The 229,968-nt window shown below is 41.0% G+C and overlaps 2 protein-coding genes across 2 annotated transcripts; one reads left to right on the top strand and one right to left on the bottom strand.

The window, feature by feature from the left end:
* Positions 1–20,405: 20,405 nt before the first annotated feature.
* Positions 20,406–227,003, bottom strand: col14a1b (collagen, type XIV, alpha 1b; the record flags this gene model as incomplete). The annotated part of the gene is made up of 47 exons (XM_083982371.1): positions 20,406–20,713; positions 24,743–24,898; positions 25,712–25,789; positions 25,893–26,081; positions 26,703–26,769; positions 28,440–28,475; positions 31,881–31,952; positions 32,603–32,656; positions 33,589–33,642; positions 34,446–34,499; positions 34,729–34,824; positions 101,219–101,272; positions 101,651–101,737; positions 102,020–102,097; positions 104,519–104,677; positions 112,445–112,554; positions 113,455–113,597; positions 113,913–114,051; positions 115,118–115,156; positions 115,290–115,454; positions 116,006–116,149; positions 119,183–119,306; positions 121,408–121,547; positions 125,668–125,742; positions 129,309–129,458; positions 135,993–136,109; positions 140,576–140,725; positions 141,719–141,841; positions 148,257–148,386; positions 159,749–159,894; positions 160,798–160,842; positions 160,935–161,067; positions 162,715–162,854; positions 162,950–163,076; positions 164,064–164,203; positions 169,815–169,944; positions 173,114–173,259; positions 174,807–174,933; positions 176,203–176,393; positions 176,801–176,962; positions 178,019–178,183; positions 180,413–180,532; positions 180,913–181,071; positions 209,751–209,825; positions 211,170–211,313; positions 218,925–219,041; positions 226,922–227,003. 47 exons carry the CDS (start codon positions 227,001–227,003, stop codon positions 20,406–20,408), a joined length of 5,640 nt encoding a protein of 1,879 aa, XP_083838497.1.
* Positions 83,222–88,941, top strand: LOC310993795 (uncharacterized protein; the record flags this gene model as incomplete). The annotated part of the gene is made up of 7 exons (XM_083982274.1): positions 83,222–83,228; positions 84,385–84,495; positions 84,782–84,856; positions 85,070–85,126; positions 85,651–85,793; positions 87,158–87,226; positions 88,882–88,941. 7 exons carry the CDS (start codon positions 83,222–83,224, stop codon positions 88,939–88,941), a joined length of 522 nt encoding a protein of 173 aa, XP_083838400.1.
* Positions 227,004–229,968: the final 2,965 nt, after the last annotated feature.

The raw sequence follows: 229,968 nt of genomic DNA, 5'->3' as shown, positions 1-229,968 counted from the left end.
GCCCTGACAAAAAGGGATTCTTGTTCCTGAAGTGGACGCCTCATTATCTTAAGATAATCCAAGGTCCACCATGGAAGCATTAAGGTGTGCAAGACGATATACTGTTGCACCATATGTGGTCATTTAGCATCTCATTGTGTTTGTGCATGTTCAGCATGGATCACTTTAATGCCGTCAGGTGTTTGTTTGCAGGTGTATGAGTTAAATTTGATTTGTTGGTGTTTGTTTTGCATCCACTCATTTTAATTTTTTGTCTCTTTGTGGTTGTTTTGAATGTTTTTGTGATAATTTTGCATTTTTTGGTGTTTGTTTGATATCATCTTGTTATTTTTTGGTATCTTTTGGGCATTTTTTTGCATCTCCTCAAGTTTATTTTGCATCTTAGGCATTTGTGTTGTCTTTTCTGGTCATTTCATCATCATTTTTGCATCTTCTGGTGTTTGTTATGAATCTGTTGCTTGTTGTTGTAATTTGTTGCATCTCTTTTGTTTTTCCTGGTTGTTTTGTATCTCATTGCTCATTTTTTGTCTCTTTGCTGTTGCTTTTTCTCCCCTCATCAAAACATTATCAGCCACTTCAAGCAGCAGCTCTGCAGACTGGCAGCTGCCCACAAACATTGTTTGTTTAGACAGAACATATTTGGTTGAATGTAGGTCCGAATGTGACCGAAATTACAGGACGACGTCTCATGCCAACGTCATTTTACCGTAGAACAACTGACGACAGTGACATTTTGTAGGTTCTAAGTTGTGTTGCCAAAATCCAACGTCCTTCAAACGTCTCATGTCAACGCTGTCTTTACATTGGGCAGAGTCCAATATCTGCTAAATGTCACAGTGTCAATTAAGCCACGATTTTCATTTCCAAGCAAAAATGAAACATCTGTCTGACGTTACATTGACGTTTGGTGGGTTTGGGTTTGTGTCCACTCCAACGTCTCGGACACATTTGTATAACGGTGACACCTCACACGGAGAAAAGACCTCAGACTTGAACTTCAAAAACCAGAAGTCTGGATTGGAACAAAGACTCTGAATCAAACCACAGGCATCACTTCCTTTTTTGTTTTTAATTCACGTTCTCTCATTAACCAGGTGGCCATTTTTCAGTCGGTGACAAAACAGGAGACTGTGTGACACACCCTGAGAGAGAATTTGCATACTATTGTGGTTTCGACAAAAAAAAAAATCACATATCTGTAAAAAAGAGACATTATAAAAAGGGATATCGGAAATACAAAGGAGGCTTTTAGCAGCTTTTCAATCACACAGCGGTCACAAAAGTCAAAATACAACAGATGTCAACTTTCAAATTGCACATGGAAAAGTAAAAACACTCACACACATACACACAACAGTCTGCGGTTGTGTGGTTTTTTCTGAAGCTGTGAGTTTTTCCTTTTTGTGTCTAATGACAGGAGCGTTTGCAGCTGCTGGCCTCTTTCCCGCAATTAATCAAACGAAGCCGCCTGAAAAGGAAAAATAAAAGTCATTATTTGGTGTCACAGTTCAGTACACTGCGCCGAGAGGCTGCGGGCGGCGGCTTTTACTACTGGTTTTAGGTTTGAGAATGAGAAATATTGGAGAGGCTGTTGCAGCTGTAATCATGCAGCAGGGAGATTTGACAGTGTGGCTGTGGATTATGTACAAATAGTTGGGTCACAATTCAGATGGATCAAATGTTTATTGTACCGTAAAAACAATGTGGTTTTAAAAGACAGAGCTTATAATAAAAAGACTAAATCAACACATTAGAACATGTGGTTTTGGCACGACTAAACAAGGTAATTACCTTTAAAACAACACACTGCACTTTGTTGCTTTTACATATTAAACAGAATCAGTGAGTGAAGACAGACAAACTAGACAGACAGGAACGCTTTAAAGCTGCAAAGCACAGACAGGTGTTTACAGATACAGATGCACTGATACAGATGTTGATCAATGACAGTGACTCAGCAGCATTTTCTCTGTGGTCTGGACCAAACTCTTCTCAGTCGCTGATGAACTGTGGCCTGTTTCTACACAGTGTGTGTTAACATGACACTAAACGCATCAAATAAAGTGCTCGTTGACAAATATCATCTGAAATCAGCTCTAGCTTTAATATTAATTCTGTCAAAGTATCGAAGCTTCATGCCTGGAATCCACTGGCGTTTTTTTTTTGTGTCCGCCACAATGCTTATCCCTGTTCATTTCCTATGGAACACGTCAAACTGTTGCTCACGTCCCCACAAAAGCATTTTGGGTAGTTTGAGCAGTTGATCAAAAGTTGACCGCGATTTAACTTTATGCAAATGAATGTGTCAGACACGAGGACACTATCCAATGGAGAGAAGGATGGAAAACAGATATGGGGAGGTCTGTCTTGCTTCTTCAGTAAACACGCCCATCTGTGTTCGCGCCTACCAAAACATCCGTGTTGGATGGGCACAGCGTCAGGCAAGAAATCTTGATGACACCAGTGGATTCCAGGCGTCTGTCCACAGAGAAATGTGCACAGCCTGTTTTTGACAACTGAGCCATAAAACCAGTCGTTCGAACTTCCTGTCACTTTATGATGTCACAACAAAGCAGACACCAAGCCCCACCCACCTGGACCCACCATCCAAAACTTGCAGGATTTGGTTTTCCCAAGTGTTTCACATGAAATCTATTGTTTGTTTGTTTGTTTTAATTGGCTCACTCAGAAAACAGTCAGCCAATCAGAAGAGAGACTCAGAGCCTCCTCTCTTCTGATTGGCTGACACCAACCTGTTGTTACTAGAGCTCCAAAGAGAAGCTGAGAGAGGAACTACGCTGAGATGGTTTTAGACCAAGGTACTTTTTATCAGTCTGTTTTCTGCGAATAACTGACATAAGGAGAAACCAGATACAAGCCGTTTTTTCGTTTTGGAAAAAAAAACAGAAATCAAAATTTCAGTTTGTTTTCTCGTTTTTGGTTCTTATTTAACAAAACGACTTTACCACTCAATATTTTGTTTCCGTGGGTGGGCGGGTCCTAGTGTGCTTCCTTGCCCTGTGCCCTTCAAAATAAAAGTTCCTCAATTTAATAATGTCGACAAAAATATTACTGTAGGCTACAGACACTAGCAGACATAGAGGACCCCATCACCCACAGTCAAGACTGACACGGCTTCAAATAACAATAATAGTAGGCTATTCATAATGAAAATGAAAACTTATGAAGTTATGATGACTTCAGTGTAGATGTTTAGCCACAAGGTGGCGCAGTTATTACACGAAGAGTAGATCTGATGGCTTTACTACGACGGAGGCTCACAACATATCGTGTGTATTATTGAAAGCGAGGGGTGTGCCTATAGGCTATAGGCTAGTGAGTAGCCTACAGTGGCAAAGACTGTACAGTAACTTCGTTCAATATACAGTAGATACTACTTCAAAGTGGCCATTTTACTCGCGGGGAGCGAGATTCACGCAACGCGTGGAATGTGACAGACAAAGTGATCACACACGAGAGCATTATGACTGATAGCTCCCCTGGTAGAGCAGCTCCCTCAGTAAGCTGAGTCATCCACTAGTGTGGGTTCGAGTCTCAGTTTAGTTTGTACCATTAATTAATGTGTTTTATTTTCTCATCATCATTATGATCACATAAGGCTTAAGTTTGAGCAAATAAATGAGCAAATGAGCATTAATTCTCCGCCGGGCCGAGGCACCAACTTCCCTGCTTGTGTACGTATTTGTCTCCAACGGCTTATGACAGGCGCCGTCCCTGCAGACTGACAGCCCAGGACAGGTGCTGAAGTGTGGGAGAGGAGGGAGAGACTGGGCTCCGCGGGGCTCTTGCAACTTGCGGCGGATCAGGAAGGGTGGAGGACCGACATGACAGGGGGTCTTGGTCTCCTGGTACCTGTGCTGGCCAGGAAAATGCACAGTGTAGCCTACATGTGTACATATTTAAGTACACGTTCACATCCCTATAAACATGTACACAAGCAGGGAAGTTGGTGCCTCGGCCCGGCGCAGAATTAATGCTCATTTGCTCATTTATTTGCTCAAACTTAAGCCATATGTGATCATAATGATGATGAGAAAATAAAACACATTAATTAATGGTACAAACTAAACTGAGACTCGAACCCACACTAGTGGATGACTCAGCTTACTGAGGGAGCTGCTCTACCAGGGGAGCTATCAGTCATAATGCTCTCGTGTGTGATCACTTTGTCTGTCACATTCCACGCGTTGCGTGAATCTCGCTCCCCGCGAGTAAAATGGCCACTTTGAAGTAGTATCTACTGTATATTGAACGAAGTTACTGTACAGTCTTTGCCACTGTAGGCTACTCACTAGCCTATAGCCTATAGGCACACCCCTCGCTTTCAATAATACACACGATATGTTGTGAGCCTCCGTCGTAGTAAAGCCATCAGATCTACTCTTCGTGTAATAACTGCACCACCTTGTGGCTAAACATCTACACTGAAGTCATCATAACTTCATAAGTTCTCATTTTCATTATGAATAGCCTACTATTATTGTTATTTGAAGCCGTGTCAGTCTTGACTGTGGGTGATGGGGTCCTCTATGTCTGCTAGTGTCTGTAGCCTACAGTAATATTTTTGTCGACATTATTAAATTGAGGAACTTTTATTTTGAAGGGCACAGGGCAAGGAAGCACACTAGGACCCGCCCACCCACGGAAACAAAATATTGAGTGGTAAAGTCGTTTTGTTAAATAAGAACCAAAAACGAGAAAACGAACTGAAATTTTGATTTCTGTTTTTTTTTTCCAAAACGAAAAAACGAAAAAACGGCTTGTTTCTGGTTTCTCCTTATGTCAATTATTCCCAGAAAACAGACTGATAAAACGTACCTCCGTCGTTTTACTCTCCACCACAAATATTTCTTCTTATGGATTTTCGAATATGTATTTCTATATCTCATGTTTAAATGTTTTGTCTTATTCTCTTTTTTAATTTCCTTTTTCAATCAAACAAACAAAACACAGGAGATGTGTAAAATATTGAGCCTTTAAAGGTGACCAAAAAAGATGGTGGGATTCTTCCACTGGAAACAACAAACATATGAAACACACGTTCACTCATATTCAATACAAACACACTAGCAAAAGATATATCTTGTTTTTGTTCACGTGTCTTTTCATCATGGTTCTACCGTAAGAGAGACGTCATGGTCCAGATACCGCAATGATACCACAGCTTCTATCTGCTGCAACGTCCTCCAGGTGTTGTGGTATATACATGGAGGTTGAGCACTGCCTCCGGGCCTCTGTGGCAGCGCCGAACTGCTCACATCAGCTTTTCTGACTTTGTGTCTCGGGCAGAAAGTCGAAACCTTTCCAGAAGGGATCAGAGCCAAAAACAGCAGTGAGTGTCTGTTTTACAAAACAGTGAACAACCTCCACCTCTCCAGACCGAGGCGTTCAAAGTCACCTGCACTCTGGAGGAAGGATGTGCCACTGCCAACTTATACACGGCAGGAGTTCAGGGAAAGCAGACCACTGAGGTGAACGGTGGGTTGAGAAAAGGTCACGTGACCTAAGAAAAGTCCAGTCTAATTAGGTGTGATCGGATACTGTTGGCTTCCGGCCTGTAATCTGAAATACTACAATAACTTTAAAGAGGAAGATTCGAGGTGTTTTAATCGTAGATGTGAGATGACAGTAACTGATTGACAGTTGAGTTTCCATTCACGTATAGACTCGGCTCAGTAATCAGGACATGGAAGTAAACGGAGGATGCAAGCCATCACCAGAGGCTTTTGCTCCATTGCTCAGGCTGAATTTGGCCAGAGCCTGTATTTACAAAGCATTTAATGATACACTGAGAGTGCTCCAAAGCCTGGGGCCACGTCCTCCTGAGGACTCATCTACAAAGGTGTGTCCTTCTGTGGCAGTCATAGTTCACAAAGGCTTATTGGGAATGGTTTACAGAGGATTTATTTGATGTTACCAACAACGACGACGACAACACATGCCTTCTTTTTCACAAAAAATGCAGTTATACTTGATAAACCAACACGTCCGACTTGTTAGATTCATTGTTTCCAAGGAAATGCAGACTGCACTTGTCGGTTTTGACAAACATTGACTGGTTAAAGTGCAGCTCCTGAAGGCGGCGATCCCTGAATTGAGAAAACTATCCCCCTCGGTTTCATTGATCCGTCCGTCCATCACGACCTCGTCCTGGCGTCGCCTCCTTATACTGTATCACTGCATTTTCTCCTTTGCTCCACACAATACTAAAGGCTTGTGGAAGGACGGCTCCTCTGCAACCCTCAAAGGCTCATCCCAGGATCAGACTACACTTTTTTATTGTCTTTCACAATGGTCACCATGTTGGATTAAATGATCACAGTGGCATAAATTCTTGCCGTGTCTTGGCTGAGAGACTGGCAACACTACAAGTATGACGCTGCCAACCAATTGACCTATGGCTAAGCCACGCCCCAAACGTGATGAGCCAATCACAGTGCGCATAGCTAGCCCATACACTCGGACATTCTCTGCTTCCACGTCCATTGAAAGGCATTGTAGTTAGTCAGTTTTCATTCGTTTTTATATGTTTTTTCTTGACATTTTAAGTTTAAAATGGTCAAATGGTGTGCATGGGGTACATGCAACTCTGACAATAGGTATCCCGAGAGGCTGGGCGACGGGGTGTATTTTTTTAACCCTTTCCCAAGCCACATTTCAACCAAGAGAAGTGTCTGCTCTGGATAAAGTTATGCAGTAGACCACTACACCAACTAAACGTGGATAAACTTAACAAGGATGTCTACATCTGCTCTAAGTTAAGTCAACAACCTATTTGAGGCAACATATTGTGAGAGATGTTTGGATGTTAGCCAGCATCACAACTAAGCATAAAGCCCGCTAGCTTAATGCTAACGTATAATGCAAAACTCCATAGACAGGCTAACAGAAGTTAGCCCGTCGCTATCGGCGTTTCGCGGCAAACGGCAGCCATAGCAGTAAAGTTAAGTGAAGTTTTGGTGACTTCGAGATGATATTAAATCTTTCCGTCTCCAAAAACCATCAATTGCCTCCTGTGAAATGTCTGCTACTGTGACAGCTGCCATAGCGCCTGTCACCAAATGTTGACTGTTTGTCCGAGTGAGTGGAGGGGGCGGGGCTTAGCCATAGGTCAATTGACCATGACCCTGCACGAGTTCGTAGGTCATCGGGGAGGCATCACAACAAGCCGCCAATCATGGCTACTGTAGCGCTGTGTGTGCATGGATCTATTTGTGTGTGATGTTAGCTCTTCTTTTGCTCACACATGAAAAAGAAAGGGAAGAAAAAACGATCATGGAGCCGTTCCTGGGTCCGGTGAAGAGGACAGTATGGGCCGTCTGTCCTTCACAGAGAACATGAGATACGTTACCCACTGTGTAAACCTCAAAGCCATTAACTTATATTTTGCACATGAAGCGAGCTAACGTACCTTTACCTTTACTGTGTGTAAACAATGCATCAGACCACTCTGTCATTGGTCAATATCAAGGTATATCAAGGTTCACGTCATAGCAGATGTCAGACTAGACAGAGAAATTCAAAAAATTCAAACATGCTAGATTTTCCATCGGGACGTCGTAGAGCGTACTAGACACAAAATGGCTGTTCTTCAGTTGTGTTACACTACATACAGGTCCTGTTGTCGTTCCTGACATTTATAATCTGGCCCAACACTGGCAATTTTGTCGGCCACAACAAAATCGGCCTGAATTTGTGAAGTGTGATCCTGGTATTAGTGGTGTAGCTAAAAGATGGATGGATGGACAGATCTTCATCCTTCTTTGGGAGGAAACCGATCAAGTGTGAACCACAGTTTCTTAAAGAGCAGGTTTCTGGTTCTGGTTTTGACACTGCATTGGACTCAGACTGGATCATTGTCCGGCTGAAGCGAACATGATGAGGCTTCAGCCGTGTGACGATGATTAAATTCTGCCCCCTCTGGGACCGGATCAGTTTTCCTGCCGCCGGTGTGGAGGACGTCGAAGAACACAAACACACACAAACACAAAACCGCTCTGTATCACAAAGAGAGTGAAAGAACGTCACCCGAGGTCGGCGCAGTAATTAAAGCCGTAATTACAGCCTGGAAACGTACAACGTTTTCCTTTCTGCGGCACAGCGGAGCGCCGACAATCAACAGGTAAAATCTGACACAGGAGTTAAATCCAGCTTCTGGCTCCGCTTCCCGCTACAGCACTTAATAAGGCGCCGCTCTTCTTCTTCTTCTTCCTCTTCTCCTCCTCCTGTAGGTTTTGGTTGAGTCACCCGCTCGCCTCTTTTTCTTCTGTGGTGCTCATTAGTAAGTCACCTGCCTCACTCTGGCGCTGCGCGGCCTTCCTTGATGCTTTATTCATCACGAGGAGGAGGACAAGAGCTGCGCGCTGTCTGGACACATTTACATACAAATGAACTGAGGATTAATTATTAATACACACACACACACACACACACACACACACACACACACACACACACACACACACACACACACTCTCACACATACTCACACACACACACACACACACAGGACCATCCTCCTGCTGCAGTGAGTGTCGATAATTACAAACATCAGCGACTCAGCACGGTATCAGTATTAATTCTGTGTGTGTGTGTGCAGGAGTTTATCAGATTGTGTGAGGTTGATCGTCCTCACTCACACACTCACACACACACACACAACCCTTCTTGTGAGCCGTCGTCGATGCAGAGACAGAGAAGCAGGAGTTTTCTGCTCGGCTGCGTCGTCTTTTTTTTTTTTTTTTCCTGTGGTTTTTGTGTTTATTCAGATTCGGGGGGAGAAGCTGAGCTGCTTCACCTGCTCCGCATAATAACACCCGACTCAAACCTTTGGGCTCATTTACGCACAGATGAGTGTTTATAAAGCTACAGTATCAGTTCACAGAGATGAGAGGAGAGGGGGGGAGGGAGGGACGTCCGAGGGTGAAACATGTTGAATCAAATCATCACGCTTCCGTCTGACAGCTACAAAATGAAACCAATAACTTTCAATCATTAAAAACATCAAGGTTAATCTGATAATGTGTTATTGTTTTACTGTTATAACGACCTTTGACCCGGCCTTTAGTTTGAATCAGTTGGAAATGAATCAGTGGCAATCACAAGCTAAACCGGCGCTGCTAACTGTTTCTGCTTTATTGGAGTTTTTTTTTTTTTTTTTTCAGTCAAATGCTGTGAGGCCTGTGACTACGTTGGCCCAGAGGGTTCAATGCAATGCAAAGACACAAATGCAAAAACACAACACGTACCGAAGAAACTAACAACACAGAACAGAAATGTTTACCAGGGGACACAAAATAGTGACGGACTGTGAGACGTGTTGTTGTTTTAAGAAAGTGAGTTTGTTTGGTTTATTATAACATCAATATCACATCATTTAGTTATTACTGTTAGCTTAGCGTTAGCCTTTAGCCTTGGTCGTCGCTTTTTTGTGTCCCCCAGAAACACTTCTGTTGTGTTGTGAATTTTTGTAGCTCGTGTTGTTGCCAAATCGATGATGTTGTTTGATGAATTTGCCACATTTTTGTATCTTTGTATGTGTTTTCTTGAGCTGTGGTGTGAGTTGAGCCCTCTGAGTCACCGTATTTGAGAGTTTCTGGACAATATTTGTCACTGCTCTTGGCTCATGAACAATAAAGGTAGATTTCTATTAGGCAGCATATGTGTCCATAGTTAAACACTTGAAGATAGATACATTTAAATATATAAATAACACATGATTTAATTTGCAGTTGCAATTAAATCCTTCAATTGACTGACAGCCCTATAATAAACATATATTCACACACTGTCTCTTGACTCTTGTGTCACCGATCTGAGACAAAAAACATTTCTTCTTTTTCTCTCTCTGATATGTTGTTTTGATCATTTCTCAGACATGAGGAACATGTGGATGTTAAACCTTCGTCTGATTTCAAAGCCGGATCCTTCAAATGTGATATCTTGATATTTATGATATTTCAGATATTTAAGATGAGGGCGATATCTGTTCTGTCGAGCAGTGTCTCCGGGCTTCAGACTCTCTGATGTTCAGCAGCTTCAGTCACATGGATTTAATTTCACGGTGAAACCTGATCTATTGTAATTTGCTTTGGCAGATTTGTATCCAAATGTGAACCACATGTGTCAGATTAGAGATTGTTTCTCTGCAAGTTATAAATATCACACATGGCATCTGATTCACAGCTGCAGCCATTGTGCTGCTTCTTGTTCTCTGAATGTACAGGAAACTCAGATTCACAGTCACAGGTTTTAACCTACAGAATAAATGTACATGTTTTATCATAATGTTTTATTCTTCTGATATTAAATAATCACAGATGAAACTGCTCAGATTTTATGTAAAAGGGAGAAAAAGTCAAAGGAAATAAAACATGTTGACTCTTCAGAGAACGATGAGAAGCCACAGGGCTGATGGGAAACGTGGTCCTCATGTGTCAATTAAGGTGATGAGTTAAAATCTCACCACAAAGTCCCTTTAGTAAATAATCTGGACCTTTCAGCCGTAACAGTTTTCATGCCCAGAAGATGAAGTTTGTCATGGACGTTCAGACTGTTTTTTTAAATTTTATTTCCTACATGAAGTTGATTAAACATTTCATTTGTTATATTGTTTATTTTATACTGTCACATGTGTTTGCATCTGTTTTGTGTTTCACATTTGAACTGAAGAAATAAAACCCTGAGATTCTTTCCTACTTCATCTCTAGCTGGTGCCATTTTAATCTTCTTCTATAATTTATTTATATTTAATAATGTCAATAAGAAGAATTAAATAAGAAACCTTATTATTTCAGACTTTTCTCTTTGGCTTTTCACACTACGTAGGTTGATTTTATGTGCACAGATATTCTATCTGGGGCGAACAGTCTATTATGTTTTATTGTCTCTTTTATCTTTAGTATTTTGTCTTTTTATTATGTTTTATGGTCTCTATTTTACGGTACAGCACTTTGGAAACCTTTGTGTGTATTTAAAATTGTGCTTTATAAATAAAATGGATTGGGTTGGAGTTTCATATCATTGAATGCAGCCCAAAGAGTTTTAAATGAAAAGAGTAATAATGTTAAAATAACAATAAAAATGGAATAGAAATGACACATTAGTCACATTATGGACTTAAACACTAAGTCCATAATGTTTAACATTATTCTAATATAGTGAATTATTTAAAGGTTCCCAAACAGCCAGGTTTTGTAAAAGCAGGTCCAGGTATTAATGTAAGTTACTGTGAGGTTTGATTGGAAGAAAACAGCCACAGATATTTCTTTTAAATGCTAAATTTCTACCTCAGGGAAAGTTAAAGTTACTGAAAATAAATGTCATTATTGTTGATAAAAGCTGCCAACTAACTCCATTATAGACTCATGTTCTCATGGTCATCATAATTAATTTAGTGCAACATGTGGCTTCATATATTGTACAGACCTCTGATAATCACATAAATAATATGAAATAAAACAAAAGGGCAGGAAATACTGTGAAATGTGTGTGTGTGTGTGTGTTGCTCATCTTTCAGACGTAGTCTCTCTTCACCACATGAGGGCAGCATTACATCAATGTATAAGCAGCACGTCAACAGGGGAGCAGGTTGATGAGCCACCTCTCATCTTCTCAGCTGTCAATCAAATAGAGCGACAGGTCAAAGGTCACTGAGAGGAGGAGAGAGACGTCCGGCTCAGGTGACATCCTGTAATTTATACAGAAATGCTGTTCAGTGAGAGAGAGAAGGAGAAGAAAAGAGTGTGTGAGAGAGAAGACGAATACAGTATGGATCAATAATGTTCTGATTTTTTTTAATTACTTGTTCTCAGTAGAAACTGAAACCGTTATTCTAATAAAACTGAGTGAAACCGAACAAAGACAACAAACGTCTACTTCCCTCGTTGTCGTGTGTGAGTCCTGCTTTAACTCTGGAGCTAATTATAATCAACCTCATCAGCACTAAAGAGCTGTAATTACTGTGTTTATCCACTCTGAGCTCTCCTGACGATGACAGGCCTTCACCCCGCCCCGCCCCTCCCCACGTTAAGACAACAGCAGTTAGCGTGGTTTGTGGGGGAGGTGGAGGTGGTGGTGATGTCGTTCCTTCACGTCGTCGTGTTTCCTGCTGCTTCTGGATCAGTTCTGTAAAACACCTGCAGCTCTGCCTGGATCCACTAATGGAGAATCATGTGACGTCACATTGAACCGGGGGCACAGCCACAGAGAGAAGCCTTACCTGACTCACCTGACCCAATACAAAGGTTAAAGCAACACTATGTAGTTTTTTCGACCTTAAAATAAACTCACTGAAGTGGCAGAAAAATGGTTAATAGGATGAACGGTGGCGCCGCTGCATGTCGTCTGAAACTGCACTATGTAACTTACCTGTACAGGTAGGAACATAGATATATATAAGAAGACTAGATGGCTCACCCAGCGCTGCTGCCCAATGACACGGCGTAGCCACACAGCGGCCATCTTGGGACGGGCAACTCTCTCCCTCAGAGCATTAAGCCTATGGTGCATGTTCTGCTATGCACAACTTGCTCAGTTTTTGTCTGATTTCCAAACGGTTTGATTTTTTATGAACGTTTATGATGCAGCATACTTAAAATCACGGATAATTTTAATCATGTAGTTTTAAAAAATAAATAAATAACATTATAGTAACATTATGCAAATAGTTAAAGTAATAGCTACATACTGATTTATTTTTCACAGAGTTATGAATAGTTTTTTTAGTGCAGAAGACAGGATCACCCACCTGAACTAATGCAAGTGTCTGTGCGAGTTGCCCGTCCCAATATGGCTGACTGTGAGCTATGCCTGTGCGTAGCCCGATCCACCCCCTTGGGTAAGAACACCAGAGTACCAGTGCCATGAATCCTACATAGTGTTGCTTTAAAGGTTGAGGAGGAGGAGGAGGAGGTGTCACTTTTGTTGCTTTCAGACAGAAACAGTTTTGGTTCTGGGCTTCGTTCTGGCGTCTCAGAACTTGGTGGTTTCTGGCGAACCAGCTGCATTCACACCAGTTTAAGTGGAACAGAAGAGGGAGGACGTTACTCAGGCGAAGTAAACACAACAGCGTCTTTTTGCTGTCTTGGTAATCCTTCTTCAGTTTTTTAAAGTGTATTAATTATTTGGTCTGGCGTTGGAGTTGGAGTTGGAGTGAACCCAGCCTCGGCCGTCTCTTCTGCAGAACCTGCTGAAATTGAAATTCTGTAGAAGATCAAATCGCCACCAAACATTTCATTTCTTCAGCTGACCACTGCAATTTTTTTTCCTCCATGTTGTCAGTCGCTGCCCTCTCTCCTCGTCCTTCCTGCTGGTCTTCACAGCTTCGAATGTGACAATGATGCCATGGTTTGCAAGGTTTGCATGGTTTGCAAGGAAAAACCAACTATTTTTTGGTCCCATTGAGAAACGACTCTTCAGGTTCCGAACCAATTATTTTTTCGGCCTGAACAAGCTGGTTGGAGCCCTGCCGGTGTGAAACCTCAATTTAAGTTTTTCATTTTACAGGACTGAGATAAACTGAGCTTTCTGTTGGTTGAACTGAACAGTGTTTTGTTATTTATTGTTGGTGAGGGAAGTTACGACCATTTTCCTTTTGTAACTGTGTTTCCTATTCCATTTGTTGATAACACTTTATAATAAGTACACATTATTAAGCATTAATAAATACTGAATTCTTCATTTATAACACATGGATACTCATTAGTATGTAGTTTATACAGTTTGTGCTTATCAGTGATGGGTAAAACATTTTTAACTGTTTTTATAAACTACATACTAATGAGTATTTAAATGTGTTATAAATGATGAATTCAGTATTTATTTAACGCTTAATGAATGTTTAATAGTGTGTACTTATTATAAAGTGTAACCCATTTGTTTGATCTTATTTTTCTTTTGTAAATTTTGACCTTGACCTTGAGGAGGAGGAGGAGGAAGAGAACTGAGACAAATCTTTATTCAATCGGTGGGAGAGGCTGACAAGATTAAAGCAGAAGTAAGCGGAATTTTTGTGTTAATATAAGTCTTAAATAGTTATATCTTCCGACAGCAATCACTTATATAGAGTGTTTGGTCACATCAGTTTGTGTAAAACCTTCATCTGAAGTCTCACTTCCCCACTGTCTTGGCACCGTTATCATTATTATCATCATGACTAAAGATACACTGGTTTCTAAATGAGACTTCCACTCTCGTGGTCTGGTGTGGTTCAGACCACAACTTCCTGTGAGGAAGCCGACTGACCTCAAGTGTTTGTGGGTCCGACAGAGTGAAAGTGAAAGTGACAAAAGGCCAAAAGTGTAAAAGACTCTTTAAAAACACTATGAATAACTAGATAAGCTCTTTCCATTTTCAGTCTGTGACACATGATCAACAACAGCTCCTTTTTTTATCAGAGGAAAACAAGTCGATCAGGGAAAAACTATGGAAAAAAGGTGAATGCTCATACACAGAAACTAATAATAATAATAATAATCAATATATCGTGATTTGATTATTGTCGATACAGAAGAGGCTTTAGACCTACACACTTCAGATTCTACAGTGTCATTAACACACAATCTGCCAAAAACTGTGTCACAGTTAATGTTAATGTTGTTGCTGAAGCTTCATGTGGTTTTAATGTGTGAGTGGTCACCAAGGTTAACTGTGCAAGACGACTCACACACACACACACACACATAAACCACTGGTGGTCTATTCTCTCTTCCTCTTTGTGGTCTTCCTCTTTTTCTAATGAACTGACAGATGTCATTACACAAAGTGTTTCTGTCACCTTTTGAAGACTCTCGCTCACTTTCCTTGAGTCACATCCTCTACAGAAGTTACTACAGGTCTCCACTTATCATAAGGTCGTTGGTTTGATCCCTCTGCACGTCGCACGTTGAAGTCCACCATATGTGAATGTGTAAATGTGTTTTAGAGTCAGTAAAGTGCTGTAAAGACTGGTTTGTTTCCCTGAAACACTGCACTTATAAACATGTAATCCTGTCAGTATCCTATCAAAATTGATTTTGTCTTATGTTTGGGACAAACTGCAGATCTGACATTTGGTTCAAACTAAGAATTTTTCACTGTCAGCTATAATTTATCAGGTTTTCAGCCATTACTCAAAACTCTTTAGTTTAAATGTTTCAATTTCATCACATCACAAACTAAAAAAAATTATTTTTTAAAGGTCACATTTAATAAAAAAACAAACAAACATAGATGTCCATGTATAGTGTGATTATAAAACAGCTTTATACAGTATTAATACTGTGAAAGTAACAAAGCCTCAGTCCACAGAGAAATGCACACAGCCTGTATTCAGAAACTGAGCCTTAAAACCAGCCGTCAGGACTTCCTGTCACTTTGTGATGTCACAACAAAGCAGTGACCAAGCCCCACCCACCACCTGGTCCCACCATCCAACACTTTTTCCCAACAGCATTTGGTTTTACTGTACAGTCAGAAGAGAGACTTAGGGTCTGCTCTCCTCTGATTGGCTGACATCAACCTGTTGTTACTCTGTTCTCTGTTGCTAGAGAAGCTGAGATGTAAAACAAAACTGAGGTGGTTTTTGGTTTTTAAAACTACAAATATATGTTTTTATGGATCAACACTTTAAATAAAAGACGTGGGGAAAAAAATTAACTTTTAATTAAAGCAGAAGTGAGTGATATATTTGTGTTAATATAAGTCTTAAATAGTTATATCTTCCGACAGCAATCACTTACATAGAGTGTTTGGACTGAAACACGGGTCTCTCAGTCCCTCTGCTCTGCTCTGAGTCGAGGAGAAAACATTTATCGTATCCTACAGTTTTTATCCAATGAGGAGAGAGAACGGCATGCAGGGCTGTGTGTGCAGCCAAGGAACGCCGTGAATGTGGTGACGTAGCGACGAGGACTGTTATGGTGCGTTCAAGGAAACTCGTATTTTTCCGACCGTGAAGTGGTACCAGTTCGATCTGGTACGAGTTCACCGGTCGGAAGTTACGAGTGGCCGTTATAGTGACTTTCACCGGTAAAACAGGTCAGAAAAACACGAGTGGGTTGCCTGGAACGCTACAAAGTCGTAAGTTGTGACTTGAAGCTGTAATTTACGATTTCAAAAGCCTGCCTGGAACGCAGCATTAGCGAAAACGACCGGATCACTCACTTCTGCTTTAAAGCAGAAGTAAGCGATATTTTTGTGTTAATATACGTCTTAAATAGTTATATCTTCCCACAGCAATCACTTACATAGAGTGTTTGGACCGAAACACGGGTCTGTCAGTCACTCTGCTCTGCTCTGAGCCGAGGAGAAAACTTTCCTTGTATCCTACAAGTTTTATCCAATGAGGAGAGAGAACGGCATGAAGGGCTGTGTGTGCAGCCAAGACGAGGACGAGGACTGTTATGGTGCGTTCAAGGCAACCCGTAACTCGTGTTTTTCCGACCTGTGAAGTCGTACCAGTTCGATCTGGTACGAGTTCACGGGTCGGAAGTTACGAGTGGCCGTTATAGTGACTTTCACCGGTAAAACAGGTCGGAAAAACACGAGTGGGTTGCCTGGAACGCTACAAAGTCGTAAGTTGTGACTTGAAGCTGTAATTTACGGTTTCAAAAGCCTGCCTGGAACGCAGCATTAACCAAAACGACCGGATCGCTTACTTCTGCTTTAAATGTCTCCAATGCCATTTGTTTATATACTGTAAGATAAAAGAGGAGCTGGGCAGGTAATGTCATCAGGTGGATAACAGGATGTTTAAATATGTCAGTGAGGCAGATTGTGGAAAAGTTTTTACATTTTCAAATATTTCTTTCTGTCGCTAAATGACCTTGAAAAATTCCCCCTGAAGACGGAGAAATAAAAGGCCGAGTATAAAGACGAAAAGTTGTAGCACTTGAGGTGAATTATTCCTGTTATTCCTCCTCTCGGCTCGGTGGTGATATTTTGGTCCAGTCAGGTGAAAACGTGTCTGCGTCTCTTTTTTTTTTATTTCTTGGCTTTTTAATGAGAGCTGGAGACAGAGGTGTGAAGTCGAGTTCACCTGCTGGTTTCTACTCAGCGTCCTGCAGCGTGCACCTCACTGTTCGCTTTAATTAGACCTCACAGTTCAGTCACATGACCCGCTGAGGGACAGCAACACACACACACACAGACACGGAAACACGGACACACAGAGTCGGCAGCAACGGTTGTACTTCAGTTTTATTGTTCTGAGAAAATCAATACCAAGTAAAAAATAAATTACTTCCTTGATTTTATTCTTTAAACATCCTGGTCAGAGATGTAGAGGGAAATCTCAAACACTGAGGCCTGTTTTTGTTTCTGAGCTCCTCGGACATGAAGGCCTCAGAAACTGGACTGAGAAGCTCCGAGATATTTGGAGGAAGTTGAACCGCACTTGAAATTTGGGCAAATTTAGAAAAAGGGAAAAAATCAAACTCATTTGGAGGTGAAAAAACAAAGTGCACCTTCCTCCAAATACCTGTGGGCCTTCCTTTCATATATATCTGATCTCCAGCTGTAAGAAATCGAACCAATGAACGCGATCAAACACGAGACGACTTCAAATGGAGCCGAGCGCCGGCCGCTGCGTCTCCAGTTTCTGCACGAGAGATGAAAAAAATGAGAAAACCGAGACCCAGAGAGCGGCGTCCCGGAACAGATGGCAGCTTAAATTAAATTATCCTAATGATAAAATGTGACAAATGGAGGCAGATCAATCCACAGACGGAACAAAAAAAAAAAAAAAAAAAACTAAATTAAAAAAAACGAGAACAAACGCAGAGGCGGGAAAAACAGCTGTCGGTCTAAAACTATCAAACTCACTCTTCTCTCTCCGCTCGAGTGACGACAACATCCAGACACCTGACGACAAAACAACAACACGTTTACAAAGGAACAGAACGACGCGCTCACATTAAGCTCTTTTCATCGACCTTCTCAAACACAGAGCGACATCAGTCTGAGCTCAACGCTGCGACAACAACTGTGTTTGTCTGAGGAGAGAACGGAACAAAACAAAACAATAATCTTTATACGTGACGGTAAAAATGTGTCTATGGCTCTAGGAGATTAAAGGAAATGATACATCACACGGTAAATGGAAAAAAAAAAAAACATGCAAATCTTTACATAAATATCTGTTTCTGTTTTTTTTTTTTTTTTTTAAACAAATAAAAGAAACAAACACGTTAAAAGAAGAGTTCAGGTGAAATCATTTTGTTTTCTGTTGTTTCACTCTGTCAGAATATAAACAGGTGTTTTAGGTCAAATCAGTTTGTGTATGATGACTGTGTGTTATCTGGTGCTTTACTGTAGGTGTCTATGGCAACAGTACCTTCAGACTGCAAGTCTTAAAGGGATAGTTCAACATTTTGGCAAATTGGCCCATCGCCATAATCCCTATAGTTTTAGGAGTAGGTTCGTTACCTTTACCTCTAAAACAACTCTGTCTCGTAACGTTCTGTTATTATCTCATAGCGTGGTGAATGTGCAGGTCACAACTTGTCCACCAGAGCGTTTTGGAGTTGTTGGATTGTGTATTTGATGAGTTTGATGAAACCAAGAAATCCCATGAGCCTCCGTAGCGTAGCTCTGAGCAGCTTGCGGCTCTGCTCCGCCGTTCTAAAAATAGCTTGCACCGACAATTAAAGGTAACAAATCTACTGCTATGACTATAGGGATTATGGCAATGAGCCAATTTGCCAAAATGTTGAACTATCCCTTTAATGCTCAATTCGGATTTTTTTTCCCAGATCCGATTGTTTGTTTGGCTGTTCACATCAGCTTCTAAAACGTGGCTTACATCAGAGTCCTGTGTGAACATGACGACGTCATGCTGTTGTACAGGAAATGAGTATCTTCCGCTTTTATTTCAAAGTGTCTGTGCAATGGAAGCCGGAAAATGTCCGAGCAGGTGCTGAGGAGGAAACAAATGAAGAAAAAGAGGCAAGAGGCAAACTATGTGTTTTGGCTTTTCTTTCTTTTTTTTTGCGTCGCTTTGGCTGAAAATTTGGCACAAAAGGTTTGTGTGTGGATGCGGAAACGAAGCCCGGAGCGGTGGGACAGTGATGTGAACAGCAAAACTGTGACAAATGTCGATATAAAGTGATGTAAAAGTCGCATCAAAACCACAATGGGGGTCGCATTTGAAAAAAAAAAATCAGATCTGGGCAAGATTTGAGTGTCCACACTAGCCTCGTAAACCAGCCTCTCCGGGAAATGCATTTAATTTCATTTCTCAGGGAGAGTCTGGCCTCATTCCCCCTGTAAGCGTATGAGCGTATGGGCGGGAGTAGTAGCGTTGACAGACAACCCCATTCAGCAAGTTGGTATATCAAACTTTTGCTGAATCCAGTTGGAAGAACAGCGGAAACGTCTTTTCCTTCAAGAAACTCAACAAGCGCCGACTCTTGCTCTTGTTTAATTGCTGTAATGGATGGTAATTCAGTAAGGACTTCCCTTATCGCTGTTTTTAGGCTGCTACTGCTAGATACTGAAGCTCCGCCATGTTCGTTGTGGTAAGAGGCGCGCAGTCTAGTGACGTTATCATCCGGGGTTTTGCACCAGTCGGTCCCTGATTGGCCAACGTGCTGTGTCAATCACAGAAATCTGAGCGGCGACGCTGATTGGCTCGGCCTTCTGAGGGTTTCAGGCCATGAATGAGGCCAGACCCTCCCTGTGAAATGAAATGAAATGAAATGCATTTCCGGGAGAAGCTGGTTTACGAGGCGATGTTCACACTACTTCAAAAAGAAAATTGACCCCCCAAAAAAATCCCAGTTGGGCGACTTTAGCCTGCAGTCTGAACGTAACCTGTGTCAGAGGCTGTTGTTGCTGTTGTTGTAGTTGTTGTGTATTATGTTAGTATTTGTTTGTGTTTACCTGTGTGCAGCTGTAAGTTTGTTTGCTGTGATGAAACACGTGGTGCAGCTTGTTTGTTTGTTCATTTCGCTGTGATGCTGAATTGTTACAACTTTGACAGTTTCCTCCAGTCGACTCTGAGGCACTTGAACCAACCAAGTCAGAAACAGACAGTAGGAGAGGAAGAGGGAGAAGAGGAGGAGGAGGAGGAGGAGGAGGAGTGGCTGCTGATCTCCTCGTCTCTTCAGCTGCTGACGGAGACACAAAACAAACTGAAATCTTTTTCTTTTTTTTTCTCTCAACAGTCGTCAAAACAAAGCGAAACAACATGAAACCGTTTTTTCTTTTCTTTTTCTCGACGTTAATTCTTTAGCATAGATGAGTTAAAATAGTCCCCACCTGCTCCCCCCACCCCCTCCCCCACCCCCTCTACATATGTCCATAAGAAATCCTCTACATCAGGCACTTGTTGATTTGTCCATAACGGCTCCGAAACCGTCCAATCAGAGACAGCGAGCGGCCCTCCGTCCTCCAATCAGCTCCTCTCAGTCAGTTAGCGTCTTCGCTCCTCTCCTTAACCTCCTCTTCAGCCCGATTCTCTCCTCCTCTTCCTCTTCTTCTTCCTCTTCTCCTTCTCCTTCGCCTTCTTTCCCGTCGACGCTCCGGGAGCGGCGGGACCTCAGCTCCTCGTCGAGCGCCGGGTCGTCGGGGGAGACGGGCCGCGGCGCCGGGTAGTTGGGCTGGTAGTAGCGGTACGGGTCGTCCTCCTCGACCTCGCCGTAGTTCTGGAAGACGTTGGACGGCAGTTGGACTGCGGGGACAGCGCCGCCGTGAGTGATAATCTCATCACCCTCTGCGTTGCCAAACCAACCAAGCAGACGGCGAGCGGCCGAGCGAGCGAGCGGGAGAGAACGCCAGCGCACCAGGAGAGCCCAAAACAAAGATGGCCGACCCGCCACCACAGGAAGCAAGAGTTTGGATCATTGTGATGGATTTTGATTGGATTAGTGAGACAGGGAGGAGGAAGAGGAGGAGGAGGAGGGGGTGGGAAGAGAAGGAGGAGGAAGGAGCCACAAGGAGACACAGAGGAGAAAGGTTACCAAGGGTTACCACAGGTTACCAGGGGTTACCATGGGTTTAGGAGGAAGTTTGAGACAAAAAGCATGTGAGAAATCTTACGCAAATCTATGTCAGTAGAAGTTTTAGATTTAGATGTTTTCTATGAGCTCACATTCAAACTGACTTTAAGTAATTAATTAGTTTCAAGTGGCGACTTTCAACATAAAAGCATCTCAATACTAAAGTGCCAATTTCAATCAAAAATTGTTGTGAAAATGATATTTTATGTTGACAAAAGAGATATGTTTGTCAACAGTTTAAAGGGATAGTTCACCCAAAATTCAAATTTCACTCATTATCTACTCACCCTCATGTTGGGGCTTCAATACAAGAGGGACATTACAGACGAGCAGTATGGAGGTATTTGGATGTTTTTTGGTGTATCTTTTTGGATGAAGAAAAGTGAGCACCATTCACAACCATTATATGGACATACTGCTGCGCGGATCCCCCCGTAACTCAGAGAAGGAACGGAGGACTCTGAAACTTCTCCCAGCCCTTAGTCGACATGAGGGTGAGTAGATAATGAGTGAAATTTGAATTTTGGGTGAACTATCCCTTTAAATATTTTAAATGAATTTAGTTTGAATGAAGTCAGTAAAGTCGGTCGTTGATCTAGAGGAGGAAGCACCGAGAGGACGATCGTCTCCGTGAAGACTCGTCCTGTCCAACCAATTAAAGGATCAGTCTGGTGATGTTTGACACTTTACTTACTCTCAGCAAACCTCATGAAAAGACCAAAACCAACACTGTCTGTCTCCGACTAACACAGTTCAGTGTGTGTCAAAGCCTAGTTTATATTGACTCAGTCACACAAACACACACACACACACAAACACAAACACAAACACAAACACACACACACATCGTCCTGCTGCCTCAGATTCACTGCAGCTCTGACTGCGATTCATCTGCTGCTGGAAACGACTCAAACACTTTAAAACAGGAAAACGATTGATTATTGACAAGTTTTTACAGATTTACATCTTTAGAGTCAGTCACTGAGAAGTTTCAGTGCTTTAGCAGAATTTTTTCAACAGTTATAAAACATGAAAACATCACCAGACTTATCCTTTAAGAGGGCGCTTTATTTTGAAAAAAAAAAAACTTAAACCTGTTTATACACATTATACTATTTCACATTTGTGTAAACTTGAAACTGTGAATCCTGTTTTCTCTCTCTATATATACATCTTTATATAAAAAATAATAATAAAAAAATGGTATTGTTTATTTAGAGCTGCATCTAACAATTGTTTTCAGTATTGATTAGTCTGCAGATTAGTTTCTCAGTTCAACAACAAAAAGTTGAAAGTTAAATTAGCAAAGACAAAACACAAATGTTTCAGAGAATTTGAGTCCTGTACTTAAATACCTTGAGATGGATGAACTGAAGGCATAACTGTGTATTCTCTATCGCTGTGTACTTTATTTTTTATCATTCTATTTAATTGAAATGACATTATTCTACAGTATGTTGTTTCTTTTTTTAATCTGAAGACTGATGAATCGTGGCTGAGCTGTTTATGAAATGTACTATATGTTTGTTTAAATTGAAAATCAAAAATAAATGTTTAAAAAAAAGGAAACATCTGCAGATAAATTAAAAAAAGTAAAGAATTAATCAGTGCAGCAACATGTATGTGTAATAATATAAGTTAAATTATTGATTATTACAATATAATTGACGTGTAGTGCAGTGGAAGACATGATTATGAGCTGATGCAGCAGATTGAACAGTTAATAACGTCTGTTGTTATTGTGAGTGTTTGTGAACGCAGCTCAGTAGTCACTGCTGTACGGTGCTGAGAGACATAGACAGGCAGAGATGGAGAGAGACACACACACACATACAAACACACACACAAAGATAGAGAAATAATTACAACATGCAGACGTTAGTCACATGACGCCACCGTTCACCGTCCGCTGCGCTGCGCGACCTTTAACCTCAACACACGTCACATATGAAAACAAGCATGCAGCATGTGCAGTACAGGATGACTCATGCTGGGTTTCTCTCCACTAACGCCACTTTGATCATTAAGTGAATAAATGCATTTCCAGTGTTTTGCTGATTTCCATATGTGGTGAGAATTAATGGCTGTTTGTGTTGACTCCAGGCCTCCTGGATACATGCGATAAATCCTGCTGTGCCGACTGTGAAGCTGTTAAAATATAATTTCCCATGAGCCTCTTCCTGCGAAAGGCTGAGAAAACACAGTCTGAGTCGCTTTGGACGCTGGAGAGCAAATTAACACATAAGAGACAGAGAAGCTGCCAACAGCACTGATTCATCATCTGCAACTTTTAAGTGAATTTTGTGTAGCATTTTGCAACTAATTTGTGGCTCCTGGTGTATTTAATTAGTGCTATCTGTAGGAGAGAACCCATCATGCAGCATCTTTCTCAGGGATCCGCTGAAGCCACGCTCACAACACGGAACAGCTTCCTCAGAAAAAAGTCTCCGTTGGATCGAGTTAAGACGCTGAGTCCGGTCTGTGGTTCCTGTTTGCTGATCCGTGCAGCTTCAGACAGAGACTACAGTACGAGACCGAGCTTTAAAGGGACAGTTCACCCATTTCACAGCGATCGATGCGACTGCAGCTGAACTTATTAGGCTCAAATGATCCAAAGCAACATTTTAAAGACATTAGAAAACCTCTGTCGCTGCTATAATTAGTTAATTATCTTGTTACTTATTATTATATTTCATTATATGATGACTCATCCTACACTTGACTGCAGAAACTTCATTAGAAGATAAGATAACAATACTAACAAAGCTGTTCAATGTGGTTTATGTTTTCTAATCTAATCTAATTTAATCTAATCTAACAATCTAAAATAATTACTCTACAAATCTAATTACCCATGTCCAGAAGTCCTGCATATATTGCATCTGTTGCACTTTAATTAGATGAAACAATGCCTACACTTACTGTATTGTCCCTGACAAATAAACAGATATAAATAAAACTCCTTGAACAGTGACACATGATAAAAGTTCATATTTATAGATTTAATAACACTTATTATTGTTTTACTTTGTCTTTTTCCATTTAGGTTGACAGGACATGAGCTCGGTGGTTTTCATCTTTATATGTTTACGTGTCAGAAAATGACCATCGGCAGTCTGCTGAAACTAACTATTCACATCTTTATTGATTTGGGTGCAGTGAACCTTTAAGGCAGCGAAAGTCCCTTAACTCTGAGGGTGAAACAAACTGTGGACTTATTTATTGATGATAACACCTGGTTGTTTGGATGTTTATCGTTAAGGTCCCACCCAGAACAAGACCAGTGCATCACATGATGTTTGAAATCATAGAAAATAATTTCAATCACAGTGTTAATGAATTTAATGAGACAAAGTTCTGTAGCTGAACTGTGTATTTGAAGGAGTTTGATGTTTTCACCTTCAGATACACCGAGTGTGTGTGAGTGACTTCAGGGACATGCAGCCTGTTTAACTCAGAGTGAATTAAACAGTTCAAAACACACCTGAAATGTTTTCATGCTCAGTGATACAGTTCACAGTGTCCACATGTGTCTGTTATTAACATCAATGTCACCTGAGACTAATGAAAAACTTATTTTATCACTGTTAACATTATTATTATACTATTATTAAAACAGTTTTGCATCAAAACACTTAATAGTCCTTGAAATTCTGGTTGTGTTCATGAGGCTACTGCTGTGTGTGTGTGTATGTGTGTGTGTGTGTGTGTGTGTGTGTGTGTGTGTCCAGCGGCCTACAAACCTCCAACGTTGTAGCCCACGCAGGAGTTGGGGTCACAGTATCCTGGAGGCCCCGCGGGGCCGATGGGTCCCGGGACCCCCGGTCGACCAGGGGACCCGGGGTTGCCAGGTCGCCCAGACGACCCCTGGCTGCCGGGTCGGCCCTGACCTTGTGGCCCTGGGAGGAAGAGGAAGAGGAAGAGGAAGATTTTCAATGGACTGAGTGATAAATCTAAGAATAAATGAAATGTTGAGTCTCTAGTTACATCTCATTACATCGTCTGTTTTAGATTATAGAGATGTAATTTATGGACGAGCAGCTACTTCTTCACTAACTCCACTGGATGCTGTGCACCACTCTGCCATCAGGTTTATAACAAATGATCCATACAATACAATACAACACCCACCACTGCATTCTCTTTGTTTTATCATTTATAAAGCCTTAATGTCACACCTACTGCCTCCCTACAGGATATATCATCTCTCTTAACACAGAAATCATGAAGTGTTGGTACCTGTTCACAAAATTACTTGTTGCTCTAAACTCCATTTTTCTGAACTGACTAAGTAAAATGTCCTTCTCCCATAATGCACCACACACTCGGAATAAACTGCAAGAGGTCTTAAAAATTATAATTTTTACCACCACTACAGCTGTTCAAAAGTCTGATCTCTGACATTGTCTTATTCGATTGTAACTGTTTCTAACTCCACTACAACTTGTCTGTTTTATTCATGGTTTTATTTTTTCCCCCTAATATTTACTTTTAATCATTTCTTGTTTTTAGCTAGTATTGTTTTATGTTTTGTTGTGTTGCTGTGAATTTGCTTGACACCATTGTAAATGAGGACTCCTCCTCAATGGTCTTTTTTTAAAATAAAATAAAGGTTTGAAATGAAATGATTATAGTTTTTACATATATTAGTAAAATGATGTGGAGGCCCAGACTGAGAGCTGTACAGTACGAGCTGCTGTGGTGTAGTTTACCAGGGGGTCCTGAGGGTCCTCTGGGGCCTTGGACTCCGACGCCTTGAGATCCCTTCTCACCCTTCTCTCCTGATTGACCTGGAAACAAGACGAAAACACACACATGATGCTGTTGGTTGAGTATAAAGTACAACAAGGATCATCAGGTTTTGTTTTCCCGACTCTCTAACTATGTCCTCACCTCTTTCTCCCGGCTGCCCGTTCTGTCCGTTCTGTCCTGGGAAGCCCGGTCTTCCTGAAGGTCCCTGTTCTCCCTGGGGCCCTGGTGATCCCGGACGACCGGCCTCTCCGGGGGGTCCGGGGACCGTGCGGATGGACACGGGCGGACTGGGAGCGTGGTTCAGGATGGAGTTGTAGCGCTCCATGTGGCCTGAGGACGGACAAGGTGAACGACAACATGGAAACAATGAGCTGTGGATCTTCTCAGTAGCTCACACAGTTAAATGGTGATAGTAGGGATAATAGGGATAGTTCACCCAAAATTCAAATTGCACTCATTATCTACTCACCCTCCAAATCATTATTCAATATTATTAAAATATAGATTTATTTAATTTTTTTCGGAACAATTTCGCATTTCGGGGCTTCAATACAAGACGGACATTACATACGAGCAGTATGGAGGTATTTGGATGTTTTTTGGTGTGTCTTTTTGTTACGAAGACAGTTGGTATCCATTTGCAACCGTTATATGGACATGCACTGCTACGCCGAGACCCCCTGTAACTCAGAGAAGCCACGGATAACTCTGAAACTTCTCCCAGCCCTTAGTCGACATGAGGGTGAGTAGATCATTCGTGCAATTTGAATTTTGGGCGAACTATCCTTTTAATGCTGTGTTACATGACAGAGAACTTCTGCATCAATAGATTTTATAAGCTGGTGAAAAACACCAACTACACAACAGCAACACAAACCAGAACCTGGTCTGATTCTGGTCTCAACACCATGAGGATGCGACTGAAGAGCCTCAGCCTGCGTTGTTACTCACTCTGGATCAGCTGCTCACACACCTGCCGGGCGATGGCCTGGACCGAAGCCGACGACTGGACGTCGCCCTGGAGACACATCACATGTGTTTTTTAGTATTTTTAGTAAAGTATGTGCAGACTCAGCTGTGATTGAGCTACTGCTGCTGCTGCACCAGCTGGGATTTCTCCTACAAGCTGCAGATGTTGTGACCACAGCATCAATCAACACCACACACTATTTCAGTCCACATGCTGCTGTTTTTAGTTTAAAAAAAAGGCCTGATGGTGACAAAGCTGCCAACAATTATCTGTGATTATCTACTGTGAACGCAGCTCAGTCCTCCTGACATCATTAGTAGTTTTATTTTGACAAACCACAAGGGGGCGCCTTCCTACCGGCCAAGAAGAGGCAGAGCAGGAACAGACCAGCAGCTCTGGTCCAGACTTAGCATTAACCAATACCTAGTTTATAGCAGGTGCTGGTGCTTGTTAGAGTCCAATATAACTTTAGTCACAAGCCTTCTCTCCTATTGGGTTCAAGTTATTGCAGTTTGAAAGTACAAGACTTCATTAACAGTATCAGACGTCAGACAGGATCAAACATGAGCATGAAGAAGGAGATAATAAACTATAAAAGTTCTTGTGCTAATCAAAAAAGTGAATCAATACCAATAAAAACATATAAAGTATGTTACCTCACCCTAAAAAATGAAATATAAAAACTATGAATAAATAAATAAATTCTAATCTTCTGCTCTGAAACTGTTTATGAACACGACAGCATCAAACTCTGAACCAAAAATGTTTAATTTACTGTAATTCATCATGACTTTTGCTGCATGAATGACTGAGGGCTGATAAACACAGAGTGGATTTTCTTCTTCCAACACGTGTCAACAGTGAAAATAAATCAGAGAAATTACAAGTCGACTGTTTGTTAGTCGATTTAAATCCAGTCTGACGATGTATTTTCACGTGTCGTGTGATTTTAAGACACCGGAGTGGATTCAGGTCATGAAGTGAAGAGCGTTGATCTCAGTGCACATGGCAGCGTGCAGAGAGGTGAAGTGTCCCGAGACGCAGCTCTTCAAGTGGTTTTACAGCTACCAGCAGGAAGCAGAGATGTTTGACCTGATAGGCGACGACGTGTCACAGGAAAAAACACTCAACTCTGGACTTTTTTTTTTCAGATTTCTGCTTGTTGTTGCATTTTTGGCTCTTTTGGTTGCTAGAAACTGCTGATAAAAAAGAAAGAAAAAAAACCAACCAGAAACCGCTCACGATGCAACAACACTAACTACTTTTTTTTTTACTGTGTTTGTGGGCAATAATCAGATAAGTGCTGTAACAGATGTGTGTTTTCACTACTAATACTTTCCAAACTCCAATTCTTTGTCTGATGTGAAATCAAACAGCTCGAGATAAATGTTCATTTTTTGGTTGAGTTGGTTGAGAGACGTCCGATGCCTTTCTCTCAGTCTGTGCCACCACAGGCCAATCTGCATGTTTATCATTTTTATTATATGTTAAAGAAGAACGAACTGAGTCTTTGTGAGAAGTTTAAGGTCACTCAAAACACCCCAAAGTTCGATTTCTTATTATTTTAGTTTTGTTTTATTCATGTTCTGTTCATTAAATATCACAGCGTGCGGCTCAGGAAATGACCTGATTTGCATGAAGAGAATAGAAATCTGAATTATTTTGTCACACTTTGCATTGGAGGAACGTTTCCCGGTGTGATGGACAGATCCACTTACCCGTTCACCTTTATCCCCCTTGCCTCCAGTAGGACCCTGAAAAAGAGAGAGGGAGCCGTGAAAAGAGGATTCAACTCTGCAAACACGAGATGTTCTCTTTCTATGGACCGTGAGACAAAACAAAAACAAGACGGAAGCTTCTCCAGTTGAGACGTGACACGAAGCTGCTCTCTTCACCTCTGACACGGCGACTCCCGAATCCTCTCAAACATCCTCACTCACTCCAACTTCTACTGGAGGATTTTATTGTCTCTGTAACAACACAACTGTGTCCAACTCCTCAACCACCCTGGTTTCAGATTTTTCAGTCATTTGTTGATTCTCCTGTTCGTTAGTTTAAAGGTGAATTCCAACTCCTATCTTAACTCTCAATCTCAAAAATGCGCACTCCCGAGAAGTGCTACTTCTGTCCCGATTCTCAGGATGTCAAGTTGAGGGACAAGTGTAAGGGGCTGTATAGATTCTCCGACACCACCATTGGGAGCTAGGGTTACCCAGAATGCAGCATTTTCTTTGTTAATAGAGATATAAATATTACAAAAACCATTGTATTATCTTAGTTTAGCCCCATTTTATGGATTATTTACCTCATTGTTGCATAACATTTATTTTACAATCTTTTGTCAATAGCCGGCCATGTTGCTATTGTTTAGTTACAAAATGTTTTTTCTCGCTGGTAATGTAGTTGTTAAGTTGTTTTATCAAGATACAGCCTACGTAAAATGTTTGCGCCGATAATGTTCTAAGATGACTGGGTTCACGTCATCTCTTGTAGCCGCAGAGTTATCTAACCATAGTTACAGCTGCTGTTTACCTTTTAATAAGCTGTGGTATGCGGTGACTTTCAGATGAATATGTCCGTGGTTGTGGTATTCATACAGATTATTTGTTTGAATATCAACTTTTAACTAACTCAGCTAACTTATAGGCTACAAAAAAAAACTAATAACCGAAGAAATAACTGACAGATCGTCCACAATAATTTTAAAAACATGGACCTGATGGACCCGTCGATGATAGAGCTGCGTTTGTGGCTTATGATTAAACTGGCAGGGTTAAAGGTGCAAATATAAAAAAATAATAAACTAATGCCAAACCCACACAGTCTGAAGACGTATCTGCATTTAAAGGGGGTCCCATTTCTAAGTCACAAAATAGCCCTTAACACCTGGTTTTGAGGGCTACTAAGATTAAGGGTTAAAAATTCTGGAATTCACCCTGAGTTTCAATATCTAGTTTGACATTTGATTATATTTTCAAAAACACTTGTGCATCTGCCGTGTAAAAATCAAACAAAGGAAAATAAGAGTCACTCTCCGTCTTCACCACAGAGTGTCTGAGCCAATAAAACGTCCTCCAGCACCGACACCGAGCCGCTGCAGAGCGCTGCTGCGTTACACACACTAAACTCAGCTTCAGTGGAGTTTAATGGGATTTTTCTGCCTTGACAAACTTTCTCTTAACGCTGCAGCCGAGCCGTTAAAATACAAACCTCACGCAAACTGTGCCGCTAACCGAAAAAAACCTGCTCCGCTGTACATTTCCCTCCACTAAGTTCACATTAAGATCTGCGATTGACAATAGAGTGATAATTAGTTAAGGCAGGCTCTCTGTAGTCCACCCACGCGTCTGTAATTACATGCTTGACAACATTTTATCACGGCGGTGCAAAGTAGTTTGTCGGCAGTTTGTGTCACCTCCCACAGAATCTCATCTGCAGTCAAAATGTGATTTACCGTCTCTGAACAATTCATTTAATTTGGAATAAATGCCAAAGCAGAGAGTGGTCACATGGTGGCATTCAATGTTGTGCATTTAGTACAAACAAAAAAGTGGAAAACAAAACCTCATCACACACTGAGGCTGACGCAGTAGTGGAAGTTTTTGCTTTTGGCTGCAGCACATGATCAGTTTCTAATAATAAATAATAATCTATGACTGACTAATGATTTCCTATCTTACACATACGTAGCTTAAACTCTAAAAAATAACATTTATAACTGTGTTTTTTGTGTTGGCAGGAAATGATCAGTGTTAGATAGATCTGTTTTAATTGATCAGGTATTTATTTCCATGTTCTCCATGATGTTTGGTTTGAGGAGACGACTAAACACTTTGATGTTTCCTGCTCTAACACAGTCTTCTACAACTCTGGAGAAAATGTCATCTTTACTTTATGATATTCAGACTTTCCATTGTACTGTATGTTTACATTAGTACAGTGTTTAATGCTGCAAGGCCCTTTTAAGTTTTCCTACTGATGGTTGAATGAAACATTTAGATTGTCTACAATGAGAGACATTATGTTTCTTATTCAGGACTTCAGGGTGTCATCTTTAAAGGGATAGTTCAACATTTTGGCAAATTGGCCCATTGCCATAATACCTATAGTTTTAGGAGTAGGTTCGTTACCTTTAATTGTCGGTGCAAGATATTTTTAGAACGGTGGAGCAGAGTGGCAAACTGAGATTTCTTGGTTTTCCTCATCAAACTCATCAAATACACAATCCAACAACTCCAAAACACTCTGGTGGACAAGTTGTGACATGCACATTTTTTTCAGCAGTTTTTCAGCAAACAGTCTCTGCATTTACCTCTAAAACAACTCTGTCTCGTAATGTTCTGTTATTATCTCTTAGCGTGGTGAATGTGCAGGTCACAACTTGTCCACCAGAGCGTTTTGGTGTTGTTGAATTGTGTATTTGATGAGTTTGATGAGGGAAACCAAGAAATCCCATGAGCCTCTGTAGCGTAGCTCTGAGCAGCTCGCGGCTCTGCTCCGCCGTTCTAAAAATAGCTTGCACCGACAATTAAACGTAACAAACCTACTCCTAAAACTATAGGGATTATGGCAATGGGCCAATTTGCCAAAATGTTGGACTATCCCTTTAAGGGAATCCAGGATTTTTAAAAACCCTGCAGCATCAATCAAGTTTAAGAGTAGAGAGACTCTGTAGCTGTCAGCGTTCAGGTTGTACAAACATCTTCCCTGAAGGATAATGGGACTAACAGCTTCTGAATGAGGAGAGGAGGAAAGCCGCTCTTTGTTTAGCAGTGTCAGAGTGTGGTTGTTAGAAAAGGCAGACTGAGGCTCTGACAGGGATTTGTTTTGTCTTCACGCATCAACATGAACACACAATACTCTCCTCCCCTGATCTCAAAGAAGGCGCCGGACCTTCGGACCGGACAGGAAGCTGTTAATCCCACTGACAGGAGCTGTGTCTGGACTCTGTGTGCTCGACTGACAAGAGTCCGTTAAGCCTGACTGACACGACTTCCTGACTCCTCCTGGATATATTTACACAGTGTCCAATCCGTGTTTGTGCGGCAGAGAGGTGAAGGGAAACATGAAAACAAGGTCTCCTCTGACTGTCACACAGGTGTAAAGCCACACCGAGCAGGAGGAAGACTAATGAGCGGCAGCAGCTCCGGATCACTCACCGGAGGTCCCAGTTCTCCCTGCTTCCCCGGAGAGCCGGTGCCTCCTGGAGCCCCTGGCGCTCCCGGAGTTCCCTGAAGAGACACAGACGGACATGAAGGAAGAATCAGACTCAGAGTCGACTTCATTAACTAGGAGTGCTGAGGTACATGTGATGAACACAGCATGGTGGTGGTGCAATTCCTGTCTTTTTTCCATGGCAGCTTTCCAATCAGTTGAGAATCAGTCCAACAACCGGAGCGTTTAATTGGATGCATGTATTCAGGACGTGCTGCTCCTCGGTGGTTTGCGCTGCAGCTTCACACAGCTGCTAAATTAGTGGTGAAACTAAGTCGAGTCAAGTCTTTGCTACAAGTCAAACCTGTTTATATTAAAACTACATTTTCATAATCAACAACTCTTCATAATCAGCAAGTGAGGAGCTGAATTCTTCATGGTTATGTGTTGGTTTTTTTTGTTTTTTATTATCAGTAATCAGTTGAAAACACCTTTGGATGACTTTGGATTCACATTCCTGAATCCAAAGGACCCCCCCCCCCCCAAAAGGATAATTATCTCTCAAAGTCACAGCGCCAATTAAAATCGACCTTCATGCGTCCAGCAGGAGAACCAGAAGCAGGACAAGTCTAATCCTCGTCTCTCTGATGTCGCCGTCGTGTCGGTACATGTCCATGTACACATGTCCACCACAGATTAACACTGGTGATATTTCATCAGCACTTACGATCGTTCCTGTGGGACCCACTCTGCCTGGCGGGCCGTCCTTACCCGGCAGCCCCTGACAAGTACAAATACACATGTATATTGTTTATAATAATAATAATAATAATAATTAATTTCATTTGTAACACACTTTATATTTAACAAAAAATCTCAAAGTGCTACAACAGCAACCAAAAAATTTAAATAAGTTAAAACAAGAGTTAAAAACTGTTATCAAGGTAACACAAGCAAACAATTACAGATTTGTTTTATTATTATTTTCTACATGAAACATGGAGCTGTCATTAAGTCTTACCTGATGACATGTTTTTTTTTTTTATCCTAGCTGTTGTAGTAGAGTCAGTAGTGCTTATGTAAATATAAATAAGTAAATGCATAGATAAATAATATAATATCAAGTATAACAGTTGTATAGAACATATGACCTACAGGTCAAGAGGTGAACTGACTGTTTGGCCTCATCAGGACTGACTGAGCTCAGTTACATCCACTTATAGCAGTGAAGTGATGGAGTGAATTAAATAGCAGTAATACAGCAGACCAAGAAGTAATGTAGTGGTTGAAGTAGTATAAATAGTAGTAAGTAGTAAGCATAGTGCAGTATTTAACTTATTATTACATCTGAAACATGATATAATAAATATATTATATATATAAATAAACATTATATTAGCAGTTGCAGGATTTAAGGTGGACTATGGAGATTTCTTAAAGAACAGTTGCATTAACCTTTAGTATTACAGACAGAAACACAACTGTGTGTAACTCTTGAAGTTTAACTAATGTGTCCAGTTCATTTTTCTTCCCCATAAAACATCTGCAAAGTTGATATTTAAAGCATTGTATTAATGAATTCATCATCATTTATATTCATGTTTGGTGTGGTTTGATCATATTAAAGTACTTGTTGGTGTAGTTTTAGTATCAGCAGTGGTAAATCTATTAGTATTAACAGTATTAAAGATGTGCTACTACAGTGTGACTCACTCTTTGTCCTGCAGGTCCATCTCTGCCTTGAGCTCCGGCTCTACCTGGCACTCCCTGAAACACAAAGGAGGAGGTCAGAGGTCACTGCAGGTCTCATTCACACCGACTCCAAATCCTCACAGACGCAGTGAGACTTTTCTACTTGTTATTGTGCAGGAAACATTTGGCCTAAATGTACTTTCCACTTTTCTTAACACACCTCCTCCACTCTGCTGTCATAAACTACGTTGTTACATAAACACTCGAAGTTCAGACGCAGCGTCGTGTCACAAACTCAGGGGAATGGAAATAGATTTGAACCTTTTGCAAATGGCACCATTATTCACCGTCTGACAACTGTTTGTTTCCAAAAGGTCACGACAGTCCAGGTAATTTACAGCAGAGTGGTAATTACTTGTGGGAGGCTCTTCTCCTGCCCGAGCTGCCCAGTGTTTTATCAATAGCAAAGTTAATTAATTTTTTACATCTGTTCAAAAACACTTAAGAACGGGAGGAAAAAACACTTCACCACCGCAGCATGACATCAACCCAGACAAACTAAAAGGCTGCATTACACCATTAATGAATAAGAACGAAAACACTATAAAAAAACAGTGTGGGTTCTGATGGTGTGAGATGATGTAGTGACATCTTCCTACAGTAATATGAGCTTTATAAGATGACAGGTCATAATTACTCAAAGGAAACCTTCACATATGACATCAATGTTTTCAAATTAATTTAACTGAGATTTTATCAACTTTATTGTGATGTAGAGAAACCTCACTTTAACCTCTCTATCTTAGGTCATTAATCTCACCATGTCTGGTCCAAACAGTGACTGAGCATGTCAGATTCTGATTGGTTGGAGTTTTTACCTGTGCTCCTTGTTGTCCGATGTCCCCTTTCTGTCCTCTCTCTCCTGGTGCACCCTGCAGGGACAAATAAGACAAATTAAACTGTTTTCTTGTAGTTTCTATCTTAAAATATTCATTCATTCATGCCTTTCTGACAGCAGATATATGACACTGTGTGATACTGTTCACACAAGAGAATTTACTGAAAGAACAGAGGTTGGTAGGTAGGTTGGCAGATTTATTCTGGTCATGGTGACTGTGGAAGGTAAGAGTCACTTTATATGTGTTGGTGTTTGTCTCTTACTGGGGGTCCGATGATGGATCGTCCACTGGGTCCTTGGGGCCCTGGGGGTCCCTGAGGTCCTGGGACACCTGTATCGCCGACTGCACCAGTTGGACCCTGCAGAGAGAGACGGAGACACAGACAGAGTGTTAAAGAGGTACTGTAGTCCGACAGCTAGTGTATGTGTGTGGCTATGTATGAGTGTGAGTGTGTATGTATTTGTGTATCTCTGTGTGTATATTTGTGGGGGTGGGAGGTTTGGGTTTTCATGGTGTTTTTATTTTTGTTTTTCATGTTTTGTTTTGTTTTTATTCTCTGTGAGACACTTTGTGCTACTGCAAAGTATGAAAAGCGCTATATAAATAAAGTTGATTTGATTTGATTTGATTTGATTAGGATTTGCGGACCGTAACACACACAAGCTCCACTCAGGGGCTGGCTATGTGGTCGGAGGTCGTTCTGTGGTTCAATGTGCAGTGACATTTAATAAATAAAAGGCAGTTTTGTTCAACAACTGGTTGAAAGAAAAGTGTTTATCAGTCTGTGATACAGAAAGAGTTTATTGTGTAGGTGTTTCAAGTTATTCTAATACATCATATAATCAGTAAAACAACTGATTTGATTGGAGTAATTGTCCCTCATACACCTTCACAGTTTTCTATAGGGCTGGAGTCCAGGTTGCCTGACAGGATGTTAATGACAGGGTGAAGTGACAGCTCTATACAGTACATAATCACACACCAGGTCAAATCCACTTGTTATTATGTCTGTGAGCACATTATGGTCCTTAAGCTGCAGCTATTACAGAGAGGAAATTAAAGGGTGTGTTTGAATTGTTATCGATTTAGATCAGAAACGAGTCAGATAAACTTCCAGGCTTCAGCAGTGACAGTGGTATAAAGAGTAAGTGAAGTATAAGCTCTGTTCCTATAGTGTCACATTCAGTTTAATGCATTGATTTAGAATATAACAGCTCATCACAAACCTGACATATGTACTGATGTCTATGATTATGAACCCATGTGCGCTTTAAAATGGATAATATCTATTTTTCTTTTTCGATGATTACCAGTTATACTGAACCATAAAGGCCATAAAAACCTAATGGATGAACTTATCCAGCACACTCTCACACTTTCTCAAGTCGTCTTCGGTAATTGACGTGGTGTAAGCGCTCGCAGAGTCTCGATGTGAGATAATAACAGACTTCACAGGAAGGAAGTCTCCACCTCTACTGTGTGCGTGTGTGTTGAGTAGAAGGTGTTTATGCGTGTGTGTGTGTGTGTGGTTGCCAGCTGTGGGACATTCCAGGGGTCATTGGTTTTCACAGACACGCAGCAGTGCGACACAGAAATGTTGAATTCATGAAGCTGCAGAAAAGGCTTGCAGGGATCACAGACAGACTCACAAACAGCCTGAGAGCAGAGAAGCTGCCTGCAGCACAGACACACCCAGGACCTGGACAGTCCAAGTCTGATAGCGCTGTGGCGAGAGGGGGGCTCGGGATGAATAAGAGTCTCAAGACGACGTTTGATAAATGGTCTGAACTTGCCAAGTTAGCTGAAAAATGATCATCTATCTGCTCTACTGCAAGTTGAACAACCTGTTTCAAATCTAGGTGCAGGAAAAAAGAAAAAGAAGAAGGTTTTGCTCTTCAAGTTCAGTTACATTACAGTTATTTAGCTATGATAATAATGCATGCATATGTATATGTATATGAACTACAACAAACGCCATGAGGTTTCAAACAAGATGAGCATTATTACTATCATCCTTTCATCGACGTAAGTCAAAGTTTTCTCACCCACTCACATCGTTCAGTGGTTTTACTGATCAGAGATCAGACAAATGTGACAGCAGCGTGTCAAAGTGCCTGGATGAGTGCGTAGAGCCGCTTTCCTCCTGTCATCTCCTGCATAACGAGATCTTATGAAGCTGGATGTCGGTGTGATAGTAAATGTTCAGTTCAATAAGTTAACAGCTGATTGGTTAAATATATATCTATAATGATGAACTATATGTTTGAATGCACTGATAAAACAACCAAAGTTGCATATCTATTTCTGCAGTAACAGGATGCCACATGTACCGAGCTAAATACCAGGGTTCACTAATACCACAGTCATGAGATCACACTGTTGGATGTTGTAATCTCATCACATCAAAAACAGGAAGCAGTAAAGAGCATTTGTCTCATGGTTGAACAGAGTTTGAATTAATAATAATAATAATAATAAATTTTATTTAGAAGCGCCTTTCACGCCACTCAAGGACACTTTACAGCAGTTAAAATCATCAAAAACACAGAATAAATCATCAATAAACAATACCAAAACAAAACACACAGCACGGAATAAACAACATTAAAAGCACAGAATAAACAACAATAAACACATCAGTAAAAATGAATAATGAAAAGAACAAATAAATAAAACTGTGCAGAATAAAAGGGAAGTGTTAGGGTGAGGGGTGGTGGGGTGGATAGGCAATTTGAAACAGGTGGGTTTTGATTTTTGTTTTGAAAAGATGGAGAGAGTCAATGTTACGGATGTGAGATGGTAAAGAATTCCAGAGTCGGGGAGCAGAGCGACTGAAAGCTCTGCTCCCCATGGTGCTGAGGAGAGCAGGGGGGACAGTGAGGTGGAGAGAGGAGGAAGATCTGAGGGAGCGTGCTGGAGTGGCAATGTGGAGAAGATCAGACAAGTATGGAGGGGCGAGGTTGTGGATAGCTTTGAAAGTATACAGAAGGATTTTGAATTGGATTCGTAATGTGACCGGGAGCCAGTGAAGTTGCTGTAGGATGGGAGTGATATGGTGGGAAGAAGGGGTTTTGGTGATGATACGTGCAGCGGAGTTTTGAACCAGTTGAAGCTTATGGAGAGACTTGTGAGGGAGACCGAAGAGGAGAGAGTTGCAATAATCAAGACGGGAGGTGACGAGGCTGTGGACAAGGATGGAGGCGGTGTTGGGAGTGAGGGAGGGACGGAGTCGATTGATATTACGTAGATGAAAGTAGGCAGCCCGAGTGGTGTTATTGATGTGAGATTTGAATGATAGAGTGCTGTCAAGGATGACACCCAGACTCTTAACCTGAGGGGAGGGGGAAACTGAGGAACTGTCGATAAGAAGGGGGAAACGGTCAATTTTGGATAGTGTAGATTTGGTGCCAACTAGAAGGATTTCTGTTTTATCACTGTTTAATTTGAGGAAGTTGGAAGTGAACCAGGATTTGATTTCGGTTAAGCAGGTGATGAGGGAAGAGGGTGGGAGTGCGGAGTTTGGTTTACTGGAAAGGTAGAGCTGGGTGTCATCCGCGTAGCAGTGGTAATGGATGTTGTATTTACGGAAGATGGTGCCAAGGGGGAGGAGATAAGTGATGAAGAGAAGGGGCCCCAGGACAGAGCCCTGGGGCACACCTGTAGTGACTGGGGAGGGGTCAGACTTAAAGGATTTGAGCTGGATGAACTGAGTGCGGCCTGAGAGATAGGAGTGGAACCAGTGAAGGGGGGTGTGGGTGATGCCGATGGAGGAGAGTCTATGAAGGAGGATGGGGTGGGAAATGGTGTCAAAAGCTGCACTTAGGTCGAGGAGGATGAGGATGGAAAGTGAACCGGAATCAGCTGCAGTGAGAAGATCGTTGGTGATTTTTATGAGTGCAGTTTCGGTGCTGTGGCGGGGGCGGAAACCAGATTGAAAAGGGTCATAGAGGGAGTTTTGAGTTAAGTGGGTGTGTAATTGGGTGGCGACTATTTTTTCAAGGATTTTGGATATGAAAGGTAGGTTGGAGATGGGGCGGAGATTATTGTAGTTGTTGGGGTCTAAGCCAGGTTTTTTCAGAATAGGGGTGATAGCTGCAGTTTTGAGGGGTGAGGGAACAGTTCCAGTGGTGAGTGAAGAGTGAATGATGGCAGATATGAGGGGAAGCACAGAGGGGAGACAAGATTTGACAAGGGTGGTGGGAAGGGGGTCAAGCTGACAGGTAGAGGGTTTGGATTTACGGATGAGGTCATAGATTTGAAGGTCAGTGGGAGGTTGGAAACTAGAGAGGTGCTGACAGTGTGGCAGAGGTGCTGGTGGGAGGAGAGGAAGTGCAGGTGGGAGAGAGGGAAGTGAGTCTGAATCTAAGTGTTGGTGAATGATGGAGATTTTGTCATTGAAAAACTGCATTAGGGAGTTACAGGTGTCAGTTGAATACAGGTGGGGAGGTAAGGAGTCAGGTGGCTGGAGAGTTCTGTTGAGCAGTGTGAACAGTGATCTGGTGTTTCCTTCATTGGAGATTATCTGAGCGGAGTAGTGATTTGTTTTGGCTTGGATGATTGAGTCCTTGTAATGGCGTATGTGGGTTATGTACATTTCTTTGTGAATGGTGAGTCCAGTTTTCTTATAGAGTCGTTCCAGTTGGCGGCCTTTAGTTTTCATGGAGCGGAGATGAGGGGTATACCAGGGGGCAGTTGTGGAGAAGGAGACAGAGCGTGTTTTGAGTGGAGCGAGGGAGTTGAGGATGTTGTTTAGACTTGTGTTGTAGAGGGTTATCATTTCGTCAGAGGTGGTAGAACAGTCCGGGATCAGAATAGTGTCAATGTTGGAGCAGAGAGTGTCAGTGTTGATGTTCTTTAAGTTCCGGAATGAAATGAAGCGTGATGACTTGATTCTTGAGAGGCAGAGTGCAGTGCTAAAAGAGATGAGGAAATGGTCACTCACATGGAGATCGTCAGCTGTGCAGTTGGAGGGGGTGAGGCCAGAGCAGCAGATTAAGTCCAGAGTGTGTCCTTTTGTGTGTGTTGGGAAGTTGATGAATTGATGGAGTCCAAAACTGTCCAGGCATGATGAAAAGTCTCTGGTGAGGGGTGAATTAATGTTGTCCATGTGTATATTGAAGTCCCCTAGTAATATGATGTTTGGTGATAGAGTGGATAGATGGGTGAGTAAGACGGCAAAATCATTTAAGAAGTCACTGTGGGGCTTGGGAGGGCGGTAGAAAGTGGCAATGATGGTGGGAGTGGGTCCAGGGAGTGTAAGTGCAAGATGTTCAAATGAAGAGAAGACAGGCAGTGACTGTGGTAGGACTTTCCATTTCTTATGGTGAATGACTGCAATACCTCCCCCACTGCCGTGGCTAACAGTCTCATCGGCCTCTTTTTCAAGTGTTTGTTAATTGAACATGGAGCTATTAAACTCATACAAGTCAATCCAGAAGCTGCTGCATGTTGACTGAGTTCTGCACAGCTCTATACAATCTGGACCGACTTCCAATTGGGGCAAGAGTTTCCCCCATGGTGCTTGATGGGGTTGGCAATCTATTGAGAACAACAGAAAAACCCATCCACACCCAGAGATATGTGCATACAGACTTTTTGCTATCTAACAACAAAATCGACAAAGAATGAAAAGGGGGTGAGGCTTCATTTCTGTCATGTCCATGTTTTAACTTTAAGAAAGATAAATCAATCCTCTTCCAATAAATGAACAAACATGGTTTTACCCAACCATAATGATAGAGGCACAAAGAAAGATGGCAAAAATCTCCAATTTTCACCCTGAATGAAAAGATTTGAAAGTTTCACACAATCGCTACAACTGTCAACTGAATGCTGCCAGCTCACAACTTCTCTGAGCACAGCATGAAACTGATGTTGTCTGTCCTGTGACCTTCAAACTGTTTCTTCCTGTTGTGTGGTCAGCGTCTTCTGATCACATCTGACTTGCTGAGACTCCATTTTGTCGACATGAAGGATGTAACCCTCTGATGATAACAATAGGATGGACAGATCGTGCTGCCTCAGGTGTTTGTTGCATCACTGCAATTCAAAAAACGACAAACCAGGACACCTCAATACCATTTAGTTGACATTTTCCAAGAATCAGAATTGTGCTGATACCTCAAAAGTGCTCTTGCATACTCGACAAACTACAGATCACCGATCACAACTCTCATGCATACATTTACACTCAGGCTTCAATATCAAGATAGAATCTAAACAGAAATCGAACAACACAAAAATGTTGCATCATTTAAAAAAGAAAGAAAAAAAAAAAGGCAAAATTATTTATGAATTTTTGACTGTACTATGGTGAAATTATGGCAGCGTGTACGTGTGTTTTCCTGCTATCACTTCCTCACCACTTCCTGCTGGTTGCTGACTGGGACATACAGAAACACAGATGCAGAGAAGCCCTGAGAAATAAACACTTACAGCAGCAACGGACAGGAGTTTATATTTACTTCAACTTCAACGTGATGATGGCGATTAAGAAAGTCATCTGCTAGAGGAATACAGCGATGGAGTGACAGCAGTAGGACGCAACAGTCGTCAAAACTAAGACTATTATAAAAGGCTTTGTACTCAAAAAAATGTCGTGTAATATTTATGAAGAACCAAATCTGATGGATGTACGCTACAACAAAAGAGTCCAACAGGACAGAGGAGAGAGAGTGGAGAGAATGGTGGACATCTACGAGAGTGTTGACACAGAGCATCACGCTCATCTCTCTGCACGGGACAGAGGTACTGTACTGTACTGCAATATGTATGTGTGTGTGTGTGTGTGCACTCAGGTTTCAAATATTTGGAGATAAGATGGTGGTAATATTGATGCAAATTATGATACAATTCATTATTAAAGTATTTGCACTTAAATTGTGGAGATTATATTCTATATCTGTGATCATGTTCTGATGGTGTTTGTGCAAGGAGGCCCTCTCTCTCTGTGAGGTGTGAACAGCACTGGGGTTATATTCATTTATTAAGTTCTTATTGGGCTTAACCCATGTACGTTACTTCAGTGCTTTCTTTTTAACACAGGCTCTTATCAAACAGTTAAGTGACTGGATCACTCTGCAGCTGAGTCCAGTTATAGTGCAACATGGGAAATCTTAAAGAATAATCTGAAACTTTCCTAAAACTTCATTTCATTTGTTTGCTCATCAGTGCATCTTTACTTGAGCTTTACCAAGAGTAGACCAGGTTGGAGTTGACAAGTTTTTTAGCGCAACTTTTGGCACTAAATTGTCACTGCTCCAAACTGAATCTGTTGACACCTCCACTCTTTGAAAAAAATTCTTGATTGATTGTAATAATTTTGATAAAGTTACGTGTCAAGTGAACAAGTTTAAGGAGCAACAACACTGTAATTTCCGGGTCACAGTTGATGTACCTGATTCTAAACCCTCTCTGGCAGAAAAAGTTTGCAAATTACATTATATTGGTGGACAAAAAAAAGGCATAGCTATGAGAATATGTAAGAATAAAAATCACCCAAAAATATTAATGTATTTAGTCTTTTTTGTACATGTATCTTTCATTTAAGCCTCTTGTGGCTGAAATAAATATTACAGGTGAATGTAATCTTACAGTAGTATTTGTTAACCTCGAGATGTTCATTTGTTTGCTCTCTGTGCATCTTTACTTGAATATCTTAATTATTGTGAAGGTTTTCATTTTTTCTTTATGTTTTGTATTTTTTTTATTGTGTTTTTGTTTCATGCCACTACATTGAAAATGAGGTCCTGACCTTGATCTACACCCAAGTTAAAACAAAGGTTGAATAAAAATGAGTCAATGTGTGATCCCACACAATGGGAGTGTACCAAATGCCCTTGCGTTGACTTGAGCTTTGGACATGACATGTTCTAGTAAACAGCACGGAACTGAGAGTTTGTAGCTGTTGCTAATTTTAAACTCTTCAAATGATTTGTTGTGCATAACAGTTTGCTTTTGTTCAGATGAGCTACATCTCAGTTTAAAGGAGGAAAAATCTCACCAGCTTCCTTCAACATGTTTAATCTTGATGTGTTCTCTGTGTAGGTGTCCAACGAAACACTTTCATAAGCACCGTGCTGATTCTGAGTCTGCTGTGCATCCTGCTGCTAGTGGGGAGTGGTGTCCTCTTCAAGCTCTGTGAGGACCTCAACGTTATTCCAATGTTGTATCTTGAGTTGAGTTGCTTGAGATTACATTACAGCTCCCTTTCTTGTTTTGTGTGTGTGTTTTTAACCAGACATACAAACCGTTGCAGAAAAAGAGGAGGTCGATAGTAATTACAAAATCCTGCAGAGCAAGTCTGAGCAGCATGACTGTCAGAACATGACAGGTGAAGAAGGTTTTAAAAGAAGCTGTAGACTTTAACTTTCAGTAATTTACCAGATAGATCATTTGAAATCTGTTTCTTACAGGATGGCGGCGCTTTCGATGCAGTTGTTACTTTAAATCTACTGAAAAGAAAAACTGGAATGAGAGCAGGGAGGACTGTAAGAAAAGAGGAGCTGATCTGGTGGCGATAAACAGTAAAGAAGAGCAGGTGAGTGTCTCTCAGTTGACTTAACCACAGCTCTGTTACATTAACATAAGAGGTTCTGCAGCATTTAACAGAGGTTTGTAAAATCAGCAGAGAATAGGACTAGAAACTGGTGTTCTTTTACTTTAATACACTCCAGAAGATAATCTTGAACTTGTAACTTCACTTCAATTATCTGATGTTGTGAGTTAGATTCAAGTCTAAGAAGTCAGGCGAACTAGTTTAAAGAGCAACAACAATGTAATCTCCAGGTCATCGTACATGTACCTGATTCTAAACCTTGCAAATTACATCATATTGGTAGACAAAACAAAGAAACAAGAGAACATGTAGGAATAAAAATCACCAAAAATATGAATGTGATTGGTCCTTTTTGTAAAGGTTCTTCAGCCTCTTGTGGCTGTGGTGAATATATCAGGTGGATGTTTTTATCAGAGTATTAGACTTAAACATAGACTAGACTTTAGTTTCATTCTGGCACCAGTGAAATTCTGTTTCACTGGTGCCAGAACAATTAAATAGTACAAGAAGAAAGAACACAATACGATAAAAATTGGGTGGAGGAGGCTATACAAAAAAAATACAATAAAATAAAAGTGCTTACATAGCAGCATGGCACAAGTGCAATTACAAAAACCAAAGTTCACATTTACAGTATATTGTACAAGATATGATATTGATATATATATTGCTAAGAAACAAATCATTCCGATTCAGCATAAGGATCAATATAATTATCAGTGTTTGTTATTGCTGGCATCACGTCATCAACGAGGATGTTGTTTCTTCAGAGATGGTCAAAAACATGACAGATACATTTACAACCATAAAGTATTAATGTGTGAACAGTGGAATAATTATCTGTTTTTTTGACGAATTGTCAGGAATTTGTCAGTGAGATGAATGAAAATGAAACCTCATGGATCGGTCTGTATACAGAGTTAAAAGACAGATGGAACAACGAATGGGAATGGAAGTGGGTTGATGGAACACAACTAGGGTATGGGTGAGTAATGGATATATATCCAATATTGTGTTTTCAAACTTATATAAATATTTTAAATATATCAAATTAGCATTTAATCAGATAAGGAACAATTCAATGCATGACTTTAAATTAAGATCAATGTGTGTGTGTGTGTGTGTGTGATTTACAATGTAAATCTGAAGATGTCAAAGGTTGTAGATGCTGCTCTTGACAGCTCTGAATAAAGTTGTAGTTTAATATTGCACCACATGAGGGCATCAACATGTTCCTACTCGTCCTCTGGGCTGCTGTCACCACTGAACACACAAGATGGTGAAAACACTTTTTCACTAGCTCTTCTGTAGTAAATCTAAGCAGCTGAAAGACTTTCAGAAACTAAATATCAAGCTTAGTTGCAGTGACAAACCAGAATTCAAATTTCCAAGCACAAGAACTAAATAATAATCTGTTGTGTTTTGGGACTTTTAACCAGAACAATGTGGTTTTCTTTGTTCAGAGCCTGGCAGGTAGAAGTGAAGGTCACCCCCGGGTATAGCGCCATGGCCTATGTTATTAAAAGATGGATGCACAGCGAGGATGGACCCAGACAATGGATCTGTGAGAAGCCGATCTGAGAAGCTCCTGGTGAACGTGCAGTCTTGTGCCTCACTTCATATCAGTATTTTTATTTTAACTTTTCTTCACATTTTATGTGATTTTACTGTGGACCCCAGGAAGATTAGTGGCTGCTGTGCAGCTGCTAATGGGGATCCAATTAAAATAAACAAATAAACAAATATAATTTCCTGGATCTCTGGTTCCCTTTCTTTAAAAGCTGCAGCACACGATAAAAGCCTATACAATAAGATGAGGTGCTCTGCTTCACTCAGGCCTCCTACAGGCCACAGTGTTCATAACATGTTCGAAAAAAAAAAAAAAAAAAAAAAAAACAGGCCCCAAGACTGGCACTGGAGGTCACAGGTCAAGGGTCATGAAGCATCCAGACAGAAAAAGCTTCATTCACTGTTCATGAAGGAGCTTTAAGAATTTCATGTCGATCAGTCAAATGTTAGTGTGTCTTCTGGACTGCTGCAGGATTTGGCTTAATGATGGCGCAAATGGAGACGTCACAGAGAAAGTATGTTGATGTTGTACTGTGGATTAACAGATGGATGGTTACACAGATATTTGTTTTTGTTTACCAAGTGTCACTAAGCAGTTTCTCTGAACAGCAACGGAAAATAAATGAGAAAAACACATTTCCTGTTTTGGACAAACTTGTGTTGTGTGCTGTGTGTGTGGGCGTGGGTGGGGGGATGTGGTTGAGGGACAGCTATTAATAACTGGTGTGGTTGAGAGAAAACCTTGTGCCTTTAAACTCTCACATAAAAATAAAAAATATTATTAATTTCACTTTTACTTTAACATATTCATAGTTTCTATCTAAACTTGCCGACTTGATAAAACCAAAGACTAAACATTGTCAGGGGTAGTGACAAAGCAGAAGTAAAGAGAACCAGCGAACTGGAGGTGCAAAGTTTTTTTTAAATTTTATTCAAAACAGTCAAATAAATAAAGGGAGTGTAAGTGTTTGCTGCTACTTCCTCAGTATTCTCTAAGGAAGACAGTACGTTCCTGTTCCTTATTCAGTTTATATCTACTGTAGAGTGTTGTATATGACGATTGAACTTAGTAAATTTTCACAGCAGCATATTAACCGATCAACACGGTGCCGGATCAGGAAGTGAAGTGCAGCTACTGTTCTGTTGTCTCAGTCTCTCCAAGATGTCGTCAGATATTTATTCCAAACCAGATTTCTCAAAGAAGGTGAGATACAACAGAAAGGTGCAGGAGGCGGGAGCAGAGTGGGAGGAAAGGGAGGTGGAAATCTACGAGAGTGCAGATTGTGTCCAAGACGATTACACCGATATCCCCCCACAGGAAGGAGGTAAGTGAGAAATCAATACTAATGATAATAGTAATAATGTTGATTAGTTTGTGTCCTGTTTTGTGTCCTGTTAAATCCTTTTTGTTATTTTCTTTTGCTGACAAAATGTAAAGTGCAGAACGGCCTGGGACCTAGTTCTTATTCTGCCTTTTTATTTTTAAATATATATTATAAGACTGACATGACAGTGTGTTACGTTTCATTAGCTGAGACTAAGAGGTGAAATAAGTCGACATGAGTGTTCATATCAACTCTGTAGTGAAATTGTGGACAGATGACACCACAACCACAGATCTAAGTCAGTGGATTTCTATCAGTGGAGAATGACTGGTAAAGAGAACAACACCCATGTTACTCTCATGTGTTTTGCCTCTGTAGGAACACACACTCAGAAACGTGCACCGCTCCAACAGAGGCTTTTCAGACCTGCTGCTCTGGGCGTTGGTGTGCTGAGCCTCCTGCTGATCATCATCATCATCATCCTGTCCATAAATTGTAAGATAAAATACAAAGACAGCCGAGAAACTACCAGCAAATAAATACTGAACCAGTTCACAGTGTATTTTTGTGACACACAGCATCTGTTTGTCTATGAAAAGAGATACAAAAAAAGTTATAAAAAGGTTATTCCCAGTGTTTGATTACCCTCTGCATGACTAAAAACATAACTGTTATTAGCTGGTAATATAACTGGTCTGTCTACTCCCTGACTGGACTGCTCAGACCGGCTTGTTTGTACCAAGTCCTCAGGACTGGAGCTGGGCTGTCAAGACATTTTGATATAGTGGCCACATGGGGTATTGCAATGTCTGCTTTTCTCACATTGCTAAGCATTTCCCCTCAAACATTATATCTAAGAATGGATAAAATAATAACTTAAAGCAGAAGTAAGCGGAATATTTGTGTTAATATAAGTCTTAAATAGTTATATCTTCCGACAGCAATCACTTACATAGAGTGTTTGGTCCGAAACACGGGTCTGTCAGTCACTCTGCTCTGCTGTAAGCCGAGGAGAAAACTTTCCTTGTATCCTACAACCTTTATCCAATGAGGAGAGAGAACGGCATAAAGGGGCGGTCCTCTCTGTGTGTGCAGCCAAGGGATGCGTGTGAATGTGGTGACGTGGGGAAGAGGACCAATAGATCCATGACGAGGGCGGGGGCTGCTAACTCCATCGGCTGACAAGAAGTTAGCCAAAACGACCGGATTGCTTACTTCTGCTTTAAATATGTTAGTATAACAACTATACTGGGATTGCTGAGTGCCTGTCTGCACAACTAATTTACCAGCTGGTATTAATAAAGAAACCTTGACCTTGACCTTGACCTTACAGTGGGCTACTGTTAAAAAATCACACTGCTGTCAGGATAAAATGAAGGGGAGGCTGACTGGTCTCTACACGAATCTGTTGAAAAACAGAATACATGATAATATTCATCATCATTAAAGCTGATATGATATTTAATGACACAAACTTTTGTCTGATTTTAGTGTAACAGAAAGTTAAAGGGCAGTTTCTTCTGTTTCTAACCAGACATTTCAGTCAAGACTCTACAGAGCCCCCTAGGGGACATGGGGATACATCTGTTTTTGATGAGTGGAAAAAATAAAAAGGACAAACTTTTGCAAGATCTCGCTAAAGGGTTTACGCCTCTATTTAAGGCAATATGATAATAGGTGGTTTACAGTCAAGTGATTCAGAGAACAGTGAATGGAAATGAACCACCATGACCAGCAGGACAGAGGCAGCAGCCAGTCTCCTGAGATGATCAGCTGGTCAAACTCCGCCGTCGCCCCGGGGAGAAAGCGAGCTGTTGAGTTTGCCTGCTTAATTACTGTAGCCGAGTGTCAGACCCTGCTGCAGAAATAAACTGGACAGAGACAGAGAGTTCAACAGAGCATTGAGGCAAAGTGAGCTCAGTGTGTGTCTTCACCTGCTCTCTGGTCACAGTACAGGGATCAGACCCACTGAGACAGTCAGGCAAAGTGAGAGATGTCCATAGATCTGTTATTAATTTATCTACTGCATCTCTCCAGACGATCACACAGACAGGTGCATGTGTGTGTGTGTGCCCCCTGAATATGTTCTACTGACTGAGCTGAAATCTGTCTTTAAAACACATATTTGAAATTAAAGGACATCATGACAAGGGATTTGGATCAAACTGTTACTTAAAATTAAATGATGAAAAATAAAAAAAAACTGTCTGTCCTGACAGATCTAGGGATCATAAACAGCAAAGAGGAACAGGCCAGTGTGTATTTGAATAATTATTTTTTTCATATTGTCTGACTTCTTCATCTTTTGCTGTGTTTTTTTATTTTTTATGTAGCAGCCAACATGAGTACGTTACAGATTGAAGTCAAGACACTGAGGGAAACAATCCAAGGTGAGAAAAGTTTAAAAATAGAAATATCAGTATTACTGTATACCAATTTACATTACTCACTTGACGGTGCCTCTATTTGAAATTAAAATTGTTTCACGATGTTGAACTGTTTGAGGATATCTCTGTGACAGTCACATGAGCAACAAAAATGAGGGAAAATGAAAAGTAAGGTAAAAGAGCTGAAAGGGAAAACTGGAGGCAAGTTATACCCAATTATGAGTCTAATCAGGGTCATGCTGACTGACCTGAAATCTGTCTTGAAAACACATACTGCATTTGACATTAAGGCCGCGTTCAGACTGCAGGCATATCTGATTCAAATCTGATTCCTTCTCATATCCGATTTTTAGGGCTGACTGTCCACACTGTTTTTAGCAAGTGTCCAAATCGCATTTGGCTCTGTTCAGACTGGGCCACATTATTAACCCATCTGACAGGTTGCTGTAGCAACGTCAACGACGTCGGAGCGGAGGCTACGCCGTATGTGACAGGCGATGCCTCCCGGACGCAGCGGCTGCAGCACCGGGAAGATCAGCTGCAGCACAGTGATCTGCCCGGTGCTGCAACCGCACTACCCCGCTAGTTTCAACCTCAGCCCGCCTGGTGTGTGTGTACGTGTGTGTGTGTACGTGTACGTGTACCAGAGACTGGTGTGCGCGTGTGTGTGTGTGTGTGTGTGTGTGTGTGTGTGTGTGTGTGTGTGTGTGTGTAGCCACAGAGACGGGAAACTCCAGCACCTCAGAGCTGGGAGCGCGCCGTCGCCGTCACTCCTGTCGCCGACAACACGGTAGTTTGCATAAAAGAAAAGTAACAAGGAGGAAATTAATGTTTAACTGGAGCTCACAGGACCATACGGGACCTGTAACACAGTGACAGCGCCGCGGAGAGTGACGTCACGGACAGTCAAAACTGATCTGAATGTTTGGAGCTGTTCAGACTGAGACGCATCTGTCCAAATGCGATCTGAAACTACCTCCTGGAGGTGGTTTCGATCCGTTTTGCAAAAATCGGATTTCATGTGATTTGGGACTGTTCAGACTTAAAAAGAGCCATCCAGTTCCAATCTGGATGGGCTAAAAATCGGATTTTGGCTGGCAGTCTGAACGCGGCCTAAGGACAGTGTCCTGTTTAGTTGGATGGATGAGATTTGGATCCAGTTTAACTTCACTCAGACCACAACTTGTCACGACAGCAGGACAGACTGTCAGGACAGAGAAGCTGATCTACTGATCATGAACAGAAAAGAAGAACAGGTCAGTGTGTTTATTTGTGTAAATGTTTTCATAATGTCTGACTTCTTCATCTCTTGCTGATTTTCTTTTAGAGAAACAACACCTGGAGACCAGATACAACAACCTGAACAGCAGTTACAACCAGCTAGGTATGAAAGGATTGAAGACAAATACTCAAACGCCAAAACATTATATTATTTGACATTAAGGAAGGTGTCCTGTTGGATGGATGAAATTTGGATCCAGTTGTAATTTTAACTTCACTCAGACCACAACTTGTTATGACAGCAGGACAGACTGTTAGGATGGAGAAGCTGATCTAGTGATCATGAACAGAAAAGAAGAACATATCAGTGTGTTTGTGTAAATGTTTTCATATTGTCTGACTTCTTCATCTCTTGCTGATTGTCTCTACATGCAGCAGCCAACATCGGTCAGTTACAGGATGAAGTCAAGACACTGAGGGAAACAATCCAAGGTGAGAAAAGTCTAAAAACAGTAAATACGGGGCATCGTAGAGCTCACTGGGTTGAGCAGCTGCCCAATTATACAGAGGCTATTGTCCTTACTGCAGTGGCCCCTGCTCGATTCCCCTGGCGGCTCTTTCCTGCATGTTACCCTCTCTCTGTCTCCACATTCCCTGTCTCTCTCTGACTGTCCTGTTGATTAAAGGCATAAAGCCCCAAAATACTTGAAAACAGAAACAGAAAATATCTGTATTTTACCAATTCACATGATTTCACTTGACTGTTCATCTTTTCTGAATGATGCTTCTTTCAGGCTGTTGAACTGTTTTCTATGAGGATTATCTAGTCACATGTCACTTACACATGAGCTACAAAACCTGAGATAACATGAAAAATATTTATCAAGTAACTGAGCTGACAGGGAAAACTGCAGCAAGAAACAGCCTCACTAAACAGTGACATTATGAGTCTTAACAATATTATACTGACTGACCTGGAATCTGTTTTTAAAATATTTATTTGACATTAAGGGAAGGCGTGTCCTGTTGGATGGACTAGATTTGGATGCAATTGTTACTTTAAATCCACTGGGACCACAACCTGGGATTACAGCAGGACAGAGTGTACGAACAGAAGAGCTGATCTAGTGATCATAAACAGCAAAGAGGAACAGGTCAGTGTGTCTATTAATATGTGTGTGTGTGTGTGTGTGTATGTATGACTATTGGTCTAACAGCCAGTGGTGTGTTAGTTGTGTTTTACACCTGCTGCCTGTCACTGAGCTGCTTCCTGTCCCTGTGCTAATGGATTCATTTTTCTGGATTAACATCTAGTTAATGAGTAGTTATATTTATTAAAGAAAGTCATTTTCAGGTCATTCTTCTTTAGGTTTACTTGGTTCATTAATAAGGAAACACCACCAAAGCTAGTCGTGCTAATAGTAAAGACATAAATAAGTTAAGAGTAATTTGTTAAAAACAACCTGAATGACAGATGTGTGTAGCAGCAAGTCAACAATGGCTGCAGATAGAAGCAGCTGAAGTTCAGGGTGGATGAAGATGACTCAGTGATCAGTACGTTTCATCTGAAGACCTCTATCATATGAAGTGGATGAAAATAATTAAATAATGTAACGTGTGTAATGTGACAGGTTTTGTCTGTTTGTTTGTTTCTTAAATAAGTTAAGACAGAACCACATATGATCTTTCATTTAGAGTAAACTGTTCCTTTGTTCAGTTGTGTATCAATTCTCTGCAGTCTGAATGTGTCTAGTTGTGCAGAAGACAGTAAATCAAAGAGCCTCAGGGTGAGACAGTGAGGAGGAGGATTTTCAACTCTTTCTTTAACTGCACTCTATCACAACAGTAATGATGAAACTTCACCATTTAAGTTCATATTACTGAAGATTACAACTTGTTGGAGAGGTTGAAAGATAACTGTTCAGTTCACATGTCATATTTCCTGTCAGAGTTACTGCTTCAGTCTGCAGCCTTCATGTATGTGCACATTGCTGCTGATGATGAGTGAAAACTCATCACTCATCTGCTGCCAGTCTGTGACCTGCTTCCTCTATTGACTCTGATGGATTTAATGATCTTGTTAACAGCTTTTAGGTTGCAAAACTATAAACCAATCTGAATCTAGTCCAGTGTCTGTACTTCAACCTGCTCTGCATGTGTTTACTGTGTAGACATTTAGCTCCACCTCTTTAATCTGTCTAGTCCAGTTGTTGTTAGGATGTCAAAGAAATGACTGAACTCTTTATTAATTCATATAATTTGATTTGTGGATTAGTTGAATCAAACGGGCCTCAGAATGTGAAGAGAAAAGAGATGAAATGTTGCATTGAAATATCAATACACACAACTTTCAATGTTCATGTGTAATATTTAAAATGAAACATAAACTAATTTCTCTACAAACAGAGCTGATTTTCATTCTTTGAGTGTTTCAACAGGTCCTCGATGAAATAAATGAAAAGCTGTATTAGATTCAGTGTTTCCTTCAGACATGGTCACACTGTGACTTTACTACAACAGAAACACTGAATTATTAAAAGAGAAATGATTCCTCTCTCTTGTCAACTGTCAGGAATTCATCAGAAAGTTGAACAACAATGGAGAGTCCTGGATTGGTCTAACATCAACACAGAAACAACAACCTACATGGGAATGGGAATGGAAATGGGTGGATGAATCACCACTGACAAAAATGTGAGACAGTTTTTTGTTTCTATTACATTTTGTTCCTATAATCTACTAATGTTAATTTCTATTTGCATCAACGTCACTGTTGGAAACTAATAGCACTATGTGTGAAAAGACAGAACAGATAAGGTGAGGCCACACTATACCCGACAGAATCGCAGAGTGTCTTGTTGCTCCCATTGAGAATACATTGGATTGCACCGTCAGGTATCCCAGCATGCTTAGCGGAGCGAAGGCGACGCACGACGGTGTGACCAAATGTATTCTCAATGGGAGCAACACGACACCCCGCTATTCTGTCGGGTATAGTGTGGCTGCACCTTTACACATAACACAAATCATTTTTTCAGGGGCGTTGTAAAGTTCACTGTGTAGAGCAGGTGTCCCATATGTGGAGGCTATAGTCCTCGCCGCAGTGGCTGCTTGTCACTGTTGAAAATTACAATTTTAATCCGTATTACTCTCTCTCATGTTCAAAATACGCAGACGACTTTGAAACACGTAATTTAAACATGACAAACAATTAGAAATATTTGGAGAGAGAGACGTTTTAGGGATCGGACACGCACAAACACGTCAAGGCTCCATCTAATGATGATAATATTCTGATATAAAACCGGAAAAAACGTTTTTGTGTTGCTACAGTATAAGCTCGGTGGGCGCACACTTAACCCTGCGCAGCAGCGCAGTCGGCACCGGTTTGGATGGAGCTGTGACAGACGGCTGGTGCTTCTGTAACAATATAACCTGCCTATATAACTTCATGTGTTGATCCAACCATGCTCCTCTACAGCTGAGGCTGTGAAGAGCCTCCCCTTCCCGTCGTAGTACTGTAGTTGTGTGTATTTTTTTTTTTTTTTCATGTTTCATATCTAACTATTCTGGCTTTACTTCTTAAACGGTTCTTTAATAAACCAAGGATAGGCCTACTTAATTCACTAAATCTGTTTCTTCCCTCCAGCCTTTGACCTGTCCCAGTCACACCACCACTAACAGAAGAGAATTAAATATTTTTTCTGGACTCCACTTCACCCAAAATGACTTTGATCCGTGATCTCTCTTTTTTTCTCTCTCTCCCTCTTTCCTCGTTTGCGTCATGGCCACAGGTGAGCAGGATGCACCTACCTCCTAATATGGTGGTCAGGATCTCCTTATATGGCTATTCATGTATGGAGATCTATGCTAATTGCTGATCACCGGGGGCGTGTTGTTAGTTTACGATGGGTTGGCATTCATCATCTTACACACGTGTTTACGATCAAATCTGAGTTTCCCGCACCGTTCATGAATCCGGAGAAGAGTTATAGTAGAGTGAGCTTTTATGTGCAAATCTACACACAGATTTACTCACGTTTCATGAATGAGACCCAATGGGAGCAACACGACACCCCGCTATTCTGTCGGGTATAGTGTGGCTGCACCTTTACACATAACACAAATCATTTTTTCAGGGGCGTTGTAAAGTTCACTGTGTAGAGCAGGTGTCCCATATGTGGAGGCTATAGTCCTCGCCGCAGTGGCCCTGGTTCGATTCCACCAGCGGCCCTTTACAGCATGTCACCCCCCCCACCACACTCCCGTCTCCCCATTTCCTGTCTCTCTACATCTGTCCTTTCAAATAAAGGCTTAAAAGCCCAAGAAGTTAGCCTAGAAATCTAGACGCACCCTAGCGGCAGCAAATATATTTGCTCCGTAGGTGGGTCTAGAAACGAGCCAGAGGAACTTTTTGAGTCTCGAACACCGTTTGTGTTCACCAATCACAGCGCTCTAGCTGTTTAGAGAGTCGTTGGGCGGGCTTAACGCGATGACGACATATATTTTAATTGGCTTGTCAGGCTAACGTCATACTCTTTGCTCTGATTAGTCATAGCGCTACCCTATTGCGTGCAGAGGCAGTTTGAAAGATAGCCTTCATCCTGCCCCCTGGATTGAGCCGAGGTCTACCGGTCGTTGCCTGACTAGACATTTTAATGATATAGTCTGGCTTGTCAGGCTACCAAAAAGTAGTAAAACAAAGACAAAAATTTAACAGCCAACAGGTACTGAGTCAATGAAAGAAAGTCAAAACGTAAAATCCCTGTTTGAATGAACAGCTGGACTTCAACTCTCTTCATAAAAGTGGTAAAAGCCCCACAGGTGTTTAAACTAATATTTCCTCCTGGTCAAGTGAGACACTGCAACAAAAATCCCTGTGAGCCATAAAGCATTTTGGCAAATTGGCCCATTGCCATAATCACTATAGTCATAGCAGTAGGTTCGTTACCTTTAATTGTCGGTGTAAGTGATTTTTAGAACGGCGGAGCGGAGCGGCAGGCTGCTCAGGGCTATGCTATGGAGGCTAAGGGAATTTCTTGGTTTCCCTCATCAAACTCATCAAATACACAACCCAACAACTCCAAAACGCTGTCGTGGACAAGTTGTGAGCTGCACAATCACCACGCTATGAGATAATAACAGAACGTTACGAGACAGAGCTGTTTTAGAGATAAATTCATGCAAAACCGCTGATGCGCGTTGCGTTCAGGGACAGTTTTTCAGCAAGCAGACTCAAGCAGCAAGTATTTACCCTGTATTTACCTCGAAAACGGCTCCGTTTCGTAACGTTCCATTATTATCTCATAGCGTGGTGATTGTGCAGGTCACAACTTGTCCACGAAAGCGTTTTGGAGTTTTGGGATTGTGAATTTGATGAGTTTGATGAGGGAAACCAAGAAATTCCCTTAGCCTCCATAGCGTAGCACTGAGCAGCCTGCTGCTCCGCTCCGCCGTTCTAAAAATAGCTTACACCGACAAATAAAGTTAATGAACCTACTGCTATGACTATAGCGATTATGGCAATGGGCCAATTTGCCAAAATGTTGAACTATACCTATAAGCCTCATAGACGACCATATGAATCTCATATCTGCAAAACTGTTCTCAGAACAGGAAGCAAGAAAACATTTTTTGAATGTGAGCAGAGTGAAAACCCTCAGTGATAATGAATGGGTGAATGGATGTCATCACTGGTTTCCAGTTTTCATAGATATGTGATCAGATTTATACCCATAATCCTTCATGTTTTGATGTGTCTCATAATTCTCAAAAAACTAATGTCTGAAAATATTTGAAGAATTTAAATTGAGATTCAAGTCTGTTTCAATATAAAAATAATCAGGAGTTTCAGCCCAGTTTAAAACAATAATGTATTTGTCCCACAGGTTCTGGGCACCAGGACAGGACAACAAAGCTGTGTCCTGGTCCCGTGGTTCATGCTGTGATGCACAAGGAAAATGGACAAAAGGACAATATCATCAGTACAAGAACTGGATTTGTGAGAAATAGTTTTCCAGCTGGAACTGATAACACAGGAGTGAGATGTGTTGGTATTAAGCTCTTTACCAGATCAGAACAAAGACATCTGACTAAAGAGCAGTTGTTGTTGTTCTTCTTTAGGTTTACTTGGTTCATTAATGAGTCTGTTACTAAACCTGCTCTGATTGTCGTCTTTATTTTCTCTGATACACATGACATCATTATGTGTTTGTTTTTACTGACCTGTGAGGACCTTCACCAGGAAAGTGAAACACAAGTGAAATAATATTTGTCAGTGTTAACGGTTGCCAACCAACTATCAACCTTTAGCTGCTCACTGTATCACAACAGCTACAAGGAAACGTCTCAGTTTAAGTTCATATCACTGAACATGGGAGCTTGTTCAAGAAGTTTGTTCCTCTTTCAGAGAAAATATCTATAACTGTAAAGTTCACACATCATGTTTCCGGTAACTCCTTCAGTCTTCTGCAGTCTGCAACTAATGCAGGGGTTAAAGCAAAATAAAATCTTTTGACTGAAATTTTTTTTGCAAGCACCCCCCCCCTCGTCCGTGCATTATTGTCGTCATTTTTGCCTTGTATTTTAAACCTGATGAAGGAACCTTGTTCTAAAAGTGTTGTTTCTTTGATCGTTCAATAAATGATTCTGCATATGCATAAACCTGAAGATGCACACTGCCTGCAAGCTCTGAAGTGGTCAAAAAGGTGAGTCAGAGTCACCAAACCCCTGTAGGGGGGTCTGGAGGCATCCCCCCCCAGAAAAAAAATTTGTGATTTTAACACATAAATGAAGCATTCTGGTGTACTCTGAGAAGAACATTCTGGTGTACTCTGGTGTTCTGGTGTACTTTGTTTCAGATAGAAAAAAACATTGAGTAGGCTGAGGTTCCTATCATTGTAAGGCAACAAGGCAAGAATGGCTGGAGTGTATGAAACTTAAACTGAACTCAGAACTGGTCTAGTGGGGAGCAAAAACAAATTTCATATTAATCTAGGGGTCTGGACCAGCCATTCAAGGGCCCGTTTCCTCTACTATTTGTCCGTGCAGCGGTGCACCGCGGACATGCACGGTAAAAAAAAATAAAAAAAACCAAACCGAATGCGCGCCGCCACGTCCACTCGGACCGCGGCCACTCGGAACAACAGGTCCGCTCATGCCGGTGTCAACAGCGGAAGGAGACCCAACGCTACTACGTACCGGTATCTACCTCCAGCGAGTGACTGAGTCACGTCACCGGGCTCATACGTGCAGGCAGGCCAGGGTTGCCAGATGGTGCGAAAAATATCCCCCACAATCTTACTTTTTTTCCTTCACTGATTAGCGGGAGAAATTACCGACCGGGAGCCGACCCTCACCCTTCCCTCCTGTGCTCGCGCCACCCCCCCCCCCCCCCCCGCCCTGCATCTCCCCCCCCCCCCGCATCCCCGTTGAGAACCACTAGGTTAATAACGGTCGTGGCTAGTTTTATTGGTTGAGAGCAGCAGCATTAGAAACCACAACAAAAACACGTGTAGCCTTTTTTTCCTCCCCTCATTTTTTCCCCATTGACGGAAATCCGTCATGGCGACGGAGAACTTTAACCCCTGCTAATGTATTTACATGTATGTGCACAATGCTGTATGTATCGCTGCATAATGACTGAATAAAGTCAAAGTGAAACTTTATCATGACTGCTACTTTGTCTATTCTGCAGGTTTTGCCAAATCCAAATGGTCTTAACTTTAATCTAAAAGAACTAAATAACCTAATTGACTGAGAACATTTTCATTAAACAACAACTGTGTTTTAACTGTCTGTGGTTGAAGTTTGTCCAGGTGTTACTTCCCTTTCTCTCTGCAGAAAGCTGCCTGACACAGAGAGAAACAGACAAGTAGTGAAGACTGGTCAGAAACCAGTTCAGTTTGCTTTTAGCTTGATCAAAGATCAAGATGTCTACAGATATGCAAGCTGGATCAGACCTGAGAGTGAAATATATCAGAGGAGTCCAAGAGGACAGAAGACAGAGAGAGACAGACAAGGTGGAGACGTTGGAGGACAGACTGCAGCAGACTGATGTTGGGTTACAAACAGCTGGTAAGTATGAAATATAGACAGGACAGCAAAGGAAAAGCTCATGTTCAGTATTGGTGTGTGGGGATTTTAAATCTGTGTTTGAAACTGTCAACATTTTCAGTTTGACTGTTACATTAGAACATGTTGCATGATCATACATCCCTGTCCCTCTAACTAAAGAACAAATGAACTTGTCTGAGTCTTCATCAGGTCACTTGGTGGAGTCAGTGAGGGCCACCTAAATTCAAACGTCATAGTTTTATTTAGGCAGGTGAACAAAAGGCAAAAAGATCACCTACAAAGGTCAAACTAGTCTAGGGAAAGGCTTAAAAAAATTGTGTTTTCTGTGTGTTTGGCTTCTAAAGAACCACAAACTGAGAAGAAGCTTCCAGCTGCCAAGAGAAGCTGCACCAGAGCTTGCTGTGAGGAGTTTTATTACTGAACATTATATGTGTTATTTTCCACTTTAACCGTCTTCAAGCAAAAACAGCTTCACCTTGTAAAACTGATTGTGTTTGTCTCTGTAACTTGTCATGTCAGCCAGCACATCTGTTACAGGCTAAAAGACAGTAGTTCCCTCTGCCTATTACTAAACTGCAGTTAGCAAGTATCACAGTAACATTAATGATTCATAGACTGAGTTCATAATGTATTTCTTGAAATCAGAATTTATATTTCTTATGTGTTTCTTATGTTGTTGTGTTTCAGATATTGTAGTCGCTTTAGAGAAAGAACACCAGGAGACCAGATACAACAACCTGAACAGCAGTTACAACCAGCTAGGTGTGAAAGGTTTAAGACAAATACTCAAACGCCAAAACATTGTATTATTTGACATTAAGGAAGGCGTCCTGCTGGATGGATGAGATTTGGATCCAGTTGTAATTTTAACTTCACTCAGACCACAACTTGGTCTGACAGCAGGACAGGCTGTCAGTGTAAATGTTTTCACATTGTCTGACTTCTTCATCTCTTGCTGATTTTCTCTACATGCAGCAGCCAACATCGGTCAGTTACAGGATGAAGTCAAGACACTGAGGGAAACAATCCAAGGTGAGAAAAGTCTAAAAACAGTAAATATGGGGCATCATAGAGCTCACTGGGTTGAGCAGCCGCCCAATTATACAGAGGCTATTGTCCTTACTGCAGCGGCCCCTGTTCAATTCCCCTGGTGGCTCTTTGCTGTATGTCATTCCCCCTCTCTCTGTCTCCCCATTCCCTGTCTCTCAATTCAATTCAATTCAATTCAATTGGCTTTATTGGCATGACATACATTGTATATATTGCCAAAGCAAGCGTTTGGAATTAAAGAAAAATAATAATAATCATGACAATTAAGGAAAACAACATTTACAGTATAGTGTTGTCATTACTGAAGAAAGACGTATAATCATTGTAAGTACACTGTCCTGTTGATTAAAGGCATAAAGCCCCCAAAATACTTGAAAACAGAAACAGTAAATATCAGTGTTTTACCATTTCACATGATTTCACTTGACTGTTCATCTTTTCTGAATGATGCTTCTTTCAGGCTGTTGAACTGTTTTCTATTACAATTATCTTAGTGACAGTCACATGTCACTTACACATGAGCTACAAAACCTGAGGGAAAATAAAAAATAATTATCAAGTAACCGAGCTGAAAGGGAAAACTGGCAGCAAGAAACAGCCTTGAATAAACAGTGACATTATGAGTCTTAACAATATTATACTGACTGACATGAAATCTGTTTTTAAAATATTTATTTGACATTAAGGGAAGGGGTGTCCTTTTGGATGGACGAGATTTGGATCCAGTTGTTACTTTAAGTTCACTGGGAGCAAAACCTGGTCTGACAGCAGGACAGACTGTCAGGACAAAGGAGCTCATCTGGTGATCATAAACAGCACAGAGGAGCAGGTCAGTGTGTTTATTAATGTGTGTGTGTGTGTGTGTGTGTGTGTGTGTGTGTGTGTGTGTGTGTGTGTGTGTGTGTGTGTGTGTGTGTGTGTGTGTGTTGGTGTAACAGCCAGTGGTGTGTTAGTTGTGTTTTCCACCTGCTGCCTGTCACTGAGCTGCTTCCTGACCCTGTTCTAATGGATTTATTTTTCTGGATTAACATCTAGTTAATGAGTAGTTATATTCATTAAAGAAAGTCATTTTCAGGTCATTCTTCTTTAGGTTTACTTGGTTTATTAATAAGGAAACACCACCAAAGCTAGTCGTGTTAATAGTAAAGACATAAATAAGTTAAGAGTAATTGGTTAAAAACAACCTGAATGACAGATATGTGTAGCAGCAAATCAACAATGGCTGCAGATACACTGTTAAAAGGGATTTGGGCTTTTAGTCAGAAGGACTACTGTTGTCAAGCTGGGGAAACTCATTGCTCATTACAACAAAGTAAGAAGAGTTACAACGACTTCAACTTTAAAAAAGCGCGGAAACTCATCAAAAAGCCATAATAATCCGTTCAGTTAACTTCATAATGTACGTCAGGTGAGCATTTCAACCAACGCGCATGCGCACGCAGTGTGACGTCACTCGCAGTGTTGGATTTGAAAATCCGAGGCAACCGCCATCTTTTTTTCCTCAGAGCCGAGCCGTCCAAGTAAGTACATAAAATTATTTTAAGCAAAGTTAGTTCATCTGTAGGCAACGAGCATTAATTGTCTAACGTCTCTCTGTCTCAAATGGTCCGTCAACATAACCTGTGATGAATATTTAATGTTTGTTTTCGGAAATACGTTAGCATGTAGCGCTAGCTGGCTAGCGCTACATGCTAACGTATTTCAGCAAGCATTTAAGGTAGAGTTGAGCCTCATACAGCCAGATAACAGAGCAACTCATGGTCCGTGGGGAAGAGGGAAACACACTGACCACCGCTGTAGTGTATGTGCTATGTTTAATGTAGAGTTAGATGCAGCTCACACGTTGTGATAGGTGATTTTTTTTTCATGTACGTTAAGTTACTGGTAACGTTATGTGTGCCGTTATACTCCGTAACTATGGCAACGCGCGACAGTGGGGGTGAACGGCCGAGCAGTCCGCGGGGCTGGAGAGGAGAGGAGTCGAGCGTGTTAAAAAAAAAAAAAACACCACAACGGAAGTTTTCGTAGCATCATTCTAGCGAGCGGCACCAAAGGTGGGGGCTCAGGGCTGCCAAAACCGTTTTGACTAAATCTGATTTTGGTAAGTCTATAAAACGAATTATTGAACAAACATTACTATTTCTGTGTGCACGTTTTTGTAATTAGTCATGGTTATCGTAGTTGTTAGCTTTGCTGCTGCTGACAGCTAAGTTAACAGCAGCAGCTAAGCTAACATCAGGACGTCAGCTGTTAAAACCCTCCCGTTGTCGGACACAACATGAAACTAAGTTACTCCTGTTAGCTCAATCATGTTGTAACTAGGATATCCGCTGGAAAATATATTTTTTTTCATGGGCCGTTTATTGAGTTATTGTTTATTGACAAGGCTAACAGCTAACGGTTAGCCCAGCTAATCTAAAATGTTTGTTCAACAATTCGTTTTATAGACTTAATAAACATCAGAGTAGTAGCCTAACAACGGTGATATAATGACGTGAAAATGTGACATAAAGCTAAAACCTCGTCCGTGTTGTTCTCATTAAAATTACGTGATGATTATAAATAAAGTCATCACGGCCAATGTCTATCAACCAGTCTATGCTATCAACAATACAGTAACGGTGGAATGGAGTGTCATGGCGACACCCAGCGTCATTCTCCAGAAAGTGGTGGATTGATAAAAATAAAAAAAAACGTGTCTGATCTCCAACCGGCAGTTGCCACCGCTGCACGTAGCCATGGATACAGACTGTAACAGCACACAATATTTTTTTTTTAACAGCACACAATATCACTCCTGAGAAGCTTTCTTTTCTCACTGTCTTGTCAGTGCTGTGCCATGTGGCTGCTGCTTTTAGAATGTACTTAATCACTTACCATTCAAATGTGTGACAAGTGCCAATAAATATAATAAACTATTGTTAATAAATAAATTAATGTTTTTTTCATGTGAGGTTACATTAAAATTTGGAAACTTTAAATTGTGAATTTTTCAGAGACTTAAAGTGATATAGTTTCCACATCTAAAAATACATAAGGAAACTGAACTTGGTGTGTTTTGTGCTGATAACGGTTGTATGTGTTTCTGTCTTTCTTTTTTCTGTACAGGGTTACTTCACTTCAGTGTAGGCTGTGCTGTTTGGGGCAACTGCCCCTCAATGAGGTGGTCCTGCAAGTGTTGCAATTTCTCCTCGCCAAACCAACGCACACTAATTGTCCATTATAAACTGAAGCACTGTCATCAGGCAAGGAACTGTCCTCTTCCCTGTGTCTATGCAGGCTGTGTGTGCTCCTTCAGGACAGAATCATCTCTGAAGAAACATTTAACCAGAGACCATAGTCAAGCCCGTTCAAGGCAGGTGACCGCAAGGTTAAATTGTGAACTTTGCAATTTTTCAGAGACTTGCAGTGATACACAGTATTTTGCACATTTAAAAATACACATACACAATAAGGAAACTGTTAAATGTCCCTTTAAAGACTGTAGTTTTCAGTCCAGTGTGTACAGTACTTTTCGTGTTTTTTTTTCATGTACGTTAAGTTACTGGTAACGTTATGTGTGCCGTTATACTCCGTAACTATGGCAACGCGCGACAGTGGGGGTGAACGGCCGAGCAGTCCGCGGGGCTGGAGAGGAGAGGAGTCGAGCGTGTTAAAAAAAAAAAAAACACCACAACGGAAGTTTTCGTAGCATCATTCTAGCGAGCGGCACCAAAGGTGGGGGCTCAGGGCTGCCAAAACCGTTTTGACTAAATCTGATTTTGGTAAGTCTATAAAACGAATTATTGAACAAACATTACTATTTCTGTGTGCACGTTTTTGTAATTAGTCATGGTTATCGTAGTTGTTAGCTTTGCTGCTGCTGACAGCTAAGTTAACAGCAGCAGCTAAGCTAACATCAGGACGTCAGCTGTTAAAACCCTCCCGTTGTCGGACACAACATGAAACTAAGTTACTCCTGTTAGCTCAATCATGTTGTAACTAGGATATCCGCTGGAAAATATATTTTTTTTCATGGGCCGTTTATTGAGTTATTGTTTATTGACAAGGCTAACAGCTAACGGTTAGCCCAGCTAATCTAAAATGTTTGTTCAACAATTCGTTTTATAGACTTAATAAACATCAGAGTAGTAGCCTAACAACGGTGATATAATGACGTGAAAATGTGACATAAAGCTAAAACCTCGTCCGTGTTGTTCTCATTAAAATTACGTGATGATTATAAATAAAGTCATCACGGCCAATGTCTATCAACCAGTCTATGCTATCAACAATACAGTAACGGTGGAATGGAGTGTCATGGCGACACCCAGCGTCATTCTCCAGAAAGTGGTGGATTGATAAAAATAAAAAAAAACGTGTCTGATCTCCAACCGGCAGTTGCCACCGCTGCACGTAGCCATGGATACAGACTGTAACAGCACACAATATTTTTTTTTTAACAGCACACAATATCACTCCTGAGAAGCTTTCTTTTCTCACTGTCTTGTCAGTGCTGTGCCATGTGGCTGCTGCTTTTAGAATGTACTTAATCACTTACCATTCAAATGTGTGACAAGTGCCAATAAATATAATAAACTATTGTTAATAAATAAATTAATGTTTTTTTCATGTGAGGTTACATTAAAATTTGGAAACTTTAAATTGTGAATTTTTCAGAGACTTAAAGTGATATAGTTTCCACATCTAAAAATACATAAGGAAACTGAACTTGGTGTGTTTTGTGCTGATAACGGTTGTATGTGTTTCTGTCTTTCTTTTTTCTGTACAGGGTTACTTCACTTCAGTGTAGGCTGTGCTGTTTGGGGCAACTGCCCCTCAATGAGGTGGTCCTGCAAGTGTTGCAATTTCTCCTCGCCAAACCAACGCACACTAATTGTCCATTATAAACTGAAGCACTGTCATCAGGCAAGGAACTGTCCTCTTCCCTGTGTCTATGCAGGCTGTGTGTGCTCCTTCAGGACAGAATCATCTCTGAAGAAACATTTAACCAGAGACCATAGTCAAGCCCGTTCAAGGCAGGTGACCGCAAGGTTAAATTGTGAACTTTGCAATTTTTCAGAGACTTGCAGTGATACACAGTATTTTGCACATTTAAAAATACACATACACAATAAGGAAACTGTTAAATGTCCCTTTAAAGACTGTAGTTTTCAGTCCAGTGTGTACAGTACTTTTCGTGCACATAAGAGTAAGAAACATCACCTCTGTTCCATTGACAATTTTCGAGAAAACCTGTATGAAACTTTTATTCCAGGCACTTCAAACTCTGAAAGTACAGACTTTGAGACACATTCAGAAGATGATCTAGACTTAACAGATGATTTCATAGAGGATCAAGACCTGCATGATTTGCTTCAACATAAAGTAGCATCTCTCTTACTGCGTATGCAAACAAATTTGCATGTGTCTAAAACAACAACTCAGGAAATAATAAATGAGCTTTGTAGTATTAGCTCAGTTGTAGAAGAGTGCACACCAAAAATAATTGAAAGTGTTCTGATTAAGCATAATTGTGCAGTAAACAGTGCAGTCACTGCTGCTATAACAGAGATAGTTAAAAAAGTAAACCCTCTGAGTTTCTTGTCGAAAGACGGGCCATTTAGCTCTGAATACAGAAGAGCAACTTTTTACAAGAAAAATTTTAAAGTGATTGAGCCGATTGAATATGTTTTAGATGCTTCTTCAAGACGGAAATTTGTTTATATTCCGGTTTTGAAAGTCCTGACAGAGCTGTTAAATCGTAATGATGTGTTAGATAAAGTCTTGGAGACAGAACATATTAAAACAGTTGAACACTTGTCTCGGTACAAAACATACAGAGACGGTCTATATTACAAAGACAATATTTTGCTCTCGTCAGAAGATTTTAGCATTGCCTTAGGACTGTATATAGACGATTTCGAAGTTTGTAACCCATTAGGGACATCAAAAAAAAAGCACAAGGTCTGTGCAGTCTATTGGGTGATCTCAAATTTACCAATACGGTATAGATCATCTGTACAGTCAATCTACCTCGCATGTCTGTGTCATAGCAATGATGTGAAGAAATATGGGTATGGAGCCATTCTTGAACCACTGATAAAAGACCTTGAAGTACTTGAGCAGCAGGGATTGTATGTTCAGAAATTGGGAACAACTGTTAGAGGTACTGTGCTATACGTGTCTGCGGACAACTTGGGGGCCCATTCACTCGCTGGCTTTCATGAGAGTTTTAATGTCGACAAATTTTGCCGGTTTTGTTTAGCGAGTCGGCAAGATATTGACACTCACGAGGTAAAAGAGGGAGTATTTCCACTCCGGACAGTTGAGGCTCACAGACAGGACCTTCTGGAATTAAACAGACATCAGTTTGTTTCTGTGAATGGAGTAAAGAGTGACTGTGTTCTTGATAGACTGTCTCATTTCCATACAATCCAAGGATTCCCCCCAGATTTTATGCACGACCTTTTTGAAGGAATAGTGCCACGGGAATTAAGTCTGTGCATAAAGTCTCTGATATCCAAACGGTACTTTACAATAGATGAGCTGAATTCCATCATTGAATCCTTCCCTTACAAGTTTACAGATAAAACAAACAGACCTCATCCAATTTCAAAGTTTTTTGCATCAAAAAATTCTATCGGTGGGAATTCCCATGAAAACTGGGCACTGTTGAGACTTCTGCCGTTGATGATCGGTCACATCATACCAGAAGGTGACAAAACTTGGGGGATTATATTAGATTTGAAAGAAATAGTAGAGCTTCTGGCTAGTGGACATTTTTCAGAAGAGACATTGGCATACCTGGAGTGTAAAATCTCTGATCACAGGTGCCTATTAAAAGAGGTGTTTCCTGATTTCCACCTCCTGCCCAAGCACCACTTCTTAGAACATTATCCCGAACTGATTCGGAGATTTGGTCCCCTGATTGACTTTTGGACCATTAGGTTTGAAGCCAAGCACAGCTTTTTTAAAAGGGTTGTGCATGATTCTCACAACTTCAGAAACATCTTGCTCACTCTATCAACAAAACACCAGCTTACTTTAGCTTACCACCTAGATTTGCCAAGTCTTTTCAGACCTGATCTGGAAGTTGGACACACTGCAGTTGTTCCACCTGATGCACTCGAGCATTCCATGAGGCAGGCTGTAGAGCTTAAATATAGAAACATAAGTCTTGTGTCTCTTGCAACTCATGCCTGCCTTTATGGCACCAAGTATTCAGAGGGTATGTTTCTGTCCGTGGGGCACACCAGTGGCCTTCCTGACTTTGGGAAGCTGGTTAAAATTGTAGTTGTGTCCAGCAAAGTGTCTTTCATCATAGAACCATATCATGCATGGTACATGGAGCACTTGCAGAGTTATGAGTTGATGAAAAAACAGTCTTCTGAACTGGTGATTGTGGAATTACATGAACTAAATGGATATCAACCCCTGTATCCATACACAAAAGCAGGCAAACTGATGCTGACACCAAAAGTTTTCTTGCTTCATTAAGGTATATTTGAGCTATATATATTTAACTTAAAATGGTGTGTTTCTCTCCTTCCTGTGAAAAACTTTTGCAGTATATCCATAAACGTAAAAACTGGTTTTAAACAGAATAGCATGTGTATGACTGTTCATGTTTATTCATGTTTCTTTATTGTTCATTTCATTGTTGTTATTATTGTTACTATTTCATTGTTATTGTTCATTTTTCTTACATTCTTTTTTTCTCCATCTCCATAGAAGTCCTGAGAGTTTCTCAGTCACAAGAAGATGCTGTTGCGTGTGATAATTTCAGCACAGGACATTAGAAAGCTCCGCTTGGACTCTGTTCCGGATTCGGTTGATGGCCTGAAACTGTTGTTAAAAAACAAACTGCAGTTACGCTCTCCATTTGACCTCCAATATGAAGATGAGGATTTCAAAGACTTCTGTAACCTCACGTGTGTTGATGATCTACCAAAGGAGAAAGTGACATTGCAAGTAATTTCCTGCCCTGTCTCTTCAGACTCAAGTTTGGACACTTGTAGCTCTGCTTTACCATCATCTCCGGCATCCTCTTCAGCTCATCCATCATCTCCGACGACCTCCTCTTCATTGAGCAGCCAAACAGAGGGCTTTGCAGGTCGGCGTTCACAGCAGTGGCCAGCTCATTTTCCCATTCCCACCTTCTCATACGATGTTGAGCTGAGGCTCAGGCAGGGCAATGACGCTTTTAGAGAAAGTGGAGCACTTCTATCCATTTCAAGAGACATGAAGTCTGAGATTCTGCTCAAACTTGCAGAAACAATGTATTCATTCATGACCTACCCAACTCTTGATCATTTTGGATGTGTAGCCAAGGCACTTGTTGAAAAACACCCTTGCCTTGCAGAACCTGGCTCCACATCTGGATGGTATGGATGGAAACACAGTTTAAAGTTCAAGATGGGCAATTACAGACAGAAATTGAAAGGTGTCGGCTGTCGAGAACTGCAGGTCAATTCTGAGAAAAGAGGTGCTGGGGACACGCGAGGGAAGAGAAACAAAGTAAAGAAACCTAGACGGTCTGAAACAAATTTTCTTCCAGATCTCCCCCAGGGAAGAGACAGCAGAAGTCTTGAAGAAGATAGAGAAAAGATGGTCCAAGAGATGAGAAAAACAACCCCAAACCTGGTCTACATCGATGATGCAATGAACGCCACATACGCACTGAGAAGACAGGAGGTCGTTGAAGAGGAGCCACCTGTGGCCGAAATGAGAGTCAGATGGCCTGCCCTTTTTACTGAAAGACAGGTTGAATGTGTACATTTTTTCTTAGTCATAGTGAAGTAGTAATTTTGTATAGTGTATATTGCAGGGCTCTATGCTAACATTCCTCACAAGGAGCATATGTGCGCCTAAAGTGAAATATTTGGGAGTAAAATTTAAAGTTGTTTAAGTAACACATTAATTAGTTAACCTTTAAATAATGTTGTGGGTGAAACGTGATCCATTTTTAAATTTGAGAACAGTAAAAATACCCTCAACAACTCAAATGTTATTCGCCTTATACCTGAAATTTGATTACTTCTGATATGACCCAGAACATACAAACATGGAAATAGTTCATCTTTTTTAATCAACAGATGCAAGCAATAACTTGCTCTATATTGACTAACACAAGTAAATTAAAACAATTAAATTAAACACAATAAACATAAATTGATCCTTCCTGTAGGCTACTCCTATATATTATGATATTAAATAATCCTTGATCTGATATGAATTACATATTTTTATTTAACTACTTAAATTGTAGTAGTTTATACTTATTTGTTAAACTTACAGCCTTGTTTCTTAGCATGCATGAAGCATGCATGAATTATGACAACATAACAAAGGACTGACATATCAGTCTGATTTTAACATTAATAAACTTAATAACCTGTCACAAGCCAACTCCATGTTCTCCCTGTGTGGTGGCCAGGGACTGGTCTGGACAGTCTGAGGACACAGATCGTTTAAGTTGAAGTTAATATTAATGAAATATGCACCTTGAGACTGTAACAGGTCCCTGCTGTATGTCACATGTCTGACCACAAGTTAGTTGTAGTACTGAAATTTGAAAATTTAGGTGACTTTTAACTTGAACTAAACCTGTAATGTTACTTCTCCCCATAGATTGTCAAGGAATTCACCAGGCTCATGTCGATGGACATCAATAAGTTCTATGAGGGTCTGGACAGCCATCTGCATAAACTTCTTCAGCTATTCCGGTTGAAGCGTTTTGAGGATGTACAAGAAATGACATCCTTAATGGAGAGTCTCGACAAGGATGTAAGTGCATATTTGTTGTACTTGTAGTTGTAGTCCAAATGAATTGTGCAACCCCACTGAGAGGAACCAGGATTTAGATTATGACAGACAGTAAACCTCCACTAATTAATGTGCTTGGATAGGCACTTTGATACAGACTGAATAATTAAGAAATTAAACAACATGGCTGGCTCTGTAAGATGGATGAGATGGAGAGAAACTCTGGGTTTGTTAAATAAAACCTGCCAGTGAGAAGGTCAGAGTTTATGTTGCCTCTCTTGAACTGAAAGCTCAGTTTCCATCATTTGAAGGTGACAAAAATCAGAGTTCTGATATCAACTGAATGCATGTATTGTGTTTTTTCAGGCATCAAACCAAAGGAAGAGAGCAGCAGCTTTGCAGGGGCTGCCATGGTACATGAAGGAAAATCCCTCTACACTGATGAAGAGGTGTGAGGTAAGCAGCAAAATGTTGTTCAATGATACAAAAACTAGTTCACAATGGGCAGGGTTACACGTCATTTCAGGCATCCTCTGTGTTTACACTATATGGCAAAACGCATCTAAAGCACAGGCACCTTTTTGTTTTTTTGTTTGTTTTTGCATGAAGCCAACAGATCCCGAGGAGGACGTCATCAAGGGAATGGTGATTGGAATCCTTTTGGTCGTTGAAGATGTGAAGGAGCCCCTTCCTGTTTCCTACAACGATGTTGCCATCATCATTGAGGAAAAGATTGTCGTGCGTCATCTGGGTGATGTACCCAACGCTTTTGTAAACCTGATGGGCCTGCTGTACATGCTGAACCTCGACTATCCGAAAGACTTGAAATATACTTTTGAGGTTATTCAGCGCCTGTTCATGGGAATCGGGTCCGAGATGTGCACTCCTCGGGTCCACTCTTTAAAGAACAAACTGCTCAGTTAAAGGGATGCCTCAGGAGGATGTTTCTGCATTTGGCCCTTAGAAAGTATTCTCTTTTTTTTGCCATTTGTCCATTGCACTATGTAGTAAGAGGACAATAAATGTAAAGCCCTTCTCTAGGTCACAACAGTGTTTTTTATGTTTTCATGTTCTAACAGATCTCTATTGCTCTATGTGGAGGAAATGTCTCTTGCAGACACTAATTTTTATTTTATGTTGTAGAGCAAAAATGAACAGAGTGGAGATTTCAGTAATGTTTGAACATGTTCATTTTCTGACTGACTTTTGAGCAAGATACATTTTTCTGTGTATATCTTGCTGCATTTTACTGCAACAATACTGAACACACACTTAGAATGGACTCAGTTGATCAAGTCACCTAGAGAGTTGTTTTTTTTGTTTCCCCTCAAAGGAAGGATGCTCTTTTTTTTTTCACAAGCTGGACAGCACTGCGTAATTTCAGTTTTTGACCAACCCTGAAAGAGCTGGTTGTTTAAGAGGGCGTGAAAGCTTTTTTGTCTGCATGTGCCAGAGGAAGAATTCTCATTTTACACTATTTAGTAAGAGGAGAAGAAATGTATTGCCCTTCTGTGGGTCATACCACCTTGTTTTCATGTTCTGACTTATTTCTATTGCTCTGTTTGGAGGAACACTAATCCATGTGATGTTATAGAGAAATTGTCGAGAGAGTGGACATTTCAGTAATGTTTGAATGTTTGTGAACATTTTGAGCAAGTTTCTCAGATACATTTTTTTGTTTGTTCTTACGAATCTCTTTCTGCAATTCAATTTACTGCAGCAACTCTGAACATTCACTCAGAACTGACTCTGTTTCAGAGAGTTATTGCTTTTCCCCAAAGGAAGGAAGCTCTTCTTTTTATGTATTATATTATTGTTAATGTGTGGGACAGTGGAATTTCAGTTTGTGAAAGCAAAGATCTGTTAGAGGGTGTTGAGGCCTTATTTTTTACATGTCCCAAGGAAGGTCTTTTTTGACGTCTTGACATCCATTGACACTTATTTTGAAGCAAGGCTGGTTGGAGTTGGACTTGTTGGGGTTTTAATAAAGGTCCTTATTGAATTGTCTTCTCAGCTATTTTTTCACATGTTAATATTGAAGTTTGACTGGCTTATTCTCATTCTAGATTCTTTGTAAATATTAGTTTGCTTAAACTCAAGTAACTTGGCAATAGAGGTTGAGAAAAAATATGTAATGTTGTGCTAACTTGATAAAATAAGTTCAACCAACATCTTTTTTTAGTTATCTTAAGTAATGTTTTCAAGTCCACATAACTTGATACAGAAAGTTGAGTCAACAAACTGCTTGTTGTATTAATTATGTATTTCATGTTGAGCCAACTTGATTTGCATTTGTAGGAACTTGATAAAATACATTCAACCAACTTCTCTTAAAGTTATCTCAAATAATATTTTGTAGTCCAACTAACTTGATACAGGAAGTTGAGTCAACAGATGACATGTTGCATCAACTCATGTTTTGAAGTTTAATAAACCTGACACTATAAGTTGACTCAAATTAACTCAGTCAAAGCAACAAGATGACTTGACTTAGTTAAGTTGAGTCAACTAATCTTTTTTTACAGTGTAGAAGCAGCTGAGGTTCAGGGTGGATGAAGATGACTCGGTGATCATGGTACGTTTCATCTTAAGACCTCTATCATATGAAGTGGATGAAAATAATTCAATAATGTAACTGTTGTAATGTGACAGGTTTTGTCTGTTTGTTTCTTAAATAAGTTAAGACAGAACCACATATGATCTTTCATTTAGAGTAAACTGTTTCTTTGTTCAGTTGTGTATCAACTCTCTGCAGTCTGAATGTGTCTAGTTGTGCAGAAGACAGTAAATCAAAGAGCCTCAGGGTGAGACAGTGAGGAGGAGGATTTTCAACTCTTTCTTTAGCTGCACTATATCACAACAGTAATGATGAAACTTCACCATTTAAGTTCATATCACTGAACATTACAACTTGTTGGAGAGGTTGAATGATAACTGTTCAGTTCACATGTCATATTTCCTGTCAGAGTTACAGCTTCAGTCTGCAGCCTTCATGTATGTGCACATTGCTGCTGCTGATGAGTGAAAACTCATCAGTCACCTGCTGCCAGTCTGTGACTTGCTTACTCTCTTGACTCTGAAGGATTTATTGATCTGGTTTTTAAAAAAAAATGTAGGTGGCAAAACTGTAAACCAACTTGAATCTAGACCAGTGTCTGTATTTATTTAAGATTAATTTTTCCTCCACACATGGTCACACTGTGACTTCACTACAACAGAAACACTGAATTATTAAAAGAGAAATGATTCCTCTCTCTTGTCAACTGTCAGGAATTCATCAAACAGTTGAACAACAATGGAGAGTCCTGGATTGGTCTAAGAACAATATGGAAAGACAATAAATATGTATGGGACTGGGTGGATGGATCACCACTGACACAAATGTGAGAGAGTTTTTTGTTTCTATTACATTTTGTTCCTATAATCTACTAATGTTAATTTCTATTTGCATCAAAGTCACTGTTGGAAACTAATACCACTATGTGTGAAAAGACAACAACAGTTAAGGTGAGGCCAAACTATTCCCGACAAAATCGCAGTGTCGTGTCGCTCCCATTGAGAATACATTGGGTTAGAACGTCGGGTATCCCAGCATGCTTAGCAGAGCGAAGGCGACGCACGACGGCACGACCCAATGTATTCTCAATGGGAGCGACATGACACTGCGATTCTGTCGGGTATAGTGTGGCTGCACCTTTACACATAACACAAATCATTTTATCAGGGGCGTCATAAACGTCACTGTGTAGAGCAGGTGCCCCATACTGTACAGATGTTACTGTTTCAAAATTGCGGGGTTTTTCCTGCACTGCAGGATCGCGTGAACGCGTGTCTTTTCACCACAACTGTTTTCCTCTAGGTGGCAGCACCGTACTAAATACTGCTCAGACGTTTTGGGGACAATGCTGACAGCCTGATAGCCGCGATTAGGAGTGGCGCTGTTCATGATACAGAATACAAGAGGATGAAAGGAGAACTAGCTGCAGACAGTAAATAATATAGTAGCCTCGTTTTTCAATGACAAAATGTAACGACGGCAGCTACAGTAGACTATAGCCCACGTCTCACTCTCTTTTTTCGGTCATCTGTCTCGTCATCTCCAAAATGTGTTTTTAAAATGAGCCAACTACAGTAGCCTACTGTGCAGTAGTGCCGCAGATTTCTCACTCCGCACCTTGTTTGAGAGTGCAGCTGGATGATTTCTTGTGAATGAACGGGTCTGTGTCACTTTGGGGCTGGGCGATAAAACATAGGATAAATAACTTTCCCTCGATAGAAGACGCGGCCGATAAGTCTATAGGTTTAATTCATCCATTTTTTGACAGACAACACAAACAGCCAGTGATAATGAGAGTGGTGACACCGTCAGCCATGCAGCCGGCCTGGACTTTTTATTTTTAATTATGAAGGATCATCTGCGCAAGGCAAAGATGATAGCATCAACAAAACACGGCGTAACACACGCGGCTGTATGGGACAGGCTTTTATTTAATTCAGAACAAACCGCTTAGCAAAAATGGAAAATATAGTCTATAATAATTAATTGATCTGTTGTTTGGCCACTGTTTGAAAATAACCCGAATTATGAGCAAATAATCTGATCCAGAGCAGCAGTCATAATCAGACTTCTTCTAAATAAACCGCTCTAAATAACTTACTCTTCTTCTAAATAACCCTAAACCGCTCTGAGGCGAAACCAACTAACAAGGAGGAGTTGGAAGCAGCGATCCAGACATTTTGGATGGAGAAGCTGACCATCAGCGTCTGTAATAAGTATATCGATCATCTGGACAGTGTCATAGAGAAAGTTATAGAACTGAAGGGAGGAGCGACTGGCATGTGACCGTAATCGATATCCTGTCCTGGGGATGCTGTTTGTGTGCCTGCTGGTGACTGTAGCCTAATATAAAGCTGCTGTATATTTTAAATAAAGCTAGAGAAAAAAAATCTGGCATGAGTCAGTTCTTTGTTCTAAAGTTGTGGGAAATATAGCCTACTAGAGACAAAAGAAGGGACACGCACATTAGGGCAGGTGACGTTATGTAAACAAACATTTTTATCATGTGATCAACAACTCACATGTCTATTCTCTTAGTTACATAGGCTATAATTTAACACATATGTTGGATGATCGCGCTGTTTTATAACTTTAAACGTATGTTGTTATTTGTCTCAAACGTCCCACCTATGCGGGTCGTTTGAGACACAGAGGAGGGGCGGTTGAAACAGCATGTTTTAAACAGAAACTACTGACATTAGGCTACTCCCGTTATGAAGCTTATCTGTGAAACGTGCGCTGCTCAGAGACTGGGCAGAACGGTCCCACTTGCTTTCTCCCCGGCTACGTTGGTGGAGATCTCCCACACAGTAAAAGATTTAGGCAACACATTCTTCCAGCTGGCTGTTTTTCTTCCAGTTACAGAAAGTAGCCTATGTGCAAAGTACCACATTAACATCTCTATTCATATAACGCCCATCGAAACAGCTGATTAACATGTCGGCCGTTAACACATGGCGATTGGCCATTCACGCGGCTTTGTTCTTGGTTTCGGCCAATCAGCTTATAAGCACATGGCTAATTATCAGCTTTCAACCAATCGCACTGTTTTAATGTGTGTGTGAAAGTTATTTTCTTTAGTTCATTTTCGTTTCTTTTGGATTTTTTTTTTACAACAATGTATCAATATAATATTGTTTTAGTTTCATTTCGTTATAAAAATCAATCCCTTTTCTTTGAAACAATGAGATTGAGCAGCTAAAAACCAGACCAGTTCAACTGTAGCGATTTTCATAACACTATCGCTCCGGATCAGAGGTACTAAGATGCTGATTATTAACTCAATAAACTCAACCATGGCTTGTCTTATTGTTAATCTGAACGCACATGTAGGCTATAAAGGGCAGAGTCAAGGCAGCAGATAAATCACAAAACATCAACGCGTCCGTGAGCGCAGCGCACCTCATTTTCTCCTGTGAAGAAGAAGAGAAAAAAGAATGAATGTTTAGGTTTATTTAGAAGAAGTCTGATTATGACTGCTGCTCTGGATCAGATTATTTGCTCATAATTCGGGTTATTTTCAAACAGTGGCCAAACAACAGATCAATTAATTATTATAGACTATATTTTCCATTTTTGCTAAGCGGTTTGTTCTGAATTAAATAAAATCAGCAAACCTGGCGTGCTCAACTCAAGGTATGAACGGGTGAATCGGGTGCCAGTCCAAAAAAATTCAAAGTCAAAAAACGCTGAGGACGGCTGATTGCCGAAACGCGTCCGTTTCTCGCTGCCGAGCAGTTTTTATGAATTAAAAAGTGTTTAACTTAAAGTGAGTGCTGAATTAAATAAAAGCCTGTCCCATACAGCCGCGTGTGTTACGACGTGTTTTGTTGATGCTATCATCTTTGCCTTGCGCAGATGATCCTTCATAATTTGTGATACATAATCATCAAGTCATAAAGCAAGACAGGCTTTATCATATTACAATAGTTTCTGTGATTTAGGCAGGGTATACAGTAGTTAGTTCTAGTTTAATAGCCTAGAGTTTAAGCTGTGGATTACTGCACAGATCACTGAGTCATCCGCCTGTCGTCCTCCGTTCTCACAGATGCCACCTGGCGGTTGTTTTGGCACATTGAGGCTTTTCATTAAAACCTCTTGTCTCGCCAAAGAAAAAAAATTCCTGAGTCTTGTGCCGTCTCGCGTGGACCACGCGTGAAGTCCGCAATTTTGAACCAGTAACATCTGTATGTGGAGGCTATAGTCCTCGCTGCAGTGGCCCTGGTTCGATTCCACTGGTGGCTCTTTACAGCATGTCATTCCGCCCCTCTCTGTCTCTCCATTTCCTGTCTCTCTACAGCTGTCTTTTCAAATAAAGGCTTAAAAGCCCAAAAAATAGGAAAATAAAGAGAAAAAGAAATATCAACATTGGTTTCATTAACAGCCAACAGGTATTGAGTCAATGAAATAAAGTGTTTGAATGAACAGCTGGACTTCAACTCTCTTCACAAAAGTGGTAAAAATCTCACAGATGTATTAATAGAGCAGCTTTAATCCTCCTGGTCGAGTGAGACACTGCAACAAAAATCCCTGTGAGCCACAAAACATTAAGCCTCATAGACAACCATATAAATCTCATGTCTGTAAGACTGTTCTCAGACCAGGAAGCAAGAAAACATTCAGTGACATGAATTTGTGCATTAATGAACATGTCTCTTAGTATGCTTTCAGTGAAATGTAAGTGTTGTGAAAATAATCATGACTTCCTGAACATTTTAAAACAGTGCTCTATTTGTCCAACAGGTTTGGGGGAACAGGACAGCTACCTATCGTTTATACCTATCGCTATGTTACATGCAATCACCAAGGAAAATGGACAGAAAATGGAAATGATTATAAAAAGTATTGGATTTGTGAGAAATAGTATTCAAGCTGTAGCCTAACTGATGACACATGAGTGTCTATTTGCTACTAAACCTGCTCTGATTGTCGTCTTTGTTTTCTCTCATACACATGGAGTCTTTATCTGTTTGTTTTTACCGACCTATGAGGACCTTCACCAGTAAAGTGAAACATCAGTAAAATTATATTTGTCAGTGTTAACTGGTTAACTGCCAACCAACTATCAACCTTTAGCTGCTCACTGTGTCACAACAGCTACAAGGAAACGCCTCAGTTTAAGTTCATATCACTGAACATATCACTTGTTCAAGAAGTTTGTTCCTCTTTCAGAGAAAATATCTATAACTGCAAAGTTCACACATCATGTTTCCGGTAACTCCTTCAATCTTCTGCAGCCTGCAACAAATGTACTCACATGTGCATAATGCTGCTGAATGTATCGCTGCATGATGACTGAATAAAGTCAAAGTGAAACTTTATCATGACTGCTACTTTGTCTATTTTGCAGGTTTTGCCAAATCCAAATGGTCTTAACTTAAATCTAAAAGAACTAAATAACCTAATTGACAGAGAACATTTTCATTAAACAACAACTGTTTTAACAGTCTGTGGTTGGGGTTTGTCCAGGTGTTACTTCCCTTTCTCTCTGCAGAAAGCTGCCTGACACAGAGAGAAACAGACAAGTAGTGAAGACTGGGCAGAAACGAGTTCAGTTTGCTTTTAGCTTGGTCAAAGATCAAGATGTCTACAGATAGTCAAGCTGGATCAGACCTGAGAGTGAAATATATCAGAGGAGACCAAGAGGACAGAAGTCAGAAGGTGGAGACGTTGGAGGACGGACTGCAGCAGACTGATGTTGGGTTACAAACAGCTGGTAAGTATGAAATATAGACAGGACAGCAAAGGAAAAGCTCATGTTCAGTATTGGTATGTGGAGATTTTAAATCTAGGTTTAAAACTGTCAACCTTTTCAGTTTGACTGTTACATTAGAACATGTTGCATGATCATACATTCCTGTTCCTCTAACTAAAGAACAAATTAACTTGTCTGAGTCTTCATCAGGTCACTTAGTGGAGTCAGTGAGGGCCACCTCAATTCAAATGTCATTTTCTTTAGGCAGGTGAAGGCAAAAAGATCACCTCCAAAGGTCAAACTAGTCTAGAGAAAGGCTTAAACAAAGTGTGTTTTCTGTGTGTTTGGCTTCTAAAGAACCACAAACTGAGGAGAAACTTCCAGCTGCCAAGAGAAGCTGCACCAGAGCTTTTACAGTGGCTGTGGGAGTGCTGTGTCTTCTGATACTGGCCAGGATCATCACAAGCTGTGAGGAGTTTTATTACCGAACATTATATGTGTTATATTCCACTTTAACCGTCTTCAAGCAAAAACAGCTTCACCTTGTAAAACTGCTTGTGTTTGTCTCTGTAACTTGTCATGTCAGCCAGCACATCTGTTACAGGCTAAAAGACAGTAGTTCCCTCTGTCTATTACTAAACTGCAGTTAGCAAGTATCACAGTAACATTAATGATTCATAGACTGAGTTCATAATGTATTTCTTGAAATCAGAATTTATATTTCTTATGTGTTTCTTATTTTGTTGTGTTTCAGATATTGTAGTCGCTTTAGAGAAAGAACACCAGGAGACCAGATACAACAACCTGAACAGCAGTTACAACCAGCTAGGTGTGAAAGGTTTAAGACAAATACTAAAACACCAAAACATTGTATTATTTGACATTAAGGAATGTGTCCTGCTGGATGGATGAGATTTGGATCCAGCTGTAATTTTAACTTCACTCAGACCACAACTTGGTCTGACAGCAGGACAGACTGTCAGTGTAAATGTTTTCACATTGTCTGACTTCTTCATCTCTTGCTGATTTTCTCTACATGCAGCAGCCAACATCGGTCAGTTACAGGATGAAGTCAAGACACTGAGGGAAACAATCCAAGGTGAGAAAAGTCTAAAAACAGTAAATATGGGGCATCGTAGAACTCACTGGGTTGAGCAGCCGCCCAATTATACAGAGGCTATTGTCCTTACTGCAGCGGCCCCTGTTCGATTCCCCTGGTGGCCCTTTGCTGCAAGTCATCCCCCCTCTCTCTGTCTCCACATTCCCTGTCTCTCTCTGACTGTCCTGTTGATTAAAGGCATAAAGCCCCAAAATACTTGAAAACAGAAACAGAAAATATCTGTATTTTACCAATTCACATGATTTCACTTGACTGTTCATCTTTTCTGAATGATGCTTCTTTCAGGCTGTTGAACTGTTTTCTATGAGGATTATCTAGTCACATGTCACTTACACATGAGCTACAAAACCTGAGATAACATGAAAAATATTTATCAAGTAACTGAGCTGACAGGGAAAACTGCAGCAAGAAACAGCCTCACTAAACAGTGACATTATGAGTCTTAACAATATTATACTGACTGACCTGGAATCTGTTTTTAAAATATTTATTTGACATTAAGGGAAGGCGTGTCCTGTTGGATGGACTAGATTTGGATGCAATTGTTACTTTAAATCCACTGGGACCACAACCTGGGATTACAGCAGGACAGAGTGTACGAACAGAAGAGCTGATCTAGTGATCATAAACAGCAAAGAGGAACAGGTCAGTGTGTCTATTAATATGTGTGTGTGTGTGTATGTATGACTATTGGTCTAACAGCCAGTGGTGTGTTAGTTGTGTTTGTCACCTGCTGCCTGTCACTGAGCTGCTTCCTGTCCCTGCGCTAATGGATTCATTTTTCTGGATTAACATCTAGTTAATGAGTAGTTATATTTATTAAAGAAAGTCATTTTCAGGTCATTCTTCTTTAGGTTTACTTGGTTCATTAATAAGGAAACACCACCAAAGCTAGTCGTGCTAATAGTAAAGACATAAATAAGTTAAGAGTAATTTGTTAAAAACAACCTGAATGACAGATGTGTGTAGCAGCAAATCAACAATGGCTGCAGATAGAAGCAGCTGAAGTTCAGGGTGGATGAAGATGACTCAGTGATCAGTACGTTTCATCTGAAGACCTCTATCATATGAAGTGGATGAAAATAATTAAATAATGTAACGTGTGTAATGTGACAGGTTTTGTCTGTTTGTTTGTTTCTTAAATAAGTTAAGACAGAACCACATATGATCTTTCATTTAGAGTAAACTGTTCCTTTGTTCAGTTGTGTATCAATTCTCTGCAGTCTGAATGTGTCTAGTTGTGCAGAAGACAGTAAATCAAAGAGCCTCAGGGTGAGACAGTGAGGAGGAGGATTTTCAACTCTTTCTTTAACTGCACTATATCACAACAGTAATGATGAAACTTCACCATTTAAGTTCATATTACTGAAGATTACAACTTGTTGGAGAGGTTGAAAGATAACTGTTCAGTTCACATGTCATATTTCCTGTCAGAGTTACTGCTTCAGTCTGCAGCCTTCATGTATGTGCACATTGCTGCTGATGATGAGTGAAAACTCATCACTCATCTGCTGCCAGTCTGTGACCTGCTTCCTCTATTGACTCTGATGGATTTAATGATCTTGTTAACAGCTTTTAGGTTGCAAAACTATAAACCAATCTGAATCTAGTCCAGTGTCTGTACTTCAACCTGCTCTGCATGTGTTTACTGTGTAGACATTTAGCTCCACCTCTTTAATCTGTCTAGTCCAGTTGTTGTTAGGATGTCAAAGAAATGACTGAACTCTTTATTAATTCATATAATTTGATTTGTGGATTAGTTGAATCAAACGGGCCTCAGAATGTGAAGAGAAAAGAGATGAAATGTTGCATTGAAATATCAATAGACACAACTTTCAATGTTCATGTGTAATATTTAAAATGAAACATAAACTAATTTCTCTACAAACAGAGCTGATTTTCATTCTTTGAGTGTTTCAACAGGTCCTCGATGAAATAAATGAAAAGCTGTATTAGATTCAGTGTTTCCTTCAGACATGGTCACACTGTGACTTTACTACAACAGAAACACTGAATTATTAAAAGAGAAATGATTCCTCTCTCTTGTCAACTGTCAGGAATTCATCAGAAAGTTGAACAACAATGGAGAGTCCTGGATTGGTCTAACATCAACACAGAAACAACAACCTACATGGGAATGGGAATGGAAATGGGTGGATGAATCACCACTGACAAAAATGTGAGACAGTTTTTTGTTTCTATTACATTTTGTTCCTATAATCTACTAATGTTAATTTCAATTTGCATCAACGTCACTGTTGGAAACTAATAGCACTATGTGTGAAAAGACAGAACAGATAAGGTGAGGCCACACTATACCCGACAGAATCGCAGAGTGTCTTGTTGCTCCCATTGAGAATACATTGGATTGCACCGTCAGGTATCCCAGCATGCTTAGCGGAGCGAAGGCGACGCACGACGGTGTGACCAAATGTATTCTCAATGGGAGCAACACGACACCCCGCTATTCTGTCGGGTATAGTGTGGCTGCACCTTTACACATAACACAAATCATTTTTTCAGGGGCGTTGTAAAGTTCACTGTGTAGAGCAGGTGTCCCATATGTGGAGGCTATAGTCCTCGCCGCAGTGGCCCTGGTTCGATTCCACCAGCGGCCCTTTACAGCATGTCACCCCCCCCACCACACTCCCGTCTCCCCATTTCCTGTCTCTCTACATCTGTCCTTTCAAATAAAGGCTTAAAAGCCCAAGAAGTTAGCCTAGAAATCTAGACGCACCCTAGCGGCAGCAAATATATTTGCTCCGTAGGTGGGTCTAGAAACGAGCCAGAGGAACTTTTTGAGTCTCGAACACCGTTTGTGTTCACCAATCACAGCGCTCTAGCTGTTTAGAGAGTCGTTGGGCGGGCTTAACGCGATGACGACGTATATTTTAATTGGCTTGTCAGGCTAACGTCATACTCTTTGCTCTGATTAGTCATAGCGCTACCCTATTGCGTGCAGAGGCAGTTTGAAAGATAGCCTTCATCCTGCCCCCTGGATTGAGCCGAGGTCTACCGGTCGTTGCCTGACTAGACATTTTAATGATATAGTCTGGCTTGTCAGGCTACCAAAAAGTAGTAAAACAAAGACAAAAATTTAACAGCCAACAGGTACTGAGTCAATGAAAGAAAGTCAAAACGTAAAATCCCTGTTTGAATGAACAGCTGGACTTCAACTCTCTTCATAAAAGTGGTAAAAGCCCCACAGGTGTTTAAACTAATATTTCCTCCTGGTCAAGTGAGACACTGCAACAAAAATCCCTGTGAGCCATAAAGCATTTTGGCAAATTGGCCCATTGCCATAATCACTATAGTCATAGCAGTAGGTTCGTTACCTTTAATTGTCGGTGTAAGTGATTTTTAGAACGGCGGAGCGGAGCGGCAGGCTGCTCAGGGCTATGCTATGGAGGCTAAGGGAATTTCTTGGTTTCCCTCATCAAACTCATCAAATACACAACCCAACAACTCCAAAACGCTGTCGTGGACAAGTTGTGAGCTGCACAATCACCACGCTATGAGATAATAACAGAACGTTACGAGACAGAGCTGTTTTAGAGATAAATTCATGCAAAACCGCTGATGCGCGTTGCGTTCAGGGACAGTTTTTCAGCAAGCAGACTCAAGCAGCAAGTATTTACCCTGTATTTACCTCGAAAACGGCTCCGTTTCGTAACGTTCCATTATTATCTCATAGCGTGGTGATTGTGCAGGTCACAACTTGTCCACGAAAGCGTTTTGGAGTTTTGGGATTGTGAATTTGATGAGTTTGATGAGGGAAACCAAGAAATTCCCTTAGCCTCCATAGCGTAGCACTGAGCAGCCTGCTGCTCCGCTCCGCCGTTCTAAAAATAGCTTACACCGACAAATAAAGTTAATGAACCTACTGCTATGACTATAGCGATTATGGCAATGGGCCAATTTGCCAAAATGTTGAACTATACCTATAAGCCTCATAGACGACCATATAAATCTCATATCTGCAAAACTGTTCTCAGAACAGGAAGCAAGAAAACATTTTTTGAATGTGAGCAGAGTGAAAACCCTCAGTGATAATGAATGGGTGAATGGATGTCATCACTGGTTTCCAGTTTTCATAGATATGTGATCAGATTTATACCCATAATCCTTCATGTTTTGATGTGTCTCATAATTCTCAAAAAACTAATGTCTGAAAATATTTGAAGAATTTAAATTGAGATTCAAGTCTGTTTCAATATAAAAATAATCAGGAGTTTCAGCCCAGTTTAAAACAATAATGTATTTGTCCCACAGGTTCTGGGCACCAGGACAGGACAACAAAGCTGTGTCCTGGTCCCGTGGTTCATGCTGTGATGCACAAGGAAAATGGACAAAAGGACAATATCATCAGTACAAGAACTGGATTTGTGAGAAATAGTTTTCCAGCTGGAACTGATGACACAGGAGTGAGATGTGTTGGTATTAAGCTCTTTACCAGATCAGAACAAAGACATCTGACTAAAGAGCAGTTGTTGTTGTTCTTCTTTAGGTTTACTTGGTTCATTAATGAGTCTGTTGCTACTAAACCTGCTCTGATTGTCGTCTTTATTTTCTCTGTTACACATGACATCATTATGTGTTTGTTTTTACTGACCTGTGAGGACCTTCACCAGGAAAGTGAAACACAAGTGAAATAATATTTGTCAGTGTTAACGGTTGCCAACCAACTATCAACCTTTAGCTGCTCACTGTATCACAACAGCTACAAGGAAACGTCTCAGTTTAAGTTCATATCACTGAACATGGGAGCTTGTTCAAGAAGTTTGTTCCTCTTTCAGAGAAAATATCTATAACTGTAAAGTTCACACATCATGTTTCCGGTAACTCCTTCAGTCTTCTGCAGCCTGCAACTAATGCAGGGGTTAAAGCAAAATAAAATCTTTTGACTGAAATTTTTTTTGCAAGCACCCCCCCCTCGTCCGTGCATTATTGTCGTCATTTTTGCCTTGTATTTTAAACCTGATGAAGGAACCTTGTTCTAAAAGTGTTGTTTCTTTGATCGTTCAATAAATGATTCTGCATATGCATAAACCTGAAGATGCACACTGCCTGCAAGCTCTGAAGTGGTCAAAAAGGTGAGTCAGAGTCACCAAACCCCTGTAGGGGGGTCTGGAGGCATCCCCCCCCAGAAAAAAAATTTGTGATTTTAACACATAAATGAAGCATTCTGGTGTACTCTGAGAAGAACATTCTGGTGTACTCTGGTGTTCTGGTGTACTTTGTTTCAGATAGAAAAAAACATTGAGTAGGCTGAGGTTCCTATCATTGTAAGGCAACAAGGCAAGAATGGCTGGAGTGTATGAAACTTAAACTGAACTCAGAACTGGTCTAGTGGGGAGCAAAAACAAATTTCATATTAATCTAGGGGTCTGGACCAGCCATTCAAGGGCACGTTTCCTCTGCTATTTGTCCGTGCAGCGGTGCACCGCGGACATGCACGGTAAAAAAAAAAAAAAAAAAACCCAAACCGAATGCGCGCCGCCACGTCCGCTCGGACTGCGGCCACTCGGAACAACAGGTCCGCTCATGCCGGTGTCAACAGCGGCAGGAGACCCAACGCTACTACGTACCGGTATCTACCTCCAGCGAGTGACTGAGTCACGTCACCGGGCTCATACGTGCAGGCAGGCCAGGGTTGCCAGATGGTGCGAAAAATATCCCCCACAATCTTACTTTTTTTCCTTCACTGATTAGCGGGGAAATTACCGACCGGGAGCCGACCCTCACCCTTCCCTCCTGTGCTCGCGGAGAACTTTAACCCCTGCTAATGTATTTACATGTATGTGCACAATGCTGTATGTATCGCTGCATAATGACTGAATAAAGTCAAAGTGAAACTTTATCATGACTGCTACTTTGTCTATTCTGCAGGTTTTGCCAAATCCAAATGGTCTTAACTTTAATCTAAAAGAACTAAATAACCTAATTGACTGAGAACATTTTCATTAAACAACAACTGTGTTTTAACTGTCTGTGGTTGAAGTTTGTCCGGGTGTTACTTCCCTTTCTCTCTGCAGAAAGCTGCCTGACACAGAGAGAAACAGACAAGTAGTGAAGACTGGTCAGAAACCAGTTCAGTTTGCTTTTGGCTTGACCACAGATCAAGATGTCTACAGATATTCAACCTGGATCAGACCTGAGAGTGAAATATATCAGAGGAGTCCAAGAGGACAGAAGACAGAGAGAGACAGACAAGGTGGGAGATGTTGGAGGACAGACTGCAGCAGACTGATGTTGGGTTACAAACAGCTTGTAAGTATGAAATATAGACAGGACAGCAAAGGAAAAGCTCATGTTCAGTATTGGTATGTGGGGATTTTAAATCTGTGTTTGAAACTGTCAACATTTTCAGTTTGACTGTTACATTAGAACATGTTGCATGATCATACATCCCTGTCCCTCTAACTAAAGAACAAATGAACTTGTCTGAGTCTTCATCAGGTCACTTGGTGGAGTCAGTGAGGGCCACCTAAATTCAAACGTCATAGTTTTATTTAGGCAGGTGAACAAAAGGCAAAAAGATCACCTCCAAATGTCAAACTAGTCTAGGGAAAGGCTTAAAAAAATTGTGTTTTCTGTGTGTTTGGCTTCTAAAGAACCACAAACTGAGAAGAAGCTTCCAGCTGCCAAGAGAAGCTGCACCAGAGCTTTTACAGTGGCTGTGGGAGTGCTGTATCTTCTGATACTGGCTGGGATCATTGCACGCTGTGAGGAGTTTTATTACTGAACATTACATGTGTTATTTTCCACTTTAACCGTCTTCAAGCAAAAACAGCTTCACCTTGTAAAACTGATTGTGTTTGTCTCTGTAACTTGTCATGTCAGCCAGCACATCTGTTACAGGCTAAAAGACAGTAGTTCCCTCTGCCTATTACTAAACTGCAGTTAGCAAGTATCACAGTAACATTAATGATTCATAGACTGAGTTCATAATGTATTTCTTGAAATCAGAATTTATATTTCTTATGTGTTTCTTATGTTGTTGTGTTTCAGATATTGTAGTGGCTTTAGAGAAAGAACACCTGGAGACCAGATACAACAACCTGAACAGCAGTTACAACCAGCTAGGTGTGAAAGGTTTAAGACAAATACTCAAACGCCAAAACATTGTATTATTTGACATTAAGGAATGTGTCCTGCTGGATGGATGAGATTTGGATCCAGTTGTAATTTTAACTTCACTCAGACCACAACTTGGTCTGACAGCAGGACAGACTGTCAGTGTAAATATTTTCATATGGTCTGACTTCTTCATCTCTTGCTGATTGTCTCTACATGCAGCAGCCAACATCAGTCAGTTACAGGATGAAGTCAAGACACTGAGGGAAACAATCCAAGGTGAGAAAAGTCTAAAAACAGTAAATATGGGGCATCGTAGAGCTCACTGGGTTGAGCAGCCGCCCAATTATACAGAGGCTATTGTCCTAACTTTAGTGGCCCCTGTTCGAGTCCCCTGGCGGCTCTTTGCTTCATGTCATTCCCCCTCTCTCTGTGTCCTCATTCCCTGTCTCTCTCTGACTGTCCTGTTGATTAAAGGCATAAAGCCCCAAAATACAGAAACAGTAAATATCTGTATTTTACCAATTCACATGATTTAACTTGACTGTTCATCTTTTCTGAATGATGCTTCTTTCAGGCTGTTGAACTGTTTTCTATGAGGATTATCTTAGTAACAGTCACATGTCACTTACACATGAGCTACAAAACCTGAGATAAAATGAAAAATATTAATCCAGTAACTGAGCTGAAAGGGAAAACTGGCAGCAAGAAACAGCCTTCACTAAACAGTGACATTATGAGTCTTAACAATATTATACTGACTGACCTGAAATCTGTTTTTAAAATATTTATTTGACATTAAGGGAAGGGGTGTCCTTTTGGATGGACGAGATTTGGATCCAGTTGTTACTTTAAGTTCACTGGGAGCAAAACCTGGTCTGACAGCAGGACAGACTGTCAGGACAGAGGAGCTCATCTGGTGATAATAAACAGCAAAGAAGAACAGGTCAGTGTGTTTATTAATATGTGTGTGTGTGTGTGTGTGTGTGTGTGTGTGTGTGTGTGTGTGTGTGTGTGTGTGTGTGTGTGTGTGTGTGTGTGTGTGTGTGTGTGTGTGTGTGTGTTGTGTTTTCCACCTGCTTCCTGTCCCTGTCCTAATGGATTTATTTTTCTGGATTAACATCTAGTTAATGAGTAGTTATATTCATTAAAGAAAGTCACTTTCAGGTCATTCTTCTTTAGGTTTACGGTACTTGGTTTATTAATAAGGAAACACCACTAAAGCTAGTCGTGTTAATAGTAAAGACATAAATAAGTTAAGAGTAATTTGTTAAAAACAACCTGAATGACAGATGTGTGTGGCAGCAAATCAACAATGGCTGCAGATAGAAGCAGCTGAAGTTCAGGGTGGATGAAGATGACTCAGTGATCATGGTACATTTCATCTGAAGACCTCTATCATATGAAGTGGATGCAAATAATTCAATAATGTAACTGTTGTAATGTGACAGGTTTTGTCTGTTTGTTTCTTAAATAAGTTAAGACAGAACCACATATGATCTTTCATTTAGAGTAAACTGTTTCTTTGTTCAGTTGTGTATCAACTCTCTGCAGTCTGAATGTGTCTAGTTGTGCAGAAGACAGTAAATCAAAGAGCCTCAGGGTGAGACAGTGAGGAGGAGGATTTTCAACTCTTTCTTTAGCTGCACTATATCACAACAGTAATGATGAAACTTCACCATTTAAGTTCATATCACTGAAGATTACAACTTGTTACAGAGGTCAGTTCAGAGTTACTGCTCCAGTCTGCAGCCTTCATGTATGTGCACATTGCTGCTGATGATGAGTGAAAACTCATCAGTCACCTGCTGCCAGTCTGTGACCTGCTTCCTCTCTTGAGTCTGATGGATTTATTGATCTGGTCTAGTCCTGTGTCTGTACTTCAACCTGCTCTGCATGTGTTTACTGTGTAGACACTTAGCTCCACCTCTTTAATCTGTCTAGTGCAGTTGTTGTTAGAGGATGTCAAATAAATCATTGAACTCTTTATTAATTCATATAATTTGATTTGTGGATTAGTTGAATCAAATTGACCTGAAGAAGAGAAAAGAGATGAATGTTACCTTGAAATATCAATAGACAACTTTAAATGTTCATGTGTAATACTTAAAATGAAACATTAACTAATTTCTCTACAAGCGGAGCTGATTTTTTTAATTCTTTCAGTGTTTCAGCAGGTCCTCCATGAAAGAAATGAAAAGCTGTATTAGATTCATTTTTCCTCCAGACATGGTCACACTGTGACTTTACTACAACAGAAACACTGAATTATTAAACAAGAAATGATTCCTCTCTCGTGTCAACTGTCAGGAATTCATCAGACAGTTGAACAACAATGGAGAGTCCTGGATTGGTCTAACATCAACACAGAAACAATGGGTATGGGTATGGGAATGGGTGGATGGATCACCACTGACACCAACGTGAGACAGTTTTTTGTTTCTATTACATTTTGTTCATATAATGTTAATTTCTATTTGCATCAAAGTCACTGTTGGAAACTAATACCACTATGTGTGAAAAGACAGAACAGTTAAGGTGAGGCCACACTATACCCGACAAAATCGCAGAGTGTCGTGTTGCTCCCATTGAGAATACATTGGGTCGCACCGTCAGGTATCCCAGCATGCTTAGTGCAGCGAAGGCGACGCACGACGGCGCGACCCAATGTAGTTTCAATGGGAGCAACACGACACTGCGATTCTGTCGGGTATAGTGTGGCTGCACCTTTACACATAACACAAATCATTTTATCAGGGGCGTCGTAAACTTCACTGTGTAGAGCAGGTGCCCCATATGTGGAGACTATAGTCCTGACAGTGGCCCTGACAGCATGTCATCCCACCCCTCTCTGTCTCCCCATTTCCTGTCTCTCTACAGCTGTCCTTTCTAATAAAGTCTTAAAAGCCCCGAAAATAGTAAAACAAAGAGAAAAAATATATTTTATCAACATTAGTTTCATTAACAGCCAACAGGTATTGAGTCAATGAAACAAAGTCAAAATGTAAAATCCCTGTTTGAATGAACAGCTGGACTTCAACTCTCTTCACAAAAGTGGTAAAAGTCCCACAGATGTATTAATAGAGCAACTTCACCCCTTGGTCGCATTGTGCGCGGAATCTGAGTGCGCGCAGCTCGCGCGCCTTTTCGGGCGCTTGGGTGGTCGCACTGGGAGCGTACTTCTCCCTCTCTCTCCGCGCCAGTCAGACATTGACTGCAGTCGCCCATACTCGTATTCACTCGGTTTTCCACACACACATGTTATTTTAAACATGTGTGTGTGTGTCTCCTGTACAGACACAACTGACAAATATTTAGGCTATAGACGGACAAGCAACAACTTAATTAATCATCATTTTATTTATTTTGTTTTGAAAATTGACCGGATTCTCTCGCCTTTTCTGTGCCCGACTTCCTGTCTGGTACGATCTGGTCTATCCAGCTTGACAAACGGCACTCTCGGTGCTCGCGGCTCGCGTGAAAAATAGAACTGAACCAATCTGAAGCGCTGCAGGCGCGTGCACTGCGCTCCAGAGCGCGAGATGTGCGACCAGGCAGACCGGTTAACATGTGCGCCTATCTGAAACTGCCTCCGCTCCAGGGCGCTGCGCTTCGGTTCTGCGTGCAGTGCGACCAAGCTGTTAGTCCTCCTGGTCAAGTGAGACACTGCAACAAAAATCCCTGTGAGCCACAAAGCATTAAGCCTCATAGACGACCATATAAATCTGATTTCTGTAAAACTGTTCTCAGACCAGGAAGCAAGAAAACGTTTTCTGAATGCGAGTGGAGGGAAAACTCTCTGTGATAATGAATGGGTGAATGGATGTCATCACTTAGTCTGGTTTCCAGTTTTCATAGATATGTGATCAGATTTATACCCATAATCCTTCATGTTTTGATGTGTCTGATAATCCTCAAAAAACTAATGTCTGAAAATATTTGAAGAATTTAAATTGAGATTAAAGACTGTTTCAATATAAAAAATAATCAGGAGTTTCAGCCCAGTTTAAAACAATAATGTATTTGTCCCACAGGTTCTGGGCACCAGGACAGGACAACGCAGCAGTGTCCGGGTCCCGTGGTACATGCTGTGATGCAAAAGGACACTGGACAAAAAGACAATATTATAATACAGTATACAACTGGATTTGTGAGAAATAGTTTTCCAGCTGTAACTGATGACACAGGAGTGAGATGTGTTGGTATTAAGCTCTTTACCAGATCAGAACAAAGACATCTGACTAAAGAACAGTTCTTGTTATTCTTCTTTAGGTTTACTTGGTTCATTAATGAGTCTGCTACGAAACCTGGAGTCATTGTCTGTTTGTTTTTACTGACCTGTGAGGACCTTCACCAGGAAAGTGAAACACAAGTGAAATCATATTTGTCAGTGTTAACTGGTGCCAACCAACTATCAACCTTTAGCTGCTCACTGTATCACAACAGCTACAAGGAAACGTCTCAGTTTAAGTTCATATCACTGAACATTGGAGCTTGTTCAAGAAGTTTGTTCCTCTTTCAGAGAAAATATCTATAACTGCAAAGTTCACACATCATGTTTCCGGTAACTCCTTCAGTCTTCTGCAGCCTGCAACAAATGTATTTACATGTATGTGCACAATGCTGCTGAATGTATCGCTGCATAATGACTGAATAAAGTCAAAGTGAAACTTTATCATGACTGCTACTTTGTCTATTCTGCAGGTTTTGCCAAATCCAAATGGTCTTAACTTAAAGCAGATATCAGCTTCACGGCCGTTTCGGCTAATGCTGCGTTCAAGGCAGGCTTTTGAAACCGTAAGTTACAGCTTCAAGTCACAACTACGACTTGGTAGCGTTCCAGGTAACCCGTAGCTCGTGTTTTTACCATCCTGTTGTCTGTGAAAGTTCCCTATAACGGCCACTCGTAACTTCCGACCCGTGAACTCGTACCAGATCGAACTGGTATGACTTCACAGGAAGGAAAAACACAAAGTACGAGTTTCTTTGAACGCACCATGAGTTAGCAGCCCCCGCCCTTGTCAGGCATCAATTGGTCCTCGTGCTACGTCACCACATTCACGCGCATCCCTTGGCTGCACACACAGCCTTTCATGCCGTTCTCTCTCCTCATTGGATAACACTTGTATCCCACAAGGAAAATTTTCTCCTCGGGTTACAGCAGAGCAGAGTGACGGAGAGACTCGTGTTTAGGCTGAAATACTTCATGTAAGTGATTGCTGACGGAAAATAGGACTATTTAGGACTTATATTAACAAAAACATTCCACTGATATCTGCTTTAAATCTAAAAGAACTAAATAACCTAATTGACAGAGAACATTTTCATTTAACAACAACTGTGTTTTAACCGTCTGTGGTTGTGGTTTGTCCAGGTGTTACTTCCCTTTCTCTCTGCAGAAAGCTGCCTGACACAGAGAGAAATAGACAAGTAGTGAAGACTGGTCAGAAACTAGTTCAGTTTGCTTTTAGCTTGATCAAGGATCAAGATGTCAACAGATATTCTTAAATTTCTACAGATATTCTTACATTTCAAAGAACTAAATAACCTAATTGACAGAACATTTTCATTAAACAACAACTGCTTTTTACAGTAACCTACTGTGGTTGTAGTTTGTCCAGGTGTTACTTCCATTTCTCTCTGCAGAAAGCTGCCTGACAGAGAAACAGACAAGTAGTGAAGACTGGTCAGAAACTAGTTCAGTTTGCTTTTAGCTTGACCACAGATCAATATGTCTACAGATATTCAAGCTGGATCAGACCTGAGAGTGAAATATATCAGAGGAGTCCAGTCCAAGAGGGCAGAAGTCAGAGAGAGACAGACAAGGTGTTTAAGGTGTGTTAACTAAAAATCAAATATTTAAATGTAGCATGGAGTACAAGCAGCTGAGTAAACTAACTAGACTAATTAAACTCCTGTAGAGGTGCACACCTGAAGATGCATGCCTGAAAACTCAGAAGGGGTGAAAAAAGTGAGTGACTAATCTCCAGTTAGAGAGGGGGAATGACATGCAGGAAAGGTCTGCCCGACATGGGATTCGAAGCCTGCGTTGAGGACTGTGGCCTCTACATGGGGCAGCCGCTCTACCCACGGCGCCACACACCGCCCCAAAAGCACATTAAGTATTGACTGAGCTTCCTATCATTGTAAGGCAACAAGGCAAGAATGGCTGGATTAAACTGAACTCAGAACCGGTCTAGTTGGGAGCACTGATTGGCAAAAACAAAACTCATGTTTTAAATCTAGAGGTCTGGGCCAGCCATAAGGGCCCCATTCAGACCACAATTTCTACCATTTCTGCCCTATTCTCATCTCTATCTTGATAGCTACACCGTGTGGGCCACGTTCACTTGGAGCAGACGTCAACAGCAGCAGGAGGTCGTTAGTGGACGGAGCTGAACTAGGATGTGTGTGTGTTGTGAGAGAGGAGCAAGGGAGGAGTGCTGCCTGTCGCAGATGAGTAATGCATTGTAATGAATGTAATTGAACGATAGCAATGCATTAGACGTATGTTACTGTCACTCATGGCTACTGTAGCGCTGTGTGTGATGCTAGCGGTCTTTAGCTCAGACACAAAAAAGGAAAGGAAGAAAAAAACGATTGTGGAGTAGTGTTGCTTTCGTCAATGAAAATTACGACGAAATAACATTTTCAACAAACCTTTATCACATGACGAAAAGGAGACAAGACGCAACGTAAATGGTGGTCATATGATGATAACTAGACATTGGAAATTGGGCAGATTGTGTGCAGCACCTTAATTTCCGATTTCCGATATGCAGGCTCTCTTCCCCAAAAGACTCATTCTTATCCTCCTGTCAGGAATTAAGACATTACTGTATGCCTACTTTTATTGTGATGCCCAACTGGATGCATTCCACAAATTAACATTGTTTATTTGTTAACATACAGACAGACAGACAGACAGACAGACAGACAGACAGACAGACAGACACACACGGACACAAAGACAGACACACACACACAGACTGAGAGAAAGACAGACACACACAAAGCGCTCTGACTGACAGACTAAACCATCGCCCACTGCACAGGTTGTACTGCTGATTTACTCAAATGGGGGTTGTCATGACTGGCTCAAGAAGCCATGACAAAAGATGGTGAGACGCGGTTCAACTTAAGGAATAACAATGTTTATTAAATTAAAGTGTACAAATCAGAATAATGCAACGAGGTGTGAACTTGTAATCATCAGTATGTCTGCCGTTGGATGCATGTGGATGATGTGTGTGGAGTGTTGTGGAGTGTAAGAAAACCAGGCCGAAGCCAACAAAACAATAATGGAGCCGGAGGGAAACCAGGTCCTCCTGGTGAGACAGAGAGAGTGAGGACTGAGACAGCCTGCCTTTTGAAGCCTCCAGGAGACTGGCCAGGTGCTCCTAGTTGCAAGCCCCGCCCACTGAGCTACCTGCAGGAGAGACAGACAAAGCGCTGGGGACAGCAGGGGGCCGTCACAGGGTGCATTGGTATGGTGTGCGCGATGGTGACGATCGGAGCAGAGACGGATTATGAGGAAATCCGGAGCACGAACAGCCGACCATCTAAGAGACACATGTGCTCTTTGCCTGACTCATCACTTAACAGCTGTGTCGCCATGTGCATTTGTTTACAACAGAGCAGCTATAGTGAGAATACATGGACTATTATTGTGCGTCTAAAGCAGGGGCGGCAATAATTATGTAGGCACGGTCCACCGCTACTTAATTCACAACGAAATCCAGGTATTGGGTTTTCATTATCGACAGAAAAATCGATAATGATATGGACATATTACATTTTTAGGCTGATATGAAAATTGGCCTGAATTTGTGTAGTCTGATCCTGCCTTAAGTCTCTCTCAATTTTGTCTTCTATAAATGTTTTTCATAAATATATTGAAGGTGAGTGTCCATCTATCTCATCTATTCTCAAATGTCGTGTGAATTTCTTCCGATGTTCAGTGGTTTTGTTAGACCATGTGACAAAGTGCTGTCATACAATATACTGTATTTATCTAGCCTTATTACTGCTGGTGACTATAGTGTGTTTCTACTGTCTTTTATGTGTAAACCTTAGTGGAGTTGAGAACAACAATATGTTGTTGTCATGACAATGAAAACTCAAAACATATACTTTAAAAGTCAGGTGGGGGCGCCATATAGCTCAGTCGGTTGAGCAGGCGCCCCATATGCAGAGTCTATAGTGCTTGCTGCAGCCGGCTATGGTTCAGATCCCAAATCAGGGGGCCCTTTGCTACGTGTCATTCCCCCTCTCTCTGCCTCCCCATTTCCTATCTCTCTAAACTATCTAATCCTATCAATTTAAGGCACTTAGCCCAAAAAATATACTTTAGAAAAAAAAGAAAAGTCAGGAAAAAAAAAAATTGATACTTTTTTTTCCTCCCAACCATAGTTGCACATGATTTGAGCGTTTATCTGTAGTTGTGGTTTTCCTCGCTGCTACCCCTGAATTACAAGCTGCCTAACTCTGAGAAACAAACAGTGAGGAACTGTATTGCATCGTTTGAAGTTCTTTCGCCTCCCATGATGTCTAGAGACGATCAAGAACAAGATGAGTGTCTGGATGTGAGCAGAGGAGAAGGAAAAGATGAAATTCATGTGGATATCGATGGAAATCTCACTCATGTTGATGCTGCGTCCTCTAAACTCTGTAAGTCTAACAACAACATTTTGTAATGCCAAGACCTTGATATTTACAACAAATATGTATTCTATCGACCTAACCTGATTTTGTACAGGAGAATAACATATCATTAGTCCCAGCCAACAATAACAAAAGTCTATGGACTGGTTGTAGCTGGGTACTGAGACTTTGATACACTGAAATTCAATTGAGCTTCTCTTGACTTTAACTGATAATGGTCTCACTGAGCAGACAGATGCAACTGAAGATTACAAACATCCACAACTTCAAATGTAACTTCAGGTATACTTTATATATACTTTGTCTCTGTAGTGCCACAGACTCAAGGAGCACACGGCAAGCTTATTGCCACAATAAGCATCCTGGGAGTGTTGTATCTTCTGATATTGGCTGGGCTCTACATGCGCTGTAAGGAATTGCTTTTATTTTTATCATCACATATTAAGCTCTATTTTGTGCTTCCACCCCTGTTTAAAGGGGTAAAGGCTAAATAAAGGATAGAGTTGTTTGAAATGCTTCATTAAATCCAAAGACTGATATGCCCTGTTGATTTGAGAAGTGCCAATACTATTTACCTCAATTAAAATACATTCCTTAACTCCCACCAAACTACCACAGAAAGTCAATAAATTAGGGTTGCATACCTAAGAGGTAAAGGAAAAGGCTTAAATGTGTTCTGTTCTCTAAGAGCCTTGCACATGAAACTTTATAACCAGATACACCAAAGAGAAAAAGCTTTAAATGACACACCTGGGTACTGAAGCTGTTTCATTTCTGGACATAAGGTAACAAATTATATAAGAAAGATGTGCCTTAACCATTAAGCCGCTGGGATAACCTAACAGTAGGTTTTTCGGTATATCAGTCGGTGTCATTACCCCTGGTAACATTATCAATAACATGATTCATCATGTAATATTTTAGATAGTTGTATTGAGTCAAGTATTGAGTGCATATGAATGGATATACTTTTCAGAAGGCCAACATTTCCATATTAAAAATGTTTTTTTTGTTGTTGTTTTTTTAATTGGTAGTATATACTTTTGTAGTATACAGAAACTAAATTTTAGGCTAACAAGTGCAAGTACACCTACTTTACATTGGGAACATGTTGACTTGACCTTTACTTAAAAGAATAACTGGATATTGGTCTACTCTTTCTTTCATTCTGCCAGATATTCTGGTTACTTCGCAAAAGGATAATCTCAGTGCCATGTATGACCATCTGAAAGAGAGACATGAGAACATAAGCAACAGTTACAACCAATCACAGCAAGACGTAATGCAGTTGAAAAATTCAGGTGAGGAAAATTCAAGAGAAATAGCAAAGTTACTTGAATGCTTGTTATTTGATGCCTGTAGTGTCTCCCTATATTGCTCTCTATTTTAACCGGCATGAGGAATACTAAATTACAGTTACGATTACATAATGACATCATAAATATCCCAACCACTGCTGTTTTATTGATTTTTGTCTTGATGATTTTGTCTTCAACAAAAGTAGTTTTCCAAAAACAGGTCTTGAAAAAGGGGAGTCATCTTATATTACGGGTCGTCTTATATTCGGGTCAGTATGGTATATTCAGATTTTATGCTGTTTACTATTTTTAAAACTTTGTTTCTATCTCTAACAGGTGCATTTCTCATGTTGGAAAAACAAAATTTGACAACAGAGAGACACCAGCTCAACATCAGTCTGACTCAGTTACGAACTAGACTTGGTGATGTCATTAAAGAGGTAGAGAAGATGAAGACCAGTTATGACCATCAGAGAACCGAGCACATCATGACGGAACTAGTAGGAATGTGGCATTTATTGTGACCTTGACAAATATTAAGGTGAGAGTGATAGTTAAACAAACAAATCATTACAGTCTTGTCCAACATTAACTTGACTCTTTTTTTCTTTTTCGGGAAGAGGCAGAAGATTCTTACTTTGGAGTTGCAGCCATTCAACAACTACACCAAATTGGAAGTTTCAGACTGTTAGCGGTGATAAAGATGGAACCTTGCAGCCAAATGTCTAATTAAATTGACAAGACTAGCTTGAGGTTTAAAACCATATATAAAAAATCTCTCAAAGTCTACAGTATGTTGAACATTTAAACCATTGGTCAGTGATTATTTTACTCTTAAAAAATTGGTAAATCCTTCATACATACATCTAGCTCTTTGTGATGTTTTTTTCTTTTTGCATCTCTTCTATTGCTGACCAAGAGTTCACTGGTGCTAAATGTACAAAAGCTACCAAAGTGTGTGACTCCTGATTGTGTTTTATGTATTATACTTGTTCTCTTTTTATTGGTCTACCATACTCTACCAGTAGATAAGTTTGTTTTTCTTTTTGTAATTTTTTTTAATGAATGCTGAGCTGAATGTTTAGTTTTTGATTTGATACGATCTCCTTAAGCTAACTTTAAGATAATCCATCAGATGGCAACATTTACACTTGCTATTTGTATATGGTCCTTTACAAATAAAAAAAATAGCACTGTAAACAACCACAAATAAAAGCTTGAGGGTTCTTCTGTACTGTCTCACCCTGGTCAGATGCAAACATGAACTGATGAAGCCTCTTGGATGAGAAGTGAAACGTCTTCCTAGACAAATAACCAAGTCCAGTTGCATTTGATTTAAATTTCCTTGAGATTTACAACCAGATACAGTACACTAAAGAGAAAGCTTTAAATGATACACCTTAGCTGCGGGGATAACTCAACAGTAGGTTTTTCGGTTCATCAGTCGGTGTCATTACACCTGGAAAAATTATAGATGGCATGGTTCACCATGTAATTATTCAGCTACAGTAGCACCAGTAGGAACCGCAAAATTGAAGATATTGTATTAGTGCAGTTTTCATCAGAGCAATGCAGCAAAATGAGTATCTGCACTTGTGGTTTGTCTTGCTATCATTTCCTTGTTAAGAAAAACGGACAACCAGTGAAGCCTGTTCAAAGATAGAATCAGGCAGGTCAGTAAAACATCTGCAGTTATTACAGTTGCTCCACATTTGAGTCCTGATACAAATGCGAATTACTTTATGTAAGATATACTAAAGGAGTCCAAGAGGAACGATGAGTGAACAAGTTGAGATCCAAATGAATGAAGACTATAACACAAATACTGAGCTATGGAAAACTGGTAAGAATTTAATACCTTCAAATGACTGCTGTAAAAGAAAAACTTCACAAGACTCATTTTCGCTGGATGACTTTATGTCGTGAGTCAATTAACCTGTGGTTATATATCTGTCATCATCAAATTTAGATGTTATTGTATATACTGAGCAGTTGAGCTCAAATGAAGGAAACATACACTTAACAAGCAACTTACAAAATGCTAGATAAAATGTGTTCTGTGTATCTTGTATTTTTCATCAGGAGCATGGACTCAAAGGAATCAATGGGCAGTCAAAAGAAGAAATTTCAGAGCTACTGCAGTGATTCTAGGAGTGTTTTATCTTCTGATGTTTTCTATAATCTTCATACGCTGTGAGGACTTACATTTTAATTTCATATTGACATACTGCATGTCGTTGATTCTGTTAGCGAGAGAAAGTGAATGTGATGAACACATCATATACAGGTACATTTCAATAAATTATAATATAATTGAAAAGTCAGTTTCAAGAGTAAAATAGCCCCAACCTAGTATTGAGTTGTTGTTGTTTTTTTTAAAAATTGGTCTTCTGTAATATTCTTTTTTTGTTGTTGTTGTTGAGGTCTTCATTACATGTAAGCCATAACCATTACAATACAAAAATAAAAAATAAAAACAAGGACATAAAATTATGTTAATTATGTGTGAAAAAGATACTAATACTATGTATTAGTTTAAGTAAGAGCAAAGTGCAAGAACATCTACTGTATATTGGGTATATGTTGACTTGACCAAAGAATAACTGGATATTGATCTTCTTTTTCATTCATTCTGCCAGATATTCTGGTCATTTTGCAGAAGGATCATTTCAGTGTCATGTATGACCAGCTGAAAGAGAGACATGACAACCTGAGCAACAGTTACAACCAGTCACAGCAAGAAGTAATGCAGCTGAAAAATCCAGGTAAGAAAGAAATAGTGAAGTTACTTGAATGTTTGTTATTCGATAGGTGAGCTGCTCCTCTATTTTGATGTTCTTGTGACATTCCTGTCAACAGTCAATATCAGTAGTCCAGTTATAGAGAGAAAAAGACAAAGAGCTGCAGCTAAAAAATTGCCTCAAAGCTCTCATGCAGCTGTTTTTACCACGTTTTTCTCTGGTTCTGACTTTTAGACCTGTGACATCACTCAGGAGTAAAAACTGTTCTCAGTAACAGGATGACGTTAAGAAGCTTTAATGGAAAATTGATCTGAATGACACAATATCTGCCACTAAAATACACGTTTGACATTCAGGGAAGCGCTGTCCTAAAGGATGGGTGAGATCTGGATTCAGTTGTTACTACAAATTACCTGGTAGTAAAAGTTTGAATGAAAACACGGAGGAGTGTAACATCAGGGGAGGGGAGCTGAAGGTCGTAAACAACACAGAAAGACAGGTGAGTGTCTCTGCATGTAAATGTACTGTATGTGATTGTTGATGTGAAGCAAAATAAACTAAAATTGTATGCCTGTGACATGAAATGCATGCATGTTCAGACAGGTTGTTCTTTATCACGTGTTACTGCATGTGTGTGGTCAGTAAGATTAGTTTCTGAGAAAGAAAGATTTAATCAGCCAAGAAGAAAATGAGGTCAGCATAAAAGGAAGAACTGGGTTGTGACCAAATACTAAGAGAAGATTACAAGATAATTAGGTTCTAAGTATTTAAGCATCAAAGTATCTGTATGGTGGCCCTGAGATATAAAATACAACAGTATTTAAAAAAGCAAACACAAGGGAACACACAACAGAAAAAAAGCAAACAGTTTTTAGCAGTAGCTGAAGACAGTCAAGTGTAACTACGCTAATGTGGATTGAAGGACTGCCTTATGTGGACAACTGTGCTTCACATAGTTTGAACAATTTGTTGGGTCACAAACAACTATATTGGGTGAAACTGAGAGCTGCAGGGAGAACAGAGAAACATGAATTTACTATATGAGTGATACTGTGTAAAAGAAGGCAAAACCTTATCTCTGTTATTACAGACTTAGTACAGTTAATCAGTAAAACTGATCTTTCTCTCCTGATATAAACACATGACAGGATATATAAAAAACCTCCTTGCTTTATGTTGCCTTGCAACCAAACCACAGAATTTTCCAGGCGTACAAACGTATAAAAAATAATGAGATTGGTTATCTCATGAAAACAGTCATATGTATTTTTAATTTCATTACATGGGGTATTTTGTTGATGTACTGCCATGATTCAATTCTGCATCATCCACAACAAACATGATATTTACAATTTGTCAGGTCTTACTCAAGCTTACTTAATACTTGATTATGTCCCTAGTTGGTCCGCTACAAAGCCCTTTTGCTGTTACAATAGAAGAATAGAACATGACCGCTGAAGACAAGATTACAAAAACACTCTTCAAACCATACGGAGACAAATGTAACGGATACAGATGGAAATTAGCCCTAGTGGCTAAATCTGGTACAACCATCTCTTCTCTGTTCTTGATTAATGGTATTGTACACTGTCCCGTAATAATAAACTAAACTAAACAAAAAAAAATCTATTTCGTTCATCCTTAGTAGAACATCAGTACAAAACACAGTGATTGCAAACACAACCATGTTCACGAGGTCACTTTGACCAACCATAAAGTACCTAGTCAATTCAATTAAATTCAGTTCGAAGAAATTCTCCTGTCGTGTTCACAAAGTGTGATAGGACTTAAGGGTGGACAACCCAAAAACATACACAATGTGTCAGTTGCCAACACCTTTCACAAAACTACACACTAAACTTCATTTACTTGAGGTGCTTGCATTCATTAAGTAACACATCAATACACTCACAACACACTTACCTTATCACACCACACACACCTACCAAAATGATCAACTGCCAAAGCACTCATCTTGCGATCGAAACATAAATGCTTTGAACACAGGAACTATTTGGTGCATGCACATTACACTGATGGTGAAACACCTGTCACATAATGTCCTGGTATATTCTCCATCTGTCTTTTGTTATATGTAGAAGATATTTGAATGTGATGAAGACGAAGGAGACAAGACTCAGCTGTGTGACTAAGACAGGCATCAAATGAAAAGACTGCGAGTGTTCAAACCATCTGAGCTATTGATTTGTAGCTTTAATGTTTTCAAAAGAAGAAAGTGTGTGTTAATAGTGTGTTACAGAGAAGAACTACTGGAAAGACAGAAGGGACTTACCTTGTCTGTGTCCTTGGGATTCTTGTGTGCCTTGTTTTATCATTGATATTTTATCATTTTTTCTTGTATTTTAACAAACATTTTCTTCTAAAATGTGTTGATGTATGTTGATGTATCAAGGGCTTTTCTGTTTTGTTGTATTTTTTTCTGTTTTGTCATTGTTTCTTTTTATTTTGTTGTGTGTGTGTGTGTGTGTGTGTGTGTGTGTGTGTGTGTGTGTGTGTGTGTGTGTGTGTGTGTGTGTGTGTGTGTGTGTGTGTGTGTGTGTGTGTGTGTGTGGTGTGTGTGGTGTGTGTGTGTGTGTGTGTGTGTGGTGTGTGTGTGTGTGTGTGTGTGTGTGTGTGTGTGTGTGTGTGTGTGTGTGTGTGTGTGTGTGTGTGTGTGTGTGTGTGTTGTGTTTCCCATTTTGTTGATCAGTTTTATTGAATGATTTGATGATGATTTTTCCAGTGTTTTTTTTTTTATGTTGCTTTGTTCTGGTTTTATTTATGTCCATTTGATTGTGTTTTATCATCTATTCTCAAATGATGCTGTATTTTCTATTTTGTTTTCTGATTTAAAGAGGAACTTTGCAAGTTTGCAGTCACTTTTATGCTGTTTTGCTAACCCTCCTCCTGGCCATGTGCATTTGTTTACAATGAAGCTGGCAATAAATCAATCAATAGAATGTTAGATAACGTTATATATCATATCCAATGTTACAACATGTATATGTCAATAAGTGACACGCAAGTGGAAAGCAGAGAGGCTCCATTGTCCCTCGTAACAAGTTATGCCATTTATTAAACACAATTATCACAATTACTCCAAAGCTGTTTCATTGAGGTTAAGCTATAGATCCTGCATAGTTCCTCTTTAAATATACAACCTTATGATATATTGAATGTTTGTGTTTCTGGGACTTTCTCTTTGGAAAAAAACCTAGTTTCTGTTGTTCAGTCTTTAATCTGTTTAATCAGACTTTATTAAATCAGATATGTCTAAGATTGGCTTCTTCTCTTCTTTTGTTCATATGTGAGTGGACAGAATTTAAATGCATATTCTGTTTTCATTTGTTTTTGTTTTGTGAATGGGTGTGGCTGGGATCAAGGCTTTCAGGTAAAGGAATGCTTAACTCTAAGTGAAACTTACCTTCATAAATAAAGGACAAATACTCTGAAGCTGGAGCCACAAAGACAAGTCACAGGTTCAGAAGGTGGGGTATGTGTATGATGGTATGTGTATGATGGCTATAGTATTATAGCAAGGTAGTACAAATATATCGTTCACTCTGTGTTTGTGTGGTGGGAACGTGCAGAGTTTCTTGTCACACGGTCGCCACTTCTCAGAACAGGTATCAAATGAGGCTGAGTAGAGGTCATGACATGGTACTCACCACTGGGCCTGGCTCTCCACGATCACCTCTGGCTCCTCTAATTCCTGGGCCTCCCTGTTTGAAACACAAAGAGCAGCGTTTGATTAGACAAAAAGCTATCAAACTTTAAAAGATAATGTCTTACTGCTGTGTGTGTGTTTGTGCAAATGGACAGCTGATCTCTCAACTCAGCGATGAGAAATGAGAAATGCGGTCAAACGAAGATCAGGTAAGAATGGATTAAAGGAACTCAAACTAAACATGAACATGAGATGTGCTGGTGACTGGTGTGTGTCTTTTTCTATCTGTGTGTGTGCTACAGTCTGTGAACATGTCTAGCTGTTGCTCTCTGTTAAAATATGTGCTGAAAGAAAACATAATAACAACAAGTATGCAATGCACAATCAAACATGACCGTCAGTGTGTGTGTGTGTGTGTGTGTGTGTGGCTCACTGGTGGTCCAGCAGGGCCAGCAGGGCCTTTGCTGTCCTGGGTGCAGGTGCAGGCTTTGGGCAAGGCCGGGCAGTCTACCTCCTTCCTCTGGAAGAGCACGGCATGGTGAGGTTGACATGAGGGAAAACATGGACAAAACAAGAGATGGCAATGAGATGGTGTGAAATGTGATACAGTGAAGGTGACAAAGTGGAAATGTGTTTATTATGTCTTATCAAATATAAATAAAAGACAATCTGCTTAAAAGTTACTACTGAAGATAAAACACTCTCCAGAAGTAAAAATAAAACATCATGTATTCCGTGTACAGACAGCGAGGTAAACTGGAGTAGGGGGAGAGGTTGAGAGAAGTGTAAACTTTGACCTCACCAGACCAGGAAGTTCGCAGCACTTGTCTCTGTTGGCCCACGAAGTGCTGCAGACGATGTCAAACATCTGGAGCTGGAACTGTGGAGGAGGACGAAGCACACAACACAAGTCAGTGACGCAAACTAACTGAACTTCTAAGAACGTTGACGATCCACAAACTTTATAATGAAAATAGAAATACAGTATGTAACCGACAAATACAGAACTGATTAAATAAAACAACAGAAAATTTTCATTTGTCTGATTTTGATGCAATTCACTATATTTTAAAATATTATGTCTTCACTCACACAGGAATGGTGTTGCAGAAAAAATGAACTTTTTATTCACTTTTCTGATAAACAAAATCACAACGGACTAAAACCTCTCAATGTCACAATGTCAACATCTGAAATTATGACTGATTGAGTAAAGTAAAAGTTACTACTGATGACTGTGGTGGAGAGAAAACAGCCGCGGCCTGTCTGAGACAAATGTGATGGGAATCGACAGGAGGCGTTTTCATCAGAATACTATGAGGAGAATTTGAAGTGATGAATTTATTTCAAATGCCAGGATTAAACTCACTAATGATCTGCAACTGCTACAAATCACTGAATGTCCTGAGGTATTTTAGAGCTCCGCAAATAAGGCTTTAATCATAATCCTGTCTCGTGGCAAAAAAAGAGAGGTTATCTTAGGTTAATAGCTTTCCTTTGAATCTCTTTTCAAAGGTCTCTGTTTTCAGTCGGCTAATTAGCCATGGTGAATTCTGAGGTACAAAATTAGGGTATTAGTCAGTACCACCCTGTGATTCATGGGGTTTAGAAAAGAGTGGGTGATTTTAAACCTTATTTTGGTTTGTGGAAATTATTCCAGAAACCAGAGTAGAAAGAAAAAGACTCGTTCAGCTGCTTCTGGAGGGAAAAACACAAAAACTGTTCCTCCATCAAGAAGCTGAATTTATTCCTGCATCCTTTTATTATTTTCTGGTTCAAGTTACTTCTTGTACAGTGAGGTTACTCGTTCATGTGTGTTCAAAGTGTACAATCAATAGCGCAGAGTAAAACGATCACATATGCAGAGAGGTCACGACCTCTTGAAGTCAGGCCCCTGCCTTCAGATCTGCAGTTTGTTCTCCTCTGACTCGGCTGCTCGTGTTTGACACGACTGTGGCCGGTGGAGGAAATAAAAAAAATGTAAAAAGAAGAGAAAAAAAAGGAGATACTGCTTCAGAGGAAACAGCTTTAAGACTATCAGTGTGACTGAACCAATCAGAAGAGAGAGGATCTGGCTGTTTTATCTGGGGGATGATAATCAGATGCTCCAATTTCACAAGATTCGTTACAAAATGTTCATGAACATCGCTGACATTTTCTACAGAAATCCAGTCTGACAAATTAAAGAGTAGAGTCATAATGGGTCAGCTACACCAGCTCAGAGCTTTATTCCTTTAGGGGACTTCAAATTGCTTGTAGGAAGGCTGATGAGACAGTATGTGGGGGTCTTATTCTTCTTTGCACTAACTACTTTAATGTTTGTGTTCTGTGTTGTGTCTCCTGTATGTTCAGTTAGTCTGTAACTTTGTGTTTTGCTGCTGCCTACCCGGAACAGGTCTCTCTTGTAACTGAGACCCTGGGCCTCAATGAGATTTTACCTGTATAAATATAGGTTAATAAAGAATAAAAAAATAAATAAAAAGAGACCACTGTTAAATCTTTACTGGACTATTGAGGAGACTGTGTTGTGAATAGATTTTAAAGGATGAGTGAGTGTGACATCTTTTGTTCATGTTTATCGTTATTTAAAGCAGAAGTAAGCGATCCGGTCGTTTTGGCTAATGCTGCGTTCCAGGCAGGCTTTTGAAACCGTAAATTACAGCTTCAAGTCACAACTTACGACTTTGTAGCGTTCCAGGCAACCCACTCGTGTTTTTCCGACCTGTTTTACCGGTGAAAGTCACTATAACGGCCACTCGTAACTTCTGACCCGTGAACTCGTACCAGATCGAAATTTAAGACTTATATTAACACAAATATATCACTTACTTCTGCTTTAAAGTAAAATGAAAAAGGAAATAACAGGACAGAAAACATGTGAGTCAAGTAAAATAAAATAAAATAAGCTGTAGTCTTTGCAGGTTGACTCGTGATGATGTGACAACCTCCCACTCACTGATTGGCTTCTATAAATGTCACAATATGATGAAAATCAGCGGCAGAAACTTGACATTGGTAACTGATCACAGTGATTATTCACTACTTTGATTTTCGTTTCTTCACATTTAAATTTGTCTCCTTGAGGTGTTGCATTCAAGGACCAACATCAACAACTAGACAGTGGGCGTTCACAGCTTCCTGTAAATGTGTGACCTGGTTCTTTTAGTGAATGTGTGTATATGCGGGGTGTGTGTGTGTGTGTGTGTGTGTGTGTGTGTGTGTGTGTGTGTGTGTGTGTGTGTGTGTGTGTGTGTGTGTGTGTGTGTGTGTGTGTGTGTGTGTGTGTTCATGCTCTCGTCACCGGTGCAGAGTTGTCCTTGTTCCCTCTGGATCGAACCATCCGGCCCAGAACCTCCACTCCGTCCGTGGTGATGTTTCCTGCTGCGTTGATGGTTTTCTCGGCCGCCATCTTACAGTCGATCACCACTTTGGCGCTCGTCTTGCTGATCGCAATGTGAAGCTGCACGAGAGAGAGAGAAAGAAAGAAAAAAACACCCGACATGGTCACTCAGTCACTTATACTGACTTGTTTAGACTTGTCTCAAACACACAGCTTGGTTTATAAGACATTTAGCTGTTGCTTTGGTTCTTACTGAACCTAAGAAACAGAAACATCTCTCAGGTCTTTGCTGTGGCTCCAGTCACATGTACAACTACAAGTCACCAAACAGTCTGGGCCTTAAATTAAAACTAAACAGTCAACTACTCAGCCTGCTCTGTTCTCCTCCGCCTTCATTTCATCATATTTATTGATGAGATGTGTTTTCAGACTGTTCTTTTCCTGTTTTCTTTTTGCATTTTAAAAGTGCAAAGAGTCACCATCACAGTCCTGCTCAGTCACAGGTTCTGTCACAGTTGCTTGTTGTTGTGTGCGACGTAGAGCTGCCTATACAAGCAGAGTTTTTTTCTTCTTTTAATTGCCTGATTATTCGGCTGCGTCGGAAGCACACACATTGACTAGAATTAACGCATATTGAGCAGAACCGCAATGGATCCGCCTCCCGTTACAACATGCACAACTTTTTCTTTCCATCAACGATCCGTGGAACACATGATCCCGATCCATGGAGAGTGAACACGGTCAAACTCACTGTGGACACCCTCACCTAGCATAAAATCAATAACCAAGTTCACCAAGGCCGTGCATTCAGCTATAAAAGACAATTTAAATCAATCAGGGTGACGGATTAGTGTCATTCAGCCACTCAGCTGTTGCTTCAAGCAGCTCTACTCTTGTTCCGCCAAAATCACCTGATCAGCGACTAGTCCACATCAAACTCAAAACGTCAATGTGGAGCAGTAAAGTCGACTAGTCTGTGCAACCCCTAGTACTTTTACTTCTATTTTTATGCTTCTTTTATTTATTATCAACCTTCTACCTTGCCTTGTTTTTCTGTTAGGTAATAAACCACCTCAGCTGATGGAGGCCATTAGAACTGTGCGACTGTGATATGAATCCTTTCTAGTGTCTGAAGCAACAGGCTCCTATCAGTATTAAACTTAACTGAAGAAAAAAAAATCAACTTGCATTTCAACTTAGGAGACAATTACATCTCTAAAGCTAAGACATGACAAACTAGTGACGCTCTCTCATCCATAATTACAAGTGATTACAGTATTAATTATAAAATCCATTAAACTGTTTCAAGCACAGATGAAACACATTATCTTGCCTTATCTAAAAAAAAAAACCTTTTTTCCTGCCAGGTCATTTGGCAGCTCGTCGTTTTATAACCTGTACAGACTAATGCAGAGGAGGAGGAGGATCAGTGTTTGTAGGTTTGCATCTCTCCTGTGCAGTGGGAGAACAGCGCCCTCTCCCTGTGAGCTGCTGTAACGTTACCATCCCTCCACTAGAGTCAGCTGGTGTCTGACAGTCCACTTCACCACTTCACCGTGTTCATTTATTTATCAATATGTTGTAAATGTGTCAGAGCGGCTCAGGAGACTCTGTCATCATATAAAGACACATGAAACACAGACACTGTCACATGTTTTCTGTTAAGTTTAAGTTTCCAGCGGTTACTTGATGGTTAAAGTTAACCTGATGACAGCGTAAATTTGATGAACCAGTAAATTATCTTTCACCACAAACACATGTTTTTTAAACACACACACACAACAGTGGAGCAGTAGGTCCAGCTGCTCATGAGTATGGGGCGGATGTGTGTGTGTGTGTGTGTGTGTGTGTGTGTGTGTGTGTGTGTGTGTGTGTGTGTGTGTGTGTGTGTGAGAGGATTTATGAGTATGTCATTGGTGGCTGTGATGAAAAGCCTTGTGATTGTGCTGCAAACCAATTTCCTCACAGGGACAAATAAAGTGTCAGTCACATAAAAGTCACAACTAGAAGTGTTGAAGAAACTTCTCGTCACAGGGAAACTGTGCAGCTGATAAGAGCAACACACAAACGCCCTGCCCGTGTGTGTGTGTGTGTGTGTGTGTGTGTGTGTGTGTGGCGCTCTGCACCGGCTTCATCAGGAAACATATAAAATCTGATTATCCGGCCATTATCACATTTCAAAGCAGTGTGAGCTGTTTAAAGCCGGCGCCTTCAGAGTATTATGACAGAGTTACATTTATAGCTCCACAACCTGCACTAAGGCTGGAACTGGGACAGAGCTGCAGAGGAGCAGCACGTGGAGCCCAGAGTAGGAAACCACCGCTTATAATTACATCTCATGACGGTCAGTCAGAGATGTGGATGAGAAGCTGCCAAGTGGCTCCTCAACACCACTGACCCTCCTCTGCTGTGACTAAAACACACACACACAGAGCCCCTTTAACTCTATGAAAACGTGAACATGAGTTAAAAGCTCTTTTCTTGTTCATTTGCTTTCTCTTCTCCACAGAAGGAGCAATAAAGATCATCCACAGTACTGTACATACATACAGATATATAATGAAAAAATATATATATAATGTTAAAAGCTTAAAAATAACCTGCTACTGTCCTCATTCAGGTAAGGAATTATGCAATTACTATTTAATTAAAGTGTTTTCGATTTATTTTCTTTACTTTGTTCTTTTCATTGCTAGATGTTTAAGTTTTTTCTGTCGAACTGCTTTGTTTTTCATTTTTGTTTGATTTTACCTAATTGTTTCTTCTTGTTTTAGTGTTTTATGGTTTGCTTTTATTTATTGTTTTATTATTTCTAATTGCTTTTAAAAACAAGGAAACGACTATTCTACTGTCTGTTTTATTTATTTTATTGTTTACTTTAATTGTTTTATGTCTCTATGTACAGCACTTTGTTTTCAACTACAGTTGTTTTAAAGTGCTATATAAATAAAGTTGAGTTGAGTTGAGAATTTTTAACTATTCTGTCTTATCTGTCATTTCTTGTTCTTTAAGTATCCTATTTGGAAATTAACACTTCAATCAATACACTGTAAATAAAGATGGCTGGAGCCTCACTGACGTCACCTGTCACTCAAACAGACCACACCCCTCGCTCACTTCAACCCTGAATTAAACTGAAACATGTGAGTTTCTCTAAAAGTCTTACAGTCGTGATGAAGTAGAGAATGAGCTGTTGTTGCTCCAGACTGAGTCTCTGGGGGCCGACGACGCTGCTGGAGCCAGACTCAAGTGGCCATTCAAAGATATTTTTCTCTGAGGTTGTTGTTTAGCCTTGTTTTTAAAGTTATTGAATTATTCTCTCGTCTGAGCAGCTGCTGTTTTTACAGACAAGAGAAAGAGGCCAAGCAGTCTGAACTGTTTTTTTCTCTCCATTGTGTTAAATGTCCTCTCTCTATACAAAACAATTACATTTCACAACAGAGCCAGTTAAATTGTGTAAATGCCGTTTGTTTGTCCAGGCAAAGAAAGAAATAATACATAAGAAGCTCAAAAGAAAACAAACCATAAGTCTGCTCTGTAATTCTGTTTGTACATTTCTAAATTTAACAGTGACACATAAACACAGTTACACACTGTCAGACGCTACTCACATGTTTGTATTGTGTGTGAAACCACATGAGAAAAGTTTCTGTGTCGCTTCGTGACCTTTGTTGTTTCGATTGGAGGAAATAAAAGCAGATATTTATTCTTAGGAGTGTGTGTCTGTCTCTGTGTGTGTGTGTGTGTGTGTGTGTGTGTGTGTGTGTGTGTGTGTGTGTGTGTGTTCATTTTGAGGAGCAGAAATGACTTTCTCTGTTTACTGCCTGGCATCCACAGATGATTACAGCCTCCAAAATTACACAGTTTTGCAAACAGCGGGATCCTGACTGCTAATACCCTCGGCAGCACCCGGCGGTAATGGGATTCATTTGCATGGCGGTAATCAGAGCGTCGGAGAAGACGTTGCGCGGCTTTGTTCGACAGTTTGATGTCATCGGTTCATGTTCTGCTGCGTTTTGGAAATAAAACGTGAAGTTTAATCTTCACGCGGACTGAACGTGAACTGAAATTAGTTTGCATGAGCGCCGTAGTAGATTCTGATTGGCTGGAGGAGGAGGGGGGGGTGGGGGGTTTCTACTACCGGTTGTAGAAGTCAATAAAGTTTTACACTGAAATTGATGAACGTAATGAAAACCCAAGGCTTATTTCTCCGTAAATAAGCGTTAGTCACACCAACACACACTTTCTGGTGGTGGTGGTGGTCGTCGTGGTGATAGTGAAGGGCCGAGGACACAGCTGCTGCATTCAGGGGCCGGAGTTTTTGTGATGAGTCATTATCTGCAGCGTGGATTGATCGGATGAACAAATGTGAAACAAAGATGTATTAATCAATTAAAGGAGTCGATCAATGGAATAATCTAGAATTAGAAATCAAACTGTGTAACACACTTAACAGATTCAAAAACGTATTTAAAAATAATATTATTTAATAAATATAAAACTGAATTATAAATACCAGTGTGCTCATAAACTGCTGAATGTAGAATATGCAGGTTTTTTGTTCTGTCAAAATTTTTAAAATGAGTGAACGGAAAATGTTAATTCAAGAAGGGTAGGTAAAATAAATTGATGCTTCAGCTTTTTCGGTCAAAGTGCATTGTATTGCTTAGTTGTGTTTTGTATCTATACTTTTATATTTGTCTATTGTACTGTACTTGTTTTTACAAGACCTAAATAAATACACTAAACTAAATTGTGTGTTTACTCTGTTGAGTTTTCATCGCCGCTGTGAAACGTGTTGTAAATGTCAGGGTTGAATTTTTTCATGTGGACCGACTCACTCAGCAAGGAGACAAACTTCACGTTGGGGAAGTAAATTAAACTCACGGACTCACAACAGGAGCCGGCGTGGCTTTGTATCCTATTACATGTTGTGGGAGAGCCTGGCAATCTAGTGTGGAAACCATCACTGATTAAATGGTATTAAAGCTAAAAAAAAAACAAATGGATTCATCTTTGAAAAACAGAAGAGAGTGGTTGTTTTTATGTTAATAACAGGAATCACAAACAATCTAACTCTGAAAATCTGCAGTTAAAGTGACTTTCTGATTCTAGGGTCTAAACTAAAAACATTTGAAACTCAAATTTGAAAAACTCAACTTCTCTAACTTTTTAAAGGGATAATTCAACATTTTGGCAAATTGGCCCATTGCCATAATCCCTATAGCGTTAGCTTCGTTACCTTTATTTGTCAGTGCTCAGAGCTACGCTACGGAGGCTAATGGAATTTCTTGGTCTCCCTCATCAAACTCATCAAATACACAATCCAACAACTCCAGAACGCTCTGGTGGACAAGTTGTGACCTGCACATTCACCACACTATGAGATAATAACAGAACGTTACCAGACGGAGTTGTTTTAAAGGTAAATTCATGCGAAACCGCTGATACAAGTTCCTGTCGTGGGCAGTTTTTAAGCAAACAGTCTCTGCATTTGCCTTGCACCGACAATTAAAGGTAACAAACCTACTCATAAAACTATAGGGATTATGGCAATGGGCCAATTAGCTAAAATGTTAAACTATCCCTTTAGGCCGAGTCATTACCAAATTACCCATACGAAAATGTAGTACTGTAGATGTACATGTGTTGAATTTCCAAATATAAAATATATGGACAATCAGTATATCATGCCTATTAGAAATGACAACAATAACACATCTTGACATATAAATCTAATTCATCCAATATAACATCCAAGTTCTATTGTGTGTATTCATATAGTATTCATTAGATTCACATGACGTCACTGTGTTTCTGCGCCGCCATATTTGTGTCCGAATCAGGGCAATCTGGGCACAGATCACAGCGTCACGTTACCAGAACAAGTGGAGTAGTAGGAGGAAATCAGCAAGAGACCGAAAATTGACGTTATTTGAAAGATGCCAGGATTATATTGTGCTGTTGACTGTGATAGCAGTCGCCAAAAAAAACCCGGACTGCAGTTTTTTTCCATCCCAAAAGACGTAAAGTTATAGGCGGAATAAATAGTTGACTGCAGGCAGTCTATCAGTGGCAGCGTGGGCTGTGACAAGTCTCACAAAAAGAGGGGATTCACTTTTTTTTTTTTAAATAACATGGATAGCTATATTGAATTCTGCATTTTGATTACTTTCTTATTAATTACTCACTGATTCTGCATTTAGGGTCTTTTATTTCTGTATAACAGACCGTTGCTAAGTAAAACGGGCCGTTGCTAGGGACGCCGCTCTGATCAGCGGAGCAGGGCAGAAGAACTATCAAGGATTTTTACCTTGTGTTTCATTTTTACCAGCTTCAGACTAATTGTGATGTTAGAAAAATGACGTGTAGCTTGTTAGAGGGAGAGTGGAGGCTCTCTGCCTCCCTCACCGCTGCTGGAACCAAACCAGCGGACAGAGCGGACGGGCCAGCGCAGTGTCACAGCTGTGACCAGCTGTGTCTCTGCCACCGCGAGTCCGTGACACTAGTGCCGTATCGTAATCTCTTATGACAGACAGGACGACATAAATGCGCACATCGTAACATTTACATGATAATTCATCAATCTACTGATTGATTATCAAAAGCTCGTTGAAAACAACTACACACGAGTCGACCGGGGGGAGGGTGAGGAACAAACAGCGGAGAAGTGACCGGACTAAGGACTTTGATCAACATTACGTCTCAAATTAATTAATTAATTAATAAACTGTGTAATAAGTGGGATAATATAGAGTTAGTCTGTTGTTATAGAGATATAAACCCAGACAGGATGTATGAAACCCTGTCATTTTGTCAAGAAACTGTCATTTCCATCCTGCGGTTTGCATGCTGTCATATGAGGAGACCTGTCAAATCGGACACAAATATGGCGGCGGTCCCTTCGACGTGACGTCACTGCAACCTATGAATACTCTAAACGTGTATTCATATATGTGTGATGATAATATATTTATTTATAGGTCACATACTATGTGACATCATCACTCTTGATACAGGCACATACAGTATACAGTATGTGATATGTCACAGTTTCGTATGGGTAATGAAACAAATATCACAGTGGTCGACAGTGCAGGTGCTGGTCCTGTAGGACTGTAAAATACACTATGTACTGTAGTGGCGCACACACACACACACACACACACACACACACACACACACACACACACACACACACACACACACACACACACACACACACAGACAGTGTAAAGAGAACAAAAGGTGAAAAGGTAAGCAGCATAAGCTCTGCTGACAGCGAGCAGAGAGAAGTGACTGCAGATCAGTCAGCGAGTCCCAGAGCAGCGACGCTCTGACACCAACATGAGACGAGCAGGTTCAGGCTCAGGGCACGACACAGATACAGTCGGCCTGTCACGACTCCACACACACACACACACACACACACTGCCTCACTGCTCAGCCGGGGTTTAGATAAGAGGAGAGCGAACACAGTGGAGGGAGGAGGAGGAGGAGGAGGAGACAGTGAGGACAGGAGGACAACTGAACAGATAACTGATCCAATCCAACCAAAGCTGCTCAACACAAACACATGTGGGTTATTTGATTTGCCATTAAAATAACAGCGAGCGACGTCATGACGCCTGTCTGCCACTGAGACTGGTTTAGATCAGCTGAGTTTAGTCTCCATTCAGAAACAGAAGCGATGACACAGGTGTTTACTATCAGGACGGAGCGGGTTTGAGCGCATCAGTCACCAGGTAACAGTCACTGATGTGTCATTACAGTGACTGTACAAGAAACAACACCTGCCACTGAGGAAACTCCACAGAAACAGAAATCTGTCAGTGACTGTGACAGACGATCGATCAATCATTCAGACGGACAGGAAGTGGCTCTGACCTTATGGAAGTTGCCGTAGAAGAGTTTCTTGATTTCTGGCCCTTCGAACGTCACCGTCTGGAACTCTCCTTTGTAGTCGTTGTTGAAGAACGTCAGCGTTTTCCCTCCGTCTGCAGGAAGCAAAGAAAGAAGATGACGGACGGCGGCAGAGAGATCCTGATGTCAGGATGGAGATACACTACCAGTCAAAAGTTTGGACACACCTTCGAATTCAATGATTTTTCTTTATTTTTATCACTTGTAGATTCAAACTGAAGTCATCAAAACGATGAAGGGACGCATATGGAGCTATGTTGTAAACAAAAGTGTTAAAGCAAAAGGTGGCTACTATATTCTGCTTTGTTTGATGACAGCTTTTTGCACATTTTTGATTCTCTGATCAGCTTCATTGGTCATTTTCAACAGCCTTGAACGAGTTCCCGGAGCTGCTGAGTGCGTGTCGACTGTTTTGCCTTCACTCTGTGGCCCAACTCATCCAGAACCAGCTCAGTTGGGTTTACTATATAACTCCATATGTGTTCCGTCATAGTTTTGATGTCTTAAGTATGAATCTACAATCAATCAATCACGATTTATGTGTATTGCCCTTTAAAACAGTCCAATGGGTGACCAGAATGCTTTACAATAAAACAACAACCAACTGTAAAAACAACAATAAAAACACAAAATAAACACGTCGGTGCAACAGAGTTTTACAATAAAATAACAAATAATTTAAAAATCAATAGCACAAGATATTCCAGAAACAACAGCAATAAAAACATAGAATAAACATGGCGGTAAAACCCATTTTAAAAAGGAAGGTTTTGAGTTTTGATTTAAATAGACCGACTGTAGGTCAATGTACATGTATCTACAATGTAGAAAGTAATAAAAATAAAGAAAAACCTTTTGACTGGTAGTGTATCAGATGGCAGATTCTTAATTCATGATGGAGATTTGTGAAAAAGGAGTAAAACAGAAATAAAGCAGAACAAAGATGGATGGATATCTTCTTATTCCTGACTCACTGTCCAGGATGACTCCCACCAGCGGCTCGTTGTTCTTGTTGAGGATCTCCCAGAGTGCAAAGGGCTCCTCGGGCGTGTTGGGCAGCAGCCTGAACAGCAGGGTGATGGTGTAGTCGGAGGGAAGCCCCTCGGGGTGGATGTACCTGTGAGGCGGGATGGAGACATAACAGACCGGGGTAAACACTGTGAATGAAGCCTTCCTGCTGCTGAACTGTTGCATTGTGGGTCTCTGGCTGCAGACAGCTGCAGAGATCACAGCGTGTCGTCTCTCTCCACCACTCCACCTGTGTGTGAAGCCCCTTTCATCTAACTTTGAAAAACACAACACGCTGTCTGTTGTGTGAGATCAGTGCCGTGTGTGTCTGTATTGTAGTAAACATACAATCAACAAAAGCACTATTTATTTTGTTGTTTCATAGGACAGGAGACAGGTGGGGATGTGTGTGTGAGCTGTGTACCTGGTGGGTTGCGCCAGCAGAGCGTCGTTGTGCAAGTGGAAACAGGGGAAGGTGTTGAAGGTGCCAGGTACCATGGAAACGCCAGACAGGCTGCCATAGCGATTCTCCACCAGGCCGAACAGCTCCATCATATGGAAACCTGACAACAGGACGGAGGAACGTCACATTATTACCGTCTTCTAACATCTGTATCAGCTCCAGGTACAACAGGTGAATTAATAACAACTGATGCTGTTCTGTTTTCTGTTTGAGTGCATTGACAAGACACTCAGTAGAGTTTTGTGTGCTGCAGTGCCCCCTAATGGCCGCACCACAGCAGTAGCACATCTGACTCCCTCTGTTGCTTTTTGTCCATATTTGTTTGATCCATCTTTCTTTACTACTTGTATAAAACAGCTGGAGGACATTTATAAAAAGACTTAACTGATAATGACACAGCTGTGATCTGTGAGCTAACATTTATTTTCCCTGTGATGAAATGTTCAGATTCTGATCCATGTTTTAAATATCTGTTTTTTTTTTCGATTCTTTTTTTATTTTTTATTATAAGCCTTTATTTAACCGGGTCGCTCCCGTTGAGATACAATGACCTCTTTTCCAAGGGAAGCCCGGCCAAGACAGCAGCATAGGAAAGTTGCAACAATTAAGAACACACAGAAACTCACACAACAACACAAATAAAATACATGCAAGATAAAAGCAACAGGACTAAGACTCCGGTAAGTGCCATATGAAGCCGCTCCAATGTCTCTCACACAGGTTTTCAAATGAGTCGATGAGCTCCTTTAACTTTAAAGCTTTTTGCAGCATACTTGAAGCAGTGCTTACCAAATTCAGAATGAACTTTGTGCACATTTAATAAGTAAATTAAATCTTTATTCACATAATATAAATAATACAGAACAAAAAAACAAAGGAAAATATGCTTAAAAAAGTAAATTCCTCCATCATTCAGTCCACAGTTTCCATTTCCGTGTTGTCAGCTTGAGTTTTGTTTATGGATTATTCAAGCTACTGCACTCTGCACTCTGTTGCACGGTGTGTCTGTCCTTGTGTATTTTAATGTATTTTGTGTATTTTAAATGTATTCTGGGCTGCTGTGACATTGAAATGTACCTACCTACACACACACATCATACAGACCATATCTAGAGTTCATTCTTCATCTATACGTTGTGTATAACTCTATATATTAAGACTCTTACCTGGCGTTGTGCTGCCGCTCATCGGTATAGAAGGACAAGCTGGGGAAGAAAACAACGTGTATTAGATGAAGACGAAACGTGGAGGTTTAAGAGCTACTCAGCTACTTTAAATAGTCTGAGTAGGAAACATTTCATCTGATAAACTTGTACGACAGCAGGACAAGTTGCTCACTGGCGGTGGCGGCTTCGCAGACGAAGGTGACCAGCTTCTCCTCGATCTTCTTGAAGGCGTCCAGGTCGTCCACGAAGAAGACGTGTCTGTCGCTGGGTTTGCTGGCGATGCTCACCAGCTCGCCGTAGTCGGCGTCAGCGAAGCCGATGGCGAACACGATGTAACCTTCACAGGGAGACGGAGAGGAGAAGAGCTTTGTTCTTAATACGACAACGAGCCAGAAGGAGGAAGACGACTTGTAAATGTTCAGCTTCTCTAAACATGAGGCCGCTACTCTACAGGCCAAAAAACATGTGTAGGTTTTGTTCAGGATCACATAATAGCAGAGTTTACATCAAATTTAACAACTGGTAGCTGTGCTGTAAACTGAATATACACTGTAAAATACACTGAAAAACATGCATCATTGAACTAATCGTATCGATTCTCTAAAGCAGACACATAGGCTATTGTTTAAATGTACATTTGTGTTGCATTTGATGCATTTTCTGTACTATTTGAATTAATCTTATTATATTATATATATTTCATGATAAGAAATGGACCCAGTGGTGTCAAACATCTGTCAGCACACCTACAGTACAGTTCGGTGTTGGGTAATATGTGGTTGGTTATATAGAATAAAAGAAAAAAAACAAGTCATTAATGTAAATTAAATGTTTCTTTTTCCTTCTTATTAAAATAAAATGACTGATGGACCAAACCACCGTCCTCACCTTCCATCTGCATCTCCTTGGAGATCTTGTTGACGTCGTCCTGGGAACGGCCGTCGGTGAGGACCACCAGGACGTTGGGGATTCCTCTCCTGACTCCTCCCTCCGTCGTGAAGATGTTGTCCTTCACATGCTGGATGGCTCGACCTGATTGGACAGAAACAGCCGACAGATTCAGACCAAAATCTAAACGTTGACTATTCTCCTAACTGTTTTAATATTCAGTCATTTTTAATCATTATAATTTCTCTATATTGAAACAATGATATTTAGAGAGATTTGAGATGGAGCAGCAGCAGCGAACACACACACACACACACACACAGTGGTGGAGCTGGGTGGTGCAGAGAAAATATCTCCCAGAAGACTTTGTTTTTCTCTTTTAATGTTGATTTCACCTCCCACTAGACAAACTTACAGTAAATCTACTTTCTGCTGCAGTGGCATGTTCATGTGAAATATTTCTGGGAGAAAATTTCATCTGTAAAACATTTATTAGACAACAGAATTTATGACACGTGTGTGAAAACGAAGGCATGATAATTTATGAAGACCTCCCACATGCTCCAGTTGCTCTGGGGCTTTTAATTTGGTGCCAGTTTAAATTGCAGCATCTGAATTTCAGGCGGCTGAGTCCTTTGTAGTCGGTTAAAGACCTTTAAGCTGCTGCTCGGTTTTGCTCCACTGGAAGATGAAGACGTGTCGAGTTCATCCTCCGTCTGAAACCGACTGTTTGCTTTGTGGAACCTCGGATGAGTCACGGCCGCCGAGGCTCATCGCACCAACTAAGACCTTATTAGCAGCCTCACACAGATTCATACAAATCAGCCGTTAGATCCGTTAGAGTGGGAGAAAAGGTTTCGTTAAGGATTGTGATGTGAGGATAATTGGCGCACAGCGAGCTAATGTGCACGGAGATCAGAGGGAGCTGCGTCACGGCGCCGCAGCAGGGAACGACCAGCTCTACATCTACGACCAGAGCTGAGGTCGCTGAGGAACTGGTTTAATCTGCACTACCAGTCACAAGTTTGGACACTGTGTTTTTCCTTATTTAAAATCACTTTCTTCATTGCAGATTTAAAGTGAAAACATCAAAACTATAAAGGAACACATTATGCAATTATGTTAGTGTTAAACAAACCAGAATATGTTTTATATTTTAGATTCTTTGAAGCCAGTAGCCAAGTCGCATCTTTTGCTTTGCACACTCTTCTGACCTTCTGTCATCAGCTTCATTAGTCGTTTTCCAACAGTCGTGAAGGAGTTCCCAGAGGTGCTGCTTTGCCTTCAGCATCTCAGCTGGGTTTAGGTCGGGTGACAGATAACACTTGGGTTTTAATTAACACTGAACTCCATATGTGTTCCTTCATAGTTGGTTGGTGTCTCCAGTATGAATCCACAATGTAGAAAGTGATAAAAAAATAAAGAGAAAATATTGAATGAGACGGTGTGTCCAAACTTTTGACAGGTAGTGTATGTTTGGGATGGTGTGAGTAACATCTGACCTTTACTCAATGCTGCAAAGAGAATAATCTAGAACACTTAGAAATATTGTTTACAACCTACTGGTCTACCATCTTTAAAACGTTGTCAGAAGCATTGAATATTGATTTTCAACCCAACGCAGCTGTGGCCATATTTATAAAAGACATGCAACATTAAGGAAAAGTTATAAAAACATAATTGCTTTTAATATTATTACATTGGAAATCAAAACAGTGTCTTTGTGGTTTAGTGACCTGACACAATTCATACAATTAGAGAAGATAAAATATACTCTCAGGGGGTTTAGGGACAAATTATTTTCTGTCTGGGATCCGACAGAAGCATTTAGGTAAACTTAATACTGTGCCCACTTAACGATCACTTAGCAGCCATCTTGCATTTGTATTTGGGATTGTGATTAAATCCATGTGAACCTTGTCTTGTTTTGTGCAAAGCTTTAGTGTTGGCGAACTCAGGTTTATGCTTTTTTGTTATATACTGTATACAAATATAAATCTTTTTTTATTCCATTCAATTAATTATTATTTTCTGGACTGGTGTCCAACAACATGTTCTTATATAAATAGGAGCATTGTGATTCTTCTGTATGTGTATCTATGTACCATATTGTTGATGCTCAATAAAAACAAAATGAAAAAAAAGAAAGAAAAATAAAATAAATATTGTTTATCATTATCAAATCATCATCAATCATCTTGTCCAATCTCTAGGGTTTTGGGTAGTTTGTACATATCATTACTATACTATACAAAAAAAAAAACGAATTGAAATGCAGCCTGGACTGTGTTTCTTGCTGTTAGATTTCCATCGATGGCAAATTGGAAATTGGAAGTAGATCCAGTGATCGAACAGGCTCCACTGGGAACACCGGGAACCAGGTTGTTAATTGCGTAGTGCAGAAATGAAGTGATCGAGTGCGCTTTAAATCCCCAAACTGCTGCTTCCTGATAGGAAGGGGGATTAGTGTTTTACAGTGTGACATTAGCAGTGGGAGAGTTTTTTCCCCGGCAGTGACGCTGTTACAAATCTGTCTAGTGCAGCCTCGTCCCTGCAGGAGAAACTGGCTGCGCTGCTTTGTAAACACTGATTAATGAGTACACACCTCTCGCTGCTTCCCCACAGACTCTCTCTCATTACACACACACGCACACAACCACACACACAACCACACGCACACACACGAGAAACATAAGCTTCTGCGCGCTTGTATCAGCTTGTGAATGCAAACATACACACAAGCTCATATAAAGGTGTTTTGCATGAATGTAATTCTGAGACGCAGTGCAAATGTTGAGCATGCACTCACACATATCGACACACGTGCACACACACACACAGACACACACACACACACACACACACACACACACACACACACACACACACACAGACACACATATAAACACAGATTTAATTTGCTGTTTGCAGTCGCCTGCTGCTCAATAAGTATTGATAATGTCATTAGTCGGGTGTGAGTGAGTGTGTGTGTGCACATGTTAGCCTGTTGATTCGTCTCACACAGGTGTCAGTGTTGGATTGAGAAAGAGTGTGTCCTGTGGGATCACACACACACACACACACACACCGATCACACACACTTTTCCTCATTGTGTTGCATCAGCAGTCGCTCCGCTGCTGTGTGTGTGTGGTGTGTGTGTGTGTGTGTCCACTCACCCGTCTTTGTGTTTCCTCCCTTGTAGGAGATCTTGTTGATGGCGTCCAGCAGCCGCTCCTTGTCGCTGTACGAGTTCAGCTTGAACTCGGTCCGGGCGTCGTCGCTGAACTGCACCATGGCAACCTGTCGCACAGACACACAATACAATTTCAGAAAATATCTTTATTAAAGGGATAGTTCACCCAAAATCGATAATTCACCAATTTCCTATTCACCGTCATGCCAACAAAGGGTTTGGAGAACTTTCGTAGTCATCAAAACAGGGTCAGTACAGACGAGCAGTATGGAGGTATTTGGATGTTTCATAGTGTGTGTTTTGGACGATTCAAAAGTGAACTCCGTTTCGTAACGTTCCATTATTATCTCATAGCGTGGTGAATGTGCAGGTCACACCTTGTCTACGAAAGCGTTTTGGAGTTTTGGGATTTTGTATTTGATGAGTCTGATGAGGGAAACCAAGAAATTCCATTAGCCTCCATAGCGTAGCTCTGAGCAGCCTGCTGCTCCACTCCACCGTTCTAAAAATAGGTTACACCGACAAATAAAGTTAACGAACCTACTGCTATGACTATAGCGATTATGGCAATGGGCCAATTTGCCAAAATGTTGAACTATCCCTTTAAGTTGCGGTGTGTTGAGCTCTCAGGGCCACACAAAACATCCATTTAATATTTCGGCGCAGTTGCTTTTTACATTTTTTTTTACCCAAATTGTTGTTTGGTTGAACGTCTGAAACGGCGGCTCAGAGTGTTTTTTCGTAACGCTGTTCTTTGTTCGCAGCAATCAAACTTTATGAGTCAACATTAATCGCTTTCTATGATTAAGAGGATTTGGTGTTGTTTCTCTCTGAGCTGGATTTTATTCCCGGTGTTGAGGCTGAACGGAGTTTGAATCAGTGCAGAGAGAGAGAGCGAGAGAGAGGAAAGCTGCGCGCTACACAGAATCAAAATGAGTTGTTTCAGCGGTGAACTGGGCAGCGGCCACCGGGGAGACCACACAGGAATATTCTCTATTTGTACAAAACAAAAACCCATGAATGAAAGAGGCTTAGTGGAGCTTATTTCAAGAAAGCTGCAGGAGAACGTAGAACGAAGAACTCAACACGGAGCTGAAGAGGGAACGCCATGGAAACGCTGATCAGACCTGAATGCTGTCGGTTTAACGTAGTTAACGGTGGTGGTTTGACCTGGGAAGAAGCTTTTTAATGTCAAACTGACACCGAATGTCCACGTCTGGTTTATGACTGTTGTTTGACCAAAAGTAGACGTCAAGACCTTAGACTCTAAATGTCTGTATGTCTGTTTCTTACTCTTTTGTCCTTTCATGCATTGTATTGCGCTTTTGCTCATTTATTTTACATTGTTTATGAACCTTTTATTTATTTATTTTCTTTTTCATTCTGTCTTTCTTTCTTTTCACCATTAATTTAATCAATGTTTTGCCTCTACCACATGTTTGGAGTTACTATCTGATTATACACAGGAAGCATTGAATCCCTAATTGAATAAATCTGTATCTACCTGTATATCTACAATGCTTTTCTATTAGTGGCTCATGGTTGTCTGTGTGTATTGTGTATTGTGCCATCAGTCATCACCATTGTGAAGACTAATGAAGCAGTGGCCTTCCACAGTTTTATCCTGTGGCTCTTGATGAGGATGTTGACTATTGTCAGCACCGTCAACATCGTGTGGAAATTGCTGTTGTTCATTACCTCTGCTTCTGTTGTCTGAATGTTGTTGAAAAACGCTATACCAAATTACTGTATTATCTATATCTATATCTTTGTCTATATTTATATAGTTGATACTTCATAATAAACTTGCGGACTCAATAAATACAACTGCAATTCTGGATTGCATTTTGGATCAGACCAATTAAAATCAGTAGAATATTCTTGAGGCACAAAGCACAGTCGGTAGAGAACTGCTGCTGCTGCTGCTGCTGCTTCTCTCTTTTACCTGCCACTGCAGCTTTTTTCTAAGCAATTGAAAGAAAATAAAGTCTGAGATTGTTCATTTTTATTCTGAAGTATTTGTGCACCGTGCAGACCTGTCGATTACCTGTCAATCTAACAGTGGGGTGTGAGAACAACATGAGTTTAGAGTTAACAGACGTCAAAGCGTTTCCCTGAACCACACACAGATCACTGCTTCACACAGCGGAGGTAAAGTAAAACACAAGAGTTAAGGACGACATGCAGCTCTGATTTAGGTTACTGTACCTGCGTGCCGTCCGGGCCGATCCTGTCCAGAGCTCCGGTGGTGCTGTACAGGAAGCGGATGATCTTCAGGAAGTTGTCATCACCGATACTCCACGAACCGTCCACCAGGAAGACCAGGTCGGCCTTGGCTGCCTTACAGACTGAAAACACAGAGAGAGAGAGAGAGAGAGAGAGAGGATGGGAAGAAAAAAACAAAAAAAAACAGGGAAAGCTGTGAGTTTTTTATTTTCTTAATTATCTTAATCTTCATCTCCCATCAGACGACGTTGATGTTGACGAGGCTGAGAGGATGGAAGGAGGATAAAGAGCAGACAGATGACGATGAAAGACGGCAGTGGGGTAAGACGGTCAAGGACGTGGGTGACGCACAAGACGGGGGGAGACAAAAGCGTCTCATCTGGTTTTATCTCACGGACGAGAAAACATGAATGTTAATATTTTTTGCTTGATCAGTGAACAGCGATTCAGCTTTCAGATTCTCCACTGAAGGTTTCCTAATAAACAGTTTTCTGTCATAAACCGAACCCCAACATCTGATTTAATATCTTTTGTGTTCAGATTTTACTTTAATTATAACAGAGGGAACTTATGAGAGCGACAGAAAGGATGAGTGAAGACATGAAGGACAAATACTGTGTCCATTTTTATGTAAGAATGAAACTGAGGTTCTTTGAATCTTAATATTGAATAAGCCACACACGTTTATCTTGAATTATTTAGAAGTGAAGAGTCTGGGAGCGACTTTGTATGTCTGTTGTTGTGATTCTTTTTCTCTCTCTGTTGTTTGTGAGAAGATGATTCGACTTATTTTTTAACTTTGTTTCATTTATGCAGTAATCGCTAAATCAAAACAACAAACTATGTCTTGATTTTGATGGATGACGAGCGGAGAATCAAAGAAAATCAGCTTTTAAGTGAAGTAAAGCTTTGATTGATTAGACCTGAAGAGGTCTCGACTTGTAAACGATTGAAACTGTGTTAAACTCATTAAATGCAAAACACAGAGTTGCCTCCGCTGCTCTTCACCAGTCTGTCCAATCACTTCCCTTTCTCCTCTCATAACATCACAGCCCTGGGTCAGCTGGCGCCGCATTGATCAGCCGACAGCTTTGATTCCGTCATCTGCTCTTTGTTTACTGCAAACATTTACTTAATGAATCGCACGCAATGAAGAAACAAACTGATTTTCTTTCACAATAAAAGCCTGCGATTGGCGTTAATCAAGTTTTCTGAAAGGAGAAGCTGTGGTACAAATTTATTTTGAGATTTCAGTTCGTCCAACTCTGCTGTGGCACTGAAACCAGTGTTGCTCCTGGTGAATGTGAGATGGAGGGAGAGAGAGGAGGCACAGGTTCTGGATTAAATCAATTTATAAGACAAGAAAAAGGACCCCAGTTTAAATCCCAGTTCAGAAACAAGTTGTTGATACATGATCCCAACAAATACACTTACTGTGCGTTCACACCAAAAGCTTCCAAAGCATCAAAAAAGCTTGAGGGTGCGCTTCAGACAAGACAGCTTACAAAACGGCAAATATTTTCAGCCGCTTTGGTCGCTCGTCACGTGACTGATGCCAAAGTTCGATCGTGCTGGTCATTGAGGGGCCGAAATACAAAAAAAAAAGGGGAAAAAAAGGCAGCCGAAGGAGCTCTCTATTCTGACAGGTTGCCACCGAACCGCGTCATAGCTAATTACCCTAAAGTTAACCAGGGCTCAACTTCTCGTCTGGTGATACGCTCAGTGTCGCCGGGCTCTCATTGAAAATCAATTGACTTCCGGCGTTTTGACGCTTTGGAAGCTTTTGGTGTGAATGCACAGTTAAATATGTCACCATGACGAGGCGAAAAAGTGAAAAGTTATGATTGTAACCGTTGGTGTGTTGTGGACTTCAGAGTAAAAGCATATGGACCTCTGATTTAGGTGTAATAACAGTGTATTATAATGTAGCTTGGGTGGTAAAAAGCTCCTTCTCTGAACAACTTTTCAATAACCTGTTGATTAGACGAAGACACAGAACCGGCTCACACTGGTCTCTGTTCTTCATCTGAGTCTCACAGATAGAAAAGAGCGACACACTGTGAAAATGAAAGTGTTGGTTTTGTGTTGACAGATGTGTGAGGGATGTGAATTACGTGTCAGTGTTGATTTATGTCACACGGACATTTTAATCTCAGGTTGAAAACTTTTCCTTAGTAATTAAGTTATAATTGGAAATGAAAACTATCATAAATGTATCCACCATATACGTAGACTTCTGAGTCTGAGTCTCCTGTTCATAAGTCAGAAATCAGTGTGTGTGTGTCACTGTGTAGGAGTTGAACAGTTAAAGCTGATTTGCTCTGTGCGTACAATGCCAGTGTACAGTAATGACACTAAACTGTAATCCTCACACGAGCAGCACAACACACCTCAAACTCCTGACTTTGACAAGTTACACGTCTCCTTCTGATTTATATGAAATGAAACGTGGGCGAACGCGGAGCTAAACTTATCGTCTGACTCTGTGACAAAGTGCAACCGTTCCATCGCTCACGGGGAAAAATTTAGTTCCTGTAAACTAAAACTAAATTACTCATAACAGAACACATATTTATATATACATTTCTTAAATGAAATATTAGTTTGTTTTCTCAAGACGACAGTGTCATCATGATACACTGAGATCTCCTGATTATCATACGTAAACTGAGATATTCAGATATTTTCTTCTTTTTTAATATTTTTTTATCTATTTTATTTATTTAAACCTTTATTTAAACTCGGAAATATATTGAGGAGCAACCTCATTTGCAATATAGCCAAGACAAATATATAGACAAAAAATACCAAAAAGTGAAGTGACAAAGATAATTGAAAACAGAGAAGTCTAGTTAAAAACAGGAGCAGTTGGAGGTAAAATAAGATGCAGTTATGGATTTAAATTGTGCTAATGATAAAAGCGTGGTAAGTTTCAGATGGTTTTGCAGATTGTTTTTGTTCTTTTAATTATCCATCTGCTAAATTTCATCCATCATCTGATAATTATACTATCTTACAATGCCCCAGCCTTAACGAATAAACTCCCATGTCATTCATAGTCCTAAAATACTCTCAACACATAAAGCAGTAAATTAAAAGATCAAATATTGATCTTTAAAGGAGTATTATCGCAAAATTCGGCCACTAGATGGAGCCAGGCGGAGCTTATCAGATATAAACAAGTGGGCAGCTGTCAGAGAGAGAGAGCAGCCTCGTTTAGTTCCCCCCCCTCCCCCCTCCTCCTCCCAGGCTGAATGAACGTGCAATCGCGGGAAAAAGAAAACTCGCTAGTGGAAGCGGCAGCTCTACGTCGAGCACAACCACAACAACGACAACAACAACTGAAACGTCCTCCTCCTTAATAACGCTGAGAGGACAGCTGAAGAAAGACACAGGGACTTGGAGACAAAGTGTTCTACCAGCGATTCAGTGACTGTGAGCACCCTAACACTGCTACATTACTATTTACTGTTGCATATTTGTCCGGTTCGGAGGTCGGATTTGCGGGTTCCGAGTGCATTTTAACGCAGCAAGCGCCGGGCCGGCTTGGATCATAACAAAGACAAATGCTGCATTTGCCCCACGGACACTATACTGTTGGCGATTTTTTTTGTAAATTTAGTTATGGCTCCCCCCGACCCATCTTTTGCATATTTCAGCTTATTTTATGCTATTACTGCTGTATTTGCGATAATGCTCCTTTAATTGAACATTAACTACATCTTCATCAGTTTAGCAAAGTCTCTGTGATTGTGATGGAAAAGACATTCAACTTACTGTATTAATTCTAAATATATCACAATTTTACATACTGTAGGGATGTAAAGTCCTGTATCAAAAAGATAAATCTATCTATTTCATGCACGTCGTCAGGTATTTTAATTTATGAGCGTAACTTATGCAAAAGTGATTACATTTCTCGAGATGATCATTGGATTAATTAAAATTTCCTTGTGGAGCTGCTCAGAAACGTCCTGCAGCAGCTGAGTGAATATTCTTTGGGACTTTGATTCATCACTTCATTGGTGAAATGAGCCAAAACGGGAGGAGAAGTTACGTCATGTTCAGGTGTCAGCTCAGGTGATGCAACCCTGATGAAAGCGCTCTCCACCGCTCCGATGTGACGGACAGCTCCGACTCCTCCACACCGTCAGGAGTCATGAACTTGTTTTTAATCCAAAACACAGAGACGGTCATTATCTAAAAAACGATCCACACACACGGCTCTGAATCGGCTCTTACCTTCTTTGGCGGCGGGGATCGTGGGTAGCGGGGTGGTGGTGGGGGGCTTGGTCGGCGCCGGCGTCGGGATCGGTTCTGAGAGAATAAACGAGACACACACACAGACACATTCACAAAGACGTGAAAACCTGCAATTATGACCACATTAATCGTAAAAAAAGAAGATCAACCACCCCCGAAATTAAAACCCCGGCCTCAAACGCACCACAGTCACATGGTCGACGTACAGAATGTGTAAAATAACTACGTTGAGCTCTGTGATTTCAGTTCCTGTGTAATTTAGTGGATTGATCACAGTCAAACTTAAATCTTCTCTGCTTTCAACTCCCTCCATTTAGTCTAGATAAACCAGCTGCTAATCCCCCTCAACCCCCCACCCTTTCCCCCCTACCCTTCCCCAGATGTGGTTTATTCATTCAGAGCTGTTTAGGCAGTAAATCAGCTACCTGAGGCTGTGAATTACTTGTGATGGCAGGTAGGGAGCGTTCAGCGGCGGCCGCCTGCAGCGATGGGGAGAGTCATTTGGAGAAAAAGACTCTGGCTTTCATTTGCATCAAAACAAAGCAATAAATCATGGTGGAGACTCTGCAGAGCCACAGTTCAGAGGGGGGGGGGGCAGCTACAAGCAAACAACTACCTGCTCTGGGGAGGGCACACTCCATCTCTATTCCCTCCTTCCTTCATTCCTTCCTTTCTTTCATCGCTGTGATTACTTCTTTGTCTTGTTTCCACCAGAAACTCTCACTTCTCGTCTTCCACTGTCTTCACTTCCATCTGTCCTCTTCCCATCCCTTTGAACTTTTCCTCCTCACGTTATTACGCTGTGGAAATCAACTTGCAGAGGCTCTAAATTTTTGCTCCTGATAGCTCATCCATCTCAGGGAAACGTGGCGCCAAACAGTAACACAGCAACAACAAACTAACAAACTTACGACGCTGCCATTCGTTTGGCTGAATGCTGGGGGCTCGTTTAAGTCTGTAATTCTCACAGCCGACTGTTGTGCACTGGATCAAAAAGCTGCTTGATGAGAAAACACTCAAATCTTTCAAACTTTTTCTCTGAAATCATTTGATAGGAGCTAAAAAAAAAAGGCAAAAACTGGGACCACCTCCCTGAAGTGACACCTGCTGACCAGTAGGAGCTCATTTTAATTCATTAATTTAGCAGAAAATGTTTTATTTCACGACATATAAACACAGGTTTTTATCTACACTCCTCACTAAACAAGTTAACATCAAAACTGATCAGATTAATATTGAAACTGATCAGCGTTCAATGAAAAACAGACTAGAATTATGATTGTATGTAAGTTTCAGGAAATATGTTCACACCCTCTCCTTCTGTTGAATCACTGCCACGCCTGCGTCACAGTGACCTTTGACCTCTGATCACCAAACTCTCATCAGTTTGTCCTTGAGTCCAGTGACTGAGTGTTTGTGAATAAATTCCCTCCCGGTGTGACTGAGCTCTCACCTTCATGAGAACGATCCTGACGCGTCGACGAACATACAGACGACAGAAAAGAACTAAACGCCTCCGGCTGTGACTCCGACTGCGGCGGCACAACAACAACAGATATCTGATTAATTCTGATTGAAGACATTCAGTCGCTCATATGGAGCTGATTTGAGACCAACTCCGACCTCACTGCAAGCCGGTGTGAGGTAAAAAGACTGATTATAATCCCATTGTTATTTATGAATAGAAACTGCACTGTATAGACGTGACAAAAAGAGCAGAGACAGCAGCAGCACCGTCGCCAGTTCACGTCTGTTTTCACTCTAATGAGGTTTAAGAAACTCGTCGAAGATGCTGAGTAAAATGTTAAAGGGATAGTTCATCATTTTGGCAAATTGGCATTGCCATAATCCCTATAGTCATAGCAGTAGGTTCGTTACCTTTATTTGTCGGTGCAAACTATTTTTAGAACGGCGGAGCAGAGCCGCGAGCTGCTCAGAGGCTCATGGGATTTCTTGGTTTCCCTCATCAAAGACGGAGACAGAGTTGTTTTTAAGGCAAATGCAGAAACTGCTTGCTGGAAAACTGCCCCCCACGGGAACGCGCATCAGCAGATTTTCAGCAAGCAGTCTCTGCATTTACCTTTAAAACAACTCTGTCTCGTAACGTTCTGTTATTATCTCATAGCGTGGTGAATGTGCAGGTCACAACTTGTCCACCAGAGCGTTTTGGAGTTGTTGGATTGTGTATTTGATGAGTTTGATGAGGGAAACCAAGAAATCCCATTAGCCTCCGTAACGTAGGTCTGAGCACCTTTGCTCTCTGCTCCGCCGTTCTAAAAATAGTTTGCACCGACAATTAAAGGTAACAAACCTACTCCTAAAACTATTGGGATTATGGTAATATGCCAAAATGTTGAACTATCCCTTTAAGTGACAGGAAAATGGCTAAAATGACTAAAGGTGTATTCAGACATGTGGCTGGTTGTCTTTGTTCTGATTCAGGAGCCAAAGCGATAAAATTGTTGCATTTTTCTTTTGGGTAATTTGTGTTCACAAGGTAACAGTCCCAAGCAAAAGTTGTGCGAACCAACTGTTCTCTCATTGGTCAAAATTTTACCCGGAAGGAGGAGGAGGAGGTTATCTAGGAAAAACACGGAATAGAGATCTCAATGGACCTGAAAATTAAAACCCGACCAGGTCTGAACCGATCTGACTCATCTGTGTACGTTTTCGGCCGATGCTGTGTCGACATCTGCCCAAACAAACCGATCTTCAGGGTTAAACACCCTCTGTTTTAGAACAGCTGCTCCTAAAGAGCCAGGTCTGAATACGCCTTAAAATCAGTTTGTTAAAGGGGAGAATTTATGTTTTTACGCTGGAGGATTACACTGCACGTTGAAAAGGGAAGGAGAAAAAAAAAAAAAAGAGCCCACCCTGCCCGGCAGCCCCGCCCCCCCGCCCTCCCTGTGCTGCACACTGTGGGTCTTGATGAGTGTGTGGTTGGGGGCTGCCGGTGCAGAACAAACGGCTCATTCTGAACGACGAGGAGCTCCCGTCGCTCCCGTGAGGATAAAAAGATGTTACATGTTGAAAATGACGCCACCGTCCTCTCAGCCTGCGCCGGCTCGCTGACAGCTGACAGGCGTTTGTGTAGCAGTGTGTGTGTGTGTGTTTGTTACTGTCACACGTGTATGGGTGCGTTTGGCGCATTGTATGGAGGAGGCACAGTAAAGCACTTCTAGATGTGTCAGTGTGGGACAACTGTAATGTGTGTACACGGTGTTCAGCTGTACGTCAGCTCTGAAGTGCGAGTTGTTTAGATTCACATTATCCTGAAAGTCCCACAGCGGACGCTCTATTTCCACTTCTCTCACTGAGACCTGGATGAATCGGATACGAAGAGGATCCACAACAGATGAGTGACAGATCTTATCTTGTCTCAGACTGTTGAACCGGCACTGGTCACAGCAGCTGCTCAGGGAAACGTCTAATTTCTCACAAAACAACTAAAGACTAAAACAACTTAACACAAAGAGAAACATGTGTCACTTTACGTCGACCACATCAGTTATTCTTCTTATTCATCTTCACGGGTTTTCTTTGTTTTTCCACCGGGGGTTTCAGTTCTTTAATGTACCGTATGTGTTTGGATAGATTCCTGTGTGTGTGTGTGGACTTACGTGTCTTCTCGGTGTGTGTGACAGCAGGTCCCTCGGTGCCGTCCTGCAGCTGCGCATACACACTGATCTTGTACTGAGTGTTGGGCTTCAGGTTGTTGAAACAGTGTCTGTTGGCTCCTCCGCCCAGCTTTGTCTCCTGCTTCTGACCGTCTGCACACAGACACAAACATAAACATCAGCTCTGCTTCAGTGTCCACTTTATAACAACTATACACTATTAAACATCAGTTAAGCATCATGAAATACTAAATTCTTCCTTCACTGATAGTAGCATTATCACAGTTACGCCGGGTTCACACCGGACGCCGAAGCGCCGCGAATAGCCGCGGAGCGGAGTCCGCTTCCATTCGGCGCCCTCGTTAACTGGTGTTGTAGTTCAGACTAGACGCGGAGCGTCGCGGTCCTCCGCGGTCGGCTCGCGCCGTGGAGCGCCAGTTTCGGCGTCTGTTCTATTTTGTGCGCGAGCCGCGAGCAATCGCGTCAATCTTGGCAGGAAGTCACACATGAAACAACGAGAGAATCCGGTCAATTTTCAAAATAAAACACTTTTCAAAATAAAATACAGCGATTGACAAATGCGACCGTATTTATATTTGTCAGACTCTCAACAGAGAGCAAGAGAGATGAAAACACACACACAGGATAGGGAGACACGGAGTGGGCTGGCTGCAGGGAGGAGGAGGGGGGGTCAAAACACACAAACAAACAGGGAAAGAGAGAGAGAGAGGCAGAGACGAGTTGTTGTAAAGTGGAAAAAAAAAGGAGGACGTGAAATTAATCTTGGAAGTGAAGTACAGGGAGTTGTGTGACCCACAGAACATGGTGTTATAATTATATGAGGTTATTTACTTATCCATGATGTAAAAAACACAGCTCTGAATGTGAGTGAACAACAGCTGAGGAGCAGAGGCGCTCGCGACCGCCGCGGAGAAATCAGCGTCTGGTGTGAACTGGAGGGACGCGGCTCGCGCGCGATTTCCGCGGCCGCTTCGCTTCACGGCGCTTCCGCGTCCGGTGTGAACCTGGCGTTATATGTATAAGTGAAGCATAAATGTTCATCTAAACATTTTACCATGTACTTGCATTGTAAATGATCTCATCTCCTACATAACTGGTTTGTAACTGATATAATAACGTGATGTATGAATGCTGAATCCATCATTTATAAAATAAGAAAGTAAAATCATTAAACACATTAACGATGAGTTTATTAATACAGACGTAAACTGTGTTTATACATGACATACAAATTAGCATCAAAGTAGGAAGAGAAATGATGAGTTTGTTGCCAAAATAATTATTATCACTGTACTGATTTTGTCTCAACTTTCAGATTCATTTTACTTCACAACAGACAATTTGGCAAATGTAAAAACACTAATTTAATAAGCTTTGATTAGTACGGTGGCCCATTTGACCAAACTCTATCTATGGGCAGAAGGTGTGGGAAGCCACAGCAGGACAGATGTGGTCCTGTTCATTATTCGCTAAACGTGTCATTTTGTCTCTGAGCCGACACACACACACTCCGAGTCGATACGACGACCTCCTTCTTCAGCAGACGGGCTGATGGAGGAGGCTGTTGTTCATGACTCTGTAGTTTCTCCTGCAGCACGACTGACCGCTCTTCATCAGCTGCTCAGTTTGGTGGAATGAAACCTTCAGCGGTCGGGGCCGACTGACAGGACAAATCCAATTACTGAGAGAATCAACACGTGTTTGCTGCTGCTGCCGTTCGCTCGGCGCTCGTGGTCGAGGTCGACTGACAACGTGTCAAATATATTTCTGAGGAAAACTTGCTATTCACAAAACACCGTGCATTCACTTGTACGACTTCATCACAGGAGGGCAAGAGGAACATTTTAATGAGTTAAATAATGGCGGCGCTGTGCCAAGTCAATTATCGGAGCTGAAGCTTGTAATAAAGCTGCCAATAAAGAAACAAAACAACAACATCCAAACAGATTGATTTAAGTGCTGCAGAGGTCTGAGCAGAGAAGTGTAATAACTACAATCAAACTGCAGGCGTTTAGAGACGTGTTCACAGCAGCGTGTGTGAAACTACACCTGACATGTTTAATGTATTCAGATATGTGTATAGGCATCAAATACATGCCCCATTGACTGCTATTACAAAGTTAGTTTATCATTTTATCATATATTAATACAGAAAACAACAAACAAAAAATGATTATGATCTAAATTAAGTTTCACTGTCTGCTGATGAAACAATCTAACAGCTGTATAATGTGATATCTAACCTCTTTTAGTTGGAAGCTCGTGTTGTGTGGGTCTGACTCTGTATCTTTAGACCTACACAGACAGAAACTGTATTTTTGTAGCTGCTAAATTCACAATAAAAACCCTTTATTAATTTTTTTTCAATTTATCTGAATAAAGGTGAAAAAATAAGTAACTTTTTTCACAAAACTTGCACCGTTTGTGTGTCACACTGAAGGTGCAGAGATGTTTTAACAGCTCAACAGTGCCACCAATTCCCCAAATTTTGTCTGTGCTCACGATGGATATTTGAAAAATTATGATTAGAATCATGAAAATATCTGAGAAAGGCTGATAAAGCTTGGTTAACCTTCAGTTATCTACTGGTGCTAAAGAAAACATCTGACATTCAGCCATAAAAAAACAATTTCAAAATATTTTTTCAAATATAAAAAAAAAAAAGATTTAATCACCTGAGATAAAAAATGAAAAATGTGAGAGTTTATTCCCACTGTGAGTGTACGGTCGACGTTGGCCGGATTATTCAGGTGTCTGGGAATACTGATATGTGTGTATGTGTTTATGTGTGTGTTGTTGTGTCAGCATGGGGGATCTAATTATCCTGTTTGATTTCTGTGTTTGATTTCTGATTTATGTTAATGATTCTATATCACTCTCTCATCAAAAACAGAGGGATTTCACAGCGTCTCCTTCTTTCTCCTGCAGTAAACACATTCCTCTGGTAATTATTTACCAGCTGCGCCGACATAAATCCTCATTTAGCTCCATTGTGTTGTCGAGAGCACCTCGGATACCTCGGAGCTGCCTGCAGAAACTCGGGGGAACTGCAATAATATGTGTCTTTGTCTTTTATATGACATTAATGACGGCAGTGCTGCTGCTGGAGGCCTAAAGGTGATGAATAACAGCCATTACTTCTCTATTTGGCGGATGACGGCTGTATTAAAAGTCAATCTTTGCTTTGAGGTGGTGACTGAGTGGTGGACGTGTGCAATCGAATCGGGGCCACACCATCTGTTGTTTGATGTTATTTTGGTATGTTGCAGTGTGTTCGCAGTTTCGTACAAATGGGGGGGGAAATACACAATTATTTCTGCTGGCTTTCAGCCCGGTGGCTACGGAGAATCAGCGCAGAGAAAATGACTTTAATAATTGCGAGGCTGTTTAGGAGGAGGTGACTTTGGTGTGGAGTCCCTTTTGACAACGGGAGAAGGAGATGAATACATCAAAGGACGTCAAACAAAAACTGAATGTTATAGAGTTGAACAGAGACTCTGGGGGTAATCCAAAGACGCCGAGCAGAAATTTAAGGGCTTCAAGCAGTTTAAGTTTCTTAAAGACCAACAGGAGTCCAGAGCCCAACGTTTAGAAACGTCTTTTAAAAAATGTGGGTTTGTGATATGTGATAAATCAAGAGTTTTAGATCTAAAGTGCTCACTGTACAGATCAGAGTCTGGTTGAATACAGAATACATAATAATGAGTTCATTTACATTTAACCCAGACAAACATCTGTCACTCACCAAAGAGCTGTTGTTGTCTAAACCACTGTTGTGCCTCTCTGGTCTATTACTACAATGACAATTATGATTCATATTATAAATGGACCTGCTGCTGCCGTTGTGTTGCATATGATGGAAATAAAAAACAAAACAAGCTGATACCTGCTCAGTAAGAGAACTTCCTTCGAAAAATTCATCCAAACATCGTGTAAAGTCACCAACGCATTACCCTGCTAACGTAACGTAACAACGTAACATAGCAACTTAACGTAACAACGTAATGTAACAATGTAACGTAACGTAACAAAGTAGCGTAACAAAGTAACAACATAACGTAACAATGCAACATAACAAAGTAACAACGTAACAACGCAACCTAACAAAGTAACGTAACAACGTAACGTAACAACGTAACGTAACAATGTAATGTAACAAAGTAACGTAACAAAGTAACAACATAACGTAACAGCACAACATAACAACGCAACGTAACAAAGTAACAATGCAACGTAACAATGCAACGTAGGACTTTGCATCCATGTTGCTGCTACTGTGACATTGAACACTACAGAAACAAAATATTGAATATATATTGAAACCAAAACTGATGCTATTACAAAACTTCTTCTGTTGAAATGTAAGTAACTTGAAAGTAAATGTGACTTGATCAATTTCTATCTATCTATCTGTATTTTCCCATATTATCTGTTATCTAATGCAGAGACACGTTCGGTCCAGAGGAGCCCATTAAACAGCGTGTGAGCACACAGCAGTGGCAGAGGTGACGACACCAACCTGAAAATATAAAATGTGTTTTGAATGTTTTAGCAGGTGTTGTTGCTCGTGTGAGTCATTTGTATTAAAGAAGATAAAACACACAGAGAAAATGTCCTGGCCTCTGTTGACTGGGTCATTCACTGTAAACAACAAACAAGTCACCATCACTACTACAAACTCGAACAACAGCGTTTTTAACGACACAATGGGACGTGTGGCTTCCTTAGCGTCCTCCTGGTGGAATACAAACACAGCTACTGACAGATGTATTGTAGCAAACACAAGCTGAACTTCACTTGTTTTGTTTTTAATTGTTCTTCTCACAATCAGAGAAAAAGCTGCAGGCAACACTGAAACACCAGAGAAAAGCTAATTAGTGGAAAATAATTCTGTATCTTTGTTCTACTCTGTATATTTCTATTCTTATTGTCCTTTAAGCTGAGAACAGACACAACAGAGTGTAATTACTGTCGTCCATATAACAAGAACATCTCCTCCCAACACACACTCAGCAGCCTTTGGCCCCTTTTTTTTTTTTCCTCCTGTATTTTACCTCACACAGCAAATGTAAATGTCAGCCGGGCTGCGGGCCGTAAGCCTTTCCTTGTCTACACAGCTAAACCTTTAAGACTCCCAGCACGTCTCTGATGGGATACAACAATATCTTTGTCATCTCGGGCTGTTTAGAGATTCAGAAAATTGGACACTGCATGCTGAAACTCCCACTAACGTAAGCACGCGTGTATGAATGAGCCCCCTACCAGCGCAGAAATGCAGCGTGGGAGTGTGATGGGAAAATTTGAGGTGGAGAATTACCGCTGCACACACACACACAGAGCGTTGCGTATCTCGCTTTCTAGCGCTGGCGATGCACGGTCACGTTAAGTAACCTTGGCAGGCTCGGTTTAAAATCCACCACGTAATCTAGAGAGCCAGGAATGTGGTGGGAGAGGAGAGTGTTTGTGTGTCTGTATCTGTGTGTGTGTGCATTTTATTTGCATTTACATACATACATCTCCCCTGTGGATAAAGGTCTAGGTGATCTTCATTATCTCCGATGGGGGATTTGTTCTGCAGCGAACCCATTAGAAACAATAATGAAACACCAACAAAAAGCAGAAGAAGCCTCCGACATCTTCACTGATTTAACGCTTAGGGTCAATATTGTTCTGACCTCTGTGAGTCAACGTGGCTCCGCACACACACACACACACACACACACACACACACACACACACTGCAGCGTGAAAAAACATGTCTGTTTTATTTGCTTTAGATCCTTCGTGCAGCAACTGAGCTGAGCTGTCGTCCATAAAATCAAAGCAAAAGGATTCCTCAAATATATGAAATGCACAACATTCAAGATATAAATGTGCTGCTTTACACCTTGTTAGAAGGTATATTTTCGAGTGTAAGCGTGATCAAAAAGTAGCTTTCGGTGTGTCACTCAGGTTTCACAGGAACATGCTAACACTTACAGGATTAGCTGTATGTGACCGGTAACATCTGAAACGCTGCAGAGTGACTCACCGGATTTATTCTCTGAACATCACAGCAGGTTCAGTCTCTGGGTTTTGACTTCTTTTTTTAAAGGGGAAATAGTATGGAAATATCACTTTTTGAAGGCTCTTTAAAATATATTTAGGTGTTTGGCTTGACTTCCGGCCCCCAAAATGTGAAAATTGACCAAAAAAAATTGTAATGTGCAGGCTCCCTAGGTTGAAATCCATGTGGTTTAACGAGCTGTTCCCTCAGTTGTCATCCAATGACGTCATTAGTTTTCAAATTTGCATAATACCACCCTTACCTGTGAGTACCGGTAGTGATAGAAGGGGCAGGGCAAGTAGCGGCTCATTTGCATTTAAAGGGACAGGTACTGAAACCAGCCGTTCAGAACAGGGCTGTTTTGAGCAGATGAAAAATGTTGTAATGTTTGATCGTTGGGGTATTTTGACCGAAGCATGTCACAGACATGTCTTAAAGACTCCTGGGAACTATTTTAATTTGTGGAAAAGGGGCATAATATGTCTCCTTTAAAGGAAAATCAAGAAGAATATTTAAAAAAAGAAAATAAATGCTGTTTACCTGCACATGATTGATGTTGGTAGAATAAAAGTATGGACAAAACAAGAAAAACAACACCTTCAGCTGCTGTTTGTACTCACTGAGCAGGGACTCGATCACCACTCTGTAGGCGTTGGCGTGTCGGTGCGCCTGCCACTGGCCGCACATGCTGGTCATCCTCACCTGATACGCAGTCAGGCCGGTCACCGCCAGGTACACTGCAGAGAGAGGAAGGGAGAGGGGGAAACTAGTGTTAGTTTAAGACTTTACAAAGAAAGAGAAGTTTTTCCAAACATCAAATTCAGCTTTACAGTGTGTCATTGACAATCAGCTGCGATGAGCATTACTGACTCATCCCATACTATTTCCGCACCGACTCCATCTGCTTTGTACAAACGCTACAGAAATAGCACAGAGATGTAAAAAAGAAAAACTAAACAAACTGTGGCCTCCTTCAGAGCTCCAAAAATACACAGTGTGGCGTTGTGAGCGTTGTTCTCTACGTGCCGTCTGAGCCGCCACGTTTGCAGATGACAGATATGAAAGCGTGTGGCCAGTTGGCGTCAAGGACAATCATGTGCATTTTCATCGAGTTATTTACAGACAGACAGAGAAATATACTGTAGCTGCACTGTCTGTTTGCTTCAGAAGTGTGGCTCATACACACACCCAAACAAACCCACACAGGCTATATTTATGCAAATGGTATGTATGCACTTTCATCGTCCGACTTTTGAAAGCCTCACTTATTCTGAGTTCAAAGACATTAGCATGCGTGTTTCAGTGACTTGGTAATGGCCTTGTTCATCACGCTATATTTTACATTCCCTCTGACAAAACACAACATTTTCTACTTGAGCCAAATATCTAATCGGACTTATTTTGGACTCCCCGCATATATATTATGTATCTCTCCCTGCATGTTTATGTAAAATCACACCGTGTGATGTGAATAGAAGATGGAGAGAGGAGTCTGGATTCAAGATCTGACCAGAACAGATCAGGTAACGGTGGACAAACTATCACAGTGTGAAGGACTCAGAGCCCGTCCACACGGATACAGGTTTAAGTGAACCCGCATACGTTTTTTTTTTTTATCGTTTCAGTGTTTCATACAGAAGGAAGCAGCATTTTCAGGGGGTGAAAACTGAATTATTTGGGAAATGGGTCCCAGAGTGGAAAATCTCAAAACGCCGCCCTAGCAATTTCGTGCAGATACCCAAAAAGGATCTTTTGTGAAACGATAATGTCATACCCCCCACCGCTAGACGTTACAGTCTAACGTCAAGCAGCTGAAACGTGCCCGTTAAATAATTCCCGATCGCCATATTTGCACTGACATGACTCCCAGGCAACATTTAATTGGCTTGTTTAGAGTTTAGTAATGTTTGGAGTTTGAATACAGAGCCCAAGTTTTTCTGTCTTCTCTGTTTTCGGGTGTATTGTTCATTTTGAATCGTTTTCCATGTGTGTGCAGACATTTTTCAAAACGATGCCGTGTTTACGGAGAGGTTTTTCAAAAAGACCAAGAAAAAAGATAAGTTATGGGTGAAGGTCCGTTTTCATGTGGACAAGGCCTGAGTGTGCTGCCATCAACACTCTGAAGCTGCTGGTGCTTTTAAAAAGAAAAAGAAAAAGACATAGAGGAGAGCTACAATACAGGTGGAGAGCAGCTTCTGGCCATTTGTTCTACAGTGAGTCTTGAGCTTTTACAGCACAAATTATACCTGTTCTTTTAAGGCTACACAAAAAGCCTGACATCCACACACAGGTTTTGACTCACTGTCGCTCTGTCTCTTTTATAAAGTATGAATTGTGATCAGATTTCTCCCAAACATTAACTGAACAGCTTCAGTCGTCTAAAAGCCACTAAAAATACACCAACGGTTACTCACAGCCTCACGGTGCTTCACTGTTGGAGCCATTTGGTTTTTAGCAGCTTATGGTTGGTTCTTTGTCAACAAGTTGCAGAGAATTCAATGGAAACATTGATATTAAATGTAGATTTAGTAAAGTAAAATTATTTTCATGGTGCTGGGGCTTGTTTCAGTTTGTTTTAAAAGCAGATGTCAACAGCACAGACTGGGAAAGAAGTAGACAAAATTGAGATTATAGTCTTCATTGTTAAACTTTATCTATTTTCTTTTATTTTACTTTTTTATTCTTCTTTGCTCCTGCTTTTAACTCTGTGTTTTTTGTGTTTATGCTGTTCTTTTCTTTTTTTTAATGTTTTGTCTTTATGTAAAGCACATTGAGTTGCCTTGGTATGAAATGCGCTGTATAAATAAAGATGCCTTGCCTTGCCTTATTTGATGACTAATTTTACAACATTTACAACAACTGGTCGAATTACTTGGCAAACGCATTTGAAATCTTTTACTCAGACCAAATCAGAGTATTGTAAATTGTTTTATAAGTGAGGTGCCTCCGCAGCTTGTTGAGCGATGTCATTGTATTCTCCCTGCACAACAACACAGCAGCTGGTTTTGCTTTTTGTGGGTGTGTTAGTATTCATTAGACGCCTCGGTTTATCTCCTAGTGGCTGATAAAAGTTGTACAAAATGGAAATCAAATGGTTTTACAGGCCGTCGTGACTCATGAGGCACCAGTCTCCTCTCCCGTCCTCAGCGGCTTTGATACTCGTGACATTGACACATCAGTCCACTGATCTCCACTGGTCCACCGGCTTCATTAACATGCTGCTGAGTTATATGACAGACACTTCATCCACCTCCTGGGATCCCACTGGCCTCATACGAGCTCACTCTCCCTTCAACCCCATCCATCTCTGCATCGTCTTCTTTCTTCCTCCTCTCTCCACCTTCTTCAGCTTCCTTCTCCTTCTTCTCTGTCTGCTCTTTCTCTTGGCCCCAGCCTCCTTAAACTTGTCCTTCAAATCAAGAGCTTAATTGTAATGCAGATGATGGACAAAGTGGCTCCAATGCAAAGGGACACGCTCCATTTCAAGCTATACGAGTTAAGGCATTTAGCCGACTCTCACTTTGAGAGTTCTTATGCGGAGGGGAAATGAGGATGGATGACAGGGTGGAGGTTCGTTGTCCCGCTGAAGGACACTTGAAAAAAAGGGACGCATGTTTTCTTGCCGGTCAAAACAGAGAAGCTGCCAGCGAGGCGGTGAAGTGGTTAATTATCATGCAGCGGAGGGAAATCCATGCTCCAACTCCAAATGATTGTTCTTGAGAAGCAGTGACGGATCGAACCGGAGCAGATACTCAAAGAGCCCCGGGTTACTCGTGTGCACATCGCCGGCGAGACGACTAAATCCATCGTGGCTAGAGTTCACTCTGGGGCTGGGATGTAATTAGGTTAAAAGTGTCAGATGGATATCAAGTTATTGACGTCGGCCGGCGTCTGGCTGCATCTCTGATTAGAGGAGATCGTTTTATCCACTTGTGTTCAAAGTGCTGCGATGGACGGAGAGGAGAGAGGGGGAGACGACGAGGCAGGCCAAGAGAAAAATGCCAAGAAAACAATTAAATTACTGAGAGCAGGGGTGTCAGTCCAACTCACAACTCGCCTGAGGAGGAGAGCACATTATGATGGAGGAGAAATATCTGCTATTCTTCTGCACTCTTAAATTTTAGAATCGTTTTTCCTTTGATCAGTGGAGCATTGTGCCAGCGGACGGGCGTTAAAATATTTGTTTTCAATGCTTCAGATGTGCCACCTCTAAGCAGATTAAGCAGACTTGATTTACTTTCAGAAAAACGGAAATAAACAAGTCTTATTAGCAGATCTTACAGCTCCAAGAGATGCTGGCACATGTAAAGTGTGTGATAATGAAACATGCTGTGAGTATGCTGAAGGGATAAAATAAAAAAAAACAACCAAACAACACAACCAATATTCATTTCTAACGATACAAGGCAGCGGCTGAGTCTTTTAATCAGTGCAGATTGCCAGCGACGACGGCCACATCCGTGCTGTAATTAGCTGGAGCTGCTGCTGAGAGCAACACATGGGTATCAAGGAGTTAACGTCTAACAGGTGGGGAAAAAAACATTTTAAAAGGAAAGATTGCACAAATTGATCAGCTGGCACACTCTCATGGAGGTCCACTGGAAAATAATCTTTAGAAAAGTAAAGAATTGGCAACAAAAAGAAAGTAGGGAGGAAAACGTTGACAACTGTAGGTGTGACAAGTTGCATTATTTACAGTTCAAAATATTGTTTTTGTGTATTTAGGTCATTAAACTATGGAGAAATAACACTGCACTATTCTTTTTTCATACTAGTACATTTTTATTATATTAATTATCTATTTGACATTGATTTGTTTTGATTCTATTGATGTGTATAGCTACTTTATACTTAGAGAGAAAAATAATCAGTCTGTCAGGAAACAAATATATATATAAAAATGAACAGCTTTTATCCAAAGGCACTGATTGCACTGAATTTTGAGTAATGCACTAACACTGTTTCTTTTTTCAGTAATGCCCGGAAGAATGAACGTCTTTTTTTTTTTTCTTTTTTTTACAGTGAATATGATTCTGTTTTATCTTATTTATCTATGTTTTACAGCTTTTCTTTTCTTTTTTTTACTGTCTTTGTATCTGCTTTCATGTCTGTCCAACCCTAACCCCCCCACTTCAATTTCATTGTTGTGGAAAAGGCAATGAGAATAAAGTAACGTATCTATCTGACATCTATATAGACTTACAGGTCTTGGCTCTGCCTGACAGAGCGTCGCTGGATCCAGTGGTGTAGGAGGCGATGACCTTGACGCTGTACTCGGTCCCACTCAGCAGGTTCACGATCAGCATGGTGTTCACGTCCTCCCCCACGAAGGTCTCCAGGGCCGGCCCGGGGGCTGCACGAGGGGGGGGCGGGGTAATTAAGACAACATGTCAAGGAGAAGCAAATGGTCAGTGCAGGTTCACAGATCATCACTCACTTCAGGTCCAGTTAGTCGGGGGTGGGGTTAATACGGGGGGAAAGGAGGGGGATGGAGGATGTGATGATGTGACAGAGAAAACGTGTCCTTTAGTTGTATCACAGTGTGGAAAAAACATCAAAAGACGACGGTTTGGTGAGGAGAAGCTTTCATCTCAAGCTTTGTGATTTGTGCTTTAATACTATGTGTAAATTAAATGGTTTCTTTAAAATCGCTTCTCCATTGATCAGAAACAGTAACAGAGAAACACTAAATCTGTTCATGGACTCTGTTAATAACACGTGAAGTGTTTGTATATCGCTATGTTTGCTGTTTGTTCCTGTTTTCCACTGATTCCACTCACACCATGACCGTGGTTACCGGGGCCCTGAGGCCGTGATTTCAGGCCTCGTACGTCAAACACTTGAGAGGAATTACAAGTTGTAGATTTAGTTGATGATCTAATTCCTGCTACATTGACTCTCCCTACAGGAGCTTTCCACATCATTTACTGAATATCCTCTGGGGAACATGAATTAACACTCATCGTATTCATGTTCATACAGCTCTTGTTGGTTAATCCTCCAAGTGATATCATGTTTAATTCAGACATAAATCCAGATTACAACTATGTGTTCTCAATCACAAATCACAGATGTTTAGACTTGTTCAAATCAAATAATACAAGTTTTTTTAGATAATGATGATGACTATTTTTCCTAAAGGATTCAATTCAATTGAATTAATTTTATTTGATGGAGAGGGACAATGTACATTGATACACATTTTAAAATAAAATGTAAATGTACCCAATTCTAGCTACCAAGCTAAGAGCTATTGAGTAGGAACCCGTTTAGATATTGTGAGTGGATATTAATTTAAAATGTATGTTTAAATCGTGCATTAGCGTACATGGTGTGTGTAGATTACCTGATAGAGGCTGGTAGACGACTCTGTAGCCCATGGTGGGTGAAGGTGGAACGTCCCAGCTGATCCTGAAGCGGTTATACCATTCCTCTGATACTCGCAGGTTCTTGGGAGCTGAGAGAAGAACTGAGAAGACAGACGAGACAGATTTATATTAAATCTTTGCTGAAATTTTAACTGAATTCCTGAAACGTTTGGTAGAATGAGTTGTCAATCTGGCTGCATTTTTGGTACATTTATGTGAAAATAGAGGACATGAAAAGCTAACATAATCAAGCATTTGTGTTTTTAATGAATAAATGTGGCTCCTTTGATCCAAGAGTACCCTGTAGTGTTTTTATCAGTTGCTATGGTGAAATAAAGGGGGTGGGGGTGGGGGGGTGACATGCACAAGGGTCTCTGTCTAGACTCAAACCAGTGACAGGAACGAAAAAAAAAAAAAAAACAGATGAAAAGATGAGAGGGAAACGCAGCAAGAAACAGAGGAGAGCTGTCAGAAAAAAGTCATTAACGGAGAGAAAAGAACAAAACAGGTGGAGTTCGTGGCAGAAACATTAAAAATTAAATGATGGAGCAAAAAGCGGAGGAGGTAAGGAAAATAAATTACTACAAATTAGATAAAGAAGCAAACAATACACTAGAACACAACAAAGTTATGAACTATATCAAAGTGAATACATAAATTTATACAATTCTTTCTTAGAAAATGTAATTCCCAGCATGTCAGAGTGATTTCATAATGGAAACTGTCATCACACAGCAGAGAGAGAAACTGAAAGGACAGAAACCAAGTTGGTAAGAGGAAGATAATGAGAAAGAGTCACAGAAGGATAAAAGTTTGATAACACTTAATAAAATTTCAACAGTTAGCACAGTGAAAAATGTAAAGTCCCTCCGCTGATACAGCGAACAGTCGAATTAGTCCGTCAGACTGATATTAAATCCACAGGACTTATCATTAGCACCACGACTGGGACAGAACTTTGGAAAACAGAATTAATGGCAGGACGGCGTCAAAGTTTCTACTCTGGCTTCAATTCAACCTCAACACTCACGTCACATATTTACACGTTTATTCCACGGCTTTAACTCTGCACCTTCACCGTATTTGGTATTCAGAGATCAAAGAGTATCTTAGCAACTTAGCCCCACCCTGAATTTTGACTTATCAAATGCACAAACCTCTGCTTGTTGTTGTTTTCTGCCAAACAACGGCAAATAACAATGTAGGAGAGATTCACGTTTATGTTTGAACTGGAAATTGGAAAAACTGACCAAAAAAACCCCTCTGTGGATGAAAAAGAAGAAGAATAAAAGAAGAAGGGCACATTGTTCAGGGTCTCCTTTAAGTCTATGAATCGGAATAGTTATATATTGTTATTAGGCCTGTCAAAATTAACGGTTTGTTTTTTTTATGCCTGATTAACACACGTTCTGTAATATTAGCCTTTAGCCAGACCTGTAGTTTGCAGGATAAACTGTCTCTGCTAACAGTTACCAAATAAAAAAATAAAAATTGTTTTAAAATAGACAGAAATTGTGAATTATATGGACACTAATGCAATTATTCACAATTGGCAGCTGGATGCACTGCTTTCTTCTCAGGTAATAGATGAATGTTGGGCTCGACTATGAATGATATCAGCTGATAGTTCATGAACTTTGATGAGCTGCAGATAAACAGACACACCTGGCTTCATGATGTTTGTGTCTGTTGCTGCTTTATGATGGTTGGTTCGTGCGGCTCAACCTTTCTCATCCGTTTTTCTCTTGTATCATATATCACAGTTAAAACACCTCATGGACTTTTTAACAAGGTTAACAGTGGATTAGGTCTTTGAATAGTTGGAGGGAAGTGTGATTTCTGAACCCATGTGTGCACTCAAATACATTTCTAACCTCTTTATAGCCCATTTTGTTCCTCATGAACCGTGATGGATTCAAATTCTCTCAGGATCCCGTTGGTTAATGAGAAACTGGAGACTTCTTCTTCTTCTTCTTCTTCAGGTCTAAATCCCGGCATTTAAAAAAAAAGCTAAAAACCTCCAACCAGATTTTCTACGTGCTCCATCATTGCACCCCGAGTATCAGCCCTCACCATTTACGAGCTGAAGCTATGAGATTATACCGGCTCTTCTGCTCCATTTTCTCTCTTCACCTTCCACAGTGCTTGGCTGTTAAAACCCAATCACCCGTATAGTGTCATACTCCCCCCCCCCCCCCCCCCCCCCCCCCCCCCCCCCTCCACTCGCTCAGCACCCTCATGTGTCTAAATCCCCACGTTATATACTCCACTCCTCTGTTGTGTCCTCGATGGTCCTGACAGAAATTACCATCATCCTCTGAGCTCTCGCTGCCGTTCCTCCCTCTAAGTCCTCACCCTTCAGGCCAAACGGTAATGAGAAACTACTGATTTAATGAAACCTTCTCGCCTGGGGAACTTTTCTTTCAGGAACTTGGGTAATAACTGTGCATGTGGAGTGGACTCTGGTTTTGGTCGCTACAGGCCGTACAGTAACCGTAACGGGTCGGTCTTCACAGCTGTTCAGATGTAGTGGAAATGCAGACGTAACATGAACGCTGTGGATCTCCATTGAGTCACCCAGTTGAGCTGCTTTCTGATTATCTTAGCTCCATATGCAAAATCGGATTTTTTTTTTTTTTTCTGGTGGTGGCGGCAACTCTTTGAGACACCAGTTGGTTCAAAATGTCACTATGAGCCACAGTCAGAGTGCAAACATTAGCGACATGGAGCAGAAAAATGCTCCAAGTTAGATATGACTCTGAGCCTGCGGCAGGTTTGCTGCTGTTAAAGGGATAGTTCAACATTTTTGGCAAATTGGCCCATTGCCACAATCCCTGTAGTTTCAGGAGTAGCTTCGTTACCTTTAATTGTCGGTGCAAGCTGTTTTTAGAACGGCGGAGCAGAGCCACGAGCTGCTCAGAGCTACGCTACGGAGGCTCATGGGATTTCTTGGTTTCCCTCATCAAACTCATAAAATACACAATCCAACAACTACAAAACCCTCTGGTGGACAAGTTGTGACCTGCACATTCACCACGCTATGAGATAATAACAGAACGTTACGAGTTGTTTTAGAGGGACTGCTTGCCAAAAAACTGCCCCCGACGGCAACGTGCATCAGTGGTTTTGCATGAATTTACCTCAAAAACAACTCTGCTCCACTGTTCTAAAAATAGCTTGCATTGGGATTATGACAATAGGGCCAATTCGCCAAAATGTTGAACTATCGGGGCGGTGCGTGGCGCAGTGGTTAGAGCGGCCGCCCCCATGTAGAGGCCGCAGGCGGCCCCGGTTCGAATCCCGCGTCAGGCAGCCCTTTCCTGCATGTCATTCCCCCTCTCTCTGCCTCCCCCTTTCCTGTCTATCTCTACTATGTGCTATCAAAAAAATATACTTAAAGGAGCATTATCGCAAATCCAAATTCTTAATTCGGCCACTAGATGGAGCCAGGCGGAGCTTATCAGATATAAACAAGTGGGCAGCTGTCAGAGAGAGCAGCCTCGTTTATTCCCCCCCTTTTTGTTTGACTGTGTTGAATCCATATTGTGTATGTTTACTTATTTCACCTCTAATCCCTTATCAGCTTCTGTGTTTTCTTTCCCTTATCTCCATCTTCACTCCACTGCCCAGCTGAGCCCTCGCCGATTCAAATCTCCTCCGAACATCTGGTTTCCTCCGTCACACCTGTCAGACATCAGATCCGGAGTTCAAATGTCCAGTTTTCGCATGGTTTTTCCTCCCTTCTCTCACTGCCGAAACGCCCGTCAGCCTTTGTATTCTCTTCCACACCTCTGTCAGCGATCATCCCATCCCTCAGTCGATCAAACCCTCCGATTATTCTGCTCTCTTCTGTCACATTATCTGTCTTCGGTTTGAGGCTAAAAACCCAATCATCCTCTCTGCATTCCCTGTCATGCCTCCCTCAGCGCTCACCCCATCCCTCATAGGTTCAAATCCCCAGATTACGCCGGCTGCCTTTGTCACACCATCTATCTTCACTCTAAAAAAAAACCCAATCATCCCCTCCCTTCTCTGCATTCCCTGTCGCTTCTCCCTGGGCGATCATCTCATCCCTCACTCGCTAACAGGAACCATTCATCATTACCGGGTGTCGGAGACCCCATCGTTTAAAAAGCAGAGAACGTCGTTAGCGACTGCTAATGTGTGTAATGCGCTGCACAGGGAGACATGATGGGACGGACTGGAAAGATGAATGTCTTGAATTTAGCGCTTCCTCCTCCATGAAGGGCCCAGTATTTGTTCTGTAATGCACTTGGCAGCGGAGAAAATCATTAGCCTCCGCTGGTGCATTCACAGCCGCCGCTCAGTCACGTTTAACAAAAGAGGAAAAGAATCCTTCCCACATATTTCTGTCTCCGGCTACACAGTGAGGAAAATGAATGTTGTACATTGAGCCGTCAGGACGGGCTGCCATCTCCTCCTCCTCCTCCCCTCAAATAGTCTGGAGTGTAATGAGCGGGAAGCACCTGAACCGTCGCCCTTACTTGTGCTTAAAGACCTCCACCCGCTGCTGAAATATATAACAAGAGCTTACTGAGGAGAACAGTCATTGCAATTATCAGCTGTATTACAATAGATATTACTGTGGAGCCGCTGCTTTGAACTGAAAGCACAGCTCCGAAATTCCCAGCAGACTCTGAATGAATATCATTCCCGATGCAATTAAATGGCTAAAGCATTCATCATCTCACTCCTACAATATCTTTACACAGACAATGTTTATTTTAAATACTAATTAACATCACTGCTGTGTGATATTAAACCCCCCCTCCTCCTCCTTCCCTCTCTCTGTACTTCATGACAGGAATGAAGCCTTTTCATTTACGTTGGTGATGAGAGGGACGACGCCCCCTCAGTCCGTCTCCTCTCCCCCTCCGGCAACAGACCTGCAACATTTTGTTCAGCAGACGCGGCGACGTGTTGAAGATGATGAATAGCTAACACGTTTGTATTCTCTTGCTTAAACTGCAGAGCTCAGTGTTATTCAGAGTAATGAGAGTTTAGTTTCAGACGGTTTTCTTTTTCTTTTGCCTTAATTTCACCTTGAATTGAGTCTGGGAGTGCGACGACACAAACGCACTTCGTCTATGTAGCTGTTTACCACCACTTTGTTATACGGACATTTAATAAAAACAGTAAACTTTATCTTTATAGCACCTTTCTTAACACAGTTACAAGGTGCCTTTGCAGATAAAAATTGTTTGAGATATATAAAAATAAAGAGAAAACAGTGATAACCAACCAAAGAAAAGTTAAATCAAAGTAAAATCCTTTGACCCACGGTGTTTAAGACTAAAAATTACTGTATAAAGCCCAACAAAATAAAGATATGTGCACCTCTGGTCGCTGAAGGGATTAAAAATGCCTTTTTTGAAGCCATTTGAATCAACAGCCTCCAAACTAAACTAACTCATCTATTCCTCAGATCCCCAAAAGTTAATTAAGTTAAATTATTTTCTACAGTATTTCACCATTAAAAGCTCCACTCCCCATAAACACTTCTAAATCCCCCTTTTTTATATGATATAAATTAATAAATTGTTAACCAACCTTCCCTCTCAGTGAGTCTCACTCTTTGTTCCTTTACTCTGGTTTAAATGTTTATTGATCTCAGCTTTTGTTTTGCTAATTGTTAATTCATTAATTTTCACTCTTCAAACATCTTACCATCTCTTCATCCCCCCTTTTATAATATTTATATTCTCTATTCATACTCTCTCATCATCACCATTTGAAAGAAGACTCCCGTTTCAAATGGAAACTCCAAAGGTAACGACAAGTGAAAAAAACAAACTAATAATAATAATAATAATAATAATCGGAGAGGTAAAATATTAAAAGCAGATGAAAGAGAAATGAGAAGTACAGGAAAGATAAGTAATGAAAACCATCCTAGTTATTTCCTAGTTGCACCTTTCCTCCATCCTTCTCTCTTTCCTTTCATTTTCCCCTTGTTTCTTCCTGACAGGAAAAAAGAAAACCTTAATATCTTGCTGTGTGTGTGTGTGTGTGTGTGTCTGTGTGTGTGTGTGTGTGTGTGTGTGTGTGTGTGTGTGTGTGTGTGTGTGTGTGTGTGTGTGTGTGTGTGTGTGTGTGTGTGTGTGTGTGTGTGTGTGTGTGTGTGTGTGTGTGTGTGTGTGTGTGTGTGTGTGTGTGTGTGTGTGTGTGTGTGTCTACAGCTGCAGTGGAGATCAGAGCGACAACATGTCAGGGTGTTGGGAGGGTCAGGAGGTCGACGCTCTGATCTACAGCAGCTTCTCATCTCTGCTCTTAAATCCCTGCGTCAGATCTGCCCGGATCATTTGTCCAAACGACTCCAGGAGCCAAAACATCATGTTTCACCCTCCAGAGCGTCTCCAAGAGTCACCTAGATTTAGTTTGTTTGTTTGTCTGTGTTTCTGTTCTTCTTCACGAAGTTTGAGCATCATAAATAATGTCTGAATGAAAGATTAAAGGAAAGAAAGAAGGGACAAACTGGACGTGAACGAGACTCACGTGTTCGTCCCATCCGTGCTGCTGTCGGTCCGTCTCCTTCGGGGTAAACAGGAGTGATGCTGACTTTGTACTCGGTGTCTGAGAGCAGCGGCTGCAGCACCAGGCTGGTCTGTCCCGTCGGCACCGTCCTCTGGAGACAGAAACAAGATGAGAGTTAAATCATCATCCAGACGACAGAAAAGCTGCTGTTTGTGAGCAGAGACTGTGATCGGGTTGTAAAAATGTGGCTGTTTTTGTTAAGTTTAAAGGGATAGTTCAACATTTTGGCAAATTGGCCCATTGCCATAATCCCTAAAGTCATAGCAGTAGGTTCATTACCTTTAATTGTCGGTGCAAGCTTGTTTTAGAACGGCGGAGCAGAGCCGCGAGCTGCTCAGAGCGACGCTACAGAGGATAATGAGATTTCTTGGTTTCCCTCATCAAACTCATCAAATACACAATCCAACAACTCCAAAACGCTCTGGTGGACAAGTTGTGACCTGCACATTCACCACACTATGAGATAATAACGGAGCGTTATGAGACGGAGTTGTTTTCAAGGCAAATGCAGAGACTGCTTGCTGGAAAACTGCCCCAAACGGGTACACGCATCAGCGATTTTGCATGAATTTACCTCTAAAACAACTCTGTCTCGTAACGTTCCATTATTATATATTAACTGCTTTCCCCGCATATAATCATGTGACCCGCTACTAAATATGATTGGGGTTTTAAATGATAGACAAACACAAAGTACATGACCATGAATACATATGCACGCCACACGTTTCAGACTACAGAAAAAACACCATGTATCATTTTCCTTTCACTTTGCAATTGTGCGCTACTTTGTGTTTGTCTATCACTTAAAACCCAAATAAAATACATTTAAGTTTGTGGTTGTAACGTGACAAAATGTGGAAAAGTTCAAGGGGTACAGCATGAATACTTTTGCAAGGCGCTGTACATGAGGTACTCCCCCTCCCGAAGTTCACCTGTCAATCAAACATGTGGACGGCACTTTGACATTATCTTAAAGTTTCTTTAGCCACGGTGGCTAACGTGCTAACTATACGAATATTAGCAAATCATTTTACAGGTGAGAGTCACGCAGAATCACTGTGGTTATTTATGGACGTGAGACCTGTTTTCTCTGTTCTCATTACTTTAATTAATGTTACACTGCACACACACTGTGAGATTAAACAATGTATGTCGATGTGCTGATGGCAGATGCTGTAACAGCAGGACGGTGTGACTGTTCCCTCTGCAGGAGGAGACATGCTGACAGCTTTAATATGCAGCTCCACTGGATTTAAGTTTGTTCCCCAAAAAGAATTGTGTTTGCAGGTGTTTTGTCAGCGTTTGAGAGAGAGAGAAACTCGCTTAAAGGTCACGGTGATGTTCCTGCACCAGTAGAAAGGATTTGATTTGAGAGGAATTCCTCTTCAACATCCAGAAAGAAAATGAAGTTTTCATAAAAGAGAGAGGGAAAAAAACAGCATCAGCCTTTTAATGGAGGTGAAGCTGCTGCTCAGGTGAATTGAGTGCAGGTTTCCTCCTCACCTGTCGTTGAACTCTGGAGCCTTTTGTTAAAACTGGCCCCTAAATGACTCGTCTGGTCCAGGTGAACCAGAGCTAATCTGCTTCTTTACTCTGCTCACTTCACTTCACTTCCTGCTCTTTCTTCTGCTGCTGCTCTCACTGCCTTCCTCCTCCTCCTCCTCCTCCTCCTCCTCCTCCTCCTCCTCCTCCTCCTCCTCCTCCTCCTCCTCCTCCTCCTCCTCCTCCTCCTCCTCCCTTTCCTGCTCCTCTCTCCCTGCCTCGTTGCAAAATGACAATTATTTATTAGATTCATGTTAACATTTCTTGACTTGTCACAGTCACGTTTTAATAAATTGCATTGGGAAACAGTTGAGAGAAATCAAAACAGATGGTGTTGTCTGTTTTTGGCTGATACAGAGAAATGAAACACACCATCACAGAACACAATACGGCACTGAGACTTTCTACTTCTACTCATCTGTCACTTTAAGACATTTAAACTGAACTGATCCTTTGCAGTTTGACGCTTGTTTGATTCCCTCAGTAAGCAGTCTTGACGTTGTTGTTGTTGTTTCTTCTATACAGGAGAAATAGTTCAATACGGTTCAGTTGTGTGTGTGCATGTAGACAACCTGAGTCTTTTCATTCCTCCCTCCCTCTCTCTCTCTAAATCGCTCTTTGTATCTGCCTGTCTCTGTCTGTTTGTCTGTCGGGCCGTTTTCTGCATTCTGAGCATGTACAGTCTCGCCCGACTCCATCCACAAACCCTCCACTTCCCAAAAAAAAAAAAAAAAAAAAAAAAAAATCACTCTCTCAGACGTTGTCAGTCAGACAAACACTGCGGGCCTTGACAAATCAATTTCAGCCCAGTCTGATGAAAAAGGCAGCAAGTCTCTAAACTGTCACCAAGCCACACCGTTTGACGAAACCAGCCAGAACCACACACGCGTTTGTCTGTTTCTTCCTTCCTCCATCACTTTGTAAATGCAAACATGGTTTCATAAAGTATTTATAAGACTCAGAAACCCAATCTAGGTTCTTTGACAGAGGCTTTGCACAGGCGCAGAATATTAAGTTTGTTGCACCTGAGCTACAAACTGCACGGACAACAGTCGAGTAACCGGATGACGGCGAGTCAATTTAAGGCGTCTGTACCGTTGAGCAACACGACAGTACATCTGCTAAAACTGCACAGCGCTGCCGTCCAACGAAAACACTTCAAAGGATTTGAAGGAAAAAAATGCACCGAACCTTTTTCAATAATTAAACAACACATTCTTTTAAAAAACCACAGAGCATGAAATGTATCTCACATGACAGCATGTCAAAGGCAACACAGAGTGGTGCTGCACCCCACCCTGAAGACCTGAGGCTTCACTTATTATAATTGTAGACTCTAAAAATGAAACTTGAAACATACGTGTGTTCCTCCTTTTAAAAAAGGTGGGAGTATAAAAACAATCCCAAAGAGAAATGGATAAATATGAATTATGAACAACCGTTTTGAAGCAAGTAAAAAACTCTTGCAACAGATAGTAGGGTCATGAACTGAAGCTACATTTTATAATGATCATAAAAACATTTATAGAATAAATCCACTTAATGCAGGTCAGCAGTCTCTACCTCGTCATTTAAAAATCAGCCAATTAAAATAACCGTTTGAACTCTACAACTCTACAGCTGTGGTGCAGACATCAACCGCTGACTCATCATCACACTCCCAAAACACCAAAAGGCAGAGAACAGCTGGTCGTGACCCAAGACGCCGACCGGCTGAAGAAACACACTCATCTGTTTAAACTCCCACAGTCTTATTGAAATAATTTGTTCAGAAGTGATTTAAATGTTTTCTGGCGCAAAATCACCTCAGAGAGAAAACACGGCGGATGATGAGCAACTTGAACTCTGAACGGTCAGATGTGTTAAATTGAGTGTGTTAACAGCTGCTGCAGCAGCCCAGATGTTTTTCTGTTTGTTACTTCGCTCTGAACACTGTGGATCAATAGGTTTTAAGTCTGGGAGTGTGGAGGACAGTAGGTGGCGCTGCTAACTCAACGAGGCTAACCAGACGCAACCGAGTGGAACTTTTTCAACATGCAAATGAATGAATGAATTTATTTATTTATTTTGAAAGACCGTGTCTAAAGTGAAAAAGAATATGTATAAAAAATAAAAAGATAAAAAGATAAGCATCATCAAATCAATATTTATTATATATATAGATTTTTCCATATCAATAAACATATATACTACATCCATAAAATTATATACGTAAAACATATATATACTACATAAATAGCCATATCAACTTATAATATCTCATATATTATATATACCTATTTAGAAATAATTTGTTATACCTCTTTTTAAATATATTTCTGTTTATACTTTGCTTTATCTCTTAAAAACATCTGGAAACATCTGCACATGATGTCACTGTCAGAGTCACAATTTGGCTTCATGCTAATAACTGAGTTTCGTTGCTGAGAAAGGTTAGAATAATGGAGTAGAAAGCGCCAAAAATCTGGTACGTGGACCTTTTGATTATTTTGGTTTACTCACTTTTTAAAACATCAGCGCACAGAGAATAAAATAGATGATAAACTAAAGATGTGAATGTTGATTCTGTGACAATTTAATGAGAATAAATGACACATCATTCTAGATCTATATAAACAAACACCTCTGGTTGTTTCTTTCTAAAAGTTTTTTGGGGTTTACGTGTCTTTGAAATAACTCCCAAAGAATCTAATCAAAAGACTGAAGATTCATCAGTGAAGTTCCCTCCACAGTTCTTCATGAGTGAATAAATAAATAAAACATTCAGATAGGAGCTGGACTGTTTCGCTCCAGAGCATCGGTGACAGACGGAAAACTATGACAGCTAAAACTTTTTTAATCCTCCCCTGACTACGTTTCTGACCTCGTGGAACAACAATTGGTTGCAGGCAATAACAGCGAAAAACTCTGTTTACACACAGTGGAATTGCACTTGATGCCCGGCAGCTTTGGTTTATTGGACACTGAATGAGGCAGCACAGGGAAATAATGGAGCTTCACCGGGTTCTGAGTCACAGCTCTCCGAGCACAGATGGCTGCACAGTCGAGTCGCCCCGCGGCCGCGATGTAGATACCGACATCTGGTAAAACGGTGACAGAATCATCTGAATGGACATTAACTTCTATATTTATATGTTTGGAGATAAGCTGAGTGCTGCAGAAACTCAGTGACCAGAGTTTGGTGCTGTGAGTAACTGAGCTCTGAAAACAGCTTTAATTCCCTGCAACAGCTGCGATAGTGTGTGTGTGTATGTGTGTGTGTCAGGTTGTGGTTTTCTACTTCCACAACTTCATCACAAAAGGATTTCTGAGGCAGGAGGGCGAGAGTCAGTGGTTAAGGTCAGAGTTTGTTCATATAGCACATTAAAAACCTTCCCTGTTGCCCAAGGTGCTGAACAAACCACAAAGCTCTTTCACCTCTGGTTGCGAGTCTGGATCTTTGAGGGTTTAAAAGACTAAACTAGTGAGTTGTCTTTGTTGTTCTGAGACAGTCATGGTTGTGCCGGCTCATTTAAGGTATTAAAAAGAAGTAGTAAAACAAGTAGTAAACAAGTAATAAATTCTTAAAGGATGTTTACCTTAATTAAACAGTTTCGGAGTAATTGTGATGGTTAAATAAATGACTTGTAACTTCAGGGAGAATGGAGGCTCTCTGCTTTCCACCTAGCGTATTGTAAGATCAGAGCCTGCGACCCGGTGTCCCAGCTCTTGTCTCTGCAGCACCGCGACACTACAACCCTACAACCCTAACCCGTGAAAAGACGACATAAATATACACATTGTAACATCATATATGATATATAACGTTATCCGCCGCTCAACTGATTGCCTTCTTCATTAAAAACAAATGCACGCGTTCCTAGTGAATAGATCACATGCATGCTTCACTCCAAAACGGATGCTTTCTATAAGGTCTAGGACCGCTACTTGCAGCATATCGGGCCCACAATGTCATCTTCCTTTCTACGTGGATTCCCCGGATCAGGGATAAATAAAGTTTTTCGAATTGAATTGAATTGAATAAATAGAAAATAACTATTTATTCAATTCAGTAATAATAATAATATTACTGTACCTACATGTCCACATTCTGCTGTTTTTTTCTTCTTCTTTTGTCTCTCTCTCAAATTGAATCGTAGGCAACTGGACTTGTATTTGTCTAGGAAGATGTTTCACCTCTTATCCAAGGGGCTTCATCATTTTTCTGTCATGTATTTTACGTTTTGAGAAAATGTAATAAAAATATTATTCAAAAAAACGAAAAAAAACAAAAAAACAAATGCACATGGCGGAGAGGAAGGTTAGCAAAACATCAGAAAAGCGACCAGACTTGCATAGATCCCCTTTAAAACGTTGCGTTTGGAAGCAGCTGTACAGTAAGTGATGGAGAGACGACTGGTCTGAACGAAGGCGCAAATAATTACAATCATCATCAAGCATGTGGCTAACTCACTCAAATTAATTAGCGGCAGATATTCCTTATCCATCCCTACAAGTATTATCTTTTAAGAGGGGGATGGGGTTACGGGAGGCTGACAAGGTGTAAAATGAAGAGTGTGAAGAATGAAGTGGAAAGTTACGTCTCTCTTGGTTTGCATCAGTGATGTGTGACGAGTGACGGGAATCTAAATGAAGACGCTCTGGAGTTTTCAGGTAAATCTGAGTGAGTGGAGAGTTCAGCCAAACTTTTATTGAACAGCTGGTCGGCACACGAATCAGGAAAGTTTTCAGGGATAAAAGCGGCGAAGAGAAAACACATCACAAAGTATTGTGACAGTAAAGATTTTCATTCCCCAGACGGCTTCATCAGAAATGCATCAAAACAAAAACACTCCAGGGACGTTGAGTTTTTTTCTTTTTTCTTTTGGACTTTTGGAAAACTCTAAACCGCCACGATATTTACATTGTCACTTAAATTCAAAAACATTTAAAAAATTCAGATGGTTTTGCTCTCGCTGCAATCAGGCAGGAGGAGACGGCGTGTCCCACATCAGTCCACCTGTGTGTCGGCCCATCACAGACTGGAACCGGATTTAACAAGACACTGGGGAATCGTTGTATCCCGTCCAATTAGAGGGGGAGAGGAGACACACAACTCTCCGTGATGTAACACGTTTGTCATTGTCACACACTTTATGATTTATGGGGACTGTGTATGTATGTAAATGTTCAAGTTTTCTGTGATTCCTGTGTGTCCGGGGGTCACAGAGAAAAGCCGAGAGAACTGGACCGTGGTTGTGGCATCTTGTCCGACATCTTTTCCCTGCGTGTTTTTATGACGCTAAATGGATTTTAATCATCGTTTAATCATGTTTGAAAAGCACTTTGCATGTAAACGCTGCGTTAAATCTGCAATTTAATTACATTTTTTTATGATTTGGTTACATCCACAGAGCCAAGTTGCCATTTATAATTTTGTACGAGCTTTATTAGCCGTTTAAGACCAGATTCCATCAGTGAGGATGAGGTGGGAGCGCTGCCATCCAGAAATCAATCGCATGTAAATGAGTTATTTCATTTATTTATTTATTTTTTAATGGCTGGTGTCCGTTCTTCGCCAGCCAAAAAACCACAGAGTGAAACTTGCTTTGAACGAAGCAGAGAGGGGGAACGCTGCCAGTTTCCCCCCCTCCCTCAGCTGATAGACATCTAAATGGTCGCAATTGAGTGCAGCACTTGGTGATTCATAACCTGACCGGATTGCCAAACAGAGCTCACAGCTGTTCGCACTTTGATAAGAGATCTCATTTAACAAGTCGTCGGTGGAGCAGCTGGCAGCTCTTTATTGTCACCGTGAAAGAGGCTGATGTGGGACCAGTGTCCGCAGAGACACCGCCGCTGCCACTGTGGTGACACACACACACAGATACCAACAACAACAACACACCTGTCAGAGCTTTGATTGACTAAAATATGAGTTTAAGGGATATTTAACACTTGTTAACCTGACTCGAGAAAAAGATGGAAATTGTAGGACTGTGTGTATTTGCTGCCACAAACAGTCAGTCACTAAAAGTTATTGAGTCACTCCATTGGAAGTAATACTGTGTATATAACATGCTACTCCTTATATTCATTTGTATTGCATTTCATTATCTGTTTTTTGTTTTATTCTTTTTCTTATTTTTCTATTTGTGTGTTATAGCCTCGTTGCTGTAACGCAGTAATTTCTTTTTAAAGGGATACTTAACCCAAAATCCATAATTCATCAATTTTCCGTTCAAAACACACACTATGAAACATCGAAATACCTCCATACTGCTCGTCCGTACTGACCCAAGTGTCCTGAAGCCGCCACATGAAAAAGTTGTTCGTTAAAAACTAATGTGATCTCTGTTTTTAGCCTTGATGTAGTAGTAGCTCCCAGTGACTCTGTTGATGTTTATGCGCATGTGCGAGATTTGCTGCGAGATGTTGGTTCGTTCATCCGATCGCAGAGCGCCTGCTCTCCCCGCCACAGAAACAAACACTTTTTCCTTGTGATGATTTCTTTACAAAAACAAACGGTTGGAGATATTTTGGACATTACCACTGCACTGCTCGACCGTTTATTTTTGTAAAGAAATCATCACAAAGTGTTTGTTTCTGTCTAACTCTGGTTTGCCTGCATCAATTTTAGACGTGTTTTTTGCTCCCCCCAACACCGGGTGACCATCAGGACAACGATTTAGGAGTCAAAAATGGCCAGAATTCTCCTTTAATGAAGTATCTTATCTTATCTATATGTTTATAAGCTGCCAGGATATTTTACATCCTCAACTGTCATTAAAATGTAATTTTAATTTTAAGTTTTGCATGACAAGTCTAAGTTTTAATTTAGATGCTTCAAGCGCTTTTAGTTTCTCTTAGTGTTTGAGTCAGTCGAGCTCAGACAGAGAAACTTATGCACACAAACACATTAAGTAAATGGTCAGTATACAAAAACTACATGGGTTTGTTTTCCAGTTCCTTCTGCCTCTGTGTGTCTCTCCTCCACTGTCTCTGCTGTGGCTCATTAGTGGGAAGAAGAACTACCATTCTCACACTCTCCCTCTCTTTCTTCGTCTTTCTTTCGTGAAACAAACTCTTTGAAGATCTCTGCCCCTGTTCTCATCATCATTATCCTCCTCTCCCTCCTCTCTTCCTCTCGACTCCACTCTGAAGGCCTGCCATCAACTTCAACAACACAGACTTTCTCTCCCCTCCCTCTCTCCCTCCGTGGGGAACTTTAAATCTGAAAGCCTGCCATCATCTTCATCAATAATCTGCCTCCCTCTGTTCAAGACTGACACTTCGAAGGTTTGGCTTTCTTTTCTTCAAATCAACACCCACCTCCCTTTGTTCCTCCCATCTCTCCCCAAACACCTCGTCTGTCTGTCTCCACAAGTCATTTACTGTCCAGTAACAGTCTCAGACTCCCAGACTTCCCCCCCGGCTGCTGCAGATACATCACATCCACCTGAATCAAGTCCTAATTCTTCCCTTTAAGCACCAAATCATTACTGTGGGTTCAGAGACACCTCAGCAAAAAGTGTATAATCATCTATGAGAAGCCCTCAAAGCGCCACCTCAGCCTAATCTACTCGTCCTTCATATATTCAGTTCATGTTCCAAACAGGTGCTCTGACCAAAACACACCGAGTCCAGCCCTCTGAGTGGATCAGATAAGTGCTGGTGCTCAGCAGACTGCAGAGACAGATCTGAATTATGAGCAACCAGAAAGTGTCAGTGGTAAATATAATTTTTTAACTAATGTTTTCTAGTTTGGGAACTTGTGGGATTTCACCACTGGAATAAACGGAGCCTGCTGTGAATCCACACACTAACCTTAACTCGACTGCAGCGGCTGCCACTCATGAAGGAGCCAGATAAAGCTTGGTATTTCACATGAATGAAGCCGGGGTGCTCGGTCACGTTGGCATCACCTATGGCAGTCACCGCCGGATCGATTCCTGACGGTGCTGAACTTCACTGTGTCTCTCTGTATTTTTTTTATTTTATTTTCATCTATTTTTTATTCGTTTTCTTTTAGTAACATACACATATGTGCCAGCAAACATACAGCATAGCATAACATAACATAACTACGAGGGTAGGATTTGGGCGTTAAAGCAGCACTAAGTAACTTTTCAACCTTCATAAAATATTTTCATAACTTTTGTGATGATACATCGACTTACAACAAGTTGAATGACACCTCTGTCGTGGCCTGAGGGGGTCTGTATCTCTTTCTCTGGCACTAAGCAGCTTTGAGGAGCATGGTAGGAACCCGGCTCTCACTTTACTTTCACTTTCACTTTTGCGAGTCACAACAAGGAGGGAACAGGCAAAACAGCACTTTAGCAATGGATTATGTTTGTGTTTTCACTTTGAAATGATCCACTGGAAACAGAAACTTAGTTTTGATGTCTTCTGTTAATTTTAATGCAGGATATTTACAGGGCTTCACGCTAGTGTTCATGGGAAATGGAGTCTTCCTTCAGGCAAAACACTACCGCTTTGGTCCACAGGCGCCGCCAAACTCAACCAAAAGTAAAAGTTCTTTAGTACTGCTTTAAAGGAGAATTCAGGTAATTTTCTAAGTAACGCTCTACAGCTCTAGGTCTCCGAGTGCGACCATAGGACAAAATCTGAGAAAAATATGTGCAGACCGGACCTAGCTCTCCTCCTGCTAACTGCGCTACACTGCAGTTAAACAGCAAAGTAATGGGGGCAGAACTTTAAAACCTTGACTTTGGCCTCTATATAATGCTCAAAATATCACTACACATGCTTTGCAACATCCACCAGTCCATAAACTCGATTAATATGAGAGAGCAGTGTTAACGTAGCTCTGTTTACTCTAGCTTCCTGGGTAGACCTTACTAGTCAACTGTCGAGCCCAGGACTGTTTCCATATCAACAAAGACAAAAACATGAGGAACACATGGATTTAGGAGGAAAAAAATGATATATTATATTACACTATTTTCATATTGATGCTTTTTTCCAATCCAAAATCATTTTTTTCCTCTAAATAAAAAATATTGGTGAAATGAACGAGTTTCGTGGCAGATAATGCGTTATTAAGAGGCTGCATTCTCGGTGCCCCAATCACTCCCACTACATGGATATACGCCGCTCTCCAATGGATCTAAATATCGTGGGAAGGACTCCTAATGACACCAAAGTTATATATGGGTGAGTAAACGACTGTATTTTATGCCAGAAAAAAGGTCCAGGTTGTAAAAACCGGCACTTCTCCTTTAAAAGGTTTGACCCTATCTTTGCCATCTATATGAAATCACTTCTTACAGTCGACACATAGCTGAGCCATCTTGACCCGTTCTCTTCAAAGCGTCTCTCTGTTTAGAAAGTACTTAAAAACAAAAGCAGTAATATTTACTAAAAGGCTCTGGGGAGCAACGTTGACGGTTTGAACGATATTCAATAATGATTGAGTTCATCAATAACCTGTTAGGTCACGGTGACATGGATCTTTAAACCTTTGACCATCAGAGTGTAATCAGCTGATTCTCGAGTCCAGCTGAACAACATTGATGCCAAACGTCCTTTGTGTCATTACAGAGTTCATTCATGTTCATGAATGGGACAGATGGACAAACAATCTGAGGACAGGACAGCTCTGGTCCTGGTGATCGCTGGTGCGGAGACATAAAAGCTTAATGAGCACGTCCCCCTGATCAGCTGTGATCGTCCACATCACTGACACAGATTCTCATCAAACCTCCGGCTCAGAACGGTCTGACGCTCTGAAACGATCCGTTATAGTGTCGCTTCACAACAAAATCAAATTAGAAAAACATAATCCACATCGTTTGATTCATCCAAACTTATCAGTCACAGATGCTGGTGTCGCTTTTGATCCAAACGTCCCTCAGACTGAAGATATGAATGTGACTCACACACTCTCTGTGTCTGTGTCTTACCGTCTCCTCGGCCCGGTCTCCTCTGGCGCTGATGTAGTTCAGTCGATAATGTCGGACGTTTCTGTAGTCGACAGGCTGCCAGGACACCCGCATGCTGAAGGTGGTTTCTTCATCAATCCTCATGTTCCTCACCCCGTAACGAGGAGCTGGAGGATCAGAGGAAGTCACAATCACACCGCGGGTTAAACATCCAATCACCGAAGCACCAAACCGTCACAGTCCCCTTGTCATCAGTTTGACATTTAAATTACTCGGGTTTTCAAATTTCATTTTGTTTCAATATAAAAACGTTTTCTTGTGAAAATGGATTCTGCGTCTTTCATCTGAATATGAGCTGAAACACCAGCTGCAAACTTGTAATCAGATATTTACTGTGGCATTTTCTTGAACCACAGTTCTTCCTTTGTCTAATTTAGAAGTTGGAAGATACTTTAACAATCTCTTTGTCACTTTATTAGAAATACATGCTTAAAATAAAATTAATGCACCTTTTTATGAGAGTTTCAACAAAAACGGATCATTATAACCTTCATGCAGGAGGATTATTATTACTGCAGGACTGTTGTATCACACCATAACAGCTTTAGCTGGGTGCACTGAATTGATTTACCCTTAAACCAAGTATATTTAAAATTTTATTTGCTTTTTGTTAACTTCCTGTTTACATTTCAAATTAAAACACCTGTAATTAATAACACAGACTACAGAGATGTCATCTCACCACGTGTCACTAAACAGTGAGGACTGTTTACGTGGGACTGTTGCTATTATCCATGAAGACAGATGCACAAATGAGTTTGTTTTATTGAATCTGACCTAAATACAATAAGAAACTTGTAATTTCTGCAGACTGATGACCTATAAACTGCAGATACTGGAGAACATGGACATAGTTCAGAAGGTTAGAGGGGAGAGGAGGAGGAGGTGTCAGGATGAACTAACAGATGAAGGATGACGGTCAAGGTCAAACATGAGGAGGAGGTAAAGGACGGAGGAATAAAGGAGAAATTGACTGTTATTGACCAGAGCAGCTGCGATGAAATATTTACCTGCTGTGGTGGTGGTTGTCGTAGCGACGGTGGTTATTCTTTCAACTGAAAAATCAAATAAAGATGATTTAATTGAAACAGAAGGAGTGATTAAATGTGAAGAAATCACGGTGGTGCGGTCGGAGCGTTTCATTCACCTGTGGACTCGACGAGGATCACCTCGTCACTCTCAACCTCGTTTCCGTAGATGGCGGCCAGCAGGACTTCGTACTCTGTGGACGGGCTGAGCTTTTCTATCAGGTAGGTGTTAATGTTCCCGTTCACCATCGCCTGAAAGAAGAGGGTTATGATGAACAGATGCTACTGATACAGATTAAAGAAAAGTCAGAGATGAGGTTGAACCACCTGAACAGGTTAAAACATTTTCTACATCACAACAAGAAACATGAGAGTTCAGTTTTACTGTAGTTTATTTTCAGGGAACGATGTGTTTATTTTCACAGGTAAGCACTAAAAGGTGAAGAGGCTGATAACAGGTGAGCTGTTGTTGGGATTAACATCTCTGAGATCATCTCAAACAGAAGCATTTTATCTCCTGTCGTCACTTCTCTTTCGGTTTTTATCTTAATTCAGTCATCTGATACTAGTTTATCAGATCTGAGACGAGTCTGTGCACGTCAACTGGTTCAGATCAGTGTCGTGCTGTGGTAACTCGTCACAGTTAGACGCAGAATAAAAAATAGACACATAGTAGATGTGAATCCTTTCACCTAATGAAGGAGATGACAGCTCAGAAAAGAAACAGAGAATCATCATTAACTAAATCAAAAGCTGCTAAGTGTGAGGCGACGGCGCTGGAAAAACAGTGAACTGCTCACTTCAGATTATTCTCCGAGTGAAGGAGTTCAAGTAGCTCAGGATCAAATACACTGTTTCTGAACGAGAAGCTCTCAATTCACCTGAACACCTACACTCGAAGCCTCTCGACCGGTCGTGAAAGAAAGGAACCGCGAACACGGTGAGCCGCGAGGACGAGGAGTTCATTAGCTGAGTGCAGCCTCGAGCAACTGCAACATGGACGAGTTTAACTGAGAGGGAATGAACAGATGGATGTCTGACTTCACCTGCTCACATGTTGCTTTATAGTTTGTTTAATGTTGTTAAAGGGATAGTTCAACATTTTCAGCAATTTGGCCCATTGCCATAATCCCTATAGTCATAGCAGTAGGTTCGTTACCTTTAATTGTTGGTGCAAGCTATTTTTAGAACGGCGGAGCAGAACCGCGAGCTGCTCAGAGCTACGCTACGGAGGCTCATGGGATTTCTTGGTTTCCCTCATCAAACTCATCAAATACACAATCCAACAACTCCAAAACGCTCTGGTGGACAAGTTGTGACCTGCACATTCACCACGCTATGAGATAATAACTCAACGTTACGAGACGGAGTTGTTCTCGAGGTAAATTCATGCAAAACTGCTGATGCAAGTTGCCTTCAGTGACAGTTTTTCAGCAAGCAGTCTCTGCATTTGCCTCTAAACAACTCTGTCTGGTAACGTTCTGTCATTATCTCATAGCGTGGTGAATGTGCAGGTTACAACTTGTCCACAAAAGCGTTTTGGAGTTGTTGGATTGTGTATTTGATGAGTTTGATGAGAGAAACTCTGTAGCTTCGCTCTGAGCAGCTCGCAGCTCTGCTCCGCCGTTCTAAAAATAGCTTGCACCGACAATTAAAAGTAACAAACCTACTCCTAAAACTATAGGGATTATGGCAATGGGACAATTTGCCAAAACGTTGAACTATCCCTTTAACAGTCGGGGGAACATAACTGGTTCTCTCCTGCAAAGCCTCCAGGTCGATAAACACGACATATTCTGCTTCATTACACTTTTATTAACCTTTTATTAAACTTTTAGAGCCTTTGCTGAGTTTTTTTTTTTCTCACTGTCTGAGGACACATATAGAAACATCACACACCTCCACACTGTCTCCTCCGTCTGTGGGAGTCCAGGTGAGTCGGTACATCACCACATCGGAGGCTGGATGTTGCCATGACACCCTGAAGCTGTTTGTGGAGATGTCGCTGCTCCTCAGATCCAGAGGGTCTGGTACCGTCTCTACACACACACACACACACACACACACAAGGACACACACACTTGGTTAAAAACCTGATATATATTTAATTAACTTCCCTAAATTTGACACCTACTCGTGGTGAAGCTGTCGGTCACGGCCTCAGCTTGTCCCTCGTCGTAGAGCGCGAACACACCAACCGTGTACTCCGTCAGCGAGGTCAGGTTTCTAAGCAACCAGGTGGTAACACGGCCGACATCCACCTGTAAAACGCAGAAACCACACGGCGGCTGTCAGGTACAGTATTTAGGTTTTCTGACATTTCATAAAAATAAAAAAAAACACATAATAACTTGTGAAGTGAGGCGAGGAGCTGCCGTGTAGAGAGAGAGATAGAGAGATTAAAGTCTGAGTGTAAATAAACGTAACCTGCGGAGTGACAGATCCGTTATCGTCATTGTTGTGTTTACAATGACAGAGGTGCATAAAAGACAATTTAACATAAATTTGTTTGCTCGTAATCCCCAGAGCAGCCTCGCGGTGCGGCGTGCCGACACATCAGCGCTCGCTATCTGTCAGTTCAAAAAGGAAAGGTGGCACCTCACACTGGTGTTTACTGGCACAAGGAAAAAAAACACACACACCAAACACAAACACACACACAGACATCAGCTCAACGACAGTGAGATTTTAAGAGAAGGCTTTTCCTTTTTTTTCTCCTCTCCAGCATCAATCAGAGTGGTTTCCAGCTGCTCTGCGTGAGTCTCTGTTCTGGATGTGTGTGGGTCATGACGTCTGTAGACTGTGGCGGAGAACAGACTTACACCACAGCTTTATTAAAAGGAAGTCAGAGCTTCAGGGTCCAGAAGAAAAAAAACAACGTCAAACTGCATAAATCGGCTCTTTACAGTCACCTCTGGCCAGATTTTAAAGTGTGTGTGTGTGTGTGAGAGTGAAGGTATGTGAGGGTATGATATATAGTATATATATATTTTTTTTCTATCTACTTTTGTGTTTCATTGGTACAGTCGAGAGCTTCGTTTTTTTGCATTTCACTGCACAGTTTTTTAACCTTGGTTTTAGCTTTGCATGTGACCAATACACTTATCTATCTATCTATCTATCTCAGATGTTGCCAGTCTGAACACAGACAGAGAAGCTGGACTTTGTTTCAAAGTGAAGCGAAACAACAAACCCCACACACCCTGTTTATTAGCTCAGCTCTGTAACTTGTGCGGGATTCCTCTCACCTCATTGGTCTGGACGCCGTTGGTCTTGACGTACATGATGCGGTATCCTGTGATTTTCCTGGAGGCCGAGTCCCACGTGAGCCGGGCCGAGCTGTGCTCCACGTCCGAGAAGCGTAGGTTCCTGGCCGGGGTCAGCGGCACTGAGGCGGGAGGAGGGAGTGGATGTTATTATGACACAACTGGTTTAGGAGCTTTTTAACCTGTTTTTGATGAGGTGTTAGTCCTGGATGGTGACAACAACTAGAGAGTCTTCACAAGACAGTTGTTTTCCAGCTGTTGTGTTTGGACCAAACCTAGAATCTGTTATGGAAAGAAGCTACGATTTGTCCAAAAAGTGACTCAATGTGTTGCTATGTGCTTTGTTTGAAAACAAATCTAGAAAAGAAAAGAAAACGTCTGATCTGAGTCTTTGTGTGGAGTCTTTCTCAGACATATCAGTATTGATGTATGCGTTGCTAATAGGAACTGATGTGAACTGTCTGGTTTAATTTAGAAACTATGTCCACGCATTGGTTGTTGGTTCTCCTATATACTGTGTATATAATTTACCTATTTATTTTATATTATTGAAAGTGTTTTTATATTGCATTTTATTATATTGCTTGTTTGCACTGAAGGAGCTGCTCTAATTTCGTTATATGGAGTATAATGACAAATAAAAGGCATTCTAATTGTTCTATTGGAGAAATATAAAGTTTGCGTTGTGGTTCTCTAATTCCTATAAGTTTGTTCCACACAACATCGTATCCAAGAGTTTGCTGCAGTGCTGCACCGAGTTCGTTTTGAAAAAATAACAGTTTTTGTTGTTAAACATTAAAATATTGAGCCTCCAACACATTTTTCACAAGTGTTTGAACCGTATTTGAGGGGTCATTGCTAAAAAAAATATGTGTTTACGAGAACACTGGCTGATTAAGTGGTTATCTGGATTTTTACTTCTCTAATATAAAACACTTTCCTGCAGATATTCGGGGATGTGTCCCATTGCTGCACGGTTGCACATGAAAAAGGTAATAGAAGTAGTAAAGGTGCTTTTTTTATACTGATTCTAATCAAACACCATAACAAACTTTGTAGCTTCAGAGATTAGTATATACAGTATCTTGATTTCCATGCACCTGTTGACCTCAGCAGGAGAAACTGAGTCTATGTAAAGGAAGTCTAGTCTGTGCAGGAACAACAGAGCTGCAAGTCATCAGGGATCAGAGGTGGGATGAGTTTTGATTTTCAAAGTGATTTCACACTCACACGTGCTCATGGGGTTTTGAACCGAGGTTACTGGACTTTACTATTTTAATTATAAAGTGGACAAAACCTCATTACATTTCTCACCTTCCCTCAGGCTCTGCCTTAACTTCCTCCTATTTTCTCTCTCTGTCTCCTGGAGGAACTGCAAAGGTTTAAAAAAAAAAAAAAAAAAAAGCCTCTTACCCTCACCTTTTTTTTTATTTAGCTAAGGAATCCCATTTAGTCTCTGAAGCCCGGAAACTTTTCTGCTCAGAATTACTGATCTGTTTTCATTATTTCTTTCTTTCTCTTTTTTTTTTTTTTAAATCCTGAATCTCCTGCCATTTCTTCACCTCAATTATACCAGGGGTCAACATAAAGACAAAGCAGCAGAGAGGGAGCGAGGCGGAGAGGAAGAGCCCTCTTCTCTAACTGGAGGTCGTGCCAGGGTCAGCATAGGAATGAGGAAGATGGGAAATTAAAAAGTTTTGCGATAGGTAAGTCCCCAAAGTTTCCCGATGTAACCGCCTATATAAAAATATCCTGTCCATTGAATGACTCATTCACTTAGATGTCACTCTGCAGATCAGCAGCAGGACTGCGCCAGATGTCACAGCTGGCAACTTCTTCCCCCAGAGGTTTGAAAAAAGAAATGTGAAAGTTTTTATCTCTCACAGGAACTTTTGTCCTAATGAAAGAAACAACAGTGAGATAACTGGATTAAACGAGAGAATAATTATGTATGGAACATCATTAAGAAACCAGAAGCATCATGTGTAGCAGCCAGTGTTGGGCACGTTACTTAAAAAAAGTTATCAATTATAGTTACGTAGGAGGAAGGTTACTTTCCCCCAAAAGTAACTGGGTTAGTAACTGAATTACTACGTTATAAGAGTAACTAATTAACAGGAAAAGTAACTATTGCGTTACTTTTTCTTAATAAAATGCTCAAATACGTCAAATTACTTGGACTCGCCTCCTTTTAACCCCTAACCATAACCCGAACCTCCCGTTAATCTGGAACTAACCAACTCATTCGATACTGAGTGAGTTGGTCAGTTCCAGACAAACTGCTTTTTCCGACTGAGGGACTAAAAAATAAAAGTGTATATAACATCCACTTTAAAGTTCCAGTGTGTAATATTTAGCAACATTTATTGGCAAAATCATACTACCCATGAATATATTATGTAATGTATATTATTACATTATGTATAAGTGTATAATCGCTATAAAGTAAAATCTGTTTGGTTTTCGTAGCCTTATAATTATTATTTTATACATATAGCAAGGGTTTTGCTTTAGAGAGTGTCACCATCTTGCGCCGCCATGTTTTAACGACAGCCCAAACAAAAAATCCAGCCAGCCAGAGAACGCGTTTCGCGAGTTTCACACGCATAAATAAACCAACGAAGAAGGCAGAAGGAGAGAAGAAGGAGGAGGAAACAGCAGAGAGAGTGAGTTAGTAGTTAGTCGGTAGAGAATAATGAGAAGTTTTTTGAGTTATAAACCTGAAAGTTTGCAAATGGATCATCAACGCACAAGTTTTTTTGTCCTCGGAGGCCACCGCCACTTTGCCAACGGGAGGAGTGAACGCTAGATGTCACGGTTTCCCAGAGGTGGGAATTGTGGAGTCATCAAGTCGTCTCCATGCCATGTATTTGTTCTGTTCATGCATTAAACCAGCTGAGTCCAATCAGCACACCTCTTCAGCCAAGAAGGTGAGCTAATTAGTGAATGCACCTGGTTCAGTGACTGAGCAGAACAAATACATGGCATGGAGATGCCTTGATGACTCCACCCATTTTACACACTGGACCTTTAACGGGTGTATTATTTTGTGACGGGACTTCTTGAGTCAAGTAACGGCGCATTTCATTGTCAGTAATAGTAACAGGGGAAACAGTCATTTTTTGATTACTCATTACTGAAAGAAGTAGTGCCGTTAGTAACGCCGTTACCGTCACTGGTAACAGCAAACAAGTAACGGGGGAAAACTGATGATCGGAGCGGGACAGGAATCCACAACTATGTTCTTCTGAGAGAGATCTGCTAATAGATAAACGACTGACTAACAAGAAACACAAACACATCAGTGTCAGAGGAGTTCATGTGAAGACTTTTCTTGCACTTCATGAATGACTTGAATTACACATGAGGACAGATGAACACCAGATAGACAAACAGTAATGTGAGGCCTGAACAAATAAAGGGCTGGACGGGCGGCGGATGGAGGGCAGCGCATCCCGGTCCCGCCTGCAGTGACTGAGTGAGCGAAAGTTATTTTACCATGAAAACCAATTTCCAGAGAGACCTCGTTCACCTCCCACCATCCCGTCCTTATCTGACCTGCATTCACAGACCCAACAACACAACACGCACCATAAACACATAAACACGCCCTGGCTTAAACCCACAGGCCACAGACCTTAAAGCAGACTTCATAAAATGTTAATTAGTGAGCGTGTTGGCGATCTGGGGGAGGCGGAAGGAGCAGAGCAGGGGGAGGGAAAGGGGGGGTGTGTGTGTGTGTGTGCTCTCATCAAGGCTTCACAACTCTTTAAGAATGAAAGTGAGGTGCAGAAAATAGAAACGGCTCGACGAGGAGGAAGCAGGGAGCGGGCGACACGCCGCGAGTCTGGCATCGCGGGTTGCCAAGTTCTGACTTGAACACGCTACAGCTGTGTTGGAAAAAAGCTGCGTCGCAACTATAAGCAAACACTTTACTTGACTGCAGCAGCTGATTTCACTGATTAGAACGACTTGAAGCCGAGAGAGAGACAGAGAGAGAAGGAGAGAGAGAGTAGCCAATCAGAGTAATGAGCCGCTGTAGTTCCTCTCCTCCTCGCTGCTCGTCCGTGCGAGTCTGATGACACTCCAGAGCTTCAGAAGCTGCTTAAACGTCACAGTGAGGTTTCCAAAAAAAAAACAAGTGGCTCTTCACACGTAAACAGCCACGTCTTCTGGGAGCAGCGAGCGGCTTTTTTCCCGCTCGCTGGCAGAGCGGAGCAGCACACACACAGCACACACACACAGCTGCCGGGTAAATGTAAACGCCCGGCGCTAAATGAGATGTATGCTGAGAGATGGAGCAGCAGGAGTCTGAGTTCAGAGGGTCATAAAAATCTGTCTGGGGTTTAATGAAATTGAATTCCATCAACAGTTAATACATTTCAGTTTCATGGTGATATTCTTATTTACTGTCTGAGTGTGCGTGTGTATGTGTGTGTGTGCAGTTCTGACTTTCAGATATGAACAGTTTGGAGAGAGAGAAAAAAACATTTTGACTTTCCTGAGTTGAGTTCCTGAAAGTTAAAACGTTAAAGTTTTGATATTAAGGTTGAAATCAGGTTGAAGTGGGGTCAGACAGAGTCATTAACTGGAGTCTGAGTCTTAAATGAGAGTCACAACATCTCTGGAGAGCGAGGACATCTGCACCGCTCCTGACTCTTCCTGTATTCAGATTAATCACCCAGTGACCGACCCCTGGACCTGAATCCTCTCTGGTCTTCCACAATCATTTCTCATGTTAACTACTGTACGACTTTTCATTCGATTTACCACAACATACCAAGAGCCTCAGTTATAAAGAGCACGAGTTGTTCATTTCCATTCAAGACAAGTGAAGACTTGTCTTGAATGGAAATGAACAACTAATAGTGTACTTAGAAAACCCTCTTTCATTTTACTGCACTCAAAGAAATCCTTAAAAACTGACGACTCATAGTGGTTGTTAGTTTGTGTTATATTTATGGAACACATTTGTAAATAATAAGAAAACAATAAACACTTTCAGTTGGTATTGTCATGTTTGCTTTTCATTTCCACTTAAGAAAATATTAAATTGACAGTTGTTGGGTAAATATTCATTGTGCTAACGATGTATAACAACATTGTGACACATTTTACATTTGCAGCTCCTCCTGCTGTTTTGATCTTGCACTCAGCTATAATGTGGTTCTTTGTTACATTGTTATTAATTGTGCATCCCAGACATGTGTGTCTGTGTGTGTAGTTTTGGTCAATATGTGATGCAGTACAGAGTGACCCAGCTCTCAGCCTGGTGTAACAAACATCCGTGCTCAAGTATTTGTTAATTGTCCAATTAGAGCGCACATTTAAAGGGTGTAATTATTCATTTTTAGAGAGCAATTGATTGATTGATTAATTAATTAATTAATTAATTAATTAATTAATAGCTTAGTGTAGGGACTTGGAGGCACGGTAGCCACTTTGATGCTACGTATATAGCACGTCACATGTCTGATGTTTGTCTTGTGTTGTATTTTGTTATATTTTGTAATGTTTTTTGTAATGTTTTTTGTTATGAGAAACACGTTTTTTCTAATGTTTTTGTTATTGTCTGATGTGATATTTTGTTTGATGTTTGTTTAGTGTTATATTGTGTTATATTTTGAAATGTTTTTTTATTTCAGAAGAGATTCTGACAATGAAAAGTACTCAACTCTAGAATTAATTAGCCAATCATTTCAGAGCTGCATGTTGTGTGTGGACTGGACTCACGTGTGGTCTGCTGACTGGTCATGGGGTCGCTGGCCTCCTCTCCGTACATGGCGTAAACTGTGACTGTGTACTCGGTGTCAGGTGTCAACCCTTCGAGCTCCACCTCCGTCACAGAGTCTGCCACCTTCACCTGCACACACACACACACACACACACACACAGCATGAAGGTATGTGCCTTCAGCAGAAAGGAGATGCTGTGTTTTTTAAGTAGAAGTCCTTATCTTGTCAACGTCGCTCATCTATCTGCCCTTTATTTATCTGTCGTATCATCTCCACCTCGGCGTATTATCTTCTCCTCCATCATCCCTCCGTCCTGCTCAGACAGGCTCGGCACCAGGCTGTGATTACATAAGGTGATTTCTGAATGTGGCTTTTGCCCCTTTTTCCTTTTCCATTCAGCAGGTGGGACGAAGCCGGCTCCTCTAAACTATGTGAGTCATGTTCTGAGCTGCGACACACAGCGAAGGTTGGATGATGAAACTCTGGTTTCTTGAGCACCTGAATCCCTCGTCTCCCAGAGAGAGAGAGAAGGAGAAGGAGAGGAGAGCGGTGTCTCTCTTTGACTTCTTTTCCTTTTTTCCCCCCTGTTTCTCACTTGAGCTTTGTGATGTAGAAGTAAACAGGATTTTTCTAACTGATCACAGTCTGATGCCAGATCAGCGGCTGGTGCTTTGATGATTAACTCCACCAGACTACAGCTGCTAACCCGAACTTCACCATCTTTCACCTCTCGCCAATGACAACACGGATGTTAAAAAAAAAGAAAAAGAAAAAAAAAAGCTGGCGGAACGGAGGCTCTGACAAATGTTTGTCCATCTGCTCCTCTTGACTAGTCATCCAATAAATAAATTGTTTTCATTCTGAAGCCTCAGAGAAATCATAGTCATACTGATGCAAGTAATGCAAAATGTTAGATATCTACAGTATACTTGTCGTACGTTATGGGTGTTTTGAAATCTGAATTGCAGCGTGAAACAGATCAGCTTATCTTATAATATTATGTAAACTACCAGTAGGCCTGTTCAATTAGTCCGTTTTAAATCGTTTTTTGTTTTTTTTTAATCGTTATTTAGTTAGGACGATGTTAAAAACGTGTAAATCGTAAAAACGATTTTTCACTTTCACTAGGGTAATTACGGTACAGCCCCCGTTTATGTATCTGGGCTGCGCTGGGTTGCCGTAGTGACTTCTGCCTCCTTCCTCCCATTGCGCTCTCCCCACACACTGTAAACAAACATGTCAGCGTTCACTAAGGCCAGCAAGGATTTAGTTGCCAAAAAGACAAACAGCAAGAGTCCGTTGTGTGGAAATGGTGCAGCTTCGATGTTTCGGATGAAGAGCAAAACACTCCGTGGCAGTTAAAGATCACAGCACGACAAACTTATTTCAATAAAAAAAATAGGATATTTGAAATGATTTCTTTGCCTTTTGTCATTTCACTAAAAAATCGTAATCGAAGATTGTGTTTTGAGAGAAGAAAATCTGGATTTTATTTCTGGGCAAAACAGAACAGCCCTGATGTGAACAGAGAGAAATATCCCTCTGGTTGTCCCTGGTTCAGGTGATGCAGCAGTCGGCGACATGTTGATACAAGATGCAAAGATACAGAACACACACATAATCAGAGTTGGACTCAGCTGAATCAGGCTGATGGGAGCCCCCCCTTCCCGGGAGAGAGACGCCAACATGACGTGAACAGTTTTCATTAGGCTGAGAGGAGAGATCCCACTCTGAAAAAACTGTGGCTGTGAATTCACCTACAGTTTGACCCCAATTAAAGTTTTAACTGACCACCTGCGTCTCAGGAAAAAAAAACCTCCGTTTGTGTAAAAGCGGGGACAGAGAGGAAGCTGTGGACAGAGCGTGTAAGCGGCGACGACTCGAGTCTTCAAAGGCAGTTCCAATCAAACTCTGACCCAAAATCTCAGTCTGTCTTGGTTTCAATCTGCATGGCAGCACACAGGCAGTCTGTCAGCTCTGCTCTGATCCAGTGTGGACGGAGCCACTTTACCATGTCAGACCGGCCTGGACCGGACTCTGGCTCCGGGCCCCGACGCCGAGTCCCCGAACGGCTCCGCCAGTGGCAGCCATCGGAGCGCGAGGCGGCCAAGCCGAGGCTCTGACAGCAGCGGCAGCACTGTCTCGGCGCCAGGCTTATCCTCGCCACTGGAAGGCATCCATCCTGATTCTTAATTCCTTACTAAGTTGTTTTTATTGCTTTCTGCCTGGAGGGGAATGTGACGGCAGACGTAATGAGGTCTAATGGGAAAGAAGAGGATACAGACGGCTGGCTGTGCCCTTCAAAACCTCTTCCCTCCACCGCGCCGTACGTCCCGACGTTTACCTGTGGAGGATCTACTGTCTGTGTTTGAGTCTTGGTTCTGTAGTTTAGTTGTCCAGGGGTTTCACACCTGTTTGCTGATGCCCACACATGGTTGTTTTGGTTTTTTTAATATTCAGTTGTTGTTTTTTCTTCAATCTTCTGCACCACAGGTTGATACAGTAGTTTTTCTTGTTGCTCTTCTTTTCTGTGAGTGATTTGTCATTCTTTTCTTCTCTTTTTGAGTTATGCTGAATGGTTCCTCAGGGTTTATTGTATTTCACTATGCCACCACCAGAAGCTCTACTTTCCTCTTTTATTATTTGATTTCAAACTTTCCCTTCTACACCATCAGAAGAAACTTTGTCTTCCTGGAAACTTCTGACGAGTTATCCTCTTCTCCACCAATTACTAACTGCACGCCGTCTCTCTCTGTTGTTTTCCTCTCTCTCTCTCTCTCACCTCTGTCTTATCTCTCTTACTAAGCATCATAAAAGTATAAAGGACGATTGCTTGCTATGCACAAAGTGTGGGGGGGGGGGGATAATAGAAACACCACATGAAAGAAACAGTTTTACCTTGAAGAAACTTAATTACAATTACAAAGGCATCTATACAGGTCAGTTTTATTCATTTGGATGCCAATTAGCAGTGTGTGTCAGCTCCGACAGCCACCAGCTCGAAATAGACACGTTCAAAGAAACGTCAGGTGGTGGACAGAGTTTCCTGTGGCCGAAGAGAAAAAATAACAAACTGCAAAGAAAACAAAAAACTTCACCAGATTAACCTCATGTCGACTCTTTAACAGTTCCACATGTAACTATAATAACAAACTGTTCAAGTTGTCAGACACTAAACCGTCTCTGACACGTGTCCTGCTGCACGTTACAAGGTGTTTCAATTATTTTCTCAATGCCAAGAAGATTCTACTCCCCCCCACACACACACAAACACACACACACACACACAGTCCTCACCTCCTTCTCATCTGCAGGGTCTCCCTCAGTCAGCGGGGCGTAAAGGATCATGTACCCAGAAGCCCCGGCGGCGGTCTTCCAGCGGACCCTCATGGTGCTGTGAGTGATATCGAACAACTCGAGGTCGTTCACCATCGGCAGGGCCACTGTGACACACACACACACACACACACAGAGTTATGTTGCTATGAGCCTAATCCACAAACATAACACGTCCCATTGTATGTTGATTTTTTTTTTTAAAAAGCAAATAATTACTTATACATATTTGTGAATGTATAATTAATGATATAATTCATCAGATATTTTTATATCAGAACAAAAGCAAAAAGAAAAACAAACATAAATCACCAGATAAATGTTTCCTTCCTCCTTATGATAAATGAATTGTATTTCTGTTCATCTAATTATAGTCATTCACTTATAACTCTGATATAATTTCTCATCCTTTGTTTTCAGTGAGGCACAGACGTGAAGCAGCTCGGTGTTTAGCTTCACGTTTCATTTGCTGCCTTTACCCAGACAGCCCGGCGAAGCAGCATTGGCAGCTTATAGCAGCAGCCAGACCCCATTAACTTTGGTACAAGGTCGACTGGCAACTTAGCATTCATCCTCCACCGACGGGGAGGAATTCCCCGTCATCCATCAGCGCCCGGCGCGCGGCGTGCGGCTGGAGGAGGCCCGAGACTCCCCGCCAGGCTCCGGTTCAGTGTCTCAGCCGTCAGGATGAAGCCTCGGGCAAACGCAACCAGAATTAGAGCTTCACCACGGGCGTCCTGTCGGAGGTGGAGGATCAGGGCTCCGATGCATAATGGAACACCTGCGTAGCTTTTATGGCCCAGAATCGCTGTCTGTCTGCTGCCGGAGAGGGACACGGATCTGCTGGTCGATCAGAGATGCTGCAGCTCAGCCATGAGAGTGTGTGTCCTCTGGTGAACTGAGACAACAGACCATAGGCTGCTGCTTTCAATCCTTCAGTTGCTTCAGAGCAAACAGGAGAGTTTAACCCCAAGAAGAAAAATAAAACATTCAAATAAAAGCTCCGGTTGGGGGACGCATTGATTTTTCTCTCTCTGACTTCAGTTTAGTGGTTTTCGTGTATTTGTTTTTTCTCCTGTTGATACCTGGTCATGGACATCGACAGTGTGATGTTCTAGTGCTGCAGCTCCAGCGGAGTCTGACAGCCTAAAACGTTGCAGTAATCTGCAGCACTAGCAGAGAAGCACTCGTCTTTTCTTGAGCAAAACAAAAGGCCAGAACAGAGGTTGAGAGAAAGAAACATGAGTGGGAGACAAAAGATAAGTGGTCGCACTGAGCCAGAAGCGACGAGTCCTGTTAAGAAGCCATTAAGACAGTGGTTCCCAACCTTTTTTGGCTCGTGAGCCCATTTTGAAATCACAAATCTCGATTTATATTCGAGAAAGTGAAAGTATAGAATACAGTTGTTTAAGCTTGTGTGTGGTGTTTTCAATCATAATTTTAAAAAGAATAATAATTATTTTTATCAGTAATTTTCAGCCCGACCCCATTTGAATTCCAGGCGACCACACGTGGGGTCCCGACCCCAAGGTTGGGAAACACTGCATTAAGAAGTCAGGGGAACTCCGTAAATCAGATCTTAACTTCTCTTTTTTTTAATTAAATATCATCCAAACCCATGCCTTTTTATATTCTTATAAACATATGAACTTACAGGTGGTAGCACTTCCTCTCAGCGCCTCGCTGGCCGAGCTGCGGTAGACGGCGAAGACAGCCACCTGGTACTCCGTCAGAGAGTTCAGGTAGGTGAGCTCCACGCTGTTGTCTGTGCCCTGAACCACCTTAAAGACAGATAAGACTATATAAGACCTTCCAGCATTATTACTTATTTATTTTGCAATGTTTTTACGCAAGTCTTTTTCTGATAATGCTGGAAAGACGAGTCATCTCAGGTCGCGGCAGATCAAACAAATATGTTTGACATGTTCATTATTGCGAGTCGTTTTATCCGTCTGCTCCGGAGTGTAAATGTCACCTTCGAAATTTTAGAAGTATCTTTAATTAGCTCAGATCTTGTTCTTGTACAAACAGCGGCGCTTTGTGTGTCAGAAAGTATTAAAAATCCCAAAAAGCCTGTGTTTATTAGGCAACTGTGCATTGTAAGGTTGGAAATGCACCACATGTTGCTGTAGGCATTCAGCTCCTCTCCAAAGAGATTTAAATTGAGTGTAACTAGATCAGATTAGCTTTGATGAAACCTCAGTTTTCCTTGTGGGGAAACTGGGCCATTCCAGCTGCGAGTTGTAATAAACATCAAAGAGAAACTGGATAAAAATAAGAGTGAACTGTATAAACATAAATACAAACTCAGAGAATTACAGCACCGCGCATCTGTGTGGTTATATAAGCAGGGAGACTTCCAACGAGGCAGAAATCAATCCGACGCACAGGTTATCGAGCGGCTGGAGACGTTTGCAGTTTGAGCGCCTGGGGGGGGGGGGGACCTAAAACATACATGTGTCACAATGGAGATGTGATTTTTCTCTGCTGAAGTCACCCACTTAAAGGGTAAATCAATGTTATTGGCTTCATTTGTTCCCTTACAACAGTAATAAGCCTCAGGTATTAGCAAAAATATTACCTTTTACTTTTAATTTCTGGTTTATCTTCACCACAGCGTGATCAGCTACTGTAATTGCCAATTTTGCAGATTTTTTTTTCCATTTAAAATGTAAATCCCCTTTAACAAATGAATGTGAGTCGTGGAACTGACCCTCAAAGAATTAGCTGAGCAGCGTTAATTAAAACGCTGCCATTATATCAGTATCTTGGCATTTTGTTTGCTCTGTGCTGGAAAATGAGCAGCGTTGGACCAATTAAGATGACAAAGCAAAATCTCCCCTCGTCATTGTTTGGAGCCAGAGAAAATGATGAACTACTTAAAGGAAGGTTGCATTAAGTTAATATGTTTTTCAGTGAAATGATTGGACCGTACCGTCAACTGGAAATCCATAATGATACGAGAGTCTGAGTCTGACAAAACGACATATAAAGAGATAAAATAATCATCATTTCCATCAATGCATCAGATAAAGAACTGAATCGGGTACTTTTTCTTCTGGCTGTCCTCCGCTGGCGGGGTAGTAGACCACGCGGTACTTCTCCACCTCCCCCGGCGCGTGGGTCCATCTCACCCGGAAACTGCGAGCTGTGATGTCAGACGTGACCAGGTCGCGGGGAGGAGCGACGGCGGCGGGAGGAGGGGCGGGTTCTCCACCTGCAGAGGAAAACAGATGAGATGCTGCATCTGCTCTGTGTTTGATTTCATATAAACAGTGGACGAGCGAATGTCTGAGTTTCTGTTGACGTCAGCCTGAAATAACCACATTTATGTCTAAACTTGTTTTTGCTGAATCAGAAAATGAAACGTGTAAAATCCTGCGCTGCTATTTCCAGCTGCATGTGAGTTTATTTATACCTGTAATGAAGGCGAGGCAGCGGCATGACTCGGATCGCTACATTATATTAGTTGGGGACTTTGTTTTTATTGCTTGGGGATCTCCTGTACTCATAATTATAACCAGCGGCATCAACAGAGTAATCACAGTGAAGCTGTCTGAGCTCTATCTGCGGCTCCAGCCCTCGTGTGTCACGGCCACCATTACCACCGCCGCCACCGCCGCCGCTGAACGAGCTGATGTTTCAAACCTTTGAGCTGCTTGTCGAGCTGATCCACTCGGTCGCACACGGTCTTGGTGAGGCTTTCCACAATCTCGCTCATCACGCTGAAGTCTGCCACGTTGTAGACGTGAGTCTCCTCGGGAGGAGAGGCGATGGCCTTCAGCTCGTTCTCATCAGCGTTTTTCACACCTAGAGAGAAAAAGAGAGAGAGAAGGGGGGACATAATGTTGATTTTTTTTTAAAAAGGCTAAATAATTTGTCAGACTTTGAAATGTGCCCCCGTCCAAATCAATTCCTTATTGAGGAAAAGCTTTCTGCTGAAACCATCCACAGACAAAACTCCACTAACTTAATTTTAGAGGCTTTATGCCGGATGCCTGATGTGACGTGAAAATCATTTTCGCGGTCGTCCTCGCACAGATTCTTTTGTCAGAAGTTATAAATCGGCACAATCACGGACTGAAACTTGTTACAGGAACATAATTGTGCTGCTGCTCATTTCACCCCATTAAGATCGATCCCTTCCTTCCAGTCGTATATTAGTTTGAATTCAGGTCCACACATTATAAACATCGACTAATAGAGACTTGTAATCAATCACAGTCAACAATTAGTCATGTTTATGTTTTGCCAGTGATGCAACTGGTGATTCATTTCGTTATTGACCGAGGTCTCGATGATGATGAAGTTCTCCTTTCACATCTATCCTCAGAGGACTCATTTAATATGATCAACAATTAAATAAAACTCAACAGGTTGGGTTATAATCATATTACATACGAACAGCAGCAATTTGAGAAAGAGTTTAGTTTTCTTGTCTGATGAATAAATGAAATGATCAACCCCATGAAAACCAATCAAACTGCTGGAAACACTGATGAATCAACTCACTGTGTGAACAACGACTGTCACATAACAAAGCCGAGCCTGTTGTGAAAACTCCGACATGACCCAGCGACAGGACAGACACTAACTTCACTGTGAGGGTGTGCAGCCTGGACAGCTTCACACAGCAGCGAAGAGAAATGTAAATGTTTATAAGGTTTTGTTTTTGTGATTTAGAGAATCAAACACAGTGAATCAAAAAGACAATTAAAGAGAAACTATAAAGATATTAAACTGAGCATCAGATGACAGGTCTTTGGCTCCAGCAGTTCTACTGAAAATTTAATGAAGCATCTTCCCATTGAGACATTAACTGGATTATCAGTATCAGTGTTAGTGTAAGTGTTGGTGGGTTCGTACCGATGGCGAACAGCTCTATCCCAGCTTCCCTCAGGCTCTGCGCCGGGGGGATGACATCGTCCTGGGACTTCCCGTCGGTGATGAGAATTCCTATCTTGGGAACGCCGGGTCTGGATCCGGACTCCGGTTTGAAGCTGTTCTCCAGGATGAAGGTCAGAGCCAAACCTGAGGACAGGACAGAGTGTGACACAGACATGGTTATAATTAACAACACAACAACTCCTTTAACAACACAATGACAACAAGCAGTCGTTGCTCTGACCCTAACACCAATAACACAAAAAAGATATGATATGATATCCATAATGATGAACACTAGTTAGACACTGCCAAGGTTGAGAGAGAAACATTAGAAATTTAAAATAATTAATATTTGGTGATTGGTTATATTTGTTTATTTTGAACTTGCGCTGCACTAAGACTCGGTTTGTTGAGTTTGTGTGAGTGTTAGTGTTGTGTCAGGGTGTGCTTTGTTTCTACTGTATGTTGTATTTATGTACATGTGTGTTGAAATGATTATGTGTTAAATGTAATACAGACTGTGAAAACAAATATTCCCCTGTGAGGCAATAAAGAATGAAAATGAATCTGAATCTGACTTTGTGGCTCAAGATGTAAAACTATGCGTCACATCACAGTATAGAAGACAAACACCTGAAGACATACAGTATCTGAGAATAAAGATGACATGAAATCTGCAAATAAGAGACTATCAAAAGGTGAAATCTATTAAGTCTGTTAGATTATAGTATCAAAATCCCGATAAAAGCTAAATGTGAAACAGTGAAAAGCCCTGAGGAAAAATTACAGCACATTAAAAATCATTTAAAATCAGTCACGATGTGCAGTCGCCTGGGATGTAACACCTTCCCTGTATTTTGTGATCCTTGTTTTGACATGCTGTGTTATTCATTCGTTGCAGAAAGTGACTCTCACCGTTGCAAATGACTGACAGCAGAAAATTAGAGCCACTTATTGTAGTTTTAAAAGAACAGTTGTAATAGTACGGTAAGTTTAGTCCGGGCTGACAGCATGATTGCGCTCACAGTTCCAGTGACGTGCAGCGACGACAGCTCAAACGGCTCAGAGTGTCACGATCAAGGACTTAATGAATGCGATGGGTTTAAAGTGTCATCGTTAGCTCTGACGAGGTTTTAGTCTAATGAGCGTGTTAACATAACCAGCAGCTCCGTTCTGACGCGTCCATAAATGACATACACTAAGTGACATTGTTCCTCAGCTGCTACCAGATGGTTTCGAAGCCCTGAACGCTGATTCAGCTTGTTGACCAACACGAGGAACAAATCTGTTAATCACAGTCGATACGAAGTCAAACAAAGATGTTCGCTGCACTCATTCAATCAGTGAGTCACACACGAGTTACTCATAGAAACAGTGAATCACCGTTTTGTGTTTCAATCTGTCAAATGTGTACTGTGACGTTTGTAGCACCACATTAGTGCTGCCTTATGTAATTATGTAATAAATTCTCACATCATGATGTAATGACACCGCATTTTATAATAATCTGCCACACTTTGTAATAAAATCCTTGAACGCAATATGTAATAAACTTCAGTGCATTTTGTAATAAGTTGTTACATAATGCACCCAATTATTACATTTTATTCATAAAAAAGTGCAATACCCACATTGATGCATTATGCAATAACTGATTACAAAATGCGGCAACGTTTATTACATATTGCGTTCAAGAATTTTATTACAAAATGTGCCGTTATTACATAAAGAGGTGAAAATGTATGACATTATTACATAATGTGATGCTACAACGTTGCATTTTTTAGATAATTCAAGAGGTGTTTTTCCCAACACAACTTCAAAATCTAAAAAATACAGAAGATATACTATTATAACTACTACTACTATCATAAGTTTGTCTAATATTAGCTTTAAATGTTATTCACTTACCAGACACACAAGGAGCTTCAACCATTGTTAGTTTATCACTTCCAAACTGTAGAAAATTTGCATGTTCTAATACTTTGGAGTGAAAATGTAGTTGTGACGATCAATAAGATTCAATCTGAGCTGCTGCTTGAATAAACTCAGCCTCTTAACGACGGCTTGGCTTTAAAGTCAAAGATAAAATTCAAACAGCAACACGAGCTGTGTCATTGTTTGGAATAAAATCACTCTCCTCCATGACACCAGTGGAGCTGCTGCTAATTTTACATTTCATCAGCTCAGCGCCGTCAGGTCACAAACATATTAATGCAGAATTTCAATGAAGTGCGCTACAGTGAAGCCACTAAGCTGAGGTGGAGGCCTGGCTTTGGTCCAAGACAACTTTAGACCGTTATCTGTTGACTGTGATGTGTGCAGAGGAGCGGAATAACCAGAGCCAGGCTGAGGCTTCAGTCGGCGGCGTACCTGTCAGAGTGTTTCCTCCTTTATACGGCAGGTTCTTCACAGCATCGATCACAGACCCTTTGGTGGTGTGAGCGTTCAGATGCCATTCGATTCTGGGATCTCCGCTGTACTGAGCCAGGCCTGCACACACACACACACACACAGACACACACACACAGAGACATGTTAGGATGAATTGTAGCAACACTGCTGCAGTCGATGGCTGCAACATTGCACACAAAAACTATTTTTGCTTTGCAGTTGATACACAGTGGGGTACAAAAGTCTGAGTAACCTTCCCATTAGTCTCGGTGTACATTCCCTTATAATCCAGGCTGATGGATTTGGCATCTTTGAAAACTTTGGGCTTTCAATTACAAATTAAAAGATAATTCTGTAGCTTCAAACTCTGTTTAGTCAACAGATTTGAGTTTTAAACACTGTAAATGTTTAGATTCTTTAATAGGATGCATCTGATTGGTCCTTAGTACAGCGAGAGTCATGAAGGTTTTCCTCCTCACCGATCCGAGTCTTGTCAAACTCCACAGAGAAGGCCCGGACCAGGTTTTCCAGGAACGTCCTGACCAGCCTGAAGTTGATGCGACCGATACTCCAGGAGCCGTCCACCAAAATGACAATATCAGCTGTGGCTGGAGTCTTACACATAAACCCGCTTTCATCTAAAAAGACACACACAAACAGAAAAAAAAATAGTCACATGCAACATAGTGAAATTTATAAAACAGAATGAGTAGAAAAAAAAAAGAAGTTTTGGCAAAATTGTGGTGTGAAATCATTCTGTATTAGAATGAATGACCACAATGTTACATATGAACCAGATTTTAAAAACAGGGATGTAAAACATGCACACAGATTTTTTGTGCAGCCTACAGCAGCTCACATGATAGATCTGCAGTGGTGAAAGTAGGACAACTTGATGTGCAGCTTCTGTCCCAAAGTATTACAAAGTGTTTCATTAATTCTAATTCAGTTCAACACAGTATAATTAAACCCTAGAGGAGCCAGGCACTTAGTTTTAGCAGATGAAAAATAACAGCCCACTCTGTTGTTTGTCTCAACAGTTTACTGGGTGATAAAACAGACCACACTCTAATGAGGCAACAGCAGTTCCTTTACAAAAGCCCGTCCAGTAGTACAAAGTGAGCCAAAGGCCAACCGAATTAGGAAACAACCATATTTCTATCAGCCAATTATCCTTCACAAGGAGTTTTGGGAACCTCTGAGAGCTTGTATTGCTGTGGAGTCATTGGTTGCTGGTTTTTAATCACCATCGACCCAACAATAAGAATTAGTAAATGCTGCCAAGATGCATCTGAGCAAGACATAAAACTCTGAGGAGCCAAGCTGCTAGAGCGTTGATGCACCGGGAAGAAACACACCACAGTATCATCAGTTCTCAGGGAGTCTAACTTCACATATCAATCACTTCAGCGCCCGTCTTCGATTCTCTGTGATCCAGTTTGGTTTAAATGTCTTTTTTTTTTTTTTTGCATTAATCACAATTAAACTTTAATGTTAAGTACCAACATGATTTCTGCAAAGTGCCACAAAGTTTCAGTTGTTGTTGTTTTTTTTTTAAATCTTTGTTTCTTTTTCCGGAGAAACAAGAAATAACAATTACATTTCCCTCAGTGTTGTTCATTCATTACTTGTTCTAATAAAGTAGCTAGCTCACTGCTCAGGTGAGAATTTAATATACTGTCTGTATATAGAAATGATACAATTCAAAGCTGAAACCAACTTCCAGAGACTCAGATTTATCTGAGTTGAGCTCCTTTATCTGCTTATTTCTATTCATCGTATTTCCACGCCTGTGTGCAGCACAGTGCATCTGAATGGTGCTTTATAAGATGAACGTCCCTTGGCATATCATTTACCTTTATTAGAGAGTCAATATTACAGAGAGACCATCAGGCAAATGTGTATGATCATGCAAAATAAGGCTCCCACCAAGCCATAACTGAGCATCAAGCACTATATTTATAGGTTCCTCAAGATTTGGCTACAAGGTTTTCCCCTCTCTTCTAATTAAATCTGATGACTCAACTTAAGCATCGGATTTTTTACATGCTGCAATTTAGGCTTTGTGTAATGACACAATAATGACAAGTAATTGCCATTAACCCTGCATTTCTGTAGACGCTATTAGCCTCTTTATGCTTATTGTTTGTGTATTTACTGTATCAGCCTCATAGAACCAAAGCAGAACGCAGTTTAAGACTGGTAAACTGTAAATTTGGGAGCAAATGAAGCAAAGCGAGGAGCTCTACGTGCCCAGTGACTCTTCCCTGAATAAATAGAGCTTAACAAAACACACTCAGCCATAAGGCAGCAATGATTATAAAAACAAAACACTGATGATTTACCTACCTAAGTAAAAACTGTACAAATAAGGGAACAATGAGCATCAGTCACTGGTTTGCGGTTTGCTTTGTCTTCAGAATAAATTTAATACATACCACTACGAAACACTTTTGGGACCCTACACTGTATATCTGCACCCGCTGGCACATGATTTCTTATCCTCCAGATGTATAAGAGAATATTTCTTTCAGGTTGCAGCATGTTTCAACATCTCGGTAGGTGTGGAGTGGGGGTGTGTGCATCGATGTGTGTGTTTGCAAGGCTGGCGAGGGCATTCTTCAGCAGTCATTTCATTCATCATTGACAGGAACTAAGAAGTGTATCACTCCTTACAAGTCTCTACAGTGTCGGAATTCAAACCTCCTCCTCGGTCGACCAGGAGAGTCTCAGTGCTGCTATCTAATACCACTTCAGTGGGCAGATGAAAGCAGTGACACATAAGACGCACAATTACTTCACTGCTCTGGAAAGAATGAGCCTTGAGCCTTGGCGCTGATTATCAGTTTGTCGAGCGCTGAGCCGCACAGAAACTTAAGCTCATTCTTGGGTTGTTGCTGCAAGTCAGCATGAGCTGAATGACACTAAAGCATTTTAAAGTAAAAGTGAAATATTTGTGTGTCTGTCAACACGTTTGTGACTCAGCATGTTGTTCCAAACTACGATAGACAAAAATGTAGACACAGAGAAGTGTCACTTTCACAGACAGCTGTTCTGTTTGTTGACTTGACAGTGATTTGCAGGGTGAACTGTGGTGAACAGCCGCTTCTGGTTGACAGATTCATTTTGCAGAGATTGAAGGCTCATTGGTCAATAACTAGTATCTCTTCCTCTCTTCTGTTAGTCCTGACACTGATCGCTATTATTATGACCTTTGTAGATTACAGTAACTTTGAGAAGAACTTTAACTCTTCCGTGACCTCAATTACTTGCTCATAACATCTCGCTGAGACCACGTGTTTTTAGCTATTTGTTTACCTTTTTTTTCCAACATAGAAGCGAACTAGAAACAAGCGGCTTTCGCGTGGTTGAAGAGTGAATTTCCAACGTGCTCCTCGAAAAAACTGCGTTCACATGGAGTCCGGCAGACGGCAAACCAGATGTCATGTAAGTGGACGAGAGGACGGTGGTAAAAACTTAGGGGGGGGGGCTGTTCAGAGTTAAAATATTTTAACTTATGCCGTCTGCCATGACGGTATCCTCAACCAGATGGACGTATGAGTATGTGGACATTGCCATAGCAACATCGTGACGCATTTTGCCGTCCCGTCCGACTCGACCATTTGTTTGTTTTTGCTGTTCCGGCGACATTTGGCGTCTGCCGCAACGAAGCATAAATCTCATCTCTGATCTGAGGTCTGATATTGATGGGGTTTGCGATGGCTAAAGCTGCACGTGTACAACACACTACAAAGGTAATATCTGTCCTCCTAGCAGCCATGGTCGTCATGCAAGTCGACCAAAGCTGTCCTTACTCAGACAAAACAAAGATCACACATTTTATAAAAAACATCATTTTTGATTGTAGTTTAAATCAGTTTTACATATCGGAGGACTACGATATTCACACACAAGGTATTTGAGAGTATTATCATAATCTGTAAAAAAAAACGATTTTGATGAGTTTTCTCGTCAAAGGTCGCCAAAGTTTGGGCATGCAATGACGAGAAAACTCGTCAAAAGAGTGCGAAAGAGTTAACAGCAGCATCATCGGGCTACGTTTCCTCAACGACTGAATACAAAGTGTTCAGATTATTTCTAGGCAGTTTTGAACTGAAGTGAACAATCCTTGTTGGGTTTGTCCTTTAAGGCACTTTTGTCTGATTGTGATGAGTATCTGTTATTGGATGTCTTCTAATAATTCATTTCTTTTCAAAATATAACGATCAAGTCCAAACACAAAAGACTAATCGATGTCTTTAAAATGACTTTGTTCCTCAATTTAATAAACTGTTACCAGAAAACCTTCATTCAATTGTTCAATGACTAAATCCATGACTAAATCAAGGAAAAGAGAGAAAAATGAAAAGACATTTAAAAATACAATATTTGCAAGTCCTGTCAATTTGGAAACACATGAGACGAGGTGTGAATAATAAAACTTGTGAAGAGGATCAAGTTTAAGGATGAGGAGGAAGGATGTGTCTTGGGCAATTAAGGTAGCGAAATGGGCAAAACAGTGTTTTAGGGCTTAAAGTGAAAGGGGCCCTGGATTCCTTTACCAACTTATGTAAAAAAAAAAAAGAAAAAAAAAGAATGCAAGCACCTGCACAGATGGTGAAAAAGAACAAAGAGAGAGAGAGAGAGAGAGAGAGAAGAGGAAGCAATGAAAAAAGCTGTGACAGATGCATATTAAAGGCTGCAACTACACAAGCATGTCTGCTGCGAATACCAATGTTGTAATTCTTTCTGCTTGATTTGCTAATCTTCCCCTTGGCCTTTGTTTTCCTTTATTTCTTCTTCTGTCTGCTGTACTGATTCTTTCCCTTGTAAATTATCATCAGCATTCGTGTGTTATTACTTATTCATGCTACAGTGGCAAAACAATGTGTCTCTATTTTCACTTTACAGCTACTAATACTAATGTAATGTATCAGTAATGCTGATGATAGAGGAGCAACCAATGAGATATAAACAGAAAAATGCAAAGCAATAAAACATAATGGGGAAACAAATGAAGGAAGTGATTCCTATGATTTGAAGATATTCAAGTGTACATGTTGGACACCTCTGCAAAGGAAGTACGACATGTAATTTCTTGTTTCTTTCTTGATTTAAAGGGATAGTTCACCCTAGAATGATATTTCGCTCATTATCTACTCACCCTCATGTTGACTAAGGGCTGGAAGAATTTTCCTTCCTTCTCTGAGTTACAGGGGGTCTTGGCGTAGCAGTGCATTTCAATGCAACGGTTGCAAAGGGACACCAGAGCTCTTCGTAAAAAAACACACACAAAAAAACATCCAAATACCTCCATGATGCTCGTATGTAATTTCTGTCTTGTGCTGAAGCCCCAAATTGCGTAATTGTCCCGAAAAAAATTAAATAAGTCTATATTTTAAGCTTGTTTGTAGCGGAAGCTTCTCGAAGCTTCTCTTCCTGGTCCGTCCAAATCTCGCGTGATTTGCGCCGGCGTCAGTGCGGTTACTGCGAATCACGCGAGATTTGGACGGACCAGGAAGAGGAGCTTCGAGAAGCTTCCGCTACAAACAAGCTTAAAATATAGACTTATTTAATATTTTCCGGGCAATTACGCAATTTGGGGCTTCAGCACAAGACGGACATTACATACGAGCATCATGGAGGTATTTGGATGTTTTTTTGTGTGTGTTTTTTTACGAAGAGCTCTGGTGTCCCTTTGCAACCGTTGCATTGAAATGCACTGCTACGCCAAGACCCCCTGTAACTCAGAGAAGGGACGGTGGACTCTGAAAATTCTTCCAGCCCTTAGTCAACATGAGGGTGAGTAGATAATGAGCGAAATATCATTCTAGGGTGAACTATCCCTTTAAGAATAAGATGTTGACTTGAAATAACCACCATGGCTGACTGACCTTCTAAAAACTTAAACTGATATGTCATTATGAAAATTACTGTAAGAATTGTTTATTAACAATTTTACAGGACTTCGTTGAACTAATACAACTGTTTAAATACGAATGCTGTTCATGCCTTTGCACAACACTAACACAAACTTTAGCTGATAGTAAAACCACGGCACAAGAATTCTAGGGGAAAACTTTTTTCTCAATATGCTGAGCCATATGTTCATATGTCAGGATTTAAAACAGCTATCTGAACTTCTTTTGTCAAGACAAAAACCAAAACACCTATGATGCCTGATGGGGTAAACAGGGAACAAGCTGCATGCTTTGTCACACTCTGGGAAGCCTTTTTATTGTCGCTTGCAGCCGGATTTTCTGCTGTTGTTTTCTTCTCTGATACGATCTGAAATGTCCTGGTGTGGGTTTGCATGGATTGACGTGTGACGCTGTGACAAACCGAGAAGGGTGAAGAGTCTCTGACGTGAATGACTGATGCGCATTTGTCCTCTGGAAACGCCAGAGCCAACAACACAACACATTACACGTCTGAAACATCCCTCCGCTAAGGTGACGTAACTTGCCGTCTGAGGGGGACATACAGTAGTTTTAAGATGAATGAAATTAAGGTTAAAAAGGAGGAAAATAAGAGAGAAAAGGGAGGGAGAGAGCGGAAACTTAGAAAACAAAGGTTTGCTGACAGATTCTTCACCTCGGTGGCTATTAGCAGAGAGGCCCCTCAGGTGAAATGTTTGTCCACAGGTCAAAAAGTCACACTGGTGCAGGTCTGAGCCCCGTCCTGAGACAGCAAGGGTCAAGGCTATCAAACAGAGGACGTGACCCAAGTCGGGCAAGTGTAAACAATATTATAATGAGTCCTTTCTGTTTACTGACATTGCTCATGCATATTCATGGGTGTAAACAGGGCCAAAAGTTGATACAGACTGTGCTTAGGCAGGACTCTGACTCCTAAAATCTATAGGACAAGGAACTTACTCAAACTCTGCAGATCTATAGCGTAAGGAACTAAACTCCATCAGGATCCACTGGTCGACTCATTTCACATTTTGTCTAAAATATGTTGTTATTTTCCAGCATTGTTTCTGAAGTACGTTGAAGCTCTACATTCTGTTCTCCACTACTGCAGAGATACAAAGAATTATAATAACTTATTTTCTTCTTTCTTTGTTCCTATAAAATGTTATTTCAAAATGAAAGAGGAAATATTACATCACCCACATATTTCTAACTGCATGATGGGAGACAACCCTGAAATTATGAAAACTCTATGTTCCTTTTTTCCACAAAGCAGCAGAGAAAATAAAAACATTTCTTCTCTGTTTCAGATAAACACGAAAAGTTACCGAACATTTTTACTTTCGAATAAAGGAAAGTTTCAAACACAACTTCTTCAATATCTCCTCCCTTCTAGACGTCCAGCGGTCAAAGCCTGGTCAGGGCTGAAACTAAAGGCTCGAGGCAAGGCCAACACCTGTCAAGTCAAAGGTGAGCAAATCACACCTTAGGCCTCGGTGATAGATTTATCTACGTTCAGCTAATTTACACGACATGAGGTCAAAAGGTCGGCTGCCTCTGATTCCACAGCTCCACGCCAACAAGACAGACTGTCATGTGAATTCCACGCGGCCATCCATGTGGAGAGTTCAACAGGTACAGTCCCCAACACAGCACCTGGAAGTTGTTTTATATTCCCAATCTTACAATACCTCACATAAGCATCCTGCAGCTTCTCCTGGCTTACGTAACTTCAAACTCATCATTTCTAGAAACAATGGTAGGTTCTGTTATACCTTTCAGTGGAATTACACAACCTAAACACTAGAGGCTCTGAAATAATTTTGAACGTAGCACTCAGAAATAATCTTTTGAATGTATTTTGATCAATTAAAGTTCACTTGATGTCTATGTTGTTTGTCCGTTTGTTTATTTGGTAACCAGTCCAAAAGTGCAGCCAGCAGGCTTCAGTCATTCAAACGGATGTTCTTGAATGTATTTTGGATGAATATCTTTTAGCAATATGCTAGCTACAAGTTAAATGGGTGCAACAATATGTTGCAGTCATTTTTATATTTGCATTACTTATTTTAGAACGAGGCCTTAAGATGTGAAGAAAGATAATCGTTATTGTGGGTTCATCTTATTTAGTCATTGTAAAGTGTCAATTACTTTTGGTATTTCCTTTGGAACTTTTTAAGAGAGTATCACGGATGTTTTAAATTCCTCCACAGAGAGAGAAAAGAAACATCTGACACGTTGACAGTAAATCCAGGGCTTTCTACCCATAGACATAATGAGTAAGTGGACAACTGACACGTCAAGCTGAGGACATCTAAGCACCTAATTTCTCTACGAAACATGAAAGAAGGGCAAGCTGGTTAGGATGCAGCTGCAGATTCCTCTGAGCCCTGGATTACATCTCTAATCTCATGTGTCTCTTGCCATCCTCACAACATCACATCTCTGAACCAGAGTCAAACACCAGTGGCAAAATCTTCAAAGAGTTTGTTTTAACCTGTGTTTGGATCACGATGGCCCGAAGATGTTAGTTGGGGTGATTATTACAAACATTTCTCAAAAGACTCATGGAAGTTGCAAAAACATATTTGATACCTAAAGGTTTGTGTTTTAGTTTTGTCGTCCAGATGGAGATGTCAACAGGAAAGTGAACGCTCTCATGATTTCATGCCCTTGAGCAAGGCACTTAACTCTTAGTTACACCAGAGATGCTTTTCAGGGAGTGAGTGCCCTTGCTCTGCTCCCAGATGCAAAACGTCCAATAATATAAATGTGAAGTTTGGTGGTGCAGTAAACCAGCACACTCAGCACAAAGAGTGTCCCTGTGAAAATAAAGGTCACAAATAAATAGTAAATCTATCGTCTTATGCACACTTTGCAGAACGGATGTGTTGCAATGCTACAAATCAAAAAACTAGTTTCTTTGAACAGCCAACAGTATCAGGCATAGACATCTCTATGGGATACAAACGCATCAGCTGCCATTTGTTGCCTCTGTTGAACCAGTTCAGCCTCTGCAGAGGAAGCCTTCTGCTACAGTTACACAGCAAAATGCAAAAAATGATTTGGCTGGATGAGGAGCTTCAGTTACAAGCTTACAGGAGATTTAATGCACCTCATCACTGTCAAAATAAATCCAAATATGGACAAGAAAGCTCATGAATCATAGCTCAGCTCGGTCTCGTCTTACAGTAAGAAATAAATGGCTCTAAAGTGCAAAGAAAGAAATACGGCTTTCTATCGTAGGTGTTTCTCCAACCAGTATCAAACATTCTCTGAAGGAGGGTGCCATTTTCTTTGAAATCTAATTTATAGTAGGACTGGGGGCAAACTACTACTCCCGATTTGTCTTCATTATAGAAATTTCTGAAAAATTCAACTCTCGATGTCTCCAAGGCATTCTCGTTTTCAACCGTGCTCAGCCTCAAGCTCAGCTGCGATGGCATCTTTATGGTTCTTCCCATTTATTGATGCTGTTAAAACTGACAGTGACTTAAAAAAATTGCAGGTATGTTTCAGATTGTTTGACACGGCAGTAAATGATGTGAATGTAAATGTCAAAAAGCATGGAAAATTACCTCTTCATAAAACATTAGATACGTGTCCTAATTTACCCAAACATGTTTAGTTTGGTTCGTTAGATGTGATATAAGGTATAAAAATTATTGCATTTCCAAATCAGATTTGTTCAAAATTGTTAAATTTTTGCATTATTCATACAGTTTTTTAATCTGCCATCAGCACACGTTGTCTTGCATTATTAACTTCTGGTACCATCTCTAGCCTGTAAATTGTATATCACACACAGCTCCAAGCGTAATTAGTGTGCACCACACTGAGGCATAATGGCGCTATGCATCCTCCTGTTGTAATGAGGCCTTTTTATACAAGAATGCTCTAAATGAATCCATAATGACACAGGAACTCGGCACGACATGTGAGGGATCTGATTGCTCCCGTGAGGCACCGAGCAGCGAGAGTGGTGCCCAGGCGGCGGGGTTATCGCCGAGCAGATGACGGCGATTCGACGTTTCCTCTATTTCATCAGTCCACATGCCACTGGGAAGATCGTCTCTCTGAGCCCGGAGAGAGGAGATGAAAATAGAAGGTGATTACACACCACAGGTAACTGCTCGGCTTCCTTGCGTTCTGAATCATGATGAGGAAACAGGAAGCGTTCACACAACCGGAGCAAAATACCCCGTTGTGTGGAAAAACATCATGTAGAAACAAATGATTAACGCCATCACCTACCAATGATTTGAAGTAGTTTACGATGTGTTAATTCAGCTGTAATTCAGCAGGATTTCATCTGTGGTGCTGCTGGTATTATTAAGGCTACCTTCATTGATGTATGAGGTGAAAAAAATAATAATAGAAACATCTGTTATTTTAACACAATAACGCTGAACTGCAGTTGCTAAAATTACAGTAAAGGTGAATTAACACCCATGTTAAATAAAACCAATGAAAACGAATATTATAACCTTCATGACGAAAGGTTTTATTGTACCGTAGGTCTGTTGTATTAGTTTGAGTTGGGTGTACCTAATAAAATGCCAGCTGACTGTTTACCCATGATAATGTTCCTGCTTACGGATGTCATTCCCCATTCCTCTGCTCTCCGAGGAGAACAAACATGTCGACTGAGAGTCTGATTTCTTCATCAGCCTTTCACAAATCATCACCACTGAGCCTCAGCGCTGTTTGATGTGGGAGAACTGTGTCGTCCTCTTTCCACTTTGTGCTGTGGAGGTGTTGCTGCTGCGCTCCCCAATTACTGATTCATACTAAATAAAGTTATCCAAACAAAAACAGTTCATGAAAGTTTTATCAATCGCCTTCTCAGCCTCAGCAGTAGAGCTGCACTAACTATAAGCAGATGCCAACAACACAGAAGATGAATAAAGAGTTTCACCTGTGGAAGCATCAAAGGAAGACGTCAATATTCAGCCAAAGTAGTTTGACTGAAAAGAGTAAACATAATCAACAGTCATGCAGGACGTGTTTGCAGGGAAATAAGAAAATTAAAGTTTAATTTTGCAGATTTATATTTTTCAGATAAGCAGCAATGATTGAAGGTGTTGTTCTGATATTGTAGCTTAAATTCAAAACCGTCCGTAAGCTTCCACTGTAAAAGTCCACAGGCATGAAAATAGACTTCATACTCCAACATAGGGCTGGGCGATATGGACCAAAAGTCATATCCCGATATATTTAGTCTGAATATCGATATACGATATATATCCCGATATTTTTCCGCAAAGTGAGAGCAAATGTTCAGTCAAAGTTAAAGCCAAATATGACAAGTCACAGGTAGTTTTATTGAAACCGGCTATTTCAGTGAACAGTTGCAAAATCAAATGAATAAATAATAAACAGGTTTCTTCATCAGGTTCATGAATAAATGTTCAGCTCCTCAAATAACAAAATGTTAACATAAATACTGCCTGACAAGAGTACCTTTTAAATCAAAGTAATGGAGTAATGGATTTTAGAAGGCGTGATTCCATAAGGCCTCTTCTAAGATCAATGTTAAAAGTTGGCTGGAAATTTGAAAATATTGTCATTATCATGTATTATTAAGACATTTCTGTAACATACTAAACACCAGCTATAGCAGTCTTATAGAAAGGCCCTCTTGAAATGTTGTTCAACCAATCATAAAAAAACTATTTAAATAAATAATATCAATTGTCTGCACTAAAAACTAAAAAACACCTGGAGTCACGTGCCCCACGTCTTTTTCCGGTCAGTCGTCATGGAAACGTCACGTGAGACTCACGGATCCACGGTTTGGACCAGAGTGAAAACAAACGTGTGTAAACCATGGATGTATTATTATCATAGATCCATGGTGTAAACGCGAACCTTACGAGCTGAATCTGGTGAAAGCACCGTGGCTCACAGAGGTCTGGAGCTCTGACGCTGCTGCAGGGGACGACCTGCTAATGGCTAACGGCTAATAACAGCTAACGGCTAACAGCCGTGCTACAGCAGCTGACTGAGCCTCGAGAGCCGCGGCTCGGCTCATTAACGGCAACGAGGTCGACGTGGACTCGGTGCTTTCCTCTCGGTCAGCTGGTGAAGCAGCGGTCTGATAAGCATGAATAAATAGGAAGAGGAGGGGCTGCGGCGCGGAGCCAGAGACGTTCTCGGAGCGCGGCGAGCAGTGCAGAGAGCTCTAGATCAGCAGCCTGAATGGAGCAAGGATCACAGCGCAAATTTGAACTATATCGATATACGATATGGTCAAATTCCATATCCCATTAAAAAATATATTGATATATTTTTTATATCGATATATCGCCCAGCCCTACTCCTACATCACCTTCAGCCCAGGAAACTTGATAACAACGATAATGATAGAGTTGTTGATACAATAAGTACTGATTGGATCTTCCACTAGAGATATTAACCGAAACTCTACTGACAGCTGAAATACTCATTAACAACAGCTGTTGGTGCAAATATCTGATTAAAAGGAGTTAAATGGTCTGAGTGACTCATGTGTATTCAGAATATTTCATTCATTTATTCATTCAATTCAAATGTTTCCCTAAATCACATAAATCCAGCTAAATTGATTTCTTGACATGGGTTTTATTTCACTTTGTCTTTCTCAGCTCAACCAGATGAGCTAATTTTGGAGTCAGTCTGCCAATAAGAAGCAGCGGTGTTAGAAATGGTGAAGGTAACTATGTCATGAGGTGATATTAAACCTGCCCCACTGTGTCGCACAGGTCACACAAGCGACAACACGCCTGTCACCGGCGTGCTGCTGCGAGTTCGTGTTGATATTATTTTCACAAGTACGTCGTCTCCTCTGGGGACGGAGTTCACACTGCTTCTGACAAAGAGCTGTGAGTCACCGAGAGTGTGTGTATGTGTGTGTGTGTGGTAAAAGAAGATTTTGATGTTCTTTAATGAGAACTCTCACAAGACAGAGAAAAAAGGAAATACTCACACATGCACACACTCAGCAGCAGAATGAACAAAACTGAGAACGACAGTGACACTTGTGTGTGTACAGTAAGTGTGTGTGCACAAAAGTATGCAAGTGTCTGAGTGCGTGTGTGTGTGTGTGTGTCAGTGAGATACAGAGGGACACAGAGAGCGTGAGGACAGAAGAACAGTTCAGTCATTGTCACTTCCAGTGTTCATTTTAACTGCCCAGCTCTTTCTCTCCTGCTCACTCCAAACAATCCAGAAATGAAAACTTCATGAGAGCACTTTGTAAAACTCGAGTATTTTGCATTTATACAAAGAAATGAAATACCTAAATTCTGTGGTTAACCATCATTTAAGGGAACATTATGTAACCTCTCCTGTTATCTATTCACGAAAATCTATTATTTCGTTCAAAAGTATGTTTTTCATTAATCACCCCCATCAACAAACTGAAGTGTTCCGGTAAGCTCTGAATTTGCCGTTCATATCATTCATATCTACATGGAGCGGGTAAGCTTGGTGCTGGCTGCCATGTCGTGTCGCCATGTTTTTACGTTCAGTGGCAGCGTGACGGTAGGAAACCACGGAAACCCGCGGTAACGCAGTGAGGAGGAATGGAGCGTTACACTGATGCTGCATTCACGTGCAGTCGGGCAGATGACCGTCGTTAACAAACCAGATGTCATTTTAGTCACAGAAGTCGAGAGAAAGCCGGTAAAACGTAGGTCAGGTAAAATATACGACATTGCCATGACAACATATTGTCACGTGTGTCGTTTTGTCTCGTGCTGACGGACCACTTGTTTACATAGAGGCTTGTTTATGTCGTTACGTGCAGCGGCTGTCGTCCGCCTGCCGTCTGCCCAATTTCACGTGAATGCAGCATCACAAATACGATTGAGTTGCTTGCGATATACAAATGCAACGCTAGATGGGAGTAATTCCTACACAATTATCTTTAATATTACTACTAAAGGAACTGAGTGAGTATGAGATATTGAGAGCAGAAATACCTGCATTCCTTTTCAACTACTTTCCTTAACATGAGATATCTGCACCACAAGTGCTCCTCCACAACACTCACTGGGGCTGTTTCTTCTTTGAACATGCCTTTCTTTGGTCCTAAGGTACTCTTACTCAGGAGGCGTTAGTCTCTAATGTCATGCTGACTAAGAACAGGAAGCTCCAGCTGATGCACACCGCTGTTTAAGGCTTTAATTAGTATTATTCAAATCTGATCAGCCGTGTCTTCACGGTTTACAAGTAACATATGAAAGCAAGCAAATGACAGGGTGCAGTTGACTGTCAAACAATAATAGAAGCGGAAATTAGATGCCAGGTTTGCTGAATAAGTGACCTTGCGAGAAAACAACGACAGGAAGCCAGGAAAGGTAAATGAGAAAATATGCCATCATTTGAGGAAATGTGCAAGAACAATCACAACCCTGTCAGTCAGGATAGAAAAGAGAAAGTAAAGGAAAGAGAAAGCAGAGGACAGAGAGGAGGACCTTAACTTTGCAAACATGAGTCAGGAAAAGATGAAGGAAAAAGGGAAAACAATGAGTAAATGAAGACTATTGGGAAACATGAAGAGATTCAGGAGATAAAGGAAGAAAAAACAAAAGCCTGTTACAGAAACAGGGAATGCAGCCAATAAACAGGTGGCAAAAGACAAAAACAAGTGGCTGAAAGAAAAATGGATGGCAAGGGTAAAGAGGAGGGGAAAGATATTAGGCAGAAATATTTTCAGAGATTAAAGAAACAGAAAAAGTGTTTTTTTTTCCTTCTGAAGAACAAACTGAAACTGTTGCATATTCACAGCACGGAAACAGAAGGAAAACAAATGAAAAAACATGACCATGAAACATGCTCGTATCTACGGCAATGAGCATGATGAAGCCCACCGACTCCACCACGCTCAAGGTCAAAAGGTGCATCAGTGCATCAGATCATATGACTGCAGTCTGATGTTGTCCCAACAGGTTTCACTCAACACCACAGACACACTGGCGACCTATTTTTCTGTTGCTACATGTAAGCTCACTTATAGTATAGGTTTAATTTCCTATGGCCTGGTGACGTCTGCATGGGGAAGAGCGTGCACACACCTGCACACTGTCCCTCTGCTCAGTGTATCTCAGCTTATTTTATGTATTCAATCAGGTCGTCTCTTTGAGATTAAGATCTGTTTTCCAAGGGAGGGCCTGAGAACCAGAAACAACCACAAACACAAATCATCAAAACAGAAACAACACAACACAAAAGAAGCAAGAAATAAGGTATTAAGAAAATGTGCTACAAAAGCAACATCAGATAATGAGGTTTATAATCTTAAAAGGGGAAAGAGGTGAAGTCGATGGGAAGATCCAGCAGTAGATTTCCATTAATGACTGATTTAATGACCACAACTGATCTTCTGTTTGCACCACACCACAGCAGAAAGAACAAAAGCACCAACCATCTCCAAATAGAGCAGCATGCCACCCAGAAACCGTCCTTATTCTGCTGTTTCCAATCAGACAACCAGATGTCAGAGGCAGCGCAGAGCGTTTCCACTGCTCTAACCTTCCTCAGTCTCTCTCCCCCTCATTTCTCTCTCAGATCTAAATGAGGTTGTCATAGTGTCAAATAGAAGTTGATGGAGCTTCAGCTGCATTGAAACCCTTCCATCTTTCCTGCATTAGTGGTCGCTCTCCCTCTCTCTCTGTGCCTCTCTCTCTTTCCAATTTCACTAAATCAACACCTCCTCTGCTCCCTGGCCCTTCCCAGCACCCTGCATCACGGGCACGGGTGATTTATTGGTTCATCGTTCATCTTTATTTGTGGCGTAGCAGATTGACATCGCGTTCAGCAGCTGTTTGTAAATCCCGCTGAAGGCCACAGTGTGTCAGAAGGCTTTCCAACGGCTTCCTGTGGGCGCGTGGCTCAGGACTCTAATTCAAGCCTCATTTACGTCCAAGTGGGAGAGTGGTCCCAGACTTTCAAAACCAACTGCGTACACAAGCTTCGCAAACAATGGTGGAATGGGAATTACGCTGTTCATTAAGTGTAATTGCTCGGCTACAAAGCCGCTAAGTGCGTTTTAATGTGCGGTTAAATGCTACACAGAATTACCCTGCAACAACCAGCAAACATCAATAGGCTTAACCCCTTTACTTCTTCTGGAGGCCGTGTTTGTGTTTCACCATTTTCATCTTGACAAGTCAATGAAACTCCAATAAGCTGCTATTGTTTGCTACTTCTTTACTACGATTTGACACTGCTGTGATTTATTCACATTTAGATCATATCAAAAAAAAAAATCAGTTTGTTCAGATGTGTTTATTCTTCAACCAGATATCTTCTTATCTAATCAGTGAATGTCAAATTTGAGTTCAACTACTGTACAAGCAGAACAACAGGCACCGCCCAGCGACGACCGTCTGATCTAAAGGAAACCCAACCTCATCACTCAGGCGCTCCTTCATAACTCGCTCTGACTCCTCCTGTCAGATGTCTGATATGAACTCCCCTCCGTCCAGAACCAACACTTACAAAAAATAAATCTGCTCAAAATCCATTAACTTCATAAACAAGCAAAGGTTCTTTAGTCCAACACGTCCAAATATGTGTGATTTCACTGGATAATAATGGACAATAAACATTTTTCTGATTCTGTTATCTTGAAGCAACATTGAGCCATCTGGTTTGTTTTATTACATCATAGTAGTTTTAATTTTGTAAAAAAAAAAAAAAAAAAAACATATGAGTATGTTTCTCCATGATGTCAATTTGCTATTCCACTCTGCACAACCTGTTTGTGTTTTAGAGAGAAAATATTTGTTCAGCCTCTGCATACGTTTATGTAACCAAGTTATCTCTCCACATATGACAGAGATTCACAATAAACAAATGTCTTTCCCTGTCTACACATCAGCATTTGGCAGAATAAGCATCAAAAACAAATAAGTTGTTTTCCTCCCATCAAGTGCACCACACCATATTGTGAATGCAGGAAAAAAAATCATGAACAAATCCGCATCAACTTGTCCAAGTATTGACATATGCAGCCGTGCAAATCCACATCTTGACTGTCCTTGTGCAGCTGCACGTTGCCACACTGTGCGAGGCCGACTCTCCTTCCACACCAGCTGTCTCAGCAGAGATACATCCTCACAACAAAGAGATGAACCATTCAAGTGAGGAAGAAAAAGGCCGGATGAATCATCTGAAGACTGGGAGCATCTAGGTAATTCTTCATTCTCATATATATACGTGAGAAAAAAAACCTCCAGACTGCTTCACCGAAAATATTATACAACAAAATCCTGGGGTTTTTAAACGTATTCCCTGATTTTCTCACGGTGTTGAAGCTTAATCTATAAATCCTTCTCATGTGTTCTTAATCCTAACCTCTAATAACTCACATTAACATTATAGGTATTAAGCTGCTTAATTTATCCAATAAAAGGGAGAGAATTTACACAGCCACCGCAATACTGATATAGTGAGGGATTTAATGATACATCAGGAGGTTCCTGACTAAAGGCTTCCATCAATACCTTAATAATTGAAAGACTCATATTACGCACTGAGTCATATCTCTGGTTCTTTGTTATAAATACCCAAGATAAGACTTAAAAACACAACAGAATAAAAACCACCTTCTCCCAAATTAGGCAAGTTATAGTATATGATAGCATCTGGTGTATCTATGGCTTCAAGGATGATGATTTGTTACCAGTGAAGCTGGAATAAATCTCAAGCCAGGTCTTGTCGGTCCAAACCTCGGTTTTGGAGAAATCTTTTTAGGTAGATTTTAAACCAGAGTCAGAGCGAGGGCACACTGATTATAAACACAGGAATGTAAATCAGAGTGATCCTGGACAAGGAGCAGAAAACAACTGCTCGGCAATCGACCGCTGGATAAGTACAGGTTAGAAAAGTACACAAATCATTCTCCACATACTTGTGGCATCGCCAAAATTAACTGTGTGACTCAATTTTATGACACACATACTCTTGTTTCTTTTTTTTCACTTTCCTCTCAAACACACAAACACACACAAACACATCAACGCCCCTGAGCAGGTTAACATGAGATCCAAGCTGTGATATCATTATTCGTGCCTGTCTTCTCCTGACACAGTCTAATTACTGTGGCCTCAATGAATGGACAAGGAATTAGACCTCAATAAAAGGGTCACGTCAGTCCACCATACACACACACTCACACACACACAGACTTAGTGTGCTCAGAGTGAGTGCGTCTGTAAATGAAAGGTCACAAGTTCAAGCTTAAACACAGAGTTCTTGACCGAGACCCTGAGTGTCGAGCTGAAAGCCAAATTGTGCCGTTTCACATCTTGAACTTTCCGACTACTTCTGGAATTATTCTGCTGTGGGTTATAATGAGATTTTACTCTGCAGGTTATTTGCAGCGACCTGAGGACACACAAAAAAAACCTTTATCTAAAACACCTTCCAGGATGGAGAAATGGCAAAGACGTTGAATCATAAATGGACTGCCACAGGAAGCTACGCCACACTGCGAGGCAGCGACTGAAACCAGCCCGAGTAATTGGGGTGTCGTGCTCAAGGACACTTCAGCAGGCGGCCATAAGGATTGGAAATAAAAATGGGACTACATTTAATGAGTCCACTTTACCTCTTATAGCTCAACATCCATTTCACAGCTGCTGCCTGGTTCTCCGTTCATCCATCGACCACATATACTCTCATTGGCCCTCATTTATCAAACTTGCGCAGGATCTGGTGTAGATTCTGGTGTAAATATCAGTGTACGGCAAGTGTCACGTGTGATTTACTAAAAGTGTGTACGCTGCTGATTTCGGCGTAGAACCGGCGTGGTGGTGATAAATCCGGCGGCTGAAAACGAGCGTAATTTAAATGTCACGCCCCGATATATTCCTGCTTTAGAGGCGTCGCCCTGCCCCTTTTACGACATGGAGACACGGAAGACGGCCAAGAAGAGAGACTTTACCGACATTACCGCGTTGAACAGGGAGAGGGCGGCAACATTAAATATCTGGACATTGATAGATTGATAGATTTTGTGATTGATAAGCGTCATCCCGGTGGATGGAGGCTGCAGACGCATGTGTCACCGACCACGTCAGGAAAAACAGCGATCTAATGAAATGCTCCTGCAGTTTACTAAACACAAGTGACTGAGGAGAAATCATACTGCTGCGAACGCTACTTTATGACCATCAGTACCGCTGGCATGGTTCGGCTGGAGGGATGTGAAACACCGGCTCGATCTCCCGCTGACAGGTCCCGGTGACGGGGAAAAAAAAAGAAAAGAAAAACACTCCGCCGCGGAGCCCCCCCCCCCCCCCCCCTCCCAACCGAGGCTTCGGTGTCCGGCAGAGAGAGAGACTGAGGAGCCGTGCGGTCATGCTCTGGTGCTGCAGATGTTGGAAGTTTGTGTGTGATCTACAATAACAGGTCTGTCTGTCATTGACTGTTTCTGTTCACACAGCTGATTAACGAGCATCTGTCACATATCGTGGTTTTTAATTCATCTCAGTTGCCCAAAATAAAACTCGAGTTATATTTTCAACACGGACTTGATTTTATCGTTTCTTTTTTTTTTTTTTGGCTACTTTTTTTTAAAATCTTTTTATCAATATAAACAACAACAACATGTGGTCCACATCGCTGCGTTATTAGACTATGGTTTAATAATCATTCTGACACAGCAGCACTCCTTCCTGCATGTTCTACGCTGGTTCCAAATGTGCGTACACCTGGTCAGAGCTGGCGTGGGATTTGTGCGTACCGTACGCTCACGCTCAGATTAATAAATGCCGATCCTTGCGGTGAATTTGGTGTACACCCATTTTTTTGGTGTACGCAAGTTTAATAAATGAGGGCCACTGTGATGTTTTACGGTGCAATGGCACAATGAGTGTTTATAGCGGTTATTTCATCTCCCAAGAAAATGGTTCGGAACCTTCTTCTAATCAACTGGATTGTTAAGGACAAAGCTTGTGAGCATGAAACAGGCTTTTCCTTAATATCGTACTCATTCAGAGAGCTGAATGCCTAAACTGCTACATTAGCACTGCGAGTTAAAGCACTTAGCAGTGACACTCACTGACAGAAAACTCTCAAAGTGTTGAGAGCTGGCTGCAGGAACCGGCTCCTGCATTTTGTCATAACCCTGAAGGCAACAAGTAAACATGGCTGTCATCGAGAGGATAATGATATTAATATTTTCATTTCTCACATTTTAAGCCCCTCGTTTTAAGCCTGCATAATTTTCATAATGCAGGGAAATTAAATGAACTTCTGGTCTGCTTGGGAGAACACGGAGCTAATAAGGGGAATTTTTGCTTTTTAAAAAGGTTGTCCTGCAAAGAAATGAACCTTTTAGTCATCTGTGCAGCAGCTTATTAGGAATCGGCGGTAAAAGGCTGTAGAAAACCAGGGGCAGAAGAGGAAGATTAAAGCAGGAACATGCTAAAAGGAGGTAAAGGTGCATGGATCAACAAAACACAAAACTGAGACAGGTAAAAGCTTCATCCACAACCATTAAGTGCATAAGGAGATGCTCCTATTGGTTGTATCAGAGAGGAGGGAAAATAACCAATATGCTTGTTCAGGTTAGAGGACATGTTTTTAAAAGATAAGCTGCACAACAAAGTTCATGTGGTTTAGAGGTAGTGGATTACAGTAAACCTGTGGACTACTTTCACCTGTTGCCGACCTCAAATTTCTATCCTTGTAAGGACAGATGCTTCAGGAATGTCACACACACACACACACACAGGTGAGGAGCCTAAAGTAACAAGATGGTGATGTAACTCAGATCGACAGCATTGAGACAAATACAAACATTGTCTGCTAATTCAGCTGGATCACTGAGCCATGCTGTTGAATGATCTGGATTCCAACTGGGTAACATAGTACATCAGGAATGTCAGAGTGGTACAATAAAGACACTTTATTTTCATCTAACTGAAATGTTACAGAAACAAGTCCACAACTGCCTGTCTGTCTGCTGCTCCGCTGCCAAAGACTTCAAACAAAACTCCGAGATCATCTGATAGCAAAAACCTGAACAACATCAGTTTCTGTTTTAATAAATCTGCTGTTATTGTTCAATGTATCTAAATTACACTTCAAACAGCAAAATCTTCTCCATATTAGAATAACTCATCAGACAAGCTTTCATCAAAACTAACATACCCAACAACCCATCAGCAAATCCATGAGAGAAAAGCTACCATGGCAACCAACTCATGCCATGCTGTTTATCCATAAAAATGATTTCAGTCGTGTGTGAAGATGGTACCTGTTCATCTGTGTGTCCTCAGCTCAGTGCGTCCTGGCCAAGAGAGGTCAGTAGAAGTGCTCTATAAATAAAGTTTTTACCCGTCTACAGGATCTGAGACCTTTTCTGATGTTCAGGTGAAGTGCTTGGTTTCCTGTTGGCAGCCTTTGACATTAGCAAAATGAGTCTGCCTGTCAAATTTCACATTTTAGCTATTATGCTCACACTTTAGAGCAATAAAATAATATAGATATCAAAGTAAGTGATTAGTTTACTGATAAAATAAGACACTGGGTTTGTAGATAGTTTAACTAAATTTGAGGATAGTTGCCAAAAGATTTCTAAATACAAAACCCATTATAATGTCAACAGTGCCATATTGGCTGGATTAATTTTTGAGGACCATTTTGCATCAGATTCTTGTAGTGTAGCTTTAATTGACACTGACACATAACTACAGCTCTTCCTCTTGATGTTCCATGCAGATACTGTACTTTTACCATCATGCAGGCTGTGATGTAACTCTCCCTCTGCTGCCATTTTCTCAGAGGACGAGCCTCAACACAGAAACCTACGTAGCCTGGCAGGGATTCAGAGGCAAGGTGTGTCATCATCAGACTTACCAGGAGGGAGTTACCAGGTACAGATGTTTCACAGCTAGAATACATCGCAAAGGCTCAACAGGAGGTTCTGCTAAAGACAGGTACTGGTGACAGCTGAGAGGCAGCTGTGTGTGTGTGTGTAAAATATATTCTTCTGCAAACATGTTTTCATATAAAATGCAAATAGATCAAATGCATCATGAATAAACTGATTTTGTTTCTGAAAAGGAAACCTGGAACAGAAGATACCCAGAAAAACACTATAAATTTGACAATTGAGGAGTGGAAGGACAGTTGACTTTGTTACAACGGCCTGGATCTAGATGCTATCGTGATTTTTATACTTATGAGAAGCAAAGCTTTACAAAAACATGTAAAAGGAATGACAAGGATTCAGTCTAGGATTCAAACATTGTGCTGAAGTTCTGCATCATCCATAAACACAAGCTTTCCTGGAATAAAGTTTTATTTACAAGGTCGCACTACGTCCACTGCAAATAATCTAAAACAGAAAATGTGACTACAGTACCTAACTCTAACCCACAACAATAGTGACTAATGTGCAATAAATAAATGTGCAACTGAAGACATGAAGACAGGTGTACGTGCTGACCTGTAGGAACATGTGCAGATGCCACCTAGGTGCTCTGATAGCAAAGTGAGAGATCAGATGAGTTATAGTGTTCTTATGTCAGAATACTCCCCACATCCATCACACAGTGGGGGACAGACGGCAAATAATTTGTCCAGAAAGCAGGAAGACGGGGACGTGCACACCGTACAGCAGCAGCGTAAACGTATAAACTGAGTCAAGCCACGTTATATTTCACCTGACGGCCTGACACAGAGGACAGCAGGTCAGGTGTCAGAGCCTGACTGAGCACTTTCTCAAAAGCCAATCTTCTTCATCAGAAGATTCATGAACATATAACGACTTTAAGGCCTTGCACCAACCAGCTACGAGATTAGTTTTACTCTCAGGCGGATTTCAGCCGAATCAGAGCTCCAGTCTGATTCTCAATTCAGAAAAACATGAAAATCATTTTTAAAAGAATCTGCAGCAAAACTTGTTTCTGAGGTTTTGATTGCAAACGTGGTCCGATCAAAACTGGAGTTGCCACGTTGCTTGCATTCCCATTATCTTTGATTGATCACAAAAGACAAACATGGACATGTAACCACGTCTGTCAACAACTACAGTAAGCTGTGTATTCAGTCACGTTCTGACCAACAAGTGGAGAGACAAGTGTCTGACAGCACCACAAAACTGGGTCACCATTTCACTGCTATGAAACCAAATTACACTTCTAAGGAGCAAACTACAAACTTTTCAGCGCCACCTTTCAAACCTGAGGGAGCGAAGGAGCTATTAATCGAGATTGAGATTTCAGAGTATTCCTCGAAGACAGAAACTGTAGACTCTGACAGTCTGGTGAGTGTATAAGCTTCTATGTGACCCGAAGAGACAAGAGTGCAGAAAGGCAGCCATACACAACAGCAGCAGCAGCAGCAGCAGCAGCAGCAGCAACAGCAGCCGCAGCACACAAACAAGCTGACAAACCCTGAGACTGACAGCCATGCAGGCAGCTGTTAAAGGCCTGATCAGCAGCGAGGCAGCAGCCCGAGAACAGGCCTGTGAGGCTATAGCTGTGGTATTCAGCAAGTGTGGGCAAGGAGCGGACTGTCAGCTATGAGCGTGGAAAAGCAGACAGAGAGAGGTGGAGGGAAGGTGCAGAAGTGGTGCCGAGACTAGGCTGGGAGTGAAAATTGAGAGAGAAATAAAGAAGAGGAGCAGAATACGAAGGGAAAAGAGGACAGGAGCTAGTTTTATCACGATAAGTGAAATTTTAATTTGCCTTTGAGGGGAATGTGTAAAATTGAATTTAATACTGTGATTGAAAAGTGTTCAATAATTATAATGTGGTCAGCAACTTATATCCTCATCATTTCCAGAAGGCACACGTCTCCGTACAGTACTGATTAGAGCAGGTAGAGGTAGACAGTCTGATAAAAAGAATAGGTGACAAAACTCTCACTTGGAACTGCTCAGTGTTACCTAGACTGCCTCTGGGAACTGCAGCTACTCTGTTTGTACTGTAGAGCTGAGACAAAGCAATAAATATACCTGTAAAGAACATATTCATATTCTGAAAGGGCGAGTCCGGTGTTGAATTTATATTCTGGTATCATGGCAACAAAAGGAAAGAAAACTATACCCGTCTAAAGTATCATTCCCATATATTTTGCGCATGCAGTAATACATACAGTGTCATAAATGTTTCAATAAGAGGAAAAAGTAAAGGAGAACTGAGAGAACAAAAACTAAAGTCAAGTAAATTGAAAAAAAGGAAAAAGTGACAGAGGAAAAAAAAACAGCTCTCGACAGAAGTCGAGAGGGAAGAGCTGATGAAAAAGGAGCCAGATGATGAGGTTGCGATTGAGGTGTGTCTTTTGTGTGTTTGTGGGTATGTGTGTGTCGGGGGGATTCAATAAGATGAGTAAAGAATATGGTGGCAAGGTGGCGTCATAAAAAAAGGCAAAGCATTTTATCACTGTTTGGCTCTTCTTCCCTCCCATCTGTCCCCTTTAGCCTGCAGCCAGTTAGAGCTACTTGGAAAAATAGCAGGTGACTCACAGAGACACACCAAATATTAATACTTCAGACACAAACAAACACCAGTGCAAATTATTTTGCTAAATGGCAAGGCAAGGCAATTCTATTTGTATAGCCCATTTTTACAAACAGTTTGTCTCAAAGGGCTTTACATGGCATCATAACAGCATCCCCTATTCTTAGACCCTCACATCAACTGAGGAAAAACTCCCGGAAACCCTTTTAACAGGGAAAAAATTGGATGCATGTATTGTATACACACTTTATCCTAATGATCACTGGCAACAACAATCAGTTCTTCAAGTTGGTCTCAAACCTAGAGGGAGAATTTGATTGAATTTGAACATAAACTGGGCGTCAACTCTCTTGGAATAATAAGTCTGCTGTAGCCTGGGTCAACCCAGACGAAACGGCCAGCGATTTCATTTCGCTTCGAATATCCGTCCAGAGAAGAAGCCGTTGAGGTCGACTTCCAATTGCCCAAAAACTGGGGAACCAATCACAAAGAGGTTTGGGGTCATGTTTGACGACATCTGGCTGCTTTTGTTGCCATGCAACATGGCGGCCACCAAAGAGCAGTTATCATGATGTCAGTGGAGTGGTTACAGACCTCAGCCACTTTCACCTTTCCTTTGCCATGCCTGCAGAAGTCCTTAGATGACATTACTACATAGCCATTGCCCCTGCAAAACTACAACCAGCACATTTGTTGATAGGTTTTGCGTCGCTCTACACTATTCAACGCTCTGATTTTGATCTATGTCCGTTGGTTATGTCTCTTGAAAGTTGGGGGTGAATTTACCTTCCAAATACCGATACTCAATCTCAAATGAGTTTGAGATGCAGTCTGGCCTTAGCCAGGCTAAGTCTGCTGGTTATTTTAGAGGAATTTAAAAGTACTCATGACCTGAAGGCTACAAACATCTGACAAACCAGACTGCACTATTTCCCCCAAGTATTACCAGGATATTTAGTCTTAACGGTCGTTAAGTTGAAGAGATGAACAGCAAACTCAATACACAGGATACAACAACAGATAACAGAGTTTATACTGTCTTATCACTCAGCAAGCTCTGCAGGGGAGCTACAGAGCATTCGCTTTAGCTCAACCATGTTTAGCTGATAAACTCTGAAGTACAGAGTCCTTCAGATTAGTGCTTACACATGGGAACATGCTGTAGTTACTAACATGCTGTACATAATATAAATATGCACTCTCAGCTATGATGCAATTAGTTATAGGTTTGAAAGATTTTTAAGTCCACTGAGAGAAAATTAATGATGTAATATAAATAAAACATGACATTTTTAAAGAAAAGTTGAAACGTTTGACGATTTAGCTTCTCATATGTGATCATTTATGATTTCTGTAAAATGGAGAAAATATTCAGGTTTGTGACATTTTTAAAGACTTCAGTGAGTAATGTATTGAGGTTTTTTAATTTGATTTAAAGCAGACGTGATATGAACTGAAGCCAACTTTCTCTCTTTTCCTCTCCCCTCTCCTTCCACCGCTCTGCTGAATAATCTGGGCATTTTCTGACACTTTGGCCAAATAGCAGCTCTTCCTGCCAGAGCCAAGGCAGAGGCCACGAAACACGACGCACCATGGGATCTTTGAAAAACAGCACCAACTGTTACTATGTTGGTCCCAGTCAGACCCCGCTCTCACTCTTCCACTAATGGCCTGCCTCCTCCAGCGACAGCTTCTGCTGCTGGACTTCTTTATATTTATATATAACTCTGGTAAACTGGAGGAGACAGCTTGAAAAAAGTGACGGATGGTGGAGGTGAGAGAGCGTGCGAGGGAGGCAGTATACAGAGCGGGAACACAAACAAACTGGCAGGTGATTTTCACTCCGGATTTCAATGCCGCCTGAATCATACAATAGAATCTACTTCAGATTATTACTGATTTTAGGAAAGTAGTACTATACTTCCTCAACAAGAAGAAGAAGCAGTGAAAGTCACAGAAACTCTACTTGTCACATAGGTTAGTAGTGATAAACATTTTCAAAAATAAAGTTAAAAGGCAGAGGAGGAATCTTGCAACACCCCAGCAGCAGTAATGAGACAGAAAAAAGGACTTTTATGGAAGTCCTAGCTGTAATTATCTCAACGTTTTGGATCAGACCCCTTGCTGCTCTGCTCGCCTTCCTTCCTCCCTCCGTCTTCCCATCATTCAACCTTCTTTGACTCGTCTTGTGCAGTGAGTGCAAACACAGCCGGTGAGGTTTAGCACCCTTTTCAAAACAGCTGTTGAGCCGTACGTGTTCCCACAGAGGAACTAGCTGCTGATATCAGATCTGTCATATTTGCAAAACCGTCAGCCGAACTGCTGATGATATAGAGAAACAGTCAGCACACTCAATTCTGTCACCTAATCGCGCTTCAAACAGTCTTACATCATCTGTATCTGAATATTCCCCAGCTTCCACATAAATACTGAATTCAAACAATACAGGGTCTTTAATTAAGATGTTTTACCAACCAAATCTTACAGAATTTTCCTTTCCTTGAGGCTGCAGCAAACAAGCTTCTGATTTTAATGGTTGTTAGCAGATGCACTGGATAGCATTTGGTTATCAGATTGAGTTAAAATCTAATCCAACAAAAAACATCCTATATATTCCGACCTGATATCAGGTTCTTTACATTTCCCTGTGTCTTAATGTCTCCTACGCCATTTTTACATCTCCAATCTCCTTGCTGCTGCTGCATCTTCTTAAACTTCCCCATGAGAGCAATAAAGTTTCATCTAATCTTAAAATGCTGACTCACACTCCAGCACCGGTTGTACGGCTCAGATGCCAGGTGAGAAAATAGGTTAATTGTATGAAACTTCGGACTGGATTAAAATGACCCCAGGACACGAGTTAACTGAAAGTAGGCTTATATAATGTAAGGCAGAAGCAGAAAAAAATCTCTGCTAGGTCTGTAAAGTTTTCTTCTGTCTGTAGAAAAAAAAACAACAGCAAATCACCAAAACTCTCCAGGCAAGGACGACTGCTGCTAAGAGAAGAATAAAATCCCCATTTAGAGGAATCTGGCTGTAATTGGATGGGAAGTGATGAGGTGATGAAATGAAATTGGAGGGTTTTTTTCTTTTGCATTGTGAAGAAAGACAAAAACTGAACGGTGCAATTTCATCGGAAGGAAATCTGAACTTGCAGCAACACAAACATGACTACAAACCTGACGACAAACTAAGGGCTGATTGAGATGCACTGATGAGTAGATTTAGCTGTACCAAAAGAAGGGAAAATTCTGAACTGTCAAGTATTTATCCCATTGTGACGATTTTCAGAGCAGAGGCTGTAATTTGGGTTTGAGATGGCGGCTAACCGTCTGCCAGAAGTCCCATCTGCACCATCATTAACACCATTCCTCCATTTCAGGGCTTCACAACACAGCTCCACTCACACAAAGGCACACATCGTAGTTTCAAAAGCTGCAAAGGAACACGACAAAACATCAGGTTTCTGTCAACAAAACACGCTGAGGTAAACATCCTGCATTTAAGCTGCAGGAGCGTTTTCAACAAACATGTTTATTGAATTCTTTCTGGTTTTGATACAGACAGAAACACAAATGGAAACATCATCACGGCTGCTGTAAAGAAGTGTAGGACCGACCCAAACCCCTCGAAGCTGCGAAACCTCCACCATTGCTAAAGATCCCAAATAGCCCAAGAAATGATCATTCGCAATACATCAACTTTAATTATTAGTAGCTGTTCTGACAGAAGGATGTTTAATCTTGTAATAGTTCATGAATCACAGCACTTACACTGAGGAAAAGAAACCTGACCACTTGACCACATCGGCTTAGAATTAGGTAAAATCATAACGAATTGTTGACAAGTCTAGTGTCTGGGGTAACTTGTACTGAAGCTTCAAAGCCTGAAAAGTTTTCTTCAAAACAGCCCATAAAGTATCTGAATTAACACCTTTATGGTATTAAAGAGGATATGTTAAAGCTTTACAAAAGCTATATAAAATATGGAGATATTTCTTGCGGGTATATCTATTTATTGTGTCAAGAGACATGTCCTAACACCTAGCACCTACCTGGCTGTTTCTCTGTTTCCTGTTTTTCTCTGTTGAGTCTGACTGCTCACCTCAGCGTGAGCTACTTACAATCACTTTCAAAATCATAATAGGCTTGTTTACCACGTTTGTCTCTCGATTAATTTCCTGATTGTTGCAGGCTCTTGCTTGATTTCCCTTTTTCGCACCATTTCATTTCCTTTCCCTCCATTTTCTCTGGAATGTGGCTCGATGATAATCGCTGTGCAAGTGCGGCGATATTACATTCGTAGGCCTCCATCTTTTTTCAGATGTGTGAGAACAGTAATCAGAAAAAAATTGTGAAAGGGCTGTTTCCAAAAAGGACAGACGGAACAGGTGGAACTGTCTTTGATTTGCCGGGTGAATCAAACTGCAGCCTGCAGCGAATGCAGCCATTTGTGACAGAGGTCGACGCCTCTTCAGCTTCCATTTAGCTGTTTTTGTGATGCAGTTCCTCCTTTTTTTTTGGTTGAAATAACAGTTGAAAAAAGGTCAGGTTATTAAAATTGATAGCCTCGTGAGTCGGTGCTGGATCGGTCCTTTTAAAAACTTGTTCTTAACAAAAAAAAAACGGAATTGGGAACAGAGAAATCTGAGGTGCTGTCTTCTCAAATTTGTGAAAAACTTGTTCTTGGCTACAGGACACTTTCCTTACTTTCCATTTCAAAGTTGTTCTTGAAGAATGACAGGTTGTCTTCCTGAGATGGCATTTCAAAGAGCACCTCTTTTAAAAAAAATCTTCCACTGCTCTTGTTACACAGGAGAGGTCTTGAATCCAGACGACCAGAGACTTGCAAAAAGACGGAAGCATCAATCTCTCCGTGTCTTCTTCGGTGTTTCTGTTCACCTGCTTTGCCTCGTTACCCTGCTGAGGATCTTACCTTCTGAGATCTCGTTGTTCTCCTCTGTGACACCGCCGCCTTGTCTCCTCTGGGACTGAACACCTGATCGTTGAGCTGGAGGAGAGAACACATGATGCAAAAATCTACATTAATGACGGGCGAGGAGAGGAGAGGGTTAAACACGGGTGGTATACTCAAACAGTCAATCAAAACAATTGGGAAAAAGTGAGGGAACTTCTTTATTTTAAATAAATAATAAAGAAAGAAGCCTTTGCTAATATATATATATATATAATCTTTATCTATTAAATTTTTAATCAATTAATCACTAAATTGAACCCTGGTATCTATTTGATAGCTGATCAACTCCCAGTTATGCAGAAAATTAAAGATCATTTGGAGGTTTCGAGTTTTAATATTCAGTATACTTTGCTGCTACATAGACAGTGTTTCTTCATTCAGCAGTGCACCAACAAATGTTGTGTTATTGGAGCACAGGAGATCATGAATATGAGGACACAGTAATGTTCCTGCATTTCTTCAGCTTTGAAGAGCAGCGTGATTCTCTAACTGCTGAGTCAAAGGACTTTTCCACCTCACCACGAGGACATTTCCAGAGGACACACCTGTGGAGTTCTGCATTAAGAATCCTGTTTGAATGCTTTGTGTCTGGGATTTGTGTTTTTCCTGAAACACACTATGGTAATTAATATCAGCAGGTTGCCCAATGTCAGTGACTAAAACAAAGTAAACAATGCAGTTGGCATATTTCTGCATTCAAAACCACAGCGGGGAACTGATGTGTGCTGCTGTTGTTGTTTCTCTCGCCGACGCCGTTTGAATTCTGTCCAGCTTCTCTCGGCTCGTCTTTGACTCCATCCTCCACCGACCACACAGCTTAAACAACGTCAGCCAGGCCTAGGTATCGCTCAACGATGGAGGCCGGCATTAGGAACGCTGCACACGCTCAGTCACATAAAACCGCTGTGTCGCTCTTGTGGCCACACCCCAATCAGTGATGTCACAGCAGGTATTCTGCCAATCACAGTTGATGGGAAACACACGCTGGGGCATCGGTGATTGGAGCCTGACGAGCAGCTTGAGTCGGTTCAGCATCGCTTTTCTGTCGTGTGTGATTCGACGCGGTTTCAGCCTGTGCATCACAACGGCTCAGACTCACACAGGAGTTTCTGCTGATTCTGAAGTCAGCACGCATCTCGCACACAAAGAGAAATTCTCCAGGTGTTTTTCTCTCTCTCATCTCCAACAACATTTGAAAATAATGGTGCATCACTCAGCACAGGATGTTATTGTGATTTCCGAGCCAGAGGCATGGAGGGAGTGATGAGGAAGTAAGTCACCGCACAGCGATGTAAACAAAATGGAGACTGTGGAACTGAGCTAGAGGTGAGATTTCACCTGAAAGGGAAAGCAGATAATTACATTTGGTTCTCTTACCTTCATGTTTTGCCTGAAGAGGTTTGCTCTCCTTTCCTTTGTTGACAGCAATGATTCTGAAGTTGTATTCTTTGGAGGGGTCATAATTCTCAATGAGGAGTTTTGCTTCCTGCTTCGACACCTGGAAAACCTCCTGCTGTCCACCTGTTCAGGGGTGAGAGAAGAGCAAACTGTCAGTAGCTGAAGCCTGAAGTCCACACAAGGAGATAATCTGTAAGATTCATTTAATTATACATTTCACGAGAAAGAAAATAGTTAATAATAAAAGACAAACCCATGTCAGCGTCACAAACCAGTTCATATAGAAACAAGGCAATACTTTCAAAACCTGCCATATACAGAAAAAGGCTGGCTTTATAATTGAAGCATCAACTACTTAACCATTAGACATCAAAACAGACAATGAATCCATCCTGCAAACTGATTGTAATGAAGGTCAGAGGCTCTTTAAGAAGATTACTGTTAATCACAATCAAAACCGACAATCAACGCCAACATTCAGCTTTAAATATCTTCCAAAATACACAAACACAAATTTGATGCCGCAACAGCTTGAAACATATGAATAATTTCATTCCAAAGTACAAACCCTCCATTGTTTTTTTATTCTACTTCCATTGTAACTTCCTCCCATGTAATTAAAATATCTGCTTTGGGATAATTTACATTGTCTGGCCACCTTTCACATTCAGGGCTTCAATAATAACCATGTAATTATGTTGACATAAATTCAATGCAGGCATTCACAACACCTGTTTTAACAGCAAAAAGGTATCCAGGGTTCACACAAAGAAGTTTGAACTCCAGCAGCAGAACTTTTGTATCATTGAAGTAGCAATTAAACCCGCTGACTCAACCCTGTGGGTCCGCTGTTGCCGGCATTGTTGCAGTGTTACGGAAATACTGCTGAGTGAAACTTCAAAATCACTCAACGGCGGTGATTTAAAATGCGACAGCCATTTTCTGTTCCATACTTGTCCACATATCACAACCCCTACTGTTTATAAAAAATGTTTTCAGAAAAATCTTTTACCTGCTGTTTGTTTCATTCCCTGACATTACATTATTGCTGATTTGCCAAACATTATACAGTATTTTAATGTCTGATACAGCATATGATGTCCAAAATGTAACTTAAGTCCAGCAGCAGAGAATTAGTTGTTATTTTTTTCCACCACTTACTGTATATATACTAATATCAATACATGTATGGTGAGATTATGGTATAGTAGTGATGTCTAATTTTGTAGGGGAGTATTTGAATATTTCCAGCCCTGCTCTTCTCCACTGTGTTGCAGGGGGTTATACTGTAGGTTTGGTGTACTGTAGGTGAAGTGGTATGAATGAGACATGGGACTGGGTTGATGTCTCGTTCAAGGACCCTACAAAAAGTCTGCCGGTGAAGACACTTGACATGGTGGAGATGACATTGATGACACTTCAGCTATTGAACAATCTCTCAAACCACCGTACCACACTATCATTACACCTGTGAACCTTATGTACACACTACACACTGTCATATAGCTTCAAACTACCTCCAAACCTGTGAAAATGATGATCACTCAAACTGTCCAGTAGAAGAAATGAACTCAGAGAAGCCCTGTGGCATCAACAACTGAGGAGAGGATTGATTAATTTTATTAAAACCAGAGGTGGACACAACTCATCACAGCAGCAATGATCAGAGACAAACAAATAATAATAAAAAACAGTAATAGGCTTAGGCTAATAATGTGAACAGAAATATAATATGAAGTGGAAATGAAAGTCAAATAAATCAATCAAGTAGGATAAATGTATTCAGCTGCCAAGATAATTTGCTTGGCTGGAAGAGCAGCAGACAATTTGGCAGAAGTCAGCAGTTGACTGACTGAGAGGAGCAGAGTCTTAGAGAGTCTGTCATGTCCACAGATATTGACTGAGGAGTCCAAAATCATCAGAGTAACAACTGCAAATTAGTTTAAAAGTTTGATGGGAGCCTTTTTTATGAATAAATTCAATTTGTCATTTTGCTTTCTGCTCATTTTTCGCCTTTGCTGCTGCAGACAGGATCAATAACTCTTCCTAAACTGTCAGTTATCAAAGAGGCGTTCTTTATGGAAAAAATGATTGATCGAAAAATCTAATTTCTGCCGTCTGCTGCAACAAAAATGTCTAGCAGAACAAAAACACAAACACACAATGCCTTTTTTTTAAAACAGAAAATAGTTCCTAAAGGTCTTCAATAATAATCTGCTTGTCTTCACAACCTGGAAGTAAAAGCTTCAACTAAACTTTGCAGCTGTTTACGTAAATTAACTCCATTAACTTCCTCACTGCTTCTCCACCTCCATCACACTCATACCAGCAGTCCACAGCCAGAAGATGATCACTCCTGTCATTCACGTCCCAAACCTCAGCCCAGAGGGCACACAGCCATCTTCCACTTCCAGTTACTTTTTGAAAATCACTTTTTTTTTTTTACTCCTGTTCTTCAAAACTAAGCACTACCCAAAGGCAACATGTTGCGGAGCGAGTTGTGTGGGCATGTCTCAGAAATGAGGCCATCATGCTTTGGTGAAAATGTCAAGCCCATTTGAATATTTGGAGGAATATGAAAAAAGGCAGTGAAGTTTTCTACTTCGTGAGGCTGCCGCATCTGAGATGTATGTACATTATGTGTTAAAAGAGAAATTGTTCCAGTGGTTAGAGGGTACTCTGAGGCATAGAAAAAAAAAATTGTTCCCAACACCGAAGCAAACCTTCAGCTTAGCTGGAAAACGACCAAAGAACAAAATGAGGGCATGTTATTCTTTGACAGGAGCTGCAGATGAAAAGATTTTGTGTGGATCTGTCACTCTCCCCCTGCCTTACCTTTTATATCCAACATCCGTCTTTCCATTTACTCTATCTACGCCTCTCTAACTCTACCCTTCATCTTGCCCTCCAGTGTCTCCCTTTTCATATTCTTGTGTCATTCTCTCCATCCCCGCGGCTCTCCCTCATGGTGTCAGGGGGATGGCTGCCTGTGCTTACTGCATCTTATCTGACATTTTCTCCATTACTGTGATCAAATAGACAGCCCAGCCACCCCAGGAGCTACAGGTTTACTCCGCCACTGGCTGACAGCAGCACTAGTGGCAGAGGTTGACTTCACCTTCAAACTTCAGGCAACAATAGGCCGCTGCATCCAGCAGAGCCGAGGGAAACGAGGTAACGCCTGTGCCTCTGGTAAAATACTCAGTTCCCAGTCAACGACAGCCTGAGGAGACAAGTGGAGCCAGGGCAGTTTAGGTACTTCACAATAAGTACTACCAACGTTATTTCATCATACATCACAGTAGTGAGGCTACTGATGGGCTTGAACTGAGAGTCACAGGTGGGTTGCACGTCAGATCTATAAATGGACGTCTTTGGGCCATTACTGAACTAAATAAACATTTGTATTTGTTGAGTTAAGAACTCAGCTAAGGGCCAACAATATGGACAAAAATCATCACTTGATTAATGATAACTGTGTTGTCAGACTGACAGTTTGGCAGCAGTAGTGAGCAGTGATGAAAACACCAGGCTGAGACACTAATCAAGAAAAATGCCCCAGAGACAGCCTTCTTCAAACTTTAAAAGCTCCTTAAATATGTTCTGTGTGTCGTCTTTAACCGTTCACTGCAGTTGTGCGCTGTGCAGACATGACCCTCTATCATTTATATGTTTGGATCTGCCAGCTTTGATAATAGTTTTCACCAACCGTTGCCTTGGGGAGACCGATTTATATGTTGTGCCAACCTGTGAATGAATTATTGCGTACAAGTTTGATATGAAGCCAAATACAGAGGACGATGAAGCAAAGACAGACAAACAAGGCCATGTCCCCTATATTAAATAAAACAATGCGCCATTAAAAGAGGAGAAGATGTCTGCCTTAAAAATGGTTTTTAAATCTTCTTTTAATACAACATCACTTGTAGGTTTTAGAGAGCCCTTTAAATACATTGAGAAAGAATAAATCAGCATGTTTGCCAAGTAAACACAGTGGAAATAGATCTTTCTATAGAGGCTGTCAATGAGACTTCCAGTGTGGCTTTAGCATTTGGCTGCAACCCACCACCTCCTGCCAGCAGTCAATTATGACTAAGTACCAAGTACAGTGGTACAGTGGGGACAATTGAACTATTTCTTCCCTCCTGATCTAGTAACTTATCAAAAAATGATTTCTTATACTAAACCCATTACTGTGCTGAGTGTTGAGCTCTAAGGCTCTAATTTCGTGGCACAGCACAGCCGGCGCAGTGGTAATTTCACCTAGCTCAAAACGACGAAAAATGAAAAACTAAAAACGAACAATCATCTCTCTCAGCCAACCACAAACAGCCAGATAGTGAGCATATATTCGCCATCTCTCATCTCAGAAAATTCAAAAGAAAAGAGAATAAAGATTCACTCTGTAATGCGTCCTTTATGCTTCTGATTTCATGCCCGTTAGGCATGATATTTGTTCATGTCTGTGCACACTATTCATCTTTGTTGCACGGGGTTTAAATAGGTTACTAAATGTGAGCTACTTTATTAGTGGAAAAAGGGTCAGGATGTGTTTTCTTTCACTGGGCAACGGTTCTCAGTGTATCAGGGCAAAACCTGATTAACAACTAGTAACCTCCTCCCAGACTACTTCTGCTTCATCAGCCCGTGGAGTTCTGTTTGCGTTATCATTCAAACATCAGTTTCCTCATGGAAAATGTTTGGCCATCCGGGGCCGCTGTCTCCTTCGTCCGTATCGAAATATAAAACGACAAAATTGCAGTGCACCTCGCCTGCTGCGCAATTAAAGGTGAGGAGAGGAGCTCATTTGATAGGTGAAGATCTGGCTTGGCTGTGTTAAACCCACACACACCTTCTCTCCTCCCTCTTTGCCAATTGTGCCGGTAGGAGTGGCGGAGGCGGGACAGAGGAATACTTGCGCCGTGCACGAAATATGCAAAATGCACCTGGACACGCCCCGTTGGGTACGCCTGGTCTACGAAACTAGAGCCCCTAGTGTCCCCACAATCCAGCTGAATGAGTGATACTTTCCCTCTCACCAAACCCTGAGAACCTCTTTAACTGTCCTCTAACTCAGACTCTCAACAAAATGAATCCTTAAAGCTTCCGATCATTAACGGTTACCGGTGCACAGAAGTTTTGCAGCATCTGCACATTTCCCCACAGCATTGAGAAGTCTCTTTGAATTCTCATCTCTTCTTCGGTGGGAAAATTAACCAGAACAGAAGGGAAAGAAATGAAGGAAGAGAAGCAATCAGATGGAAAAAACCTACAGCAGTCCTGTAGATCAAAATCAAGAACTAGGTCGTAGTTCACTCTGCTTGTTTGAAACCTCATAACAATAAAATAGTGAAGGACACTCAATTTATTTTAATATATTTGATTTTTGACTGCCACAAAAACCTGGGCAGAGTATTTTACACTGATTCTATAACAACTATTCACCCTTTTTCCAAACAATACACTGTCTGCAATATGTGTGCTCTATTTTGTCTGTCCTTTTTCTTATTTTAACATCTATATGCAAATGAGCATCACCTAAAATTAACCTAAATCCTGAGGAAGTGTTGCCATGTGCTTGTCAGTACTGTGAAGTGAAACGGAGCAGTGTTAAATTAGACCACACAAGCTTTGAATCCACTGATCTTTACATAAATAAAAATAAAACAATGGCACCTATTTTGATTCAGCCAGATGAATGAGCGTCTGTCACAGCCCACTGAACACTTTCATATTCAACACTTGTTGGGAGAACATGCTGCACCAACACTAAAAATATTTACAGCATCCACAGCCTTCTCCAGCTGTTACCTACCGAGACCTAATTTTAACATCTTTCAAAATGGTTTCCAGTGGTTTAATGAAATCACATTTAAATATTTCTACATGTTTGTGTTAGTGACCGAGAGGCTTTGATGGAGGAGGCTGTGAAGGTTGATGCATAAACTGATCACACTGCAATCCATCACAAAATGAATCCATGAATAGTAACAACATCTGCACAGTCCGTCTTCATTAACCCTTTAAGGTCGCAATCCAACCTGCTGTATGACTATCATAATAGATAGTCAATCCACAATACAATATTAATTTATGTAACAGTCATAAAACCAACATAAAATCTACAATATGATGCTAAATGAAGAATCCAGACAGATAACAACAGGCCACACCACATAGAACTGTACTGCTGTCCAAAGCAGACTGACAGTGATGGTTTGCATTTACATTATAAGTTAGCAGCTCATTAGATTCAGTGAGCTAAAATATATGCTGGCGATGAGACAAATACATGTGTTCCCTCCACCAGAGAGGTCATATTTCACTTCAGAGACTACTAAACCTGAATTGGTGAAGGGAGTGAGGACGGTTCATGGGCCGAGGAGGAATCCTGGGCTAGTCATCCTGGAGACTGCTGTTGAGCTGTATTGCGTAATGCTGTGCAATGTTTCGAACGTTTGCCTAACCCTTATTAGCATAAATAGGTTACAACCAAGTGGGTTAGTTTTGATGTCTCTGGGAAGCAATCCACACAGTCATCTACTCCCAACCCCTCTGGAAAACCAAAAAAAAAAAAAAGAAAAAGAAAAAAGAAACAGGAACATGACCTGGAGCCAGTCACATACAAAATGTAACTGTGTTAACAACAATCTAGACCTACGCTCGGCTCCACAGTGCCACAGTGCTAAAACGTGTTGAAGCATTCATCAGTAAATCTAAGAGTGTCCTCCTGCAATCAGCCGCACAGTTTCATGGTGGACACCTGAACAGACCTGGTTTCAGTTACATCAGACCCTGTGTGTGGTTACGTGTCTCTTTCTCTTCAGAGTGAATTATGAACCAACACGCAGGTGAAAACCACATAAAAAAGGTTCATTTGTTCTCCCTCAGGGGAAAAGGTTCAACTACTGCACTTCTCTGTGCATAACTAGAATTTTTGTTCCACCAGCAAAAGACAAATGCAATATAGTTAAGATGATTTGTGAGCAGAAAGTAGCTGTATTAACCTTCATTCTGTTTGTCATTCTATAGGAAACCCTGGCTTCTCCTTTCATGACGCATCATCCTGCTGGAATTACTGCTGAGGAGCTCGACCATCAATCAATCACAAAGATTGTGCAGCTCGGCTTCCAGGTGTGAATGTGGGTAACTGTGTGAACACCAGACAGGACAGTACAGGAGAGGAGTGTGAATTCCTTCTCAAATTGTTCTGGATGAACCAAGTTTAGACTGTGACGATTCTGCATTGACCAAAGCTCTTATACCAACCAAGAACAATCTTCCAACAGGAAAAGTCGAGGCCTTATATAGATCGTTTTTTGTTTTTTCAGTTCCAGTTTTAATTCTGAAGAATTATTTCTCCTTATTCTGGGAGAGCCAAGTAAAAAGCATGATGTAAGGTCACATCAAATACTTTAGCAAAACGCTTGCAGCCAAAGAACCATAAGTCCTTCATCTGGATCCTGATTAAAAATCGAAACAGATACTCGTGCTGGGGGGCGATCAGTTCATCAAATGACGGCTGAACCTGTTTGTATGATTTTGAGAACGTACACTACAAAATACAGACCCTGCAGTGAAAACAGTTCTTTCTTTGTCTTGAAGGTAAACGTTATCAATAATGAAAAGACACAGCACTAGGGGAGTCGAGATGAAAGCTCAAGTGAAACCACATTTCAGAAATCTAGACCTCAGTATTTTTGACCACTACTCGGGGTCAGTGGAAGGTCTTACCTGGTTGAGTGGTGTAAGTGACTTTGTAGCTCTCAAACTCTCCTTTCGGCTCTTTCCACACCACTTGCAGTTTGGTGGGGCTCAAGAGTTTGGCACGGAAACGTCGCGGTGATGAAACTGGACAGAGACACAACGAAAATGCACAGCTTTAGACAACAACTGTTAGATTCCGACAAAATGTAAATATACAAAATTTTGAATGAATTGATGAATTCATAAAATATCCCTGTCATGCACCAGCATACTCCAACACTTTTATGTCAATATTAGAAAAACCTCTGTCATCATACTATATATATTAGTGGATCACATCCATAACACTGGAATGAGTTCAATTCTGTTCAGTCAGTGCTGGGTAATAAAAAGACCAATTTTACGCAAACAGCTTAGGCTTAGAGTTTTGATTGAGGGATTGAAGGACAGATCTGTTCCTGCTTTTCAACTTCTAATGCGCTAATGCAACCTTATGTTGTGTCAAGCTGTCGAATAAAGTTGAGAGAAATGTCTATTTATCCTTTTATAGTCACATTCAGCATCACCGCTTAGGATGTTTTTTTGTTTTTTGTTTTTTTTTACAAAAATGCAGGTTGGACAGAAATCTGGTCTCCCTCCGTTTAACTTCTCCGCGGTCATTCATCCGCTAAGCACAAAACACAACTGTGACCGAGTTAAGTTAGATTGAACTCCCTCCAGAGTTATGGCGGTGTAGAGGCAGTCGCTCCATCTGTGTTTTTAAACAGTTAGGAAAGGGGAGAAAAAACACAAAGGGGGATAAATTGCATTTCATCCAAGAGGGGAGGATAGACATCAGAGAGATTAGCTTGCACAGATGTCACATTAAAAAGCAAAGTCCCATTCTCCTCCTCTTCCTCATCCTCATCTTCCTCATCTATTGACAAGCCGGCATTGTGCTCGTCTCTGTGGGTACACGACAGGTTTTCTTCTGTGTTCCACTTACCGTTGGCATCAAAGCAACGCCCCTGCCTCTCATCCTGATTAGTCGTTGGCCTTGTCAGCCGCCTAGAGGCCTACCACCTACTTTTCTCTCTGCATCCAACCCTTGTATTCATTTTCTCAAGCTTGCACTCTGTCTCATCTCTGTCTCCTCGTGTGTCCTCGTCTTTCGCTACATATCTGATCCCTTCCTGTCCTGATCTTATTGCCTTTCATTTCTTCTCTTTCTGCATCTCTGCTTTGAAATTGTCATCAGGGGTAAGAAGAGGATGAGGAAAAAGGAGTGAATGTGACTCCCTTTTAACTGCAAGGAGAGAAAGAACAAAGGACACCAAAGGGAAAGGCACTGGAATAGCATGTGTACTATTCCTCTCCTGTCCTCAGCAGGAGTGTTAAGATGTACAACATAGACTGACTATCAAACTGAATATCCGAATACTCTTTACAATGGCCTCAACCTGTGTATAAACCCTCAGAAAAGTCAACAACACTGTGTGCATTGAACTTATAGACTACTAAAAATATGATCAGAATGTTTCGCTCCACACTTGTGTAGTGTTGTTGTATTTTCACATTAAGACACGAGTTAAAACACTGGAACAAGGCCATTGTAAAGCAATTCAATGCCAAAAACCACATTTCCAGGGTCAACAACCACAACACCCCATCATTTCACACCAGCAGAGCCAAATCCCAGATAAAAAAAAAAAAAAAAAATACACATCTCGACACATTCCAAATCTAATTTGGTTAACTATGAAAAAAGAAAAGCCAGGGGGTGGAAAATAAAATATAAAACCCACAAACTTGTGTGTTTGTGTCCTCATTATGAGGTAAGCCATCTGCTGCCGCCGACTTCTTTAAATACCTACACAATGATTGACGCTTGGTAGAGCTCTGATGCTCTGCAGCGCAATAAACAAGGGGCTTAAAGGGATAGTTCACCCAAAACAAAAACATAATGACTTTGGAAAAGGTATCGTTTACAAGGATTGTGAATATACTTTGAACAAAATGTCCATATGTTGTCTGCCCACACATGGCAATATCACTGTGCGTGAATGTTTGAACATTAGCAGAGGGCTTTTTTGTAATGTGCCGCTCCGTGTAAACTGTCAGTTTTGTTGAAAATGACGCACATTTGAAGAGAAAGTGGCTGTTTGCTTCCACTTTTCAGGACCGATTCAGCTTCTTTCCTGAATCTCTTTTCACAATGGAGGATTAAGTCGATCTGATAAGACTTACCACCAAACCCCTCTGCACTATTTTGGGTGAACCACCTCTTTACGCACGTCATTATCTGCAGAAAACTCCTCATGTAGGTATGCAAAGAAACTTGAGTTCAGCACAGGGAGGATAATCCTGATTTCAATGGAGAGAATGAGAAGCCGGCGCATTCAACAGCAGGCAAATATATTTATATACAAACACACATAAGGAATACTGTACCAATTATCTCACCAACCTGGGGATGAGAATGAGGGCTGCATGGGATTTCGGCTCAGGCTTTAGTTCTGTCTCGGAAACAAAGGACATTCTCTCATCTGGAGAGAGCTGCTCAAATCCCAAATGATTCGAGACGCAGATTTCGCACCTCTGTTTGTAGTTGAAATGCGTTGATTTTGTGTTTCGCATGTGCTATGCGCACCCATGTGAGCGCATCTGTATGTGCATGTGTGTCCATGAATTATTTACGATGGCCCAGGACTGGAAGCAAGTGTATTACGGTGTGAATGTTAAAAAAATCTCAGTGCACCTTATTCTGTATAGCTTTGGTGTTTTTTTTCTCTTTCTCTCTCAGTATCTTAAGAAACCTGCCAGTTCCTTTGCAGCCAGTCACACACACATATACTCGCACACTTCCACACACACACACATACACATACATAGAAAGCCGTGGATCTTCACTGTGAGATTGTATTCTCACGCAGAGACAAGTATTGGATGCTGAGCAAACAGCCTGGCGAAGACAAAAGGCTTCACCTTCAGACGTGAGAACTTAATGCTCATCTATTTTTCCTGGAGAATCTTGTGCAAACAGCAGAGTCGACGGCTGCTGATCGTGAAGAAGTGTCCGTCACGCCCACGGGCGGTTGTGCAACAAGTCAAATGCGTAAAGTTTTAAATGCATCTTATCATCAGTGACTGTAAAAGCGAGGGAGGATCACGGTATAGGAAACTCTGATCTGCAACAGGGAGCTTTGAAGTGAGCTGTAAAGCATCGATGGAAAGTTTCCTCAACTCAAAGTCACTTTAATTTTATAGCTAGCTGCCAAGAACAGACCATCTTAAAGGTGCTAAACAGAGCAGCAAATTATTATCACATTAAAATTCACAGATGAGTGTAATTGCAACTCTGCATGCCGACACCATGGTGTCAGATCTGAGGGGAAATCTGTGTCATTGCCTTATAGCACAGAACAGATAGAGGCCGCTGTCCTTGAAGAGGCAACTAAAGCTATAGCTTTCAGTTTCTGGTGCTGGAGGATGTTATAGAGAGTCAAACACTGCTGGGAAGAAAAAAAAAACCGACACGTTTATATTCTTCATGCCAAAATTCAGTATAATTTGGAGATCCAATTATTTTTCTATTTCATACACTGACAATTTCAACCGCTGTCCCCACGGCCTCTGATTATATTCACTGGAATGTCAGAAGCCCACTGAAATGAAATGGTGACCTAGAAAAGGTACCACCGAACAACACTGACATTTGACCACATTCCCCTTTTGCCTATTTCCCCTCCAGGTACAGAAACCTGCAGACACTTCTTTCATTATCTCTGCAGGCAAGGAAAAACACGAGAAGCCTTACACAAAGGCTGAGCTAAGCCAGTGAAGTCACTCTTTGACCTTTCACCTTTTAAATAAGGATTTCATGACAGGTGTCTGTTTAGAGAGTAATTTAGGACATGGCTAAGTAATTACTAAATAACAGGCTGACTCCTGCTAAACAGAAAGGCTAGAGGCTCGATCAAAGACGACGCTTTCTTTAATTTAGATGTCCGGATTCTTGTTGGCAAAAGATTTGTGCTCATTCATCAGCATGAAGCAAATTAATTTATAATAAGTCGGCTTTTCATGTTCCATTTCATTTTCTGTTTTGCTTGAAAAACTTCTCGCCTCATCTGACTCCTCCGAATTTGACAGAGCTGAGGAGGAGATTTGCAGTGGAAGGTCTCCAAGGCGATCATAACTCCTCAGCTCTTCCTGGGTCACTGCTGTAGCCCAGACTAGCACACTATGGCCTCTTCACTGAGGAATGTTGTGGTTGCTTTCAGTTTCTTGAACTCTATCCCAAATAAAAAAGTTACTTTCTTGCACCAGTGTCAGGCTGTACCTTTACTGGGCCAGTTAGAGTTACAGACGGACTGGTGAGCATTTCTTAAGGGGGAGAAATCATCAGGTCAATTAAGTATCCCTGATTAATCACTGAGTAGGGCTCCAGTCTGACTTTATCACCACTCAATGCTGCAAGAGGCGTCCACGTCTATGAATATATTAAATAAATGCATGAAATTATATTACTAGATTTCAGTAATGAGGTACTTAAACAAAAAAAATAAAAAAAACACTGCAACGCTTGAGTGTGACAATAAGGATAACCACCGTAACTCATTGTCAAACCTGCCTGCTCAAACATGACCCAATAGAAGAAGCATAATGGTGAATTTGTGGATATTTCTCACTCTCACTCTTATTTGGGCGCTGTATGCTACTTCTATACTACTTTTACTAGATTCATAATAATTGCAGAGGAGCTACTGTATGTAAGTCCGGTCTTTTTTCCTCAGTTTTGCTAACCCTCCTCCTAGCCATGTGTATTTGTTCACAACGAAGCTGGCGAGAAATCAATCAATAAAGCGGTAGAGTATATCGATGTTTCGACGTGTATCTGTGTAGTCTTATCTGTCATAAAAAAGAGATTACAGGTTACGGTGCGCAGAGACGAGAGCTGGGACACCGGGGCGGCAGCGCTGATCCTACAAGGTCGGTTTTCAGCCAAGAGACGCAATAAGTGACACGCATGTGGAAGGCAGAGAGCCTCCATTCTCCCTCATAACAAGTTAACCCATTTACATGTATTAAACCATCACAATTACTCCAAAGCTGTTCAATTAAGGTAAAAATCTAGCATAATTAAGCTACAAATCCTGTATAGTTCCTCTAAAGTTTGACATGACAATATCATAGGAAGCGGAGCTAGGTTTAGTTGGACAGAACAAGTATCCGATGACGTAAATAGTGGTTTTGGAAATTGTCAGAATTTTTGTGACCAAATGGTGAATCAAATAATTAAGGAGATGATCGGCACATTTATCAGTGAGGTAAATATCTGTTAGTTTCAACCTTTCCATGGTTAGGATAAAAAACACGGGGGTGGGTCAAAGAGCCACAGTGCTCCAGCCAAGTATCCACAACAGGTTATCCAGGTGCTTTCAGACACCGAGTGTGATCACTGCGGTGGAGAGGCAATGGAAAGAAGAGAGGGTGACTCATACTCTTGTCTGTGCCTAAAGCTATTTGTACACACTATGGAGAACAATATAGCGTTGAATTTTAAAATAGCACTTAATGGGAGCATGTGCATGTAGTAAAATGTGGTATGTGAGATGTATAATAAAAGAGTGGGTCTGAACCGACACCTCCAATATCACAGTTGTAGCAGAGCTGCGCCCTGCTGCCGGCCACAGCAATATGTCCTCCGTGTCTGAAAGAAATTCATGGTATGGTCGTCTCTAGGTTAGCTATGTAATTTGCATGCATGGATTTCCAAAACTACTCATGTGCTATTATGGTATGGCAAAGTATCAGCTGTGTAGTGACTTTATGGTAATGGACCAATGTCAGCAGACTTTGGTTTTGCACCACAGCACCGAGCAGGTTTAGTCCTGTTTCAGGTTCAACGGTGCCAACAAACCTTTGAAAGCTGGCTGAAGCAGAGTGTGTTTGGGTGCAGCATAAGTGCCCAACTGACTAAAGGCAAAACATTAATCTTTCAGTGTGTTCATTTTTTCCCCATTCGCGAAGGAACACCCAACACATTAAGATTGAGAGCAGATACAAAACCTTATCTTAGATTCGTGGTCAGGTCTTTGGTGCGAAAGGGGAAAAACTCACTCAGCACAGCTAATTTAAGACACGTCATGAATATCAAACCATCGTTTGCATTCCTGGAGAGAATATTCCCTTTGGTAAAAAATCAACACCCGAGATTGTTAAGGTTGATAATTGTGTTAAGGAGATTAATTTCTGAGTTAACAAATGAAAATATCTGTTAATTGTTGAATAAGATAAATGGGTTAAACAGAGTGAGAAGACAATGTTAATATACATGGTTTGAAAACATGATTACAATAGGAGAGTTTACTGTCCTACAGACAGTGAGGAGCTACGGTGAAACACAACATTGCTGTTGAGTTAACAGAGGATTGTGAGCAAAAACTGTTTTTGTTGATCAAAAACTGTTTTACTAATGTTTTACAAAAACTGTTTTTGTTGATCAAAAACTGTTTTACTAATGTTTTACAAAAACTGTTTTTGTTGATCAAAAACTGTTTTACGCAAAGTTAGAAAACTGATAGTAAGACTGGGGACAAGTGGAGATTTCACATCTGTAGTGTTAGAAACAACTCTGTCACTGGGATGCCCTTTGAACATTCCTCATTCATCATAAATAAATAGGATAAACACGTGTGGATTAATTAAAATGACATAATATTCCACACACACAGAGCAAAACACGAGTTCTCATTATGATTTTGGCATCAAGGCTTTTCCCTTTGAGACACACACATGTGGGTAAATGCACAAAACAGGAGATAAATTAAATAAAAACAAAAAAAAAATCAAATCCAAACTAAGTTTCTTTGGAGCAAAGCTGCACATCAAAATTGCAACAGGGAAAATCTGAATTTAACCTGCTGGATTAAAGGATGAACAAATGATGCCTGCATCTCCACATTGGGGACCACACTGGGGTTTACCAAGCCAGCAATTAACTTATAATTTTCATTATAATACTCAGAGCAGACAAATGGTGAATGCTTTCTGGGCACATGGCTCCATCATGGAAGCAACCAAATATTTTTTTCAAGTGTAACAGGGTTAATATTAAATATAATTATATAAAATTGTAGTTGATTTTTTTAAATATATTTTTATCTGTTTTTGTATTCATTCATTTTTTATTATTTTGTTTTATTTATTACCTGACGTTTTATTTTATTTATTTGTATTTTGTATTATTTTCTTTTGGGGCCCCCTGCCCCTGCATTCCTCCCTGGGCGGCCCCACCCCCATATATAAATGTAACCGTTGGTTTTGTTTTGGTCACTTCTCGTCTGGTCAGTTTGTTGAGAGGTGAGTTTTATTTCTTTTCTGTGTCTGTTGGTGTTTTTATTTTGTCTCTTTTTTTATGTTTTTCCAATTTATATATACATTTGTCATGTTTCCTTTATAGGGGTTGGGGAGACGGAGCTGATTGTGTTTTGTTTTTATTTCTTTCAACTGTTCAGGTATGTTTACTTTTTTTAACTGGTCACTTCTCGTCTGGTCAGTTTGTTGAGAGGGGTTGGGGAGACGGAGCTGATTGTGTTTTGTTTTTATTTCTTTCAACTGTTCAGGAATAAAAGAAATTACCTCTAGGGCGACTGTGATTCTTTGAACAACAACGCAGAGTACTACACGAACCGGTTACACAAGTAAATGAGGAAACTTGGCCGTTCAAAGCCTCGCTTGGCCGTGGTATGGAACGATCTGGCTGGCACCATGTGACACCAAAATGGAAAGGCCCCAGGAAACCCTGCTTAGCACATAATGGGAAGCCCTTGGAAGTCCATGTTTGTCTTTGTAGAGAGCCTTGTTTGGCACTTAAAGCAGAGGGCTAGGTTTAAGAAAACTACCAACAAAAAGCTGTGTTCCTGGTTGTCACCATGGAAATAATTGTGTGGTCTGGTGCAGTTGTGTGGTAAAAAAAAAAAAAAAAAAAACAACCCTGGTGGCCCTTGAGTGGACAGCAGGCTGGCAGCGGAGGTACTTACCTTGGCCCCGCGCTGGCTGAGGAAACAGAGAGATGAGAACGAAGCCCAGCAGGCAGAGGCTCTGTCTGGCTGTAAACTGCATCCTGATAGCAGCAGACAGGAGGACACGACACACCTGTGCAGGGAGACGAGGGGTTGAGGAGAGGAAGGATACAGCAAGGAGGAGGACCAGGGAGAGACGAGTTGAAAAAAATGGTGAGTGGTAAAGAAGTAGGTGGAGAGGATGGAGGAGAATGGCAGGTGAGGGAGCAGGGAGGGGGTTGGGGGGAGAGGGTGGAGATAAGCGGGGATGTGAGAGAGTACAGAGGAGGTAGGGAGGGGAAGACAAGACAGAAAGAGCAGCAAAAAAAAGAGGAATGAGGTAGAGGGAGTGAAACGCACGAGGAAGGGGGAGTTGGAGAGGGAGAGGAGCAGGGATGACAAGGAGGAAGAGGTGGAGGAGGGAGAAGAGAGGGTGTTTAAAAAAGTGGGAGGGACGACTTAATTTAACCATATGGCATTTTATAAACATGCTGTCCTTGATTATGTTTCAGAACTAAGGCTATTAGATCATTGTTTATTTTTTAATCACAGGCACACCTACCATTTCTTGTACATGTTTTGACTAAAAACTTGACGAGCATATATGAATAAACCTACTGAGTGACCAACCCTCGTCCCAACAAGTCATTTCTAAACTGAAATCCCATTGAATGAAGCTACCAAATCAATGTTTCTTTTAATACTTCTGTAAGTCCCTTTGTGTGCAGGATTAAATGCACTATTATAATGACACAATTCACATATTAGGGTTGGGGATCAATATAAAGCATTTAAAATATCACCTGTGAATACATCAGTTGGTGAATATCGACTTTTACCATTTAGGTATAACCCTGTGGTCTCTCTAGCTGCAACAAAGACATTACTCTCTACAGGGGGGCTGAAGATGTAGCAGGTATTACACAGCTGTCAAGACATGGAACAATAATAAAGACTGCAGGTTGCGGATATTTTGAAAAATACTTCAAACAGCTGCACGATCATTAAAGTATCAGCAACTTTACAGTATGTCTAAAAAAAAACATATCTCTACCTGGCTGCAAGCCTTTAGAAAAGTAAGATTATTATTATTCTTCATATTTTTTTCATGACTTACTACTACAGCTTGTATTGCACATTTTAATATCAAAACAACGATGCCAGTGGCAATAAAAACAGAGCATGATAATAATACAGGACTGTAATATATCACTTTAATATCTATGAAAATATCCCCTCAGGGACTTGCAGCGTGACTGTAGTTCACTGTATGGGACACTGCAACACCTGGATGTTTTATGACCAAATCGTATAATGAACTTTAAGACCACGACCTTCTATATAATTTAGACTCCTGATATGATACTGTTGCACGTTGTAACTTGGATTATGGCATCACAAAATGTCATTTACAGGTAATACCTTTGCATCTAATAGATCAATCACTCACAGATCATATAAATACAGTACAGTATAAGCATCTGATGATGCTCGCTCTATTCAAACACAGCCACTCGGGGAATAAATGAATAAAATTGCACATGTTTCTTCAGAAACTTTTTTGTTTACAATAAATAAACGAAGCCGAAGTTCTCCTTAATTGAAATGAGCACAGGTGAGATCTGCACGTAGCGCCATCAGCAGCACCTAACCAACACGCGGGTCGGTGTGTAACGTGGAGAGGAATAGATCCGCGGATCCTTAAATGGGGAAAAATAAAACTGATATTTTCCAGATGAGTGCAGTGTGTGAATAATAAAAAAGGAGCAGCTTTACCTTCTCAGATCATATGTTTCCAGGCTCCGCAGCTCTCCTCCGGACAGCTGAATGAGCAGCACACTAGTCCTCACAGCGTCTCTGATCCACTCACTGTTCACCAACTCTCCGCTCCCTCTGTCGAGCAGGAGACGGGTTACACCAACACACACTGATCGGCCTACCAGACACTACCGGTCAAAAAATTTCAAAATAAAATCACACACTACAACATTTTTAGTGAATTCACAACGAGTACCCCGCCTCTAAACCAGTAACATGATAATGACATTCAATAATGATTTAATAAGAAAAAATATTTCCTTCTCCTGCTCTGAATCCAAGCTCTTTGAATCTTCCAATGCTTTTATTCTGAATGAACAATTCACCGTGACATCATTTTATAAAACTACTATAATTATGATAACGTTAGTAATCATAGCAGTGGCAAAATACCAGTCTGAAGCACAGTTCAACTGTAAAAATGCTTGACTTTGAGGTTGAAGGCACTTTCAATGCCATTAACGTTCAGCCTACCCCATCATACCTGAACGTTAGGCTAACTTACCTGTCAGGTGACATGTTGGGCAGTGCTGTTTCTATTTCAGTCCTTCAGTCAAACTCTGAGAAACTAAATGAACATGTCGTTTAAGTAAACGAAACGTATCAAATTCATTCACTACGAACATTTCTTCATGGTCGAGAAAATATTTTTGCTAACGTTAGCTTAGCTGACGAAACGTTACTGTTAGCTAACATTACCTTCAACTTTTTAAGCTAGCTGTCGATATTTATTATTAAACCAGCCTAAAGTAGCTAGCTAGAGTAAAGTTAATTGAAAAAAACGAATAAATAAAAGGCTCTCTCACCTTAAAACGCCATAAAAGTCTTCAATGTCGAAAGAAACATGAAATTAAAAACAGTAAGTTAGTTTCACAGTTTGAAAAAACGCTCTGGGGAAAAAAGAACGGACAAGCGGGTTTTTTTGTTTTGTTTTTTTTCTTAGCCCCGCCCACTGCAGGTTACTCAACCAATCAGATTCATCTTATTAAGGGCACCATCATTTCTTATTTGTGACATATCTAAGCAGATATGGTGCCATATAACGTTATCACCTGTATTTAAGTCATATTGTCTGGATATATTTTCATACTGTAAATATCCATCTAAAATTTTGTATTTGTGGACAAATTATAAATGTCTATATGATGACTTATTATGTTTCCTTATTAATTTTAAACACTTACGTAGGCCCTATAGCGTATCTTCGC

This window comes from Trachurus trachurus (assembly GCF_905171665.1).
Source record: "Trachurus trachurus genome assembly, chromosome: 11".
Classification (NCBI taxonomy): domain Eukaryota; kingdom Metazoa; phylum Chordata; class Actinopteri; order Carangiformes; family Carangidae; genus Trachurus; species Trachurus trachurus.
The sequence above is the reverse complement of the archived record's forward strand: the minus strand, read 5'-3'. Positions and strand labels throughout refer to the sequence as shown.